This window comes from Acinonyx jubatus, chromosome B3 (assembly GCF_027475565.1).
Source record: "Acinonyx jubatus isolate Ajub_Pintada_27869175 chromosome B3, VMU_Ajub_asm_v1.0, whole genome shotgun sequence".
Lineage (NCBI taxonomy): Eukaryota > Metazoa > Chordata > Mammalia > Carnivora > Felidae > Acinonyx > Acinonyx jubatus.
The window spans coordinates 29,852,762-30,111,596 of record NC_069386.1 but is presented as its reverse complement, the minus strand read 5'-3'; the positions used below and the strand labels follow the sequence as shown (position 1 = coordinate 30,111,596).

General features: G+C 54.0%; 2 protein-coding genes and 3 long non-coding RNA genes across 10 annotated transcripts; 3 read left to right on the top strand and 2 right to left on the bottom strand.

The window, feature by feature from the left end:
• Nucleotides 1-1,211: 1,211 nt before the first annotated feature.
• LOC106979410 (uncharacterized) lies at nucleotides 1,212-5,529 on the bottom strand. The gene is made up of 3 exons (XR_001430938.3): nucleotides 4,931-5,529; nucleotides 2,903-3,007; nucleotides 1,212-1,757 (listed from the first exon to the last, which is right to left on the bottom strand). It is a non-coding gene; the product is annotated as an uncharacterized LOC106979410 (long non-coding RNA).
• A 4,525-nt stretch (nucleotides 5,530-10,054) lies between these two features.
• On the top strand, nucleotides 10,055-13,992 carry ODF3L1 (outer dense fiber of sperm tails 3 like 1). 2 transcript variants are annotated; one of them, XM_015077261.3, is made up of 4 exons: nucleotides 10,055-10,711; nucleotides 11,629-11,739; nucleotides 12,644-12,757; nucleotides 13,366-13,992. In XM_015077261.3, the coding sequence occupies exons 1-4, from the start codon at nucleotides 10,591-10,593 to the stop codon at nucleotides 13,845-13,847; spliced, it is 828 nt and encodes a 275-aa protein (XP_014932747.2). In that variant the 5' UTR covers nucleotides 10,055-10,590; the 3' UTR covers nucleotides 13,848-13,992. The 2 variants fall into 2 exon arrangements, with proteins under 2 accessions (XP_014932747.2, XP_014932746.2); XM_015077260.3 differs by lacking the exon at nucleotides 10,055-10,711 and having other exon boundaries at nucleotides 10,719-11,739.
• Nucleotides 13,993-16,640: 2,648 nt separating this feature from the next.
• Nucleotides 16,641-25,520, bottom strand: LOC128315895 (uncharacterized). The gene is made up of 3 exons (XR_008299033.1): nucleotides 23,973-25,520; nucleotides 17,529-23,843; nucleotides 16,641-17,265 (listed from the first exon to the last, which is right to left on the bottom strand). It is a non-coding gene; the product is annotated as an uncharacterized LOC128315895 (long non-coding RNA).
• A 1,853-nt stretch (nucleotides 25,521-27,373) lies between these two features.
• LOC128316192 (uncharacterized) lies at nucleotides 27,374-29,929 on the top strand. Its single transcript, XR_008299782.1, has 2 exons — nucleotides 27,374-29,194; nucleotides 29,836-29,929. It is a non-coding gene; the product is annotated as an uncharacterized LOC128316192 (long non-coding RNA).
• A 33,802-nt stretch (nucleotides 29,930-63,731) lies between these two features.
• On the top strand, nucleotides 63,732-258,342 carry LINGO1 (leucine rich repeat and Ig domain containing 1). 5 transcript variants are annotated; one of them, XM_053223707.1, is made up of 5 exons: nucleotides 63,732-63,907; nucleotides 85,518-85,632; nucleotides 182,548-182,722; nucleotides 194,769-194,854; nucleotides 255,447-258,342. In XM_053223707.1, exon 5 carries the CDS (start codon nucleotides 255,459-255,461, stop codon nucleotides 257,301-257,303), a length of 1,845 nt encoding a protein of 614 aa, XP_053079682.1. In that variant the 5' UTR covers nucleotides 63,732-63,907; nucleotides 85,518-85,632; nucleotides 182,548-182,722; nucleotides 194,769-194,854; nucleotides 255,447-255,458; the 3' UTR covers nucleotides 257,304-258,342. The 5 variants fall into 5 exon arrangements, with proteins under 5 accessions (XP_053079682.1, XP_053079684.1, XP_053079683.1 ...); XM_053223708.1 differs by lacking the exon at nucleotides 63,732-63,907 and adding an exon at nucleotides 73,700-73,723; XM_053223709.1 differs by lacking the exon at nucleotides 85,518-85,632.
• Nucleotides 258,343-258,835: the final 493 nt, after the last annotated feature.

The window sequence follows — 258,835 nt, the reverse complement described above, 5'->3', positions numbered from 1 at the left end:
CCCCCTCACCTACCTCACTTGTCTCTCTCTTGCCCTGCAGGGATTGGTGTGTGTGTGTGTGTGTGTGTGTGTGTGTGTGTGTCTGCTCCAGGCCTAGGAGGACAGCTGTCTACCACTACAGAGACTGCTTTGGGGCTGCTTTCTCTGAGGCCTCCTCGGGTCTTCATTTGGACAGAGAGGCACTGGTCTGAGGTTCTGCACTGCTCTGTGTCCTCTGGCATTGTTACCTTGACCGTCTCTACCCTGCAGAGCCTCCACTTCCCAGCCTGTAAAGGAGAGATGTTCTAGACTCTCCCACAAGGCAGGAGGGATTCTCAATCCCTGTGAGGTGAGTGAGAACCACTCCCCCCACCCCTCATTTTATGGAAGAGAAAACTGTGGCTCAGAGCCGGAAGTGGTTCTTACAAGGCCCGAGGGGGAGTGTAGGTCCCTGGCCCTTTGGGACTAGAACCCCGGGCATCCTAACACCTGAATGCAGGTGTCTCAACTTCCTGGGGCTGCCTCCTGGAAATCTGGCCCCGGATTTAGCTCCCACCTAAAAGCTTTTGAGCCCTGCTCCTCTTGGCTCCCCCACCAGGCAACAACATCAGTCTTGTCCCAAACCACAGGAGAGAGGGCACTCCTGAGACAGAACGTCCAACCCCGGAGACTCTGCCCACTCTCTGCCTGGCCCCAGCATCTGCATCGCCTGGCCTCAGCTTCTCTGTCCAGCAGATGGGTGGAAGAGTGCCCCAGAGTGCTGTCCCCTCCCTTCTCTCAACAGAATCCTTCTTTCACACCTGCCTGCTCTAGCCCGCTCCCACCCCCACCCCGCCAGCACTCTCTTCCCAGCTCCTCCCACCTTTAAACATTTCTTATTAAAAAAATTATAAATTATATATTATAATGTATATTATATGTATAAATATTATATATTATATTAGTTTCAGATGTACACCATAGTGGTATATATATATTACAAAAGGCTCACCACAATGAGTATAGTTACCATCTGTCATCAAAGTTATAACAATATTATCGACTATTCCCTGTGCTGTTCTTTTCATCCCCTTGATGTATTTATTTTATAACTGGAAGTTTATACCTCTTAATCCCCTTCCTATTTTGCACCCCCCCCCCCCCCAGTTTGTTCTCTGTATTTATGACTGTGCTTCTGTTATTGTTTGTTTGTTCATTTGTTTTTTATTTTTATTTTTATTTTATGTATTTATTTTGAGAGAGAGAGCGCGCATTTGAGCTGGGGAGGGGCAGAGAGAGAGAGAGAGAGAGAGAGAAAGAATCTTAAGCAGTCTCCACGCTCAGTGTGGAGCCCGCCTACAGGCTCGATCTCACAACCATGAGATCATGACCTGAGCTGAAATCAAGAGTTGGATGCTTAACCGACTGAACCACCCAGGCGCTCTTGTTTTGTTTTTTAGATTCCACATATAAGTGAAACCATATGGTACTTGACTTTGTATGACTTATTTCATTTAGCATCATACCCTCTAACTCCATTCATGTCGTTGCAAAGGGCAAGGTTTTGCTCCTTTCATTTTATGGCTGAGTAATGTTGCTTTGTACATATACACAACATCTTCTTTATCCATCCATCTGCCGATGGACACTGGGGCTGCTTCCATATCTTGGCTGTTATAAATAATGCTGCTGTGACCAGAGGGGTGCATGTAACCTTTGGAATTGGTGTTTCTGATTTCTTCTTCCTGGAAGTGGAAATATTGGATCCAGAGGTTCTGCGGTTCTGAACTGCTGAATACCTAGAAGGGGAAATATTGGATCGTATGGTACTTCTAATTTTAGTTTTTTGAGGAAACTCCACACCATTTTTCAGAGTGTCCAAGCCCTCTCTTTCACTAGTGACTGTCCTCCCAAGTATAATGACACTTCATAGTTTGCAACAAAATTGAGCCCCATTTTACAGATGAAGAAACTGAGGTTGAGAGACATTAAGGGGCTTGAGCAAGTCTACACAGCTGCGAAGATGTGGAACCAGGTCTTTGACCCCAAGCCCAGTGCTCTTAACCACCACAGCGTAGTGTGATGGTGTGGTGTCTGTGTGGTGTTTGTAAATGCTGATGTTGAACCTAGGCCCTGAGTTCGAATCCCAGCTCTCCTACTTAGCTGTCCAACCTTGAACAAGTTGCTTCACCTCTCCTGTGACTCGGTTTTTTCCCTTGTAGAATTGGGTCAGTGAGGATTCCGTGCACTGGTGTACCTCATGTGCCTAGCCCGGGGCTTGGCATGCAGCAGACGTTCCATAGACACTTGTCCTTTCTCTTCCTTCTCTGTAGTCCTCACGTCCTTCTGCCCCTCACAGTTTGTACACAGCTTCATACCTGTTGCCTCCCTTGATGAAAAGTCAGCCCCTTCAGGGCTGAACTTTCCCCACCAGAGGCTGAACTTTCCCCACCAGAGGCGACTGCATACAGTGGGTGCTCAATAAATGTGCACTGGGGTTGGCTAAGAAGCCAGTGCTGCTGTTTTGTGGGGATTTTGGCAAACCGAAGGACTCCCATCTGGTTCACCCTAGGAGGCCTGGGGCGGGGCTGTGCTCAGCTGGTCTCAGTGGCAGTAAAGCCATTGATTCACAACTTGTCCCTGTTTTTCCTTCTCCCCAAGTCAGCAAGGCACCTGGTCCTTGTGAGGGGTTAATTACTGGCCAAGTGCGGGCCTAAGGTTGGGGGTGCTGCTGGGAAAACTGTGCTTGGAGGAAAAGAGTTTTCTTTTTAGGAATGAAAGAAGAGGGGAAGAGAAGGCCTCTGCTTCTTTATGAATCAAAAAACTTGGGTGGAGATTTCTACCCACCCCATCTGCCCTCCCCTTCCCTCCCCCTCCCTCTCCTCCCTTCCTTCCCCCTTCCCGTCTTCTCTCATCTCCCCAAATCCCACCCACGCAGACTTACCCACCACTACCGGGAGTATGTCTGTGGAGCCTCCAGACAAGTTCCCGCCCACAGCTGAGGTTCAAGTCAGGATTAGGTCGCAGCCTCCCCCTGCCTCGTTGCTAGCTAGGGAGAGAAACACAGGCCTGGAAAAATAATGGCAACGAGCACAGCAGTACTAACCCGCACTTGCTTGTCTGCTGGGCCTTCCCAGTTACAAAACATTCACCTGATCTCTTGACAACCCTGGGAAGTATGCGTGTTGGGGGATAGCATTCCCTTTGCGCTGATGAGAAAACTGAGGCTCTAGTGGAGATACAGGATGCTGGGGCTCCTGCACACAAAGCTTGGACTTTGTTTAGCCTGTAGCCCAGGGCTGGAACCCTGGATAGGTGCTGAGCGACATCATGCCAGCAGACTGGCAGAAAGTTGAGGCCCCATGTTGCTTTGGAACTGATCTCTGACCACCTCCTGCTGTCTCAAGAGCAAAGGCTGTTGGACCCGGCAGTGCCTGCTTCTCATTTGTCCCCTCCCTGGCCTCCTCAGCAGGCCTCCCTGGGACCCTGAAGGCCAGGTCCTGAGCAGAACTGACCAGGACCCACCTATGTCACGAAGTTCTCTGGCGTGGGCTGGCCAGGTGCCCTTGGTGACCGTCTCTGAGTGCCCCTGCCTTCCCGGCCATATCTCAACTTCCTCCAGGAAGCCCTCCCAGTCCTTTCTGCCTTTCCACAAACTCCCTGGAGTAGTGATCTCTTCTCCTGGTGCCTCCCAGGGCATCCCTAGCCTGGTCAGGAGGTGTTACTCAATGCCTCCCTTTCCCCTAGACTGACTTCTTCTCAGCAAAGTACTGCACAACACTTGGGGCAGGGGAGAGGAAAACCCTGAACACTCTCGAAGAATGAAAAAGGATGCCCACACCTCAGGTGAAGGAGGATTCAAAGTGTCCTGAAGCTTCAGAGACCTGTGGCATGTGCTGCCTCAGTTTCTCCAAGTGATCTGCCTCTGGGAGAACAAGACAACAGAAAGCCCAGCATCACCTACTTCCCTACCAGCAGAGTTCAGCTAAGACGCTGGACACGTACTCCTGGTCACTCTCACCCTCAATGATTCTTGGACTCAGTGCCGGCTCTGGCAGCAGCTATGGCTTGGTCCTGCCCCTGGCCAACGCCTGGCAGTCTGAGCGCCTCTGTGTTTTGCACTCTGACCACATGGGCTCCACCCAGGGAACCTGTGGCCGAAGCCAGCGTGCTGGTAAATGGTGGGTACTTATGCCCCAGATGGAGTGGCGTGTGCACTGGGGTGTACTCCAGCTGCCCAGGTCCTGCCCTCAGGGAATTGGCCTTCTGCCATGAAGGACACAGAACCCAGGCCACTACTGCGCAAGGGGACACAAGCTTTTGGCCCCAGTTCCATGGCCCTGCAGTCTCATGGCCAGGGGCTCCCAGGCCTGGGCTTCTGACCCGGGCCTCTGCTGGGAGTGGTCTTGCTTCTGTTCCTGGCTGGAGGCATCCATGGGGCTCCTGTAAGTGCAGGCAGCCTGACTCAGGAGGGGCGGGGGCAGCTATTCCCAACAATTACACAATTCAGGAGCTCAGAAGTTGTGTTTGCTGTCTTCAGGAGCCAGCTGCGAATGGGAAGCTAGTGGCAAGGCTTTGCTCTGATGGGGGCAGGCTTTGAGCCACACCCATACCCTGCAGGGGAGACAGGGGTGAGGGGTGGTGCAGGATCCCTTCAGAGCCTCTGGTCCAAGGGGCAGGACTCATTTTCCACACCGTGTCCACAAAAGCTTGTGGCTTCAGTGGCTATGAGCAGCTGGCCACAGCTGACTCCCCTGGGGTCGTGCTATTTCTAAATGTTGGTTCATGCTATTAACCCCTGCTGTGCTCCACCAGCAGACATCAGCAGCCTGCAGAGAGTACGTCTGGGGAGGGGGGAAGGAAGAATCCTTGTCTGGATGGAAACTTTGTGAACATACTTGCTCCGAGTCTAGCACGGGGCAGGCAACTTTGGGGGTTAGGGCAGGGCTCCTAAAAGAGGGATGTAAAATACCTGCTCAGGACGGAAATGAAGCTTGTGATGGGCGTTAGGAGACGTGGGTCTGAGCTGGCGGCTGGGCAGGGCAGTGGAAAGAATGTCGGGTCAGGAGCCAGAGGTCCAGTTCTGCCAAGCCTTTTCTGTGTGGCCTCAGGTGAGTCACTTCGCGTCTCTGCACCTCTTCTCTCGTCTGTACGTTGTAGAACCGCCATGGTGCTTGCACGATGTTTTCCAGCAGAGATGCTGGTGCTTTATAAACCACGAAGGGCTGTGCCTGGTGGTTATGATGACGGCAACTGTTGATGCCAGGGTCCTACTCTCTGAGCGACTCCCAGGTGTCCCTTGAAGGAAAGGCAAGATCGACAGCCAAGAGACAGCCAGGGCATGCTGGCAGAGCTGTCTTCAGCCTGTGTGGGGCTCAGTGAGGATGCCGCCCTACATGAGAACACCGAAGTTCAGCCCCTACTGACTCCATTGGCTCGCTCTCCTTGTACAGTGAAATCCTGTGGTAGCCAGCCTCCAAGATGGCCCTCTGTCATCCCCCACCTTCTGGCATTTGCACCCGTGTTTAGCCACCTCCCACACTGAATAAGGCTGACCTGCGTGGCCACGCAGCAGTGACTGAGTGTGACTTCCAGGGTGAGGTCATAAAAGACATGGCAGCTACTGCCTTGCTCTCTTCTGACTGCTTGCTCTGCGTGCCAGCCACCATGACCTGAGGAGCCCGTGGGGGGCCCATGTGGAGAAGAACTCTGGCCTTTGGCCAACAGCCGGGACCAGTTCACCACTCATGTGAGCGAGCCATCTTGGAAATGGGTCTGCCAGCACCAGTCAAACCTTCAGATGACTGCAGCCCTTACTGACATCTTGATTGCTGTCTTTTGAGGAGCCTGAAGCCAGAACCATCCAGCTATGCCACTTCTAAATTCCTGACCCACAGAAACTATATGCAATGGTAAACGTGTATTGCCATCTTAGGCTGTTAGGTTTTGAGGATAATTTATTATGCAGCAGCGGATAACTGATACAGACCCATCCAAGTATAAGTAGTAGTTCAGTGAGCCAGACTGGGCATGGCGCTGGGACTCTGCTCCCACAAGAAGGAACGTTTCCTTGATCAATCAATGGATCAACCCATTCATTCATTCATTCATTCAACAAATATTACTTTTAAAAAATTTTATTTATCTTGAGAGAGAGAGTGGGGAAGGGGCAAAGCAAGAGACTCCCATGCAGGTTCTGTGCTGTCAGATTGTTCTCAAGAACCATGGGATCATGACCTGAGCGAAAATCAAGAGTCGGATGCTTAACCAACTGAGCCACCCAGGTGCCTCTGGGTGTGTTGATTTTGAGGTGCTTGTGAGAAACCCAGTGATACAGTGTAGGCTGTAGGATGTGTGGGTCAAAGCCCCCGAGAAGGCCTGGGCCAGGGGCACGTCTGTTTGGGAATTGTTGGAGGACAGACAGTGGGACTGAAGCAACAAGAGGGTGGGCTTCCCTGGCAAGAGGTGGGTGGGGTAAAATGACAGGAAGGCCCAGGACTGAACGCTGAGACACTAATAGTTCTCCTCTTAACCTTTTTTGGGACATAATTTCACACTTGCAGAAAAGCAACAAGACCATTACAGATGTTTCCCACATACTCTTCACAAGATTTACCAAACATTAATATTTCACCAGATATTAAATTTTCTAGGTATATACGTATTTTTTCCTGAGCTATTGGAGAGTTAAGTTGCAGACATGATGCTCCTTTATCCTTGCATACTTCGGTGGCTATTTCCTAAGAACAAGGGCCTTCTCTTTCACAACCAGACAGCCATGATCAAAATCAGGAAATTAACATTAGTACAATGTTCTTAATTAGCCATAGATCTTTGTCCAGTTTTGCCAATTTCCCCAGTAATATCCTTGATAGCAAAAGAGAATTCTGGCTGTGGCATTGCATTTTGTTGTCCTCGTTTCCTTTTTTTTTTTTTAAAGTTTATTTACTTATTTTGAGAGCGAGTGGTGGAGGGGCAGAGAGCGAGAGAGAGAGAGAGAGAGAGAGAGAGAGAGAGAGAATTCCGAGCAGGCTCCGCACTGCCATCGTGGAGCCCCCATGCAGGATCCGAACTCATGAACCATGAGATCATGACCTGAGCCGAAACCAAGAGTCAGATGTTTAACCGACTGAGCCAGCCAGGGCCCCCTCATTGAGGGCCCCCTCATTGAGAAACCTCTTGAGTTTCTGTTAATCTGGAAAAGTGTTTTTCTTCGGTGTTTCTTTGTCTTTCATGACATTGCCATTTTTGCAAAGTGAATCTTGATTTGAGTTTATCTAGTTTCTTCATAATTGGATTCAGATCCTGCATCTGCAGTGGGAAGAACCCAGAAGTGATGCTGTGCTCTTGTCAGTGCCTCCCCCAGGAGGTGCAAGACATTTATCTGTCCCACTGTTGATGATGTTAATTTACATCACGTGGTTGAGGTGGTGCTTGCCAGGATTCTCCCTGTAGAGTTACTGTTTTTCCCTTTACAATTAATAGATATATGCCAACATTGAAAGGTCAGATTGAGAAGGAGGAGCCAGGAAGAAGGCTGGGAAGGGGCAGTGGGGACATGGGGTGCTGCGGGTAGGGAGGGAGTGGTTGGTCATTTGGTCCTGGAAGCCAATCTGACGAGGGTGAGAAGTGTCCATTGGCTGCAGCTTTCCCTGTCAGGTCATAGTTTAGGCGGAGTGACGGCCTGAAGCCAGCCTGCAGAGCTGAAGAGTGAAAGGAGGCGACAACAGAGACAACAGGGAAAATGCCTCTTCGGAGAAGTTTGTCTGGACGAAGGGAGAGGGATACAGGCAGTGAAGGAGAGGTGTGTGGGGTCAGGAAGATGGTTTCTAACAGATGGAAGGGTATGTGTGATAGGAAGGGACCCAGTGAGGGGTTAGACATCTTTGATTCAGTGGAAGGAATGGGAGAAGGTCTTGATGAGCCCTCCTGAGCCCCAGGAGGGAATGGAAGCAGTAGGCGGCAGGAGCCGGTGGCCCCAACAGCAGGGTAGGGAAGGTTTGGGTAAGAGTGCTGTCTGATGGCCTATTTCCTCTGCTGAGAAGGAGGTTGGAGCAGGGGGCCGGAAGGAGGGCTGGGCAGGTAGAGGGGAATGAGCTGTGTTTGAAGCGACCTCTGGGGAGAGGGAGAGAGCAAGCCGGCCGGTGTGGTGATGGGCACTGGGCAGTGTGGAGGCCAGTCCAGGGTTCGGAAGCCACAATACTAATCCCAACAGCTTTTCGCTGCCTGGTGCAGGCAGACAAGGCAGACCTGGTGACTCAGGGCTGGGGTGTCCCAGGGGGGCAGCTGGACAAGGAGGGCGGTGAAGGCAGGAGGGGACAGAAGGCCAGGGAGAAGGAGCACGGTGAGCGGTGGGGTCTCACTGCTGGCAGGCGATGTGTGCAGCCAGAGTGGCAAAGGCCAGAAGTGTAGGCTGGCACGCGTTTCAGAGGGAAGTGGATGGTCAGTGACCCGGATGGCGGTGGGAAGCCTGGTGTGTGCTGGGGAGAGGGGGCTGCGAGGGAGTGGAGGGGAGGTGTTTGGGGAGGAGGAAATCTGGGAACTGAGAGGCCAAAGGATCGGTGGTTCCCTGGAAAGCCTTGTCACCCGGGGTGATGGCAGGGGTTGGGTGGGTGGGGAAGAAAGTCATGAGCCAACACCACCAGGTTTACAAGTCAGGACAGATGGCAGCCCCGAGGAGATGAGGGGGGCACCCTGGATGCTGGAACCCTCGAGGAGTGGTACTTCTGACAGGGAGGGGGACACTGCCGGGCGAGTGCCAAGGAGACCAAAGATCTGCTCCACCTCGGACTCTGAGGGTCGGGGGTGTGAGAGACAGGACAGCAGCTTCAGCGAGGACCAAGGGCTGTCTCCAAGGGCGAGCTAGGTCTCTGTTAAAGGCTGAAAAGAAGAGAGCATTTGGAGCAGGAGTGGGTGGTTTGTGATTGACTGGGGTCTAGTGGCTCAGTCGCCCCAAGAGAGCCATGCACACGGGTGACAGACAGGAGCAGGGCAGGGGTGTGGTAGGAAGGCTCCCTGGGTCTGAGATACTTGGAGACTCCACCCCGCCTGCCTCCCCAGACCAGGAAGGTGGAGGTCCCCGCCCCACCTCAGCGTGAGGGGACTGGCAGGGCTTGGGCCCAGCAGGCCCGCAGCCTCCTCCAGGAAAGGCTGACGAGGATGGGGGTAAGGAGGCAGCACTGCCTGTGGCCTGAGGCCAATCCCAGCCCTGCCTGGCCCGCTCTGTCCAGAAATCAGAGGCTTGGCTGCATGTGAGGGACACAGGGAGGGTCTGCTGCCACTGGGTGAGGCCCTGCCCTCTGTTTTGAGCTGTTCAGTCCCACAAGGGCTTCTGGAGTGCCAACATGCCTGGCCCTGAGTCCTCATTGCGTCTGCTGGTTGGGATGAGCTCAGAGTGTGGTTTGGTTTCCATTAGATCAGAGGCTGTGAGCCAAAGAGAGCCCTGGGTTTGTGCCCTGGTTCCGTCTCTGCTACTGATATAATGGGAGACTTTGGGTAAGTCCTTGCCCCTTTTGCAGCCTCAGTTTCTTTATTTGCATCCTGGGGCTGTGGCAGACACCCTCTCTAAAGCCAGCAGTCATCTTTTCCAGAGATGGGAGCCCCTCTTAGCTGGTTCAGATCAAATCCCCAGTCTGAGCAGCTATGAGCTGGTGGGTACAAACAGGCCCCGGGGCCCTAAAACCTGAATGTTAAGGGGGGAAGGTGTCACCAACATTTCCTCAGCCCCGGGGCTCATCTGTCAATTGTTTAGCATTTGGGTATCTTTGCTACCCCTCAGTGTTTCCTCTCAAACTACCCCTACTCTGGGGGGTACTCTCTACTAGGCACAGGAAGTGGCTTTTCAGGCCTCAGTGCCACCCCTCCGTCCTCCTTATCTGCTCCCCACTCACTGCCTGGAATGCCAGCAGCAGGTAAGCATTCCTTGAGCTAGATGTGGATCTCTAAAGACACTGCCCTGGGATAGGAGTCTGGGAAGCTAGCAGACAGTTACACCTTAGTGTGAAATAATTGCTTTGATCTTTTTCCAAGGAAAAACAGAAAAGAGGGCATATCCAGAATGGGCGGGGGGGCGGGGATAGAGGGAGGGGCAGGGGATAGAAGGCCACCCCAGGGATTGTCCGAGCTGCAGGAACCTATCCCCCAGGACCCACCCACACTTTCCATTCCTTTCCCCAACTTCAAGGCACCCAATCCATCAGGAGTGAAGAGCGGGCTCTGTCACTCCACCTCTCTCTTCTTCTAACCTGACCCAGGGCTCTGGGGACCGTCAGACTATTTAGCCTGATTGGGAGTAGGGGGCAGTGGGGCCTAGTTTTCAGGGTTCTAAAGCTGAGCTGCCATGGCAACAGGGGGAAATAAACACTCTGGGTCTCACAGTCCAAGTTCTGCGATGATGTCATCCCAAGCTCCAGCCTGCTAGGTCCTGTGGCTGGCTGCACCCCAGACAGCCGCAGCTGCTCAAGCCGGAGGATCGACTTCCTTCCCAACCCCCACGCAGCCTCTGGAGAGGGGGAGAGAGTGGACACAGGGGTTTGGGCAGGGGCCTTTGGAACAGGTTCTACACAGGTCCAGCTCCTTGCCTACTGCTTGGGTCTCTCAGTAGCTGCTGTTGCCCCCTCCTTGGCCTTAGCCATGAAGCTGGCCAAGAGGGCCAAGAACTCTGTGTTCTATGGGCAGCACCCAGAGGAGAAGGTTCAGGTGCCATCACGGCAGGAGGTAAAGCAGACCCCTGTGATCATGGCAATGATCAAAGGTGAGAGAAGTCCCCTGCCCTGAGCCTGGGTTGATTTCTTTCTCTGCAGGGCTGCTGAAGGTGCCCCAGCCTTCCAGCCCTGCCTCCTGCCAAGTTCTAGAGGACTCTCCTCCAAGCCTACCAAAGACCTGCACCTTCAAGCTGAACCTCAGAGGCAGTATTAGCTGCTGGGAATTTTCAGGGGGGTATGGATGGGAGGGAGCATGGGGTATGAAATGCGGCCAATTTTGGAAAAAAGCTAGGGATTCAATGGAGCTTTTAGCCCACCTGTAGCTTTCCTCACTTCTCTCAAATCTTACTCTCAACTGAAAGCAGACAAACTAATTCTTATTACATTGTTAATGACTGATTGTTGCTCTATGTGGGAGGTGGTTTAGGATGAGGGAGAGAGAGAGAGAGAGAAAGAGAGAGAGAGAGAGAGAGAGAGAGAGAGAATCTTAAGCACGTTTCACGCCCATCAAGGAGCCTGATGTGGGGCTCGATCTCACAATCGTGAGATCATGACCTGAGCCAAAATCAAGTTGGACACTTAACTGGCTGAGACACCCAGGTGCCTCCAAATGGATATTTATAAGCCCCAATTTTCTCATCTGTAAGATGGGAAACACAATAGTATCCGTTTTATGGAGTTGTTGAGAGGCTTAGCTGAGATGATCCATATAAAATAGTTCGCAAGGTGTCTGGTGCAGAATATGTTCTCAACTAATTGTGACTATTATCTTTCATATTGTGCATTGCCTGTGTGAGATCAGTTGCATTTTACGTGGAAACACTGTCTTTCCCCATGGGGAAGCTCGATGGTGGGATTTGTGGCAGTGTGACATCAGTGGGAGGAAAGCCCCCAGTGTTCTCATGGCACCCTGCCTCTGACTGGGCGGGTGGGCCAAGCCTGAGGTCTGCCCCATCCATCCTCGCAGGTCCGGGCCCTGCCAAATACCTCCGGCCATCCTGCACGGGTTATGTAGACCATGACATCTCCATGTTCCAGGAGCCAGCCTACAGTCTGCACACACGGCACTCGGAGAAGCGTGAGTGCTCGCCGTGCCCGTCATCCCTACTCGTCGGGCTTAGGGTTATCTTCCTTGGATGTTTGGGGCCGCAGTGAGAGGTAGGGAGCCATCATCTGTAGCCACAGGACCCTGGGAACTCGGGCCTGCCCTGAAGAGGACCCCCAGGGGGCCTGCTGGGTCCAGAAGCAAGCCAGCAGGGAGATGCCCAGGTGACCCACCCCTCTAAAGGCAACGCTGTGGGCAGCTCCCGGCTGGACCTCCTGAGGGAGCTTTGAAGGCAGGGATATCGTCACTGTACAGATGGCAGAGTACGGTCTCCTCTCTGTCTGAGCTCTGGAGAGGGCACTTTAGCTGGGCAGGAATAGCTGGGGAGTGGGGGAAAATGGTACAGAGTGGTGGCTCCCAAGGCTTCCCCGGGGGGCTTAGAAATGCCTGGAAGGGCCGGAGCAGAGAGCCACAGAGGAGCTGGGGCTTGCTGGTTGAGGCCAACGAGAGGAAGGGTGGGCACGGGCGTTGAGGTGTGTATCTGGGGGTCTGAGATCTAGAGGCCTGCTGGGTCCCTCCTTGGGATGACACATCCTCCTCAGCAGGGGAACCCCCTGTCCGGGGCTGGGCCTCTCAGTACTAACAATAGCCACTATGTCTATTATTACCCCTTGGCACCAATCCCCGATGGGGGCTGCCCAAGCTGCCATGCAGCTGTCATTTTATCTGTTTCTTTGAGCGACTTCTGGAGACTGTTAGGTCATGCATTAAAAGCCCCATTTTGTAGATGAGGAAATCAAGGGTTGGAAAACACCCAGGGAATCGGAAGGGAGCCCTCACTTCTGTTTGGGGGAGGGGGATCTCCTCTGGAGGCAGTCCAGGCTCACCATAGAGCGGCCTCTGGGGCTGACCCGGCCTCTCTGTGGCTGTCCTGCAGGGGTCACAGACATTTGCAGCCCTGGGCCTTGCTATTTCTTCGATCCCAAAATAACTCGGTTTGGAATGTCCAGCTGCACGCAGGTCCCTATGGGAGAGCGCATCTCTAACCTGTGTAAGATGGGACAGGGGAGGCATGTGGGAGTTGGGAGGTTGGAGGATGGGGGTTCACCCTCAGGACCTGAGCAGGGACAAGCGGTAATGACTCGCCTCTGCCAGGTGTGTCTTTGGATACTGGCATCCCCCTGCAATGTTACATTAAGACACTGATGTTGTCATGTCTGTGTCACAGTACTTAGGTCTTGAAGCCAGTGTTATGCACATATGTCGCCAGGTGATGATCTGATAAAAATGTCATGGGACTCATGTTGCATCAGGGATATTGTCATGCTAATGAGCTCACAGGCCGTCGCGATTTCAGGATATTTTCTTGGTGCTGTCACAGGGAGGATGTCAGGATGCTGACATTCCAAGGGTGGCATTCTGATGACATTTGTGATTTTTATATTATGACAACAGTGTCAGTGCTGATGTCAGGATGGCCCAAGTCCCTCCCCCTGCCCATGGCCCTATGCAGGGGAGTTGATGGCCCTGCATGTTGATAAAGTGGTTATAGTGAAGTCACGGTAGGCTAACCAAGACCTCTTACCCGTTAGCTGGGCACCAGGAGATGTGGCCTGGCTCCCGCCTTGAGACCCCTCCCTTCCATTCATCCACTTGCAGGCCTGAGCCCCATCCCAGCCTCCTGCCATTATGACCTAGAGAAGACCCACCCACCCGGGGAACGCAGGGCTCCCCAGTATGCTTTCGGCTACCGGTGGCCGTACCGGGTGACAGACCCCAACCCAGGCCCCAACAAGTACCAGCTGCCACTCTTGCTGGGGCCCAATAACCCTGTCAGCCGAGCTGCTCCTTGCTATAGCTTGGCCTCTGAGCACAAGAACTGGTTCTACAAGGAGAATGTGGCTGGAGGCCCTGGGCCGGCCACACGCTCCCGGCCTGAGCCCTCTGTCTACCAGAACCGCAGCCCCAGCTATAGCATGGCCAAGCGATTTGCCTACCCGATGGACCACACACCTCGGCCTGGCCCTGGCTCCCACGATGTCCAGAAGGTCACGGTGCACAAACCCCGATCACCTGCTTTCACCATGGGCGTCAAGCACTCACCCCACCTGTGCCCGCTGGTCATCGACATTCACGACTAAGGCCCCTCCTGGTGCACTCACCCACCCCTCCCCACAGAAGTTATTTTTCTGTACCAAATTGAGCAATTTACTGAGATTTTGAGTAACAGAGTTGGTGCCCGCTGTGTCTAGCTCACAGAAGGCATTAAATAAATATTTTCACTTACTTCGCTTTTTGTTTTGCAAACACTCACAGCTGCTTCCTTTGGGCCCTGCCCTGGGTGAGGGGCTGGGATACTGGGAGGCATTGTAGGGGTCCCTGTGTGGGAGAAGTTCTGTTCTGGCTCACCAGGGAGGCAGTCACGTGTTCTCCAAGAAACCCTGGGCAGCAACTCCGGAGAACCGTGTTCTAGTCCTAAGTCTGCCACTAACGGCGGTGTGGCCTTGTGCAGCTCCTGTCCTCTGGGCCTCAGGTTGCCCTTTGGACAGTGAGGGGGGGAGCGTATGTCTGGAGGATGTCCAGGTTCCCTCCAGCTCCATAACTGTGTGACTCTGATCCCTGGCAGTGGTCAGTACCCAAGAGAGGAGCAGGGCAGAAGACGGAGGGGTCATCTGGCTGGGGATGGGGGTAGAAGGATTTTTCCTGGCGGGGGGGGGGGGACATAGGAGGACAAGCAGAGACAGTGTGTAGAAGAGAGGGTATTCTCGGGGGCGGTGAAGATGAGAGAAAAGACAGGCATGTGGGACCAAAATGTACAGGGCAGGAGCCTGGGCTGCAGGAGGCTGGCCAATAACAGGACCAGATCGTGGGCAATTGGAGGGCACTCTGGCTTTGTCCTCAGCAAGGTGGAGCTAGATAAGATGCATCATTTGCAGAATTCTTTGGACAGCGGGAGAAGGTTGGACAGAACGGGCAGAGCCTGCAGGCCGCAGTCAGCCTAGGAGGAGGCGAAGGGGCCAAGTGGACTTCTGGGAGAAGGGTCTGTATGCCGCATATGGTCTTGGGGGAGCCGCTAGTACGTCCCCACACTCAACAGCTTAGCCCTGCAGTGCCCGGCAGAGGAGGAGCCAGGAGGGGGCAGTGTTGCCCTACTCGTGAGTCCAGTCCTGCCCACCTGCCCGCCCCACCCCATCCCTTCCAGCTTTGCAGCTTTGGGGCACATAGGTGCCAGCTCTCTGGCCTCTGTCTCCATCTCTGGGAAAGCTGGGGTCTCTGGGGCTGGCATTTGTCCTTCCTTAATTCTTCATATCCAGATCTCCCATTGGGAGTTGCCCTTGCCTCTGGGACCAGCCCCTCTCCCAGCATCCCTGGCCAGGAGGCAGAAGGGGATTTCACCCCTTTTCTGTAGCCTGGAGCCAATGGGGTGGGAGGCCAGAACTATAGAGGGAAAGGGGCCCAGGGAGGGAGGAGAGGAGGCAGAATACCCCCCAGGCCTGATGGCTCAGGCAGACGCATGTTCTTCCACAGCTGCTGCCCCAAGAATGGTGGGAGGCAGGAAGAGAGGGCCCCTCAGAACCAGTGTTGGGTGGCTCATCCTTTCGAGGGTGAGCAATATTCAGGTTTTAATTAAAATTGAAAATTGAACTGAAGAACTAACTTTGGGTAGAAAGGATCAGAGAATGTCTGTGGGATATTCAAACAACAGCAACAACACTGAGTATTTTTTAAAGGGGCTTGTAGGAAACCCCACCGGGATCATACCTCACGCAGGGCCCAGAAATTCCCTCCCCGCCACCCCGCCAGCCCCCAGGCCTGGGGTATTATGTCTGTCCTGTCCTCCCCGCTCCTCAACAAGGCTGGTCCGGGCAGGCTCGAGAGAGAACGAGGGAGCTTGGGGACCCATCTGTCTTACAGCAGATTAGAAAGATGTCATTTTGCCGACAATGCCATTTATCACAGCGGCTGCAAAAATTAGTGATGCTTGGGCTGAAAGTACTGGATGGGGGTGGGGGCTGGCAGGTGGCAGTGGCTGATGCTCTTCTGTGTCACCAGGTCAGGGAAGCTACAGGCCAACCTTTGAATAGGGATTTTCTGATTTTGTGCCTATCCAGTTCCAAGGCCCTCCACTGGAAAAATGAGAAAGCTGAGGCCCAGAACCAAGGAAGTAGCAGCCATATGACAAGTTGATGGCCTGTCTCTAAATAAAGGTCTAGGCTCACTCTATGACTAGGGTCTGGGGTTCAGTGTGTGACCAGACCCAGGGCTCAGTGTGTGGCTAGGTTTGGGTCGGTCTGTGACTAGAGTCAGGGCTCAATCTAGGACAGACCCTCAGCCTGGCTCCAGCTGCCACCAGATATGGGTGGGGACTGGATATTAGCCCTAAAGCTAGAATTAACACTTGGTTTGTGGTCCCAAGGGAAGGAGAGGAGGCTAGAGGACTCAGAATGAGTCTTTGGGGGATGAAGATGTTTGGGAGAGAGATGGCCTTGGGAAGAAGGGGATGAGGCCTCCGGGGAAGATGAATGGGACTTCCTTTGTGCCTCAGCCCACAAAATGACAGGGTCATTTAGCTTGAGATCGACCTTTTGATAAAGCAATCCCCATCTCTTGGCTTTGCCTCCTCTGTGGTGGTGACTGGGTAGGTTACCTGCAAGAGGTTGGTGGGCATGGCCTTCCAGGCCTGGCTGAGTGCTCACCCCACCCCTTCTGAACAACTTGGCGGGGGGCACACTTGACCTGGCAGAAATCCTTGTCTGAATTCTTTCTTCTTTCTTTCTTTCTTTCTTTCTTTCTTTCTTTCTTTCTTTCTTTCTTTCTTCCTTTCTTGAGAGAAAGGGGGCATAAGTGAGCAAGGGGCAGAGAGAGAGAATCCCACCAGGGGCAGAGAGAGAGAGAGAGAGAGACAGAGAGAGACAGAGAGAGACAGAAGCGGGGCTCACCCAAAGAGAGGCTCGTGCTCACGAACTGCAAGATCATGACCTGAGTCAAAGTCTGATGCTTAACTGACTGAGCCACACAGGTGCCCCCCTGGTCTGAATGGTTGTAGGACTTAACCTGTGCCCTCAGATACTTGGGCCCTGGAGCCTGGCATGTGATGCATACAGACACGATCATTCATTTATTCATCCAATAAACATTTGCTGAGCTCCTGCCCTATGCCAGGCTCTGGCTGCACCTGGCGGTACCAAGAGATGGTGAAGGCCCAGCCATGCCCAACAGGTGTTCGGAGAGCGGCTTGGGGGGAGGATGGAAGCAGCTTTCTCTAACCGTGAGCAGACAGTGGGGTGGGGGTGAGGGTCAGTGAATGGCACGCTGCCCTCCAGAGTTTCCTCCTTTCTCTCCCGGGGCAGGAGAGGCCTGACCTTCACGGGGCAACCCCGCGGGGCGTGGTGGTAATAACACTGCAATCACATGACGCTCCTGCTCCTCGATACCGGCTGGGGCTGCTGGTCTCTGTCATTCTGTTGTGGCTGGAGAGACCCTGAGTGCTAGTTGTCACTCTGGTTCCCAGGAGCTGGGAGGATGGTGACCCTGGGCCGGGAGGAAGAGGGGCCCTGCCTGGGAGACACATTGACACATCATCCACAGGCACACAGGTCGGGGTTGTGCAGAAACACATGTCCCTTGCCCACCTACACACAGAGACAAGGCACAGATTCTCCTTATAGAATGTGCTCACTTGTGCACACACACTTATGCATGCACAGACACGACACCTTACTCCTCGCACGTACAGCCCTGACACCAGACCCAAACACAGGCTTTATGCTGCACTCACAGGGAGAGACAGACACGGGCACCACACCGTACCCGACACTCACCTTTTACTACATAGGCACACCCCCTCTCCAGGCGCCTCTTTATCTCACGTGCACGCATACATCTGCTTGGGCTCAGGTGTACCTCTCACTGCCCAGGAGAAATAAAGTAAATGATGAGAGTGCTCCCTCCCTACCATGCACAGGTGCAGACAGGGTGGGGGGTGGGGCTGTGGGAGGGGAGATTGGGTCTCCACGCTCAGGAAGGCGTTGGGGCGTGAGCTGGGGGTCAGCCCTCCAGTCTGGGGTCCTGACTCTGGATGCGGTGCATTTGGTTGGGAGCTCTCGTCCACGAAGACAAGCCAGATCCCTTCTCCCTGCCTTGAGCACTCAGAGATGCCCACTCCAGGGGACACCCAAGGACAGGAGGACTGGCATAGGTGCTCCTGCCACCTGGCAATCCTGTTCCTGGCCCTTGCTGGGGTGTGGATGGGGGAGCTTGTTGGAGAGCACATGTCCCTGGAGTCCTGGTGCGGGTCAGAAGCCGCACCTCCAAGCTCACTGGAGGCAGAGAGTCTGCCCGGTCCTGTTCCTCCCGGCTTCTCTCCCTCTGTGTCCACGCTCTCCCATCTGGCTCTTCCCTAAGTCTTTCTGTCTCCCTCTGGCTTCCCTTTCTCTTCTCTCACTCTCCCTCTTGCTCTCCCAGTCCCTTGGCCCTGTTTATCCTCTAGAATAAAGACCGACATTTTCAATTACCCCCCAAATAACAGAGCAGTTCTCAGAGGCCCTGACAAGAGGAGGATGGTGTGGATGTGTGTGGCCTATGGGTAGATGTGGGTGTGGGGGTTGGGAGGTACCCATGGTCCCACTGTCCTTTGTTTGCTTTTTCTCTTCTGGAACCTTCATCTTTTCCTGGGAGAGGGGAAGCACGTCTCCCATCAGGGGAGGAAGGGAGACAAAAGAGAGAAATAAAAACCTGTCATCGTTGTCTTGTAAACACAGCAGGTAGTGCAGAGCAGGGGCTCAGCAGGACCGAGGGAGAGGCAGGGACAGAGAAAAAGGGGGCTGAGAGAGATGGGGAGAAAAGGTGAGCTGGGGTGAGCAGAAGCCGCTACCCCAGGGCCCAGGGCGTGTGGGCACCAGGCGGGGTTGCCAAGGGTGGAGAAGAATGAAAAGATTGACCTGGGAGAGTGGAAGGCACTCGGGGAGGGAGACCCTTAGACCCAGTGCCAGGCAGAAGGGGGCCTCAAGGCATCAGTTCTCTCTGAACACCTCCCCCTCCCCATGCTGGGTTCTGGGGACACCGAGGAGGGTAAGATAGACAGACACATGTCTTCTCTTGTGGGGTGTAATATGTAGCTGAAACAAAGCAGCTGGGCACTTGCCATGTGCCAGGCACTTACATAAGCCGAGAGTCACAGAGTGTGGGTAACCTGTCCAGTAACGCACGGCCACGGGGGAGAGTTCCAGGATTCCAGCCCAAGTCTGTCCCTTCACGCAGCCTCCACAGGAGGCTGGAGGCTGGGAGAGAGGTTTGGACACTTGGCTCTGCCGTGATTGCTTTGTGACCTAGAACAAGTCCTCCCCTCTCTGGAACTCAGTTTCCCCATCTGAAAAAGTGTAGAGAATGCTGGCTGCTCTGTGGGGCCGGGCGGGGGGGAGGATCACATGTCTGGATGTGGGTGGTTACCCAGCTCTGGTTCCCTGGAGGAACTGAGGGTGTAGGGGTGCAAAGAACTCCTGGTGCTGGGGTGGGACTGGCCAGCAGCGGCTGCAGCCTCTGCAGCAGGAAGGAGGCTGGACCCCGGCTTTACTCCCTGCTGCTACCCAGTGGCAAGATTTGGGTACTGCAGGGGATGGGCTTGCACGAGGGTCAGAACGGGAGGATGCCTCTAGTGAGAGTTGTCTGGTTCTCTCTGGCCCGGTTTGCAGATGCCTAGAGAGGTGAGAAGCTTGGCTGCAGGTCATCCAGGGAAGAAGCTTGGGCTGGCATTGGCTTTTAGGGCAAGGTGCTTCCCCTTAGCCCTGTGGTGCTTGGAAAGCCCCAAAGTGGCCTTAGGGCGAGAGAGGTGAAGCTCTGAATCATCTGCCTGAAGCCTCCTGCTCCAGGGATCCTTTCAGGATTTCTTCCGGCAGGAAGCAGCCTCACTCCCATCCTTCAGGCCTATATACATCCTCTCTTTGTTCCTTATGCTCTACCTGCCCTAAACTGTACCCTCTCCTCCTAGCAAATCAGGCAGTGGGGCCCTTTAAGGCATTAGGGATGGTGAAGGGCCATCTCCATCACCTAGGGAGCACCTGCTAGGAGCCCAGCTCTGTCCTGGGACTTTTCCTGCATTGTATCACTTGAATCTCATGACGACCCAGAAGGTCAGGGTCACTTTTGAGCCCATTTTTCAGGTGAGGAAGCGCAGAGATGTTGTGACTTTCAGACACAAAGTGGTGGAGGAGGGAGTCTAACCCAAGTCCATAGATTCTCCAGAGAGGAGTCCTTATTTGGAGATGAAAAGTATCCCCATTGGCACCACAGAAATCAGCTATGACCACACCTGGAAATGACTAGTCCAGGGTCTTGTGGCTCAGGTCTCAGCCGCACCACTGTGCTGCTGTGTGACTTTGGGCAAAGCCATCCCTCTCTGGACCTCTGGCTCATCTGTGAAACGTGTGTGTGCTAGATTCCCTCAGAGATCCATTCTGGAATTTGGCATGTCCAGCCTTGGCCCCTGCGATGGCTCTGTTTTGAAGGATGCTGCAAAGGGGTGAGTACATGGCAGGTCTGGGAAGGTGGAACTCTGACTGGGGAGCCAGGCCCTTCAGGTGCACATCCTCGCTGGGTGTCAGTGTGTGGAACTGGGGGAATCATGGGAAGTGTGGGCTGTGAGAGCAGGACAGGGGTCCAGGTCTGGGCAGGTATGGGGTGATGGGCTGGCCCTTGGGCCTGGGAACCTTTCCCTCTGCTGTCTGCCACAGAGGGGAGTTTTTCTTGGCAGGAAACAGCCTCATCAATCAGGGGCAATGGGGGGCTGACAGGCGGCCACTCCCCGCTGGCCGGGCTTGAGGCAGACTCATAAATCCCACGCCGGGCTGGGCTGTAAATTCCTGTGATTCATACCCGGCCTCTTGCCTCTTGGAGGACAGAGACATTTGGGGCTGTGGGACAGGCTGCTCTTCCCTGGGCAGGGCAGGTGGAATACCTTAATCACTGGCCTGGGGTGCTCAGCCAGCCTCCTCCTTAGGTTCCACAGGAGATGTGGCTACTGAGTCCCCAGGGCACCTCAGGCCCAGCTGGAGCCATCTCTGCTCAGACCCCCGTGACCTCTGCCTTTACCATGTGCCATTTCCCTGTCCTGGCCTAACTGGCCTGATCCGCCCCAGGGGCCACATGTGTGGACACTGCCTGTGTCATCTGAGATGTCGTGGGGGCCTATGGCCAGGAGGGACTGTCCCACTTACCCCATAGCAACTTCTGCTGTTCCACGTGACGGTCTGTCGTAGTGACGATGACGACAAGAGTGGGAACCAAGGAGCAGTCTGCGTATTTCTCATTCCAGGGGGCTTGAGGCCTTGAACCCACTGCCTCTCAGAGATGGAAGGTCTCAGGGACCCTCTGACCCGGGGCTGGAGTCACTCATCAGCTTCCACCAGGACCGTTGTCATACTCAGATGCCAGTCTTTACTCTCACTTAACATTTTTCCTTAAACTGGCTCACTTTTAAAATTTAAATGTGTGTTTTAGCCTTGTCTGAAGCAATGTTTGTGAAATCAGGGGTCTGATGTGCTAGTTAAATACACACATATGCACACATATGTGAGAACATACACATGAAAATACATAGTTAAAATAGCAGATGCCCATTTCTCTGTACTATCAAAAATAGTCTTGTGTCTCACCAATGATGCATATGTCATTCTTTGAGAAAAGTGGCTCTAGTCCTCTTCTATTTTTCAGACAAGAACACCAAGGCCCAGAGAGGTATAGGAACTTGCCCAAGGTCACACAGTGCTGGGATTATCATCTGGCCCACTTGACTCCCAGCCTAGTGCTCATTTTACAGAAGTATGCTCGTTGTTTGTGGAGGGAATGACTGGTCAGGGTGTGGAGGCCTTCACTTCCCCAGAAGGACATTTGAAGTCCCGGAGGCCTTTTGGAGACACAGAGGAGTATGTTAAAAGGTGGACTTCCTGGCAGCAGGCTGATGGGCAGGCAGGCAGGCATCCTGGGTCCCCTAGTGGGACGAGCTACTGGCTCCCCTCTCTTTTTGTCCTTCTTCTTGGTGCCCAGGGCTCCTGCAGTGTCTTCAGGTCCAGGGAGGAGGTGGAGAAGGGGTCCCAGGGGAGGGAGGGGAGCAGGGCTCCACAGCAGCCCTTCCCTGGGGGGCTGCTTACTGAGGCGATAATTAGTGGTACTGGCTTCCAGGCCTGGCAAGGAAGGTGGCCTCATTAGCAGGTGCCTTCCCCTGCACCACCTCCACCTTCCTACCTCTGGGCTCCTGCCACCTGTACTGCCACTGCCACTGACTCCACCATCATCACCCCAGAGATGCAGCACAAGGGCTCTTGCTGGAGACAGGGCTGCTGGCTCCCAGGGAGACAGGAAGGAGATGTGTGCAGGGCGGCCAGGGTGTAGGTACGCTGCACACACACACACACACACACACACACACAGTAGCACGTAGACATGCTCACCCACGAGCACATGATACTGTTAGATGTGCACATGCACACATGCACGCACAACACAGAGACGTATAGGTCTTTGTCCAAACAGATTTGCACGGTAATGCACATACCCAGACACACTGTACAAGCACACAGATTCGATAGACACATGTCCACAGGGAGGTGGACTTAAGTGCAAAGACATACAATGCACGCGTGCAGATGTCCATAGGGAACGCAGACCCTCATCCATACTAGCAGACTCATGAAAGTATCCACATAAACATCCTGACCGGCGTCTCCAGACCTGTGCGTGTGGACGAACCGGCAGACCAGACATGGAAACACGCAATAGCACGCAGCACGCCCCTGTGGGCACTGTGTGTACTTCTTCGTGTGCAGGGACCCCCACACGCACACGTACATGCTGCAGAGGGCAAGCGTTATGTTTTTCCTGGAATCTAACAAGGCCTGAGGTGCTGGGGCTGGTTAATTCCCTGGGGCAAGTGAGGAGACCGGAGCTGAGGACATATTTAATTAATTCTTATCGGTGACAGAGAGAGGGAAGAAAAGAGGGAAAGAGGAATGGATGGATGGAGAGAGACAGAGGGAGAAAGGGGGAGAGAGGGGTAAAGAGGGGGAGAGAGGGAGGAGAAAAGGGGCTAGCTGGAGAGGTTAAGGTGAAGGAGCAGGAGGAAGAGCATGTTCAAGAAGCTCTCAGGGGCCAGGCATTAACCCTTTCAGTTCAGAGCAGGCCCAGGGACCCCATCACTCAGTCCCATCACCAAAACCAGATGGGCCCTTCAAGGTCTGATGGTTGGACGTATGCAGAAATCTCCTTGCAGGGCTCGCTGCATGGCTCTGGGGATGAGGGGTTCACCCCATCTCTCACTTCCACAGAGTAGAAATCTGCTCCCGGAATCTCCCTACCTCAGCCCCACCTGTGCTCTGTGGGTCCGTGGCTCAGGGGCCCTCCTTTCTCAGGGCCAGGCCGGGGGGAGACATGACCACCCAAGGAGGCCCCTCCTGGATACCAGGACAGCTCCTGCCATCCCACTCCTGATCTCGGCCCCATGACGAAGTCAGGGAGACAGGGGTGGACAAGGACAGGGACTCAGAGAGAAAGCATGTGAGGCAGGAAAGGGGGGATAGGGCATAGGAGTGAGACAAAGAGACACAGGCACCAGGGGTGAAAGAGACAGAGAAAGAGACCTGAGAGCCTGAGACTGAGCCCATGAGAGCCAGACAGGCCCAGAGACACAGAGGAATTTAGAGAATCTGAGACAGGATGAGGCAGACCATAAGACATACACAGAAGTATCTGGAGATTGGGATATCTGTGGGCTGGTCAGGAGGGGGTCACCCCCCTGGGGACATGGATGGAGGAATCCCGGCCTAAAGAGGATGTTGTGTGAGCCTGTCCCGGGCACCCAACCTCTCGGAGGCTTGGCTGCTGTTCTGTAAAGAAGGGGGTGGGGACTGACCCTGTCTCTGAGTTGGTCCTGAGGTTCCAAGGAGAGGCTGGCCTGGCCCTTCGTTCCCTCCACTTCCCCCTGGGGCTTGTGGGCCTGCAGATGGAGGCGGGGGCTCTGTAGAGGCTCTGGGTCCAGGCCCCACTCGGAAGCCCCCAAACTGGCAAGCCAGGTGGAAGAGGAGGGTCTCCGCGGGGCCGGTGTAATGTGCTGCAACCACGCGGTGCTGAGTGATGGAGCGTTTGCCCTGAATATTGAAAATGCATAAATATCCATTTTCAGGCACCAAGGCGGATATAAATACAGAGTGGGGGCGGTGTGCAGCCCTCAGCGGTAATTTACCAGCTCTGCTACTCCCCGTGGCACGGGCACTTACGTTTGGCCATCAGGAGCCTTTCCGAGACGGCTTTATGACCGCCGGCTGCCACCTGGGTCCCTTCTCCTGGAGAAATGGCTCTTCGGGGATGGCTGTGGGGGTGAGGGTGGGGCAAGTCTGGTCATTCCTGGGCCTGCTCCATCCTAGACCTTCAGGGCCTCTCCCACCTTCCCCTCTTCCAGCATCTTCTGACACAGGAGGGAGGAAACACATTCGTGTCAGGCCCGGTGTGCACTCAGCCCTGTGAGCTTGGGTAGAATCAATCAGAGGAGCTCCAACCCTGCCTGTGGCAGCTTCCGGACTGGGAAACAGAAGCCACCATAGGCCCTGCCCTCAGGAACTCACACAAGGGGAAAGTGAGGCCCAGGGAGAAAAATCACATGACCAGTGGTGGCCACCGCATATCCTGCCCCAGCCTAGCACATCCGTAGCCCCCAGCCTAGGAGGTTAAGCAGCAGGGTCTTGGCATCAGGTTGGACAGGGGAGGCCATGGCCCTCAGGTGGGTGCCTCACTCCTTGCTGGCTTATCTGGACCCTTCTCTGTGGGCTGGCAAGTGGAGGCCCTGAGAGGCAACTCACTGTCTCTCCCAAAGCCGGAGCATGGGCACAAGGTTCCCTGACCCCTGTGGCCTGTAGTCCCGAGGGGCGTCTTCTCTTGTGAGCTGGGATGTAGGGCCCACGGCCGTGTTCAGGGAGCCTACCTTCCCACAGCAGAGAAAGGCATGGGAGGGCACAGAGCGTTCTCTGTGCTGTGGTCCTTCTAGGGTCCCCGAGGCTTCCCCGCCCTAAGCTGGGCAGTCACCTAGGTTGCCTGGGAGCGTGATTATGGGGGTCATGGGCACTGTAGCAACATCACGAACACGCGAGGCATTGTGGCGCAGGGCTTGGACACAGAACGGGTGGGAGTGGAGCCAGGTGGGACTGGATGGCTGGGTGGGGTGTCTGTGGAGGGAGGGCTGCGGCTGAGGCTGGGGCTGCAGAACCGTCCCTTCTGTCCTTGTCTGCTCCTCATCTCCATGGTGGCACTGTGTCTACATCCTGGCCGCTCCAGACACACGCTCTTGGCTTCTGCCTCAGTCGTGAACTGACTACATAATGTGGAAGGTCTCAGGTCAAGTTACTTAGTGGGAGTGTCTGGCCTGAGTCGTTTCCCGCCATGCCAGAGGTCAGCAAATGTCCTCTGGGGTCAGACATTTAGGCCTACTCCCGGGTGATTCTCAGAGGGAGCCATCGGGCTGGAAGTGGGCAGTCTTACTGTGGATTGGGAGTGGGGGCAGCCACCATCACTATAGGGCAAACTAGTGGCTGAGCGGGATTGGCCGCTTCTTTCCCCTCTTAAGAGGCCATGCTCACCCTCCACCCTCTCCAGGCCCCAGCAATGCTGACCGTATGCCAAGCATCATGCTGGGTTTATGGGGCAAACAGATGAACAGGACTCTCAGGGGCTTAGAGCCTCACGTGGGAGACAGTGTGTGCACAAATAGCCTCATAGAGGGATACAAGGAGGTCGGGTGCACAGAGGCGGGTGAATTTAGCTCTGACTAAGGCATGGGGGAATGCTTAATGGAGGGGGTGATATTTGATCTGAACCACAGTAGGATTTTAGCATGTGGTTCTGGGGTTGCTGGAAGCATCCTATCATATTGGCTCTGTGTGCGGGTGGGGGCAGGTAACTACTAACCAGCCTAACTAGGTCAGAAAGAGAGCCCAGAGCAATGGGAATAACCCAAAAGTGGGCAGGGCCAGGTCTTGGAGGGCCTGTGTGTCTGGCTAAGGGTGTGGCTGTTGTCCGGGTGTGGGTCCCCAGGAGAGCAGGAAGTCCTAGAGGGAGGTGAGCGGTGGGGGTGGGAGTATCTGCCTGTGTGGCAGATACGGGCCTAGGGGTCAGGACAGTCGCCATCCAGTCCTCCCTCTGGGCACCCAGGGCCTTCAGAGCTCCCAGCATGTAGAACTGGGCGGACACACAGCCCTCTCCAACCCAATGCCCCTGGCTGCAGCCTGATGTCAGGGCTAAAATTAGCTCTGTGGCTGCGCGGGCAGCAGAGAAACAGTCATGGGGATCGCCCCTGCCTTTCCTCCTAGAGGTAGGGATAAGGGCTGCTGAGTGTCAGTGGACACAGGCTGGACCAGAGTGATGTTGGGGTTCACTGCAGCAGCAAGAACTTGGATCATCCTCTTAACTGGGCTCTGGGAACAGGAGTCTTGGGGGGCAGTAGCAGACAGGGCCCTGCCTTTCTCTCCTGGCCACCCTTTGGCCACTATCAGCTGCCTGGGGGGTGGGGTGGCCAGGGTCTGAACTCCTGGGTCCCACAGGGCGTGGATCAGGACAGCAGCCCCTCCCCACTCACTTCTCTGTCTCTGCTTGCCCAGCTGCTTCTCTCCCGCGGTTGCCATGGGAACCACAGGTGGCTTAAGTTTGCCTGAGCCTGGCTCCCTTATGAGATGGGTAGTGGGGCAGGGCATACGGAGGGAAGCCTCAGTCTGGGCTCTGTCCATTTAGCCCCTCTTTTGGTTTCGTCCTCACTGCCTTCTTCCCCTGCATTCCCCACAGCCTTCCAGCCACCGAGTCCTGACCATTTAGCCCTGGGACTTGTCCACTCTGGAGCACTTTCCCTACCTCTGGCTGGGTCCCTCTCCTTTGGTCTGGTGTCTGAGCAATGAGCACTTACCTTTTAGTCCCCCAGGTCCCTCCTGGCTTAACACTCTGCCCTCAAGACAAAGCCATGCTCTTGACTAGTGCCTTCTGGTCCCAGCTTCCCCTTTGCCACTCTTCCTACCCCCCATGCTTATGCTACAGCCACCCTGGAATGTTGGGTCTGAGGAATGGGTAAGTGTGGTGAGCCACACTTCCAGAACCACATTCTATGGAGTGGTAGTATCTTTTGCAGAGTTAATGGGTGTGCATTAAAAGTGAGTTCCATGTGGAAATATTTTGAGAAGCACTGCATATGCCTCACCTCCTGGAAATTCATGAGGCACTTTGTTACATATTAAAGGCTTGGGCAACTCCTGCAATAAAGAAGTCTGTTTTGCTGTGTTGAACCCAGAGATTCTGAGTGTTAGCCCATAAATAAGGAACGTCTACCAACAGCTCTTGGAACTAGTTTCCCTGGACGAGCATTTGAAAAATGCTGGTTGGGCCCTAAAGGATGGCGCCCTGCCCTTTGGGATCCGGGGTCCTGAGGCTGCTCCCCTCTGGAATGGAGGGGCCTCCCATGCTGGCACCTCTTGGAATGGAGCAGACTGAGCGCTGGAAAGCTGGGTCCATGCTTAGCACCACTCCCATCTCCTGGCCAGTGAGTGGATCAGGCAGGGTTCCTGGATGCATTCCATTTAAACTACACAACATTCTTTTAAAAACTTGACCTAGTTGCCAACATTTAAAACCTGGGAGATTCCACAACAGATTTTGAATCTTAACGTTCTCTTAAAGAACTAGAAGACCTACCAACACAGTGTGTTTATAACCCTCTGCGGAAGTGAAGAATGGCATGAACCGTTTATTACGTGCACAGCAGTGCATCTCTCTCCTGGCACTGCTGAACCCCTCAGAAAACATTAGAGTCTCTGCCCCCATCGAGGGGAGTGTGGGGCTCTTCTCAATGAGTTCCTCTTCCCTGGGGTGGGATAAACTGCCTCCCTCCCGGGCGGGTCCTTCTGCAAAGGGCTGGGGCAGGTGGGCTCCCGCTCCTCCAGAATGTACCTCACACCTCATGAAGTAATTGATACATCATGCGAATCAAGCCAACAAATCCGTCCACCCTCTGCCCCCAGGGTGCCTCCCTTGCTGTGAGGGGTGCCAGAGTGGCTGGGGGGACAGCAGGGCTGCAGAACAGTGGGGGGAAGGCCTGCCTGCAGCCTCCTCTCATGTCACTCGCCTATGGGCTCCATCGATGAGACGCGAGGCAGCTGCTCAGGTCACTCTGGTAATCGGAGCGTGCTGAGTGCGAGAATCACTCCCTGCAAGAGCTAAAAGCCGAGAACAGTGAGGGACCGAGCATGAGCGCGCTGGCACTTCTGAGACAGCTCGAGGCTGTGGAGAGCCTGCTAAAAATAGCCCGCTCCCAGCTGAGGCTGGAACCCTGGAAAATCCTGCTCTGGAGGGGTGGCTGGGGCAACCCCTCCTGTGTCCCTGTGTCCCTGCCGCCCTGCTGGTGGGGTGGGGCTGGCGAGGCTGGCAAGGGCCCGCCTGCTGGGAGCCTCTTCCCCTGCCCTGGGAAGACTGTGAGGAGACAGAGCTGTGACTTGACGGCCCCTGTCTGACGGTAGTTGAGGTGGGAGGCCCAGACCTGTCTCCCCGACCCTCACGCTGTTAGGGTAAGTGAGGAATTCCCCTCTCTGAGACCAGGCACCAGGACAGGCTTCTGTCCTGGGTGGGCTAGGGGAGATCAGTAAGGAGCTCCCCTGCCCAGCTGGGCGTTCATGTTCCACAGCCCCCACTGAGACCCCTCATCAGGCTACTGACTCCAGCCGTCTTCTGCTTTGCCTGAACATGGCCTGTTCTTGGACCCCTGCTTCTCAGCCTATTCAAACCCTCCCTACCTGAGGACTTCTCATGAATGTCTTCCCTCCTCCAGAAAGCCCCTCTGACCCTTTTGCTCAAGCCTCTCCTCCAGGCTCATTCCTCTCCCCCTGCCATCCAGTGTCCTGGACTTCCCTTCCCACTCGTGCAGCTCCAGATGCCGGGGCACCTTGAGCAAACCCCTGTCTCTCTCTGGGCCTCTGAGGAATCAAGGTCTAGAGCAGGCTGTGAGGCCCAGTTGGCTGGAGCCAATCATATACCTTATTGTGATGTCCATAAGTGTCACCAGACCCCACATGAAGTCCTAGATGGGGAGGAGATTATGAGATGTGGGCATGACCACTAGTCTAGGCCCCTGTCAAATGACTGGCCATCCAATCTCCACTCACATGCTTCCTGGGGAGGGGCCCTCACTATCTCCTGAGGCAGCCTCTTCCCCTGTCTCCTCTGCAGGGTCCTGCCTCTGCCACAAGTTCCTTGGGGGGAGGGCTCTGGCACAGAGGAGGCCTCAGAGGACAATCCCTGAAGCGGGGACCAATCCATGCTAGGGCAGGACTGCAAGGGATGGGGAAATGGAGGTTAGAGGTCCTGGGTCCCACCCAAGGTTGCCAACTCGATGCGTTTCCTCAGCCTCAGATGGAGCTGAGGGGGGAGGCAGAGGAGAGACCAGGGGGGACAGTAGGGTTTAGTACTGAGGAAGGTGGGTTCTTGTCCCTGTTGGGGGTTGGCCAGTCTGGGCCAGCCTCTGCAGTGGTGCTGGGGTGCTGATGGGTGGGAAGGCTTCCCCCCTCCTTCCAAGCTTGTTCCTGAGATGTCCCTGACACAAAATCACCTTCCTTGCTGTGGGCAGCGATGACAGTGAGGGACCAGGATTTCCCACTGTTACTGAAGTGAGGGGCATGAGAAGGGCTGTGAGCACAGAGGTCCACACATCCAGGCTGGCTGGCAGTTCAGTATTGGACCAGAGCGGGTCTAGGTTAGTGGTTGACATTCTGGAGAAGCAAATCTCACTAACTGAGCAAGCTTCAGCAACAAGCTTAACCTCCTTGTGCCTCACTCAGTCCCTACATCTGTAAAATGGGGATGACAATTGTTAAAAAGAAAACCAGAGACCCCAAATGGCTTCATGCAGGTTAAGGCCCTAAGTCAGTAAACCAAGACTTAATGCCTAACCTATCTGTAGTGTCAACCCCCCAGGAATGCAACCTATAACCAGTCAACATTTCTGGTCAGCATTAGGAAATTTACTGATAGACCCCTTTTGTTCCCTTTAGGAGGGCAACCTTGCCTAAAACAATGGATTCTTTGCTAATATTTTCCTTTTTTCTGCTCCGTGTCTAGCTTTTCAGTCACCCTTTGGAGCTCCCCTCTACCAGCTAGATGGGATGCAGACTGATTCATGAATCAATGAATAAAGCCAATTAGATCTTTAAAATTTACTGTTGAATTTTTATTATTTGGCACAATAGAATGTGTCTCATAGGGTTGTTGTGAAGATTTAGTGAATGTGTGTGTGTGTGTGTGTGTGTACATATCTCAGAGCCTGAGATATAGTGTTACACAAATGTTAATTATTATTACCAGGTCGCAGTCTTTTTTGAGAATTTGGTAAAACTTATAGACCCCTTTTCAGAAGACACCTGTACCCACGACTCTGCATAATTTCTAGGCTTATGAACTCCCTAAAGGTCACGTGTATAAGAACATTACTGAATCTAACATGACTTTCCTTTTTTTTTAGTTGAAACTTTTATGGTCAAAGTAACGTAGGCAAATAGTTGTAAACGTCCAAAGAGAAATGGCTGTCCTCTGCCTCACGGCCCACCTCTGAGCCCGGTCTCCTCTAGAGGCCACAACCCCAGGCAGCCATTCCCCCTGATACCTGACCTCTCCCTTTGCCCCCTGCAATGTTGGGAGCAGGGTGGCAGGCCTGTTCCCATTTCACCCCCAGGGACCGAGGAGATGGGCTTTGTCCCTCTGACTCATGCCAAGTTCTTGATTCCACCTTCTGAGTGGCTCTTAGGTCTGCCCCAGCGCCCCCGCCCGCACCCCGACCCCCTCTATCCCTGGCCCTCACTGGTCACCACAACAACTTGCCAGTTGCAAACACCACCACCTCTCTTCCTTAAAACTCCCCAGTGGCTCCTCACTGAATGCAATGATTTTAGCATCAAGGTCGAGGACACAGAGTTATGTAAGATTCATGATGCCCAGGGTACAGAAAAAGCAGAATCCTTTGTGGTGAATATGACATCATCAAAGGGGGCCTGCGGTTGGTCCAGGGGCCTGTGAGGTCTCGAGCCCAGCCAGGCCGGCAAGCGCCCCTGGGGTGAGGGGGAAGTGGCGGGGAGGAGAGTTTGGGGGTGAAACCACTTCATGCAAATAAACTGAAATGGGGCTTCAGGGCAGGTTTGGCAAGCTGCCAGAAACAAAGTCTCTGTGTCTCCCACCTTCCCAACCTGCTGGCTTGAGGGGGGTTGTCGGGAGTGGAATCTGAGGCCCTGGACCTCGGGGCATTGGGAAAGAGACACATCTCTGAGCTCCTTCTGCCCTTCTTTACACACTTTGGTTACACTGTGTACATTGCCTACAGAATGAGATGCAGGCTCCCCTTGGGCAGGAACGCGGCTGGGTTTCCAGCTCGTATCCAAATGACACTCCCCTTTCCTTTCCTTTTCCTTTTTCCTTCTTAAATGGACCTCAGGTACACAGAACTGGGTTAATCACCACCCTGCCTATGACATACTCTCATTATTGGCCCATGCAGGGCCACTTTAATTAATTAATTTCTTTGTTTACAATGATATATTTTTGTTTACAGCAACATAGTGATGTTAAATAACAAAAATTCAACTGAGTAATTTAAAAGATCAAGTGGCTGTATTAAGCAACTTCACAATCAGGTTGCCTCCCATCTAGCACATTAGGAAGGAGCTCCATTCGGCTGCAGAAAAGAAAAGATTTTTAAATGCAGGACAAGGAAGTCATAAACAGAAAAAAGGATATTTTGGGTGAGGTGATCTTCCTTTGGGGGGACAAAAGGGTCTTAGTAGTTATTAGCTGGGTTACCTTTTCTTCCTTTGGAGCATGGAGAGGGCCTGTGTCAAAGATTACTCTATTGGTACCCTAGAAAATTACTAATTGGTTAAGACTACATTTCTGGGGAAGTTTGAAAGTGTAATCAGGTTAGACATTAAGCCCTGGTTTGGTGACGGGGCGTAGCATTAAGTGACTCTATTTTGGGCCTCTGGGTTTTTTTTGACAGTGGAACTCAGAACTCAACCTGCGACTGGGGAGCCCGGGTGGCTCAGTTGGTTAAGCGTCCATCTTCGGCTCAGGTCATGATCCTGCACTTCCTGAGTTCGAGCCCCGCATCAGACTGTGTGTTGACAGCTCAGAGCCTGGAGCCTGCTTCAGATTCTGTGTCTCTCTCTCTCTGTGCCCCTCCCTGACTCGCGCGAGCACACAGTTCCTCTCTCTCTCTCAAAAAAAATATTAAAAAATTAAAAACAAATAAATAAAACATTAAAAATTTTAAAAATTCATTAAAAAAAAAAACCCTCAACCTGAGATCTCGAGCCTTAACAGTGTCTGCACCTATATTGTGCTCCTCCTTTATCACAGCCTCCTGCTTCCCCCTCAGAGGTATATACTATTCTGAATGATCTGAATTATGTGTCTATCATTCCCTAGGCTTTCTAAATACAATTTTATTACTGCATCAGTCAGGGTAGACTAGGTTATGCTGCAGTAACAAATAACTCCTAATCTCAGTGGCTTAACACAACAAAAGTTTATTTCTTGCTCATGTTACGTGACCAGCGCAGATGGGCAGAGGCCTCTGGGGTTCTGGGGTTTTGCTTTGTCACGGGAGGATAAAAACTATGCACCAGTTCTTAGATGTTTCTGCCCGAAAGTGACTGAGCACTTCAGTGACAGTTCATTGGCCAAAGCTCTTCTTCCCAAGTCTGTCCTTAATTTCAAGAGGGCATGTACCTAGAAAGAAGGAAGAACCAGAAGTCTTGTTAAGCTTGGGTAATGTCACCACAACCACGTATCTGTGCAGCCTAAATACTAAGTTTTTTATTTCGGTTGTTTATGAACTTTACAGAAAGGGCATCATGTTGTAAGTGATCTTTTCTTAAAATTGAAGTCTAATTGATACAATTTTATATTAGTTTCAGGTATGCAACATAGTGATTCAACATTTATATACATTATGAAATGATCACCATAATAAGTCTAGTTGTCATCTGTCACCATACAAAATTATTACAATATTATTGTCTATATTCTCTGTGCTCTACCTTACATCCCGTGACTTGGAGTTTTGTACCTCTTTTTTTTTTTTTTTTGGAGCTTTGTACCTCTTGATCCCCTTTCAACCACCCTCCAACCCCCGTCTCCTCTGTCAAGCATCAGTCTGTTCTCTGTATCAATGAGTTTGGTTTTGATTTGTCTGTTCATTTATTTTGTTTTTTAGATTCTGCATTCAAAGCAAAACCGTATGATATTTGACTTTCTCTGCCTGCTTATTTAACTTAGCATAATACCCTCAAGTCCTATTCATGTTGTCACAAATGGCAAGATCTCATTCTTTCTCATGGCTGAGTAGCATCCTTTATCCATCCATCTATCGATGGACGCTTGGGTTCTCCCATCTCTTGGCTGTCGTAGCTAATGCTGCAGTGAACATAGGGGTGCGTGTGTCTTTTTGTGTTACTGTTTTTGTTTTCCTCAGATAAATACCCGGATGTGGAATTGCTGGATTGTATGCTAGTTCTATTTTTAATTTTTTGAGGACTCTCCATACTGTTTTTCATAGTGGCCACACCAGTTTACATAAGCACCAACAGTGCACAAGGATTCCTTTTTGTCAACATCCTCACCAACAACTTGTTCTTTCTTTCTTTTTGATAATAACTATTCTGACAGGTGTCAGGTGATATCTCTTTGAGGTTTTTATTTGCATTTCCCCAATGATGAGTGATGTTGAGCATCTTTCCATGTGTCTGTTGGGCATCTGGATGTTTTCTTTGGAAAAATGTCTGTTCAGATCATCTGCCCATGTAAAATCAGCTTGTTTGAGTTTTTGGTATTAAGTTACATGAGTTATTTATAGGTTTTGAATATTAGCCCCTTAGCAGATATGCAATATGCAAGTGTTTTCTCCAGTTCAGTAGGCTGCCTTTTCATTTTGTTGATAGTTTCCTTTGCTATGCAGAAGTTTTTTATTTTATTTTATTTTATCTTATTTTATTTTATTTTTATTTCAATGTTTTTAATTTATTTTTTAGAGAGAGCACAAGTGGAGGAGGTGCAGAGAAAGAGGGGGACAGAGGATCCAAAGCAGGCTCTGTGCTGACAGCAGGGCTCAGAGTTACGAACCATGAGATCTTGACCTGAGCTGAAGTCAGACACTCAACCAGCTGAGCCACCCAGAGTCCTTGTGCAGAAGTTTTTTAGTTTGTTTTTTTTTTTAATTTTTTTTTTAACATTTATTTATTTTTGAGATAGAGACAGAGCATGAACGGGGGAGGGTCAGAGAGAGGGAGACACAGAATCTGAAGCAGGCTCCAGGCTCTGAGCTGTCAGCACAGAGCCTGACGCGGGGCTCGAACTCACGGACCGTTAGATCATGACCCAAGCTGCAGTCGGCCGCTTAACCGACTGAGCCACCCAGGCGCCCCAGAAGTTTTTTAGTTTGATGTTGTCCCACTTGTTTACTTTTGCTTTGGTTGCCCCTTGCTTGTGGGTTAGGTCCAAAAAAAAAATAATTAAGACGATGTCAAAAAGACTATGCTTTCTTCCAGGAGTTTATGGTTTCAGATCTCACATTTAAGTCTTTAATCTATTTTGGGTTAATTTTTGTACATGGTTTAAGAAAGTGGTCCAGTTTCACACTTATGCATGTAGCTGTTCAGTTTTCCCAACACTATTTATTGAAAAGGGTCTGTCAGCACAGAGCCTGATACAGGGCTCGAACCCATAAACCGCAAGATTATGACTGGAGCTGAAGTCAGATGTCTAACCCACTGAGCCACACAGACACCCCTAATGTCTATTTATTCTTGAGAGAGAAAGAGAGAGAGAGAGAAAGAGCACGTGCACACAGCAGGGGAGGGGCAGAGAGAGAAGGAGACACAGAATCTGAAGCAGGCTCCAGGCTCTGAGCTGTCAGCACAGAGCTGAACCGTGGGGCTTTAACCCACAAACCGTGAGATCATGACCTGAGCTGAAGTCAGACGCTCAATTGACTGAGCCACCCAGGTGCCTCTAAAGATTTTATTTTTAAGTATTATCTACACCCAATGTGGGGCTCGAACTCACAACCCCGAGATCAAGAGTCTCATGCTCTACTGACTGAGCCAGCCAGGTGCCCTGACATCTTGTCATTTTCAGAGTACAGGTCTTTCACCTCCTCAGTTAAATTTATTCCCAAGTGTTTTATTCTTTTGATGCCATTCTGAATGGGATTGTTGTCTTAATTTCTTTCTGCTAGGTTATTATTGGTGTATAGAAATGCGACAGATTTCTGTGTATTAATTTTGTATCCTCTGACTTCACTGAATTCATTTATTAGTTCTAACAGTTGTGTGTGTGTGTGTGGCTCTTTAGGGTTTTCTATATATAGTTTCATGTCATCTGCAAATAGTGACAGTTTTACTTCTTCCTTTCCAGTTTGGATGCTTTTTATTTCTTCTTCCTGCCTAGTTGTTCTGGCTAGGACTTCCAACACAATGTTGAATAAAAGTGGCAAGAGTGGGCATCTTTGTTTGTAGCTGACCTTAGAGGAAAAGCTTTCAGTTTTTCACCTTTGGGTATGGTGTCAGCTGTGGTCTGTCACATATGGCCTTTACTGTGTTGAGGTGTGCTTCACCTACACTTACTTTGTTGAAAGTTTTTATCATAAGTGGGTGTTGAATTTTGTCAAACGCTTTTTCTGCATCTATTGAGATCATTATATGCTTTCTATCCTTTATTTTTTAAAAAAGTTTATTTTATTTATTTTGAGAGAGAGAGAGAGGTAGAGAGAGAGAGAGGAGAGCAGAGAGAGAGGGAGAGAGAGAATCCCAAGCAAGCTCCACATTGTCATTGTAGAGCCCAATGAGGGGCTCGATCTCACGAACCGAGAGATCATGACTTGAGCCGAAATCAGTAGTCGGACACTTAACCACCTGAGCACCCCAGGCATCCTTTTATTCTTAATTTTTAAAATATGGTGTATCATGTTGATTGATTTGTGGAGATCGAACCCCCATTCATCCCTGGAAAAGCTCCCACTTGATCATGGTGTATGATCCTTCTAATGTCTTGTTGAATTTGGCTTGCTAATATCTTATTGAGGAGGCTCATCAGGGATATTGGCCTGTAATTTTCTTTTTCTGTGGTGTCTTTGTTTGGTTTTGGTATCAGGGTAATGTTGGCCTCATAAAATGAGAGTTTGGAAGCATTCCTTCCCCTTTAATATTTTGGAATAGTTTGAGAAGACAGGTATTAAATCCTCTCTGAATGTTTGGTAGAACTCACCAGGGAAGCCGTCTGGTCCTGGACTTTTGTTGAAAGTTTTTTGAGTACTGATTCAGTCTCTTTACTAGTAATCAGTCTATTCAGATTTTCTATTTCTTCATGATTCAGTCTTGGAAGACTGTGTATTTCTAGGAATTTATCCATTTCTTCTAGATTGTCCAATTTGTTGATGTATAATTGTTCATAGTAGTCTCTTATGATCCTTTGTATTTCTGTGGTCTCAGTTATAACTTCTCTCTCATTTCTGATTTTATTTGTTTGAGTCCTCTCTCTTTTTTTCTTGTTGGGTCTGGCTAAAGGTTTGCCAATTTTGTTTATCTTTTCAAAGAGCCAGCTCTTAGCTCCATTGATCTTTTCTTATAAGTGATCTTCTGAGATTTACTTTTTTACTCAAGTATGTTGCTAAGATTCATCCGTACTGTTGTACATGACTGTGGTTTCTTGCATTTCACTGCAGTCCAGTATTTTTATGGAGTGACTCTAACCCCATGTATCAATTCTTCTTTCAAAGTGCATTTGGGGTGTCTGACTTTTTTTTAATGTTTATTTATTTTTGAGAGAGGACGCACGATTAGGGGAGGTGCAGAGAGGGAGAGGGACAGAGGATCTGAAGCGGGCTTCGTCCTGACGGCAGCGAGCCGAGCCGATGTGGGGCTCGAACTCACGAACTGTGAGATCATGATCTGAACCGAAGTCAGATGCTCAACTGATTGAGCCACCCAGGCGCCTCTGACATTTTTTGCCATCATGAACACTGCTACTATGAACAGTCTCTTCCCAAAAAACTTTGCTTGGATTTCATGGCCCCATGCTGCAGATTTTGAGCTATTGGCAGCCCACAGGGAGTTTGGCACAGCTCTTGCCTCACCCTTCAAGGCCCCAGAACCCAGGCAGCATGGCCTCTCAGCCATGGAGGCAACTCTGCTGTTCCTCTTCACCTTCCTGCTATCCACCCCAGCTGGTGGACTAGTGAGCACGAACACAGCAGCTCTTCCGTGTGCAAAGTCTGCTTTTCCAAGTGCCTGTCTTCTTTCGGGGGGCAGGGCCATCTTACAGTTGAGGACACTGTGTCACTGGTCAGGTCCTTTCTTTTTCTAGCATGTACTTAGCTTCAGCTGTGAACCATGTACTGTACTGGGTGCTGGAGAAACATACAACTCATTAATTTACAAAGTGGGCATTTATTTACTTCCTTTTATGTGCCAAACGCTGTTGGGCTGAGACAAAGGCACCTGCCTTCAAGGAGCTCACAGTCTAGATGAGGAAACAGGGACACAGACACGGTACTGCACTGACTAATATATAAGATGTTCAAGTGTGCACATCGCATCACGATTTTCCAAGGATTCAAAAAATCTAAGTGTTTTTAGTCCTATATATGTGCATGTGTCTCTATGAGTCTAGCTAGCTAGCTAGCTAGCTATCTGGTGACTGTATTCTTATTTATGTAAATTCAGCATCCTCAATATGGGAACAGAACAGGGAACCAGATCTTGATTTGTGGATTATCATTTTTAGAGATTATAAAGTTCCTAAACTAAACTAATATCCATGTTTTAAATTCTAGCTGGAACCACTTAAAAATTCCCCTAGAGAGATGAGGCAGCTCCAGCTTTTAGCTGCTCTTTTGGTTTTCTCCAAGTTCCTGTCTTTTTTTTCTCGGTGGCTGGTAGACCAAAATATCACCGCGTTGTCTTGGGAAGTTAATATTAAGCTTGACCCTAATGTTACAACAGTGCCTCGGCTGCTTTTGAGCCATGGTTTACATTCGAATAGAAGATGCTGGGGGAGGAAACCCAAATTCAGCCGCTGAACGTGGCTTGTTGCTGTTTTAACTAAGCATACCTACAGGTAGTGACGCTAGAGTCTTTGCTGTGCTGCCTCGGGCTGCCCGTCCAGCTCTCCTCAAGGGGGTGCATCATCTTTTTCACCACAAATTCAGCACCTGTCAGCATGGGCACCTTGATGCGGGTACCCCGGAGGAAGGTGGACCTAACTGTGCTTATCCTGGGAGCACAGTGGGCGAGAATTCACAGACAGGGTGGCATATCTGCCTAGTTTGAAGATCCAGGTGGCGTTAGTCAGAAAGAGAAGGGGAAGCTGGAGTCCCAGGCCAAAGGAATAGCATGTGCAAAGGCACAGAGGCATGACAAGACATGGTGCCCACAGGAGGCAGAGAGTGCTGTGCATGGCTGAGACCGAGGGTCATTCGGGGAGGAGATATGTGCTTGTGGTGGTGTTACTTGTGCTCGGCAAGACTTCTGCATCTCCCCTTATTCTATGTACGTGCCCCCTTGATATTAGAGGGGGTGGAGGCATCGCATGGCAGCACCTGATGGAGTTTTTGGATCCTAGCAAAAAATATATATAGCATGAAGTTTATCATTTGAGCCATTTTAAAGTATACAAGTCAGCGCCATTCAGTACATTCACAATGTTGTATAAGCATCACCACTACCCACTTGAAGACCTTATTTGTCCTCCCAAACAGAAATTCTGTACCCCTGAGGCGGTAACTTCCCTTCCCCCCACCTCCCCCTTGCCCCGGTCCCTGGCCATCACCGTTTTCCTTTCTGTCTCTATGAATCTGCCTATTCCAGGTACTTCATGTAAGTGGAATATTTGTCTTTTCATGTCTGGGTTATTTTACCTGGCTTAACGATCTCAAGTTTCGCCCATGTTGTAGCAAGTATCAGAATTTCATTTTCTGTTTATGGCTGAATATTATTATTACGCGATGGGATTTTGACTTTCTCCTGGTAGCGTTGGCGTGCTGGGGGAGGGTCTCACGCAGAACGACAGAGCGGCACCTGCTGTTTAGGGTCCTCCCCAGTCCACGTGTGAGAGGACGGGGAGAAGGGTGGGGGCATGCAGGAGTCTGTGACAATAGTTTAGAATAGAATTATGACCCTTCCAGCCTGGCGTAGCCTCACCATCCCCAAGAAGCTGCTCTACCCCTCAGAAACCCCGACGGCTCTTTCTGTCTTCTGAGTATCAACGGCTGAGTCACACAATCTCTGCTATCTGCTAACTCTTTGGCTAGTGAGGACTATGCCCTAAAGTACTCCAGTACCCCCAGGCCTGGCCCCCAGTTTTTCCTTCCTCTGTTGCCCTCAGTGGACACTGGAGTTGGGGCTCAGGAAGAAAAGTCATCCTAGGTATCTATGGTGGGAGTGGTGCTGGCGGGGGGAGTCAGGGTCTCCTGCCACCTGCCGTCCCTTTCTCCCAGCTCTCCAACTGGATCAGGCTGCCTCCCACCAGCCACACCCCACCCCGTAACATCCCCGGCAGCTTTCTTCTCCAGAGCTGGAGTTGAAGGAGACAGAACTAGCCCCAGGGGGTGTCGATAACAGGGTTGTAATCCGGCGGGATGAGACTGAGCTCTCTGGAGTCTCATAGCATTTTTCCAACCCTGGCCACTTTATTATCATATCGCTGAGTGATGGGGCTCAGGGGAGCTGTGGTTCCAGCAGCCGGAGCGGCTGCCCCTTGCGATCCATCAAGCTACAACTGGGCTGAGCAAATTCATGCCGCTTCCTGCCCCTGTGTCTGCGCTCCTCCCGCCCCCTCCTCACTCTTCTCCTCCTCAGGCTTCCCCCCTAGGCAGTGGAGATTCGGGCCCCCATTGCTGCTGCGTGGGTCTCTGTGGAAGCTGTGCTGACCCTGGGGACGGCTTATCCTCATTGTGTGACCTTGGGCCTTGGTTTCCTCCTCAGAGCAACAAGAGGGTTGTGCCCGTTGTGCCCTTAGGTTCTTTTCAGCTGTGACAACTCGGTGACTTACGATTGTTTGAAGACTTCAAAGCAGATTGCATTGCATTGCATTTTCTTTCAAGATCATGACAGTGTGAAGGAATTGGGGGGGGACAGAAGCAGCCATAGCATGCTGCCAGGCAACGAGGGCATCATTCTTTCTTCCCCAGGGAAACACGTTACTAGCCCCAGGCCAGTGGGCTGGTGACTGTCCTCAAGGCTGCTTTAGAGTCGAAACCATTAGGTCAGACCTTGTGGGTACATCAGATGCCATCCTGACGCAACAAATGGGGAGAAGCCCACCCAGAGAGAGGAGGGACAGAGCGGGCCCAGCAGAGAACCCAGATGCCAACTCCAGCCCCTGCTCTAGCCGTGCTCGTCTCAGATGGCTGGATGTCCACCATGTTCTAGAAGTTCTCTGGGGGTGGGCATTTCCCAGATGAGGGAATTTACCAGTCCAGGCTTTTATGGCCATAGTATTGGGCCAAGTCATTCTAGTGGCAGGTTGTCAAGTAGGCAATATTAATTGAAGAATGGCTTGAGGCACTTGGGTGGCTCAGTCCTTTAAGCATCTGACTTCAGCTCAGGTCATGATCACACAGTTTGTGAGTTTGAGTCCTGCATGGGGCTCTCTGCTGTCAGCACCAAGCCCGCTTGGGATCCTCTGTCCTCTTCTCTTTCTGCCCCTACCCTGCTTGCTTTCTCTCTCTTTCTCAAAAATAAATAAACATTAAAAAAAAACACAACAGGGGCGCCTGGGTGGCTCAGTCGGTTAAGTGTCTGACTTTGGCTCAGGTCATGCTCTCAAAGCTTGTGAATTCAAACCCCATGTCAGGCTCTGTGCTGACAGCTCAGAGCCTGGAGCCTGCTTTGAATTCTGTGTCTCCCTGCCCCTCCACCACTTGCTGTCTCTTTCTTTCAAAAAAATAAATACAAACATGCACACACACACACACACACACACACACACACACAAGAATGGCTGGGCCTCACTTTAAACGGATCCAGAGAACAATGGTTTTTTTCACAAAAACTTTCCTTCTGTTCAGCTGGAAAGGGCCGTCTCTGGTCTTGTAAGCCAAGCCCTCCCACCTGACTGCCTGCAAAGGTGAGCTTCAAATGTGCTGAAGACAGCACTGTGGTGAGTGGGCCACTCTCCTGATTCTGAGATCCATCATACCCCCAGGGGGGTGTGCAGGGTGTCTCCCAGGGATGCTGGGGTTTTCTCACTTCTGGCATCTCCAGTGAGGTCATGTATTGGTCAGAATAGGTCCCAGGAAGGAGACTTGAGGGAAAGATACTTTATAACTCCCCTGAAGCTTGAAGGTGACCAGGGGAGATATGGGAAAAGCTGGGGTAGGGGACAGAGACACGGGTTCTTTTTCCAGCTGTGTCATTAACCACTGCATGACGGTGGGCGAGTCTCTGCTCCTGTGCCCCACGGTGACAGTCCCACCCTCCCTACTTCACTGGGTATTGAGAGGATAAAAATGAGGTAGGAATCCTAAAAGTATTTGACAGACTTCTATGCCCAGCTCCCTGGTCAAAACATTCAGGCCTGTATCTAAAGACCATCATCAAACCTCCAGGAAAAAATTCCCCCCAAAACTATAACTTTCAAAAGTAGGCAAAGTTAGAATGAAAATTTTTATAGCAGGTAAAGATGCAATTCTGCAGGGTGGACGTGATCCATGAAATAACTTGACTGCTGTATCTCTCTGTTTCTTTTCATTTCCTATTTAAAAATTTTTTAAAAAGTTTATTTATTTTGAGAGAGAGAGAGAGAGCAAGCAGAGGAAGTGCAGACAGAGGAGAGAGAGAATCCCAAGCAGGCTCTGCACTGCCAGTGCAGAGCCCAACGTGGGGCTTGAACCCATGAACCATGAGATCATGATCTGAACTGAAATCAAGAGTCAGATGTTTGACTGACTAAGCCACCCAGGCATCCCTCATTTCCTATGTGAAATAATTTCGATCTTTACTGTTTTCTTCTACTTTCTTTGGGCTTATTATTCTTTTATTCATCCCTCCTCCTTTTCTTAAATTCAAATTCTATGTAGTTAACACACAGTGTAATATTAGTTTCAGGTGTACAGTATAGTGCACTTCCACACAATACCTGGTGCTCATCACAACCAGTGAACTCCTTAATCCCTGTCACTGATTTCACCCATCCCCCCCACCCCTTGTGGCAACCACCGGTCATTTTTTCCCTTTTTGAGTTAAACAATTCAGAGTGCTCATTTAAAATTTTTCTGTATTTTAACGAATTCATTTAAGGCTATACATTTACTTCTGAATGTTGCTTTAGCTGCATCTCACAAGCTATTAAGTTGTATTTATAATGGATGGTTACCCTTACATTTTATTTATTTATTTTTATTGTTTTTATTTTTTAAGTTATATTGTTTTAAAGTTATATTGTTCTTATTTATAAAGTTAGCATTGACATTATTTATTTATTTTTGAGAGAGAGGAAGAAAGAGAGCGTGATCAAGGGAGGGGCAGAGAGGCAGGGAGAGAGAGAACCCTAGGTGGGCTCCATGTTGTCAGCCCAGAGCCCTATGTGGAGCTCGAACTCATGAACTGTGGGATCATGACCCGAGCCGAGATCAAGAGTTGGATGCTTAACTGACTGAGTCACCCAAGTGCCCCTATTTATTTATTTTTAAACATTTTTAATATTTTAATATTAAATTAAGTATTTTAATATTTTAAATATTTGATATTTTAAATATTCTAAATATTTTAAATATTTGATATTTTAAATATTCTAAATATTTTAAATATTTGATATTTTAAATATTCTAAATATTTTATTTTTAAGTAATCTCTACACCCAAAGTGGGGCTTGAACCCACACCCCCAAGATCAAGAGTCTCACACTCCACTGATTGAGCCGGCCAGGCATCCCTACTCTTACATTTTATTTTATTTTTTTAATGTTTATTTTTGACAGAGAGAGACAGCACACATGCACAAGTGAGGGAGGGGCAGAGAGGGAGATAGAGTTGGCTTTGTACTGACAGCAGACAGCCTGATGCTGCTCGAACTCACAAACTGGAGAGCCAAAACCTGAGCCAAAGTTGGACGCTTAACAGACTGAGACCACCCAGGTGTCCCCCACTCTTACATTTTAATATATATATTTGCTTATAAGTTTTTCTAACAAAGTTTAAGGTTATTCAGTATCTTTATTGTCCATCCGGACAAGTAAGGAATTTTTAAAATTGTCTTAAATCTATGCCCTTTTTGAAAAATATAATTGCAGTTATTATTGTGATTATTACTATTATTTTATGGCCAATAGCTCAGTTTTACATATATGTGTGTGTTTATATATGTGTATATGTGTATGTGTGTGTATGTATACATATATGTATATAGTGTGTGTATATATATATATATTGTGTGTGCGTATACATATATTTCTTTCTTTTTTCTTTCTTTTTTTTTTTTTTTTTACCAATTTTCTGCACTCATTCTTGTTTCTTATATCCACTCCTTCCCTTAGGTTCACTTTACATTTTGCTGAAGTCTATATGTATATATATATATATATATATATATATATATATATATACCTGGTTCTATATTTTTGACTATCGCTTCTTTTCTATCTCTTGATTCTTTTTTGGAATTCCTATTAGGTGTTTATTAGAACCTCTCAATTCTTCTTACCCTCTATTCTTCTTGATGGATCTTTTATATCTTTGCCTTTTGAAGCATGGTCTATATAAATTTCTTCCCATTAACTTGTAATTCACCAGGTTTCTCTTTGGCCATGTGTAGTCTAGACTTCATTTGATTGAAGGTTTTTTGCTTTTTTTCCCAGTGACAATATTATTTCATTCCTAAAATTTCCAGTGGGTTATTTTTTCATGTCTATCTATTCTTGTTACATTTATGCTTACTTTTGTTTCTTATGTTCTTGCTTCTTTTGGCAGATACCAACTTTCCTTTTTTTTTTTTGGAGTTCTAAATGGGCTTAGGGCAAATCGTTTTGAGATTATTACCTATTTTGTCCTTGATAAGTTCTGTTGATTTAACCTCAGTATCTTCTTTACATTTTTGAAATTGTGCTCTGCAAGCTCATCTTGATGGTTTTTTTTCTCTTTTTGTCCCTCCAACTATTGGTTTTACCATTCCTCCCTTAGTCCCATTGAAGTCTCCAGTGCAAAACCAAGTCTTACAATTTTTTTTATTATTGTCTAAAATTTTGGTTTTATTCTTTCTAAAAATACTCCACTCAGGGCTCTTAACCCTTGGTGACTTTGTAGGCATTGCAAATCTAGTCCCTGAGTTTCCTCTGGCCTCCCTTTTTATTCATTTTTTTTTTCTTGAAAAAGTTTTCTCCGTCACTGTTGTAGGTTTGCAGGCATGTGGAGGGGGTTAGTGGTAGGTCCACAAGGTGTGGATTTGAGAACCATCCTGACTGACGATGTGAGGTTTGACACAAAACAACAGAATGGTTCAGAGTAATAAGTAGTTTTTTCTGTTTTTTTGGTTTTTTTTGCGGTTCCATCTTTACAGTTTGCCAGACTGTTTTCTTATATATCTTCATAATCTTTGCAAACTAAGCTGCAAGACAGAGGCTGTTATTATCTTCATTTTCCAGAGGTGGTGGCTGAGGCCCAGCCACTAAGGCAGTGCTTCTTAAAATGTAATGTGCACACGAATCACCAGGGATCTTATTAAAACACAGATTCGGGTTCAGGTGATCTGGGGGTGGGGTCCAAGATTCTGGTTTCTAACAGGTGACGTCGACGCCGCTGGCCTGAGGATCTCAATTGAGCAGGGAGGTGCCAGGGAGCTTGGCCAAATCACTCATGTCCTAAGTGACTGAATGGGAGCCTGTATCTGTCTGACTCCAAAGCCTGTTCTCTATGTCTGCTGTTCCCACCGAGATCCTGGCAATCCAACCACTTACTTTATAGGAATCAGAGTTGGAGGCTTCAGTTGGAGGGAGAGGAAGCTTTGCTTAGGGGAGGGGCTGCTTTCTTCAGCCCCAACTCCTTTCTCAAGGTTTAATGAGGAAGAAAGGGATGGAGAGGGATTGTCTTGGGGGTAGGAAGCACCACAGCCGGGCAGCTGTCAGTGGGTCTGTTGGAAAAATTAATTTTTTAATTAAAAACATCTTTTTCTCCCTCTCTTCTTTCCCCTTTGCTTTAATGTCTCAGTCTGGAGTAATTATGAGTCGCTCTGGGGAGACTGAACCTTAGAAAAATTGTTGGTGTGACTGGCGAGGAATTTATCTGATTAACTTGAGCTCAGCCTTTGAAAAAAAAAAGCAAAAGGGAAGTAAAAAAGGAAAGAAAAAAAAAGGGAGGAGGGAAGCACCAGCTCCCAATTCTCCTTCTGGCACAAAACTTAATCACAGCGTCTGGGAGGCCAGGTGGACCCTGGACTAGCTCCCTTAGGCAAGATGGGCAGGGAGGATCGGTGCTCATTTCTGGTATTCCCTTCTCAGAGCTCCCCGCAACCCCCCCTGCCCAAGCTCAGCCCCCACCTGCCCCCCAAGCTTGTCCCCCAGCCCTGGGATGTGTAGGTCTGACTGGCCCAGCATGGGAGGTGATATCTTAGGGTTCTTGAGAAGCAGCCAGAAAAGGAGGCCTGAGTGTTAGAGATTTATTAAATGAGTGATCTCCACAAAGGAGTGAGGGTGGCAGGATAGGAGGGGGAGGAAGCTAGGCAAGGACTTGGGGTCTGCTCACAGCCCATCCCAGCGGGGAGCTCTCTAAGCTCTCCACTTTGGAGCTGGAGGAGCAAGGAGCGAGGGAAGGGGTATCTGTCAGCCATAGGCTGTGGGCATAACCCCCAGTCAGCACCCTTCCCCTTCGCTGTGGGCAGCTGTGAGCTGTTAGCAGCCAGCACTCACAGCATTTGGGGGACAAATGCAGTGGCCAGGTAAAAGGGATCTGGGTGGGGCACCAAGAGCACCTACTGCAGCTGGACTGGAGGGGGAGCCCGATAGGAGTGGGTGGGGAAGAATGGATGGATTTACGGTCATTTAGGAGGTAGAGTTGACAGAACTTGGTGGTTGAATGAGTGGGTGACGAGCGTGAGTTGACAGGGGACTTCCAGGCTCCCGGTTTGGGTGACGGGGTACCAGATGCTAAGATAGGCACCCACAAGAAGGGTAGACCTGGTGCTGAAGGGAGAGTGATTTGTTATCTGGACATGGTGGACATTCAGATGGAGATGTTGAGCAGGCAGCTGGGTGTGCCAGGTTGAAGCAGAGGTGTGGGCGCTCTCTGTGTGGAGATGGAAGAGGGTGGGTGGGTCGGTGTGGGTGGGCTGCGGGGAGAGAAAATGCCAGGCACAAAGCCTTGGGAGTCCCCCCACAATCGGGGCCGGCAGAGGACAGGAGGTACAGCCAAAGAAGCAGGAGGAAAACCAAGGGAGTGGAATCCCTGATGCTACCTTTCCTGTCCTCTGTCTGTCTCAATCATTTGTCCCCTCCGTCAGTACATCTTTGTGGGAAGAGGCAGCCATGAGGAGTCTTGATAGACTGATTCCCTTGTGGGACTGGTGCCTGTCTTGATTTGTGGTTGTGGTCTGAGCACCTCTCACACTCCCTGGCGCATAGTAGGTACTCAGGGGAAAAACCACCAGCTGAAGAACCACCAGCTAACACTCATGTGGCACACATCATGCACGAGGCGCTCTATAGAAACTTACTTACCTCTGAGGAAGGCGCCATTACTATCCTTATCACACAGATGAAGACTCAGAGGCACAAAGAGGTTAAGTAGTTCGCCCAAGGTCATATGGATGGTAAGCGGCATCCCAGTATCCACGCTCTTAGCTCCCGTGCTAGTGACTGAGATTTGAGGCCAGCCTGTTTAAGAGCAGGGCACATCGCTGCTTCACGAAGCATATGCACACATAGTCGCGTGCACACGCAGCCACGTTTGCATACATGCAGCACCAGGGAGACACTTCTTGTCTGCTGCAGGATAGGATAGTCCACGGCCTTGGGGAGGGGACACTTTTGTAGCCCTCTTGTCACATTGGCTCGGCCAATGCTACTTCAGATATAAGTCACTAGTCCCCGAGGACAGAGGGTTCTTGGGGGCTGGGCTAGTAGGGGGCAGGTGGAAAGCTCCGGTGTCAGGCAGGACACAAGTCCCTGAGCGTCTTTCGGCCTCAGTTTCCTCCTATGCAAAATGCGACTAGTTATACTTCTTTCCCAAGATATTTGTGAGAATTAGGAGTGCTGCATGGTGTCTGGCACACAGAGGGTACTCCTCAAATGGTGCCACATTGCGTGGAGAGGTTCTTACACCCTCATCTTCTCTTTGTCTGGTATTGGAAATTGTAAATATCGCCTGCCGTAAATGGGTGTCTTGGGGCTCATGACTGCAGGCATGCCATCCGTGGAGCCGTCCAGGCGGCTGCCAAGGGGCGAGCAGGGGCTGAGGGGAGAGGCTCAGAGCTGCGAGCGTCCAGGTCTGTGCAGGGGCATCAGAGCTGGCAGTCTTTAGGCAGCCCCAGCCATGACGACCACTAGGGAGACCGCAAAGGTGACAGTGAGGACTCCTGCTGGGGCCCACCGTCAGCTCGGCTGCCCTGAGCACCCAGAGCCAGCACATTACCCAACTCAAAGGGAAGCCATTCACATTACAGTCTATGGAGTTGGGCTCCAGAGGGGCAGCGCTGACGCGGCAAAGAAGGTGATTAATGTCCTCTGGAGGCGTGCAGCTGCGGCTTGAGAGCTTCAGGGTAGCAGTCTCACTGCTCCATAACTGTTGGGAAGACCTACAAAGTGGACAGCCCCTTGCCTGGATCTGCCTGCGGCATGGCACTGAGGCCAGGGCAAAAGCTGTCCTAGCCCTGCTTGGGACTACTGCCCTATTGGCACCCAGGCATCTAAGTAGTAGCCCTGAGCACACCATACCTGAAACCCTGACTTAACACATCTTCTGTCCCGGCTGCAGTCTGGGAGCTCTCAAGGGCAGGACTTGGCCCTCTGCTCTCCCTTCTCTCCTACCAAGCACAGGGCTGGGCACATGGAAAATAGAAATCATGCTAGAGGCAAACTATGAGATTAAAATACCAAAGTCTTTCATTCCTCTATTGAAGAGACATTTCCTTCTCAGCCTCCAGCTGTGCCCTGGGCCCTGCCTGGGTGGTGAAGGCTTGAGAATGGAGCAGATTGACCCTGCCGTGGAAGGGTCACAGCTTTGTGGGGGGACAGCCATGTAAACACTGAGACTCCAGTGCAGCCAGAGCTATGAGAGATGGCATGCAGGAAGCCATGGGAGTACCAGGATGGAGAGAGGGGGCATCTGAGAAGGTTTCCTGGACAAGGTGATCCCTGAGTTGAAAACTGAAGGATGGATGGGGGTTTGCCTGGCAGAGTGGAAGGAAGGCATAACAGGTACTCATGCAAAGGCATAGTGGTGCATAAGGGCCAGGCCTCATGAAGGATCTGCAGGCTTGTCTGGGGGCAGAGGGAAGAGCGGGGGGCAGACCAGGTGTCAGGAGAACAGGGTCCCAGTTCTTCCCTCCCCTTCTCTTCCTTGCTTCCTCCGGGCCCCAGTTTCCTCATCTGTGTAATGGGAACTGAGCTACTTCATCCCCAAAGCCCATTCAGCTTGGAAACTTTCAGACAACCTTCCAGGAACTTGTCTGGGTATACAGGAGCTGGGACCCTCTGGGGAATGCTTATAGGTTTGTTCAGGTTAATCCAGGCTTAACTCTCTGGGTACCAAAAATATTTAACTCTATTACAAGTATTTCTGCCTCTTCATAAGCTAAGTTGGGCCCCTCTGCCTGGGAACACCAAGGTTGGGATCTGCTGGGACGGCTGAAACTCCACCGGGAGTGGTCCTCTTTGGCTTGCCTGGGCGAGGGGGGCAACTTTGAGCTTCGGAAGGGAGTTCATCCAAGTACTACTATCTCCCTTTACAGGGACTGCTACCTCGCGGTCGCTGTTTCTTCCCTTTATAAACATCGCCAGCCAATCAGCTCACGCCTTCCCCCCCCCCCCCCCTGAGCTGGAACTGACCAATCACACTTGATTTAGTTACGCCGTTGCTAGTTGCTGAAGGCTACCTCCCCACCGCAGAAGGGTTTGGGTTTTAAAAGTCCAATCCTGGGTCTGGAGCTCATCCAGGAGGTTGGGTGTGGGGAGGGCGGTTGGGGGGGGCGGGAGATGGATTTAGGATTTCCTGAGAGCAGTGTCCAGTTGGTTCTGCCCACCATCAGAACTCCTGCAACTCAGGAGGACGGAGCACTCTGCCCAGGGCAGTCCTGGAGAACTTCCAGGAGGGGGCGCCGAAGGAAGGGTTTTCAGACTCAGCTTTGGCGTCCTTTTCTCCGGAAGGGGTGCCCTCCTCTGTCCCCTGCTGGCAGTCTCAGCACTCCCGTCCTGGCAGCGTTGGGACACCTCCCTGCCCCTCTGCCAGTCCTGGCACTGTCCTGATCCTTACGAGCCACCCTGCTCTAGGACCCCTTTCTTCTCTCGCTCACACATACTCAGGGTCATGCAGAGTGTTGGGAGTCAGTATTACCCGCCCTCCCCCCCCCCCCCCAGTAATGGTCCAGATGCTCCTGTCTGGCTCCATAGGCTAGGGTTGGAAGTGACCCCCAAAATATGACATGGGGAATTCAGAGAAAAGGGGAGGCGGGGAGCATTGTGTGAACAAAGGCTTGGGATGTGTATGAGAATGTATCCATGTATATCTGCTTGTATACCCACCATGTGCGCATATGCTGGTGCTTCCATGCACATGCCTTGAGCACACATGTGCATGTGTGTTAAATGCCAAGAAAGGATATTGGTTGGTGTCTCCTTGTCTTGGACTTGTAGATTTTCTCACCTCCCTGCAGTCTTCCCATGAGAAGCCTGGTGTCTTGGGTCCTGGGCTCTAGTTCCCTGCACACTCAGGCCCCTGAGCCCTATCCCCATCCAGTCCCCGCACCATCCAATGCAGCAACTTCTTGATGAAAATATTGATGAGATTAACACACAGCAGAGCCAGCATCACCTCAAAATGAAGAAAATCCAACTCAATCCGTCAGAGTTCCCACTATCAGGGCTGCTGGCAGCCCACAGGCCACCTAGTTTTACTTCTTCTGGGCCCTAGGTGGAGGGTGCTGCTCCCACAAAGGATGTCAATCAAAAGGGCCCAGAGAGGATAGAGGGGTGAATAAAATCAGTGCCCCCCTCTGCCCCAGGCTCTTGGGCCTTGTTCCTCTGAGCAGCCTCGGATCCTCCTCTGTGCTCAGGCTAGTCCCTTCTGGGTGGAGCCAGGTTTCTTCTCATAGAAGGGCCTGCTGTGTTATCTGGGTATATTGAGGGGTCAGTTCACTGACCTGGGGCAGGAGGAGGAGGCCTGGCCTGAGGTCAGGGCCTGGCCTCACCAAAGACTCTGTCCTCTCTGAGCCTCAGTTTCTGCATCTATAAAAAGGGACTCCTGATCCCTGAGGCTCAGATGAGGGAAGATGGGCAGGGTCTCTGTGACCTGTGAATTTCTGGGTCCACACTGGGAGCATATCTAAGGGCATAAGCCAGAGATGGCAAATGTTTGGTCCATGGACTGCTTTTGAAAAATTGAACATTTAAAAAATGGATGGTTTCTGAGGAAAGACTGGCTTTTGGCTTCTCTTGAAAAATCAGCAGGCCTATTTCTGGTTACCTGACCCCTGGGTGAAGTGACCCCTGGCCCTTTCAGAAAAGGCTGACATTTCAGATGGGGTCTTCCCCAGTGACCCAGACAAATGAGTGGCCTCTATTCAGGTAGGGGAGGAGGGCACAGCTGCCTCCTGGACCCCTCAGTGCACACCTCCTCTCTGTTCCCTGCCCCTCAGCCCAGCTGTGCTCTGGGAGCCTGATTTTCTGCCAGGCAGGGAGCAAGGAAGAAGGTGAGCCTTGGTTGTGACTGCTTTTCATCCTCCTCCATTGCCTTGACCATTGCCCACATGGCATATCCTTTCAAGACCCAGGGAGCCAGCTGGGAAGGTTCTTCCAGAGCAGGTGTAAGCTAGTCCAGATATTCATTTCCTCCTTACTCCCTCAGTGAGACTCCCTTGTACTCAGGCAGAGGTTTGTGCTGTGGCCAGCCCTGTGGGATCAACCATTTGAGGCAGGGCCAGGAGAGCCACTCTCATCAGACTGGAAAAGGGAGTTCTTGATCCACCTGTCTTCAGCTATGTGACCTTGGGAAAATAACTTAACCTCTCTGGGCTAAGTTTCCTCACCTGTAAAATACCTACTTCCATGGGCTGTCACAAGGATCCAATGGGATTAAGTGTAAGATAATTTCCTGACACAGGTCAGGCACACAGGAAGTACTTAATAAGTGTTTGCTGAAAGGAGGAGTTGAGGGTCCTCAGGCCTAGCAGTGGAGCCTGCATTGTTGCTCTTTAGTGGAGCCTGAGTAACAGGGTCCTGTGGCTGGTTGGGGCTGGATGTGCTGACAAGAGTAAAGGGCCTCTTCCTTGAGACTTTGCCCCTTCTGGACTGGGATAACTGGGAGAATGTGGGAGGGGGAAGAAAAGAAAAAGGGGTAGCTCCTTCTCTTTCCCTATCCTCTACTGTTGTAGTTGGGACACAGCTCTTTCCTCATGAGTTGGGCCCCTTCCTTGAATGGGGAGGGTCCCTGCCTTCTTCAATCACTAGAATCTTGCTGCCTGGTTCTTGACTGAGATATAGAGTCTCAGGGGCCCAGCGAAGCAGGATGTAGAGGTAACAGATGGCTCCATAACCAACTGGAGTTAACTCATGAGGTTGCCCCTTCAGAACTTGTGAAGGGTGGGTATGAAGACTGAGGAAGACACTGTACCCAGTTTTTAACTTGCAAGCACAGGTAGGACAGGGATATTCCAGGTCCATCAGTGGGGGCGGTTTAGGAGAGGGAGGATCTGAGTAGCCTTTGAAAGGAGGGCCTCTCTCCTCCTTCTCCTTAATGCTTCCATCTTTCAGGCATAGCAATGGAGACCACTGCCTTCTCACTGGATGTGCTTTCTGGAGCCACAAGCTGGGGGTGAACATCTGGGTCCCACAGGAGAGGGGCTGCTCAGGGGAGATAATTGTAGTGATAATGGCAATTAATGACATTTACTGAGCACCTGGGCTGTATACCTCCTGCCACACTTACCCCAATTCCAGGGCTATATAGCCCAGCTCACCTCAGTGTGGCACAGCCTTTACGTGAAAATTCAGATGGGAACAGAGCCACCAACAGAGAAGAGGGACAGGTGCATTATTTCATGAACTTCACAAAAGGATTCTCCTTGGTGGTGGTGGTGAATCTAAGAAATAGCTCCTGTGTGTGTTTATGATAATAGTCCATGTCTAAAATGTTGATTTACCTGTCTGGTTTTAAAGAACGTGTTCAGAGAACTAAGCTTTGGGGTCTACAGACGCCCTGCCCATCCGTACGCTGGAGAGGTATTTCAGGACCCTGGAGAGTGCCCTGAACAAGGAGGGTGCGTGGAATGAGGAGTTGGGTTTTTCAGAACAGGTTCATCCTGCCAAGTCATCATATGCATGGGACCTGGGCCTAGGGCCCTGGGGACATGACTTACCCAAGTAATTTAGTAAGTCAGTGGTTTCGTGTTTCCATGTGGCCTGACTGCCTGGGACCGTGTCCTTCAGAACAGAAGCAAAAGTAGGGGCAGTCCAGCTTGCCTCTCTGTGCTGAGTCTGCAAAGACACAGGTGTCACTTTCTGCACTCTAAAAAGCATATGCAAATAGGAGTATTGTAAGTTGAATCCTACCCCCAGCACCCTGGGTGGCTCTGGGCTTGGGGGCAGTAGTTGGCTGTTTTGATGGGCAAGGTGGTGAATGGTTATAGTCATGACCTCTGCAACCTCACTGTTTGAAACTGAATCTTGGCTCTGCCTCTCCCAGGCTGTGCGAATTTGGGCACATTGCCTAACTTCTCCATTCTTCAGTTTCCTTATCTGTAAAAGGGGTATGATAAAGCACCTACTTTATAGGGTGTTATGAGAATTAAACATAATATATAAAGCACTGAAGGGAATGTTTGGCATGTGGTTAGTACAGTAAAATGTTATTATTTTAAAACCCAAGCATTTCTGCCTCAGGTCTGATGCATAGCCAGGTTCCACCCATGGTATCCCTGGTCTTGCTTATAGGGTCAGACTTGGAAGAGGCAAATGTTTCCTGGGCTTGTAAGCTGTTGGAGTGTCTAGGAAGCACTGGTTTGGGAACTGGGAGGACCAAGTGCCCTAGGCCAGGGGCTCTGGAACTCGGAGGGGAGGCTCGGTTCTGGCACCAGCTCTCTCCCTGCTCCTTCTTCATAGAGGTTTCAAGCATGGTCTTGAGCAGCCAGCAAGGTCTAGACTCAAATCTTGGCTCTGGGGCTTATGGGCAATGACCTTGGGCAAGTCATTATTCGACTATTAGAGACTCATCCGTGTCTGGCTATAACGACACACTTAACATGGTTATTCAGAGGATGAAATGAGAAAATGTAGGTAAAGACCAAGCACAGACGCTGTAAGGGCTTTGTAGTAGTGGCTGTCACATGGCTGTCTTCCGGATGTCTCTGTTTCATTTTGGGTCTCTGCCACTCCCCTCTCCCTCCTGACGGATGAGGTTCTTACTTCTTATGGACTTCCTGGCTTGGTTCAATCCAGAGGATGTGGGCATCTCTGGAATCAGCCCATCCAGGCCCAAACATCAGAGAGAGGCTTTTATTTTATTTTTTATTATTTTTATGTTTATTTCTGACAGAGAGAGAGACAGAGAGAGAGTGAGTGCACGCATGTGTGCGTGAATGACTGGAGGGGGAGGGGCAGAGAGAGAGAGAGAGAGGGAGACAGAGGATCCAAAGCAGGCTCTGCTCTGACAGCACAGAATCTGATGTGGGGCTCGAACCCACAGGTTGTGAGATCATGACCTGTGCCGAAGTTGGATGCTTAACTGACTGAGACACCCAGGCGCCCCCAGACAGAGGCTTTTAAAAGATAAGAGAGGTGCTGGTCTTTCGTGGCCCATTTCTTGTAGGCTCACCCCTTCTCTAGGCTTTGCCTTAGCAGAAATGCCCTGGATTTCTAAACAGCTCCTTTGTCCCATAGCCCTGGGCAGACACCATCCTCCACCTCCAGCTCTGCCCCATTCCAATAGCAAGTGGTGAAACATTTATCCTATTAATAGCTCAGATTTGACAAGTGTGAACTGGGTGGGTTCTAGGTCTTATCACATAGGTTGTCTCATTTATAATTAGCTTTTAATTAGCATCTACTTTGTGTTTGGCAATGTGGGAAGCACTTTACACATCTTTTCTTATTTAATCACTCAACTGCCTATAGAGGTAGCTATTATAACTAATTTTATTTTACAGGAGAGTAAACTGAACTCTGGATGGGTTCAGTAATGCTTGGGTCACAGGGAGGGGGGGTCTTGAAGCTGCGGGGAAGAAGTTTGTAAAGCACTTCACAAAGTGAAGCATGTGGAACTGACTCAATAAAAGATGGCCAGCCCTGTCCATCCTAAGTTCCCTCTCCAGAGCCCCTAACTGAGATGGCTCCTCTTCCTGCCCTCTATCCCATCCTGGTACCAGCTCTTCTAAGAATGCATTAGTTTGCATTTGAGCTAGGCACAATGGTGGAATTTCAGGTACTGTGAGTTGAGTAGAGGTGATGGGAGGGGGCGGGGAGGACACAGAAAATGGCCACTGACTCCACTCATGGCTAAGGCTCCTTTTGTTTTGCTCTTGTGGTCATGTCCAAGAGGGACATCCAAGGGCCCGGCTGCCGAGTCAACATGAAGTGATGTCTGGTTGTCATGAGTTCTCATTAGTGGATTATTCATTCTGTCTGGGAATTTGAACACAGCCTCATCCCCTCACTCCTCCCCTGCAGCTTCTCTGGGACTAGGGTGGGGGTAGGGCCAGGACTTCAAGGGCTTCAGATTCCCTTCTGTCACTATCACAGGGTCTGGCCTGGACTATGACCTCTCTGAGATACCCATCGGGGCCACAGAGGAGACCTGGCTTCTCAATGTGGCTCTGCTATGGGCAACTCACCTTCGGACTCAGGGCAGGTCTTTGTCCCTCTTTGGACTTCAGTGTCTTCATCTGTAAAATGGGACGATAGGACTGGCTGTTCTCTGAGGCTTTCCCAGCCCTCTCATGCAGTAAATACCACAGAGAATCCCTCTCCCTGCTTTACCTGCCTATTAGAGAATATGTAGAAGGTGGGGACAGAGGACCTGAGGTAGAATAGGATTTGAGGAATGAAGCAGAGGGAGGAGTCTCAGTGGTTCCTAGCACTCCCGGCTTGAGCAATTGGTTGATTGGGGTGTTGTTTATTGAGAGAAGGGAGAAAAAGAGGCAAGAGTGGCTATGGGGAGGGATGATGAATTCATTTTTGGATCCATTGGACTTGAGATATTTAAGGGATGGGCCTAAGCTAAGCCAACATGGAGGCGAGATTGGATTTGAACCAGGGTTATCTGTATCAAGGCCCATGTTCTCTCTAGCACACCACCCCAGGCAGAGTGTGCAGTGCTCACTTGAGCTACTGAGGGCCAAGAAAGGGTCAGAGAGGGCTCATGTTCAGGGCAGGGCCAGCAGCTGGGAATGTTAGTGGTAGGGGAAAACAGAAGGCTTAATCAGGGAGAGCCTCCTGGAGGAAGAAATTGAATGTTATGTTCTATAGATATCATGAGAGGGTGGGGTCCGAAGGGGAACAGGACAGAAGCATAGTCAGAAGGGTCCTTGAAGGCCATGTCCAAGAAGATGATGTGACTTGCTTGAAGTCACACAGATAGTCACAGAGCCAAGATTCCAACCAGGTGTGCCTTAATCCCTGGTCTCTGTTCTTAATCCACCCCATAGGATAATGCTCTCAGGGCATGAGGCCTGGTCAGGGGAGGGGGGGTAGCCAGGAGCTAGACAATGCAATGGACTTAGTCTCTCTCAATTCAGACTTATTTTCCCCAACCCATGTGTGGTCAAATTCCAGATGAATGAAAAGACAACAGAGTTCTGACCCCTGAAGTCAAAGAACACAAGAGCTGGGAATGTCCTAGTTTTAACACAGATCCGACTCTAGGTACAGGATTGCTCTTGAATGTAGGTGGCATGTATAACTACTTAGCACCTTTGAGCTCAGGGGCATACAGAATCTCCCTTGGCCCCAAACTGGTCTGTCACTATGCCCAAAAGTCCATCAGTGCACCCTGACTTTGGAATAGACCTTGCCCAACCGGGCCCCGACCAAAGAGGGAGCGCGTCTTTGGCACAGTGGGCACTTACCAGACACTTTCCTCCTGGGCAGAAGGGATGGAAGTCCCTGGAGGGGACCATTCCCCGTGGCTCTGGAGAAGACCAGTCTGCCATTCAAAGGGGCTGGCTTGTCTGACAGAAGGGCAGGGAGCCGCTGGGCACAGCAAGCTGCAGTGGTGGCAGCAATGGTAAGTGCCAGCAGCTCGCAGTGAATATGCAGTGTCAAATGGGGTGCATTACTCTCCGTGCAAATTAAAAATTAAAATTAATCAAACACTCAAATTGATTTCCTTCCCGTCTGTTTGCTCTGCTGTGCCAGTCAGATGCCTGCCTGCCTGCCTGGTCCAGTTGAGCCCAACTCCAGGCCAGGCCTGGGCAGCTCAGGCTGTTGCAGAAGTCTCTGGGATGGGCTTAGGAGCTATAGTCACCTCATTCCCACCTTGGGAAATCCGGTAGGGGTCAACCCAACCAGGTCCCCGAGCCTGAGACCTGGTGCTGGGCTTGCAATGGGGGGAAGGCAGGAAAAGAACATCACTCTAGTCTAGAGGAAACACTCACATTGGGCTGGGAGGCAGGACCCTAGGGAATATTCATGGGGCCATCATTGACTGATCTCAGTTTCCACATCTGTGGAATGGGGAGAGAGAGACAGATGGAATAGGTGCCCCCTGGTTCTTGTGCTGGCTTATGGTCTGGACTGGCCTTCCCTAGGGATGGACTCATCTCCAATCCCCAACCAGCCAGGGTCCCTGACCTCTCCACCCAGGCCTTGATCTACCTACCACTTATCATTGGGCAACCATGGGCAAGTCACTTGACATCTCTGAGCCTCCATTTTCTTCTGGGTAAAATGGGAATGATAATACCAGTGTGTGAAAGGAGAGGAGCATGCAAGTTTATTGGGATCAACACCCACGGCGGGGAGGGAGTGAGGAAACAGAGTGGGCAGAGGGAGAAGTTGGACTGTGACACCTTCACAGTGCAGATCCATGGGCATCTCTGGGCCTGAGCTGTCTGAGGGGTTGACCTGAGATGGGGTGAGAGTGTCAGGTCTTTATCCCCAGCTTTGACCAGCTGTTGGATGCAGCTGCCTGTGGAAGGGCAAGCCCTGGGTGAGGAGCCTCTCGCTTCAGCCGAGGGGAAGCTACTCATCCGTGGCCTGCCAACCTTGACAGCCTGCCAGCAGCAGGGAGGAGTGTTTCAGCCAGAAGGGAGGTGTGGGTAGGGCATTGGGGTGCCTCCCCAACACTGCAGTCGGGGGAGGTGGGGGTGAGGGTCCCCTGGAACAAGGCTGTGAACCCAGCAGGAGTCAGTGTACAATAAGCCGCAGTCATTCTGTTGAAAAGGCTTTGGGGACCCCCTCCTTTCCTTTTGCCTTCACATCCTGACACTCAACCAAGCTCTATCTTGGAGGGCTTGGTGAATATCAGGATGTGAAGGCGAGGAAACCTTCAAAGTTCCATCATCCTTCCATGACATTCAAGGACCTTGGTGACCAGACCTGATCCCCTGTCCTGGCGCCTCCCAGCATTACACCCCCTTGACAGTGTGGGTGCTTTCTTATTTTTCTGCAGTTATCCCTCCCTCCCTGCATTCAAACACCATCTGTGTGGCCAGCACATACTCCCTGAACCCCTGCAGTGGCCAGGCCTGGGCTGGTTGGTGTGGTAGGTGCCAAGGAATCAGAGGTGACCCAGACCCAGCTGTACCCTTCCACCCCACCCCCACATTTCTCCTTCCCTAGCCCCCACCCCTCTGTGAATTCCTATGCTCCTTCAAGGGTAGCCATTCCATGGCCATCTGGGGAGAGCCAGATCAGGCTGATGCCAGCCCCGGCGAATGCAGTGGGGTCCCCCTCACCTCTGAGGCTCAAGGCCAGACTCCAGGGGCTCCTGACTCTTGGTTCTATGACCCTGCCAGCCTTTAACCCCCCACCCTAACCAGAACTTGGAACCTTGGCCTTCTTTTGTGGATGTGGCTGTTCACGTGCTGGTCTGCCCACAGCCTGCGCACTTCCTGAGGACAGGGCCCCATGGGCCTGTCACAGAGTATACCTTCCGTGAATGGGAGCTGAATGGCAGGTCTGACATCCCCTCCTCCCCGACGCCATAGCTACGTACACTCCCAGGCCCTAAACTCTCCCCACCCCACTGGCCTCCCAAACTGCAACTCTAGTCCGATCTCTCAGTAACAGGCGGGGTCGCCTGTCTGCCCACCACTCTTGCCGCTTGTGTCTATGTCTCCCAGGGGTGTTGATCTCAGGGTCCCTGGAGGATGCTTGGTAGAGGATCAGTGCCTCTGATAGACTAGTTGGATCCTCCAGCTTCCTTTGTCCTCTCTCCTACATAGGGAGACATGAGGAATAAAGAATTCTACCCTTTTACAGATGGGAAAACCAAAGGCCCAAGGATCCAGTTCAGCCTGGGGCTTGCTGCTGGCCTAGTGCCCTCTCATCCCTCCTCCATCCCAGTGTGTAGTATCACACACTGAGCCTACCTTCCCCAGACATTCCCAGATGGAGCATTCCAAGGGGCTTTCCTCTTCCCCCAACTTCCACCTGGGCCCTCACCCGCTTCCCCCCATCAGATGTCTGGGAGTCCCTGTTGGCCATAAGAGTTGAATTGGGTCCTTGGGCCTGGGGGCTCTAGGACCTAGAATCTGGCTCTGGTGGGGTCATTTTCATTGTTTTATTTTTTCTATTCCCTAGTTACAGGCTGTGGCCAGAATCAACCAGAGATGGCAGAAAGGACCAGTCCTGTCATTGCTTTACAGTTATGGGGGACAGGGAGGGGCAGGCATCGCCCTGAGTTATTTACCTAGAGTCTAAGTGGAGCCTGAGCCAAGGTCTTCTGTTTCCCTCACCATGCCACCAGGTCACTGTCAAGTCTGCGTCCCCAACATGCCCTACCCAGTGCTAGGGTCTGGGCATTAGAGAAAAGGGTTGGAAGGGCATCCGGGTGACTCAGTCGGTTAAGTGTCCAACTTTGGCTCAGGTCATGATCTCACAGTTCATGAGTTCAAGCCCCACGTCGGGCTCTGTGCTGACAGCTCAGAGCCTGAAGCCTGCTTCAGATTCTGTCTTCCTCTCTCTCTCTGCCCCTCCCCTGCTCACACACACACACACACACACACACACACACACACTCTCTCTCTCTCTCTCTCTCTCTCTCTCAAAAATGAATGAACTTCAAAAAATATTTAAAATAAAGAGAAAAGGGTTAGGAAGGGTCCTTGGGTGTGGGGTGCTGAGTGGCAGGTTGGGAAGCAGCTGGAGGAGCTATAGGATGCTGTCCTCTGCTTCACATCTCCAGGGACAGTCCAGAGCCACCAGGCTAAACTCCCAGCTCCTTACAGGACCTCTAGAACCTGTTGTCCTGACCCTATGCCACCTGCAGCCCCATCTTCAATCCTCTCTCCGTGTGCTCTGACTGCATGGGCTTTCTCTCCTTTCCCTCACTGCAGGGCCTTTGCATGTGCTATTCCTTCTCTCTGGAGCCCCTACTCCTAAAAATTAATGTCTATCCACCCTTCTGGTTGTAGGTCAAATGTCACATCCTGCAGGAAGCCTTCCTGACTCCCAAGACCAGCCTGGGCCTCCACCTACCAGCCCCATGATCCTTCCTAGCACTTGTCCGAGGGGTAATTCCACATTTCTTTGCATGATGGTTTGAATTGTTTCTTCCTCCAGATTCTAAGTTCTCTGATATGTATTTCCCACACCTGGCACAGCGCCTGGCGTGGAGGAGGCCCTCAATCAATGCTTGTGGAAAGGAGGAAGAACAATGGCTCTCAGTTAAAATCCCGGAAGCTCATGCTAAACCTTGGTTTTCTCTTCTCTGAAATAGGAATGGGAACACCAGGATCAGTGTGAGGATCAGCCAGTGAATAAAGGCTCCTGACACATAGTTGGTTAATAGTAAAGAGGAGGAAGGAGGTTAGAGTGGGCTTGGGGTAGTTGAGGAAGGCTGTTTAGGGGTGGAAGGACCTGAGAGGTGGATGGGTTGTGTAAGCCAAGTGTGAGGGGCCGGTGGGAAGAGAGACAGCAAAGAGACAGCCTGGCTGGGTGGGGCAGTTCTCTGAATCTTTGGTGACCCTATTTATGTTTCGGCCTAACCCAGGAAGCCAGGGGATGGCTGAGAAGGCAGGCAGGAAATGCCTCCTGCCTCCTGGGACTCTGTGCGGGCCGCTCAGCCTCAGGCCGGACCTGGCATGGTGATGGGGTCTGGGATGCTGCCAAGGTCTCCCCCACTGGCCTACGGAGAAAGCTGAAAATAGCAGAGGGGCCCTGGGCAGGCATCTGCAGGGGCACTGACCCAGCCCTTGTGGCAGGAAGCAGCCAGCTCCCAGTTTCTGGTGAAGGAGCGCCTTCCTGGAGCTGCTTGCACTGGCCTGGCCCCCAGCCTCTGGCCCCCAGATGCTGCTGCTCTGGCAGTGAAGAGCGATTCCTCTAAGTGGGCTTGTTCATTATTCATGTTTGCCTCTCTGTAAAGCCTGCTGGGAAGCAGAGGTGGCAATAGCTCCTGGCCACTAGCACAAGGGCAGGACACAAGGGGGTCCCAAAGAGATCTCTGTACCTTCCTGCCTCTGTGCAGAACCCTTGGATAAGAGGGCCAAGGCCTGGAGCTGCTGAGGGAAGATAAATGACTTAGAGTTACGTTTTTTGCAGCTGTAGGGCACACCTGCTTGCCCCCATACTTAGGGAGGAAGCTGAGGCTCAGAGAGGGTGTGCTACTTATCTGAAGTTGCACAGCAAAGCTGGGGGCAGAAATTCCCACGCATAGACATAAAGGCTGTGTGGCTCTCAGAACAGGAAAGTGGGAGAAATGAAGGGGGATTAGACTGGAATTGCTGCTCCGCGTGGATGTCAGGCACTCCTGGGAAAGGCTGTTTGTCTCTGTTTGGCTTCCCTGGGGTCTACCTGGAAGCCCTGGGAAGACTCCTCAGGAGGTGTGTTGAGCCAGAGCAGGCAACAGCCGTGAGCTCATCTCCCCTGAGGCCCCCAGGAAGTCTGGTACGAAGGCAGAAGAGAAATGGCTGGGAAGGGAGGCAAAAGGAAGACATGAAGGGCCTTTGGGATAGGCCAGAAAGCCAAGCTCAGGTGTGGGGAAGGAAAAGGACATTTGCTGAAGGCCTACTCTGTGCTGGGTCATTCCTGTGCATTCTTCTCTATGAACTCTTCACCAACCTCCTTGGTGGCCGAGTATTTTATTCCCATTGTACAGAGGAGCACTGAGGCTGGCAGTGGCACTGGCCTGACACCAAACCGTGGGGTCTTTGCAGGGCACCTTGATGGGTGAGGGCCAAAGTCAGGCCTTCCCTGGACTCACAGCCACAGCGAAGCCTGGGCTTCTCCTACTTCCAGCTCCTGTCAGCAGGGGGAGGCTGTGCTGCATCTGGTTGCAGGAACTGGGAGCAGAGGTTGGGATTGGGATTACTAGGACAGGAGAGGAGGTCTCTTTCAACAGCTCCTGGTTTGGGAGCCCTTGCCCATGCCTCTGTGATGGCTGAAAGACGGGTAGGGCTTCTGCCTGGATTTGCTAAGTGTCAGCCTTGCTGCTGCCCCAGAACCAAGATGAAACTCTCGATTCAAGGCTCTCATAGCTTCTCTTCCCTCAAATACACCCTCCTTCCTATTTTCCACTGCCATGTTTTGACAAATGCTCTTCTCTTGGCATGGGATGCCCTTTCTGTTCCTTCTAGCCTGGCCAACTCCTACTCATCCTTCAACACCTGGCTTCAGTGTCACCTCTTCCAGCTTGCCTGAATTTCCTCCATCCCCCAAAGTTCCCATCATGAATTCTTTCATTTTTTTTAAGGGCAGGATTGTGTCTGAATCATCTGTGTGTCCCCAGTACCTAGCGCAGGATGAGGTTCAGAATAGATGCTAATCTATTCTGAACAAGTGGGCAAAATGCATCCCTCTGTGGAGATCAGAGAGCAAGGGTCTAACTGGGGTGGAAGTAGGTGTGGGACACACAGAAGAGGAAATGCTCACGCATCAGGCCTGTTCAGGATCAGCCTGACAGGGAGCCTAGGAGTGAACATAAGCTTTATTTCCCAGGGGTATCATGAGGGTCCAAGGAGATCTTGGATGTGAAAGAGTTCTGTAAACTGTAGTGTGCTGTCTCTGCTAGGTCCTTGTGCCTCTCAACTTTGCCTTGTTCCCCAGATGAGGCCGGAGAGAAAGGCCACGGAATGAGGGAGGGAGCAGACCAGGCCTGGTGGGGGTGGGGTCGATGGAAAGGAGTGCAGCCTCAGCCACTTGCCCCAGCTCTCAGAGGCAAGGAGTGGGTGGGATTCTGGGTGGAGAAGGCCTGCCTTGGGACTCCTTCTCTTATGGGATCTAACATCATATCCGAGTTCCGCATGGCCCCAGAGATGATGTAAGCCAGTGTCCTTCCAAAGAGGGGTAAGCTGAAGCCCAGAGAGAGGCAGGCATTTGCCCAAGGTCACACAGCAGGGGTAGGAGGCCATCCTATGAGCCCCATCCTCCCGGCATGACAGGTGTCCTCATCCTGGGCTCAGATCCGGAAAGCTGTTTCCCTGATCCCTCCTCTTGGCCCCGCAGTCCCCGGTGCCCAGTCCGCACTACTCGACACCCCAGCCTGCCCTTAGGCATAGGCGCTAACAAGCACTGAGCGCCCCGTGGATGGCGTGGTCCGGACAGCTCCCGACCGTCCTTCTCCTTGACTCACCTCCAGCCCGGGAGGGCCAGGATCAACGGCGGTGGCCAGGGCGCCGCCCGCACCGCCGGGCTGCGCCACCGCCCCGGACTCTTCCGGCGCGGCGAGGTCGCCCTCCTTGGCGCCCCCGGGTGGGGCAGGTCGAGCCCGGTGCGCTATCCCTTTAAACCCGGGCGAGATGGGAGCTGTCAGCGACAGCCGAGGCTAGCGCGGGACGTCGCCGCCCGCCAGGCCAGAGCAAGGAGCCGCGGAGCGAGCAGAGAGCGGAGGTGGTGGCGGGGCCGGGGCGCGGCAGGTCCCCTCGCCGCCCACTGAGCTCTCGGACCCCGGGCCCGCCGAGGCGGGCGGAGCCCAGTGTAATGCGGAGAATGTGAGAGGCAGCGCAGAGCGGTGGGGAGGAGGGCGCGCGCAAGAGGGCGGCGGCAAGATAGACGGAGAGACAGCGGGAGCGACAGAGGACAGGGAACAGGGAGCAGGTGGGAGAAAGGAGAGGAGAAAAAAGGAGTGGCAGGGACAGGAAAGGGGGACAGAAGGGAGCGAGAGAACACTAGGCGCGGGCGGCGGCGCAGGCGAGGAGGAGGAGGCCGGCGCCTCTGGGTGGGAGCGCCGGAAGCCAGAGTTGGGCTCCCCGGCCGGGGTTCGGGTTGCGAGCGCTGCCGCGGCCGGGCCGGGCATGGTGGGGGAGAGGGGACGCCCGAGGGGCCCCCTCTGGGAACGGCGGGGGACCTGAGGCAGGGCCTACGGGACAGGGGCGCAGGGCCACTCCACAGGCCCCGCGGGCCGTGCTCCGGAGGCTCCAGCTGGCCGGGGCAAGGGGGCCTTTGTGAGCGCCCCAAGAGTGCGCAGCCGGGCGTGCGGCCGCGGGGATGTGTGCGCGCCCGGGGGGTGCGCGGGTGTGCGCGAGTGTGAGCGCCCCGGCGGGTGGGAGCGCGCGTTAGGGATTCTGCTGGCATCGCAGCGTGGAGAACAGGAGGCAGGAGTGGGGCGCGCAGGGGAGCGCGGGGCCCTCCCGCGCACACGCACACGCCGCGCGCGCGCGCACACACACACACACACACACACACACACACACACACACGCACACGCCCTCTCTGCCTCGCTCGCTGCCGCTGCCACCATCTCGGAGCCGAGCCTTGCGGAGCGGGAACCCGAGCCGGAGCGGGAACCGGAGCCGAGCGGAGCCGAATCGGGGAATGCGGTCCCGGAACGGAGCGGCGCGCGAAGTGCGCGCCCGGGACGGTGAGTGTGGCCTGAGTGTGGCCAAGCCGGGAGGCTGCGGCGGGGCTGGGGCCGCGGGGGCGCAGGCCGGGGAGCTGGGGTGTCTGCCCGCCGGCAGCGCCGCGTGCGCGGCCTCTGATTGGGCGGGAGCCTCGGGGGCAGCGGGTGGGGGTGGGGTGTTGGGTGCGCGCCCGTGGGGGCGTGCACGCGCGGAGATGGATGGGGCGCGCTCGGCACCCCGGTCCGTGACCGCGCTCCCGCCCGCTGCGCGGCCCCGCCTAACCCTCGTCTGTCGCCGGAACCCTGGCGACTTGGAGCAACTTTGTGTGTGGGGGGAGAGGAGATGGAGGCGTTTTAATGGTGGAATTCCGGCCTTGTCTTCCAGAGGAGAGAATGCGAGGGAGGAATGGGATGGGGGTGCGGGCTGTGCCGCCCGGCGGGCAGAGGGGTACATATCCACCACCCCATCGGCGCAGCCGCCGGCTCTCTGGGACACCAGTCAGGCCCCGCGGCGCCGCGCTGGAGCCGCTCCCCGGCGCTGGACTCCGGTGCCTCCGGCAGGGTCCGGCGGGACCGCGCGGCGACAGCTACCAGGCCTGGGGGCCGCAAGGTCGTCTTTGCAGCCAGGCTGAGGACAACAGGGCTTGAGGTGGGAGTGGGGAGACGTGCCTAGTGTGTACGTGTGTGTGGTCCCGCACCTTCTGCCTCGTGGGACAGGCCTCTGGAAGAAGGGAACTGCTGGAAAGATTATCACATTAGACCTGGCTCCCTGGAGCTCCAGAAAGGCCAGGGATTGGAAGGGGAACCTCTAAGTCCCTGGCCTGGTGCCCACCCCACTGCGCGCATGCCTTCTTTGTTCGGAGCCATGCGGCTGTGTGCCTTACTATGTGTCAAGGTTGTGCCTTGCTGTGTCCCCCACTCCCCTTCTTGAGTCTCCTTCTACACCTCTGTGCTGGTTGCCGCAGGGAACTTCCTCGGCCCCCTCCCCAAATGGCAGCCCTGCCCCTTCCGAAGATATGAGGATGACATGTGGTCCCTTGAGAGGGAGGAACCATGTGCTCCGCACCCTCCCCTTCCCCTGCCCCAGCACCCAATGACAGGCCCAAGGAAAGGTCAGAGGTCAGGACCTTCCCCTTTACAAATCCTCCTTGCTTCCAGGGCAGGTTCTTCCTCCTCTAGGAAGTCTTCTCTGATTGCTCCTCAGTCTGTCCTTCCAGCTTGGGTTTCTGGATTGGAGCGGCTGGGTTCCCCAGCAGCCCTCGTTCCTGTGCTCTCTCCAGGCACTCAATGTGTGAGCCTGTAGGGGTCAGAAGTCTTGTTCTCAGCCTACACGTTAGCTGGAGGGGTGTGATGCTGAATAGTATCTGCCTGCCTCTGGGGGATGGTAATATTTTGTTTGACCAGCTTTCGGGCTTAAACCTTAACTTGCACTTCGTTATCCCTCTGGAATCTCTCAGCCACCTTGTGAGAGGCCATGGACATGCTTCCACTCCATTTCACGGAGGAGGATTTTGAGGCAGAGATGGAGCTAGGAGAAGTCCAGTGTTAGGGCAGCAACTTTCCACTGTGAAAGTATCCTTTAACCCTGATCTTTGGTGAGGTGCGGAGGGGCAGGGAGGGCACCCAGGCCCCCTTCGTTGACTTAGCAGCAGAGCTCTGGTGGCCTTCTGCTAGAGGGTCTCCCAGGACAGCTGTTCTGCTGCCTGTGACCAGCACCCTCCCCAGATGGGCAGGAAGGGGGGCATCTCAGCCTGGCTCGCCATGGCTTGACTTCTGGCACCTCTTGACCCTGGCTTCATTAACCTTTGCTTCCTAGATTTGGGGCCAGAGTCTACCTGGGCTCTGCTCAATGGTTTGCAAACCTGGTTCCTGTCATCTTCAGCACTGGAATGTCAGTATTATTCTGGGACTCAGAGGGGTTTCTCCACCCCCAGCCTGGACCTGTAGGGTAGACCCTGGCATTGTCTTCCTCCTTGGGCCCTGGAATCCTTCCCAGTCTCCTGAGGTCTCCATCCTGGAGCCCCATGTGGGCCAGGGAGCTCACCCTCAGGGAAATGGGTTCCCCATAAAGGTCCAAATGTGCAATGGAGGGAATGGAGTCTGGTTACTTTTCGCACCACTTCTTCCCCAGGTGGCCCACCTGAGGCAGAGAAGCTAGAACAGCTTTCAGCCCCAGTCATTCTTTTGTGAACCCCCACCCCCCCCCGCCTCCTCCCCTCCACCTGCCCACCTGGTAGCAGCCTGGACTCTTCCCCAGTGCTACTTTGGTCCTTAGAGACCTCCAGGGTGGGGAGAGCTGTTGCCCAGGAGTGACCAAACTCCCCCTGGGGCTGGGGGTGCTACTGGGCCCGGCGATAGTTCCTTCAGCCTTTTTGTTGGCTTCATGCTCAGGTAGTCTCTCCCTGTCTCTCCTAATCCCTTTCTGCCCTGCTCTCACTCAGTGGCCTTTCTTAGCCATTGTTCTCTTGCTGTCTCTCCCTCCCCTTCTCCATCCCCTATGGCTCCCTGAGCTCTGGACTTTTGCCTTCCTGTGCATTGACACCCAGGTGGCTGGAGCATGGCCAGGTGCCCGCTTGGCCCCACCCCTGCCATCCAGGTCCACTTGAATCCCTGCCCTGGTTCTTCTGGCCCCTCCCCACCCAAGTACTCCAGCAGGCTGAGCCCTCCATTTGGGGTTGCAAGCCATGGGGAAGGAGAGAGCAGGGCACTTCTTTGACCCCTGGTCTGTGCTATCGGGTGTGAATCCCAGTGAGGTGCACCCGGCCCCCACTTGCTGCTCCCTTTAGGAAGACAGCCACTCTCCCTCAAACCTCCTGACTGAGAAGGGGTAGTGCCGAGCGGGCCCCCCTCCCTTTCCCTCTCCAACCAGGCCCTGACCTTGCCATGGGTGTGTTTTAAATTATAAAGATACTGTATTTTAACAAATTCAGTGATAAGTTTTTGGGTGGGCTGGGCCTTTGGGTGACTTGAGGGGAAAAAGTTACCCCTGACCACTCAAGCCTCTTTTGGGGGAACTTGGGGCCACTCTGGCCAACCAGAGTCTTTTCCATAGGCTTCTGGGGCCCAGACATCTGCTCCCAAGAACCATGCCTTGGCCTTACTCCTCATTGCCTAGAAACCTACAATTGGGGCCCAGTCCACATTTGGGTTCATCTCCTGGTTTGAGGCCTGGGCTGAGTACTGGGGATTCTGATGACAAGCCTGAGCCCCTCCCTGGGTGGGCTCTGAAAGGGGACATGGATATCCACCCACACCCCTGGGTGTGAGGCAGAATGGGCTGGGCAGTTGCAGAGGTATGTGAGTCGGGGATTGGCAAGGGGTCATTTCAGATGGACTGAAAGCCTGGTGCATTTTGATCTGCTCAAATGTTTCTGGCACTTGGTAGATGATCAGTAAATATGGTGAATAAATGAGTGAATGGAGAACGTGAACAAGCGAGGGCTTTCCAGGCAGATGGCACAGTGTTAGCGAAGGCATGGCAGTGGGAAGCACCGGGCATGGGTGGAACACGTTTGCAATGGAGTAGTTCATGCAGGGGCACAGCAGGCGCAGAGCAGGTTGGCACAAGACAGAGGAGGATCTTGAGTGCCTGACTGAGGAGTGTGGGCTGATTCCGTATTCAGGGGTTGCAGGGTTGAAGTTCTGGAGGGACGCAAGCAGATTTGCAATTTAAACTGCTCCCTCTGGTGGTTTTGGGAGGGGTTGGCCTGGAGAGCCAGAGGCCAGGAGGCGATCCTGAGGCCGCTATGGGAATCCAGGCGGGTGGTGAGGGCAACAGCAGAGACAGGCCTCTTATCTTCTGAGGATGGCCAAGGCAACCTGCCTGGTTTCCCACCCCATGGAGGATGGAGAGATTCGGCCTGGGGGAAGAGCCTGATGGGGCAATGTAGCTAACCAGAGTGGGGCGGGACCTCCGGTATATCACCATTCCCATCACCTGGGCATACTGAAGTGACATACAGGTGTCCTAGACTCATAAGATGCAGCCTTTAATACTGGCCCTCCTACTGCGTGCACTTGAGCAAATCCCTGAGATCCCTCAGACCTCTGTTTCTATGTCTGTAAAATGGGTAAGTTTGTCTCCTTGGAGACCTGGGGTGAGTTTGGGTGGAAGTTTGTGACCTTAGAGGTGGGATACAAAGAGAAGGGGTAGAGGGCTGGTCACACTGCTGTTTGACAGAGGAAGAGTTTGAAGCCCAGAGAGGGGTGGTGACTTGAACAATGAGGTCATAGAACAACTTGGGGGCAGGGCATTCCAGCTTGGGGTTTTTCTGGCTGCGCCTGTGGCCTGCTGGGCAGGGGTGGGTGGCATGGCCAGGGCCTTGAGGCCTCTGCAGAGGACGTCCTCAGGCAGTTGCTTCGGCAGTCCAGCTGTCAGGGAGCATATGGGGCCATATGGCCACATCAGGGGAGGCGCCAGCCACTGAAGGAGGGTTAGCGGCTGCCATCTTGGCCTTCTGCATCTATATGGGCACTGCCAGCCATCAGGGTCAGGGTGGGAGGAGGCCAGGATGGAACCTCAGTGTCCAGGTTGGTTTGGACGTGGAGGTTGGGTCTTGGCAGATGGCCCAGTTCTAGCACCCATCTGCCAAGGCAGCCGGACAGGCGGCTTCGTGCCCAGGACTGATCCAATTAGCTCAAGACCAGCTGTGCCAGTCACCCCCCATGCCCCACCCAGCTCTGATGGCCCTGTGGTCCACAGGCCACCGGGCGGTACAGCACATCTGATGTTGGAGTTTCCGGCCACACCACAGTATATGTGTGTGACATGCAGCCTCACCCTGAGCACTGATTCTATAGCTCTAAGATTTGGGGGTATAGAAATGGGTCCTTTGAATCAGCCTGGTGTGATCAAAAGGACCTGGGCTTGGATGCCCTCTGGAGCTGGGTGTGAATCCCGGCTCAACTGCTTCTGAGCTGGGTGAGCTCAGGTGAGTCCCTTCACTTTTCTTTCTTTTTTTAAAAAAAAAATTTTTTTAATGCTTATTTATTTTTGAGACAGAGAGAGACAGAGCATGAGCAGAGGAGGGTAGAGAGAGAGAGGGTGACACAGAATCTGAAGCAGGCTCCAGGCTCTGAGCTGTCAGCACAGAGCCCCACGCAGGGCTCAAACTCACGAGCCGTGAGATCATGACCTGAGCTGAGGTTGGACACCCAACCAACTGAGCCACCCAGGTGCCCCAAGTCCCTTCACTTTTCTGAGCCTTGGTTTCCTCATCTGTACCACGGGAGACTGATGCCTACCTTGTAGAGGTGTCATTGGCATGCTTTGAAATAATACATGTAAAGCATTCACTAACCTGATACAGCACATCTCAGAATCTCAGAAAATATTTGTTCATTTTTGTTCTCTGCTGGGAGAGGGAAGTGAGTCCTGTCAGAGTATCAATATCTAGACTGAAGTAGAGAGAAACCTCATTGTTTTAACTTTCCAGAACAAAATTTGCTTTATAATTCTTCATAAGTTTTTATACTCCTTCCCTCATGGCAGTTCTATAAAGTAGGCAGAGAGCACTGCCTCATTTCACAGATGAGGCAGCTTGGAAGTGATCCTCCAGAGTGGCACCGTAAGTTGGGCTTGCCCTGTTTCTGGACTCCTGGTCTAGGACACTTGCTCCATGGGTATTCTTCCCAAACCTTGGGGGTAGAGTCTGGGGAGAAGTGGATCTGTCTTCAACAAGGCCTGTCTAGACCAAGCTTGGGAGTTCTAGAGATTCCCCACCCAGCCCTGTCTTCATTACAGGTACAGGGACAGGCAGTCATGGTGATAAGCAGTCAGTCCCAGCTGGGGTTGGTACAGGTGACCCCAGCATTTATTGCATTTCTCTGTCTGCCCTGCTGGCGGGGTGGGGCAGGGGCTGGGAGTAGGGAGAAGTGGCCCTTCACCTCCTGGGCAGCCCTGGACCACCCCAAGGTCAACAGGGCTCAGGCTTCTGGGGACAGTGAGGAGAGCACTGGACCTCAGTTAGGTCACTGTTTGTCTCTCTTTGAGCCTCGGTTTCCCTCTTTATAAACTGGAGATAATTATCTCCCTGCCCGCCTCACAAGGCTGTCTTTGGGGCTCAACTATCAACACATATTTTTATACAAACATGGTATCGCACAGCTGTGGGTCCAGGAGTCCCCAGTCCTGCAGCTGATGATCCTATAATGATTCAGTGATTCACTTGTTGGGCGTGTCTTCTGGGCCTGGCTGTGCTAGCTGCTATGGGGGCTGAGATGAATAAAACCAGCCCCTGCCCTCTTGGGGTATGCAGCCTGCCAGTAGCTGTGCGCGCTGTAGTTTTTAATGGTCCTCCCGAGCTCATGCTGGCCGTCACACTCCTACTCAGCACCCTTCAAGGGCTCCCTGTTGCCTTCAGGCTGGCATCCGGACCCCTCAGTGCCTTGCACAGTCTGACCCTCTGTTCTAGCCAATCCTCTCGGGTCTCCTCTGTGCACTCAGGCTCCAGCCAGACGCCACTCACTGTCCCCTTCACACATGCTGTGGCTTTCCTTCCTCCATGCTTTGGCTGTGCTGTCCCTTCTGCCTGGTGCCTTCCTCCACCTCTGCCCTTGTGGATCCCACCCGCTTTTCAACCTTCAACCCATGTGCTGTACCTGAAACCCCCTCCTGATCACCCTAGCTAAAAGTACTTGCTTCTCCGCCAGAACTGTGCATCTACTGTGTGCAAGGCCTACTGTATTGGAGGCCTGTAACATATGGTGGTTTCTCTCTTCATGGCCTGGGAATGCCGTGGTGGCAGGGACCAGATTTATCCATCCTAGGTACCTGGGATGTGCAGGCACCTGGGCCCAGATAGACTCAGAGGAACGTGGTGCATCCCTCGGGGCCTCTGTGGCCAGTGCCACTTCCTCCTGCCTCTCGGGCCTGGGGATGCGGGCTAGGCCCAGAACATCTACTTGAAAAGCTCCCGAGTTATGGGTGGCTTTTCTGCTGAGGTGCTCACCACAGACATGGCCTTCCCTGCCCCTGGAGGCTCCACCAGGCTGAGGCGGGGGCGCCCAGTCACTGGCCACACATAACTCTCCCCAATGAATTGCACAGCATTCAGCAATTAGAGATTGATTATTTGGGGTACTGGTAGCTCTTCCATTATCGATTGGCGGAGGCGGGCCTAGCCAGCGTTGGTGTGGGTCATCTGGGCCTGGCTGGGAGATTGTGATCATGGCCATTTATTCCTGACCAGGAAGCTCCATAAACAAGAGTCAGAGAAAAGGAAGTGCAGGCCACCCTCTCTTTGATTTGCTCTCCCAGGGTTGGGATGTAAATTTGGGGAGGAGGGGGGATTGGGGTGAGTGGGGAGCTTTTGCTCACTCCCCCCTCCCTCTGTCCCCACCTTCTGTGTTCTGCTTCCAGTCTTTGCTGGCCCTGGGTCTCAGCTTTCCCATCCGTTAAATGGGGATCTCAGTCTTTTTGTGGGATGACACTGTGCCTTTGAGTGAGATGGTCAGGCCATCACTGACTTGTCCTCACTTCTGCTAATGGGTGGGGGCATGTGAGGCTTGGAGAGAGTGGTGTCCTCCTGAGGATAGAGGTAGCATCACAGTGCCCAGCCCCAGGGCTGCTCTGCAGAAGGGACAGTGAGATGGTGGGTGGGAGCAGGGGGTGGGGTTGGTCGGAAGGCAACACTTGCCCCACTAAAGTGCTATGTCTGGCTTCTGAATGTGCTAAGGCTTCTAAATGTGGAGTTAGGACTCAGTGGAATTCGTGCGAAAGCAATTTCTAGGGAAACCACATAAAGGAGCTGGCAGGGGGGGATGTTTAACCTACTTGAGAGACCTAGCTGCCTTTCAGGCTGGCCAGGAGCATGGGGTATTGTTTGTGGGGCTCCTGGCTCACATCACCAAGGTTTTTTTTTTTTTTTTTTAACATTTTCTTAGGAACATTTCCAAATATACAGAAAGGTAGAGGGGATAGTATAGGAAACCTCATATACCCTCACCTAGACTTAACAGTTGTTGACATGTTGCCACATTTTGCCTTATCTTTTTCCCCCAGAGTATTTTAAAGTAAATTATAGACATCATGCCATTTCACCCCTAAATATTTCAGTATCCCTCCCCCCAAAATCAGAGGAAATTTCAGTCTAACCTTAAGTGGTCATATATTTCTTTTCATTTTATTTTGAGAGATGAAGATGCTGACAGATGAGGAGACTGAGCCCTGAGAGGTGGCCTGGCCTGTCCAAGGTCACAGAGCGGAGAGGGGGAGGGGAGGAGAGGTGGGGCCTGGGAGGTGGCTACAGGTGTCAGCCCAGGACTGGCAAGACAAGAGGGGAAAGGAGAGAGCATTGGTGGTCTGGAGTTAGGCAGGTGGCTGGAGCAGGATCCCCCTCTTTCGGGGGGGGGGGATTCCTCTGGCTCAGGCTGGGGGTTCTGCTTGGAAACAGGAAGTGACTGTCTTTTAGGTTAATCTGCTCTCTTCCTTTTGTTTGCTGCGGGGATTAATCAGGAATTGCAGTGTCAGGAAAATCTAAAACAACTTCTTGTTTATTGTTTAATTTAGGAGAATGTTATCAGGCTCTGGCCATGCAGGCAAGGGGAGCTTTTGCTGGCACAAGAAGCAGGGCCACCTTGGTGAGGGGAGGGCTGGCCTGGCAGGAGGGTTTAGGGTCCCAGTCTGGACTCTCAGGGGGATCTGAGGGAACCGGGGTGTGTATGTCAGGGGTTTGGGGCTGAGCCTGAGATCTGGGCTGGGCTGAAGACCTTGTAGCTTCAGAACAGATGGGAAGTGAGGCACGAGAGGGATGAGCTCCTGGGGTGTGTGCTGAAAAGGGGGAGAGTCCTGGCTGCCTGTAGGGGGAGGCCCTGGCTGCCTCTAGCCATACTGAGGAGCTGTCCTTCGCTCTCCTCTCTCCTGCCTGGGCCCAGTCTCTTCCCTGGGGAGGTTTGTACATGACGGGTGTCTTCTGCCAGCCTAGGGCAAGTGCAGGTCTCCTTGGGGTCAGGTGATACTGCCCCCAGCACCCGCACATGCTTGGAACTCCTTATTCTGCTGTTGGTGACTTAGTATTTCTTCAATCTGTGAGGGTCACAGAGGTCTCGGCTGTGGAATTGGAGAAAGTTGGAACTAGAAGGCAGCCTCAGAGGTGATCTCATTTTTGTTATAGGTTTCAGGAGGGGAAACTGAGGCACAGGGAGCGGTTATCCCTGTCTCAGGGCTTACAGTGAAAAGCACTGTAGAGCCCTGGCAGCAAGTCAGGTGTCTGACTGCTCAGTTTCAGGATTCCCTGCTTCTGGGCCCCCTGGGCTTGTGGTTCAGACAGACCAGTACTCCCCAGTGTGCAAAGGGGAGGAGGCGGGCCCAGCTGGGGAAGGGCTGTCCGTCATCCCTAAGATGGGCCCAGCTTCCCCTATTAGGATCTGCTTCCTTGTGTGTGTGCACTCTCACGAGCACAGGCACACGCACACCTAGTTACTTACCAGTGGGGAGAATGGATGTACAGGTCAGGAAGAAGGCTTTAATGGGGGTGTCCTGAGGCTCAGCCATCCAGGGCTGGGACTGGCCTCCTCTTCTCTTCTCTTTGCCCCCACAATGAGGAGAGCCCCGATTTAGTGCCAGGCTTACTGTTGCGCTTGTTTCTTGAGGACAGGAAGTGGGGCAGAAGAGGCCCCTGGGAGAGAGGTGACCAGAGGGAAAGCGAGAGACAGAGACATCAAAACACTTTCTCATCCCTGGTCTATGGTCCTATGGAGCTACCAGACCTTCCATCAAGCCTGTGTATTCTCTGCAGTTGGGGAAGGAGAGGAAAACAACTCAACCTTGAACAAGTGGCTGGACCGGTGCTGCGTAACCTGGATCATGTCACCACCCCTCATGATACAATGAGGCAGGTAACAGGCCCCCTCTGCTCCAAGAGTGAGGCAGGGAGGACAGGGGATGGGCTGTTAGCCTGTCTGTGGCTGGACCTTCTGCCCCTGCTAGTGGAAAGTGGACGGGGAAGGGTCATAGGAAGGAGGGCAGGTCCTTGCCGCTCCCAACCCCCAGTCTTTCCTCTGCTCTCTCAGTGCTGTAGGGGTCAGTTGAACACTGTGCTTGGAGTCCAGGGGACAGGTGGGACAGAACCCACTATATGTTCTCACAGTAACTATATGCTGGAACCTAGGCAGGGCACAGAAGAATGTTACCTTTAGTAGTGCACAGAACTGCCCTGCAAGTTCTGCATATTATGGACTCTATTTTACAGATGAGGAAACGGAGGCTCAGAGGGTCACCTGATTGGTCAGTGATGGGACCAATGGGATGGGATTTGAGGCCAGAACTACCTGGCTTTTTGGACCCAGGTCCCAAAGACACCTGGTTTCTGCTCTTGGCTTTATCACCAAATGGTGTTCCCTGGGCCTTGGTGTTTGCCTTTGTCTAGTGGGGCTGGGAGGATGGTTGAGGGCTGTGCTGCAGCCATAGGCTGGAGGGGAGGCTGAGCCTTCTGTCACCTCAGGGTCTGGTAGGTGCGAAGGGTTCTGGTTGAGGCTTGCCGCTGTTCTTGGGGGGGAATCCTTCCTAAGCCAAGCGAAGTGAGAGGCTCCCTGGTGCCGTGGTGAGGGATTGGGCTTCTGGGTATAGGCGAAGCCCTTCAGAGCCTCCCACACCCTTTGCTCTTAGCTAGCGTGTGCCTTCTGTTTATCTATCAGGTGACTGCAAGGTGGCAGGGGAGCCCATGGGCACATATGTGGGCCGTCCTGAGGCCTGGAGAGCCACGTTTGAGGATTGAGCATGAAGTAGGTCAGGTGTGAGTTCCTTGCATACCTTCTGTTAGTCAGAGTGCTGGGTGCTTTGCATACATTACCTCACTTAAGCCTAAAAACAGCCCCATGAGATATGTACTATTACTATTCCCATTTAACAGATAAGGGAGCTGAGGCTCAGAGAGGTTTAGAGACTTGCAAAGATCACACAGCAATAGAGTGGAGGAGCTGGCATTTGAACCTGGAATGAACCAAGTCTGTATTGCTGCTAGGTGGAGGGTAGTTAGATTTCAGGAAGGGCCTCTGGTGGCTGTTCTATTTGGAGAGAGGAGGCCAAGGGTCAGGTGAAAGGTCCAGGTGAGGAAGGGGTGGCTCAGAGTTGAGGCCTGGTGGGGGAGTCCAGCATCCTGCCTAGAGTTGTATGTCTTTGGCTCCTCAAACCTGCCTTAACTCCCCCTCAGGGGAGTGGTGCGCATTCCTTATGGTTCCTGATCAGGCAAAGGCCTGGAGGTGGGACTGTGCAAGGCTCCTCAGAAACAGGGCAGCGTGCCATGCCTGGAGCATCTGGACACGAGGCTGGAGCGGGGCCCAGGCTGTGCAGGCCTCCAGTGTCGGCCTGGAACAGAGGATGTTCTCTAGAATTTGAGCGGGGCCAGGTCTGAGGCTTGGGGGGATGGCTCTCTGGTGGCTGGGGCTGGTTAGAGGCCATGGGCCATGGGGGGCGGGGAAGGGGTGAGAGAGCAGAGGGCATCTGGAGGCTTCTCCCCTCCTTGCTCAGAGCCCCTGTCAATGTAGGCCCAGGGGGTGGTTCATCTTTCCCTGTCTCCGTTCTTTGCTTTCCCTTTCTCTGCCTCCCAGAGCGGGGACTGAGAGTGGGGAGCCGGGGGTCCCTCGCCCCCCCCCCAGGCCCCTCCCTTGGAGGCTGTAAATATTTTATCTCCACCATCTTTGCTGCGGAAATTGCTGCTTTTAACACCTTTTTTTCCTTTTGCTTGATACAAACGAATGCTGGAAAAATTCTGTGCTGGGCGCTCACTCTGTCGCTTCTGCTTGTGCCCAGAGTCCCCTCCAAAAACTCTAATTGCTTTTAAGCTGCGATAGTTGGCAAAAGCAATTTTCTTTACATTATGGAGAAAGGGGGAAAATCCACCACATTTTCTTCTTCCTTTTTTTCCTAACCTTTCGTTTTGAGTTCCTCCTCACGGCTGCTGAGGTTCTGGGAGAGAAATGGAGCAGAGAGAGATGTGGGCGGGGAAGCAGAAGCACCCTTGGAGAGGGCCTTTGGCCATGCTGGTCCTCAGTTTCCCCATCTAGAAGGTGGCTGTATGTCCATTCATTCGTTCAACAGACACTCCATGAGTACGTCCCCTGGAAGCGGCTTGAGAGCAGGGGCTACCTCTGTTTTTGCTGCCGCATCCCCCCACCCGGCACAGAGCCTGACACATAGTAGGTGCTCAGTTAAGATCAGTTGACTGGATCCATGGCTCTACTTTGAGCCAGGCACTTTGCCAAGCCCTGGGAGTGCACAGGGTGAATCAGATGCAGCCCCTGGCCACAAGAGCTCACTGATTGGACAGAATCCTCCAGATGAGCATGTTTACGGTGTTACTGAGTCCTAACACACGTGGGTACTGGGTTCTTAGGAGCACAGCATAGGGCTGGCCAGGGGAGTCTGGAAAAGCTGCCCAGAGGAGGCCCTAGGCTGCATCTTGAAGAGGGGAAAGGTGTTTGACAGGTGAACTGAGGCCAAGGAGGATGGGATTCCAGACAGGAAATAGCATGTGCCAAGACGAGGGGTGGTGAGCCTAGAGCTGAGGGTGGGGTCAGGCCAGGGAGGCGAGGCTGCCCAGTGGGCCTGAATTGCCTGGAAGAGCTTTCCATGGAGGTGGGGAGTTTGGACGTGATCTCAAGGGCACAGGGGAGCCCTGGAAGTGTTCTGAGCAGAGGATATGTGAGGATGATCTCTTTGGCTCCACAGGAGGCGTGGGAGAGGAGGGAGTGCTGGCTGGGAGCCTGGTCCTGGCGAGCCGATGGGGAAAGGGAGGGTGGCAGTGTGATTTTGAGACAGACAAGACAGAGGACCCAAATCCTAGTGCTGATCTCCTCTGCTTGCGAGAGGCACCCCAGGCCTGGAGCCCGGGGTGAGGGTCCCCCCGTACACGCGTCCAGTTCATAGTCCTCTGCCACCATAGTCTGTCAGGTTGGCTTTGCTCTCGGTTCCTCAAGGCATACAGCCCTTTACAGTGTAGAAAGCCCGCTCACCTCTGACCCCTCAGGAGATCTCAGAAACCATCCCCTGAGGTGGCAGGACAGGTGGCCGTTTCCCACTGCCAGCTATAGGACAGGTTTGCCCCAGCGTTCTGCGGACAGGTGGAGATGGGCTGGGGGTTTGAACTCAGGTCGTGGGGCCCCTGGATGGCTGCCCCACCACCTCTGTGGAGCTCCCCTCTGCCCCCAGCCCTCCACCCCTCCCCTTCTAAGCCCCATGCTCTTTCCCTGTTTGCAGAGCATGTGGGGCTTTTCAAAAGCATTAATGATAGAAAATAAATTGGAATCGGAGAGGAATCATCGCCGGGCATTCTCGGAGGGCCGCCTCTGCCCTCGCGTCTCTCAGCCATATTGAAGCCGGCAGCCAGACTGGAATATGAATGAGTCCGGGGCCAGCATTGCTCTTAATCTGTCGGGGAGCCCTCCCTGGCCAGACGGCACTCACCAGCAGCAAAGCTGTTTGCAATGAGGCCCCAGCGGCTGTGGGGCATCACCAACCAGGACTGATTTCTCTGGGATGGAGTCACAGTCCATTGCTGCAGCGGAGGGGCAGAGGGGGCCTTTGTTAGAGACGCAGCACTGAGGCCATGCCTGGGGTGGGGTCAGGCATCCATGCCTGGGCTGGGGAAGGGGGGGTCATATGAAACTGCCAGTAGCTCTTCGGGGTCTGGATGCCTCATCTGGGTATTCAAGGCCCTGTGTGAACTTGACTGGCTTTGTCCTGTCTCCTCCAGGAAGCCTTCCTTAATCACTGCCCAGCCCACCTGGGTTTTCTAGTTTTGAGCCTCTTGTGGCCCCTGGAGCAGTCACAAACCTAGTGCCTGAAGGGGACAGGACAGTCGTGAGGGGAGCATGCTGACTGTGAGACAGTAAGGAGGGGTAGAGACTGGCGGTGTGAAGGCACAGGAGCCACCGGTTTGGGAGCCCTGCAATGGGTGCTTTCATCCTCGAAGCAGCAGGGAGGGTGAGCCCTGGTCTCCTTACTGACACAGGTGTGGGCTGGGCACCTAGGCAGGCTTCCTGTACAGCATCGGGGGCTCGGGGACCTGGGAAGTAACTCCGGGCAGGCTTCTCACTTAGGGATGGGGAAACTGAGGTCCAGAGATGGGTGGTTAGGAAGGGCCCCCTGTTCTGCTCTAAGCACACTGTACATCCATGCTCTCATAACCCTCACAGCAGGAGGAGGAGGGCAGGGTTTTGTACCTTAAGAGGAGGAATCCAAGGCTCAGAGTGGCTGGATCCAGGGAGGACACTTTAGGCCTGTGTTTGAATCAGCTTGTTGGAGCCCCAGTGCCAGCTGCCTCTTTCTGGCAGCGTTATGGGGTGCTGAGGTGTGCACTGAGTTGCCTGAGGGGGCCAAGGCACATTTGTGCCCAGAGTGAGCCTAGCTAGGGGCAGGAAGTCTGGGTTCCTGGCCCAGGTCTGCCACCAGCTTCCTGTGTGACCTAGGTAGAGGGCTTTCTCTGTGCCTCAGTTTCTCCCTGGAGGGGTCAGAGTGAGTTTGGAGGGGGGCAGAGCTAGTGGCCTTGGCCTGGCTGCCAGCTCTTCTCAGTGCTTCCATCCAGCCCCTGGGCTCCTTTGGCCCCAGGCCAGGCTCATAATGAAACCTCTCACTTCTGTCCTTTTTGGGGTCACTGTCATGCAGGAGATGGTGACTGTGGCATACCAAGAAGGGCTTGGGCTCTGCAGGCCCTGTTAGCAGTATGGGGTAGTCAGGGCAGCCTGTTCCCTACCGAAGGTGGGAAGAGAGACTCAGGCCACCACCAGGTGGGAGGACTGCCCCAATTCAGGACTCTACACTCAGCTCTGTAGTCTGGAGCCTCACCCCTGCATGACCTTGGCACTTCCTTTCACATGCTCAGAGGGGACTCACAGGGACATCTTGTATAGTCCTGGGGTGTAAGATAGGACAAGCCAAGGCCCAGAGAGTCTGAGAATGAGAGTCAGGGTTGCCATTCACTCACTCTGATGTCTCTGGCTCCAGCCTGTGCTCTTACTCCTCCATAATGGGGAGCTCGCCCCCTCCCAAGGCAGCCCTGCCCTGTACATGAGTGTGGTTTGTTCCCCTCCCCTACCATGTGCATAAATTCACATCTAATTGTATGCAGCTTCAAGGCTCACAGACTCCTAAATCCCCACTCCCTGGGGACCCCAGTTAGAAACTCCTGCTTTAATCACTCCCCATGTGACTTAATGTCATCTGTCATGCTGACCTAGGACAGGAAGCTAGGCCGTATTCTTTCTGCTCTACCCTGTGAAGGTGCCACTCTGTGCCTGGGGTTGAGCGCTGTGATAACCCATTCATTCTTTCCACAGACATTGGTCCTGATGCCTTGTCTGTGGCAAGCCTGGGCTGGGCCCTGGGTGCAGAAAGGAGCAAGACCTACCCCCTGCCCCTGGGAAGTCACAAGTGTCAGCACTCACAGCTTGGGGGGTCAGGGCAGGACAGAGGTGCTCCCACCCCAGCCTGTCGGGGAAGGCTTCTTGGAGGACACTGGGAACTGGTCAGGGAGGGAAGGCATCCCTGCAAAGGAAGCAAGTGCAAAGCCTTGGAGTTCTGTCTCTGTCAGGGTGGCAGACAGCCCAGTCTGCTGAGGGTAGGGGAGCATTGGGAGACCCTGGGGCAGGTGTGAGGCTAAGGGCCATCTGGGGATGCGTCTCTGGTTTTTGCCAACTGCTCCTGGCCTGTCTGCAGGCCTGCTGGCTGCCTACGTGCCCTAACACACACGCACGCATGCACGCGCACGTGTGCGCGCGCGCACACACACACACACACACACACACACACACACACACACACACAAGCTCACCGACTCTAAATGCAGACATGACTACACACACGCCCTCCACAGTTCACCTCCATCGGCCACACGAACCTCCCTCTCTCTGAGCACTACACACCTGCATACACCAGGCCCCTCTGCGTGTACCCGTGGGCTCATCCATCCTTTCTGTTTGTACGGAGAACCCTGTGAGAGCCCAGAGCTGAGCCTCAAAGTCCCCTCCCCTGGAGTTTTTTTGCAAAGGTCTCTTCCATGTTGCCCTCACCCTCTGGGCTCCCCTGAGCCTCAGCCTAGGGTTTCCCAAGACTGTGGTGTCCCAGGGTTTTCTGGTCACCAAGGGAAACCTCCCATGCTAGCTCAGGAGGGCCAGAGCCCTGCTGAGGAGCCAGAGGTGCTGGCTTTAGCCCTGCACCGTCTGGATTGTCTGTGTGGCCTTGGGCAACCTTATCTATCGGCCTTGGTTTGGGGGAGTGGGGATATGGGCTCCACGCTCTCCAGCCTAGGTTCTCAAACTGGTCCTGGAGCCTGGTGTCCAGGAAGGTGCCTGGGGGCTTTGGGGGCAGGGGTGGGGCTGGATAGGTCCCTTTGTTTTCCACCACAGCAGGGCTGCTTAGATCTGCATTTTATATTAGGGTCCAGGCAGGATTTAAAGGAAAAACCCATTAACTCTTTATTGATTTTGTTTTTCTGATTACAAAAGAAAATCCAGCAACACGTTTGTGGATAAGAGCCCATGAAAGCCCCTTCATCCCTCTTCTAGGAGATGTTCACTGTAACATCTGGATATTGTCCTCCAGCCTTTTGGGGCATATACCAACAAATTGCTGTTTATAAAAATGGGCTCATTCTGAAATAGCACTGTACAGCTTGAATTTTTTCATATTGTTATACATAGACATGCCTTTTTCCGTCAAATGGCTGCAGAGTATTCCATAGTATAGATGTGCTATATTTTATGTGAACATTCCCTTATTGATAAGCATTTAGGTCATTTCCAATTTCTTTTTTACTCTTACCAGCAATACTGCTATGAGCATCCTTGGATATTTATACATAACTGTCTGTGCTATAGTTTCTGTAGGAGAAGCTCCTAGAAGTGGGATTACTAGTTTGTAGGGTGTGTGGGTTTAAAATGTTACTCAATAGTGCCAAATTACCCTTCCAAAGGTTGAGCCAATTTCCCCTCCTTCCAGTGGTCTATGAGTGTTCATTTTCCTACATCCTTGCCAGCACTGGTTGTTATCAATCATTTTAATTTTTCCCAATCTGATGGGCAAAAAATGGTATCATGTCATTTTCATTTGCATTTCCCTGATTGCTAGCGAGATAGAACATCTTTTCATACATTTATTGGCCAATTTATTTTTTCCTCTGTGGATTTCTAATTCACTGCCAATTTTCTCTTCTTCTGTCTTTTTTCTTATTGATTTGTAGGGGCTCTTTGTATATTAGTGATATTTTCTTCCAGTGTCTCACTTGCCTTTTAACTTGTTTATAGCATCTTTTGCTGTACAGATGTTTTACGTGTTTATGTACTTGGGCTTATCAAATTTTCACTTTATGGCTTCTGGATTTAATGTCTGGCATAGAAAGGCTTCCCCCACTGCATAAGATTTCATTTCAAATAAGAATTTTATTGCTGAAAAATCTTTGCAGAGCTCCAGTTTGTAGGCTTCTCCCGGCAGCTGCAGCGCTGGCTCTGGGGGAGGGAGGGACAGCCTGTCTGTCCTTTCTTTTTCATTACTGCTGTTCCTTCTGTCTCTCTGGCTTCGGGGTCACGGTCACTCTGTGTCTCTTTGGACCTCTGTCTCTTATGTGGTCTTCTCCGTGGCCAGGGTCTCTCCCTGGCCAGTACTTTCTGTGTCTCTACTGTTTTTCTATCCCCAGCTGCTTCCCAATGGACAACGGTAATTAGGGACATGGGATAACGGCGGTGGCAGTCCTCAGCGGTTTGGAAGGCAGTCAGGGAATGTACCCTGCCCCTCCCCCCAGCCTAGCCCCAAGTCTGTTGGGCCGGTGGAGCAGACCCTGGCCCAGTTCTCTCTTTCAGACACACTCATTTCCTGCTGGGAGCCTTAGGGCAATCTCTGAGCCAATCTAAATCCCTCCTCCACCAGGAAGCCTTCCTGTATACCTCCTTCTTCTGCTTCCACAGTCTTAGACCTGGCCTCTCTTTGTCCTCACTGGTCTTTCCCCATTCTGCCTTCTAAGCACTGAGCTACGTGGGGCCACCTCCCAGGATCTCGGTTTCCACCTGGGTAAAATAGGTCCTGGGAGTCTGTACCAGCTGCTGAGAGGCATGGCCCGTGTGGGATACAGCCAAGCTCTGGGAAGGTGTCCCCTCTTGCCCTTTCAGTACTAGCCCTCCACCAAAAAACAAAGAAACAAAAAAACAACCAGACACCACAGGGGAGAATTTTCATGTTGCTGACAGAGAGATGGGGACTTAGTTCCACAAGGGTGATGACTGACGGCTAGGGCTCCCTATTTTCTGCCCAGTGCAAGGCCCTAAGCCCAGTGCAAGGCCTGGCTTGGGGAGGTACCCAGGAAAGCAAGAACAGTGCAGGAAGATGCTGAGCCTGAGGGAGGAGGGCAAGCAGAGCATGGCATTCTGGGAGCTCCTTCTGTGTAGCGAGGCATTTTCCTCGTGATTCCTTATACTATGGACTGGAGGTGCTCATGGGAACACCCCCATTACCTCCTGGTGACGAGGGCCCCAGGTGGGCTCAATATGGCCTCACCCTGGAGACCTCTGTATAGGGCTGTAGGGAGGGTCTGGGCGGAGGTAGCAGCTGGGAGATAAGTCAGGAAAACCTGGAGTCTCCTTGAAACATGGCTCAGAAGCGTGTCACTGAAATCCACGAGGTAACCTTCTCTGGGCTCCTGCAGCCTTCTGGACTTCTGTCCCAGCACCTTCCTCAAGCCCATGATGGCCCGTCCTAGAGGGTGGGAGTGGTGTACTTTACGTCTCTTTATCCCAAATCACCAAGCAGAAAATAGGCACTTACCAAAAGTAGAATGAATGAATGAATGAATGAATGAATGAATGAATGAAAAGCTGGGTGTGTTGGGTAGAGGGTTCAAGTCTGGGGAAGGGGAGACCTGGGTTCTGGGCTTGACTTTTCGGCTGACTTGCTAGATGACCCCTCACCCTCATTGGGCCCCATGTCCTTATCTGTTCAGGGGGTGTGGGTCTCTCAAGCTCTGTGGTCCTGTGGCTGTGTCGGCCAGAGCAGGCGCATGCCTCCATGTCTCTCTCTCTCTGTCTCTCCCTGGCCAGTGCTGCCCTCTTCGGTGGCAGTTTGCTCAGCACCTGCTGGGTGCTGCCCCGTAGCATGGAGCCCACTTTGGCAGCACCTTGGGATAGTGGTTTCCGTGGAAGTCTCGCGTCCCCAGGGTGCGTGGCAATTCTGTTGAACACACAGACCTCTGGTTCCCATGGCTCCCTGGGCTCCACTGAATGGGCAGGAAGCCAGGAGGGCCGGTGGGAAGCCCCCACCTCTGTGGTGGTCTCCTTTGCTCCCTCTGTTGTGAGGCCTGCAGCCAGGATTTCATGTCCTTCCTGGAAGTTGACGCACAGGCAGGCCCCGGGGCCTGGAGAGCTCGTGGCTCCCACCGCATCTCCCTGCCCCAAATCATTGTCATGCTCTGCCTGTGGTCCCATTTCCATAGCAACTCCTCGTGATGCCACTGAGGAGAGGGGGAGCTTCAGGAAGGTGTGGGGAGAAGGAGCAGGAGGCTCGTTTATCATCGTGGAACATGGCAGCTGGGGGCTTGGGGTGGTGCTGTGGGGATGGCTTGCCCCACCAGCTCAGGTGGAACTGGGCTCAGGGCCGCCAGCCAGGTGGTCTGGAGGCCTGCCAGGACCAGAGCTGCCCGAGTTGGCTTGTGCCAGTCTACCTGGAGCCAGCTTGGGCAGCCACCGAGGGCACCCCTGCCTGTCTGGATGCGGCTCAGAGGACCCAGGCCTGGGGAAATGCCTTGGTTCTGGTTACCCGTCTGTCCCAGGCTAACACCACTGAGTCCTGCCTTGTCCTCCAGGAACAGCAGCCTTTGGAAGGCACCGCTGGGGCTTGCTGGCAGCAGGGGGCATGGTTTGGGGCTGCTGAATGTGGGGCTAGGCAGCTCCCCTGTTATCGGCTCTACCTGCCTGTAGCTGTGTTGTCAGGTCAGGCCAAAGTGGGCCCAGAAGCCAGCTCAGTGCCCATTTCTCCGCCTCATTCTAGAGGAGACGTTTGCAGCCCATGAAACAAGAAGACTCTTGGCTGCAAAGAGTCCTCCCATCTTCACATGAAGGTGAGAAATTCCACCATTCACATCCTAGACTTGATGGAATGTTGATTTTGGGAGGGACCCAGGGGCCTTTGCCGACTTCTGCCCACATGATGGCAGCCACCTCCACCCCCCCTCCCCCCACTCCCATCCATCCGGAAAGACTTGTGAGTCCTCCTGGGGACTGAGGCCTATGCTGGACAGCGCCATATGGGAACCAAGAGGGAAAGGAGGAGCCAGCCTGGGAAGAACGGAGCTGCCGCTCCTAGCGAGGGCTGCTGGGAGCCAGGCCACGTTAGATGCCAGCTTTCTGCATTTCCCTTCCACCATCGCGGGGCTGTAGCCACTGCTAGGCGCCACTTGCACTTGTGTTTTCCTAATTCTTGTCTTTGTGTTGACTCATGTTTGAAGGTGGGTTTCTCAGTGCTCCCCAAGCCACATATCCATGAAGTCACAGCTGTGATGTGCTGTTATTATTATTATTATTATTATTATTATTATTATTATTATTACATGGAAGAATAAACACATAGCTGTGAAAATAAAAACATTTGTCTGTGTACCACCTAGAATCCCTTTGCTCTTGCACTCACAGTGGCAGATGTCCCACACTTTGAGAAGCACCGATCAGATGGAAACCTCTTGGTAGCAGCTCAGAAAGGGATTCGGGGATTCACCTGAGAGGTCGGGGAAACTGACGCTGGGGCGGAAACTCAGCCTACGCCTCACAGGGAGAGCTGCCTCCTTGGACTCCCAGCCTGAGTCCTGTGTCTGGGGGCCTTGCTGCGGAGACAGAACCCCCTAGTGCCCTCCCTGACTCGTGGAAGTGGCCCTTGGAGAATGGTGAGGGAATAAAGCAGGAGAGGCTGGGGAAGGAAAGGATGGTGGGTGGGTGGGAGCTGCAGAGGGTCCTTGGGAACCAGGAGGCTGAGGCTTAGGCTCCAGGAGATGCCCCCTGGTGCTCTACCTGCACCTGTCTGCGGGGCCAGCCTCTAGGCCGGCCTCCTGGGCCAGGCTGGGAAGGCAGGCGGGCTCTGGCACTGGCTGGGCACCACGGTGTGCCGGGCCGTGTGCCCCCATCTCTGTTTATCTTCCCAGTGGACCAGGTGGGATGACTGGTGTCCCCATTTTACAGATGAGGGAAGTGAGGCTTAGAGACCTGACTGTCTCAAGGTCTTAGAGCCAGCGGGTGGGAAAGCATATTCAGAGCCCCTCCCCCCCACTTGGAGCCAGAAACCCCATCATTCCCAGAGCCCCACCTGCCCCAGCTGGTGGTATATGAGTGTGTGTGTGTGTGTGTGTGTGTGTGTCTGTGTGTGTGAGAGAGAGAGAGAGAGAGAGAGAGAGAGAGAGCACTGTGTAAATTCCAGTGTGTGAGTGATGTATAAATGTGTCGGTAAGTGTATGTATGTACACATGTGAGAGCATGTATGTACGTAAGCATGAGTACGAATGTGTCAGCGAGTGAGAGCACATGCGCACGCGCACGTGTGCTCGATGTATGTTTATTGCCCAGCCAGGTGTAATCAGACCCATTTGTGTGCATGGCCCCCTGCTGCTCCCTAGAATTGTCCCCTGCTGCCTGGCTGTGGCTGACAGCTCATCTCTTTCTCCCACAGCCTCCTGTGCCCACAGGCCCTGAGGCTCCGGTGCCCACAGGCAAAGAGGGCGACTGAGTCAAACCCAGGCTGACCCCAGCCCATTTGCATTCCCCAAACGCCTGCCTGACCTGAGGTAAGAAGCCACTGTGGGCCGCAGGGCAGAGTGGGGGTGGCATGGGCCATGGGGGCAGATATGGGGTCCCCAAGGGAGAGGCCTTAGGGAAGCTGTGGAAAAGTAGTCTTTCTTGCGGTGTCCCCGTCTCTCTGGCCCCACATGAAGTCGGGTCCGGGAGGTTTGATCAGGTAGTGCCACCTTCTGTTAGCCCTTGCTATGGCAGGGCTCTGTCCGCTAGCTCAGAAGCCTGGAATGTTCTTCTGAGTGACGTGGTTTCATGGACGCACTGGCTAATGGGTTCCCGTGTTGTGTGGGAGGTCACTAATGGTGAGCAGAAGGGATTGTCCTTGGTTCTGTCACATTGTTGACCAAATGTGTGCATGACTTCAGGTCAGGAGGGAGCAGGAGCGTGTGGATTGAGACCGGGTCCAAGAAACTGTCAAGAGGAGCTGGTACTGGCTCCAACATGTGGACTTTAAATGGACCTCCAAGCCAGAGTCCGCGCACAGATCCAGACACCTTCGGGGCAGGCTGAGGCTCAGTGCCAGTCATGTGCATGTGACACGTACTGGCAGCCAGGTGACCTTGGCTTTGTGTGAGCAGTGCGGGTGGCCACTTGGATTGTATCATGAGGAGCAGGACACTCAGAATGTGGGAGGTGATAGGCCCTCCCACTATGTCCCAGGTGGGGTAATATGGAGAAACTACAGCAAGTGCTGAGGGGGAAGGAAGGAGCTGGGTTGCTGCTTGACCTGACTCCTGGCTTGCTTGTGACCTTGGGCGAGTGACTTCTCCCCTTTATCTGGGCCAATCTGCTGCTGTTCTTGACAGGCTTCTGGGACCCATGAGAAAGCTGCTGAGGGACTTTGCTAAACAGAAGGAATGCTAGGGAAAGGCTGGGGGCAGCAGGCTGGACTGGACCGTTATCATTATTTTCAGAGGAAGGAGATCCAGAGGCTCTGTAGGGCAGTGGGCCTCGAACCCCTTCTCCTGAAGGATTAGGTGAAAGTCGTGGTGTGGCTGAGGCTCAGCCAACACTGTCCTCCCACCCAGGAAGCTGGTGAGGTGTGGCAGGAAGTGGACAGCTGGATTTCCTTCCAGAAACTAGGCCTCGCTTTGAAGTCCAGTTGTCTCTATCAAGAGATTCTTGCTAATCAGTCAGTTCTGAGTGGAATGAGCAGCTAATCAGCCCCTCTGGTTTAACCTGTAATTGCTGCTGGGAGATGGGGAGAAGGATGTGGTCAGGGTTCTCCGCAGGGCTACCAAGGGCGATGGGAGGGGTGTGGGCAGGGGTGGCAGAGAGGCCGGGCTTTGCCCCGAGCCTCGTCAGGGGCCACAGTATCCTTCTTGCTGCCCAGGGGGACGGCACCGGGCACCAGGAAGCTCAGCGGGCAGAGATAACTAAGAAATGAATGCAAGGAGGAGGAGGGGAGGTCTGGGCTGAGCCTTGAAGGCTGACAGGTTCTTTTAAAATGTTCTATTTTCCTGATTATTAAAAACAAAACAAAACAGAACAACACAACAGCACGTTCCCTATAGAAAATGTGAGTATTTGGGTGTTTTGCCTGTCAGTCTTTTACCAAATATGTATTTGTGACATAAATGGGATCAGACTGTACTTACTGTTTTCTAACCTGCCTTTTGTACTTAATACTATACCAAGCTCATTTTCCCATCATGAAATACTCTCTGTAATGTGATTTTTAATGGCAGCGTAATGTTCCAGCCTGTGTGTGGTATCTCTTGTGTAATAGTTCTATTACATATTTTGATTGTTTCCAATGTGTGTCATTATAAGTGGTGCCTGCATGAACAGGATGATGTATGTAGAGTTATGATGGGCAGACAAGGTTTAGGGGAGGGGGGGGCCCAGCTGAAGCAAAGGTATAGAGGAAGGGGGCTTTGGGGTGTCTGGGGAGTGACATGCCTAGGAGGGAGCCTCTGAGGTGTGCTGAGGGGCTGAGACCTGGCCCAGCCAAGCTCTGGAGGAAGCCAGGGCTGCCTTGCTGACTCCTGCCTCCCATGCCCGCTCCCCTGCCAACTCCTTTGGTACTCCCGTGGTAAGAGGGGAGGGGCAGGATGGCAGGGTGGGGGAAGGCCAGGCAAAGCTGAGGGTCCCAGATGCTGCAGCCCTTGACTTCTTGCTCACTGGCAGGATCAAGGGCATTTAAATCAAGCCCTTCTGGGGCGCCTGGGTGGCTCGGTTGGTTAAACGTCCGACTTCGGCCCAGGTCATGATCTCACGGTCCGTGGGTTCGAGCCCCGTGTCGGACTCTGTGCTGACAGCCAGAGCCTGGAGCCTGTTTCGGATTCTGTGTCTCCGTCTCTCTCTGACCCTCCCCCATTCATGCTCTGTCTCTGTCTCAAAAATAAATAAACTTAAAAAAATTAAAAAAAAAAATCAAGCCCTTCTGTCTCTGGCGAGCCCTGCTCAGGTCTCCACCTTGCAGGAAGGGTGTACACACTGGCTCTGAACATTTACTGACTCCTGAATCAGAGAGACCCTCCTTCATCCCCTTGGTGGGCAGTGGGAGGAGACCCCTGACCCTGAAGAGCCAGGGAGGGAGGCTTGGCATGGGGTGTCACTCCTAGGAGGCTTCTCTGACCTCTGAGTGCCCCATCCCCAGCTGGTGGCCCTATCCCCAGGACTCCCCTCCCTTGTGCACACATATCCACCCAGCATGTGAATGAACCATGCTCAGTGGAATCACTTGTGGGCATGGGTCTGTTTCTCCCCAAAGACTGTGGGTCTCTTGGGGCCAACGTAGCCTGATTTTCCCCTTTGATCCCTTGTGATGAATACCAGGTACAGCACAAGTGCTTGCGGAAGTTGTTCGTTCTTTCAGTGACTCATTCGTTGTTCATTCGACACATACTTATTGAACAGCTGCTGTGTGTCAGGCACCATTCTACATGTCCAGCATTCATGGGTGAATAAGTTAGATCAGGTCATTGTCCTCATGGCGCTTAAATTCTAACAGAGTAGACAGGAAAAAACCAGATTAAGTAAATTCATCACATAAGCTTAGGAAGTAGTAAGTGCCATGGAGAGAAATAAGGCAGGACAAGAGAGCGGGCGAGCAGTGGAAGCCATTCTCTGCAGGGTGTCAGGAAAAGGCATCTCAGGTCAGGTGCCCTTTGAGCAGGGACCCGAGGAGAGGGGACAGGCCTCAGAGCTCGGACAGGCTCTGAGCTGGGTAAGAGGGGCTGAGAAAGAGGGCTTGCAGGGACTTGAGTTAGTATGGATGGAGGTGATTTGTGGCTCAGAGGCTCCTTCTCACTGTCCCATGGGGAAAAAGCTGTGGGGGGCAAGAATAGAGGCTGGCAGGTGGCTAGGAGTTCCCAGCATCAGTCCAGAGAGAGATGGCTGGCAGGGCCTGGGTGGGGGGTGGGTAGGTGTGGCTGATCATGGCAGGGTGAGGATGGGCTGCGGGCTAGGAGAGATCTAGGAGAGATTGGAGCCTGAGAACAGGGTGGGTGGTGCAGTCTTTGACGGAGCAAGGGAGGGCCGGGGGACGGGTTTGGAGGGCAATGAAGAGTCCTGTTTGGAAGTGGTGTGTTTGAGATGCCAATATCCACACAGCTGCACAGACCATGGGTATGTGAGGCTGCAGCTGAGGCAGACGCTGGGGTTGGGTGTGTGAAGGAGGGAATTGTCAGCATCTGGTGGGAGGTGTTTTAAAGCTTCAGAGTCTGGACAAGGTCATGAGTCTGGGCCTCACTGCTTAGGGTGAACCCAGCCCCTGGAGGCTCCCTGCCCATGGGGGTGCCTTGCAGCTGGCTTTACCAGCCCAGAGAAACTGTGTCCAGCCACCCTCCCAGCTGCTCCTCCCAATGGCCTAATGGTCGGCACTGTCATTTTGTAACATTCTTCAGGGCTGCTGTGAGCAGGAAATGGGGTGCGGGCCAGGGCCTCTCTCCCTTTCCCTGCAGAGGAGCCTCATCCGGTGAGTCTGGAGCAGCCCAGTTCCCTGTGAGCCCTACTGGTGGTCATTGTTGCAGGCCTGCCTTCATGCCATGCTCAGGGGCTCCTTGCTGTCTGCGGTTGAGCTCCAGACTCCTCCTCCTGGGTATTCAGGGCCGTTCATGATTTGGTTCCTGTCTTCCTTCTTTCCAACAAGTGACCCTTGTCCTCCGTCCCTGCACACACGAGGTTGGGTCTTCCCTTCCCTTCCCTCCGTCTAGAAAACTTTTCTCATCATTAGCCAAACCCCGTCCTTTCCAGAATGCCTCCCCCACTCTCATACCCACTTTGGCCCCTTTGAATGGCTGTCGTTACCTTTCATCTAGTGAGCTACCCTGTCATTTTACTGTCGTCATCCCTACTTTGTCTTAACCTTTGCTCTCCTCACCATCTCCTGCCTCTGTCTCCTGCCCGAGTGCTGCCCCTGCCCTCCACTGTCGAAGCTCTTCCCAAATGGAATCCGGCTCAAGCCCTGGAGCTCTCCGGGCTGGGGTCCCATGCCTGGCTCTGCATCAGGACTACCCAGGGATGTTATTAAAGGGGGATCCTCAGGGGCCCACAAGGACCTTCTGACCCAGAGTCACTGGGGGAACCCAGGAATCTGGATGGTTTACAAGCCCCACAGTCACTCCTGATGGTTAGCCGGGTTGGGATGCCCCAACCCAGACTCAGACTGGGTGAGTGCAGGTGTCCCTGAGAGTCTGGCCTCTGACCTTTGTGTACACTCCGGCAGGGATGGGGACCGCACTCTCTCCAGGCCAGCCCAGGCCTTGGAGCAGCTCTGATGTGGACAGAGCTCTTCCCTGTGCTGACTGAACTCAACCTGCCCCCCTCCTCACCCACTGAAGCCTCTCTGGAAGGGTCTGGGCTCCACATGGGGCAGGGGCCGCGTTTGGCACTCAGAAGCTCTCCTTTCCTACTCGCAGGGCGCTGGGGGGACTACCATGAGGTGGGGACTCGGGTGATGTCTGTGGCTTGATGGGGGAGTCACCTTCTACCACCTCTGCCTGCCTGGAGCAGCTCCCCCAGTGTTGAGGCCCCGGTTGCAGTCACACCTCCAGCCCTCTGTGCCTCTCCACTGACATCCCCCAGGTCTCTGTGCCTCTCTGCTGACCTAGTGGCCACCATGGGTGTTTCGAGAGCGTGTCCCATTCCTCATCGTATGTCATCTTTATCACAGCCATGTGGAAGGTGGATGCTGGTATGCCGTCTGTTCTAATGAGTACTCATTTAGTGCCTGTGCTGTGCCGAGCGGTGTGCTGGGGATGATGGCAACAAGCCAGGATTTAGAGAAGGGTGGGGGTCATCTGGTGCCACCCAGCTGCTGAGGGCCCGAGTTAGCACAAAAGCCCAGGGGTATGGGTGTCGCAGTGTGCTAGGTCTGGTGGACAAAGGATGGGGGTGCTTAAACAGACACTCGTCTCACAGCTCTAGAGGCTGGAAGTCGGAAATCGCCGTTGTCGGCAGGGCTCTGAGGGCAGGAGCTCTCTGTGACTTGTAGATGGCTGCCTTTCCCGTGTCTTGCCCTATCGTCTTCCTTCCGTGTGGGTCAGTGTCCAGATTTCCCTTTCTTTTAAGGACACAAAGCCATATGAGATTAAGGGCCCACCCTACTCTGCTATGAGCTCATGCTAATTAATTAATTACATCTGCAATGACCCAGTTTCCAGATAAGCTCATTCTGAGGCACTGGGGTTTAGAAGTTCAACATGTCAATTTGGGGGGACGCAACTCAACTCATAACAGTGTGCGAGTAGCCTAGGATTTCCACAGCAATGACCTGTCCCACAGTGGACCAGGCAGCCTGCGTGGTGGTGAGCATCTCATGCTGTGAGGGGTGCGAGGGGAGTGTCAAGGCTGCCCTGAGCCGTCAGGGATACAGAGAGGAGATTCCGACATCAGGACCAGGACCTGGGCTTCTCGGAGGTTTGTTTCAGCTTAGTGTATTGAGGGGGGCCTAGGAACATGGCTCCTGGCGTGGGCCCCCCACAAGCCAGTCCCTGTGCACTCTGGGTGGAAGTCGGGGCTGGGACTCCCTGGCTGCTGCACTCCCTGGCTGGGTGAGCTCAGGCAGTTGTTTTCTCTGCTGGGCCTCAGTCTACCTGACTGAATTGTCACAGGCTTGTTTTTGTCACAGGCCTCTAGTGAGGCTTGAAGGAGAGAGTGAATAGGAAGCTGCTTTGCTTTTGTTCATTTTCTTTTTTTTTTTTTTTTAATTTTTTAATGTTTATTTTACTTTTGAGAGAGAGGGAGCGAGAGAGAGAAAGAGAGACACAGAGTGCGAGTGGGGAAGGGTCAAAGAGAGAGGGAGACACGGGGATCTGAAGCAGGCTCCAGGCTCCAAGGTGTCAGCACAGAGCCCGACACGGGGCTTGAACCCACGGACCGTGAGATCATGACCTGAGCTGAAATTGGTGCTTAACCGACTGAGCCACCCAGGCGACCCTCTTCTGTTCATTTTCATTTGTTGACTCTGTAGGTGTTATATTAAGTGCGGCTGTTTGCTAGGCCCTGTGCTGTCCCGGGGACACAGAGATGAGATGGTCATAGTCCCGGCCCTCAAGGAGCACACAAGACATGGTGGGGGGCAGGCGGGTGAAAATTAAGCCCCCTGTGGAGTCAGACTGCCTGGGATCCCAGTCCCAGGTCTGCCTCTCGCCGCTGAAGTTATGAATTCAGTCTGTTTACTTAAGTAAACAGGGCCTCGGTCTTTTCACTGGTAAATTGGGAACAATAGTAGCACCCGCCTTGTGTGGATTAGTAGGTTGGTGCACATAAGGGCTTAGAGCAGTGTCTGGCACATAGTAAATGCTCAATAAACATAATTCTAAGTCATCAGTACAGGACAGTGTGATAGAGGGTGGTAGAGGGGCTTATGGGGAGCTATGCATTGTTAGGCTCTGGGAACCCAACAGATGTGGCCCCTCGCTTGCGTGGGTGCCCTATCATCCTGTTAACCCTTTAGCCCTTTGCCACCTTTTGCTCTGAGTGTGGGATGATGAGAGGGATGTGGGGCAGGTGGGCCCAAAGGGAGAGGTTTGAGGCCTTCTGACAGTCACAGATGGGGGTCTGGAGGGCCTGTGCGGCAGCTGCTGCCACTCCTGCCTCTGCCTCTGGGGTGCTCTGCAGTCATGGAAGGGGTCCTGGGGTGCTTGGCTTTTGTTAGCCTTTGTGTTTAGTCCACGGGTTTCGTTTCGGGGAGAGAAGATGGTGGGGAAGCCAAATTAAAATTCCGCTTCAAGAAGTGAACAACTTCCCAATTAAAGGATTCTTATTTGTGAGATGCCTTGGAGGCCTTTTCAATCAAGAGGCTCTTCTGAGTAAGAAAAGGGCTTGAGCTGGGGTTGGAGAGGCGGGGCGGAGCCTGAGCTGCAGTCAGCGGGATGGGGATGCGGAAGATGCCCAGCCTTGGGAACCATGGCTCTGTGTGATGGGTGGGGTAAAGGTGTAGCTCTTTTTTGCTCGCCAGTGGGGAGTGGGGGCTGGCATCGAGAGGGTAGAGAAGGGGGAACAGTCCCCACTCGAACCCCCTCAGCCCTTAAGCCCTCTCTGGCCCCAGCCTGCATGCACCAGTGCCCTCCACCAGGACCCTTCTCTCTTTCTCAGCCGGCCCTGTGCTCTTGCACTCAGGCCAGATGGAGCTGGGAGGAGGCTTGGGCGGGGTGTGTGTGTGTGTGTGTGTGTGTACAACAGTCTGTAATGGTGGAGGTGGCCTGGACCTTGTGCTTAGGGGCAGCCAGAAGGGGGGCAGCATCCTCTTGGCCTCTGAGATTGGTTCCCTGGTGCCTATGTCATGCCTGTTACCCTGATGCAGGCCCTCCTGGTGACATCTGGTTGTGGCTCTGGTGCTGTCTGGTGGGTGTGGCCACCTGCCTTTCGACCTGGCACCTCACCCCTCACTAGCCAGCTGGTCTCCTGGGAGGCTGGATCTGCCCTGGTTTAGGCTGAGTATCTGCTGGGTGTCCCAGGAGGGACACATCCTCAGATTCTGCGAGAGTAAGCCAGCCTGGCTCAGCTATTGCCTGAACCCTACTTACAGATGAGGAGCAGAGGCTCAGTGAAGTGCGGTGACCCCTCAACACAGAGAGGGCTTCTTGCTGAAAGGGGCTTCTCTTCCTCTGTCTCCTGAGGCCTTCCAGGTCACTAAACAGAAAGGAGCTGGAGGGGACATTGGCCAAAGCCCTCCCCTCGGTGGACAGGCCGGGCCTTTAGCCCAAGCCCCACAGGGTCTGCCCCCAGGAGTTGCCAAGGTCATTTGAGGAGACCTGCCACAGATGGCTCCGCCATCCAGGTGATGTGGAGGGTGGCGGGAGTGTTTTCAGCCCACACCTGCCATCCCCCTCCCCTAGCATGTCCTACTTTCTGGGAGCCACTGCAGCGAGGCTGTCTGTGTAAATACCCAGAACTGGGAGAGCCGGGCCCCTCTGAAAGGTCAACGGACCATGTAGTTGCTCCCCAGAGCCAGTAATTGGGAGAGCATGATGTACTGGTTGGGGACAGGGAGGGGGCCGTCCAGTAGCCAGGGAGAGGGTGGGCCATCGGGGAGGATGGGGTGGATGCTCCAGACCTCAGGGGGGTTGTCCTGCTCAGGCACTCTGACCAGGCTGGGAGCTGGCTAAGTTCCAGCCCTGCCACTTACTGTGTGTTCTTTTTTTTTTTTTTTTAAGTATTTATTTATTTTGGGGAGAGCACAAGCAAGGAAGGGGCAGAGAGAGGGGAACAGAAGATCTAAAGTGGGCTCTGTGCTGACAGGCTGACAGCAGTGAACCCGATGCAGGGCTCAAATTCACAAACTGCGAGATCATGACCCAAGCAGAAGTCAGATGTCAAACCGACCGAGCCACTCAGGTGCCCCCAGTCTGTGTGTTCTTGAGCAAGTGACTTGCCTCTCTGGACCTCAGTTTCCTCCTGGGTGGCACAGATAACAGTGGAGCTGAGGTGGTAAGGGTCACAGAGGATAGTGTGTGTGATGTGGAGGGCTGGCGGGCCGTGTGTGTGGAATGTGGGTTTGTGGACTGTGTCTTAACACCATTTGGTGGGACTGGTTCCTGTTCCAGCCCTGCCGCTTGGGAGGGGCTTCACTTCTCTTAACCTCACTTTCTCCATCTGCATAATAGGCATATGATAACCTTTCTCGCAGGGGTCTGTACTCCATCATTGGGTGTCCTCTTTGACCTTCCCCCGACTCATTTAATGAGCCCATTCTTCCTGAGTACCTGGTGGGGTTTGCCTGGGCTTGGTCGCCACAAAATGAGTAGGTGACATGGTCCCAGCTTTTAGTTAGCAATGTGAAGTTAGCCAGAGGAGATATGCTGTGAGGCCCCAGGAAAGGGAGATAGGAGCTGGAGAAGTCAGGGAGGGCTTCCTGGAAGAGGCCAGACCTTAGTGTTCAGGAGGAATTGGGAAACAGGTGGGGCAGGGAGGAGTATACAGAGGGCAGGAGAGCAAGCACAGGGCAGCTTGTGAGCTCCTGAGAGCAGGCAGTGGGAGGGGGTATAGGTCAAAGCCCAGAGAGGTTCCAGCCCTGGAGCCCTGATGGGGGTAGGGGAGTTGGGAGTGGGACAGCTGTGTCCAGACGTAGGACAGGGGGACAACAAACATGTGGCCTCTATCCCAGCACGGAGCTTGGCGCGGGGCCTGTGGGGAGGGTGGGATTCAGTGTAGGGTCTGTGCACAGACAGGAGTCCCCAGGCTGCAGGGGCTTAGGTGGGAGGTTTGAAAGCCTTGTGTGAGGCCTAGGAAGGGGCTGGTGGCAGCTTCCCAGAATGTCAGGGTAGGCCTGTGCGGAAGCTCTACCTGGAGCTGGGGGTCAGCGTGAGAGCAGTATCTAGCCACGATTCAGGAACCAGGAGGTCTGGCTTCTTGAGGCCAAGAGACCAAGGAATGGAGAAATAGGAGGGTCTCTGGCAGGCTGGGAGGGCTGGAAAACTCACCTTTATTGAGCACCCACTGTGTGCCAGGTTGAGTCAGACTTGCTCTGAACTTGGGCTTGCACAACAGCCCATAGAGGGGTCTGGCACTTAGCCTCATCCTAAGGTGTTGGAAACTAGGCTCAGATTGGCTAGTGACTCACCTGCCCGGGTCATATTTCAAATCTGAACTCCAAACTTCTTGCCTTTTCAATGGCCCCACAGTATTCCCCAGGGCTGTGGTTTTTAGAGGCGATGACTTCAGACTTCCCTGGGTAAGCTCAGTAAAGGGACATCCAAATATGCGGTCTCCTTGGTTTTATCTCTCTTGGGGGGGCTCAGAGGTTGAGGGTATGCCCAATGTCACACAGCACTGGGGGCTGCAGTGCCTGGCTCCCTGGAGAGGAGATGTGTGCCCCTCACCTCTGTGGAGTGTGGTGGCCCCTGCCAGGCCCCACCAGGTCTATGGACAGAGGAGTCTTTCCATCCACGAGCCAACTCAGGTCTCTTAGTCACTGAGGGAGGCTTTAAAATCTCAGCCCCAAATTAAAACCTATGAGTGCTTCAAAACAATGAAAAATTTCCCTAATAAAAGAGGAGGCACACTCAGGCATGTCCTAAATGAATGGAGTGACTTCCGGGATTAATCCAGGATGTATGGGAGGGCGCCCAGCCGGGAAAAGCGTGCGATGGAGATTGTAACAAATTGTTTGCTCTCAAGAGGAATAATTCTTAATGTGCACCGGCCGCAAGTGGAAGGCACCTTGGCCGCTGGCAGCCACAGTCCCTCATTAGTCGGCCCTGAGCAGGGTCTCCGCTAGGGCGGCCTTACCTCTAGGCCTCTGGGCCTTCAGTGATGACCTTCCAACCCCATAAGCCAGTTGAGTGGGAGTGAGTGGGCCCCAAATCTGTCCTTAGAGCGCCTGCCCCAGGGCCTTTAGAATCCTGCTTTCTCCCCTGGCTCTGTGCCCTTGGCTAGGTGGGAGGGGCGGTGCTTGCTGAACAGTATTTCCTCCTCCCCTGCTGTGTGCAGGCTCTTCCTCTAGGACCTCCTGAGATTCAGGCCTGCCCATTCCTCCACCTCGGATCACTCTGGGCATCTCTGCACAGATGCGTCTCAGTTTACCTGTCTGAGCTTGGGCAAGTGCTTCCTCCCCAGCTCCCTGGTCTCAGGCACAGGAGGAGGTGGGGGCAGCACAGTTCTCCCCAGCCAGCCCTCCAGCCTCTTCCTTAGTCTTAGTGCTGAACCTGGGGAAAAGAGGCTACGCCAGTTCTCACTGTGGAACACCACCTCTAAGGTGTGAATGCTGGAGAAAGGCCTCCTGTGGCTCACTTCCCACCCCCAGCTGGGGTGTGGCCCGCACAGAGACAAGAGCACCAGTTTCTGAGTGAGACAAGCCTGAAATTTGGGCCCTAGCTCTCCACTCTCCAACTGTGGCACCCAGGCACCCACGGTCTTTCCCAGCTTCCTTGTCTTTAAGATGGGAATCTTTTTATCCTCACCATCGGCTCACAGTTCTAAGAGCACGATCTCATTCAGCCACACAACAGTCCTAGGGAGTGGGTCCTGTTATCATCCCCACTATGCATTTGAGGAAACTGAGGCTCAGAGAGGTCAACTGAGTTGCACGGAGTAAGGTTGGACCACGACTCAGACCTGGGTCTCTGAGTCCCTGTCACTGCTTCATAAAGTTGTTTAGAGAAAGGGGCCCAGATCGTGGGTGCCGCTCTGTAGACCTCGTCTCCACCTGCTCCCTTTCCTCTGCTGAAGAGGTGCTGAGGCCCTTCAGAGGTTGAGGCAGGAGACACTGGCACAGGGAGCCCCGGCCCCCTTCTGGCCAACCCCCTCTGGCGTACAACTGACCTGTCCTTTTATGCATCCATTCACTTATCAAGCGTTTACGAAACACCCACTAAATGCCAGGTGCTGTTCCAGGTCCTGGGGAAATAGCACGTAGAACGTTACACACACTGATTCTGCTCTCAGGTGGTTTCTATTCTTGTGAGAGTGAGTGAGCCAGACCACGAATAATTCGGATAACGTCAGATGGCGATGAGATTGGGAGGGAAGGAAACAGGACGATGAAATAGGGAATGGCTGGGGTAGGCTGGGTGGCTTTGGAGCAGGAGGCATCCAGGCAAAGCCTTTCTGAAGAGGTGGTACCGAAGCCAAGACCTCATGTCCGAGAAGAAATGGCATTCCAGGCGGGCTGAACTAGGCAGAGGCCTGGTGGTGGGAAGGAGCTGGGTGTATTTGAAAACCAGGAGGAAGATAGCATGGCTGGCAGTGGGGAATGAGGGAGAGAGGGAGGAGGAGGGGGGAAGTAGGAGGGGGTGCTCAGAGGCCCTACTGAGGAGCAGGTTTTATTCAGAGTACAGTGGGAAGCTCTGGAGAGTGCTAAGCAGGAGAGTGACAGGATCTGATTTGTGCTTTTCAAATCTGGCCACCATGGGGAGAGAATAGATTAGAGTCGGTGGCAGGGAAAGCAGGGAGCCTGGGGGAGGCAGGTGCAGGGTCTGGAGGAGAGCCGTGGGGTCATAGCTGGGGGTGGCTGCTGGACTGTCCCAGTATTGGGACCTACTGCACGTCTGTAGATGCTCTCAGAATGGCTTCTCACGGCTCGTCACACTTCTTCCAAGGTCAAAGGCTTTGCTCTATACACTGGGTCATCTCATTGCCAAGTCTGTTTTTCAGATGAGGAAATTGAGAGGCTCACCTCAGTCCCACACACGGCCTTCCTGCAGATGTCCAGCATTGACAGGAGGGTGGCAGGGAAACTTGGGGATCCCGGCACCATCTCCCGCTGATGCCTGGCATGTGTGTGTGCGTGCATGCACGTGCGCGCCCACGAGCATGCGCGAGCGTCAGGCCTATTAACAAACAGAGAAATAAATTAACAAGTATTCAACCCACCAAATGTTCCTTCTGTTCTGTATAATAGAGCATGGGAACATAATTTTCCCCTGGAGCAAATTGCTACAGCTGAACCTGCTCCTCATTTTCCTCCAAAAACTGCTTAAAATTCTGGAATGCTTGTTGATTTTCGGGTCCTCTCCCTTTCTGCCTCCTGTCTGCACCCCCCAGGCTGCTTCCCTCTGCCTTCCCCATGCAGGGCCTCAGAGGAGCCAGATTGCCACAGAATAAGAGGCCCCACCCTACTGACAGGAGGAACCCGGGGGAGCAGCAGCTCAGGCCAGGGGCACAGAGGGTGAGGGACGTTGGGTGTGCTGAACTTGAATGAAATGCCCAGAGCTGGCAGAAGGACCAGTTGCTTCCTATTGTGCCCTGCCGTAGACATGCTGTGCAACCTTGGGCACGTCACTGTCCTTTCTGGGCTTTATTTTCCAAAACACACCTGCTGTTCCAAATGAGCACACCTTGTGGTATACTGAGCACTCTGAAAATTGAACCACCTCCTTCTGAGGACGCCATGTTCAGGGAGTGGGATGCTCCCCTTACCTATTCCCGGGCCCTCCTGTGGAGCCTTTGGAATCAGAGACTCTTGCCCTGCTTCTGAAACCCTCTAGGGCACTTTTAATTTTCTTAAAGCAAATTAATTTTAATCCACTTTAATTAAACGTGTCTTATAAAAGTGTGTATTTATTTACAGACCTTCTCTTTCTCTGCATAGCCTAACCATTTCTGTCACTCAGAGCCCACTCCAGGTCTCCATCTGCAGGCAGCCCCCTTAGGGGTGAGAACCTGGGATCGGGGGAGGCCCCTGCATGCTGAATCCTGGCTGGCTTGGGTCAGGCTGAGTTACCTTTCATGGTGGCAGAAAGGGAAGTGGGGATCCTGTGCCCGGGAGCCATAAAATTCCAACCTCCTACCCCTAGCTCGAAGAGTCTGGCTATACTTTGTGGAAGATGCAAAGATCCATCAATCCCACATCTGTCTCTGTGATCCTCAGCAGAGGAGTTAAACTCCAAAGAAACTGCCGAGGCTTCTCGGGTCTGGTGAAGGATGAGCCTTGTCTGGAGTCCACAGTTCTAGCTGGCCAGACTCTGGCCTGTCTCTGAGCCATAGGACAGCCCCAAACTGTGTCTCCTCCAGGAAGCTCCCCTTGACTTCACCATTGTCTTAGCCTGCTTGGTTGCTATAACAAAGTACCATAGACTGGTTGGCTTGAAATTAATTTTGTCACAGCTCTGGAGGCTGGAGGCCTGAGATCAGGGTGCCAGCATGGTTAGGTTCTGGTGAGCGCTCTCCCTGGCTTGTGGATGGCCGCCTTGTTGTGTGCTCAGACAATAGAGAGAGACAAAGAGATATATTTCTGCTGTCTCTCTTTTTTTCATGTTTATTTATTTTTGAGAGGGAGACAGAGCACAAGCAGGGGAGGGGCAGAGAGAGAGAGAGAGTGGGAGACACAGAGTATGAAGCAGGCTCCAGGCTCTGAGCGGTCAGCACAGAGCTCGATGTGGAGCTTCAACCCACGAACCATGAGATCGTTACCTGAGCTGAAGTTGGGCACTTAACCAACTGAGCCACCAAGGCGCCCATGCCATCTCTCTTTATAGGGGTGCTAATCCTATGAAATTAGGGCTTCACTCTTATGACCTCATATAACTTTGATTATTTCCTTACTGCAAATATAGTCACGTTGGGGGGTTAGGGATTCAGCATATGAAATTTTGGGGGAAAAATTCAGTCCCTGAGGCCATCCCTGCACTCCTGTCTCCTGGCTACCGTGGAGCTGCACAGTCTAGCTTTTGTTGTAAATTGCTGGCTTTAATTTTCTCCACGGTCTCCTCCCAGTACAGTCTCCCAGTACAGTCCTGGGAATACTGGGGGGTCCAAAATGGCACTGTGGCTTGAGCTGCTTCCTGGCTGAGGCTATGATGAGTGGTGAGTGGTACTCTACCCCACCCTCTCCCCGTGTTGGTTGTCTGAGGTAGGGGAGCCTCCAGACAGCCTCACCTGCCATGTCCTTTGTTTCAGTGGCCCACCATTGTTCTCAGTGAAAGTTTAATCCCCCCTGGCATGCTTTCCAAGGGCCTTTGACCCTAGCCCCTGCTTCACCCCTTTTAGTCTGTTTCCTGTCCTCTTCCTTGTCCCTAAACATGTCTTATTCATTTGTTTCCTGTTTTTGTAGCTGCTGTTCCTCTTGCTAAATGTGAAGTATCTCCTCATCCGGTCAGTAAACTCCTACTTATCCTGCAAAGCCCTCCCAAGCACAGCCTGCCCTGATCCCCTAGGCCGAGTTGGTCTCTCCCTCCTCTGAACACCCAAGACACTCTGGGCTAACCTGCCACACTGTGCTTAACACCCTGGATGGTCCTTGTCTGGGGCTGTGTCTGGTTAACCGCTGGGTCCCAGTACCTCCTCGGTGCCTGGCTCCATAATTGTCTGTGGAGTGAATGAATGAATATTTATTGAGCACCTACTAGTCGTGGGAGGCTGGACCTCGGAGGCTGTCATCATGGAGCTTACACTCAACAAGATGCATAAGCAACATATGTGTGGAGTTAGTGATAATGTCAAGTAGAAAAAGATAAATCAGGGAAGGAGGCAGAGGAAATGTGAGGGGTGGGGGTGCCCCCGTTGAGAAGGTGACTTTTAGGTAAAGACCTGAAGGAGGTGAGGGAGCCACGTGGATACCTGGGGAGAGTGTTCAAGGCCAAGGGAACAAGTACCCCCAGGTGGGAGCACGCCTGACTTGTGTGCAGAGCAGGGGGGAGGCCGTAGTGGCAGGGGAAAGGGGAAGGGGAGAGGGGGGTAGGAATTGTTACCAGAAAGCAAACGGGGCCAGAACTTGCAGACTGTTGTAAGAACTTAGGCTTTAGCTCTGAGTGAGATAGGGGTCACTGTCTCACTTTTGACAGAGTGACATCTGTGACTTGGGTTTTCAGGGTCCTTCTGGCTGCTGTGTTGGCACCGTGGGAGGTGGGTGTCCAAGGAGGAGGCTATCACAGTAATCCAGGAGGGAGGGATGGTGGCTTGGACCAGGACTGTGGCTATGGGGATGGAGAGAAGTGCTCCGATTCCGGAGAGACTTTGAGGGTAAAGCCAACAAGACTTGCTGGTGGTGGGTCACCTGTGGGGGTGAGGGAAAGAGGGAACTCAGGGCTGACCCCACGGTTTTGGGGCTGGCTAGCTGGGGGATTCTACTCCCCGGATCAGAATCAGGCTTAGGGTAAAATGAGGCACTCAGCTGTGATCAGGGAAGTTTGATGCACCTGTAAGCCATCTAGGAGGGGTGTTGAGTAGATAGTTGGTGACTGTGGCAGGCTAAATAATTCCTCCAAACAAGTCAGTGTCCGAATCCTTGAAACCGGTGCAAATTCCCTTATATGGAAAAAGTCTCTGCAGATGTGACTAAGTTAAGGCTCTGGCGATGGGAAGATTATTCTGGATTGTCCGCAACCATTCGTGTCCTTATAAGGGGAGGCAGAAGGAGACTGACTACAGAGAGGAGAAGGCCGTGTGACCACAAGGGCAGAGGTTGGTGTGATGTGGCCACAAGCCAAGGAGTCCTGACAGTCACCAGAAACTGGAGGAAGCAAGGACTGGATTCTCCTCTAGGGCTTCTGAAGGGTACAGGCTCTGGCTGACAGCTTGATTTGGGCCCACTGGAACCAATTTCGGAGTGGTGGCCTCCAGACCCGTGAGAGAATAGGCTCCTGTGTTTTAAGTCACCCAGCCTATGGCAGTTTGTTCTGGCCGTCCTAGGAACTGGTACAGGTGTAACCAGCCTGGAGAGAGGGTGAGTGATGTGCCCTCAGTGTCCCGGCCCAGGAAGAGAGGGGTGCGTGCCCTCCTGCGGGCTGTGGGGTCAGAATGCCCACACCAGTGGCATCACACCTCCACCAGGAGGGCGGCAACGCTGGTGGTAACCGTGCCTCTGCGTCCTGCCCGCCCCGTGCCGGTGCTGCACTCGGTGCTGACTGAATCCTGGGGGGCGGGCAGGGTGGTTGGGAGGCTGCAGCCAACACCTGCCGTGGGTCAGGGCCAGCGCCTGGGCTTCTTGCCTCTACTGTTATCTCAGTGGTAAGGGACATCTCTGCAGGGTGGGCTCTGAGGAAGGGGCTGAGTCTCCCTGGGGAGTTGTGGGGTGGGGCGGGGGGTGGGCAAGCCTCACCCGCCCAGGCTAGAAGGCGGCGCTGAGCAGAGCCCTTACAAACTGGGCTCTGAGACCAGCCTGCTTGGCTTTGAATCCTGGATCCTCTACCCACGAGCTGGGTGGCCTTGGCTGTGCCTCAGTGTCCCGTCTGGACATTGGGAGTATTAGTAGTGCTGACCCCACCAGGGGGTGGGGGCAGGACTGTGGTAGAGGAGCTTTACGGTCCATGGTTTTGGGTTTGAATCCCAGCTCCCTCATGGACCAGTTGTGCGACCTTAGAGGCTCTGTTTTCTCTTAATGCTGACTGCCTGCAGGGCCATTGGGGGAAGGACTTGGTGGCTGATATGTAATGGGCCTGTTATGTTGGGCTCCCAAGTTGGGGGCTCAGCCAGGGTTGGCTCCCATCCCTCCTTCTCAGCTAAGTCCTGGGCAGGTGAACCATCCCCCAGCCCACCTGCACTGTGAGCAGATTCTTTCTTAGGGCAGCAAGGGGTGCACGGTCGAGGGGGGGCCAGGGACTCTGCAGTGGCCCTGGGTGTGGCAGGGGCATGGCCAGGGCAGCCAGAGTAAAGCCTTAATGCATCCATTAACTTGCTGTGACTGTGTGTTTGTGATTCAGTGGCCTCAGCAGCAGCAGCAGCAATGTATTCAGGCCCTGTTAGAATCTGCAGGGAAGACATGTGGTGATATTTACAGCCCAAATCTCTGTCCTCATAAAGGGAGGCGGTGGTAGGGGTTGGGAGGGGGAAGGAGGGGCTGGACTTTCTGTTAATGTCATAAATGGAGTCTGTCTCCCTGGAAACGGCAGTGGCGGTGGCGGCCACAGGCTGACAGATGTGCACGCCGTAATATGGGCCCATGGTGGTAGTGGTGGGGACATTGGGAGGGATGGATGGGCTGTAACTCACCAAGCCTGGGGCTCGGGGACAGCCGGCTACAATGAGAGCATGGTGGGGATGCCGATAGAGGGATGGGAGCTTGGAACTGGGTATCTGGGGGACCCTGGGGTGCCTGCTGCTGGCCAGGGTCTGGGGGAGACCCTCCTGCCTCTGGCCCAAGGCCAACCTCAGAGATAAGCCAAGCTGTTAGGGAGACATTGTCAGAGTTACAGGCCTTCCCCAACTCTCTAGTGATGGACACACGGGACCCACCTGTACAGTGTTGTTCTAGGCCTAGAGAGGCATGGACATAGGGTGGAGTGCTGGAGAGCCTTGGTCCAGGCTATGGGAGGCTGTATCACAAGGAGCAGCGAATCTAGTGTGAGAGAGTTGATGACTAGAAGGCCCAGACATGCCTGGAATGCTCAGCCCTGTCCATGGCTGAGTGTGTTGGGTCCACACGGCCAGAGCCCCTGGGACCAGGGCTTTACCCAAGTTGTCTCATTTCAGAGAGAGTGGGGAGCTAGCCTTCAGTCATCCAGCCAGTCAGTGCTCTAGTCTGGACCCTACTTTGGCCCAAAGGACACTGGGAGGAAGTGGGAGGCAAGGAGGGACTGGGACCCGTGAGCTTGAAAATGGCAGACTTGGGGCAGCTCCTGCTATCCAGCAATCTCTGAGGGGCAGAACCCTTCCCCCTGGCCTGCGATGGGGACCAGCTGCCCAAGGGCAGAGCCCAGTCCAGGGAGGGACATTCCCATTAGAATTCCAGAGGGCCAGGCTGCTTTGGGTGGTGGTGAGCGTGCTGTCAGCAGAAGTATGAAGAAAGCAGGGGCTTGATAGGCATGGCTGAGGAGACTGGGGAGGGAATTCCTGATGGAGAGAGGGGCAGCTCTGGGGGACTGCCATCCTGAGTTCTAGGAGATACGCCAGCCCACGACATGAGCTGGGCCTGTGGCTCTGCTCTGCTCACAACATGCGTTGCATCTGAGCCCCAGGTCCACGTTGCGGGAGACCTATGTTCTAGTGCCGGCGTGGCCCTGCCTTGCTGTGTGACTTTAAGTGGAGCCCTTGGCCTCTCTGGGGCAGAAACAAGCAGCCCTGGGGCTGTGAGCTGGGAGCTGCTGTGGAAGGACCTTAGGGCCTGACCACAGGGCGCTGACTCCAGACCCTCTTGGCCACTTTTCCTGCATAGATGGTTGGATCTGGGGAAGGGGCGAGGCCAGACATCCAGGAGCACAGATGGATGATCTCTGTGACCTGGCTCAGGGCTCAGCCTGGGGTCAGCAAGCCGCTTTCCATCTGCTGCTGCTGCTGAGGAGCTATTGGCGCCGCGACCTGTGGGCCTACTGCTCTCATTACTGATCTGTGCAGCCGGGGCAGGTGGGCCGCCGGACCGTGTGTGGTGGGTACTCACGCTCAGCTCGGGGGTGGGCACCGGGGTTGTGTCGGTGGGTGCAGTGTGCGCGGGTGTGTGTGCGGGCGCACTGGGTGCTGGGGGTGGGAGCAGGCCCCTGCGGGATGCCGCGTAACCAGAGGTGTGTGCATTGACTCTAAACTGGAAGGTGCTCATCACGCAGTGTTGTGTTAGTTTCAGGGGTACCGTAACTGATTCAGCAGTTCCATACGTTACTCAGTGCTCCTCATGATAAGTGCACCCGTAATCCCCTTCACCTAGTTCCCTCATCCCCCTACCCAGCTCCCCTCTGGTAATTAATTAAAATAAAAAACTCAAAAAAACCCCACAAAACCCTGGAAGGTACTCGAGGGACAGTGGGCCCTGCCCGGGGTGAGGTCGGCAAGGGGCTGGGGGGCTTGGCTGGGGATGGAGTGGGCCTCGGGCAGTAAGTAAGGCCTGCCAGGCACAGTCAGGTACAGCCGGCGCGAGCCCGGTGTTTCATGTGAGCGAAGGCCCACACTCTCCTGCTCACCTGAGGAGCCAAGAAAACTTTCTGGGAAATCTAGGGGCACTCCCTGCGCCCTTTCACCTCCCCACCACTGTCCCACCGTGGCCTCTGGCTCGCCTTGCCTGTTCTCCCCAGAGAGGGCATGGGCTGGCCTGCAGCCCCATGGAGGAGTGTGGGCTTCCCGCCTTGGGAGCAGCTGAGGAGGGCAGCAGGCTGGGGTGGGCTCCCCATTTGGGATTGTGTGTACCTGTTGCTGTGCCGGTCAGAGCTCATGAGGGGTTATGAGCCCACCCAGCAGTCATGACTCAGTGACCCCTTTGGGGCCATGGGTTTGTGGGCCTGAGGAGGGATATTGCTTATGAGGGCTGGAGGGAGCCTGAGCAGTGCTCTCAAGATTTAAGGGTGGGGCAGGTGGGGCTTGGGGACCCCTGAGTAAATGGCAGGGGGGTGCCTCTGAGCACAGGGAGAGCAGCTGCTCCTCGGGCAGGTTCCCAGGGTGAGGGCACTGGAGAGCTGGGGTCTGGGCAGGGCCTCTGGAGGAAGGCTGGTTGGCCCCCAGTGAGTTTCCAGGGTTGTGAAGTGGGATCAAGAGCCCTATTCTTGGGGTGCTGGGGTGGCTCAGTCAGGTAAGCGTCCGACTTTGGCTCAGGTCCTGATCTTGCAAGTCTGTGAGTTTGAGCCCTGCATCGGCCTCTGTGCTGACAGCTTGGAGCCTGGAGCCTGTTTCGGATTCTGTGTCTCCCCCTTCCTCTGCATCTCCCCCACTCAAGCTCTGTCTCTCAAAAATAAATAAATGTTAAAAAAAAATGAAAAAAAAAGCCCTATTCAAAGCTTCTCATTCTTCCAGGCTGTGTGACCCCCAGCGAGTGCCTTTATCCCTGTGTGACACTGTGTAATGATAGTTCCTGTCTCGTAGGGCCCCTTGTGCTGGAAGGTGCCGAGAGCTGAAGACTCATGCGTGCAGCTGGGGCTGGAGTCAGGCTGGGGTGCGTGGGCTTCCATGATGGGAAGTCTGGCTGCCCCCGTGCAGATTTCACCTATCACCTACCACTCACTTGGCTGAGATTCACCTCATCTGTTAAGGACCTTGAGAGGGTGAACCTCGTGGGGCTCTTCTACCATTTAGTCAAGCCCTGCGCACAGTAGGTGCTCATTAAATGTTGGTCATCATCTTTATAGTATAAGGATTGAATGTACTTGGAGCTCAAGGCGCCTCCCTGCCCCCACCAGGCTGCTTCCTCTGTGCTCTTTCTGTCCGTGCCAAAGCCTCCTAGGAACAGAGTATCCAGGGCTCCTTAGGTCCCAGCAGTCACATAGGCCAGCCTCCATAGCTCAGATGTGGAGACGGAGGCCTCAAGGGAGAGGGCCACTGCGGGGGACCTGGGCCCTGTGAGCAAATGCTCGAGAACCAGGTGAGGCTGAGTTGTAGAAGTTTGGGGGATGGTAGGAGGGGAAGGAGAGACTGAAGCCCGCTCCCAGGGCCCCCCAGCTCCCATAGCCGAGCTGGTTCCTGCTAATTAGCGCCTTAACGAACCATGCTAAGGCACTCTCCCCAAGCCTGCTCCCAGACAGATAATTACAATGATTTTTTGGCTTCTGGGGGGAGGGGCAGCTGGAGGTGGTGGGGGAGAGGGCTTTTCTGGCTTTTTTACTGCCCACAGCGATTTTCAAACCTACCCACTCTTGCCTCATTTGGAACAGGAAAAAAAGTGTTAATGGACCTTTTTCTGCAGCTGAGAGGGACAATTTATGATAGAGGTGACAAACTTCATTTTAATGAGAGGCAAATTCTACTTTACTTTAAACTACAGATTTCCCCCAGTTGTCTGTGGATGTGGGGCATTGAAAGTGGAAGCTGAGGTGTTGGGTTGGAGGGCCTGGGAGTGGGCTGACTACACAGGGAAGAGGTCCCCGCCCGGGCCTCATGCTTAGTGTGTTCACACACAGGTTCCCTCTTTTTCAGGGAGTGCTTATGGCCTCAATTTATGAAGAAGAAACTGAGGTTGAGAGACGTTGCAAAGACTTGCCCCAAACCGCTTTGGAATTTTGAATTCCACCTGACACCACGTTCTGTACTGTCACTCCTCTGTCTTCCTGCCTGACCCAGGGGGTGTCGGAGTCCAGCCAGGTCACTCCCAGGGGCGGGGACAGGGAGTGCAGGTTAGAGAAGGCTGGCCAGCTCTGGCCCTGGAACACCCGTGGTCGCACTGACTAGGAGCAGGGTCGCACAGAGGATTGTAACATCAGACCCCAAAACCTGGCTGGAGGGGGACGATCCCGTCCACCGAACAGAGAGAAACTCAAGGTCAAAGAGGACAGGTGGCCCTCCCAGTCCCCCACAGCTTCTCAGGGCCAGAGCTGGGATAGGAGCAGGTACCTTATACCCAGGATGTGGAGCTAAGCCTACTTCCTTACTGAGTTACCACATCTGTGGAATGGGCCCGATCACACCCTGTTCACATGTAGGCAATGGGTTGGCAGTGGCTTCTGGGGTCCCTTCCAGTCCCCTGTACTTCTTGGGCCCCACCCCAACCTCTTGGCCCAGTTTTTAGGGCCCAGAGGCCAACTCTCACTTGCTCCTCCTCAGGGGTCCCCATGGGCAACTGGGAGCTCTTGTTTGTAGAGCTTGGAGAGGGTCTTGGAAAGCAGGACCAGGGTTGGGGGCTTTTTTTCCTATCCCATGAGAACTTTCTGTGGAGAATCCTAGGACTGAGAGAAATAATGGCTGTCAGACCCTGGGTTTTCTAGATCAGAGGAATCTATTGCAGAGCCCTGCCCCTCCCTTCCCTCCCCAACCTGGGACCCTGTGAAGCATGAGGACATGTGGGCTGTGGGCTCAGTGCACAGTGGCTGTGGTTAGTGCACCAGAATCAGACCCCAGCTTGCACGGGGGACTTTGGGCAGTCACTGGGAACTTTGGGCAGATCTCTGTTCTCTGGGAGAAAAGTGGGTTAAAACCTGCCTCTTGCTGGGGTGGTGGAGGGCAGAAATAGGATGCTGTGTGATGTTGGTAGCAGATATAAAATTCCCAGAAGCATGAGATTTTTAGCATCCCAGACCTTTAGAAGTCCAGGGTCCTTAAACATCAAGGAGTTTGGAAGGAGCCCTCTGAGCCCCTGGCTCAGTCCTGACTCTGGAGGGGGCTTGCTCCTCCCCTCAGGGCTGTGATGCTGGCCTTCCACTTCCGCTTGGCCTCTGTCCTTTCTCTGACCCTGTCTTACCCACCCAGGTACCTGTGTTGTGTCAGGGTGGGGTAGGATTTTCCGTTCTGAGAGCAGGGAAGGGTTTCAGGGGCCTGAATATGGGGACTAGCCCACCCTTTTGGGCTCCCTCTGTCTGGGCAGGGATGGTGCATGGTGGGTGTCTAGGTGCTCCCTAGGTCCTGGGAGGTGGCCTGCCAGGCCAGGCTGGGAGTACCGGTCTCCTGTGTCCTGGCCTTGAATAGCTAAGCCTTGCCCTGGCCTGTCCAGGGACCAGGAAGGGTTTGCTGACTCCTGCCGAGTCGAGGAGGATGCATCATTCCTGGGGAAGGCCCCTCGGTGTGGAGTCAGGCTTGGGTCTGAATTCACCTTTCCTAGTGTGTTACCTGCCTGAGTCCCTTAGCCCCTCAGAGCCTCAGTTTCCCCATCTGTAAGTGCAGCAATGATCCGATCCTCTGGATAGTCCTAAAGATTCACCCAGCACCCAGCACTTAGTAGGTTCTTTCCCAAGAAGAAGGCATTGGTTTCGGGGCCTGCCTCTCTGGAGGTGAGCCTGGGAAGAGGTGCCATGGAGTACTCCACTCCAGCTGAGAGGACCCGGGGTTATTATGCTTCCTGGGACTCGGGCCCCAAGTTGTATGTCCCCCCACTTCCTGAGGACCAAGCTTTCCAGGCTGGCATATTTGAGCCCAGATCCCAACCCCACCTCTTACCACAGTGTGACTATGAGCAGTTCTCTATATGTGTCTGGGCCTCAGTTTCTCCACCTGGAAAATGGGGCAGATCAGGGTCTCAGAATGAAATTAGTACCTGTGTGTTGCCCATCTAGCACACAGCAAGCACATGTGGAAGGGCAGGTCTTACATGGGTGTTATGAGGCATGTAGGACGTGCTTGGTGGTGGTGGCTATTTCAGGCCCTCCCCAGCCCCTCTTCCCAGTACCGTCTGTGATCATGGTGTGGGGTGGGGGTGGGGCATAAGGCGAGCGGATAATAGCTGTCCAGCACCGTCAGGTATGGGTACTGTCCACCAGGGGTAGGTGGGGTGCTGAGGGGCTGGCTCTCTTCCCTCATCCTGTCACCATGGCAGTCCCCCTGCCTCCATCCTTGTCTCTAATTGGGATTGATATTGCTCAACCCACCCTTGGAGTATGGCTGGGTGGAGTACTGGAAGGAGGTGCCCTCCTTGCCCCTTTGCTGACCCTGGCCACTCTGTTGGCCAAAGATCTCCCCAAGTACCCACTGTGTGCTGGGGGAAGAAAGAAAGAGGCCCATGCATAGTCATGGGGAAGACTTTGAGAGGTCATGGAAGGCTGGTTGCAAGAGCGACCTCAGGAGGACTTGAGGTAGGTTAACTGGGCAGGAGAAGGGAGGAGGACCCTTTAGGCAGGTGGCCCAGTAAGAGCAAAGGCCTGGAGGTGGGGTTTCCTTCCTCACTGTGAGCTCTTGGCAGATTTCCACTTGTCCAAAGGCCAGGCTTCAGCATGGTCCCTCTGGAGACTTTTGCTGACTTTGTGGCAGCTGGTAGAGGCTTCCTGCCCTGGCCCCCACCCTGCCATGGACAGCCTCCTCTGTTTCAGTCAGGATGCTGCTAAGTGGTCATTAGCCCTGATTCAGCTCTGTGGCCATAAACCTGACCAGTGCTATATGCCAGGATCCATAAATTGTTCCTCAGAGCAGTGGGAGCCATGGAAGGATCTTGAGCAGGAGAGGCCTGAGTGAAAGCCGAGCTTAGGAAGAAGGACAGGGCAGGAAGGCACATTTGGTAATGGCTGCTGCAAGCAGAGAGAACTTCCTGAGAGAGGAAACCTGTGCCCACACCCTGCTGCCCCACTCTCCCCTCATGGCAGCAGTGCCTCATGTGACTTGAGTGAGGAATGAACTGAGGGTGTAGATCACCTTGGTGAGGTGGGCATCAATTTCCACTAAAAGGTTGGGCCATGACTTCTCTCTCCTGCTCTCCTCTGACGAGCCTGGCTCTGGGCTTGGCTGGGGTGATGGGTGGGGAGCAAAAGACACAGTTGGGGGCTGGGGAGCAGGTTCTCCTGTCCCCCCTCCCTACTACCTGTTCCCTTCCTTCCTTCTCCAGGCCTGGACATGGTATCCCTGTCCCTGTCCCAGCTTGCCCCTCAGTGTCACTATCTCTGAAGAAATCAGAGTTCTTCTACAGACCTGGTGTGGAAGGTCTTCCACATGGCTCTTCCTTCATGGCTCTTCCCTCAATTTGTGTTTATTGCTTTATTTGCTTAATGCGCAGCTGCCTTGTCCACAGCCTTTTCCCCGGTGCCTGGGATGGAGGAGGTGCTCAGTAACTATTTGTTAAATGAAAGACAGAAAAACTCAGTAGGCTACTGGCGTGGGCAGGCCCTTGCCCTCAGGAAGCAGCCCCCAAATCAGGATGTAGCAGAGGAGGAAGAGGAAGTTGAGGGCTTCCCTCTCTGACCCTGGGGTCCTGCTTCTTCTGGCCCTTTAAGGAAAGGGAGGGGGCCCAGGTGTTGAAACCCAGCAGGGGTGGAGGCAGGGGCTGACCAGGAGGGTGGGGTGTTGGTGGATGGGGGTGCTCTGGACCATGAACACTTACAGTTGAGGGGAGGGGGATATTTAGGGCCAGGCAAGACCCCACTGAGATGGGAGGAGGCCAAGTGCATTGCTTTGTGACAAACCTTTCCCTGGGCCATCTGCCACTTCTCTGGAGCAAACTTTTTCAGTTCTTTTTGTGGATTGTGTGTTTACTTCCCTCATTCTAAATAACTGGCTTGTATGGCTGCTCCTTGATTTTCCAGTTTCAGGCATTACTGAGTAACTTTTACTATAGAAGCTGAGGTGGGTGCCTGGGTGGCTCAGTCGGTTGAGCCTCCGACTTCGGCTCAGGTCATGATCTCACGGCTCCTGAGTTTGAGTCCCACATCAGGCTCTGTGCTGACAGCTCAGAGCCTGGAGCCTGCTTCGGATTCTATCTCTCCCTCTCTCTCTCTACCCCTCCCCACCCATGCTGTGTCTCTCTCTGTCTCAAAAATAAACAAACATTAAAAAAATTAAAAAAGAAAAAGAAGCTGAGGTTTAGCTCCATTTGACCACTCACCCTCCCCCCCGCCCCACTACATTTTTGGTTGGCTGAGCTTCCCAGCTGAGCCATGTAGAATACTCTGATTACTTTTCCTTTCTTGATTAGCTGTTTTCCCTGGTGTTAATAATTGTCCTTTTCTTTGGGTGGGGAAGAGGGCTTAGTTTTTGCTTTTTGTGCTTATCCCTAAAGCAATTCCCTGCTCTTCTCCAGTTGGGTAAATCTCCTTTCAACATAAGTAAACATATAAAGTACTCTATCAATTTTATCTTGGAGAAATCTCTTCCTGAGCCTTCTGACCTGCTCCAGTTTGGTTTATTTGGACACTGATTGTGCTATGGGCATAAGGGGATGGCTCACCTCCATTGCTCAGGGGTCCATTACTCAGCTCTCTGGGCTTGGGCCTCTTGCTTCCTGAATCCCACATCTTCCCCTTCTTATTTTACATTCTTGCTTTGGCAGAATCCACCCTCCATCACCTTCTGGAAAAGGTTTGTGGGAGAGGGGTTGTGAGACTGCCTGTCTGAAGACTCTTTGTCACTTTGAGTGGTAGTTTGGCTGGGTATAGAACTCCAGATAGAGATCTCTTCCCCAGAACTTTACAGGGGGCCCTCCCTTGAAAGCCGTTGCTTTGCTGTTGCTAACAGAGTTGGTGTGGGGGGCTCCACCACTGCTGGGGCATTGATTTTGTGTGTGCCACCTGGGATTTGTCTTTCTGGAAGCCTGGAGGTGATAGATAATTGAATATGCTGTGTCTTGCTGAGGGCCTGCCTTTTCAAATCGGAAGTTCATGTTCTTCAGCCCTGGAAACGTTTTTGATTTACTCCTTTATGATTTCCTGACCTCCATCTTCTCTGTTCTCTCCTTCTGGATCCCTAATCAACCAGATTTTGTGCTTTGTGGAGGGACCCCTAACTTCATCATCTTTCCCCTCCTTTGTCTCAACTTCTGTATCTTCCTGTCCCTGTTTCTAGGAGGTTTCCTCTATGTTGCCATTCTGCCTTTCTAATGGAGTGTTTGATTTGTAAGCTTTAAATTTCAACGATTCCTTTTAATTTGCTGAATGTTCTCTTTAAAATACGTTGTACCCAGTTCTTGTTTCATGGATACTATAGGTTATTTCTGTGAAGATGATGATAGCTGTCTCTCTTCTGTCTGCACTGCCTGTCTCCTTGTTTGCTTGCTTGTTTGGACACCGTCTTTTCTATTAGAGGTTTCCTCAGGTAATTCACTCTGCAGAAATGTATGGAGTACCTTCTCTGTGCCAGCCCCCTTCTACAACCTTGAACAAAATGGTCAAAAGTCCCTGAGCTGGTGGAACTGACATTCAAATGTCTGGCAATGCTCAGTCGGTAGCTCCTATATAGGAGGGGGCACCTAAGGTTGGTTGGCATCCTTGGTGTGTGGGCAGGCTGGACAACTGTGCTTCCCTGTGGCTGGCCTGCCTGGGCTGGGGACCTTGATGGCAGAGCCTGTTGGAGCTTTGTGGGAAAGGGAGACTGGGGCTGAGCCCTGAAATCCAGCACATAGACTCTCACCTTTCTCCTTCAGTTTCCTGTGTGGTCCCCCACCTTCCACCTCTCCTGATGTTTCCCAGTCTTCTCTGGGTGGAGCTGATAATGGGAGCTCTTGGGTCTGTCTGCTTCTTACATAGCCTTCCAGCCAGTCCTTCATTCCTGTGTCCACAGTGCTATGTGGTGCCCCTGGTTACTGAGCCTCTGGTGGGTTCTGCCAGGTAATAGGACCAGGACTTGGGATGCTGCTGTCTCAGCTCTGCCAAGTCAATTACCATTCACTCATTTGCTTTCCAACTTCCAAAATTATGTTGCTGTTTCCTCTTCCATTCTTTGTCCTTGTGGATTTATGTACAGAAAAGATCCTTTATTGCTGTAATGGAGTTTTGGAAAGGAGTAAGGGAAAGTGCATGTGTTCAGTCTGCCGTTGTGAATCTGTATGTCCCTCCGATTGATCTGTTCTTCTGCCGGGGAACATTTAGAGCATCTTCCCTTTTCACTCTTATAAACAAGGCTGCGGTGAGCATTGTACATCCTCCTTGCGCATGTGTGGGAGTTTCTCTTGGACTGGAATTGGTTGGTGGTAGGGTATGCGCATCTTCAGCTCTACAAGATAAGGCCAAATTGTTTCTCCAAATGCTTGTAGCAACTTCCACTGCCCCCAGAAATGCATGAGAGGTCCCGCGGCTCCACAGCCCCAGCAAACACTCAGCACTGTGCCTTTTTAAATTCCCGCCAATTTAATGGTACAGATTTTACCTGGTAGTTTTACTTAGCGTTTCCTGGCCCTCTGCTGAGCTGAGGCAAGTCTCATCATGTTTGTTGGCCCTTCGGGTCTCCTCATCTACCAAGTGCCTGTTCCTGTTCTTTGCCTTTTACAAAAAGTGGGTGATTTGTCTTTTTTTTTTTTTATTGATTTACTGAGTTCTTTATATAGCCTGGAAACAAATTTTTTTTTTTTTTTTGTCGGCTGTATGTACTGCAGGTATATTCTTCTGGTCTGTCTATGGCTTTTCGTTTCCCTTTGTGATATCTTTTGTTACACAGATGGTTTAAGTTGTAACAGCCAAATTTCTCGCCTTTATGGCTTATGCTTTTTATAGCTTGTTGGGAATGAGCATTTTTTAGGCTCTTGATATATATTGCTACATCATCACTGAGGAAAGTTTTCCTAATTTGCCCCTGGAATGAGCAGAGAGTTGATGGGCACCCCAAGTGCACAAGTGGTGGGCAGGACTGCAGTGGGGGTGGGGTCAAGGAGGAAGATAATTAAGGAGCAACTAAAATGCATAAGGCGCTCAAGGCTTCAAAGTCTGTGGACGGAAATGCTTTACTTGATTCTTGACCCCATCCTAAAAGGCCCCTTTCTTTTTCTCCTTTGGAGAACTGAGGCCTCCTCAGTGGCCCTGGTGACTCTGATTCCAGCAGTGGCGGCTGTCTGGGAGTTGAGGGGGCCCTGGGGAGGGTGGTTAATTAGCGTTCAGGGGAGGTGAGAAGGAGCAGCCAGCCTTTTTCCGTGGCCGGGGCCATGTGTATTGTTGCTGCTGCAGAAGAGTGTTTGTGTCCCCCAAATGTTGCTGTCTGGGCACACGGGAGGGGCTTTGGGGTCGCAGAGCCTGGGGTTCTGCCCTTACCAGCTCTATGAGCGTGGGCAGGGTCTGGGCCTCTCTGAGCCCCCCCCCCCCCCCCGCCATGGAATGGGAATGACACTAACACAGCCCTCAGGGAGCAGGGAGGGCTGAGCAAGATGAAGCAGGTAAAAGTACCAGAAGCTGAGGGGCACGTGGGTGGTTCAGTCGGTGAAGCATCTGACTTCAGCTCAGGTCATGATCTCATGGTTTGTGTGTTCAAGCCCCGCACCGGGCTCTGTGCTGACAGCTCAGAGCCTGGAGCCTGCTTTGGATTCTGTGTCTCCCGCTCTCTGCCCCTCCCCTACTTGTGCAAGCGCTCTTAGTCTCTTTTCGCAGCAGAGCGGGGTGGGCAGCCAGCAGCCTGGAGGAGGAGTGATCTGCACGAGGAGATGCTCAGGGGTTGGTCAGTTGTTCAGTGCGGGCAGGCACAGCCTGGACTGGTGGAGTGGGTGGGATCAGCCACCTTCCTTCAAAAGGGCCTTTTTGAGAAACTCTGATCTTGGCCCAGTGAATGGGCAGAGGCTCCAGGGGAGGAGTGAACCATCCATTCAGGCAATCAGGGGCTGGGGAGGTGGGGCCTGGAAAGTGCTATCGGGAGGGGGGGGTCCAGTCCCCCCACCTCTGCTGACTGGTGTCACCACCCCACCCCTCTGCCTACCCGGCCCTCCTGCCTCCCGGCCCTCCAGGGCCTGAGGGGTTAATTTTGCTGCCTGAGCAAGCTTGGTGTGGCGGTATGCAAATCCATACACTTTCATAAACTGCTTAATTAGGCGAATGTTAATGAGACGTTAATTACTGTTGTGCCCGCGGATCCCACGGAAACGGAGATTATGTTTCTCTTCAAACATCCCGTCTTAATTATAACTTGTGCTTAATTCTGCAGCTTTTGCCAACCCAGTGAGGGTGGGGTGGGGCGGGGCACCTCCCTTTCTGGGTGGTTCTCCCAGGCTTCCTCACCTTTGGTCCTCCATTCCTCCCTTAGACATCTGCTAAGCACCTGCTCTGTGCCGGGCACAGTCCTGGAGCTGGTACTGGGGTGACGGAGAGCAGTCAGGCCCAGTGCCTCCCTCAGGGTGCTCCCAGCCCCCTGAGGCAGCTTTGTAAGAGAGGTAGCTGTGAAGGCCCCTGGGACCAAGGTAGAAGTCTACAGGGCTGCTGGGCCAGATGGTGGTCCAGTGGAGGAAGTGGTATGTCTCTTGGGGTGATGGGTCACGGAAACCTTTGTGGAGGAGGGGCCCCATGCTAGAAGTAGAAAGGTGTTTGCCGGGTAGATAAGAGACCTGGGTTTGGGGGGGGGTTCCTGCTTGGGCAAAGACCTCGTGGTTGGTGTCTTGACCACTGTGTACCTTCCCCGAAGTGCTTTCCTGCTCCGGTTTTGTTTTCTGAACCTCCAGTTGAGATGTCTTGGCCTGAAGCACAGGAGGCTTGGAGGCTCCATATCTTGGGAAGGTACTGGGCAGGTATATGTTCCTCTGTTGGCCTTGCTTGCTTCGTCTTATGTCTCCATCTTACTTACCCTGAGGGCTTGTGGAGAGTGGGGTCCCCACTCAGAGAGGAAGGTGGTCAGGGTAGGCATCCTGGAGGAGGCTTGCCTGTTCCTCTAGAGCTTTGAGACTGTGTCTTGCCCTTGCACCTGAGTCTTTGAGCAGAAGCTGTGCTTGGTGTATGCCATAGTCCCACGTCCCATCTGGGCTTGACCATCACCACAAGGGTCCTAAGACACTGGCCTGCACTCCCTATCCTCATGTTACTGCTCTCTACCTACCCCTCAGCCCACTCTGCCTGCCTTCACCTAGCAAGGCCACCCAGTGCCTCCTCAGCCCTCTCTTTGTTCTCTTCTGCCCCCAGGTACCAGGAAGCCTCAGGCTGTCGTGGCCACTGCCAAGTGTGCCCAGGTGATTTCAGGGCTGGAGCAGCAAGTTCTAGGACTCAAAAGATCCAAGAGGATGTAAAGCCTCATTTTACAGCTGGAGGGCACAAAGCCAGAGAGGGTCAGGTCCTGGCCTGGGGTCACACAGCATAGCCTAGAACAGGGTCTCAGGGGGGCCTGTGGGCTTTTTCTTGGGGGGATGAGGGAAATGGAAGCAGAGGCCTGCTCCCTCATCACTGCTGCATGGGCAGGCCTCACTCCGTCAATCATGTTCACTTTGCAGATGGGAAAACCTAGGCTCAAAGAGGCCATGTGCCAGGGATGGAAACTCTAGGGGTCGGGCACATGGCAGGGCCTCAGTGAGCTCCTTCTGCTCATTTCCTCTGATACCACTGTCCTGGGGGGAGTTCTTGGGCAAAGGGCCTGTAGACAGCTAGTAAGGGGACTTGGCTCCATGCCCTGAGGCCGGGAAACTGCCTGGGCTCCCCAACCCTCGGTGCCCTTCCTTCTGAGAACTCCTGTTGGAATCTCTCTTTCTAGCACTTAATTACAATGGAAGATTATTTGCCTCCAGTGTCTTGTACCTGACCTGGACCAGATTAATGGTATTTCTGGAGTGTAGATATCTGACCTGGAGAGAACACAATCATAGCAGAAAAAAGCTTTTAGCTCATTACGTATATTTGCACAATTACAATTTCAGCCCTTTAAACTGGTTATTACATCCCCAAATATGAAAGCAGAGAATGTCCACCCTAGTTCCTGCCCCGTCAGCAAGACAGCTAGGACTGTCTTTGATTGCATGCAGTCCTGTGTCTGGACTGGGCTGCTGTGGCCTCATCTCTCACACTTGAGTGGTGGGTCCCAGCACTCTCCCACCCTGTACATGGGAGCAAATGTCTGGTTTAATAGAATGGCATGGATTAAACATGGACACTTGTTAACGACCACAGAATAAAACCTTTTACAATAAATTCTGTGGTTTGTATGTTCCTGGATTGTATTCCTACTTTGGGTCCAGCTGTGAGCCCCGTCACCCCCTCACCCCCCTCCTGGGATGTGATCACTTGCTCTTTCTCCCGTGCCTCATTTTCCCCAGCCCCAGGCTGAGCACAGGAGGCCTGATATAGATTTAGAGATTTGGAACCCCAGAACTAGATGCCTGGGGGCCTCAAACTCCCAGAGGCCAGGCTGGTAATGGAAACGAGAGAAGCAGGCCGGGTAGGGACTGTGGGCAACCAGAGTCTCCGTTCCTGGCTCGTTTTTGACACGTGGAAACGTAGGCCCTGTGTGGCCAGATCAGATTTTTCCAAGAGAAACCAGAAATCCAGATTTTTGTGTGATTTGTAAAAATTGGCAACTGATTCACATCTTTTTAAAACTGCTGAGCAGGCCAAATAAGCCATTTTGTTGCCGGGTTTGCAGCCCCTGTGTGTGCTCCAGCCTCTGCTCTTACTCATAGGCTCCGCGAGGGGGGTTGCTGGGCGGGGGTTGGGGGACGGGCTTGGGACATCTTCGGTGGCTGGGCTCACACCACCCCATTGACCCTCTCCATATCCAGCCTGGGCGGTTAAACGTCCCCCTCCTCAACCCCGGTGGGTGCCCTCCACCCACCACAGGGTGAAGGAGTCCTAAGATGCGTGCCTGAGTGACAGCGCAGAACAGGCTGCTTCAGGGACACAGGCGTGAGTCACTGCCAAGCTCCCTTTTGAGGAGAAAAATAAACTGCCTCAGAATTGTCACCCAGGCTCAAGGAAAGAAGGGACTTCCAAGACCTGGCAGTCACTTTCTGGGGTGTAGCCTCTCCCTGGGCCCCTTCAGGGATTGGCACTGGCTGGCACCTGGTGAGCAGTGGTGTCCTGGTGATAGGCTGTGGCTCAGATGCCAGGGTCCCCGAGGGTGTGGCCAGGGAAGAGGGTTCAGCATGTTTGTTCCATTATGACTTTTATAATTTTTTTATGTTTATTTATTTTGAGAGAGAGAGAGAGAAAGAGAGAGGGAGCACGAGCAGGAGAGGGGCAGAGAGAGCAGGAGAGAGAGAATCCCAAGCAGGCTCTGTGCTGTCAGCGCAGAGCCCGACATGGGGTTTGATCTCACAACTGTGAGATCGTGACCTGAGCCAAAACCAAGAGTCAGATGCTTAACCGACTGAGCCACCCAGGACCCCCTATGACATTTATAAGTAACACAGGAACTCTTTTATAAAAATGCCTGTGTTACCAAAATCAACGTGTTTTAATAGGACACTCAATTAGAGCAAGATTTCCAAGAACTGACGCCCCCACATAAGCTGGCATCCTTTTCCCCAGTCGCTGGCTCCCATCCGTCACTGTCTGATGGGGTCTCCTGTTCCAGCGGGGCATGAGATGAAAGCTGCTTTCAGCCTTCCCTGCACTTGTGAAATTAGGGGAGGGCATTTGTGGGAAGGGGATGCTTGGTGAGTACCTACTGTGTGCCAGGCACTGGGGCCTTGTGAAGTTGGTGTAATTGGCTCCATTTTTTTCAGGAGGGGAACTTGAGGGTCTGAGGGTGACTTGGCCATGGCCCGGGGCCCCAGGCCCCCTTGGGCCAAGTTGGCTCTGGCTGTATGGGGTTAACAGGCCTCCCTCCTTGCTGCCCTCCAGCCTTTGATCTAATCAGGGCCCTTCCAGTCTGTACCTCTTCTCCATACCTGCCCCCTTGGGGGCCTGAGGGTCCTGGGGGCAGCCAGGGGCTTTTAAACTCAGGCCAGAGGCCAGCCATAGGAAATGTGGTGTGTGCCAGTGTGTGTATGTGGGTGTGCACACGAGGGTAGTTTATTTCCATAGGCTGAGTGTCCTGCCCTGCCCCCTGCCCTTGTCTGCTACTTTCTCACCTGCCCTGCTATTATGTGCTTTCCAAGACTCCAGAGAAGGCCCTGATTTTACATCTTACTCATGGAAGGTGGAGTGGTTTGGTCTCAGCCGGTAGCAAAGAGAAATCTTGCTGCCTCCGTCAGGGGCTTGGCGGGCTCCTATGGGCTGAGTGGAGCAGATCCCACCCTGGGACACCTTGGACAGGCCTGGGCCTGAACTGAAGTAGGGATAAGCAGTGAGGAGACTCAGGTCGGACTGATTTCACATGTTTCCCTCCACTCCTCCTCGTCCATTCCCGATGATGGTGATACTGTCATTCCTACGTTCCTTCTCTGGGCCAAGTGTGGTGCCAGCAGCTTTTCGTGAATGGTGGCCCCGTCTGATCCTCTCAAGGACCTTGTGGGGTAGGCACTCTCATCGTCATTTTTCAGATGAGGAAACTGAGGCACAGAGAGGGTAAGCAATCAGCCAAGTCCACAGAGTAGATGGGAAAACAGGGATGTGAGTCCAGGCCCTAGAGGCTGTGCTCTTGAAGAGCACAGAGCCTGGCTGTTCCCTGACTGCCCCAGCCTGCTCTGAACTCCCTCCAGTTCAGCAGTCTCTCCCTTGAAGACTGGCTGTCTTGGCCGTACCGGGGGACTATCTGTGGCAGAGCCCAGCTGGGCTTCTCCGTCTCCCCAGAGGCTACAGATGGACCACAGGGGTGAGGAGATGCCCAGGAGAGGACAGAAGAACCCAACTACAGCATCCAGAGAGGACCTGGGTATTGTCTAGTTTGCTTAGCCCTCTGCTCTACGGACAAGGGAATGGAGGCCCGGGAGGGGGCAGGCTTGTCAGGGGTGCATGGTCAGATAGTGGCCAAGAGGGACTATTGCACCCCCACCCCCACCCCACCCAGTGCTGCTTTCATTGTAGATTCAGGGCCAGGATGGAAGGTGGGGGCGAAGCCAGAAGGAAAGCCAGCCAAGATCCCTTTTCCTCTCAATTGCCTCTACCCCTCAAACTGTGCGGGCTTGTGCATTTTCAACTTTCCTCCCATCCTTTACCTTCCCACCATTAAAATAAAATTGGAAGGCGAGGGGAGGGGCAAGGCTTTGACATAAATGTTTAAATTAGCCTCACTTTGCTGAAAGCTGGGTGTCAGGATAAATCCATTCCTACAGTGCCATATATCTTTTCCTGAGTGGGAAGTTGGTGAATAAATGAATGTTATTCATATATTATTATGGCCTGACACAGCCAAGGCAGGGAGAGGCAGCCTATGGTGATTAACGGGCAGGTCTTGGCTAACGAGCTGGAGGGGCTCCTGTGCCCCGGAGTCTGTGCCAGGGTGGGGGGCTGAGCCCCAGGTTCTGGGTGGTTCTAACCGGCCCCTGCTTATAGGAGGCCTGTGGCTGTCATTCTTCTCTCTATCCTTCTCTCTGTCTCTAGGGAAGCTCCTCACCCCTTGCGCCTCCTTTTTACCCTGTCTCCGTACCCTCTGTCCTTTCCTCTGGGGACTTGATGTGACATCTCTGCCGCTCAGGGTCCACTGAGGACCCTTGTTGTGGGGGAAATAGAAGATTTCCCTGAGGACACCGTGCCGGAAAACATCACGAGACCCTAATACCTATAGGGCGGTTTTAGGTCAAAAAGCACCTTGACTCGGTCTGCACAATATCCTCATTGAATGCTGAGGAAACTGAGGCACAAAGATGGAAAGGGCTCCCAGAGGGGGCCCAGCCGCTGCCTAAGGGGTACTTCCTCCCCCACCTCAGTTTTATCTGGTTGAGTGGACACTCCTTTCCTGTGATGCTTCATGCCTGAGCCGACTCCCAAGTATGGTCAGTGCCTGCTGAGCCCAGCCTGGCCACTCTTGTTCTGGGGGCTCAGACCAGAGTCAGGACCCAGAGACAGACTGCCGAAGAAAATCATCTTGAAGACATAGTGTCAAACATCGAACCAAGATGATTCCTGGGAGCCAGAGAGGCCTCCTGGAGAAGGTGACCCTGAGACAAGTACACTGGTGGGAGGGGGAAAGGGTGGGTGGCTTGACCAAGGAGAGAGGCAGCAGGGCCCTGAGCATCTAACCTTGCCCAGGCTTGGGTTCCTGCCCCACTCCCCCAGACTATAGCAGCTGTATGTATAGATGGCAAGACCTGCATAGCAGGGGTGGGGACCGTTTCCCGGGGCTGGGCCCCTAGGTCTCCCTGAGAACTGCGTGCCTGATCACAGATGAGTGTGTATGAGAGGTAGTCCATGTGAATGTGTGTGGGCAGTGAGCGCTGGGCGTGCGTGCACATGCTTGGGGGTATCCATGCCCTATGGGGAGGATGTCAGTGGGAATGAGGGGTGCAGGGTCATGCCTTGTGCATAGTCCCCTAAAGCAGCACCTTTGCAGTCGCCTTTCAAGTTTCAATACTTAAGAATACCTAAGTATTCTTAAGACTTAAAAATGTACAGAGGTAGGTGAAAGCCAGACAGATGCACAGATGGATGGAAATGGGCATGTGTTCACCGCCTCATCAACCAGGGGTGCTATCAACCCGGGTTGGCCTTCCCTTGATGGTGTGTGTATGTGTTCACAGGTGTGTGGTTGTTATTGAGTGTCAGTGTGTGTTTCATGTGAATATGTGTGTAAGAATGTGTGCATGACTATTGTCGTGTGTTAGTGCCGTGTATGTGACCGTTTGTGAGTGAGGGTGTCTGAGCTCCTTGGGGCCTGTGTTCCTCAGGGACCCCCGTCAGACTGTGTGCTCCATAACCGTAAAGTGCTATCCACCTGCACACAAGGGGGTCATCTACTATCACCACACGAGATCTCCATGCAGAGATCGGGACCCTTCAGGAAAGAAGGTGGACCCGGCTGGGCAGGGTGTAGCCTGGGGCCTGCTCTGGCCCTGGAGGAGTCCTTGGTCCCACCCAAGACACAGGAGGAGGAACTTGGGAGCAGTTAAATGTTGAACCACACTGGGACAATCCGAGAGGGCTCCCTGGAGAGGACAGGGCTGGAGTAGGCCATGGCAGATTGAAAAGGGATTTTGCTGTACAGAGGGGAGGCAGGAGGGCCATCTAGATGGAAGAAACAGCAAGAGTAAATGCTTGGCTTCGGGAAGGAGGCCAGAGTGTGGAGGAGATAGGGAGGAAGCCAGCCAGCTGGGGACGGGGTACTTACAAAAGAGAAGAGTGAGAGAGGTGGGCAGCAGAATGCCTGGCACATAGTAGAACCTCAGTAAATATTTGTGCCATGAAACTGAGGGTCTAATTATGGAGTTTTCAATGTGACCTTAGGGAAGGTGTTAAGTAGAAAATGTAACTATAGCATAATTAATGATAGCAGCTCTATTCGTTGAGCACCTACAGTGTAGGCAGCACTGTTAGCCAGGGGCAGCACTATTTCATTTTCCAGATCAGGAAATGGAGGCTCAGGGAGGCAATGATTTGCTCAAGGTGACAGCACAAATAAATGGTGGTACTAGGATTGATTCGGACCCTGAGTTCCCTTCCGCCCGTGCCTCAGTTTGCCCATCTGCACCGTCAGGGCTGGGAGAAGATGACCTTGGATTTGGCTGCTCTGTGGGAGCGCCTTGCTTTGGGGCTAGAGCCTGCAGGCCCCAGTGTTCCCTCTTGGCCCTGATTCTTGGCCCTGATTCTGAGCTTGGCCTGCAGGGATACCTCCTCTGTCCTGGTCAGATTCCTAGGGCATCTGGCACTGAGGCCAGTGTGGGCCCTGGCCTCGGGTGGGCATTAGGGGCAGGACTGAGAGTTGTTTGGAAGGAGGGGCATCTCCACGCTCCTGAAGGGGACTGAGGAGGGTCCTGGCCCTGAAGGGTTTGTACATTTGTCTGTGGTCTTCTGGGCTTCTTTCCCACAGGCCTGGCTGGCAGGGGGGAAGGTACACCCTTCTCATGCACAGCCTTGCTCGGGTCTAAATCCTTCCTACCCGCACTACCTGCCTCCAGCTTCACACTCACCTTGGGAGCTGGGCCCCACCACCTTTTTAGAGGTGAAGATACTATTTCTTGGAAGCTTGTGAGTTTCCTCAGGTCTCCGTTGACTGAGGGCAAAGCTGAGGGTAGGCTGTCTGTGTGCACATGACTGCCTGCAACCTGGCCCCTTAACAGGCCGGGATAGGGAGGCTTCACCTTGGGGCACAGAGGGGGCGGCTCTGACCTCTGAGGGGGCAGCCAGAGGCAGAGTCCAGTGCTAGGGGGGGCGCTCTTATTCCTCAGAGCTCCTCACCCCAGGACACCCAACATGCAGCCATGCTGGGACTGCCACCCACTGAGTACTCTGGAGCCAGCTGTGCTCTGGGTGGAGTGTCATGTCGCCCTGTCCCAGGGAGGCGGGTGTGCCTAATGAATTAATTAATGTTGGCAAAGCACTTGGAGATCTCGGGCTGAAAGGTGCTCAATACATGCAAATCAGAGTGATTGTTATTACCCATAATTATGGAGTTTCTGCTGGAGAAATTATTCAGAAGCGGACGGTGGCTGGGCCAGCACAGGGCCCTGCCAAGATCTGCTCCTCAATAGCAGTGGAACCTGCCTTCCTCTCTCCCCTTCCTCCCTCCTTCCCTCTCCTGTCCCTTCCACTCCCCTACCTCCCCCACTCCCTCCTTCCCTCTCCGTCCCTCCCTCCCCCTTCCCTCCCCCTCCCTTCCCTTCCTCCCATCCTTGTTTCCTCCCTTTCTTGCCTCTTTCCCTTCCTCCTTCCCTTCCCCCATCCCTCCCCACTCCCATTTTTTCTCCTAGCTCTGGGCGTGTTGCCTGCTCTTCCACAGCAAATGCCTTCTTTGTCTCATCTCTCATGAAGACAAGCACCTGGCACAGTTTGGGGAAGAAGGGGATTGGGCGATAGCTTCTCACACTCTGGAAGTGAGAAGGATCCAGGAACCAAGTCTCACTTTCCTCCTCTTTTAAAGGGGTTCCCTGTTCCTCCTTGGGTGTGGGGCAAATCAAGTGTGGCAATGCCTGGGAAGGCACTCTGCGTTGGGAAGCTCGATGCCTGTGACGCTTGGTCACTCATTGTTTACATAAATATTGCTATGTGTGTACTTGTGTGTGCACAAGTGGTATGTGTGTGCTTCCAGCCTCCCCTACCATCAGACTGTGTTCTCAGTGTGTCTGAATGACTAGACTACTGGTTCCCCAGTGGCTAAGGCTGAACCTCTTCCACCAGCCTGAGCATGAGGCCCCATGCGGACAGCCCCTGGCAGTGCCCAGAACCAGCAATCCAAATAAATTGTGTCTCTCAGCTGTACATTCCTTCCCTCCCCCTCTCCTCCAGTGCTCTGTCTCCATGGCTTTGTTCGCCTTTTGTGCCCACCAGCCCCAGAGAGAGCCACTCCCAAATTCAGGACCACGAATAGCATCTGGCTCAGACTGGGGCGCAGCTGTCTTCTCCCAGTTGAACAGAGAGCCTCAGAGGTCATTGTGACTCAAACCCTGCTTTGACAGATGGGGACACTAAGGCTGAGAGAATGTGAGTGACTTATCCAAGAGCACACAGAATCTTAGCCTTAGAGCTGACTACAACCCTGGTCTCCGCACTCCCCAGAGTGTTCTTCACTGCAGCACATGGAGGCTTTAGAAGAATTTCCTAGTAGTCAGCAAACACTTACCAAGCACCTACTGTGTGCCTGTCTCTGTATCATCCTCAGTGATAGGGAGGGATAGAGGCCAGATCTCTTTTCCCTGCACAACACGACCTACAAATCAACAACCACAACCACATCAATGAGAGCTGGGCATGGCAGGAACCACAGAACTATGTGCTTGATTTTGTCGGGCCTGTGAGAAGTGCTCCAGAGACATGAGGCAGAACAGGATGGAACAGTCAGGAAGGCCCCTTGAAAGAGGTGGCACCAAGTCTTGAGAGCAGAAAGGAGGGGGAAACAACATGGTCACTGAAGAGGAGGCTGGCATGAGGCCACCTGTGGCGGGTGGGGGGGGGATGGCGAGAAGCCCGTCCAATAGGCTTAGCGTAGCTGGCAGTGATGAGTGTGGGAAGGTAGGCAGTGCTCCTGCTGAGGGGCTGGTCCCTGTCCTGTGGGCACAAGGGAAGGCTGTCCATCACCATGGACATGCTAGGATTTCTATTTGGCTCTCCAGTGTTGCAGCCCGGCCTGCTACCAGAAGGCCACCCCCCACCTCTCCTGCCCTCCCTCCTTTACCTGGAGATGGCCGATTTCATCTAGAAGTGACAATAGGTGTGAGTTGTCCGTGGGGCCTTTGTGCCTTATTGCTCAGCCCGTAATCTTTCCCATCCAACACAGTCTTCTTTCTCTTCCCCGGCATTTGTCAGAAAGATGGGAACAGAGCCCCAGGCCCTGTGGGGAGGCCGGGCCAGAGCAGCCATCTTGCTGCCCATTGATTTGCGCTGCTTTTGCAAAAGCTGCCGAAGTGTGTTTGCCGGACACCGTGGGGCTGTGTTTGCCTTTGGATAATGAAATAATGTCTTTGCCGAGGAAAGGATGGAGTCTCTGCTAATTAGCTCAGCTGCCTACTTTGAGGACAGAAAGTCTTCACTGCTGTGTTCGCAGGGCTGGTTGAGTGTGGGGCTCTGTGGGGAGCCACTGGGGTGAGCATCCACCTTGAGGGCAGCAGCGAGAAAACAAGAGGGGCTGGGGAAGCAGGGTGCATAGGTAGAGCTTTCCAGGAATGCTGTCTCCTTGGCCCTGTGTCCCATCGCAGGTCCTTCCTGGTTTAGGGGCAGCAAGGGGTAAGGAGAAGCCTTGAATCAGACAGATCTTGGTTCTGTCCCAGCTCTGCCACTTGCAGGTCTTGTGACCTTGGGCAAGTCACAGTTGACCTCTCTGGTTTCACTTCGTCTGAGGATGGGGCCATGATAGTACCCACCGTGTGAAAGGGGGTGGCTTGCCTTGAGTAAGGTAATGGAGCAGAGTGCCTGATGCACAGCAGAGACTTAGAAAATGTTGGTGGCCTTATGGTTCACCTCTTGGGGTCATGCGCTTATCTTGGTGGTGTTTCAGACCTTGTTCATCTTGGGCACGTGTCCTGCCTCTCAGTCACCTGACCCGTTAGAAGGATGGAGTTTTCTTCTCATGCCTGTCCGCGGGCTCAGAAGGCAGTGGAAGCCAGTTGAATGCCTGGATTCAAAGGCTAAAGCTCATGAAATGTCCCCCACTCTAGTCTAGGCTCTGGGGCTGGGGTCTTCCCATGGCCTGGGAAGGGGCTGAAGTGCAGGCCAGAGAGCAGAGAGCAGAGAAGAGGGGGCTGGGGTGGAGAGGCCTGAGCTTCTCCAGGAAGCTTTCTGGGGACCAGCTGGTGGTATTCCTTCCCTGTGTCGTAGACTTGCACTGTGTCCCTGTGTCCCTGTGTCGTAGACTTGCACTGTGTTCCTCCTAGGGCATCTCCTCCCCCATCTCTTACGGATCTTATGATCCTTCCCATTTCTATGAGGGCTTTTCTAAGTTCTCTCCTACCCAGGATTCATTGACTCAATAGGTGAGGTAGATAATAGTAATACTCATAGTCGTAGTCCTAATGGTAATCATAAAAGCAGCTCACTCTTATTGAACTTACTGTGTGCCAGGCACAGTTCAGACCTCTCTCCATGTAATCACTGGTTTACTTTAGGGAGATAGGGTTAGGTTTACTCTCATTTTACAGAAAAGGAACATAAGGCCTGAGGGGGTGAAGGGGCCTCTTGGGGGCATAGCGTGAAAAGTGGCAGAGATGGGGCTCACATCTGGCTCAGGTCAGATTAGGCTGATAGTCGCGGATGATGTGTCTACTCTGTGTCTCCACTGCTCCCCCTGGACACAGAGAGAGGATAGGACACTCTTAGGCCCCCAAGGAGCTCACAGTGGGATGAATCCCCACCCCCCTTCCCCCAGGCTTTCCCTGGCCCCCCTGACCTCCTCCTCCTCCAACTCAGGTGGCACCTTTGTCTTTCCCATCACCTGGCCCTGGTCTCTGGCTCTGGGCTTTCTTTGGGGTGGGTTCCACAAGGGCAGAGGCTCAGATCTTGTTGGCTGAAGTATTGCTAGCGTTTACCAGGCCCTGGCATGTAGTGGTTTAATGAAGGAATGAGTGCCTGTGTGTAGATTAAATCAGACTGTGCATGTTAAGTACTTGGCGCTCAACAAGTATTTATTGAATGAAAAAATATCTTCGGGTGGAGTGAAGGAGGTGATGGTGTGAAGTGTCTGGCCTGTGGTAGGCTCAGCACATGGGAACAGCAGTCACAGTGGTTTCCAGTCGTCTGGAAAGGGCTGGGTGGATGGACCGGAAGCAGGGCCGGGGTGGAGGGAAAGAGAAGCCAGGGAAAGGAAGGTACCGGAACTCTGACGAAGAGACGACAGCAGGGAGGAGGCTGGTTAGCAGCTGGGGCCCTGACACCCACTCTGTGTGGAGCTGAGGATGGGAGCGCGCGTGTGTGTGCACACGTGTAGGCGGGTGTGTGTGTGTAAAACAAATAACTGGAAAATGAATTTAATTATAAGGCACTTTTAATAGCTATTTATATTTAATCCTGCTAATTCTGTGTCTTGTGTAGCCAAACTGTAATTCTATTTTTCTTACTCATTTGCTAGTGAGAATGAAGAGAGAGGCAGAGGGAAACAGCCCCAGAGGAAGGCAGCAGGCATCTTCCCACCCTGGGGTCGGCCAGGCCAGCTGTTGACCCTGGGGGCAGCGGGGGAAGGGGTCACTGGCAAGGTCGTCCCAAGGGGAATCTGGGAAATGGCCCCAAGCTCTGTCTCCAGGGCAATTCCTTCATATACCTGTGTTTACTCAGCACCGGGGTTGGGGTGGGAGAAGCCATAGAGAGAGCCCAGCCTCAGAGTCAGGCAGACCCAGGTTCACATCCAAGCTAAGCCGTGTGCTTTAACCTCACTTTTCCCCATCTGTAAAGTGGGCATAGTATAACTCTCCCCAGGGCTGTTGGGAGGATTAAATTAGAGAGAGTGGGCCTGCCCATTGGTGGTGCTTACTAAGTGCTTGTTCCTGTACCTCCTTATTCCTGTCACCAACCCCCAAGCTGGCTACTTCTCTGGGTTTCCACCTCTCTTGACGTTCCCAGACAGCCCTCCGCTCACTGGCAGAGAGAAAGTGATTGGCTAACTTAATGGCGGGAGTCCTGCCCCCTTTTTCAGATGTCCCCTTGGTGAAGGGGGTTGGATAGAGGGTCTGGAGGCATGAGGGGAGTTGAGGGTGGTCTTTTGGCAGGACCCCATATGCGCTGGAGCAGCCTCACTGGGTGGCAGGGAGGAAGCCTGCACAGTGGCTGTGGGAGGGAAGAAGAGACACTCCTAAGGAGGGACCCCAGACCTGGCTGGCCTAGGTGCAGCAGTGGTTGTAAAGGGTAGCTTTGGAGAAACAAGGTCAGGAGTTAGAGGTTCCAGCTCCAGGCCTTGCTCTGCTGCAGCGACTCAGGCCAGCAGCCCCGCTGAGCCTCTGTCTCCTCTTCTGGGCTGTGGGGTACAGTGTGGGAGGCCGGAGGGAGAGGACCAAGGAAGAGCTTCAGGGAGACTTTGGCCCAGAGACGGGGTTGGGGAGCTGTGCTCACTGGGGATGGTGCTTGTGTGCTGGCAGTGCTTCTTGTGGTCGAGGTCAAGGCAGAGGCCTCAGAGGAGCCCTGGAGTGGGCCAGGCAGGTGATTCTCCAGGACCTCCCTCTAAGACCCTCAGAGAAAATTGGGCTGGGGCTGGAGCCGGGGCCATGACCTTGTCCTGGGAGGACAGGGTAGGGACCTAGGCTTTCTTCACCCATTGCTTCTACCTGTGTTCTCCTTGTTCTGCTCACTGTGCCTGAGTCCTCTTCTAGTGGTCGCCACCTTAGGGTTCCAGGACCTCCCAGAGGGCTGGGCTCTTGCAGGAAGTCAAGGTGAGTTGCACCCAGAGGCAGAGTGGGCTCCCTTGAGGGCTGACCTTGAGGCAGGCTGTGTGCTGGGCTCCTTCCAGATCTTCTCTAGTGGAATCTCTGCACTGAAGTTACAAAGTGGCCGTTGCTCTCTCCATTTCACAGAATGGGAAACTGAGGCCCACAGAAGTTAAGGGACATGATTAGAATTTGGGTCACCCGATTCCAAAGACAGTTCCTTTTCCTGAGTGGTAAACTCTGGTGGCCCCGGGGTGGGGGTGAGGGATGGCATGTCCAGAGGGGGGCGGGTAATGGGAAAAATGCTGCCTCATTAGGAGAGCTCAGCGTGCGTGTCTGAGGAAGGTTTCAGGTTTGCACACACCTGGGGTCCAGTGAATCTCTGCCCTGAGGCCCTGCAGGGCTGACGGTCATGGCCAGCAGCTCATCCTGCAAGAGCGAGGCTCGGGGAGGCAGCCACAGCCCCTGTCCGGATTGTGTGGAAGCAGAGAACTTGGCTCTGGGCCTGTCCCCGCCTGGGTTCAAATCCTGGCTCTGCCACTCTCAGGCTGAGTGGCATCTATCCAGGCACTTGACCCCTAAGCCTCAGTGCTGCCACCAGTGCCTGGCACATAGCAGGTGCTGGGTGCTCTCCCCCGCCCCCACTTCGTCTGTGACTCGTGGAGATGGGTAATGACTGAGGGTACAATTTCTCTCCAGGATATTTTCACTTTAATAGGAGACGTTAATGCCTCTGAACCCCAACGGAACGATGTTTCCCTTTAATGGTGACATTTCAGGCGTGATGGCGGCTGTAGGGAGATGCTGGGGTGGGGGCTTGCCTGGCTCCTGTGTCATGTGCAGCTTCGTTCTCTGGCCCTTCTCCCACCCCCTCCCACATGGCTCCCATTGCTCTGTTCACAGGCAGGTCAGCGTCTCGTTAATTTGATTGAGGGATTTGTTCTGAGCTGATTGCTCATCAGCTCTGAGGAAACCTGGCCTAGGAATTGGTGGGCATTCTGATGCAGGCAGGCCAGGCTGACCTCTGCTCTTCTAGGAAGTGAGCGGTCACCGGGCAGAGGATAATTAACCGATGCACAGGGGGAGTGATTAACCCAGGGGAGGGAACCTGGGCGTGTGGTCCTTGGGAAGAGTCTCCAGGGATGGGTCTTATCTGGTCATTAACACAGACCCCCGAGGGCCTGCTTGTGCACCTGCCCTGACTCGTGTCTCCTCATCCACTCAGTCCTACCAGAAGTGTCCCGCACCCAGGGTGCCCACTGTGATACGGTCGCGTTGTAGGAGTAGTGGAGGGGCACAGAAGGACAGAGTGATCTAGCATTGGTGCTCTGGAGGAGCAGTCCTGGGCCTGGGGATGGGAGTGGTTGGGAACTCTTCTTTGAGGACTCAGCAGAGCTTGAAGGCAGGGTTTGGAGGTGCCCCTGGAGAGTGTGCAGCCTTGATGGAGGGGCCACAGGGTCTGAGATTGGAGGCCTGAGTTCTAGTCCAAGTTTTGAAGTTGGCTCTCTTTGTGAGCTTGGATAAGTCTCTGCTCACTCTGGGCCTCAATTTTCCCCATCTCTGAAATGGGAGTTTTGGTCTGGGTGTCTTTTTACCCCATCCCTGATTCTAAAAGAGCTTGGGGCAGGGGCTGCACCTGGGGGTGTAGGTGGGCCCGGAGCATAAGGAGCTGGAGAAGGGTGGGAGGCAGATGTATGTGCTGCCGTCTGCTGTGGCCCTCACATCCCTTAGGCATCTCTAACATGGATACGCCCCCTCCTCCGGCCGAGTTCACCTGGTGCATGAGCCTTGGGATTTGTTTCTTCCTGAATGGTGTCATTCGTCATGTTAGCTTTGCTGTCAGAGGGTGCGGCTGGCTCTTGCTTGAGCTTCCTGCGGGGTGGGGTGCCTTGTTATCCTCCAGGCAGGGCTCCCCTCACGCCCACCATGCTCCTGCACCTGGATGCCCTTTACCAGGTGGCCTGGGAACAATTCTGCCCTCCAGTCTGCTCCAGCCCCTGGCTGACTGCAGGTTCAGGGTGCGCTAAGGGCTGCTGGGACAGTCAGGGCTGGCTTCTTGGAGGAGGTTGTAATACTGGCTCTAGACCTTTAAAACTAGCTGGGCAGGAGTTGGACAGGTGGAGAGAAGAGTAGGTGCTTTCAACATGGGGCTGGGAGAGGCCTGGGGGACCATGGGACAAAGTGGAAGAGGTCCCTCACTCATCCCTGTTCCTATGGAGGCCACCCAGGCAGGGCTTGTTGACCAAATGAGTGATCCTGTCCCCAGTTCGTATAATCTTCCGTGCTTTCAGGCTCAGGTGCTCTCCGTCCTTCTCAGGAAACATTAGGGGACTCCTACATTGGCCTCTGTCCACACAGTACTCCCACGTCCGTCACTGCTAGAGGCATGTGGCCTATGGCAAGTTCTGCCCCTAACCAGCTATGTGACCTTAGACAAGCCACTTCATCTTTTTGAACCTTAATCCTCCTCAATCCTGAGAGGAATCATCAGGTTTCATTGCAGAGAGAGCATTTGAGGTGGGCTCCAGAGAGAGAATAGAGGTTCTGTGGGCAAAGACAGGTTGGACTGGCAATGACTCTAGATTGTATTAATTTTTTTTTTTTTTTGAGAGACAGAGTGTTGGTGGAAGAGGGGCAGAGAGAGAGGGGTACAGAGGATCCGAAGTGGGCTCTGCGCTGACAGCAGAGCCCCATGTGGGGCTTGAACGCACAAACCGTGAGATCATGAGCCAAGGTTGGGCGCTCAACCACCTGAGCCACCCAGGCTTAGAATACCTGTTCTTAACCAGGGTGTAGTGATTAAGGGTGCAGGCCCTGCAGCCAGGCTGTTGATCCGTGGATACTGCCTGGCTGCACCACTCACTAGCTGTGTGACCTTGGACAAGGCACCAGCCCTCTCAGTGTCTTGGTTTCCTCCAAGAAAAGGGGGCTACTGACAGTCCATATCTAATGGTGTTGTATTGAATAAATGAGTATACATGTAAAATACTAGAATAATGCTGGTACATAGTAACCGTTTAATAAAAGTTTGCTGTTGTTTTTCTTACGGAGACTCGGAGAGACTAAGGGACTTGCTCGTGGACACATAGCTCGTGATAAAGGTTCACAGCGGGCTAGAGCCCATTTAATTCCAAGCCTCTTCTCTTTCCTCTACTCCTGGTACTCCTGGTGTCTGTCAGAAGTGCCCAGTGCGCAACCAGTGTGCAGGCCTCCCCTGAGGATATGCCCGTAGTGTGTCCTCCAAGGCCCTTTGAGGGCAGGACCTCGTCTGCCTCACTCACTGAGGAACCCCAGCGCGTGGCCTATGTAGTAGGTACTCAACAATTACTTGCTAACGGGCTGGCCGTTTAAGTCAAGGCAGGGCGGACCACCCCGTACTCACTTCACCAGCTCCTCAGACCTCCGTGTTTGGCCCCTGATGGGAAGAGCCCCCCTCTGGCCCCAGCAGCAGCCCCTTGGCCCTTGCTATACCCTCTGGCTGCCTGCCTTGCTGCTCTTCTCCCTCGGAGCCTGAAGGCTTTGGGTTCCACTCTGCTCCTGCGCCCCCACTTCCCCCCGGCCCTGCACATCTTCAGCTTCTCTCTTGCCTTATTCGATCCTCCCCACTTGCTCGTTAAGATGAGAATAACTCCTGAACTTGATGTCTTTGCCTCTGCTTTTATACTGAACTATAATATGTGTAAAGGTACTTAGAGGAGGGAGAAAAGAAGATCACCCTCCACTCTGTGCCCAGAGGGGATTCTATCTGCAGAGGGGGTGGGGCAAACCCCGCCAACCCTCTTCAGACCGGGGCTCCTTAGCCAGGACACAGGGCGCAGACCTGAGGCCAGGGAGCCTCCACTCTGCCCCTGCCTGCAGGAATCTATACCTGCTCAACCTCTCAACTCCACCTTGGGGGATCAGGTCATGCTCCTCCTTATATAGAGGAGGGGGAGGGCTCTCATGCTCCTGTCCCCTCCCTCTGCTCCAGGGCTCCTCACAGCCCCCTGGCACTGTGGGTGGAGGTGTGTTAGGGATGGACAGGACTGATGGAAGGGAGGACGGAAGGAGCCCAGGGAGGAGAAGGAGGTTGCCCAAATCCTTTTTGAGACCCTTCCTGACAGGGAGTTTGGGGGGGCTGGGGGAAGGGAGGGGGGCTAGTCAAGAGAGCCAAGGCAGCAGTGAGGCCAGGAGACCTCTGTTCCCCCATCGTCCCTGCCTTTCCAGTCGAGCCCCCAATCCCAACTTCCCCACCAGAGAGGTCAGTGGTGGGCTGGGTGTCCTGCCTGTCTACCACTGAAGGCTCTTTCTCCATTTTCTCACTGTGTCCCACGCTTTCTCGAGAGCATCTGGAGAGCCCGCACTCCACTCCTAAGGCTTCTTACACCTGCATCACTCTCTCTTCCAGCACCCTCTCCTGCAGTCTCTGTCAAAGGCGAGACCATGTGTGGTTGTCACCCTGTGCAGTGTGGTTCCCGATTGCCTTGTGACCTCAACTCTGACGGGCTGAATGAAAGTTAGGATTTTGCACATTCTCTTTGTTATGCTGGAAGCGATGTTCTCTGTGGCTTCTCTTCAGCCTCAGTTTCCCCTTCTGCAAGGGGACATGCTGATGCCCCCCTCAGAGAACTGGGAGGGTAGGTGAGCTGCCATGCCAGCTACCTGGAGGTGGCTCTGCGAGGCTCTCTCTGCCATGACTGCCGTGCAGAGGCTTCGGGGAGAGGGTGCAGGGACAGGCTGGGGTGGCCCTGGCTTGCCTGGTGGGGAAGCTGGGTGGGGTTGCTGCCTTCTTCCTGCTCAGAGGCTTAGGAAAGAATGTTCAGCTCAATACATGCACAGGGCAGCTTCTCTGGCTGGGCCTGAGCTGGAGCAGCTCCTCTGTCCAGCCTCCTATTTTGCCAGTAACTTCCTGAAAGCTCTACATCTTTGTTCAGATCAGCCCGTGGAGCTCTGGACACAGAGGGTGGTGCCCAGCATTTCCATCTGCCTGACATTCGGGTCAGGCCCAAGTCCCTCTCTGCCCCTCTCCCCTACCAGACTCTCTCCCCCTCCATCTGAACCCCAATTTCCTCTAAGACCCCCTCTCCTCTGGGTACAGCTGAGGTCTTGTGAAGCCTCATGTTGGGATGTTCTGGGCAAGGCTTCTCTGGTCTGCATGCGGACCCTCAGTGCAGGGCGGGATTGGTTACACTGAGCTTCCTGTATCTCCAACCGTCCCTGGTGCCCGCAGAGCCTGAAGCCACAGTGGGCTGCCTTGGGGAAGGCCAAGGTGGGAAGCCACTTGCTTATAAAACCACAAGATCAGGCTGCATCTTTCCATTTCTCGCCGGCAGTGGTAGGCCCTGGGGAGAGCGGCTGGCCATAGTGTGGTCTGTTTCCGGGGCCTGTTTCCCGGGCTTCCCTGGGGGCTGCTGGGGCCTAAGGGAAGGGTTAGTCAGGGGCCTTCCTAGGCAAGGGACCTTAGCCTCTGCTGTGTCCTCCACCCAAGGGGGATGGGAGGGGGTGGCTCCTCAGGGCCGAAAAGTGGATGATGGAAAACCTGAGACTGGCCAGGGCAGGTTCCGGGAGTTTCCCAGAACAGCCTCTCGGGACAACATAGTGGATGGAGAGGACGTTGTTTCCTTCAGGACTCAGGATTGGGTGGGTAGACCCATGTTCCCAGGAGCCCAGCCAGGCGAGAATCCCTGAGGGGCAAGGAAGCAAATCTTCAGGAGGCTTTCTAGGGCTTTGCCCTCGACGTCCACGTGCAGTGCGAGTCTAGCAAACATCTTCTACTTGGAGAGCCATTTTGGGTGTCTCTTGCTTTCCTAGCCCTGTTCGGGCTCCTCCTCCAGGCTCCTGTCCCCCTTGCATTAGCCACATGGTGTCATACCTGCCCAACTTCTGGTCCATGAGCTCTTCTGGGGAGTTTCGGGGAGGGGCTGGTGGGCAAGACTGTGGTCACCTGTGGACAGAATCCACCTGTCACTGTCTCCAGGCTGCATAGCTTGGTGCAGGCAGCTGCTCCCTCTGAGCCTGTTTCTGCCCTCTCCTTTGTGACTCCTTGGGGGCTGCAGGCTGGAGATCAGCCTAAGCAGGCCTCAGCCTTTGGAGACCCACGCCCCTCAGGCCTTACCTGAGCCTCTGTCTCTGCTGCTCTGACTCCATTGTCCAAATTGTTATTTTTTCGAGCCCTGACCTGCCTCTTCAGGAAGCGCTTCATGATGCCTCCAGTCCTCACTGATCTGAGTCTGAATGTCCTGATGGTGTCCCCAGCTGCTTCCTTCTCCTTGGCATGCACTCCTGGCTCTGTGTGGGGCTCTGAAAACACAGAGACTGCTCAGCATGGCCTGTGTGGGTAAGGAGGCCTATAATATCCAGCAGTAGGCCGGTATGGTTGTTCTAGTGTGGGACCCCAGAGTGAGTAACAACTCCTGCACTGGGGCCCATGAGGCAATATTTGAGCTGCACCTTGAAGACAGAGCCTAGGACTGAGGGGTTCTTGGGAACAGAGGTCAGGCTAGGAAGGGCCTTGAATGCCAGGTAAGGAATCTGGGATTTGACCTCCCTCTTCAGGCAGAGAGCACTGGAGAGAGGCTGTAGACTGGGTGGCATGTTCCTTAGAGTAGACCCTTCCCATGATGCCTGGAGCCCTCTACCCACGCCCCCTGCCTGGTGGTCTCTTACTTGTCCTACAGATCTTTGCTCCAAGGATACTTCCTCAGTGAAGTCCTCCCTGACCATTGTCCATGCTCAGAGTCCCCTGGCCTTTCCTTTAAAGCCTTCATTCCAGTGTGCACCCCCCAATCCAGTGTGTTCATTGATTGCCCACCAGGCTTTATTTAAGACTACTGAAAGCAGGAATCAGAAGGATTTGGTTGTCCCTTGGGTTCCCAGCTCCCAGCTCAATGCCTGGCACAGAGTACGTGCTCAATAAATGCTGACTGGAGATGTGAACGCCTGCAGGGGCACAGAGCCCATGAGCTCCAGACTAGAGGGGCTGCCGGGCTGGGGGACAGTGGGGCTGAGGGGGTGTAGGCATAGGCCTCCAGGGAGGTGGGAGCAATGCCTGGGTCCCAGCAGGAACCATGCTCCATTTGTGTGTCATTAGGTGGCTCTTTAAAGAGCTGTTTGCTGGAACAAAAGCCATCGCTGGCAGCACCTCGGTAGGCGGGCCAGGCCTTGCTTGCTCCCTTTGGAAATGCTTTGAGAACAGGTGGACTGAGCCAACTTGTCACCCCCAGGCTGGCTGGTGACTCTGGGGAGTGGGGGCAGCCATTGGGGCGGGGACTATGGGAGGCAGGGCGATTGGTGGATCCAGCCCTGACCTCAACAAAATTATTTTTACAACCTGCAAGAGAAAGGGGATATTTTTCACCTTTGTTCCATCAAGACATCCCAAGGGAAAAAGAAGGGGGAAGGGGGCAGGTGGAGAGTTTGAAGAGGGGCAGGGGCAGGGGCAGGGGCTTCCATGGGAGAGAGAGCCCTGAGGACAAGCTTTTTTGTCCCCAGCCCTTTTAAATTTTTTAAAAGCTCCAAACAGTAAGAGGGACGGTGGAGTTCATTATATCGAGTTATCTCCTCCGTTTCAGGCGAAGATCAATCTTCCCAGTCTTGCAGCTTCAAGGGAGGGGGGGAAGGGAAGAGAAAGAAAACGGGAGGCAGAGGAAAAAAACTCCCTGGACCAATTTCCGCTGGCTAACACGATTACTTGGCTGCCCAGCAGCAGTGCCAGCTGTTGGCAGGCATCCTGGCCCCCCGCCAGTCGCACTCAGTTGCCGGCTGGCCCCCCAAGGCTCTCTCCTGAGTGGGACAGGTTGGCAGGTGTGAGGGCCCCAGGCCCCTGTGGGGCTGGGGCTGCTGAGTCTGGCATCCCAGGGAGACCTGCGGGCCCCCCTGCTGTCCACTGTGCAGCCGCTGGGCCAGCTGGCCTTGGCTCAGCCTGGTGCCCACCATGCTGCCTTGATTCACAGGGTCCTGCCCAGATGGGTGTGCCCCCCGGCTCCTCCCCATTACTTCATATGAGAGGCAGTTTGTGTAGGGAAATAAGGGCCTTTAAAGCCTATTGAGCCAGATAGAGCTGGCTCTGCCTAGCCATTCATTCATCCAACAAATATTTTTCTGAGCATCTACTATGTGCCAAGCACTGCACATAGTACAGAGGTGGCTGTAGAGCCAGACAAGATGGACACGGTTTCTCTCCTGCCTTATAGAGTTTAGGTCATGGTGAGGAGGCACCTAAGAAGAGAGAAGACAAATAAGCAAGATAATGTCAGGTGGGCATAGATACAGTGAAAAATGGGGAAGATTGGGGTGCATGGGAACATTTGTCCTGGGGTAACCAAGGAAGATAAAAGAGGTCCCATTCAAACCAGAATGAAAGGAAAGACTGGGGGAAGAGCATTCCAGACAGAAGGAGCAGCGAGGACAGACCCTGAGCCTGGCCGGCATTGGGGGGGGGGGGGCGTGGGAATGTTAGAAGGGGAGTTTCGAGCGTTCGACAGGCCACGGAGTCTCGATTCTCTCTGCCATGGAAGCCCCTTGCTTATGGCAGGTAGTGACAGGATCCAGTTTATACCATTATCTGGCTGCTGTGATAGTTTGGTGCCAGGGCGGGAGCAGGGAGCCCATCGAGGCAGGACTGCCGCAGCAATAATCCAAGCAAGGGCTGGAGAGGGCAGGAGAAGATGAGCTGGGGCAGCGGGCAGGTCCTGGATGTGTTGGGGGGTCGCACTGACAGGGTTTGCTGCTGTCTTGGGTGTGGGGTGAGAGAGAAAGAGCAGTCAAGGCTGAGGGAGATGTAATTTGGAGGGTAAGAATGAAGAATTCTGTTTGGACAGGTCTGTCAGATGAGCGAGTGGAGAGGACATGCAGGCCTCTGGACGTGGCAGCTGGCGTTTGGAGAGAGCCGGGGCTGGAGGGAGATCTGGGCCATGGCTGGGATGGAAAACCACACGGCCTGGGGAGACCAGCCAAGGGATGTATAGACAGAGAGAGAATGGAGCCCTGGTGAGCCCCGGGGCCTCAGATGTTTGGAGGGGAAGAAGGCGTGGGAGGACAACCAGGAAAGGCTGAGTCCTGGGAGCCCAGAGATAAAGTGTTTCCCAAAGGAGAAAGCAGCCGTGTCGGAGAATGACCATTGGGTCTGGCAAAACTGAGGTTTCTGGGAACCTTGATAAGAGCAGTTTTGTGGAGTGGTGGCAATGGAAGCCCAGCTGGCAAGGTAGTGAGGGAAACGGGAGGGGAGGTGCGGAGGCTGGGACGCTCAGCACAGACAGCTCTTGCGTTTTGCTACAAAGCGGAGCGGAAAAAAATGACGGGTACGTGGGATCAAGGAATCTCCCTCTCTCCTTCCCTCGTCCCTCCCTTCCTTCTCCCGCGCCTCCTTCTCTCCCTTCACGATATTGAGGCGCATTGATGTGCTCTTTACTAGCTTTGTGACCTTGGCCAAGTGGCCTCAACTCTCTGAGCCTCGGTTCTACATCCGCAAAAACTGGATCTGATGCATAGTAGGTGCTCGGTAAATGCGACTTGTTCTTAAGTTTAGTGTTTGCCAGGCATTGGCGTAGACATTTTCGGAGGACTGTTTGGTAGTGAGTACAAAAATTTTAAATGTGTTTAGCCCTTGACCTACCCTTAAGAAATACTTGCACGTGTGCACCAAGAGGCAGGATGACTTTTTCTAGCGGTGTTTGAAATAAAAGTTGGAACCCCCTAAGCACTCATCCCCCGGGGTCTGGTTAAACAGGTGAAGCTATGCTCCCACGTGGAGTTCCTTAATGTAGCACCGCAGAGAATTCAGCAGGTGCTCTGTTGGGAGTGCAGACGCTGGTGGTTCCCTGGCTCGGCCACTCCCCAGCTGAGTGTTCTTGGACAAGTTACCAACCCCTGCTCTGCACTTTGCACTTTGATCTGCTCGTCTACAACACTAAGCTAATGGTAGCACCCATCTTAAGGGGTTGTTACGAGAGTTAGACAGATTAATACCTAAAGTGTTCAATGCAGTATCTGGCACATAGTAGGTACTCAGTGAATACAAACAGTGACTCTTCTTTCTTTTTTTTTCCTTTTTTTATTTTTAATGTTTATTTATTTTTGAGACAGAGAGAGACAGAGCATGAATGGGGGAGGGGCAGAGAGAGAGGGAGACACAGAATCCGAAGCAGGCTCCAGGCTCTGAGCTGTCAGCACAGAGCCCGACGCGGGACTCGAACTCACGGACTGTGAGATCATGACTTGAGCTGAAGTCGGACGCTTAACCGACTGAGCCACCCAGGCGCCCCCCCTTTTTTTTTTAACAAAGAAGAATAGGAAGTGTCAATTCTTTATTTTATTTTATTTTTTAATGTTTATTTTTGAGAGAGAGAGAGAGAGAGAGAGAGACAGCGAGCGCATGAGTAGGGGAGGGGCAGAGAGAGAGGGAGACACAGAATCCGAAGCAGGCTGCAGGCTCTGAGCCATCACCACAGAGCCCGATGTGGGGCTCGAACTCACAAGCCATGAAATCATGACCTGAACTGAAGTTTGTTGCTCAACCCACTGAGCCACCCAGGTGTCCCCAAACAGTGACTATTCTTATCTTTATTCACGGACAGGGAAAATCTCCAGAATCCATTGTTAAATGAGGAACATAGTTATACACCAGCACATAGGCTCTGCTCCCTGGTGTCCCCCACCCCCGTGGTATCCCTCTCTACCTGTATGTCCGTGGTATACCTCTCTGCATGTGTGAGCAGGTGTGTAGTGAAAGATGTACACCAAAGGGGATTGGCAGTCAGGACCTCTGGAGAGGCTACGGGGAGTGAGTGTGTTTACTGATGTCTGTGGTTGAAGCCCTTACCAAGAGAAAGCTTCATGTGTTGCTTGTATAATAAGAAGACTGCAGTATGTAAAAGTGGTCAATTAGGTCTTTACCTCCTGCAGGAAGTCTTCCATGACTACACCAGCTTGTAGCTCACTCCTTATCAGATCTCTTTAGTGGGTAGAAGCCACATTTCCTGCTGTGGCTGCTTTGAGTCAGTGTGTGTGCATGCGTGTGCCTGTGCGTGTGGTCTCCTCAGTGAGCCTACAAACTCTTGAGGGTGTGTGCTGTGCACTTTGCAGTCTGGACATATCTAGACCAGTAGTTCTCAAAGTGTGACCCCGAATGGCAGCATCAGCATCGCCTGGGAGCTTGTTGGAAATGTGGATTCCCAGGCCCCACCCCAGACCCGCTGAAGCAGAAATTCGGGGGGTTGGGAGCCCAGCACCCAGCACTTCTGCTTTCATACGCCCTCCAGGTGATGCTGATGTACCTGCTGGTGCTGTTGGGGGAAATCAGAGCACAGTGAGAGGAAAGGGCTGGCCCAGGGTGAAGGGTCACGACCACCAAGGTCAGAGTCTCAGTCAGGAGTGAAGGTGAGGGCCTGGAGGCACCCTTCTGGCCAGGAGGGAGGAGTTGAGGCTCAGCGTTGAGCCTCAGCGCTGTGTGTCCAGGGGCCGGAGCACCATCGCCCCTGCCGTGGGCATGTGTGGGTAGCTGAGGGCAGGTGCTCTGTGTGGTGTGCGGGTCTCCTCCGGCTCCGTCTGCTCCAGGGCTTTGGGCAGAGGCTGGGGTGGCGTTGATGGCAGGATGGGTCCTGTGGGCAGGGAGTCTGCAGCCCCCCTGTCCAAATGTCTCGCTCCTTCCCCACTGCCCCTCTGCAGACGTCCCGCTCGTCCCTGATTCTGCTCGTGCCTGTGAGGTAAGCAGCCTCTGTCTGGGTTGGTGGATGAGGTGGCGGTCGAGGGTGTGCGTGCAGGACAGGTTCCAGGGCTGCCTTCTCGTCCCTCTTTCTGTCAAGCCCTCTCCTCTTCCATCTTCTGGAGCTGCCTTTTCCCTCTTCCAGCCATGTTCCTGGGGCCGTTGAGTTGCAGGGTGAAGAAGTGGGTGAGGAGGTTTGGGGATGGCTCTCAGGAGGAAAGGAAGAGGGTTGCTCCTCCATCTGGTGGGCTTAGGGTTACCGGTGCTGGGGAGCCCCTGGGGGCAGCTGTTAGGATTCTGGGGGTGCTTGGCCCAGGCATCAGCCAGGAATGAGGCTTGGGGACCCTGGAGGCCCCTCATTAAGCAGGGTACAGGGCTGTGGGCCCCTCAAGTGAGGTGGGCCAGCCTGTGCTGGGGCGGGGGGGCAGGCCAGGGCATCAGTTGAGGCTGTGGGTGTTCTGGGTGGTCGGGCTCTGGCCGTGGAGGCCTGGTTGGGCTCTGTGATGAGTAAGCATTCTGGGGGATATGCCTCCCGTGCCTGGAGAATGTGGTTTGATGAGGGGCTGCAAGGGCAGGCCCCAGCAGTCTCGGGGAGCAGACAGGGCATCCTCTGCCCCCCACCTCCCACCGACTTCCTGTGTCTCCTTGGACTTCAGTTCCAAGGAGGCTTTGCTGAGTGGATGATTTCTGGGAGGGCTCCTAGCTTTAATTTGGTGTCAGGGGGCCTAAGTGCGTCTGCTGAGTCAGCCTCGCCTCCACAGAGGGAGCAGAGGGGTGTAAAGTGGGGGAGCTGGCACCGTTCCCCTCAAGCCTCCAGCGGCAGCCGCCGCCAGTGGGAAGCAGTGGAGGCTTAACGTTGGGGCTTCCTGGTCCTTCACCTCGTCTGGCCTGGCCCCGCCGCACGGCACAGGGCAGAGGTTGACTGAGATAAAATGGGTTGAAGTTCTGGCTTTGCCCCTGTCTCGGTGACCCAGTCCCCTGCATTGTTTCATCTATTGAAAGGGGCCCCTCCAGGTGCATCCTTCTGGGTTGTTGTGTATAGCGAAGGCCAAGTAGAGAGTCTGGCACTGTTGTGCTCAATAAATGTTAAAACACCCATCAGTTATTTTGCGGCACAGACTGAGTTCTGCGTGTGCAGAGCTTTGCACTGGGCATCGGGTGGGTCTGGTTATGGGGACGAGTCTGCAGGACTCTGGGGGACGGGGAAGTCCAGCCCTTGGCCACTCAGAGGCTGCAAGAAGGCCAGCACAGACTTGTTGCCATTTTGCGAGGAGAAACTGGAGTGGGGGTGGGAGCTAGAGGCTGCATCTGGTCAGTGGGGACACCTGTCAGGACCAGGAAGCCACAGTCAGCAGGGCTGTGAGATGAAGCCTCTGGCCCGGTCTCTCAGCTCCCTCTCTGGGGGACATCCATCTTTCCTAGATGTGGCCCATCCCCCCTCCTCCATGCCTGCACACTGATTGCCCCTCTGCTCAGAGTTTGTCCCCTTCTAGAAGCTCTCCCACCCCTTCAGCAGAAAGCCTTCTGGGACACTGGGGCCGTGGGGTGGCTCTCCACCACTTCCTACCGGATTGGCATCTGGGGGCAGCTTTTGCACTGGAGCCTGGTGCCTTGGCGTGGCCTGTTCTCCCTCACATGGCTCCTGTGATTCTGTCCAGCCCCGCAACCAGCCATCCTGTCGGGAAGGGGGGGGGGGTGCTCAGGCATAATACAAATAATTAGTAGCTAAGACATTATATGCCAGGCATGGATAAGTGATAATTCTTCTGTTATCCTCATTCTTCTCCTGAAGAAATTGAGGCCAGAGGGGTGTAGTGACTTGCCTAAGGTCCCACGGGTAGGCAGTTATGGGGCACGATTCTGACCCATGTGGTGGGGAGGGCCTGGGGGGGGCCCAGCTCTGGTTTTGCTAAGTGGGCAATCCCAAGAGAGCCCCCCAATGCCCCGAAGGGCCAGGATGTGGGCCAGGCAGGTTCTTATGGTCACTGTGTTACAGATATGGAAGCCGAGGCTCAGAAGGGGCTCAGGCCACTCTGCTATCAAAATGTGGCCTTTGTCCTTCTGTCCTGCTTCCCTAGAGTGCCTGGCGGTCCCCTTTGCCTGTTTGTCCCCTCACTGCTACCTGTGGAGTAAATGCATCCTATCCCTTCCCCTAAGCCTGATGCCTACTTATGTAATTGGAGGGAAAGGGGGAGCCTGGGCCAGTCTAGGCATAAAAGGACAGAGGGGCAGGGTAGGCCGCTGCTGCACAGGTAGGTGTGGGGCGGGAACTGGGCTCTTATTTCAGGCTGGGATGTCATGTTGAGCACCACCCCCTTTAGTCAGAAGTCCTTCCAATGGCCTGAGGCAGTATGAGTCCTTGTTAGGAACCTACACGGAGGCCTCAGACAGCCTGGTGTGAATCCCAGCTGTGTGACCTTCAGCATGTTACTTAAGCTCTCTGTGCCTCAGTTTTCTCATTTGGAAAAGGGAGAATGATAGTGGAACCCACCTCCCAGGGGGTGGGTTAGAGGATTAGCTGGAGTGCTCCCTGCATTAGCCAGAATGCCTCCTACATCACATGCACTCGATAAATTCCAGTCATAGTTGTCACTGTTGTTATTAACAGGGCTGCACAATGTTCTAGGATGAGAGCAGGGCCCTCTCACTCAGGTCCTATGTGCAACTAGAGGCCAGAGCCAGGAGGGACAGGCTGAAGCCTGCCTCAGCCGCCCCCTAGCCCCATTTCCCCTCTCCAGTCCTCTGGCGATCAGTTCCCTATTACCTGGGGAGCAGCTCTGTGTGTGTGGGGGGGGGGGGGGGGGAGGTGCCATTTTACATAGTAAACCATGTATATATTTATTCCATCAAGTATTTGTGAGGGCTTTTAAGCGCACGCGTGATACTAAGATAGATGTAATCCAGGGCTGGGAACATAGGACAGAACATTAGGATGTGGATGCACAGGGCCTGGCATTGGGCTGCATATTTAACCCTGTGCTTCCTGGTGATCAGAGTGAAAAGGGAAATGCCAGCTGTGAGAGTCACGCCATCCAGTCCTGTCCGAAGCAAAGCAGCATGGGGTCCCTGAGAGGGAGTGGGTTTCCAGGGGGAGAGGTTTGAGGGAATGGGAACTGTCAGGCTTCTCCACACTTGTCAGGCTGGGTCAGGGTAGCCACCGCCCTCCTGACCACAGGAGTCCTGAGACTTGAAGTTCACGTGGAAGCTTGAAGGTGGGACAGAGACCCTGGGGGTGCTCAGTGGGAGCCAGGGGGGAACCCTCCAGGTGGGTGCAGTGTCATCGTGTCATTTGCACTTGGCACCTGGGCCGAGGGAGGCGGAATTTGGTGAGTAGTGAAGCAGGCCTGATCTTGTTACGATCCCCCACCCCCAACGGCAGTGCTGAGCCAGACCCAGAGATGTAGTCAGGTGCGAAAGGGCTCTCACAGATCATCTCTTTCAATGTTCATTTTACAGATGTGGAAACTGAGGCCTGGATGGGAGTTTTGAGTACTTTGCTGTGTGCCAGGTGTTCTAACTCCGGCACTTTCTTCTTAACTGTGTCCTGTGGGTGTGCCTGGAGAAGCCCAGGGCTCACTGAGACTGAACAGCTTGCCCAGGGCCACATAGCTGGGAGGAGCCAGCTTTGAACCCAGGCCTGTCTGGCCACACGAGACAGGAGATGTATAGTGCTCTTTCCTCAAGGTCTTGGCTGGCAAGGTGGGGACTGCCTCTCTGCAGGCATCCCTGCATCCCACAGAAGCCCAGGATTTAGGGAATGGGCATTAGATGCTGGATCTGGGGCATAGGGCAAGGACCACATGGGGTCAGCCCTGGGCCATAGCCCCTGATGCTTGTGCCCCAGCCAGGTCCTCAGCCCCCACTCCCCTCAGAGTCTCCTGTCCAGCTGCACCTGTACACCAGCAGGGCAGGGCCTGAGGCCAGCTCTGCTGCTCTGTTCCTCTCCTCAAGAACCCTCAGTGTCTCTCCATTGCCTGGGCCACAGCTCCCTGTGCCTGGCCTCCCAACGCTCAGCCCTGAGCCCAGCTCAGCCCTTGGGGCTTTTCTGCACAGCCTCCTGTGGTCCAGTTCTGCAGGTGTTCATTGGTCTGGGTGCTTGCTGGAGGTGCCAACCTCCCCTCTTCTCCCCACTGTCCCCTGAGCTACTCAAAGACAGGATGGAGTCTCTCCTGCTCCCTCCAGTGCTGCCTGGATTCCCAGAGGAGTGGGGGCTCCATAAAGCCTTGCAAGGAAGGAGGGTTAAAAAGAATGTACTTTCAGGAACCACAGGGGATGGGTTCTTCAGCGTGCAGAATCTGTGCGTATATTTGGCCAAGTCCAGACCTCAGAACAACCCCATGAAATAGGACACCAACGACATACCAAGAGCAAGCCCAGTTGATACTTTCATCGTGCCGGCTGTGTGCCAGGCGCTGTTCCAGGCATTTTACAAATCTTTATCTATTGAATCCTCACCACAACCCCTGAGTCTATTTCTACAGAAGAAACCGAAACAGAGTGGCTAAGTAACTTGCCCAAGGTAACACAGCCCTTAAGTGACGTAGTGTCTGAGATTTGAACCCAGACAGCCAGATTCAAAAGGAAGGGAAGGGGCCCACCTTTTATTATGCTTCCATTACATTCCAAGCATTTGACACATGTTATCTCCTCAGCTTCTTCCCTGGACTGGTGAGGGAGAAACGTGACACCCATATTACAGATGAAGGACTAGGGTCTCAGGGAGGATGAGGCCTGCCCGAGGTCGCACAGCTGGGAGGGAGAGGATGAGGTGGGGTCCCATCTGATCTTGAAGCTGGAGCTTCCCGTCGAGGCCCCTCCCTGGAGGCTGAAGGAACAGACAGGAACGATGTGGTTAGGGCTGCAAAAAGCCGCCTTCCAGGGGGCCATCACTTGGGCCCCAGCCCTCAGCGAGGCTTTGGTCTCAGTCTGGCTGGGAACTGGGCAGGCTGTGGGGGCCGAGACTTGGACCTTGGTGCCGCCCCCCTGCTCTGGGCTGGTGGGCATGTGGTGCGTCCGTGAGGAATGGGCTCCTGGAAGGCTGACTGTTAATCACATTGCAGGGCAGCGGGAGAGGAGACACCAGAAATATCTGCACTGGGCAGAATCTGCCACCACCAGGCCTGGCTGGATGGGAGGGTAAGGGACTAGCCAGCCACCATCTCTGCTAGCAGTTGGTCAGGGAGGGGTCCCAGGGAGAAGACACAGCCCTGACCTAGGGGTCATTTCTGAAGTGATGTAGTTTGAGGGGCCTCCTCCTTTCCCCCCATTTGTATGTCTTCTTTGGAGAAATGTGTACTCAAGTCCTTTGCCCATTTTTGATCAGATTATTCAGTTTTTGGTGTTGAGTCCCGGGAATTCTTTGTATATTCTGGATATTAACCCTTATTCAATATGGGCTTTGCAAATACTTTCTCTCCTTCCGCAGGTAGTCTTTTCACTCTGTTGACTGTTTCCTTTGATGTGTGGGATTTTTTTTTTTAATTAACAAGTTTTTAAAGTTTATTTATTTATTTTGAGAGAGAGAGTGAGCGAGAGAGAGAGAGCGAGCGAGTGGGGGAGAGGCAGAGAGAGGGAGAAAGAGAATCCAAAGCAGGCTGCCTGCTGTCAGTGTGGAACCCACTGCGGGGCTTGAACCCATGAACTGTGAGTTCATGACCTGAACTGAAACCAAGAGCCGGACACTCAACTGACTTGAGCCACCCAGCGCCCCAACGTGTGGAAGTTTTTAAGTATGACAGTAGTTCCATTTGCCTAATTTTGATTTTGATGCATGTGCTTTTGGTGTTCTATCCAAGAAAGCATTGCCAAATCCAACGTCATGAAGCTTTCCCCCTGTGTTTCTTCTATGAGTTGTATAGTTTTAGATCTTATGTTTAGATCTTTAATCCATTTTGAGTCAATGTTTGTGTATGCTGTAAGAGAAGGGTCCAGCTTCATTTTTTGCATTAGTTATCAGAAACCGAACATAGGTCAGAGCAACTGCAAGTTCGCTTTGTCTCGGGCATATCCGTGTATCTGAGTCTACTGAGATCAGGGTCCACGTACTTTCCTCCCGGGGGACGGCTGTTGCCCTGAACCCGAGCTCTTCCTCCTCCCTTCTTTGGGCACTGCTGCACCCGGGCCAGGTCTGGGCAGGGGCCTGCAGCCCCACTGGAATGGTGTCAGCCACCACGGGGATGCCGGCCTCTGTGCCATCCATCTCCACGGCTGCCGGGGCCTCAGGGTGGGATCAGGAGTCCTGTGATGGGGCAGACGTGGATACCCGATGGCTGTCCACTCAGAAGGACTCCATGCCCAAAGAGTCAACAGCAACACTGGGAGGTGGGAAGAAGGTCACACTCAGGGTACCTTAGGGCCCTGGCCCATCATGTCCCAATCTTCTCATGGCTTAGATGAGGGCACAGAGTCCCACTTTGGGCAGCAAGAGGCGGTTCTCGCCTTGGGTGCTCAGCTGATGGAAGCTCTGGGCTACCACCCACTACACCAAATGCAAGTTTAGAGCTAGAAATAGGAACTTCTGCACTTGGACACAAAAACTCAATGGCCAGGGAACGGGCACAGGAGTGGGGACCGGGTGGCCGCTCCCACACACACTCAGCGACAGAGCTGTCCTGTGGCCGGCTCGCACACCTCTCTCACCGGCCCACTGTCACTTGTTCAGGGATGTTATGGGCCGCTTGTTCAACACAGGCCTCCCAGATGTTCTGGCTTTCCCAGGCCTGGCAGGTGCAGGCTGCACCTCTGACGGGGGCTGCATGTAGAGCCTGAGGGCTGACAGGCTCTGCCACTAGCTTTCTGTGCGACCTGGACAGGCCTTTATCCCTTCCTGGGCCTCAGTTTCTTCATCTGTAAAATGACTGTTGTTTCCTTCTCATAGGGAAATTTTGAAGGTTAAAAAAGATGATGGATGTACATCCTTCTGTGGGGAGTCAGTCACTCTCAGAGTCCTGGATTGGGTGCCTGAAAGGTCCCAGAGAACATTGCATCCTATAGGGTGAAACTGAATGGCTGATCCGGGACTCAGACTCCAGGCGCTGCAATTTCCCATCCAGCACTCTTGGTCCTACTTATGTCCTGGGGTAGAAAACCAGAAAATCTCATTTAAACTTTTTTTTTTTAATGTTTATTTATTTTTGAGAGAGAGAGACAGAGTGTGAGCGGGGGAGGAGCAGCGAGAGAGGGAGACACAGAATCCGAAGCAGGCTCCAGGCTCCGAGCTGTTGGCAAAGAGCCTGCTGCAGGGCTGGAACCCACGAGCCACAAGATCGTGACCTGAGCCAAAGTTGGACGCTTAACCAACTGAGCCACCCAGGTGCCCCCAGCAAATCTCATTTAGACCTGCCTCCAGACTGGGCATATCCAAACCAGCTTCAAACGCCCAGGAGGAAGCCCCACCATGTCTGGAGAGGGTGGAGTATGGGGTTAAATACTCCTGCCACACCTTGTGTGACGAGTGGAGGGTAGGACGGAGGCCAGGCCTTATTTATTCTCAGGCTCTCCAGGGTGCGTGGTAACAGGGTCCACCTGCCACCTGGGGAGCAGCCCCTTGCCATGGACTGGGTGTGAGCTTCGTGAAGACCTGCCAGGGTGGGATGTTGGGGGAAATGGACGAGCCCCTGGCCATGAGAGCTCTGGCCAAGGGAGATGGTAGGAGACTCCGGGGGTACTTCCTGTCCTGGGAGCTCGTGGATCTCTTCCTTATTATGGAATGGGGACTTCATGTGCTTCATGATACCTCATCCTCACAATCACCCATGAAGTAGGTGCAGACCTTCTCCCTACTTTACAGATGAGGAAACTGAGCTCAGAGAGGTGGGACTTTGTCTGAGCAGGACTTGTCGGTTGCTCTGGGCCTTCTCCATCACCCCCTGAGACTTGGGTCATGTAAGCCACCATCGGTGATGCGTGTCTGGCTGTACATGTATGCACACACACATGTGCAGGGGTGAGGGGGGTGCCTGGAGGAGGCCGGTGGATCTGAGCTGACCCTGTGGCAATTGGGCAAGCGGAAGGCCCCCATCCCACTCCCCCCATTCCCTCTCAGCTCCTGCTCCAGGGGGCAGGGAGTGGGAGAAGCCCTGGGTAACAGGGTTTGTGCCCACTATATATAGCTGCTCAGACACGCACACCCAGCTATTTCTGTGTTCTTCCTCCTACTGAGGCAGGGGGAGGGGAGAGAAAGTAGTCCATCTATAAATATAACCCGGGGAAAATATCACAGCGCCTGAGCCCGAGCCTGAGAGATCTGTCTCGTTCTCTCGCCTCCCGCCCCCGCGCCCCAACTTACCTCACAGCCGCCTCGGCTCCATTTGGAACCTTCGGGATGTTGCCTCCTCCGCTACCCGTGCCACCTTTCTCTGGTGCACACCGGGTGGGGCTAGGGGCTTGCTGCCCCCATTTCACAGGTGAAGAAACTGAGGCCTGGAGAGGGCTTGCTTCAGCAGGATTCTCAGGCACAGCCCAGCATCTCCACACCCTGCTGGGCCTTGGGCAGGAGGCGGGGGTTGCTGAGTTCAGGACTTGGCTCTGCATTCACTTGCTGCAGCATCTTCTCCCTGAGCCTCAGTTTCCTCAACTACGCAGGGGACAGCAATGCCACTTACCCAGTAGGCGGTGGTGAGGACTGAAGAGAGGTACAGGTAAAGCCTGTGACACATTCCAGGCATGGCAAAAGCAACTCAGTAAGTCAGCCCCCGTAGCCTCGTCATTGTCATTATTATTAGCCTCACCTTCATCTAGGCCATGAGTCCCTCTTTTCCCAAGGCCCCAAGTTTTCTCAGCCCCATTTCCTGTGGCTTTACTGGGTACAGGGTAGTTTAATAAAGGCCTTTTCCCTGGGACGTTCCCGAGGACAGGGATGGGTCTTATCAGGTCTGCATCCCAGTGTCCAGCACAGAGATCTGCCTGCCCATCACAGTGCTAGTGGATGACTGAGGTTATATTTAAATTTGCCGCGGAAGAGGGGGGTGAGTCTAAGGGTGATTAAGCACCTGCCTCAGGCCAGGCTCCCACTGTATGAGCCATGTGGGGGGGGGGGTGTTGCCATTCCCATTTTGACAGGAACATGGAGCTCAGAGAAGGAGAGCTGTGGTCCAAGGGTCACACAGCTGAAGCCGTGGTTCTGAAACAGAGGCTGCCTGACTCCTCTGGGCTCCCAAGTGTCCAGGTTATAAAGGGTCCCCACCTGCCTGGCCCCCTTCTGTGGACTGTGTGAGCCTTTGGGGGGCTTCTCTGAAGGCTCAGCCCCCTAATATTTCTTACTAGTGCTTTTCAGTGTCTTGCTGAGGCCTGTCTCCGAATCTTACCACCAGAGGGTTCTGTGGTTAGGAGAGTGCACCTCTGGGTTTAATGAATACCCACTGGGGTCTGTGTGGTGGGTCAGTGTGAAAATGTCAACCTACACGAAAGTGGAGACAGGTCTATTGAACCCCCTGTTCCCATCAATAAGCATAAACTCATGACCAGACCTGTTTCCTCTATGCCTACCCGCTCCCCACCACCCCTGGGTTATTCTGACATTGTAAAATTTTATCCATCAGTGTTTTAGTGTTGTACAGCTCTGAAAGGAAAGGACCCTTTAAAAAACGTAACCATAATGCCATTACCACACCTTAAAAATCAAGTGTTACCTAGTACTTGGTACTTGTTACCTGATTCACTCTTCAAAATAGCCCTGAGGTAGGTAGCATTGCCATTTTATAGATAAGGAAACTTGAGGCACAGGGAGGTTTAGTCACTGGCCCGAGGTCACACAGCTGATGGTTAAGAAGGGATTTGAACTTGGGACACCTGACTACCAAGAAAAGCCAACGCTCATTCTTTTTTCCCTTGCCATCGCCAAAGCATGGCCAAGCCTTGCCCCATGTGGGGCTCTGGGCATATTTTTTGTTAGGGAATGTCTAGTCCCCAGGCCTTCTGGCAAAGGAGTCCAGCCAGAGGCTCAGCCTGAGTTTGTGCTCTGAGTGCAGGCTGCAAGGGTGTCCAGGCCGCACGGGGCCAGGAGTGAGCTGTCTCCTCTGGCCAGCACTGAGCTTTACGGGGGCATTAACAAGCCATTTAAAAAGCGCTGACAACACACTTTGTGGCTCCTATTTAAGATGTACTAAAAAATAAGCACCTTTTCAGGGAGGCAACTGCAGCATGTCGGGTTAAAATATGTCCATGGTGTCACCTACGCACATGTCACCCTGCAGGTGCTGGTGGGGGGAGCAGCCAGCACTCAGCTTCACCTCCCTGGGTGGGCTTGGAGGGTGGCAGTTACTTGATGAACAGGTTCATTTGTCAGCATCTCCAGCTCTGCAGGGGGAGGAGGAGGGAGGTCTGCAGTTTGGGGGGTGTTAGATGTCAGGGTGGGGTACAGTAGGGGGTGTGGGAGGAGGGCAGAGAAAGTTACCTGTTCCAGGCAGCCCACTTTGCAGATGGAAAAGCTGAGGTCTGAGGTGGGGGATGCAAGGTCCAAGGTCACATATCTTGAGAGCTGCCCCCAGCAGCTCTTGGCACCCCCAAACCCAAGGGGGACACTGAACCCACAAAGGGTTCTCCTCCCTTCTCATCCCGCTGCAAAACAGACATTCTCAAGACCTGGGGCAGCCCCAGATTCTGCATAAGTTCACTGTAACCTTAGGCACATCCTGCCTCTCTCAGGGGCCATATCTGTAAAATGGGTAGCCAAATGATGCCCTGGTGGGATGAGGGGAGTGGAGAGTTTCCCACTTTGGTGGGACATCCTCACTTCCTCCAGCCCTTAGCAGACACGGGGCCAGGACACTCACTCCTATGAGAGTGTCCTGGGCTCCCTCCTCACGCTCTTCTTTCTTTCCATGACTGTTTCTTAAGTGCTTACCAAGAGCCAAGCACTGTGATGGGCACTGGGGATACAGCAGTGAGCAAAAAGTGCAATCAAACGATCAAACATACAAACAAAAATAAGATCTCCGGCTGCTTCGTGGAGCTAGTAATTGAGCGCAGGAGGCTAAAGCTAAATAAAGAACCACGGCAATGTCATAAGGCTGCTGTGTCTACACTACCGAGGGCTGGGTATGTGGCGCCGGAAGAGGATTTAAGAGGAGATCAACCATGTCAGGGAGGTCGAGGAGGGTTTCTCTGAGGAGGTAACCCCTGAGCTGAGTGCTGTGGGGTGAATGGACAAGCCAAGAGAGCAGGAGGCATCAGGCAGAGGGAATAGCATGTACAAAGGTCCTGCGGTAGAAGCTCAAGGGGATGAGGAAAGGCAATGTGGCTGGTGTGGAGCAAGCTCTGGGAGGTGGCTGAATGGGGCTGGGCCAGGCCTCTGTGAGGCCTATGAAGGGTTTTAAGCTGGGATGGAGATGGGAATGGTGATACATTTAGATTTATGATATGCACAGATATCTGCCTGAAGGTGAGTCAAGAGTGGACTGGGGAGGTAGATGGGGGTAAAAACATGTGCATCCTGGTAGGAGGGACTGGTGGTTTGGACCAGTTCTGTTCTGGCTGCCTGTTCTCCCCCATTATTCCCCCTAGGCCTGCTGACCCAGGAAAGTCCCCGCAAGTGTTCTGGAGAGGGGGGAGGGGTGGGGCATGAGGTGGGTGCTGTTCTGAGAGGGGTTCCCTTCCTTCTCTAGGAGGTTGGGGAGGCCCTGCTGAGGCCGGGCGTGGGAGGGGGTGGTAGCGTGGGGCCCTCCGGCCTGGGCGGAGCTCCCTCTTAGAAATGCAGCTCTAGAGCATTTCTCTAGAAGCAGCTGGGGTGTGAGAGCATGAACTGGTTCAGGGTATAACATCTGCCTTGTCTCCGTTCTGAGATCTAACCCAGGGAAGAGCGGGCGCCCGAGAGGGGAAGGGAGCAAGAGGAAAAAAAAAAAAAAATAGCTCGCTTTCCTTAATTATGACTGATTGTGACAGCTTGCATCTTTAGTCTGAAAAGTATCTATGGGGTAAGGACTGCTTTTCTCAATCGGGATAATTATGTTAATTAAAATGCTTTCTTTATAGCAGTTCTGATTAATAAAAACAGTTCCACTGCTCTCTTTAAACACTCTAACCTTCTGTTGCACCGGGAAGGAGGTCCTTTCTCAGCAATTTATGGCTCGTCACGCAGATTCCAAGAGGCGACCTGCTGCCGGGGTGGCCTGGTGGCAGGCACTTGGCTCACACACATGTGGGGATGGATGCAGGGAGAGGGTGCAGGCGGCTGGACTGGCCGTAGCGGGCGGGGATGGGGCATCGTGCTGCTGAGTCTGCTGGAGAATAAAAATACCACTTATTTCTCTAATTGCTGTTTATTTGCTCTGGAAAACATGGGGATAATTAATGAGCTCCCAATTAAGAAAAGTACATGGGGTAAAGAGGGTGCCCGGGCCGGAAGTGGTTCTAGAGCTGGGGGGATGTTCCCTCCCACCTACTGCCCTGGGCTTGGTGGGTGGAGGGTCGGGACAGGGGGAAGGAGGAGGGGCCGCTGGGGTAAGCAGGAGGGGAGTCCTTAATAAAGTGGGGGTGGCTGTGGATGTGCAGGGCAGGGACATGCAGCAAAGGAGGGGCCGAGGGAGGGAGGGCAGTTAGGAACAGGGAGGATGGGGTGACACCTGTCTCCTATTCCGGAGGGAGCTGAGCTATGGGATGAGAGCCGGGGCCTTGATGGCAGAAATTTGAGTTCTGGTCCTGGCTTGTCCACTGACTCTGAGCCTCCCTGCCTCTCAGCCTTGATTCCTCGTATCTGCCTAGGTCAGAGGTCCCAAATGGTGGCTCAGAGGCAGAACCTGCCCCACAGGCGTATGTGAGTATGTGTATGTGTGGGGGCGTGTGTGTGTGCGCAGGTGTGAGCACATGTGTGTGTATAAGTACATATACGTGACTGTGTTTGTGCGAGTGTACGTGTATGAGGGTTTATGTGTCTGTGTGTAAGTGTGAGGATATGGGAGTATTTGTGTGTTTAGGTGTTTAAGTGTGTATGTGTATGTGAGAATATGAGTGTGTGTATGTACAAGTGTGAGCGTCTGGATACATGTACGTGTGTGCGGAAGTGTATATTCCAGCTCCAGAGTGTGGCAAAATGCGCAGTCCACAGATTTTTGGAACGATTGGGCAGTTTCCCATGAAAATGAGGCTTTTGGTGTCTCTTGAAAAGTCGGAAGCCCAGACCCTAGGACCCACGAGGAGCTCTGGGTGGCACAGAGCAGTGGCTGCTCCCATGGATCTTACCTGTCCGCCCTGTCCCCATTTTCACTGCAGACTCACCTGGGGGTGTCTGAGTGTTTAAACTCTGGTCTCAGAGAGGTGCCCTGCGACTCTGTGGTCTGCCAAGGCCCATGAGAGTTGGTGGGATGGTCTTGTATGGAGAAGGGCGTTTAGGCCCCAGAGAAGTGGGGGACATCTCAGCTGACCACCATCCCCTTCTCCCGAAAGGACTGAGTGCAGATGGGGTCACAGAGGCCCCCAGTGGGAGCGGCCTAAGTGCTGGAAGGAGACTGTGGGCTTCTCCACCACTTCGCGTCCAACCATCCCAGTTCTGGTTGCTGCTCAGTCTGGAGTCCCAGCCCTGAGGGGCTCAGACAAAGCTGGGGGCTGACTCTCTCAAGGAGGCAGTGAGGAGGGGTTATATAGGGACAGCCTGTCCCCGCACCCTGGGGCCCCAGCTCTCTGCCGGATTCCTCTCCCCAGGTCTTTGTCGCTGCCACCCTCTTGGCCATGCTCCTCATTGAGAAGCCTCCTGTTCTCCTATTCTTGCCCTTCCTGTTCTATTCATGCCAACCCAGGCCCCGTCCCAAACAGGCTGGGGCCTTGTCCATCTCCCTTCTCCCCTCCACACCCAGCTCAGTCCTAGCCTCTCTTGCTGCTAGAAATGAGGAAATAAGCCAAGGGGCTTCTTGAATCTGTGGCCTGGTTGCAGTCAGGTAGGCCCTGTAGCCCACAGAGTATGTGGGCCAGGAGGGGTGGAGGCTTGTCCAAGGTCACACAGCCTGGGGCAAGGGACTGGGGAAGGCCCAGAACCCTCACCTCAGGGAGTTATAAAGGTGGCCAAGGCCAAGGGACCGAGGCTGAGGTGTCCCCACTGCCAGAGGGGTGATGCTGGTGGCTCCCTAGGCGCCTGGCCCTTTCTCATGAGAACCCTGCCGACTGGCTCCTGGCTAGCATCTTTGAGACCTGGTATTGGGGTCCAGAGGCTTGCTTGTGCATGTGGGTGTGGGTGCTCACACAGGTGTGCACACATATATGCATGCGTGTGAGTGTTGACAGATGCCTCTGCATGCACACGGGCACATGTGGTTGCGTGTGGACACGCACCCAGGCTCACGAGTGTGTGTCCGTGCGGCTATTTAACGTGTGTGTGTCTGGGATGCAGCACCCTTGCAGTTCTGCCCCAACATCTTTACACGTGTGTGTCTTCCGTGTAGGTCTGTGTGTGCAGCTGAGGGAGGTAGCCAGCCCCGCCCCCTCCTTAGGCCCTGGAAGAGGGTGGCTCCCTAGGCAGGTGGTGACAAGTTGGAGGTGTGAGCTCTGGTTCGTGCTGGGAGCCAGCCCGCTTAGGAAAGATGGTACCATCTCTCTGGGTGCCAGTGAGGGTCCCCTTGAGTGCTGGCTTCTGGGTCCCACTCCCAGTTTGCTGGGCCCCAAGCCCTTGTATGGAGAGAGCATGGGCTGTATGACTTGTTCCATGACTCTACTGACCGTATGTGCTGAGGACAGAGCAGGGACCCTCCTTGTCCACCCCGCTCTGGGCTGTGGCCGGTGGCCGGGGGGCAGGCACTTGCCCACACGGCTGAACCAAACCCAGGTGTGCAGCGGGGACTGAGTAGTTTTGAGAAGGACCTGGGGCCCCCTCCCCTGCAGAGCAGCCTGGGCCCTGGCACAGAAGGGGCTGCCCCCACCCCAGGCTTCCAGGGCTGCCCCTCCCCCTTCCCGCCAACACACAGGCAAGGTCGAAGTCGGCTCAGCTCTCTGGCCCCCCTGCCTCCCTTCCCCACCTCTCTGCCCCCATTACCTGACCCGCTCGGGGGCTGAGCTCCTAACCCTCTACCAGGAGGGAAGTGTTTTCAAAGACAGAGCAATTCCGACCCCTAAGATGTGGTGTGCTAAGGGGGGGGTTTCAGGAACTGCGCACGATGCTTCTGGGCCGGGAACACCCCCTTGCCTCAGTAGACACAGTTGGTTCCTGCATGCCAGCGGAGGCCCCACGGGCGGGCTGGGATCTGGGCCTGCCACTCCCACCTCAGCCTGCCTAGGGGGCTCCCCCCTCTCACCTCCATCGTATTTACGTGTCTGTTTTATGATTTCAATTTTTAATGCCTCTGCTCTTTGAAGACGCTTAATGCTTTCGAGTGGAACATTTCCTTCCAGGACCTGAGCGTAGATTGAGGACAGAGCAATAAATCAACTAATAACTGGAACCTCATTTTCTGCTCCACGGCAGAGAGTTAACCCCCGCCTTGCTGCACTCCTCTTGAGGCAGCTTCCTTGGCAGCAAGGGGGGTCAGCGGGGGGAGGGGGCTGGTGAGCAGGAAGCGGGGGTGCTCAGTGCCACTGCACACCCCAGCTGCTTCCCCCTCTGTCACTTCTCCTGGGTCCCTCTCCTCTTCGGCCTTCTCTCCCCTCTTTCTCTTCATCTCTGTTTATTTCCGTCCTGCTCAAAGCAAGTCGGAATAGAGGAGATGTCTGGAGTTGGGGATAATGGGCGGGGGGGACGTGAGGAGGCATCTGTTGGGAACTTCCCAGGCCTGGACTTGCTACGTGACCCCCAAGGAGTGTCCAGCCATTCCTGAGCCACCAGGTCACCACCTATGCAAAGAGATCCCACCACATGGGCACACCAGCAGTGGTGAGCCACACTTGAGGTGCCTTTTACTCCCCTGCCCGTGGTGGCCTGGGGAGAGGAGAGGTGACAGACTCTCAGGCAGCGGGACCGAGAGAGACGGCTTTTCGCTCCTCTTGTGTGCGCGAGTCTCCCTATGTTTGCTAATGCCTGCCTGAGCATGTGTGTGTATGTCTTCATGTGTTTTAATCTCCAGGGTCATGGGGCCACCACTGCTGTTCACCTAGGGTGACTCCTGGCCCCCTGCGGGACTTGCTAAGGGGCGTGCAGTGGAGAGCCGTGTCTGAAATGACAGGCTGAGTGCTACAGGTCCAGGTTAGGAGCACTGACTCTGGAACCACACTGCCTGGGTGCAAATCTGGCTTTGCCACTTATTGCCATGTGTCCTTGGATAAGTCACTTAACCTATCTGGGCCTCAGTTCCTCTACCTATAAAACAGAGATAAGAATAGTGCCTCCCTCATAACTTTTTTGGTGTGGAATAAATGAGTTAGTTGCCTGTAAGGTGCTTGGTACAGAGTAAGTGCAATGTGTTTGCTGTCGTTATTGTAAGACACACACACACACACACACACACACACACACACACACACATGCACGCACGCGCACTCACACAGCATGCTCCCCTTCCCAAACCTACTGACCATAAGACACCAGAGGTACAGCAGTTACACATACCCAGACCCACCAGCCTCTAGCACCTGGTGTGTACACAGTCTGCAAGTGAGGAGGCGGCCAGTGTCTATCAGAGCAGCCAGGGCTTCCTGGAGGAGGTGACACCGGCACTAGGCCTCAGATGGAGAGGAGGGTAGACCTGGGCACCTGTTAGGGAAGGGCAGGAAGGATATTTAAAGAGTGCCAAGGCCCCAATGGAGGTGTTTACATTGAGTCAGAGGGAAACAGGGAGGGGACAGACTAACATTCAGTAGGCACCTACTGTATGCAGACACTTTGTCTATGTTAACTCCGTGGAGATGAAGAAACTATATCTAAGCACTACTACGTGACTTGCTCAGGGTCACCCAAGGTGTCAGTGGCAGAGATGAGGTTTGAACTCGTGTCTGTGTGGCCCCGAAGCTGTACTCAACTGGTCACCCAAGTCCCAGCCCTGTGAGCCTGGAGAAGGACAGTCCAAACCCCCTGCAATGTCCTGTTCCTGCTGGACTCCTCTGGTGATGGGAGCTTACTTCCAGGGCAGTTCATGCCATCTTCGTATGATTCCACTCCTCCTGACAGTGATACTCAGGCTAAGCCAAAATCTGGTTGCCAAAACACAGCCTTCTTCCGCCCCCATGCCCCTCCTCCACTCCCTGCCTGGTCCTGATGCTGCCTGACGGGCCCACGCGGAGTAGGCTGCACCAGTTCCTCCCAGTGCCCCACGGATGTGCGACAGGAATGGAAGATGCCCCATATCGAGCGCCTGCAGCGTGCTGGACACGATGCGTGGCATTGCCGCATCCCACCCGTGACACAGTCACCCTGCAGAGTGGGCTGAGCCAAGCTCCAGTGCCCAGCCCTGGGACTTCGGTGTCTCAGACAGCCAGGCCCACCGGAGGCATCCAGGGCAATCCAGAAAAGAGCTCAGCGCCGAGTATTTGATTTCCAGAGTATTGAAGCAGATGACTCCACTAGGTTATAATTTTAGCACATTACAGCTGATGTCTTCTTGGGTCCATAAAACAGCAAACTTTTATCACTGGAAGCAGCTCCCAGCGAGACGTGGGAAACCATCATGTCGTCGAGTCATCTGGGTATCAGTTACTGTTTGGGGGAGAGTGGAGTGTGTGGGTATTTATAGACATGCACACCCTCCCCCGTGCACAGGCGAGCCAGCCTCGGCGGTGGGGAGAGAGGATGCTGCTGGGGGAGGGGGGAGACCAGGGAGATCCTGTCCATCCACTCAGCAAGCATTATTGAACACCTACTGTGTGCCAGGCACTGACTGCGCAGGCTCCCTCAGGCTGGTGGGGCAAGGCAGGCACCAAGAAATTAAAGGCAAACAGGGAATTCGAAGTTGCTAATGGTGCAGTGATGGGATGAATGGGATGCCTGTGAGATGAGGCCCAGCCCTCTGTCAGGTGAGGGAGCATCTGAACCAGGATGCTAAGTGGGGAAGAGGAGGTTGTATGGCCGGGGAGGGGCCCCCAATGAGGGCATTTGCGTGGACTCTGGGGCCATGGGGGAGGAGCGGTGATGTTTCCCAGGGGCCAGTGACCAATGACTGATGGGTTCAGCAGATGGTCAGGCAGGGTGACTGATCTGATTTATGCTCTTAAAAGCTCTCTCTTGGGTGTCTGGCTGGCTCAGTGGCTTAGACATCTGACTCTGGATCTCAGCCAAGGTCTTGATCTCACGGTGCATGGGATCAAGCCCCGCTTTGGGGTCTGTGCTGACAGTGTGGAACCTGCTTGGGATCCTCTCTCTCCCTCTCTCTCTCTGCCCCTCCCCTGCTTGTGCTTTTTTTTTTCCTCTCTCAATATAAATAAATAAACATTAAAAAAAATAAAAGCTCCCATCGCTTCTCGGCCTTTTGGCTAAGATCAAGTGTAAAAAAAATAAATAAATAAAAGCTCCCTCGGGCTGCTGGAGGGGCCAAGAGGGGCAATGGGGTAAGGGTAGAGTTGGGAGGGAGGTAAGGAGGCCCCCTTGGTTCCTTCCTTAAGCCACTATGGCCGTTTTCTGCGAAGGGGAGGACCGTTGGACGTTTGGGACTGGGAGTCAGGCAGGAGTTTATTTGTGACAACCTCCTGAAGCAGAGATGTCCACTGGCGGTTGGGTTCATAAACCTGGAGCTCAGGGAGAGGGTTGGGGGGACGGAGATGTGGGAGTCACCAGCTCTAGGCGGTGTATATAGACATAGTGCAGATTGCTTAGGAAGAGGTGCGGATGGTGGCTGGAGAGGGCCAAGGCCTGACCCTGGGCTTGCCAGCGTGGAGAGCCCGGAGGGGAGGGAGGCAGCACAAGAGGCTGACAGGGCGTGCCCAGGGAGAGCAAGGAAAACCAGGGTGGTGTGGCATCTCTGAAGCCAAAGGGGGTTCCAAAAGGAAAGAGGAAGTCAGCCGTGCTCAATGATGCGGCGAGGCTGAGCAACATGAAGACACCGATGCTGCCACTGTGGCTGATAACATGGAAGCATCTTGTGAATCATGGGGCCAACCTTTCTGCATATAAGGAAATTGAGGCTCAGAGAGAGGAATTGACTTGTTCAAGCCCCGGTGGTCCCAGCCTCCCTGCCAGGGCCTGTCCCCCTGCCCCAGGGGCACCCCCACCCACCACACTGCCATGCCTCCCCCAGAACACGAGTTTCTGTGCAGCGTCATCCTGGATGCTCCAGCAGCCTCATGGAAGAAGCAGGATGAGGGCCTCATTCCCACTTGGCAGATGGGGAAACCGAGGGCAGGATGGCATCTTCTCACCCCGTGTCTCCCGGAGTGCCGACGGAGGGTAGCGTCTTTATTATCAGCCAGTCTTCACCGTGGGGAACACAGAAATGACACAGATGCCATTCCTGTCCCTGTGCCACAGTCTTACAGGGGAGACAGGACAAAATAATGAGCAAAGGTAGGAACATTAAACAAATGGAATACAGGTCAAGAAACAATTGCTCAAGGAGACAAATTTGAGGGCTGGAGGATCTCAGAGAAGGAAAGAAAAGTCTGGTGACTGTAGTGGTGAAGGAGCTGGGTTTTGAAGGGGGGTGTGAAGCTTAGCAAAGTGGAGGCGAGAGAGGTCACTGGGGGTGGGTGGGGGAGGGGAGCCATGTGAGCAAAGGCCCGGAGAGGGGCTTGGGGGGGCAGGGTATCCCGCTAGAGCAGAAGAGGCAGGAAGACAAGGCTGTGCGTGCTGGCTCCTGAGACATCTCAATCTTCTCCAAAGTCAGGTGAACCAGATGCCCCGGAGGCTTGTGAACAGATGCCAACAGTGGGAAAGTGGCCAGTGGATCCTCCGTGGCCCAGCACGGCTGCAGCCGCCAAGAGGTGCGACAGAGGGCCTGCAGGCAGAGGGGCATGGGCCCCAGGGTGCAACTGGCCAGCTGCCGTGTGACCTTGAGCAGGCAAACTCTGCACTGGGGCTATCTGCACTGGGGCTATCGGCACCCCTCGCTCCGCTCCCCGCCCCCCCACCCCCCCGCGGGGGGGCTGGTGGGGTGTCACAGCCCTGTGAAGTCTTCTTCAGAGTAACAAAAGCTGGGGCTGGGAGCGATGGAATGGAGGTGAAGGCTTTCAGCTCCCTGGCAGGGATGCCCAGCAGAAACCCAAGGTGCGTCAGAAAGCAGAGTTTCAGGAGAACCTTTGATTTAGGGAACAAGGTTTTGGCATCAAACTGCGATGAGAGAACAGAGGCAGCCCGCCATGCAGTGAAACTGAGCGCTGTCAGCCTCATTAATCTGATGCCTCCGTGTTCAAAGCAGCACCTAATTAGAAGGAGCCCTGACTCTCCACCGGCTGGGTGGCCCATTGTTCCCACTGGACAAGTCACACCGGGTGACTTCAAAGCCCGCTTCTCTGCGTCCCTCTGCCGCCTAGCAGCAATTAACCAGCATTTAGAGCCGGGCTGCCCTGGCTGGCGAGCTTGGCTGCGTTCATGCTCATTTGGTGCCAGAGCTGGGGGCCTCCACTCAGTTCTCTAGCTCCTGGGGCAGACAGGAGTGCCAGGCACAGGTGGGGGTGAGGGACAGCCCTGCCTCACGGGGCCCAGAGGCCTGGAAGGAGCCAGACAAGGCAGAGGAACCATTGTTCTCTCTTGGCCACGCTCTCTCCTCCCTTCCTTCTCTTTCCAGGTTGGGTTTATCCTGAGAAAGCCCTAGGAGGGGGCCTCGGATGCCCAGCCAGAGGTCACACTTGGGCTTGGGACACCCTGTGGGTCTCGCTGGTTGGGCTGACCTGCATGGACCCTGGGTCCCCAAGGAGATACAGGGTCCTGCCTTGCCCTGGTTTTTATCCCCATCCGCTAGCCCTGTGCCCAGGGCTTTGCCCACAGCAGGTGCTAAGAAAGGTCTGTCAGCCAGTGTAGCATCTGCCTCATCTGGTGACTGCACCCCAACACACACATCAGAGGCAGTGGGCCAACAGTCCCTTGGAAGCGTCCAGTTGGAGTTGGGCAAAGCTTTTAGCATTGATGGCGCTTTCAGTCTGGAACAGCTGGGGACAGGGAGACTGGATTTTTCTCTGCCTTCCAGGAGAGTGAACTAACTACAGTTGAGGCTAGAGACAGGGAGGGTGCAGAAGGCTCAGGGCAGTGAGCCTGAAAGAGCCCTGGACTGGCAGTCGAGATTCCAGGATTCCTGGGCTGCTGTTACCATTGACTGGCCACCTTGTGCAGCTTATCTGTCTTCTGTGGGCCTCAGTTTCCAAATTGACAGCTTTGTCTTGTCCAGTTTCTTGGATTTCATACAGTGAGGTCAAATGGGGGACTAAGTGTGAACCTGCCCCAGCAGCTGTTCAGAGCATACTGGGGGGACTGCAGACACTTCTGGCTGTGCTTGCACACCCCTGGAGGTGGAGTGATCACCACTTTTGAAGGCCGCCTGTTCCATTGCTGGATAGTCGCACTTGCTGGAATGGTCGTTGTATTAAGTTCCTGGGGCCTGCTGTAACACATTATTGCAAACTTGCTGCCTTAAAACAACAGGAATATACTCTCATGGTTCTGAAGGCTGAACATCTGAAATCAAGGTTTTGGCAGGGTCATGATCCCTCTGAAGGCTCTAGAAGATGAACCTTCTTGTTTCCAGCTTCTGATGGCTGCTGGCAATCTTTGGTGTTCCTTGGCTCATAAATGCATCATGCCAATCTCTGCCTTCACCTTCATGTGACATTCTTCTGTGTGTCGAAATTTACTTCTTTGTATAAAGACACCAGGTGTTGGATTAGAATCCACCCTAGTCCAGGGGCGCCTGGGTGGCTCAGTAAGTTAAGCGTCTGACGTCGGCTCAGATCATGATCTCACCGTTTGTGAGTTTGAGCCCTGCATGGGGCTCTGTTCAGACAGTTCGCAGCCTGGAGCCTGCTTCAGATTCTGTGTCTCCTTGTCTCTCTTCCCGTCCCCACCTCATGCTCTGTCTCTGTCTCTGTCTCTCTCTGAAAAATAAACATAAAAAAAAAAAAAAAAAAGAATCCACCCTAAACCAGTATGACCTCATTTTAACTAATCACCTCTGCAATAGTTACTAATTACCTGGTTTTAAACAAAGTCACATTCTGAAGTCCCAGGTGGACATGAATGTGGGGGGACATCGTTCAACCCAGTATGTTCATTTGCCTTCTCCTGAGCCCAGACTTCCATCCTGTGGCTTCCTACCCACCCACCCCCCACGGGTTCTCCCCTGCCTCTGCCCAGCCCCAGCTCTTGTCAGCCTCCCATGCCCCAGCAGGGTTCCAGTCTTCCCCATGCCCTCATCTGCTCTCCAGGGCACACCGGCTTGCTTGTGTCGCAGATGCTTATCTGGCAGAGGGTCTGTCTTACCTCCCAGGGTTTGGAGTCTCTCCTGTTCGTCTCACCTTTTAGACGCAGAACTCCCACGGCGGCATTCCAGGACTCAGCCCCAGTCCCGCCAATTACCAGCTGCCTTGATGTGTAACACTATAAACCCCTTCACCTCATTATGGGAAATTTCTTTTGAATGGCCTTTAAAAACCATCTCATTACACAAGAAGAACTGTAATTACCTTGCTCAAGATGGAGGTTCTGGACGAGCTTGTGCCTGGTGCTGTGAAAACTGCAGGACAGGGTTCGTTACTGGCTGCTTTGGCCACTAGACTGATCTCCTCCTCTCCCCCATTTAATCCTCTCTGGCCCCTTTTCTCCCGGGATCCAGGCACTCTCATCTCTGTTGGTGGCCCCAGGAAGTCAGAGCCTCCCACAGAGAGAGCAGAGCTGCAGAGGGCCCGGGCTGGGGGTGGCAGTCTTGGATTGGTGCTCGTGTTGTGATGGTCAGAGCCTCCCCCCGCTATTGTTAGGGACTGTCCAGCCTCTTCCCAAGCCCACTCTCCTGGAGCCTGGTGGAGCTTGCCTGGTGGTCCCAGAAATCTGCAGCTCAGTGAGACCCCACAGGTCAATAGGTCCAGCCCCTGCCCTCAGCCACTTGCCCAGTCCTCCTCCCCAGTGGCGCCCTGAGAAGGGACCCCAGCCCATCTTCCTGGGATCATCTTCCCAGAATTAAGGTTTCTGTCCAACCTGTTTCGGGGATTTCCTTTGGTTCTGGCTAAAACTCCTGCTGCCCCATTGCTGACCTCATTTTAGGCCCCTCTCTTCCTGACTGTGTGACTTTGGGCAAGTCCCGTGATGTTTCTGAGCTTGTTTCACAATGATCAGGATTGTTTCTGCTTCAAGGGTCGTGGTGAATTTGGGCTGTGGCCGTGAGTGTGGAATGCCTGGTGTTGGGCACATAGTGTGAAGTGAATCAATGCTGCTTTCCTTTCCCCAGGAGAAGCTCAGAATGGCTCAGTGGCCCTCAGGGGCCCTGGGTAGGTGTGGCTCTCTTTCCCTGTACCCCGCCCCCCTCCCCTGCCTAGGGTGTTATGTGCGTGTGTTTTGGGGGATGACTACAAGGATGGTTGCTCCCCTTTTTCTTGATCCCCATCCCAGCTGTGCCCAGGCCAGAGCTGTGGGTACAGCTGGGGCCACCTCTCAAGCCTCACCCTCCCCTGAGGTTGCCAGCACGTATCAGGGGAGCTGTTGAGGGAGAAGGGAGGGCCTCAGGTTGCCCATCACTCGAGACACCCTCCTATGGGGCTTTTTTGCTGTCCTGACCTTTTCAGTTTTTGGCATTCTGATAGGCTGCCGGGACCACTTTGGTCCCCACTGACTAGTTAGGTGGGCCACGGCGAGGGGATGGCGGCATGTGGAAATGTCAGTGACGTCTGCGGAGCCTGGCAAAGTGGCTCCCTTGGGGTGGGGGTGGGGGGCTGCTGTGCATGTGACAGGACAGCTCTGGAGAGAGACCTAGTTCCCCATACCACAGGCCTGGTGGTCGGGAGTTGGGGGGAGGGGCTGTGTGAGAAGGCCCCTGGGAGGGATGACGGGGCACTTGGGGTTTAGTACTAGTCTGTCCCAGACCCTCCCTCTCACTGCACCCCTCCCCAGCCTCTGTCAGTGCACTGCATGTCAGTGTAGACACCTTCCTGGGGAGACATCTGTCTCCAGGATCCCTGCACCCTCCCCAGTCTGGACTAGGTGCCCCTGCTTGTGCCTCCTCCGCCCTGGACTGCCACCAGAGTGTACATCCCCTCTCCTAGTCGCCATTCAGGAGCCTGGAGGCCCGGCGTGGGTGGGCTGGAAGGAGTTACATTTGTGTGGTTGTCTTTCCCAGTAGTTACTCAGGGGACCCTGCCAGGCTTATTCACTCTGGTGTCCCCAGTGCCCAAGTGGTGCCTGGTGCCTAGTGCCTGGTATAGATTGATTCAGTGATTGCATGATAGGAGGACTGGACCTCATGGATAAGTCTCCTTGGCCACACCAGTGAAGTCTAAGGGCAGGTCCCTGCCTTGCCTCTGAGACTGAGGCTCATCTGTGGGCAGAAGGTGTCCCCTCCCCCTCCCCCTGAAGTCTGTCCCTCAGGCCTGCCCAGGATGGAGCAGGAGGTGCTGGGCTCTCACAACACACACCTTCCGTGATTTGCTGTAGGTCCCGCTCTGCTCAGTCCCTGGCTGCACCATCTCCTGCAGGGAATCTGCGTGGCATCCTGGCACAGCCACAGCCGTGGGCACCAGCCAAGGAGGTAAAGCCATGCCTATTTGATGTCTGTGCCTGCCAACATCCTCTTCTGGGACTCCAGATATGGCTTCTGGGACTGGCTGGGGAAACAGGGAGGGCAGACTCTCTGGTCTGCTCCTGAGTGATGAACCTCAGGGGGGATTCCTGTTCATTGAGCACCTACTGTGTTCCAGGCACTGGGAGCAAGGTAGCCATGGCCCCTCTCTCACGAAGTTCACAGATTTTGTTGGGGTAGAGGTGGGGACAGATAATAAACAAATAAAAAAAACCAGATGTGTAGTTGCAAATTGTGACAAGTGGTGCAAGGGAATGATAGAGAATGCAGAGGTGGGGTGGCCTGCTGAAACAGCGCACTCTAGGAGGGCTTCTCAGGGGCAGTGTCTCATCCCATAATCAGATGGATGAGGTGGAGGAAGTGGTGTGCAAGGAGGGGGGAAGAGCACTCAACACCTGCAGGAACCTTGGTGTGTTGGAGAGCTGGAAGAAAATTCATGCAGTGGGAGGAAAAGAGCCAGAGGACGTGGTAGCAGGGCAGGTGGCAGGGCTGGGTCAGGCACAATCTGTGGACTGTGGTTAGGAGGGTGGGTGCATTTTGTTCTAAGAGGAGCTTGATGGAGGGTTTTAAGCAGGGAAGGGACCTCGTCTGATTGAGGGCTCAGTGATACTGGGCTGCCATGTGGGGAACAGAGTGGAGAGGCACAGGACAAAGGGTGTATCCAGAGGGTGGGGATGGGGCTGCAGAGAGAAGGTTGGGTTGGAGGGAGGGAGTTGGGAAGGAGTCCCATGGGGTCCCAGGTTTCTGGTGTGCACAGCTGGGCCAATGGTGGAGACATTTATGGAGATAGGAACGCTGGTGGCAGGGGGGATGTGAAGAGGGGTGAGGTGTTTGTGGGGTATCCTGGGGGAGATGACAAGGATGTCAGGATCTTCGTGGTGACAACCAGATGACTGACATACTCTTATCACCATTTTACGGATGATGGCTCTGAAGCTCAGAAAGGCCACACAGCTGGTGTTGCTGAGCCAGGATATGAACCCAGAGCCATCACCTTTCGAGGTGACACCCATCCTTGTCTAGCCTTATGTTTGAGATGAGCAGTGGTTTAGCCAGAAGGATGAGTTGTGAGTGTTGGGATTTCAGCAGTGGGTGAAATCTCCAGTGTTGCCACCTTGGTCTTCACCCAGGGCCATATCTGGGTTCAGTTTCAGGCTCTCCCTCTAGTATCGCACTATGGTGCCCTTGGTCAGGAGGCCTCAGCTGCCCTGCAGAGGGTGGGGGCAGCTCAGCTCTGTGGCCCCATTATGCCAGGGAGGATCCAGAAAAGTCTTTCAGTTGTTCAGCCTGAGAAGAGGTCTAAAATTAGCCCTGAGATGGGACAGAGGATCCCAGGACAGGATGGCTCCCTGGGGCTCTACCCTCCCACTCCCTTCCTGGACGTGGGAGGGGGCTTAGGGATTGTCAGACCCTCATCTGCTGGGCCCCCCTCACCCACTGGCTGGGTGGGGCGGTCAGAGGGCTAGGCAGAAAAAGCATTGGACCAGGATGAGAGTCCTGGGGCTGCCATTCACCCCCAGTGACCTCAGTTTCCCCACCCAACGGTGAGCCCAGTGAATGAGTTGAGGCCTAAGGCTTTTTCCCCCAGGCATTCCAGGATCTCCACCTTCTGAGGTCAGAGAGGAAAAACACATCAAAGGCTTGGACTTTGGAGTTGTGGTCAGGGGACCGAACTGGTCAGGGGACTTAGAAAACATGGCCAGGGTGATGGAAGTGGAGTGGGGTGGAGGTGGGGCACCTTCAAGGCAGAAGCCACTGGTGTGGGGAAGGAATGGAGAGGGTGTGGACGGGAGGGACAAGGGACTGGGGGCACACGGGAATGAACCAGTTCATGTGATGGCTGATTAACACAGCAGGTTTTCTACAAGAAGATGGGAGCCCAGCCGCCCTCCTTAGGGCCAACTATGACATTGACCTCTGGTATGGACTGGCCATAGTAGCTGGTGCCTGGGTCAGGGCTCAGTGTGTGACCAGGGTCAGGGCTCATGTGAGAGCAGGATCAGGAGTCAGTATGTGTGTGTAGAGCCAGGGCTCAGCCTGGCTCTCTACGTGCAGTCCCACTGGGGCAGGTCCAGTGCCCTCCTCATCCACACTCCTTCTGAATTCTCAGTGCTCATCCCCCCCATGGGGCTTATTGTTTAAGTGCCCAAGGCCAACATCACTTACTCTGGGCCTTGATGTGAAAAACCCATCAGCTATTTCCTGGCCAAGAATCTGGTCACAATGTCTGTAGCTCTTCCAGAACTTGCCATGTACCAGACACTATGTGTGTGTGTTTTATTCTCCCCATTGTATAGATTAGGAAACTGGAACTCAAAGAGGTGAAGTGACTTTCTGAGGTCAGCCAGCTAGTTATGTGCTGGAGCTGGGATAAAGCTTTCTGTCCCTTTCCCCCTTTGCAGGATCCCTTAGCATCCCTCCCTAGGGCAGAGAGGGGCTCTCGGCAGAGCTCCTCCTGCCCAGGCCCCCCTCCCCTATGGAATCTTACTCCTTTTTCTGTGTATGCTAGGGGCTGTCAGTTCAGCCTTCCTCAGGCTGAGGCTCACGGGGTAGACCAGCTGGGCCTAAGGATGGACTAGGAGACCCTCCTCCAAGGTCCAAGGCATGCCGGCAGGTTCTGTCCTCACAGGAGCTGGGAATGGGTGGGGCTTGTCCGTAAGCCCATAAATCCTAGGAGTTTGGCTTTGCCCTTAGAGGGTAAGGGAAGGTGGCAGTGGAAGCATTTGTCTATCACGGTCCTGGATTTGAGAGCTTTGGAGGCCCTTGCCAGCACCCCTGACATCACCCCCTACAGGCATTTCCCTCTTTTGCTTCCAGGAAGTAGTGTGAAGAGGGCCACCTTGCCTCCTGTAGGTCTGGACACCTCTTACTACAGAGGTGGTGACTGAGGGCCAGAGAGAAGATACTTGTGCCAAGACACACAGTGTGTTAGTAGAGAAGAGGGACCAGAACCCCAGGGCCCTCTCCTTCACTGCCAGTATTCTTAGATATTCCCTTTCTTAGGCCCAAAACCATTGTGAAGGGGCGCCTGGGTGGTTCAGTTGGTTAAGCGTCCAACTTCAGCTCAGGTCATGATCTTACAGTGCATGGGTTTGAGCCCTGCATCGGGCTCTGTGCTGACAGCTTAGAGCCTGGAGCCTGCTTGGATTCTGTCTCCCTCTCTCTCTCTGCCCCTCCCCCCACTCACGCTCTGTCTCTGTCTCTCTCTCTCAAAAATAAACAAACATTAAAAAAAGACCATAGTGGAAACTAAACACTCATGAGCACACAAAGGAACCATATTCTAATAGTGGGATTCTGAGCACTGTACCCGCTGTTCTCTTGGGGCTTCGTGACCCTTCTGTTAGCCTCAGACGTTTCTCAGTGATAAGAGTCTGCCCATTTGTAAGTCATTTGGAAAATTTCATGGGGGGAAGTGGTCCAGAATTTGAGTGAAGTACCAGGAGGGAGGGGGGTACAGTGAGGGTCCACAGCAGCCCTTTGTATGGCTTATCTGCACTCTGTCCTATAAACCCAAGCAGGTCTGTGAGATGGACAGGACTATCTTGTTTCCCAGCTGGGGAATCTGAAGCTCAGTAAGGTAGTGATGGGCCTAGAGTTTTCCAGCCCAGTTCTTACCCACATCTGCATGATCCAAAGCCAGTGGGTTTGCACCAGTGCCCTCTGTGTACCCAGACGGTGGCATAGAAAGGAGAGAGGGAGACAGTTTCCTGCCCTCAAGAAGCTGCAGAGAGAGGAGCAAGAGCTACATTAGTGGTGTGTGCCCAGATCACAGCCTGTGTGCAGGAGCACAGGAGAGATCAGTGTAGCTGGAGCAGTAGGAAAGGTTGGGTGAACTTTAGAAGGAAGAGGGATCCAGAAAGCAGAATCCCTAAGGCTGTGTGTGTGTGTGGGGGGGGGGGGGGGGGGTCCTGTCAGGAAGGCAGCACCCAGGAGCTATCTGTGGTGCTGAACAAAACAGTCCACAGGGCTTGTCTGCTGTTCTTGCTGGTCGCTTTGGAGTGTCCCTTCTCGTGCCTGAGCCTCAGTTTGCTCTCCCAGCAAATTGGGTGCTGATATCTGCATCCTAGCCTTGTTGAGAGGATAAGGAAAGATCACGGAGCATCATGCCGAGCTTGCAGCCTGTTGTCGACACAGGCATAGGGAAGGGTGGCTTGTTTGGGGGCCTTGCCACACCCCTTAGGTGTCCATCAGCCTTTAGGCCTAAACACCTCATGTTGCAGATGGGGTAGCTGGGGACCAGAGAGAGGAAGACACTTGTGCCAGGAAACAGTGTGTTAGTGGAGGAAGGGGCCGTACTCAGGGTCCTATCTCTTAACGCCATTGTTCCTAGATGGCGCCTCTCCCAGGCTTAGAAGCCTTGTGGAAACTGAACACCTTTGAGAACTCACAGGAATAATGCTCTAACAGTGGGAGTCCAGGCACTGTGACAACTGTTCTCTTGGGCCTTCCTGATCCCCTCCCTCCAAGTAGCCTCAGCCCACAGGTGACCATGTCATAGCTCTGGGTTGAGCTTTCATCTCCCTTTAACCACATCCTTACCCACCCCCTTGCCCAGGGCCAAGCAAAGGTTCTTCCCAAGCCCTGTTGGCAGCATGAGGCCTCCTGCCTGGCCCATCTCACCAGGGAGATGGGATGCTTTCGGGCAGAGGTGGGTGGGGCAGAGAGCCACTGAAAGTGAAAGGAGAGACCTCTCTCACCCCTCCTGCCTCATCTTCTCAAACTGCCCCACCAGCCCTGGGTGTGGGACACCTTGCTGTCACCAGGAGGGGTTTCAGGACGAGTTCGCCCCTGAAGACCCCTCCTGCGCCTACTGATTATGCTTGACATGTCCTCCACCTTCAGCCCCGTGAGCCCTTTGGGCCTTTGGTGTCTCCTGGTCCATTAGAAACATACAGTCCTAGGTGTGAGTTCCAGCTCAGCCATTCCCATCTGTGACCTTAGGCAAGGGTCATTACCCCCCGGAGCCTGTTTCCTCATTCGTTGGGAACAATATACCTACCACCCAGTGTTGTTGTGCGCTTCCAGCACGGACACACAGCGACCACCACTGCTGCTGTCCTCCTTCTCTTCCCTCTTCCTCCACCCCTGCCTGCTTAAAGCCTGAGAACTTCTGGAACCTGGTCTGTGGGTGAGGTTGGTCCTGGGAAGATAGGAAGGGGGAAGCTGCGGGTATAGACTACACTCAGCACCAACATTTTAAATGCTGTGAGGGCCAAACTGAGCTGCCACCACAGACACTAGTTAGTCTCTGACCTTGCTGCCTCTGACCTGGCTCTGAAAGTTTCCCTCCTGCGGCCCCCACCCCCATTTCATTTGCCCAGGCTCAGGAGGGCCACATAGAGTGATGCTGAAAACACTAGGCAACTCGCAGACCTCGGCCACCAGCGACACCCACCTTGTCTGCCACCCAATTCCAAGACCACAGTCAACCCTCCACAAGCCAGTCCAGCCAAAGGGAGTCGGGGGTGGGGGGTGGGGTGGGGAGGCTCAGCCTCATCTCTACCTCAATCTCTCTGGGAACCAAGTGCTCACACAGAGCCCAGCACAGAATTAGTGCCCCAAATGCTTTACCTATTATTATTGTTAGTAGTAAGAGGAGGAGGAGGATAGCAGTCCCATTTCACAGAAGAGCAAGGTGAGGCCCAGAACAGTTGAAAAGCCACCACCTCTGTGAAGCCTTCCAGGCTCTGCCCCTTCTCCCAGAAGTGGCTCCTCCTTCTTTTTGACTTATTTCAGTTGCTTTCCACTGCTCTAGCTTGGGCAGGGCCAGGCACACAGTGGGTGGATTCTGAGGTGGGGAAGGGGTAGGTTGGAGGAGCAGCTCACAAGGCTGTGGGTGCTGTCAGGGGGCCTGCAGCCAGGAGGCCCATCTGCCCAGGGACGTGCACCCCACCCCCAGCTCTAATTCCCCTCCGCTGGCTTCCCTGCCCGCTTGCCTAATTGTTGAGGAGTCCTACTGTGTGTGGTGAGACCAGGGCCTCTGCTGCATCTGCATGCTGGCTTCCTAGGGCATCTGTCGGGTCCTCCTACAATGTCTGTCTTCCTCTCAGCCCCTTCCCCTGTGGGCAGAATTCTGATCACCTCACATCACTACCAGCTGGTTAGCGGTTAAACTCAGTAAAAGTTAATTGAGCAAAAGTATGTGCAAGGCACTGGGGATGCTGTGAGGACTGGACTCCAAGGGGCCCCGCCACCAGGGAGGGGTGGGGGACAATCGTCTGTGTGCACCTACCGGGCACTGGGCAGTGCTTTCCCCACCTGACCACCTGAGAGGTGGGGGCTGCCCGGGGCTCACTGATGAGGAGAGTAGGGCCCCGGGGAAGTGAGGAACCTACTGGCAAATGCTTGGCTTTGAGGCCTGCAGTAGGACTGGGAACCAGGGGGAAGGAGCCACTCCTATGCTGACCCAGGTGGCTCCCAGGCAGTTAGGTTGCTTCTGGCTTTTCCAGACACATGGCTGGGCCCTTGGGAGCCCACACTCTGAGGAGATCTCAGGGCAGCCTGAGGCCACTGCATGGGGCACCTGCTAGGGCAGTCATGGGGCCTGCTCTTCCCTGCTGGGGCTCCCTGCCCTCTTAAAGCTCCACCCTGCCCCCTCCCCTCTCCTTGAGGCCACCTCAGAGGGCCCAACCTAGCTCTTGGTCCTCCTGATGTGCCCACCCTGACCCTTCTTACCCTCTGGCCCTGCCTGTGTGCCCCTTCCTCCTTCAGGTGGGCCTGAGGGCCCTGCCATTCCCTATTTGTGCCCCTCCTGCCCTTTCTAGCCTCCTGCCCACAGAGAAGATCAGTCCCCTCCACCATAAACTTGCCTCTCTTCACTTAATACTTTCTCTCTGGCTTCCCACCACGTCTTGGAAGAAGAGATGCTTCCATTCCAGACCAAGGCTCATTCCTGCCCCAGCCCGCAACCAGCCTTTCCTCTCCATAGCTCCTATCTGGCTTTGCCCCCGTGTATTCCCCAATTCTGGTGGATATCTGGGTTCCCCAAGCCAGTGGCCATTCCCAGTCGGCCCCGCCGTCTCTTGGACTGTAGCAGAAGCCCTACACCACCTCTCACTCCTGGAGACTGGCAGCAGCCCTGGACTTGCACCCGCCCCATGTGGCCGTGGAACTTCCTGGGCAGCACTAGTGGGTCTCAGGTTCCCATTCTCTTGAGTAGGTCAGAGCAATGCCTGGAACATAGTGGGTGCTGAACAATTCTTGTTGAATTAGTGAACTAAGTAACTAATCCCTGGCTCATCCGACTCACCTGAATGTTGTGTGATCAGAGCAACTACCGGATTTAAAAGGGCTTTGCAAAGGTTGACAGTGTTGTTTGGGCATGAGCATCCGTCATGCTCTGTGGGGTATTGCTGCTGTCTTACCAGTGGTATAACCACTGCCTTCACTCTGCAGATTCGGCCTCCCTAATACCTCTTGCATCCTCCCCCTCCTCTCCATTCCTTTGCCTGCCTCAGGACCCACCTTCTCTCCCTTGGTCACTGTCTCAGTTCTAACTTTTCATTGCTTCCTCTCTTCCCTGGTGTAATCCATCCTCTACCCAGGTGGAAGCTGGAGTGATGTTTCTGAAGCACAAATTGGGCCCTGTCACTCCCCACGTAAGACCCTTCAAGCTGCCCATGACTCTTGGGATAAGAGCTAAACCCCTGTGTCGTGCATACAAAACCCTCCCCCGGAGGAGAGGAGCTGTCTCCCTCTCCACTCATCATTCATGCCCCTGGCCATTGGCACAGGCTGCTCCTCTGCCTGCAAGACCCTTCCCCACTGCTTCCAAACCCAGTTCCTTTTCCTTCAAGGCCCTTCTCAAAGACCCTTCCCCTGGAAGCCTTCCTTCCTTGAACCCCAGCTCTGGATTGGAGGCTCCCCTAGCCTGTTCCCCCCAGCAACTCGGGCTCTTAGTCTCACACAGTCCCTGAGTCACTGTCTCTTATCTCCCTGTGGGCTCCCTCTACCCACTTGTCCCATTAGACTGTGAGCTCCCTGATACAGGACGTTGAGAATTTTTGTACTTGAGTTCACAGAAAGTATTAGCATTTGCTGAATGAATGAATCAATGAATGAATCAGTGAATCAATCAGTCAATGAATAAGTTGCTCCCCCCCCTTGCTGTGGAGACTCTCGGCTGGACCTTTGCGTCTGCGGTGGGAAGTGGGCAGTACAGCAGCCTCTACCTGCCCTAAGGGTGGCCTTCCTTTCTGATGTCTCACTGGGCTGTAGTCTCTTGTCCTGGAATCGCCCTCAGGATGGCCTTCCTGGCCCAGCCATGTGCCTCGCAACAGCGGTAGCTGTATCTGCAGTGGGGGGTCCTTAACTGTCCCAGGAGTTTACTATAGACTGATTGGCATTGGGATCCTGAGGAGCTAGGGTCTGCAGGATCTCCCCACCTGGCTCTCAGCCCTATTCCCTGGTCCCCACCCAGCTAGAGCAGTTTGACCCTTGTCTCCCCTCCCTGCCCCTCCCCCGTCAGCCCTGCCCCTCTTGACCCCGAAGACTCTTCCTGGCCTGAGCCTCCAGCACGTGAGCACTGTACAGGGAACCCAGCACTGAGTCCTACTTCTGTGCTGCTCTGAGCTGGTCCCAGCCCTGACAGTCCCGCAGATGGTCTGGCCACCACTTTGCTCTCACAGACTCATGTCCTGGGATTTCTGGTTTGCTGGCTTGGCTTCCCTGGTGCTGACTGCCTTCCCATGAGTGTCACCTTGCTATGGATCCAGCCCTGGCTGCCCAGACTGCAAATCGAGCCAGAGTCCTAGGTTCCCTGTCCTAGAAGGGGGCTTGGGGAAGATGGGAAGGAGGAAATGTTGTCCTGTTTGGAGGGAACCCCTAAGACTGCTGTGTGCATGTGGATGCAACCACCAGAAACTGGGAGGGCCCAGAAGGTGGGTTTCTGGCTCTAGGAGATACTCGTGAGTGGGGTTCCTGGAGGGAGTGTTTCCTGGAGGAGGTGCTGGTGCCCAGTGGGGGCCAGTGAGGATGTGGGGGAGGTGACTTGGAGGGGGAGGTCCTCACCAGTGGGTAGAACAGCGTGAGTGAAATTGTCCTGGGTGCCTACTCTGCTGGGCTCTGTGCCAGCTTTGTACCCTGCCCTGTACAGCCTTCGGGTGACTATTATTAGCTCCATCTACAAGATGGGGAAATAGAAGTTCAAAGAGGCTCAGGGACTCCCCCAGGGTGACCTGCTGTCACCAAGGCATTGTCAGGCCTCTACCCCAGGTCTGGCATCTTTTCAGGCTCCTAAGTGGAGGGAGTGAGGGAGAGTCTGAGGAAGAGGGGGAGGGAGGCTGGCGCCCGCCAGAAGCGTCAAACAGCTGCTGACTGTGACTTTCCGGGGAGGGGGTGTGGATGGGGGGTGGCTTTCTGAGTTGGTCCTGTTCCTCCCTCCCTCCCCCTCCCGTGGGAGAACCCTCACGATGAGAGAGGTTCCCGCCGCGCCCCCTCCCTGGAGAGGCCGGCAGTTTGCCTTTTCAGAGGATAATTCCCCATTATACAGAGATATTTAGCCTAATAGAAGCCGACAGATCATTCAGGGCAGTAATGTACTCCCGGCTTCAAGCGTTTAGTTTCCTCGGCCTGAACTCTCAGATTAAAGGCTCCTTGCTCGTGCCCGCCCCACAACGATGCCTGTGACCTTGACTGCAGTGATGGGGTAGGTTTCTCCCTCCCTCTTTCCCTCCTCCTTCTTTGCTGGCTTCCTCCTCCCTCCCTCTCTCTCTCTTTCTTGGGGAAAAAAAAAAGGTATTTTCCTTCTTAAATATTCAGTCGAGAGGCTGTTGCTTAAACCCTGCATGCTCTGGGGACAGGCAGATTGTGCTCGACTGCCAGCGGGGCACGGGAACACCTGGCTGGCCCAGAACACTCGCTCAGCCACATGGGGCCAGCGGGTGTGCTGAGCCTGGTGGGCAGTCTGGATGCTGGACCCTGTAGCTGGGCGTGGGCCCATGGAAGCCGGGCAGATGGTCTTCCCCGGGCTACGACTTCTCCCCTTCCCCCTCTGCCCACCCCCTGCCCTTGGCCCTGGGCTGGCTCCCAGGGGCCTGGCCCAGTACCCTCAGTGAATGGGAGACTCCTAGGGCAGGAGGTTTCATCTGATCCTCGGGCCTGGACATCCGGGGAGGGATCTAGGGAACACTAGTGGCTGGATTTGAGGGGCAGATGGCAGCAGAAGTGGCGCCTGACGGCCGTTCATTGATCAAGAGGGTGGCTTCCGGAGCTGTCTCATTCTGGCCCCCGCAGGATCCACTTGTCAATTCATCCATCCAGGCTGCCCTCTGTCTTTCCTTTGTCTTACCTTCTCACCCCTCTCTCTGCTGCCCCTGCCCCCCTGTCATCTGCTCACCAGGCTGCCTTTTTGAGCTGCCTTGTGCTTCTGTACAGGCAGCAGGGGGCATGTGAAAGCACCAGGTATCTGGATTCAAGCTGGTCCCGGGTTCAAACCCGGACTCCAGGACTTACGAGCTGTTTCTGTTCTATTTAATATTTTGAACTGGGACAAGTTCCTTAATCTCTCTGAAGCTTCATTCTCTCACCTGTAAAGTAAGAGCATCCTGAGGGCTCAGGGCGTGATGTGGCAAGGAGTGGCACTAGGTCTGGCAGCCCTCCCGGGCCCCTCCCCCAGATGCTTCGGCCTCTCCTACCCAGATGCCCTCTGTCCCTCTCTCTGTCCCTCTTGGCTAGAAAAAGGGAAGGTGGTCAGGAGGGGTGCCTGGCAAGGCGGGCTCTGGTTCTCCCACTCACAAGCTGCCTGTGTAAGTATGAAGGGAAGAATGAGGCCGAGTTGGAGGGACCTTTCATGAGTTTATTTTCTGGGCAAAGCCTAGTGTATGGGCACAGGTCTGATTTGAAGGAATCAACTTAAGGGGCTGTGGCTGGACTGCCAGGGGAAGACAGGGGAGGATGTAGGAGCAGGGGCCTGTGTAGCCTGGGAGGAGTAGCCATCTGGGCTGGGACTCCCCTCCCAGGTTGCCCAGGGATGGGCAGAAAGAACCTGCAGCCACCAGGGATGAGGAGTGTTGGCAGCTGGATGAAACCCCAGGTGGAGGAGAAATTTCTGCACTTTCTGGAGCAGGGGTGGTGGGATGACCACTGGGGGTGAAGGAGGGGAAGTCCCTCTTAGGTGTTTGAACACAGAGGGAATCTGGGGCTGATGTGCTATGGGAACTTGGGCTGGTCCCGTTTCTTCTCTGGGCCTCAATTTCCTCCTCCTATAAATGAGGCTGATCATCCTGTCCTGTGTGCCTCATGGGATGGGCAGAAGATCCAGTTAGAGAATATATGGGCATGTTCAGTGATCTATAATGTAGTACTAATGATAACTATCATTCTGGTGATTACCTTGCTTTCTTTCCACTCTGTGTGACACCCACTTTGATCCACGCAATCTAGCCCTGATTCATATGCTGATAGAATTAAACATGGCTGAAAGCAACCTCTCCATTTAGTGCGAAATCTCCACCCAACATACATGGTCCCCAGACCTCCACTTGCATGCCCCCAGGGACAGGGAGCTCACTGCTCCTCATGATGGGCAAAAGACTGTCTCCCTAGAATCTTTTTTTCACTGGGCTCAGTTCTGCTCTCTGGGCACATAAATGCTAAGTGTCTTTGTCAGAGACTTAGAGTCCTGACCAGGCCCTTGAGGCTTCCCCAGGGAACCTGGGTTCCAGGCCCACCTCTTCCTGTCAAGGCCCCAGTGAGCAGATTTCACATTATCAAAGACCTTCTATATGGGTACATAGATGCCTGGGCGTGGCGTTCTGGAAGTAACTGCACTGTGCACTGTCTCCAGAGCTGAAGCAATGGGCTCACCCAGCCTCTATGTCTCCTGGCCACCAGGCTCCATGGAGTCCACGACTAGAGTCCTTGGCCACTCTCTATAGTAGTGGTTCTTGGAGCTCCTCACAGAGTTTACCCCAGGTTCTGGTAACTCTCTCTTATATACTGTTGTCTATTCCTAGGGCACATGGAAGGCTTTGAATAAGAGACCCCGCCTCCCTAATTGACCCCTCTTAGGCTGGACCTACCTTCAAGGCTCCATTCTAGTCTCTGCCAGAGAAGTTGTTCCAGGCAGGGCCAAGGACCAGCCCTGCTAGTGCCAGTGAGAAGCCTCCCCAGGAGCCAGTGTGACCTACTTTCCCACACTCCTGGATGTGGTTATTTAGCTAACCACTGAGTGACCCAGCCCATGGCTTTTTGCCTCCTCCACAAGGATGTCATGAGGGCCTTGCTCATGGCTGGCTGGAATGCATTTCATCCTTTCAAACAGCTAAGAGAGGACATGCAGTTATCCTGCGAGATTCTGTGGATAACTGAAGTCAAACTTGCCATTGTCTTTCCTGTGTTCTGTGTAGCACTTCTAGAATTTCTATTAGAATGGATGTGAAGCCTACTGGTCTGAGCCCAAATTGGCTCTTTTAGCCACCCCCTCTTTTTTTTTTATTTTTTTAAGTTTATTTATTTATTTTGAGAGAGAGAGAGAGAGGCAGAGAGAGGGAGAGACAAAATCTGAAGCAGGCTCTGTGTTGTCAGCGCAGAGCCCGACATGGGGCTCGAACTCACAAACTGTGAGATCATGACCTGAGCCGAGATCAAGAGTTGGATGCTTAACTGACTGAGCCACCCAGGTGCCCCCAGCCCCCCTTTTAAAACAAAAGGGGAAGGATGCTAATATTTATAAATGCCAGTTCTTGACATATATCATTTCACTGACTCTTCATCACAGCCTTGTGTGGGAGGATTGTGGTTGCCTCTCAGAAGAGGAGGGAGCTGAGCCTTGGGAAGAGGCAGAACTTACTCAGGGTCCTGCAGCTAGCAAGAGGCAGAGCTAAGGCTCCAAAGCCTGATTTTCCCCAGCCTCTGTGCTCACAGGCCCAGCCAGCTGAAGGTCTGCTCTGGGCCAGCCACCCGCCTCTCTTGTCCTGCCCGAACCTGTCTTCTTTCTTGGACAGTCTTGTCAGCCTGGGGGTGGGACCCTATCTCTGCTCCTCCCACAGACCACACACAGGACCAGGGAACAGAGCAGGGGCTCTGGCAGAAAGATGCAGAAAGATGTGAGGCTCAGTATGGGCGGGGGGGGGGAGGGCAGTTTTCATGGCCCTTGCTCATCTGCTGTGTCAGTTTCTAATGGTTTAAGTTTTACTGGGGGGGTGGTTGTAAAAGCAGGACGTGTGTGTGGTAGAAGATAGGAGTCATCCTTGATTCCTTTCCTTGCCCACTCCCTCACATCCAGCCATCTGTGGAGGGGCTCTGCTACAGCACGCACTCCGAATCTGTTGAGTCCGCCCTCAGCTGGCCCAGGCGCCACGTGACCGGCAGCTGTGACAGCCAGCCCACTGGGTCCTTGCTCTCCTGCCCGCGCCTTTAAACCCAGTCTCCACTCAGCAGCCCCAGGGAACTTTTCACAATGAAGGAAAAGTCGCAGCCTTTTCATCACACTGGAGGGGAAGCTGAAAGCCCTTACCTCCGTCCCGAGGGCCCAGCCTCCCTCTGCTTCATTCCTCACAGTTGCCCACACTCTGCCCACCTCATGCCAGGCCCCTGGCCTGCCTGCTGCTCCTCAGAAACACCGGGCTCCTGCCCACCTCTGCTCCCCTCCTCCTCCTGCCTAAGGAGAGACGGATTTCTTATCCTGTAGGATATGAATATATGAATTCAGGTCTGACGTCTGCACAAAGACCTTCCCCCGACCCACCAGCTGGAGTAACCCCTAGTCCCACCCCAGGACCTCTCTCACACTACTTGGTTTGATGATCTTATTTGGACTTGTTGCTCTTTGCAATGAACTTGCTCATTTATTTGCTTATCATCTGTACCCCCATCCCCTTGAGAGTGTCAAACTTGTCTGTTTTGTACCCCCACTCAATCCTCAGGACCAGCACTCACCGCCCCCTCCTGTTCTGCCTATTGTACACCTAGAATATAGTAAGTGCTCAGTAAGTATTTGGAGAAAAAAATGAAAAATAACAGAAACATGGCAAGGAGAAATAGATTACACAATTGTGGATATAGGAGCAGTTAATAATGTCATGTGTGTGTGTGTGTGAGTGCGTGAGTGAGTGTGTGTTTGTGTGTGTGTGTGTGTGTGTGTGTGTGTGTGGCTTGGAATCATCTGCTCTTTTAATGAGAGGGCTGGGCCTGAGCCTGAATCACTACATGCATGTGCATACTGGTCACGCACACACAGACACACAAGACACACACACACGCATGTGCACACGTATGTTTCCCTGTTGGGTAGCAGCGTAATCTCTGGTGAGGTGTTTCACCTTTTAGGCCTCAGTTGCTCCACCTGTGGAATGGGGCTTCTGGGGCTGGAGGTGGAGGCCTGGATGTCATGGCCTCTGGATGTCAGCCCTTGCCTGTGGAGGGACACCATGGGCAGTGTGCCCGCTGGCCTGCCGGGCTGTACTGAGCAGGCTGGGAGGTGTTTAGATAAGTCCGCTTGTCACAGGGCTGCTTCCCGTTGACCTCTGAGGTGAGGATCTCGCCCAGGCAGGAGGGAGTGGGGGGGGGGGGCGGCAGGAAGTGGGCACAGAGGCCTGAAGACGTGAGCTTTGCTGCTAGAAGGTGGATTGCGTTCACAGTTGAGGTCTCTTGGATGCACCAGTAGCTTGACCTTGATGTGTTTTCATTTTTGTGTGCGTGCTTGCGTTTTAAAAAATATTTCAATACATTAATTTTATTTCTTGAAACTTTTTCTTGCAATTGCCACAGAAAGAATTTTTATGAAATTTAAAAGGGAAAAAAACCACGCACACACCTGTATTTTCACCAACCCAGGACAACAACTGTCCCCTGCCTGCCTCCTTGCCCTTTTGCTGTGAAGACAATACTGGGACCTTGCAGAACATGTTGGTGGGGGGGGGGGGGTAGAAGGGGCTCTTGACCTTAGACAAGTTACTTCATCTCTCTCTATAGGCCTTAGTTTCCTCATCCAAAAAAAGGTAATGCATCATAATTGTGCCCTCTTACAGTTCTTATGCAGATTACATGAGTCAACATTTATAAAGCACTTAGAAAGGTGCCTGGCACTTAGTATGTGTTTGTTAAATAAAAGGAGTAAATAAATAGAAAGGAAGGGACACTCATAATGCTGCCATCATGGCACGAAGAGGCAGCTGTGGAAGTTTGTCCTTAGGGTCAGAAATCAAGAGCTCAAGCCCTGACTCTGCCCTTAGTCCCCCATGTAACCAGGAGCACATATGGCTTCTTTAAGATTCAGCTCCTCTGTCTGTAAAATGGGTATGTAATCTGCACCCCATGATGCTGCTGCGCAGGGTGAGGGGTAACGGGTGCACATGGGCTCAGTGAGCACAGGGCCCCTGCACAGCACTGCAACCCAGTCCCCACCTTCATCCGTCTTCTCAGTTTTCTTGCTCAATATTGTTATAGCTCCGTGTTGCTACCAGCCTCCGTGTTTATCATTTTTAATGGCTGTGTGATATTCCATTGAGCAGAGGTGTCACAACGCACTTTGTCATCTCTATTGTGGGATGTTTAGGCAGCTTCCAGTATCTTGCTGCTATAAATAACCTTTCCGTGAACATCTCTGTGGCTGGAGCACTTCCCCTCTGATGGATGATTTCCCCAGGCAACTTCAGTGACATTCATTGAGGCTGCTTTATCGGGAGGGCTGAGGGGCGGGCAGTGGGACTAGGAGCTGGGGGAACAAGGTTCTGGTTTTTCCTTTGTCTGTCTGCCACTCTCTCACACACTCTCTCTGTATGACCTTGAGCAAATCCCTTCCTTTCTCTGGACCTCAGTTTTCTTCAAGTGTTGTGGCCAGGGACTGAGAGAGGCTTGGTCCAGAGCTGTGCTGTCCCCTGTGGCAGCCACTAGCCATCTGTGGCTATTTTTATTTAAATATAAATTAATTAAGGGGCACCTGGGTGGCTCAGTCAGTTAGGCGTCCAGCTCTTGATTTTGGCTCAGGTCGTGATCTCACAGTTCATGAGTTCGGGCCCCATGACAGGCTCCATGCTGTCAGCACAGAGCCTGCTTGGAATTCTCTCTCTCTCTCCCTCTCCCTCTGTTCCTCCCTGGCTCGCGCGTGCTCGTGCTCTCTCCCCCTTTCTCTCTCTTTCTCAAAATAAATAAAAAATAAACCTAAATAAATAAATACATACATACATACATACATAAATAAATAAATATTAATTAAATAAACTTTAAAAACCAGTTTCTTAGTTAGCCACACTGTGCATGTTTCAGAACCCTGTTGTCGCTGCCGGTGGCTACCACATTGGGCAGCACAGGTATAGAACATGCCCATCATTGCGGGAAGCTCTGCAGGACTGTGCCAGTCATCATGCCTTCTTCTGGAACTAAGAAGAGGGCAAACAGCCCTTAGCTCAGAGGACTCATTAAGGACCTAGCAAGACTTAGTGGCTTTCCACAGGCCAGGGCCTCTGGTAGTGTCCAGAGTCTGAAATATCCATGTCCTGTGTCTTTCTCCAAGAGAGAAGCTGGGCAAGAATATGGGCCCAAGAGAGGTGGCCCCAGCAGGGGACAGTGCCCAAGGGAGGCTGGCATGAAGACAGAGTAGGTGGTCTCCTGATTTCTCAGCCGGGAGGGCAGCTGGAGGACAGGTGCCACAGCTCTCTGCGCTGTCCTCTCTGGATTCTTTTAGAAGTCTGGCCTAGAGAGCAAAGATTGCTGCCTCACTCATCTTGCCCTGCGCTGGCTGCCTGGGGCCCTAAGCCCGGTTCTGGGCACTTGCTGGGAGAGGAGCTGTGAGAAGCCAGCCCACGGCACCAGGAAGAAGCTGCTTCCCTCCCCACCACCACTTGACATGCCCGCTCTGGCCACACCTGCCCCCTCCTCTCCCCTTCCACCTTCTGCAGTTGCTTTTCTGCAGCCTGGAGGTAGCACGAGGGCGGGGGAGAGGTACCCAGGGCAGGGGAATAGAGGAAGTAAGCGGAGAGAAACTTGGCTGGCTTTGGTCTCGCCTTTGCCGAAGCGTGGCTGCCTTCTGCCCTGCCCCCGTGCCCAATGCTCCTCTGTCCCCATATGAACCCTACTGCTCACTCTGGTTTCTCCTGTTTTCCAGGGATCCCATGGCCATGTCCTGGCTGCCTTGAGTCTGTGAGGCCACACAGCCTCCCACCTGCATCTCCAGGGCTCTGTCCCTATCCAGCCCCGGGACCAGCTTCCGAGTCTACTCCTCACCCCAGCCCGGGGACGCCTCAAGCTTCAGGACTCAGTGGGGCACAGTAGCAGTCACGGTAGGTGGCGACCCCACTCTGCTCTCTCTTGGCTCCTGGGAATACTTAGCTGAGCCTTCTTGGTCTCTGGAATAGGAAGGATACCTTTCTGAACACCGTATCTGTCACCGTATCCCTTTGGTTGCACATCGCAAAAAAACTTATTTCAATAAAATACAAGTATCAGCTCATGTAACTGAAGTATCCAGAGGTAGATGGGGCTTCTGGCAGGGCTTCATCCAGCGGTTCAGTGTGGCCAGGACCTGTTTTCTGTCTGCATTTCTCTGCTCCCTCTTCCTTGGTGGTGGCTCCACCTCTATGAGCATTTCACATGACATGGTCACAGGATGTCTGCCAACGGCTTCTGGGGCAGTATGCTTCCAGGTTTAAATCTGGGGTCACGGGTGGAGACAACATCTGCTTTCTTGATAGAACAAATAAAAGCCCTGGGGTTGATCTCTTGGGCCCTATTGGCAGGATTTGGATCATCCTGACCCCTTTAGCTGGGTCCACAGGTCTTGGAAACTTAAAGGGACTGGGGGTCAGGGTCTGTCCTTCCCCAACCATGTGACCAGGAATGAGGACAGGGTGTTTCCCCAAAGGAAGCTTGGGGTCCTGCTGGTAGAAGGAGTTGCCCCCAACTGAGGGGGGCAAATAACAAATGATCGGTGGAGTCTCCCCAGCTTGGACAGCTTAAAGTCAGTCCCAGATAGATACAGGTATGCCGTGGGTCCTTGGGCAGATCCCTATGCCTCTCTGAGCCTCAGTTGCCTTATCTGACGATGAACCTCACCTGGCAGGGGTGCTATGAGAACTACCTGAAACGATGTGTGGGAAGCACTGGTGTCTATAGCAGGTGCTCAGTAAATCCTTTTCTGTGCCCCTTCCCTTTCTCTCCTGGGGAGTTTGGAACATCCTGTTTCCTTCAAACTTGGAAGGAGCTGCATAGGAGGTATTGTCAGGATCCCTAGAAGCAAAGTCTGAGACAAGGATTTGTGAACATGAGGTTCACTGAGGGTGGGCTTTTGGGAAAAGGGAGGAAGAGAAGAAGTTGGGGCAGGTATGAGAGCCCCATGAGTGAGGTCGTGGCCTTGGGCTGGTCCAGGGGGCCCTGGTGTAGAGTTGACACCACAGAATTGTCCCCTAGACAAAGTGGCCAGGCTTTTGTACCCCTGTATCAGTCACTGACTGTGGGCCATGCCTGCGGTGCCTGTGGGTGGCCCCCATTTGCAGAGGGCAATTCTCTGGAGAAGGGGGTGCGGTGAACTGAGGAGGGGCTCTGGGAAGGCACCACTTAGTACAGGAAGGCAGGATCCGTGTCCCTGGCCTGGCCAGTCCTAGAGGAGCCCTGCTCTGCTGCCTCCGCTGGCTTTTGCTCCTCTGGCCCCAGACAGCAATGCCAGTCCCTTCCACTCGCCTTTCAAGAATCTTTTTCCACCCCAGGCCTCCGTGTCCTCCCTGTGCCCCCTGCCTCTTCCCTAATCATTCTTCTTTCCTCCCTTCAACTTTAGTCAGTCATGCAGTTCCCCCACCTACTATGCCCTTCCTTGCTTTCTACCCCATCCTCTTTTTCAGGCCTGTGTGGGTCCCTCCGTCTCTGCTCACTGCTCCAGCCAATGTTTATCTCCTTTAGTCCTTCCTCCAGCTCCACCCTTTTTACAGATGGAAAGGCCAAGGCCCAGTGTGTACTTCCTCACGAATACTTTGTGGGTTCCTACAGCAGTGCCAGAGTGTGTTGCTCTCTTTGCCTTGGCCACTAGGAAGCTCATAGCTGGTTTGTGGCCCATTTCTGAGAAGTGCTGAGGATGCTGGCATACATACGGTTGCTCAGTCGCCTTCCCTCTGACTTCTCTCTCATTTTCTCCTTTTTCTGATTTCTTTTCTTATTTTTCAGCTTGTGCTTTCTCGGCAGCCTCAAACTCTTTTAGAAGGTGGTGGGGTATAAAAAACCAAGAGTGGCCTTGGTTAAAACATTCAGCCAAATACTAGGCTTTCCCCTTCCTAAGGGTAGCTGGGGTGGGAGAGTCTCCCTCAGGCCTAGGGCTGAGCCTGTCCCCAAGGAGACACCAAAGCCTGACCACGGTAGCCCCGGCATAGCACCCATCCTGCCCTCCGTGGGTCGGGAATGACATTGTTCTGCTTCCTACCCTTTTCCCTCCCCCCTTTTCATCTTATCAGAAGCTAATGAAAGAGGCTGGGAAACCCAATCCTCTGGTAATTAAATTTACTTAACGGGTATTCAAGTGGAGTAATGAGAAGTTTAATGCAGTGATTAGATTTTTCTTTAATTAATTAAAATGAGAACCATGTGTCTTGTCAGCAAACCAACTTGACCCTCTGCTTGAAGAGTAGCAGCCAGGGATGGTGGGGGGCTTGGCTGCGTGGCTGGGGGCTGCAGGGTGGATGCAGGCCCCTGCCCTGACACCATAGTTCCTGGAAGTGAGCCTAGCTCTGATGTCCACCCAGGGCCGTCTCTGACCCCGCTCCCATTTCTGAGCCCTGCGAGTGCCAGGACCGGGTAGGCCCCGAGTCTCCCAGGGCCGAGGGATCCAACAGTCCCCACACTCAGGCAGCTGAAAGTGGACCCGGAATGGAGGTTTCAGAGGGGGGTCGGCAAGCGTGGCTTAAAGCAAAGAGCACAGAGGAGGGATTTCAGGCACTGCGACAGATGGAGGCATTTTGGGATCACATTTCAATTCACGGGCCAGTGGACACCTTCACCTGCGTGTTGTCAGACCTGGGTTTACCTCCGTTGGCTTTATCAGGGCTAATGGAGTGAGGGCAGTGGGGTGGATAATCGAGAAATCTGAGATAACCCACAAAACACTTCTCCTTGACTTGGGAATGCAGTGATGCCAGAAGGCTGACCATCCTTGCTGTGTTTCTGAAGGCCAGTTAGGAATGCAAGGAAGTACTCCCCCCACACCGGCCCCTGAGCTGCCTCTGCAGGGGTCAGGTGGTGGCTCGGGTAATGGGAATATGAGAATCCCGGCATAGCTGTCTGGAATGGAGCACAGAACGGTCCTCGCCAGGGTAGAGGGTGGGCATAATGAGGACTGAGAAGACAGGTTGCAGCTCCCCAGGGGCAGAATATGTTGTTTTCAAGCAGTGGGTAAGGCTAGGGGGAGTCCTGAGCCCTTCATGGTGGAGAGGCAGAGAACTTCCTTTATTGAGCCTTGACCCTACACCCACACTGAACCTTGATCCTGGGCAGACTGAACCTTGATCCCAGTCCTAGACTGAACCCTGATCCCAGCCCCACACTTAGCCCAGCATTGTCACGCATATGCCAGCTGAGTAACAGGTGCTGGGGTGGGAGGGGTGAGGGGCCCTATTTGTCCATCCTCACTGCCAGCTCTCCTGCCTGTGGGCAGGACTCCTGTGCCAGGCCCCTCACTAGTCCCTGGAATGGCCAAGATGAGTCAGACATGGTCCCTGCCCACAGGGCCAGTGGGGGAGGCGACAAGCAAACAGGCACTGAGTGATCAGAGCTGAGGTGGGGGAGGCCCAGAGGGCTGAGGGCCCAGGATCTGTACTAAGAGCTTCCTCTGAAGGCAGGTGGGAGGGGGAGGTGCTGGAGGCGGGCCAGTGGGGAGGCTGACACTGGTCTGCAAGAGGTGAAGAGGATGGTGCCAGTGGGGGGCGGCAGGGGTGCTAGGGTGAGCGATTCTCTCCCCCCCCCCCCCCCCGCCCTGTAAGAACTGGCTGTGACTCCTCCAGGCCATCCTCAGCTCTGGGGGAACCAAGGGACTCATGTGTGGGGAGGGTTGATGGGGTGCCCGGCACTGGGCTGATAACGTTACCTTACAAGGAAAGCATGTTTATCCATTGCATGAGGAGGAAACGAGGTGTGCAGGGACTGGCCTAATGCTACACGGCTGGCCGGGTGGGGCGGGTTCCCAGTGCTCGCCTGCCTGCGGGCCTGCACACTGCTGTTCTGTGGTCTGCAGGGGAATGAACTTACCCTGGGGGGGCAGGCGTCAGCTTCTGACTCCTCTACTCCCACCTGGGCGAATACAGCCCCAGCACTGGTGGGGGCTGGGGGTTCGGTGCTTGAGCCCGGGCCAGTCAGACGGGCGTGTGGGGCTTCCTGATGCGGCTGGAGCAGGAGCAGGGCGTGAGGGAAGAGAGGAGGGTCCTGTCTGGGTAGGGGACTAGCCCCAGGAACGAGGGTCTTCTGCTTTCTTCACCCCCCCACTCCTCCCCTCTGCTAATCCCTCCCTCTAGATTCCTCTTCCGGCCCATTTCCCTTCTTCTTCTTTCCTTTCTGAAAAACCAGGCCTAGAGAAACCACCCAGCCAGCTGCCCACTGCTCCCATGTGGGGGAGGGACCTGCTCAAGACCGTGGGGCTCTGCCTCTCTTAGGTCTTTAAGGTAGAGTCTGAAATCACATTATCATGAACGTAAACACAAGGATTGCATTTGCATACTTCTCCTGGCCATGCGCACACACCAGTTCATGCTGCACAGGTAGATGCACCCAGGAAGCCACCCCTCTGTCCCAGGCACCATGCTGCCCCAGACGTGTTCATCTCTCCTGCCTGGATTCTGGGTGCGGTAAATCACTGCCTCATTTAATTCTCTCAACAGCCTGGGAGGTTATTTATACAGGTGAGGGAACCAGGCAAGGTCAGGAACTAGGCCCCAGTCACACCACCAAGTGCAAAGGTGAAGCTTGCCTGACAAGCTCAGATCCTAGGCCAAGCCACCCCTCCAGATTACCCCCGCCTCGCCTCTGGGCAGTTCCCCCTCCCTCTTTCTCTCCCCAAACCTCCCCCCAAACCCCTCCGCATCCACTGCCACTTCGCTCCTTGCTGCATCCTCCAGCCGGATCCAAGGACTCTTTCCCAGGGCTCCCCACACGTTCCCACCTCCAGGCCCTTGTCCAAGCTGTTCCAGGTCCCTGAATTCCCCTCCCCAACTCCATCTGCTCCGGCCCCCTTCGTCTTACTAGGCTGGGCCCAAATGATGCCACTTCTTTCATGGAGACACCCTGTCTGCTCTCACTCTGATCAGAAGTCACCCCCCCACCCCTGCCCAGCACCATCCTCCAGCTCTTTCCTACCCACCCCCCCCCCCCCCCCGCCATCTCAGGCTCTTGGCTTTCCTGTGTCTGACCTTGCATCTGTGTGAAAGGCAGGGCCCTGGCTTCCCAGGCCAGTTACCCCCAGAGCCTGGCGCACAGAAGCTGCACAGGAGGTAGCGGGGTCCTTGTCTTGGGAGGGGCTGCACCTCTACAAACTCATCCCTTTCCTCGGCAGTTCTGGCTCAGACGGCCTCTCACAGCAGTGGCCCCAGCCCCCTGAGGAGACCAGCCCCGTGGCCTGCCAGATGCTCACTGTAGCCCTGGGTGGTGAGGACGGGGGGCAGGCTTCTGGCCCCAGCAGACCTCCCTGTGCCCGAGTCCTGGAGGGCAAGAACAAGGCAAACCCACCTTTGGGGTTCACAGGAAAGTCTTGGGGCCACCAGGTACAGGTACCAGGGTAGTCCAGTGCTGGTGGACGGCTGCACGGGCACTCTGCCTGGCTGTACTCACTGGCTCTGCTGATGACTGGCTGTGTGACTTAGAACAAGTCATGTAGTCTTCCCGTGCCTCAGTTTCCTCATCTGTTAAATGAGGTGATGACAAACCTACCTAGCGTTGCTCTAAGGATTAAGCGAGTCAATACAGTGTAAAGCACATAGCACAGCCCTAACACAGACACACTGCGTGTGCTTCCTGGCAGTTGACTGTCACCATCACTATGGGAGGGAGCCTGGAGGCTGCGTAGGGCCCAGCATTCAGGGAGAGTTTCCAGTAGGTGGTGACACATGAGCACCAACTTGAAAGATGAGGCTCAGGGGCAGTGAAGGACATACCCAGACGAGGGAACCACACAGATGAAGACCCAGAGGCAGTTTGGGGGACATACGAGGGATCTGGCTGTGTCTAGACTTAAGGTCGTAATAGACCAGGAGGCGATCCCAGCTGTTGGTACGCAAAGGCTGTGTCCTGAGGGACCCTGGGTCCACACTGAGGGGTTTAGTCCTACTGCCTGTGAAGGGCCATGAAAGGGGGTACTTTTTCCCCTTTCTTTCTTTTTTAATATTTGCTCATGCAAAAACATTGAAACAGTACAGAAGTGTGTCCTGTTAAGTATGGAAGTTCCCTCTTTGCCCTTAAATCTTATTCTGCCAAGGTCTGGTGTACCTCCTTCCAGAACTTTTTCTGTGCCTTACAAATTTATTTATTGTATATTACTTTTTTTTTTAAAGATTTTATTTTTAAGTTATCCCTACACCCAATGTGGGGCTCACACTCAATCCCAAGATCAAAAGTTGCACACTCCACCGACTGAGCCAGCCAGGTGCCTCCGTATATTAATTTTAAAAAAATGGAATAGTATTATGCACATTATTCCATAACTTCCATTTTTCACTTCCCAGTGTGTTGTGGGCATCTGTCAGTGTCCCAGCATATGGGTGTGTGGTATTTTTAATGGTTGCCTAATATTCCCTTGTTTGGACATAGTGTAATTTATGTAACTGTTCCTGGGTTGATGGATCTTTAGGTTGTCTTCAGTTTTTCACTCTTGCAAATAATGCTTCAGTGACCATCCTTGAATATCTGTCTTGCTGACATGTGTAAGCATTTGTGTGGGATTGATTTCTAGGCATGGAATTGCCCGGGTGAAGGGTATGTTTATTAAATTTTGCTGGGTAGTGCCACAGAGCTCTTCCAAAGGGCCAGGCCAGGTTATGCTCCCGCTCTCAGTATCTGTGGGTGGCCATTTCCCCATGCCGTCCTCTGCACTGAACATTATCAAGCTTTTTAATTTTTGCTAATCCAGGAAATCATCTTGCTGTGGTTTCAGCACTCACTTGCCTTCTCCCCAGCGAGGCTGAGCATCTTTTCATGCGGTTATGGACCATTTGTGTTTCCTCCTCTGTGAATTGACTGTTCATATCCTTTGCTCATTTTTCTTTCTTTTTTTCTTTTTCCTTTTTCTTATTTATATAAAGGAGCTTTTAGATTATTAGGAATTTTAAAACTTCTTGTCTGTTGTGCGTGTTGAAAATATTTTCCCTAGTCTGCTGTTTGTCTTTTTAACTTTGTTTATGGTCTCTTTGGCCGTATAGAAGCTTTAGATCTTTATTTAGTCAAATCTGTCAGACTTCTCCTCAGGGCTTGTGAGTTTCACATCCTGCTTGGCCAGCCTTCCTGGAAGGGATTTAAGTGGAGGTCAGATGGGTGACTGGGTAAGGTCACTCGGATTGCCACTGTGAGGAGCACGGGTGGAGGGGGGACAGCAAGAGGATAGGAAGCAGCTGAGACCTTTGTGCTGGGGTGGGGGTAGGGGAAAACGGGAAGAAGGTGAGTTTGGGAAATATTCCGGGATCGACTGCCCATGATGATAGGATGCGAGGATGAGAGAGGGAGAGAGAAAAGGACTTTGGGGTGATGCCCGGGTGTATGGCTAAATCAGGGACAGGATTAGGGAGGGAAATGCCTGCAGGTGCACACGAGTACTCACCTTGGCAGGAGCACGGCACATATGAATACACATACACACACGCATGTACGTGCTTCAAGTTCTGGAGATTGGTGTCTAGACTGTGGCTCCATGGAGGGGGTATAGTGTGGGCTCTACTCTGTGGATTATCTGTTCTCTGCCAGGTACTGTAGGCAGCATCACACACGTGCACTCTAATCTGAACTACCATATGAAGTATATTTTACAGATGAAGAACCAGACCCAGAGAGGTTAAGTAACTTGCTCAAGGCCACAGAGCTAGTAAGTAACAGAAAGGGGATTTTTCTCAACAACTTAGATCTGACCACCCACACAGAATACCCACCAACATCATTGAGGAGCCTTTCATTCATTTCTAACCTGACCAACCCAGTTTTATCGGGACTCTTAGGATGAGTGCTGGAACCAGACCGCATGGGTGGGAAATGCAGCCCCATTCCTTACAAGCCAAGTTACTTTGCCTCTCCGTGCCTTGGTTTCCCCATTCTGAAAATGTAGATGATCACAGTACTCACCTTGTGGGGTGTTGGTGGAGATTAAATGTGTTAGCACCTATGAAGTGCTGAGCCCCCTCGGGGCTCATTGGATGCTCTCCACAATGACTCCAATGATGATGATAGCAAGGTGTTCACCTCACCTGCATCTGTCCCTCTTTTCAATCTTCTTCCTCCTCCATTTTCCCTCCACCTGTCACCTCTCTCCTATGCCAGCTCTTCCCCTTGGGAACTTCTTTCAACATTTGCCTTTGAACCTCTGTCCTCTGTTTTCAGCCCCCAAGCCCTCCACAGACAGTGAATTAAAGTCCAGTCATTCAGCAAAAACCATTCAGAGGAGAACGATTCATTCTGCACTCAGGGAATCCTCCCCCAAGCAGTTCTAGTCAGGCATTTTCTGCAAGCCCATGCATTCATCCCAACATTATCCGGTCTCTGAGAACCAGACCATAACATCCAGATCTAAAACTCCTTCCTCCCTGAGTATAGACGCTCAGGTGCACTTTCGAGGTGGGGGGTCTGAGCTGACCCCAGGCCAGCCAACTCTCCACTCTAGCCATGAGCCATCACTGGATCCCTGACCCCAGGATGAGTCATTCTCAGAATCGTTGGCCAGAAAACTTGCCCATAGGAAACAAAAGCAGAGAGCACAGCAAATTTTGAGCACATTTTCTTCCCACGAGCATATCTAAGCACATCCTGTGGCTGTGAGGGGTGGGTGCAAGGTGTTCAAACCAGGGTAAAACCTCAGGTCTGCACCCAGTTAAAAATTTATCACTGAAATCACCAAACTCACCATTAAGGATTTCTCATCATTGAAATAAGCTCCCAGGTAAAGAAATCCTTGTGGTAAAGAATGGAGCAGTTTATTGCCTGTTTCTTGTAGGATTTTGTTTTCATTTGCATGGTATCAGTCACATCTGTTTATTTTTGACCCAACGGATGGCAGAACTCACTCCAGTCCTTCCCAGGGGACTGTTACACCTGACTACAGACCCGCCCCCCCACCCCCACCCCAAGGCCCTGGCAGAAGATTCTTTATGACTGCTTTGGGGAAGCCTGGTCACCGTGTCCCCAGGGTCCCACCAAGCCTGTCCCCAGGTTCCACCAAGCCTGGCTTTGTCCCAAGGGCTTCTTCAACACCTTCCCCCACCTCCAACCCAAGCCCCCTTCCCCAGCATACCATTGTACCTCTATAGGGTGCTGTGCCGTGCTGTGATTTCCAACTAGCCTGGCCAAAGTTCAAAGCCAGGTGAGCCTTTGGATACACACTGACACCAGCATCGGTGCTCACACTTAAGAACCTTCTCAAGTTTGCCCTTATGATAGAAGGGTCTTTCTAATGGCGTCAAGGAAGCCATGTTGTACCCTTTTTGTTTTTCAGGAAGGGTGGAGGGGAGGGAGTATATTCTACTACAGCCAGATCTTACTTCTTGGAAAAATTGAGGAAGTCACAGGGGCATTTGTGGACGTTAGGGGATTTCCCCTCAGGTCGCTTGACAGAGCCTGTTGTTATCTTGAGGGACTGTCTCTTATCCCTATTCCCCGCGTGGTCCCACAGAAGCACACAACATTTAAGGTGATAATTGCCAAAGTAAAGTGCCGATAAGTTCAAAATATAAGTGTATAATTAAACTTGAAGCTTGCTGTCATTCGTGGCTCCAGGGCCACGAGTCAGAGTCCCCCACCCCCAGTTGTCAATCCAGGGCAGACTCATAGGGGGCCCCAGGGCCTTTCTAGAGCTGATCCCAGACCTGAGTCAGGGGCAGAGCTCTGAGGATGCCCCAGCCTTTGTTCTAAAGTGCATTTCAAGCCCTTGAATGTAAGCCAAGGCCCCACTGTCATGGAGATGCTACCGCTTGCCTCTGCTCACACGTCCCTTCTCCAGATGGGAATTGCCCTGCTGGTGGATCCTGCTATAGGCCCTGAAACTTCCCCCTTTTCCTTGTGGATAGAGAACCCTTCAAACTGGGCGTTGACATATTTCTTCCCCCCACTGAAATCCTAGTTATTTAGGGGCTCCCAAATGGAGCTTAGTTCTCTCACTCAGAAAGTCATCAAGCATCCCCTCAAACCAAACACAGGTCATGTGCCCCAAGTGGCCAGGGGTGATATGGTAGGAAAGACAAGATTGTGCTAAACCAACAGGTTTTTTAGGAACTCTTGGTGATTTAGTGCAACAAAGGTTCCCTTATTCTTTCTTCCTTTATTTACAGTATATCCTTTGTTTCCATTATACATCCAGTGTGGGAAGTGGGGAGGGTGGCAGACTCTGGTCCATACATCATGTAGGGGCCCAGGCCGATAGAAGCTCCACCATCTTGTAGCTGTCCTACCTGGAACACATGGTCTCTTCCAGTCACTGTGGCAAAGAAGAGAAAGTGGTAGAGTCTTAAATGCTTTGGCCCAGCAATGACACACACCACTTTTGTTCCTAGCCCACTGACCAAAACTTCTCATATAGCCTCAACTCACTGCAAGGGGGTGCTGAGAAAGTGTAGGGGACACTATGCTGGGATGGAGGAAATGCACCCAGATGTTAGTGAGCAGTAAAATCCTCTGTACAAGGGATATTGTGGGACCACTAAGAGCAAGGGTTTCAGAAGACCCAAGGCCATGACTTTGGCTCATTCTTTCCACTTGGGGTGGCCGAGGCCAGGGAAACCCAGAGTGTCTGGCAGGGCCTGATGAGAAAAGCTTTGGGATACTGAGCAACCAGAACTCTCATATGTTGCTGGTGAGACTGCAATATGGGGCACAGCCACTTCAGAAAACAGTTTGGCAAAAAAAAAAAAAAAAAAAAAAAAAAAGAAAGAAAGAAAAAGAAAAGAGAAGACAAACCGTTTGGCAGTTTCCTATAAAGTTAAAAATATGTTTACCATATAACCCAGCAATCCTAATGCTAGGGATTTACCCAAGAGAAGTAACAACTTATGTTCACATAAAAACCTGTATGTGAATATTTATAGTGGCTTTATTCATAGTCACCAAAAGCTGGAAACAGCCCAAATGTCCTTCAGCTAGTGAATGGGTAAACAATTGAATACTATTCAGCAATAAAAAAGAATGAAATTTGGAACAACAGAGAAACAACAAAGGTAAATCTCCAATGCATTATACGCTAAATGAATAAAGCCAGGCTCCAAAGGGTACATACAGGTAAAGCCACTTGCATGCCATTCTGGAAAAGGCAAAACTATAGAGACAGAAAATAGATCAGTGGTTGTTAGGGGCTGGGGTTGGGGAGGAGTTGGCTACAAAAGGACAGCACGTGGAGACTTTTCGGGTGGTAGAATTGTTCTAGACCTTGAATGTGGTAGTGGTAACATGGCTGCATGCAGCTGTCAGAACTCACAGAACTGCACTGGAAAGTGTAGATTTTATTCTAGGTAAATTGTAGCTCCATTAACCTGCCTGGAAAAAAAATGCTCGCTGTGAGGTTGTTGAGACAGGGAAACTGGAGTGACAGGTCAGTCAGAGTAGTGTGACTCGGGTTAGGAGGGCCTCATACGGAGGTCAGGGAGGGCTTTCTGAGGAGGTGTCTGGAACTGAACCTGGACACTTGGATGAGGAGAAGGAGCCAGGCCTGTGAGGATCAGGAGGAGGTGGGGGCCAGGCAGAGAGAGGCTGGTGCTGTGCCAGGGAGGAGGCGAGGGCAGGGGCTTCCATTCTCTCTGGGCATGATGGCACCACTGGGGGGCATATATAGAGGGTGACTGAAACTCTGATGTGGGTCAGGCAGCCCAGGGAGCAGGGCAGGGTGAGGGGGACAGGCAGGAAACAGCAGCTTGTGACCATGTGCAGGAGGAGGACCATGTGATGGAGGGGTGCCCTGACAAGGAGGAGAGGGGTCAGGGAGCCTCCTGCAGGGAGGAGTGGTCAGCCAGCCAGAGACTTGCAGTCTGGGACAGGGGACTGGCACGGAGGGCCCGGGGGTAGGGGGCCTTTGGGACCTTGCTAAGGGTGCTGTGGGTGCTGGTGAGGCAGAGGCCAGACATCCTGGGTTGACTAGCAAAAGCCCATCTTAGTTGCACTAACCTTCCTGCTCTCCCATTGCAGTGCATGCTGGGACCGCGACCAATAGGCTGCTGCTCCCCGGGCCCCCAGAGGCTGATCTGTTTGCCTCCCGGCGCCGTCTGACCCAGGTAAGGGGAAAGCAAGGGGACTCACATCGCCTCACGCCTCTGCTTTGGGTGGGAGGGCTCTGGGAGTGAGGAGCAGGAAGGCCCTCTGTGGATGAGCCCCTCCCAGGGGCAGTGGTGTGGGGCACAGGCCCTGGCAGTAGCAGGGCCTCCTGGGGGACTTGGGGACACTGAGAGGCCCCAGGACATCTAATTCTGCCAGCCTCGGTTTTTCTGACATGGTTGCTGTCTGCGGTTTGTTCAGTGTCGTTTCACTGCACACACTTGCTAAGTACTTTGGCTGTGGTACTTCTGTCTCTGTGGGGCTCCCTTTGCTGTCACTCTGGCGTTTCTCTGCCAGAGTCGCCATGCTAGCCCTGTGTGTGTGCTTCCATGAGTGACAGCTCTCACTCCATGCAGGACCCCTCCAGGGCAGAGGTGTTCCTCCTGGGCACCAGGAACAGCCCAGCTGACTTTTAAGCCACTTGGCATTTCTCTGCTGCTCCTGGGCACCCCAGATGAAGGCTTTCTGCTCAGGGCCAAGTGCCCCAAAGGTGGGATGGGTTTGGGGCTGGGCTTGCCAGAAAACTTTACAGGGTATCCAATTAATTTTGAGCTTGAGACAAACAACAAATCATTTTTCAGCATAAGTATATCCCCAGATTTTTGCTAAATTTGGCAACCTGAGTGGGCCTGAGGGGGCCCCAGTGCCCCTCTTCTCCTGCGGAGTCCTCTCTGCTGGGTCCACCTTGGCCCCTTCGGATCAGCTGTCTCCAGTGCCTGTGGTGGATGTGTTGGACCCAGGGGTGGCCAAGCCTGAATAGGTCACAATCAGTGGGCATCTCCTGATCCCCCAGGTTCCCATAGGCCAATCTGGGGCAGAGCCCTGGGGGTTCCCGCTGGAGGCTGTTGACTGTGCTCTCAGGGTGCCTGTCTTCTCCTCTCTGGCTCTCTGACAGCAGAGTCCAGGCCAAGGAGGCCATGAGGTAGGGCTGGCTGGGCCTCTGTACCCGTGAACAGAGCTGTGAGACGGGCCTGGAGCTGCAAAAAGAACCAAGAATAGAAAATTGTCTCATGTGCTTGGAACCCAGAGTGCATGGGGTGTGGGGCTGGGGGGGGGCGGGCAACAGGGAAGAGGCAGGGCCAGATAATGGAGGGCTTGGAATGTCCTATTTCTGTATCTTTCAACACTGGGGTGACAGAAGTGTCTTCTTGGCAATTGGAGTCATTTTTCTGACTAGTAATGTAATATATGTTCTCTATATGTTATCTATCTATCTATCTATCTATCTATGTACCATCTATCCATCCATGTACCCACCTATCCATCCATTCATTCACCCATCCATCCACCCACTCACCATCTATGCATGCATGTATCTATCCATCCACCCATCTATTCATCCATGCATCCATCCATCCATCCATCTGTGTATCTATCTATGTATCCATCTAACAATCCAGCAGTAGGTAGAGCATGCAGTTCGAGGCCTGTCCGTAATCTCTTCCTCCCCACGACTAAACACTGCTAATTAGTTCAATATTTATTCCTCCAAAATTTTTGTCTGTGCACTTAGAAACATATTTTAAAAGCAAAAGCATGGGATCATCCTAATTATACTGCTGTGTCATTTGAGTTTTCATCTAACAACATACTGTGTAGGTCATTCCAGAGTTCTTTCAAATCCTTTTATGTCCAGTTGTTTGGCTGGTCTTTAAGCCTTATATCAATTGTTAATCCTGTCGGTGGCCATTTAGATTGTTTCCAGTGTTTGGCTGTTTATAGATCTCCTTCAGGGAACCTCCCAGTTCGTACATGGCCATGCACTGGGGTTATGAGTCCTTAAGGAGTGTCTCTGAAAGTGAACCGCCTGGGTCAGAGGGCATGCACATTACAGGAGTTAATCTGTACAGCCAGGTCAACCTCCAGAAGGTGTGCCGACTTACTATGTGCAAGAGGCTTCATCCCCTCATCCTTGCCAACCATGGGCATTAGCAATCCCTTAAATCTCTGCTGATCTGTTAGGTAAAACTGCTTTTATTTTACATTTCTTTGATTACTGATGAGGTTGAACATGTTCATATATGTTTGTTGGCCATTTTAATTTCTTCGTTTGTGGATTGCCTGTTCATGTTATGTCCTCAGCTCATTTTTCTATGTATCTGTTCATTCATTCAGTAGGTGTTTATTGAGCACCTACTATGTGTTGGGCACTGTTTGCGTTGGGGACCTAGCAGTAAACAAAACTGATGAAACAGACCTGCTCCATGGAACTTATAACAGATAAATGAGTGAAATATAGTGTGTGTGTGTGTATGTGTGTGTGTGTGGTAGTGTTAAGTGCAAAAGAGGAAAAAATAAAGCAGGTCAGGGGTGGGGAATGTTGGGGAGCCTGGATCTGGTAGTCAGACTTTGCTGGGAGGTGGCACTTCAGGACATGGGCAGGAAGCAAGAGACTGAATCAGGTGGACAGCTTGGGATCCTCAGTGCCAGGCAGGCCTGGTCCGTGCAGGGCTCAGTGAGAAGGCCAGAGTGACTGGAACAAGGGGAGTGAGAGAGAGTGGGAGGTATGGCCAAAGAGGGATCAAGAGCACATGACACAGGGCCACATGGGCCACCCTGAGGACTTGGCTTTTACTCAGGATGAAGAAGGGAGTCATGGAAGGTTCTGAATAGTAACATGACATGATCTGAATTTCATTTTAACCAGATCCTTCTGGCTGCTGTGAAGGCCAGGGAAGCAGGGAGATCAGTCACTAGGCTGTGGTAGTGATCCAAGGAAGAAACAGTGGGGGCTTAGAGCAGGGGGGCTTGGCAGAGGTGGGGAGAGGCGAAGAGGTTCTTGGGTGGCTTGTACAACAACATTTACTTCTCACACTTCTGGAGACTTGGAATTCCAAGATCAAGGTGCTGGCAAACTCAGTTCTTGTTGTGGACCCTCTGTTTGACTTATAGACAGCTTCCATCTGTGTGCTCATAGAACCTCTTCTTTGTGCACCACAGAGAGATAGAGAGCCCTGGTGTTCTCTTCCTCTTCTTAAAAGGCACTAATCCCATCACCAGGGCCGCACCCTCATGACCTCATCTAATCCTAATTACCTCCCAAAGGCTCCACCTCCAAGTACCATCACATTAGGGGTTTGGGATTCAGCATATGACTTTTGAGAGGCACATTTAGTCCATAGCAATGACTCCAAGCATTTGGGCCCGAGTATCTGGAAAGGCAGCGACAGACTGGACATCAACAGACTGGACAGCGAGGAGGAGGAATGAGTTTGATGTAGGGAAGGAGAAGAGCTCACCTGTGGACAGGACTGGATATGTAATGTGTGGGGCCTGGAGCAAAATGAAAATGGAATGGTGGCCCTTTATTTAAAAAAAATGATTAAGAATCGCCAAGTGGTAATAGTAGAGCATTAAACCACACTCAGGGACAATGTGTGACTGCCTAGGTAGCACACCTGTGAGCAGACCCTGGCTGGAGACATGCAAAGTAGACATCAAGAAGTGTGGAGTTGACAGGTGGATGTGTGAGGCTGGAGTTCAGGTGACAGTTTGGGGCTGGAGACACAATCTGGGGTTATCAGCATAAAGGTAGTATTTTAAGCCTTGAGATTGGTTGAGAGCATCAAAGGAGTGAATATAAATAGAAAAGAGAAGAAAGACCAAAGACCTGGCCTTGGGGCTTCCTTCAGTTAAAAGTTGGGGAGCTGAGGAGGAACCAAAAAAGGTGAGTCAGAAAGAGCAACCAGTGACGTGGAGGGGAACCAAGCAGGTATGAGGTCCTGGAAGCCAAGGGGTCAAGCATAAGTTTGAGTAAGGTGCAGAGGGAGCATTGATCATGCATTAGCTGTGGGAGATCACAGATGACCTTGGCTTCAGTGATTGGGGGTGGGTGGGCGGTGGTTGTGTGAAATACATTTTATTGACTTGCAAGAGCAAATTGATTTATAAGAGGTTAAGGGATTTAACCCTTTATCTGTAGTATGTTGCAAATGTTTTTTACAGTTTTGTGTGTTTTGGGGGGGGGGGGTTGTCATTTAAGTTTATAGAGTTTTTCTTAACCCTGAAATGTTGAAAACTGTCCTGTAGTCAGGGTCTGCCACTCTTTTCCGTTAGAGTTTCTGGCCTTGGCCACTGCAAAGTTTTGAAAATGTTGTCTTACGTTGTTTCTAGTCATTTTTGATATTTGAAAATATTTAAATCTGTAGTTCACCTGGACTGTTTTTAGGTGTGTGGTTTGAGGTAGGGATCGAAGTGTTTTTCCCTAAAAGACCAGCCAGTTGGCTTTGACACTTCATCGAGTAAGCTTTCCTCCCTGCTCTGCAGCACCATTGCCGTCATTCTATTGCACTGATCTTTGTGAGAAGGTCGAGGCTTGGTGATGGATGAGGGTGGAGTGTGCAGGGACAGGAATGCAAGCTGACACAGTCGCCTTCAGTGAGGGAAGAAGCGAAAGGAAGTTAGGGAGGACGGGAGCTATCCAGTATTGAGGGCCTCCTGTGTGCCTGCACAGTTCTGCGGGGTTGGTATGTATGTCGTATACCTGTTTGCAGACAAGGAAACTGAGGCTCGGCAGGTTTTCATCACACATGTCCAATGGCATCAACTCTTAGGAAGTGGGGCTGAGACTGGGAGGCAGCTTTCTGCTCCCGTGCCTGTGTTCTATCCACCCAGGTGAAGGGAGAGGAGAAGGGGAGTGGTTTCCAGGAAGGTTAGAAGGGCTTCCGGCCCAAAATATACCACCCCGCCCAACTCTGCTTTCCTGCCTGCTATTTGCCTAGGTCTTGAAGGTTTTCCCATTTTGAAGAGGAACCTGTTAAAACCAGAATACTCCTGGCAGGGAATCACACTTTAAGTTTACAGCTCACATCTTAATTATCAGTTAACACCTCTGCAGGGATTAGCTGACAGCCAGCTGAGGACACTGAATGGGGGCCGGTGTGATGTGTATCTGGGCTGGGAAAGGCCAGGAAGGGGGAGGGGTGATGGGGGGAGGCCAGTACCCAGCAATTCACAGCTTTCTTCTGGGCCCTGGGCAAGAGAGGGAGGTGGAGCTGGATCCATGTGGGAGGGGAGGGGGGTAGGGGAGTGGCAGCTACTGTGTGGAAACCCGGGACTGGGGCTGACATCTATTAGATACTTGCTGGGTCCTGGTATCAGAGGAGGCTTGTCACATTCTCAGTCTTGGTCTTGAGAAGGTCAGGAAATCAGACACCCATTAGCTACCTTGGGCACCAGCTGCCAGCAGTCACTCAGAGCTGGAACTTGTCTGTGACGCCCGTAGACCAGATCTGTCACCAAGCCTTGAGGAGTAGTAATAGGAGAGAGGCTGAGGTGTCTAGAACCTCTTCTAGGTTTTTGAGGGCCAGTCTACCCTGCCAGGGTCAGGGCTTGGTGTGTGACCAGGGTCAGTGCTCAGTGTGTGAGCAGCATTGGGGCTCCATGTGAGACCAGGGTCAGGACTCAGTATGTGACCAGGATTAGGGCTTGGTGTGAGCAGGGTCAGGACTTAGTACGAGGCTCCAGATAGGTACCCGACAGCCTCCCAGCCCACTGGTGCATGAGGGCAGGAGGTAAAGAAAGATGTGACTGTGTAAAGCTGGCCTTTCTCTCCCATAAGGGCCTCCTTCCCCTCCTTTAACCTCACTGCGCATGGGCAGTGATCTGTGTCTTTGGGGGATATCATGTATCTGAAGGTGACTGGCCACCCGACCACTTTAATCACCGTGTGGACTCTGACAGCCTTCTTGGAATCCTACATCTCCCCTCTTCCTCTCTGTCTTTTCCCTCCCCTCCTCTCCTCTGTAAGCCTCCCCCTGGCCTTACACCAGTTGCTGGCACTCAGACCCTGAGACTCCCAGACACCCTTCCAGCGGGAAGCCGACCCAGGTCCCAGGTAACCTGCGTCAGGCACACACCTAGCTCTTCCCTCATTCTCTCCTGTACCCGGGGCTGCTGCAAGGGCTCAGCTGGGCAGGGAGCCCGTTGGGAGGGGTGCAAATAGTGATGAAGGAAGACTTCCAGGAGGGGAGGAGCTGAGCTCAGTATCTGTGAGCAGGTTTGAGAGCACCTCCAGGTAGGGCACCTGCTGGGGTCTCTGCGGGTGCTGGGCTGGGGCCTGTCGTGAATTGGGGGGTGGCTGAGAGGTGTGAGGGGTCAGATGGAGGAGGCCTCCATGGCCACTTGAAGACTTCAGAATTTATTCCCAAGGCCAGGAGTTTTCCCTCTTTTATTCTTTAGCACTTCAAAGAAGTGGGGGAAGCTTGGAGCGGAAAATAGACTCAGTCGTTCATTCCGCAAATGTTTACTGGGCACCTGGTCTTCTGGAGACACAGCTGTGAACCAAGTAGAAAACAGTTCCCTGCCTCAGGGAGCTGATGGCTCCAGGGTGGCTGCAGACGAAGGAGGGATGAAGGGCCTTACTCTATTGGCCCCTCCCCACCGCATCCCTGCAAACACATGGGATCTCAGGGCTGGTTCTGGAAACCTGCTGTCCTTAAGGGACCTGAAGGAGATGCTGCCGGGGAGGATTCCTTTCTGCTGATGGAAGGTTCTGGGAGTCAGGATGGCAGAGTAAAAGAAGGTGAGCAGGAGAGGAAGAGAGAGAAGGGCCTTTCAGGAGAAGAAACCCCTCTCCCTGTGGCTCACCCACCAGGGCAGAGAAAGGGGATGAGGCCCTTCCAGGTATGGTGGCCAGTTGTCCTGTTTTGCCCAGGACTGTCCCACTTTAGCATATATGTCAGTCCCAGGATGGCTGGTCACCCCACCGGTGCCACTCTGCACCTGAAGCTTGGCCTCTGCCCATGGCCAACCCTGAGCGTCCAGTCACGTCGTGCTGGGCCTCTAAGAAACTGGGTGTCTAGGTCATGGTGCGGGCTGTGCCTAGGGATTATGGGAAGCAATTGTGGGCTGGCTAGGGGTGCTGACGAAGGAGTGAGGGAAGGGGCCTCACTGCTGTGGCTGAGCTGCTTTCAGGGCCCCAGTGGAGACTGGGGACAGATCCAGCAAGTGGACTCAATTCTGAGGCTTGGGGAACCTGGGGGGCTGTGAGGTGGGAAGCAGCAACAGAACTGCCTGCACGGTTGTGCCCACTCGGGGCTGGCCACCTGCTGCCCTGTGGAGGCCTGGCTCCTCTGCCCATTTCTGCCTCCAGCTTGTTGTATGACTTTAGGACGTCAACTCTGACACTGGGCCTTAGTGGCCTTGCCTGAGACCCAGCTGTGACTCTGGGCCAGAGCCACCTGAGGGATGTGGCCTGGGTTAATGTGCTTCTTTGGCCACTGTTGTGGATCAACAACACTTCTTTGGCCACCGTTGTGGATCAAGTGCCTGCTCTTGGGTGCCCGCCCTGGGGACCACAGAGGGGCCTCAGGTAGGGCCAACTCTCCATTCTTGGGGGAGAGACAGATGTGTAAACTAGGGGACAGAAATTGGAGGCCCCAACCAGGGATGTGGCTTGTGGATTTGTTTTGTTCCATTTCAAACAATTTTGTTTTTTAAAATTGAGATACAGTTCACATACCATAAAACTCGCCATTTTATTTTATTATTTTATTTTATTTTATTTTATTTTATTTTATTTTATTTTATTTTATTTTATTTTATTTTTATAACTTGTTTTATTTTTTATTTTTTTAAATTTACATCCAAATTAGTTAGCATATAGTGAAACAATGATTTCAGGAGTAGATTCCGTAGTGCCCCTTACTCATTTAGCCCATCCCCCCCCCCCACCACCCCTCCGGCAACCCTCAGTTTGTTCTCCATATTTATGAGTCTCTTTTGTTTTGTCCCCCTCCCTGTTTTTATATTATTTTTGTTTCCCTTCCCTTATGTTCATCTGTTTTGTCTCTTAAAGTCCTCATATGAGTGAAGTCATAGGATTTTTGTCTTTCTCTGACTGACTAATTTCACTTAGCATAATAGGCTCCAGTTCCATCCACGTAGTTGCAAATGGCAAGATTTCATTCTTTTTGATTGCCGAGTAATACTCCATTGTGTATATATACACCACATCTTCTTTGTCCATTCATCCATCAATGGACATCTGGGCTCTTTCCATACGTTGGCTATTGTCAATAATGCTGCTATAAACATGGGGGTGCATGTGTCCCTTCGAAACAGCACACCTGTATCCCTTGGATAAATGCCTAGTAGTGCAATTTCTGGGTTGTAGGGTAGTTCTATTTTTAGTTTTTTGAGGAACCTCCATACTGTTTTCCAGGGTGGCTACACCAGTTTGCATTCCCAAAAACTCACCATTTTAAAGTGTACAATTCAGTCTTCTTCAGTGTATTCACAAGAGTGACAAAAGTCATTGCCCTTGTTTCAGAGCACTTCCATTACCCTAAAAGAAAACCCTGTACCCATTAGTGGTTACTCCTCCTCTCTCTATGCCTAAAGCCCTGGCGACCACTAATCTACTTTCCTCTCTTTGGATTTGCCTAGTCTGGACATTTCAAATAAAATGGAATCATACACCAGGTAGCCTGTCAGGTCTGGCTTCTTTCACTGAAGATAATGTTTTCAAAGTTCTTCCATGTTATAACACGTATCAGTATTCCTTTTTATGGCCCAGTAATATTCCATTTTATGGATATACCACATTTTGTTTATGCATTCATTCATGGACATTTGGATCATTTCCTCTTTTTGGCAGTTATGAATAATGCCGCTATGAACATTTGTGTAACTGTCTTTGTGGGGACATGTTTTCTGTTTTCTTGTGTCTACCCCAGGAGGTGGATCGCTGGGCCATGACGTCACTTGGCGTTGCTGCCTCCGTCAGGGCATGTGCTCTCCATTTTTCTCAGGTCCTGCCATTCCCGGTAGCATTACGGTGCCCATTCACGCTCTGTCACCTCTTCTCTGGCCCCTGTGGGCATCGACATTTTGAGCCCTTGATTACAGAACAGTGATGGAGGGAAATACAGGGGAGATGGGGGCTGTAGGAGCCAGAGAAGGCTTCTGACCTGGAGAGGGGTCCTGGAGGGCTTCCAGGAGGAGATACCACCTGAGGTTACCTAGGCCCGGTGGACATCTTTCTTCTAGGGCAAAAAGGGTAAGGGAGAGTCCTCCTACAGGGAGGTGTGAAGCTCCCCCTCTATCCCCACCCTGGTGGGCAAACGCTGGGAGACGAGGGGGGCTCCAGGGATCAGCCAAGATGCCCTCTCTCCCTTCTCTCCATCTTCTGTCTTGCTCTTCTCTGCCATTTGTTCAGGAAACTGCCAGAAGTTGAGAGAAGAGGAAGATAAGGGAGTGAGAAAAGCCAGGGCCCCTGCAGAGAGGTCCTGAGTAGGGCGGGCAAGAGGATGGGAGGCTTTGGCACTTCCTTAGGTGGGGACAGAGTCTGAGGACCTAGGGCAGAGGTGACCCTGGGCCAGGACACCTCGTGTCCCAAAATGCCATCTGTTTGTCCCTCCCTCAGAGGCAGGTGAGAGGTGGGATGGGCCCCGCTGGGCCAGACCAGGCATACGGCAGAGGCAGAGCGAGGGGCCCAGACCTGGAGCTGCACGCACGTCCTCCCAGGTTTCTGCTCTGCTACCTAATGGGTAATTATACCCTGACATGCACGGAGGCGAAGAAGGGATTTTCTGTGAAGCAAAATCTCCCGTGAAATATTCAGGCCACGCTGGGCTGCACTTCCCAGCCACCTAATCGCTGCTGCTTGGCTTGGCCACAGCGTGAGAGGCCACGTGTGCCTGGAAGGCCATATGGGGCTTTTGATTTCCTTCTCCACAGGGAGAGGTTTCCACAGGCTAGGAAGAGCGTTGGCTCTGGGCCTGAGACCCTGCATGCGTACACATGTGTGTACCTGTGTGTGCTTCCTGTTTCTGGCCTGTGCACATTGATTTATGAACTTGGCCACACGTGTGTGTTCTGAGTGTGTGCGTTTATATGCGCCAGCGACTGGCGACACTCTGGCATATAAAGGGCAGTTCACACAGCTGCCTGGGCTGCCCCTGAAGGTGCTTCTCCATGATGCCGTGTTCCTCTGATTCTCGGGACGATACCTGCGTACGACACCCCCTTGGTGGGGGAAGGGCTGCCCTGTGTGTGAGCGCTGCCTGTGACTGGCATGGTACGCAGGGTTTTGGGTGTGGGTTGAAAGCCCCGACGTCCTCACAGGCTCAGGGGTGAGGGACACCAGACGGCAGCTGGCCTGCTGTGTGTACATTGGAGTCAGGCTTTGCCTCTCTTCTGACTTTAGTGTTTGGTTTCTACCAAGTTTTGAGTGCTGGATGTGGGGCTGGGAGGGTGGGAAGGATAAGTGCTTCTGAGAGTTCATTGAGCTGGGACCTGTCTGTCCCTTTGTCAGCGCCCCCCAGCCCCTTAGCTACCCCACCTGTCTCCTCCAGCCAATAAAAGTCTTGCATTTGCAGTTCACTCTCTCCTCCACGTTGCACGAGGTAGGCAGGACTGGAATTATCATACCCATTTGGCAGAGGAGGAGACTGAGGTCCAGAGAGGCAAAGAGGCATGCTTGAAGTCACTTGGTGAGCCAGGGCTTTGAGCGGGAGGACTAGCCCCTCCTCCCTGCACATGGACCCTTTGCCCTCAGCCCCAGCCCTGGGCCGTTGGTGGAGGGGACCTTGCCCAGAAGAAACAGGCCCCACTTTCATGAATGAATCCAGCTGGAGAGTGCTCCCTTCTCCACAGGGAAAGATGGCCCCAGGGCTCTGTTCATCTCTAAATCAACAGGTGGGGACAGGGAGGTAATAATATTCATGTCCATCGTTGATATTTCCTTATTGTGGTTGGAGTTAGCAATTCCTCCACGGCTGAGGCCCGATCTGGCAGACAAGTGGAGGAGCTCTGGCTTAGTAATGTCAACCTGGTAATGTCACACTGACAAGGCTGATGGGGGACTGGCCTTTAGTAGGGAGAAGGAGAGCAAGGCGCTGAGCAGAAGGTCGGCAGCTGTCCCCTTTTCCCCCCTGGGAGCTTGCTGTCCTTGAGCACAGCCCTCGAGAGCACCCTTCACCCCGTTCATCCCCCTGGGAGCTCACTTTCCAGGTTGTCTCCTTCGCTCCATGGCCCCTCACCCCTCCCTGTTCTGCTAGGATGGCTTCCTTTAAAGAGTGGCCTCCGCACCCCTGGGGAAAGCCCACAGGCATCAGCCACAACCCAGGAAGGCTCTGTGCAAGCCCTCCCAGGTGGCCAGAGGCAGGAGAGCAGCTCCTCAGCCCTCTGCCCTCCTCCATCTGGGAGAACCTCCCAGCTCTGCCACATTCAGCTCTGCATATCTCCCCAGGTGCCAGTCTCCACAGCAAGGCAAGCATAGCCCCTTCCTGCAGGCCACTGCACATGCCCCCTCATCCGTGCGCTGTTTCAGACAGAAGGGCTAAGATGAGCACTCAGATCCCTGGGAGATTCCTTGCCCACTGCTTCAGGCTTCCCTCCCCCCTCCAGGGAGTTCTCCCCTCAGTGTCCCTCCACCCAGATCTCTTTAGATCCTTTGGTTCTTAAGCAGAGGAAGCCAAGCCTGCCATTATCGAGGGAGAAGTTACTCAGTCCTTGACATCTCTCAGCTCCCTTGCTGCCAACCTGCCTGTTTGCTGCATGCCTAGTGTAGGGCTGCTCTGAACTAATGATAAAATAAGCAATAGTGGCCACTCTTGCTTCTTGAGTGTTTATTCTATGGTAGGTTCTGTTAAAAGCCTCTTACAAGAGGGGTGCCTGGGCGGCTCAGTCGGTTAAGCATCTGACTTTGGCTCAGGTCGTGATCTCAGCAGTTTGTGAGTTTGAACCCCACATCAGGCTCTCTGCTGTCAGCATGGAACCTGCTTCGGATCTTCTGTCTCCTTCTCTCTCTGCTCCTCCCCTGCTCATGCTCTCTCTCTCTCTCTCTTTCAATAAATAAACATAAAAAACACCTTACAAGAATTTGATCCTCATAACAACCCTCTGGGTTAATAAGTACACTTCTTATCCCCATTTTACAGATAAAGAAAACTGAGATTCAAGGAAACTGAGCCTGCCCAAGCCCTTCTGCTGAGCCACCCCTCCTCTGCCTCTTCTGTCCATCAAGTCACTTCCTCCAATTGTATCTCTCTTCCATGAGAGTCCCAGAACAGGCAGGGGTCATCATCATGTCTTCCTTGCCCCCCCCCCCCAGTCCCCAGCCCAGTACTGGCCCCACAGCAGGTGGCATAATCGGCAAGTGGTTCCCCTTCCTTGGCTCCCTGGAGTGTGCGTGCTGCCCTGGGAGCATTGTGTGCTCTCTGAGGACGGGGGTCTCACACAATGACTGCCCAGCCGGTGGTATTTGCTGAATGAGGGCCCAGTGTCTGACTGCAAGGCTCCCTGAGGCAGAGAGGCAGCCCCACCTGCTAAGCTGCCCACCCTCGAAAGAGACGTTCAAAGCTGTGTCTCAGCTCATTCCGGGACTTGGCAAGGATGTCCCTGTGTTCACATCATTTATTCATTTGTTCAACAAGCACTTGTTGGCTACTGCGTGCCCGGTGCTGCATCCTATGGAGTGTCTTAAGCACTCTGAGATGATCTGGTCCTGGCCCTGCCCTGGGGGTTCACGGCCTTCTTAGGACTAAAGCAAAACCTCACCTGACCAGTGCAGGATAAAGTTTGCCCAGTGGAGGCAGTAGCAGAGCATCGTGTGGGGATGGGCAAGATGGGCGAGGAAGGTGGCACGGAGAAGGAGCTATTTCAGGCTGGTGGAGAGGAAAGGGCACCGCAGGCAAAGGGAACAGCCTATGCAAAGGTCGGCCTCAGGAAGAGGCAAGTTCAATTACAAAATACCCAGGTGGGTGGGCCTGCTCATAGAGAGAGGATGGGGGTGGCTGTGGTAGCCATTGGAAATATAGGTGCACCCCCACCTCCTGCAGATGCTTGGGACCCCTGGAGGGGCCTGTGAGGACAATCCCTAATGTTGAGGGCTTGTTGTGGAGGAGCTCAGTGCTTCTCCTTTCGTGCCCAGTGTAGGGTGGTGTGTGATAGACCAGTGTCTGTGGGTGGGTGGTGTTGCCCAGCATGGTGACTGAGCCAGCCAGGGAGAGGGTGAGGACCAAGGGCGCCCTGACCACCTATGCTGGCAGGCTGCCTTGTGCTCAGGAACCAGATACACCTGGACCATGACGGCATTCACCTATGCCACACATCCTAGTGATCAGAGCTCCCAGCCCTCCAAGCAACCCCCTCAACAGGGTCAGCCTTGGTGGGAGGAGGGAGACTGAGGCCCCACGGTGCCAGAACCCCACACGGGGTCACGCATAAGCAGTGGGTGAGATAGGGTACCTCCTGTCCTTCAGTGGGATATTGGGGTCCTCGGCAGGCACAAGACCCTCAGCTCTCAGGGTCCATGGCAGAGCCAGGGTGCTACCGTGCCTGGTGCAGAGAAGGCCTGGCTGGTGAGGAGGTGGTGCAGGGCCCACTGAGGGTAGCGGGCAGGCAAGGAGCTGGGAATGCTGGCAGAGAAGGAGGCTTCCCTCTGGAGACTTATCGCTAGAAGGTTCTCCAGGATTTGACTTGAGCACCCAGTGGCCAGTCTCAGGGGAAAATTTCTCTCACATGCCTCCTGGGCCCAGAGTAGACTGGGAGGGAAAGAAGCACTGCCTAGCCCGGGTTTACATGTGCACAGGCATGAACACACGTGTCCACCTGTGTGTAGAGCTCACACTTACAGGTGTATAGGCATGCTTCTGTTTGTACATGCAGGTCTCTGTGTGTATGTCATGAGTGTGTCCTTGTATATACATATATAGCTGTGTGTGCACATGTCTGAAGGAGGGTGTCCCAGGGAGTACAATCCTGCATCTGTACATGTGCACGAGAGCCTCTGGCCGAATTTGCAGCCCCACGGGACACACCGTTTTCTTCCCACTGGGGCTGGAAAGTTCCCAAACCCACTCTTGCCAGGCCTGGGCCCACCTCTGCCCTGCCTCTTACTCATAAGGCCTGCCCCTGGGTCCTGAGGTCTGGCCTCCTGGCAACAGGGACTGTGGGTGGAGGTGGGCATTAAAGGGACAGCTCAGGCTGAGAGGGGCTATCCATCCTCTTTTGTACCTGCCATGGGATCCTGACAGGTAGGTTCCCCACCTCCACCACTTGCATAGCCCCTTGGATGGGGGGCTCACTGACATAGGACCAGAGGAACCTATGGGATATAACCCAGAAAGGAGAGGTCAGGAGGGCCAGAGGGTGGGGTCATGGCTCTGCCCTGACTACTAAGGGCCTGGGGCTCTCCTCCAACAGCCAGGCCTGGGGCTGCAGCTCCTGGCGGCAGGGTCAGGCCCCAGGATTCAGGGCCTTTCACCTTGTTGTCAAGAGCGAATTCCAGCTATTAGTGACAGAAGCAAGGGATTTGGGGAGGATTTCTCTCTCATTTCCCAGAGCTTTCAGCGAGCCTCCTCCCTTCCCACCCTTCAGCCTGCCAGAGCTGAGAATACACACACACACACACACACACACACACACACACACGCACACACACACGCTCAGTGTTCTTGTGTGGCTGAGAGAGGGAGAGAAATCTGGGTCAGTCTCCCAGGGAAGGCTCCATGGCATCTCCCCACCTTCCCCAGCAAATGCTCAGGGTTGCAAACTTGGGCTGTGATCTGATGGCCAAGGCCTGCCCCAGTCCTCCCCCAGCTTGCCACAGATGCCCTGCAGAAGGACCCCAGGCCTGCCCCTCCTGGGCCCTCCCTGGGCTTTCCCGTCTAGGCAACCTCGCACTCCAGCCTCAGTGTCTTCCTCCTCCAGATACCAGGACTCACAGGGCATTTTTGCCATATGCTCCACTGATTGTATGGAGGGTGACAGAGGCTTTCTACTGGACCTACTGGACCCTCAGCCCCTGAGGTTTGGGGGATGGGGGCAAGGACTGGTCTTAAGAAGCCTGTCTCTGATAGCAACACTATGCACAGAATGCCTGAGCTGGAGGGGAGACCCCCAATGGTGGAATTGCAAGCAGATGGCAAGGGCCCGGGTCTGGGTAGGATGCCTCAGGGAAGCAGTTTCTGAGAGAAGGTGGACTGAGAAACAGCTAAAGATACCACTGCCATTTCAGGATGGAGCTTGGAGTGGAGACTAAGTGAGAGCCCGAGGGGTTAAGTCAGTGCCTGAGACAGGCCTGAGGTCCAGAGTGGGCCCCACCACACCCAGTGACTTCAGAGAGACATTCACCTGACTAGATGGCAGAGAGAGGTGGTGGAGTGTCCCATTTCTCTGGGAAAACTGGATCATGGGGAATTGCCATGCTTTAAGTCACCCAGGGACACAGGCAGCACCCCCACCCCCCACCCCTGGGAGATACCGAAGCTACTTCCTTCTTCCTGCCCCTGGTTCTCAGGTGACCTAGCAGATCTCTCCATCCTTCTACAGGGTGACTGTGGGGTCCTCAGTGCCTGCCTGTGAATGTCTGTTGAGTGAAGGGATAGAGAATTGATTTGATTTAAGCTAAATACAAGGAAGGACTTCTTGATGCCCCTGGGGCAGCCTGGGCCTCCAGCTTGATGCTAAATGGAGGTGAGACAGATCCTCAGAAGGGCTGACGGGTGGAGGGAGAGGACCCCAGGACTCCCAGCTTCCTCCGGAGGCCAATTCCTGCCAGTGTGTCCCAGAACCCCCAGATCAAGCGCATCCCAGCTGAGATGCCCATTTTATTTTCAAGTATAGGAGGTGTGCACCCTTGTGAGGGTTGGCTGTTGAAATGTTGGAGTCACTTGCATGTGTGTGTATGCCTGTGATAGGTGAGGGCACACGTGCACAGGATGGCTCAGGAGTCACTTCATGGACTTAAGAACTCTCTTAGAGTATGGAACCAGAGACCATTCAGCTTTAGAAGGGGCTAAAGGGATTGCTTTTTAGGCCATGGAGAGGGCAGCTCACTTCCGCTTCCTCACCAGTCACTTGTGGAGTGGCACCTGGACTCCCAGGCCAAGGCGTTCAAGGAAACGCTGGAAAGGGGAGCTAGTCCCTGACCTTGAGGCCTGGAAGTGAGGAGCTGAGGGTCAGGGGAGGCCTGGAGGAGAGGGTGGAGAGTGTTGGAGTTTGAGAGGCAGAGCTGACGGCAGGGTCATGGCCTCCTCAGATGGGGCACCGGGGCAGACCTGGGTTTCCCGCCTCAAACTGGGGTCCCTGTGGCACTAGCTAGGCTCCTGGACAGTCTGCCCACCCCCTTGAGAACCTGTGGAAAGGAGTTCCCTGCTCCCTTGCCCCAACCAGGCCAGGCTGCAGCCCTGTGCTCAGGGATCCCAGGCCAGCCCAGCTCCTCCCAGGGGCATCCGAGCTGCCAGCATGGCATCCCTCTGCTAACCTGACTGACCCAGTCCATGTGTGGAGACCCCGGACCCCGGACCACACATTCACATACGTGCGTCCTCCCTGATCAATAGGGTAAGAAACTGGAAAAGGTATAATTCAAACTGTCAGCCTGGTTATTATTATTGTGCTTGAGGTGACTCCCGCCTCAGCCCTCACCTCCTCTTGGCTCCATTTGGAGGGCCATGCAGGGTCCTGGACTGGAAAGAGAGCAGGGCAGGATGTGGTGTGGGCAGTGTCCCTGGCAGGAATGGCCCATGAAGATTAGGGCAGAATCTGAGATCATCCCTCCCCAACATTGGCCCTTGGTTCAGCTAAGCTGGTTCAGCTAAGCTATTGTGCAGACAGGGAAGCCGAGGCCCAGTGAATGTATAGGCCCTCTACCTCTTTGTGTCCCAGCTTGTTCAGCCCCTCTAGGAAGGGCAGAAGGGAAGAGAACAGAGGTGGGGAGGTCAGGAAAGTGGGATGCAAGCTCTAGGGCATGTGACCCAACTGTTTACCCAGCAAACGTTATCTAAGCCATTGGCCAGAGAAGGGCTTGTGTCAGCCCTGCCCTCGGCAATGGTGGCCTAGCTGAGAATGGACAGTGACCTGCACTGTGTCTCATTTGGATCCTCACATGGCCTGGCAAGATAGGTGCTATTATCCCATTTCATAGATATGCAAACTGAGGCCCAAAGGGAGGCCTTCCCAGGAATATGGATAGGTAGGGAGAGTGCCTGCCCAAAGGGGACACAGACCTGCTCCTGGTGAGGGGATCTCCCACAACTGACCACTCTCAACAAGGCTTTGCTCACTGCCTTAAGGCAGAGCTGAGACCAGCCCCTGTGAGAGGGCTAGTCACTTGTCTTTCGGACTTCAGACTTCCTGGTTTGTTCCCTGTGCTAGCCAAGAATGTCTTCTGTAAGTCTGACCACAGTCCCTCATGCTTTTTGACCCTGTCACTCTTGTGGGATCTTGTCAGTCCAAAGGCCCCACTGGCCTCTCCTCTGTTCCTCTCTCTTCTTGGTTCTGGGGAGGTCTGGGGGTTTGGGCACTGGGCCCTACAGCCCAGCCTCCCTGCCAGGCCTGTTTGCGAGTGCCCACCTGTGCCCAGCATAGCCGTTCTCATCACAGCCCCTGCCCGTCTCATTTCTACTAAGCTTATTTGCCACCTGAAGGGCTTCCTTTTCCACTCTGTTTGCCCATAATCACCCCCTAAATCCGTCACTATCTCCCCAGTCTCTCCCTGCAGTGCCCAGCACAGTAGTGAACAGGCAGCCAGGCTCAGGTACAGCTCAGGGTCCTTCCTTCCTCCCTCCTACCTGTCCTGGGAAGGGGTGGGTGTTGCATCCCTGTCTCTGTGGATTTCCCTGCTCCGAAACCAGACATGTGGTTTGGTTGAGAACCAGGGGCAGGCTCTCAAGCCCCTGAAAGCTTTTCCCTCCTGTCTCTCCACCTTATCCACCTGGACTGGGAAGACCTAGGTTCACCCTGAAATCTGATGCTCAGAGGCCCAGATCTTACTTCTTATGCACCCCCACATACACACACACACCCACATCCCAAGAGAAGCTGACCTTTGGTTAGGGTGAGCAGGGAAGCAAGGTGGCTTTTTAATTTTTTTAAATGTTTATTTATTTTTGAGAGAGGGACACACACAGAGCACAGATGGCCGAGGGGAAGAGAGAGAGAGGAGACACAGAATCCAAAGTAGGCTCCAGGCTCTGAGCCGTCAGCACCAAGCCCAAACCAGAGCTCGAACCCACGAACCACAAGATCATGACCTGAGCCGAAGTTGGATGCTTAACCGACTGAAGCACCCAGGTGCCCCATCAAGGTGGCTTTTTAAACTAATTCATACTAACGTGGGAGTGACTGATAGCAATTTATCCTACCTATGGTATTTGGATTTGAACAGAAGAGCATTACAGCAGTAATGTTGATAATAACAAAAATAACCACTAACACTCAGTTTTTACTCTGTGTCAGGCACCGTTAACACTGTACACGTATTAAGTCATTTAATTGATCCAGTAACCTAGATGAATTTCTAAATTGGTTAGAAGATAAGGAAAGGATATGGAGGGGCAGGAGGAGAATGAGGAAGCAGGAGGCAGACCTCTCCCTCCTCTCATCCTCCCTCCCGGCTCCCACTTGGTATAGAGAAGATTCTAATTGTTTGCATGGCAAACCATGTCAGGCATTTGCTTGAGGTCACCTTGGCAGGGCAGGGGAGGCTCTGCTTCTCCCTGGAGCTCACAGTTCTCCCATGAGATGGCTAGACAGCCTGTCCCCCCTCCCACCGATCTCCAAGCACCCTTTAGAAAGTCCCTTGGTGCTAAGAGTCATCACACAGGCTCCCTGAGGAGTCAAAGGCAACGTCCTCTCTGGTCTCTGAACCCCTCCAACTCTCTTATGGCTTAGCAGCTGCCTGGCCTTCTGACCGGACTCTTGACCCTGCTCCAGCTAGATGTGCCCCGGAGCCCGGCTATAAATTTGATTTAATGTGAGCCTCAAATAAATCCTACAGGGTGAGTGGAGCTGGGATGAGGATCCCCATTTTGCACGTGGGGAGACCGAGGCTGAGAGAAGAGAAATAACTGTGTTGAATCTTCCTATCCAGAAGGATGGCCTAATGAACTGCTTCTGAAGTGAGGGGTGAGGAGGGTCTATCGCACCCTAAGAGGGACGCTCACCACTTCAAACCAATGAATGTGAGGTAATGGTGGCATTTTAGGCCCTGCCTGTTTGCATCTTCACCACGCCGTTCCCTGGGTCCTCTGGGCACCTCTGGGCATCCCTGAGGCTGAGTAGCTGCTCCTAGACTGCCCCTCCTCACCCCACCCCAGCCTCGCCCACCTGCCAGCTTTCAAGGTCACGCTGTCTGGAAATTCAGCAACTGATCTGGGAGACTTCCATTGTAAATCTCCCAGCATGGCCCGCTTCTACAATACAGCCAGCTGCCACACCCCACGGCCCATTCCTCTCAGCCTACCCTGATGGTGACCAGTCATCTATCCTCTGTGGGAGGGTAGCTGGCCATTCTCTGCTTCTCCCCACCCCAAACTCCTGAGGACAGGGCCCCAGGGATTCTGAACTCAGACAGAAGTAACATAATTCTGAGCTGAACTCAACCATCAACTGCTGTGTGGTCTCAAGCAAACCACTTCCCTTCTCTGAACCTCCGTGTCCACACTCAGGATGTGGATCAAGGTCACATGACCTTGACGATCCAGTGTGACGAAGTGTGGGAGCTGACGGGGTGGCCACTATGATGAGGGTTCCCATGGGACCCATCCTTGGGAATCCTCAGGGTGGAGGAGCCCAGAATAAGGCATGATTATACCTGCCTCTCATCAAGTCAAGGAAGACTTCTCAGAGGAAGTGGCATTTGGTTTGGCCCTGGAAGGATGACCAGACTTCACACATCTGGGGATGAGGACACTGGTGGATGGTGTTCTGGGGGTGGCAAGAAGGGGCCCTCCATGAAGGCATGACCAGCCTGGGGCCTTAGAGTCTCTAAGTTGCATTTCTTACTTGCTTGAGCATATCAGGCCCCGGCTTATACCCTTCAGTGGCTCCCTGATGCCCTTGGGCTAAAGCCCCTACTCCCTCAGGAAGCTTCAGGTACCTGACAATATCTGGTCCCCGCCAGCTTCAGGACCCAGGGCACTGCCCTTGCCCCAGGCCTCCAGCCTTGGTGAATTTCTTTTTCTCTATAGAATGTGCAAGCCGATCCCTGATTTGACTCTTTGATCAAATAACCCCCCACCAGGCGTTATGTGATCTGCCTCTCCCGCCCCCCACCCCCGAGCCTACCCCCTCCCTCAGGGTCCCAGCCCCTCAAGTTGAGTCTGCCTGTTTGGGATTCAGCTCAAATGTGCCCAATTTAAAGTACCACTTGAAAGTAGTACAACTGAAGTACTACCAGGTGACAAATATCCCGTTTTGCCCAGGCCTGGGGCTTGCTATTGAAACCTGGACAGTGCCAGGCACCTCAGGGTGGTTGGTCACGCCAGCTGACCTCCAGCCCCTGCCGCCTGGCCTGCCTGTGTTTGAATTTCCTTACCACTTTCCCTTTGGAAGACCCGTCTGTCCCTGCGCTTTTCCTCATTGGTCAGCCTTCATGCCCACCCCTGGCCTTGAGCTACTGGAGAGCAGAACAGGGCCTACGTGTCTGTCCAGCGCTAAAGCCCTTGTACCCAGAAGTATGCTGGCGCCAGACCCTGCTCAGCTAGTTTATTTCGGTGAAGGAGTGAGGGGTGTGGACTCGGACGCAGGCAAGTGTCGTTTCCTCTCTGGCCTGAGTTTCCTTACCAGGAGGGTGGGCTCTGGGCCCCGTGCCCCCACACACAGCAAGTAGGAGAAGAGGGGCAGAACGGCTTGGCGAGAGGTCCTGAGTGGGCAGGGCTGGTGTGGCCAGGTGGCGGGGTGGGGTGGTGTGGCTGGGAGTGTCCCAGCCCTCACTTTCCTAGATGTGCCACCGTCACCTGAGGGCCATTTCTGGGCCAGGCTGTTGGGCCAGCCCCGGGGTTGGGGGTGTCCGAAGTGATGGCGCCGACTGCCAAGCCCCACTCCCCTCCCACCCCCGGGAACAGATGGCCCAGGCTTGGGCGGGCGGCAAAGATGGGGACTGGCATTTGTGTATGTGTGTGGTTTTTTAAAAATCTGACACATTTTTGTCACGTCTTGGTGCATCAGAACAGTAAAGGAGGCGGGAGTGTGAGAATGTTTTAACTTGCAACTTTGTATCAGCTCCAGTTTCTCCGGGCCTCCTCCCCCTCCCCCGGGCCCCCGCGGCGGAGCCTTAGAGCCCATCTGTTCCTGAATCCCTGCTCCCCCCACATCTATCCATCCTTCCTCCCTTCCTTCCTTCCTTCCTTCCTTCCTTCCTTCCTTCCTTCCTTCCTTCCTGTCAGCTGAGGGGAAGAGAGAATCAGAGGAAGCAGCTTGATACTCCCAAGAGGACCCTGGGCAGGAAGGCAGGGGACCTGTTTTAGGGCCTTAAGCTTGACCCCAGACTTGCTTTGTGATCTTATGCAGTTCCTGACCCTCACTGGGCCCCATCTAGCCCTCTCTGGGCTCCTAAGGAGTCAGGCCCATCGCCTTTGGGGCTCCATGACTCTGACACTCAAAGAAATGTCTGGGGAGAGGGATTAGAATTGGGGAGAATACTGGAAGAATCAAGACAGGGAAGTTAGGAGTTCAGAGCATCCAGGGATAATGGGCCCAATGGGCCCAAGGCAGCAGAGGGAACCACATTCATGAAGCCAGACTAAGTGGGTCCCAACCTTCAGTCCCCTCAGGTTTGGGGCTTGGGTTCCTCATGACCTCAGTCCCTCCTCCACCTAGCCCACTCAGGGTGGTTTTTTGACGGTGACCCAAGGCTGGCCAGGTCTGGAGCAGCTGCTTCAGGGAAGAGCTGGGTAGAGGGAGGAGGAGCCAGGTAGTAATCCCAGGGACCTAGACGCCTCTCTGCTGCCCTGCTGTGCTCGTCTGTCCTGCAGGGCCCTGGGAAAGGAAGCAGGGTGAGTGCCAGGTCCTAGAAGATTTGCTTCTCAGCCGCCAGCCCTGCTGTCCCGAAGCCTGCCTGGCACTAGCTTCCATTTCATTAGTCACAGACATGCCAACTGGCCTGGAAAACCAGGAGTCCACACGGCAGGCTGGTGGGAGCTGCCCTGGGCATTGGGAACTGTTAGGAGCATGAAGGAGTGGTGCCCGGGGCAGCTCAGTCATGGCAAGGGCCCAAGCCTCACTTCCTCATTCTGCCGCTCAGAGACCGGGGCTGCTGGACGCCTGTGCTGTGGCGTGGGATGGCGAGGCTCAGGTAGCTGGTGTGCCACCACCTGGGGCACAGAAACCAGCCCAGCGCCAGCCCGTAACCTGCTCCCTCCACACCTAACACAGAACTCGCGAAGTCCATGGCATATATCAGGGAACAAGGGCAGAGGGAATGGGAGACAGAGGGGGTTGTCATCATCTGTCCCATGGCCCCTGTTCCCCCTCCCCCCATCAAAGACTGCACTAGATCACTGCTGACCACAGAGGTCCCCCCAGTCAGGGTTGAGGCAGCTCCTGAATATTGCCCTCACCTCTCTGCTCCTTGGGTAGGGCCTGGGACAGCTGGACAGCCAGCCCCCTGTGCACCGCCCCCCATGAGAGTCCCTGTAGGAGATGGACTCAGCTACTCAGGAGCCCTGGCTCTGGCCAGGGCTAACAGCAGCCAGGTAAACCAGCATCACCCCTTTGCGGCCCGGGCCCCGGACCCCAGGGCCCAGCTGAGTCAGTGCCATTTGAATCTCACCATATGGGCGCGGGGTGGGTGCAGGGGGAGGAGCTGGGGTTGCCATGAGAACCCGCACGCTGGCATTTCCTCTTTTGGGGAAGCTGAACCATACTTTGCAGGCGGTGTAGGCTTATGAATCCCATTTCTCTGTGTTTTTTAGGAAGGGAAAAAGGGCAGGGGAAGGGGGTGGAAAAGACAAGGAGGGAGGGAGATGGAGTGAGGCAGAGGGAACAATGGGGGCTCTCTGGAGCTCTTGGGGGTTGATCAGAGGCCTGTGTTCCCCAGAACTGAGCCCAAGGCCAAAGTGGGGCCCAGCGTCCCCTCTGACCCCTTGTCCAGGCCTTTGGTAAACCTTTTCCTTTCAACCCACATCCCCGCACGCTGCCTGGTTTCAAGCCAACTCTTTGACCCCTTTCCAGGTTCCCTATCTTCATCCCTGTCCTCTGAGTGCCCCCTCTATGGACAGTGACACTGGGGCAGAGGAGGTCAGGAGGCTCGGGGCCTGCTCTTGGGGCGGGGCCTCAGTCAGGGGCAGGCGTCTGTTCTAACCCAAGTATGTCACAGGTTCCTTGGGCTGTAGTAGCTCAGCAAGTGGGATTCCACATGTCTGGGTGGATAGACGTGGAAGGCTGTGTGGAGAGCAAGGAATCGTGCTGGGGTGGGGCTTGGAGGGGGGTGCAGGGAGCTGAAAGGAGAGGGCTGTTTCCACCCATCCATCTGGTAAGGGATTGGGGGGTGGATATGCTAAGAATACAGGCTTTGGGGGCAGACAGATCTGGGTGTGAATCTGGCCCCGTCTCTTCATACCTGTGGCATCTCTGGCAAATGAGCCTCCTCGAGCCTCTTTCCTTCTTCTGTGAAATGGGGATGCTAGCACCTGCCTTGCAGGTTTCCCGAGGTGCCCACCACAGTGGAGGGACTGGAGTAGACCTTGTTAGATGGCAGCTGCCGCTGGCATTATCACTCAGGACATGGTCCCTGGCGTTGTCTTGGGGCACAGGGAGGGATGAGTTAATGTGGTCCTGGGCCTGGAGGGGTGCGCACCCTGAGCAAAGGTGTGGTGGGGCCCCGTGGCCATGTTCTGGGGAGGCGGCCTTGTAGAGAGGAGCTTTCCTGACCGGGAAGAAGAGTGAGATGGCAGGAAGAGGGCTGTGGGTGACAACTAGGGGGCTTGGGGTCTAGGGGCAGAACCAGGCTCCAGGCGGGCCCAGGCCACGTGGGCAGCTCTACAGGAGAACTACCGCATCTGCTGAGTCTCTGGCTCTCCCCCAGCTCCTTCTCCTGGAAGCCTTGCCTGTCACGTCTGGGGCACCAGCCTTCCTTCTGGGGAGGTCCCTTCCAGATCCTTGGAAAATGAGGCTGCCGAGTCAGGGGACCAGCATTGTGACACCAGCTCTACCAGAACCTCCTGAAGTGTGACCCCGGGAAAGCCCCTGCTCTCTGGACCACCCTTTCCTGACTGTAAATGGGGTTATAGACTGCTATCCTTCCCTCCTCCAGGGGCTGAGTAGGGCCCCAGGAGACGAGGGGGCGAGCTTCCTTTAGGATGTGTCTCGAGAAGACAGAGGACGAGAGTCTGGCTTCATCCCCATTGAGCAGGGGGTGGGGGAGGGGCAGGCGGGGGAAGCAGGGACCTCCTCGGCTCTGGGTGCTGCCCCTGCCTATCGTGAAGCCCAAGCATCAAGTCCTCCTAGGTGCCAAGTGTTTACATCTTGTTTCAGTCTTCCAATGACTAGGGGAGCAGTTGACACCCGAGAAGACCCAGGCTCAGAGAAGGAGGGATCAGAGCCCAGGCCTGCCTAGCTCTGGAACCCTATCCATGACCCCTCCGGACCTCTCTTCTTCAACCCTTTCCACCCCTCCCAGACCCAGGCCCTAGTCTGGCCACTCCGATGGGCCACTGTGAGGGGTTGCAGGGACACTGCACACAGCAAAGACAGGAAAATGAAGACGAATGGATGCTGAGCACCAGGCCCGAGTCCCCGCTGGCTGGAGTCTGACCATACCTAGCCAGCCTGGAGCCGTCCCAGGACCCCGGCTTAGGAAGAGCACAGTCTTGGCATCGAAGGTCTTGAGAGTGATTCTGAACTTTGCTGTGAATTCACTCTGGCTCCTCAGCAAGTTAATTGAACCTCTCTGAGCCTCCTTTTCCTCATCTAGGAAATGGGCAGTAGCGCGGCACTGTGTCAGCCTTAAAAATCTCAGATTTACAACAGCTTAGGTGCATTTTTTTTTTTGCTCTGATTGCAACAGGGGGAGGGGCATCTATTCTTCATTGTCACTTGGGACCCCAGGCCGAAGGAGCTGCCCCCATCCCAGCATGAATACCAGGCAGCAGGAAGAGGCCTGGCCGAGGCTACTCTGGCTCTTAGAGCTCCCTCTTCTAAGTGATGCAGGTAACTTTCGCCACATTGGCCAAAGTGAGTCATGTGGCCATGCCCAGCCTCAGAGGGGATAGGGAAGCACTGTTCCTTACCACCTACCTAAAGGGGGAAGACTGGGATCTTAGCAGACATCCCAACCTGATGACCACAGGCGCCTGCCCCACAGGATTGCCACGAGCATACCGTGTGCCGAGGGGAATGGGGACCCTGGCACACAGAAGGCACCAAATCAATGTTCAGCTCTCTTCCCCTTCACCTCCAGCTCCTAGGAGCTCTACATCCTGTTTCCTTTCCTGGCTGCCTCCCCAAATGGGTCATCAGAGTTGATGGACAGCCCCTACCTTGCGGGTGAAGACCTTTGCTTCTGTGACAGAGGGGGTGGTGTCTTTCTGAGGGGTACTTGGCTTGGTGGCAGCAGAGCCAGGAATGGGAAGACAGACTCCCTCACTCCCAGCTGAGCTCCGCCCCCCTCCCAGGGCATTTGTTTTTGTTAAAAAACAAATGAAAAAAAGCAGCAGATACCAGTAATACCTTGACTTTATTAAGGGCTTCATAAGACCCAGATCAAATTACATCTCCTGCAATCGAACAGTAAATTCAATTCTGTTCAACAAATGTTCTGTTCTACACTGAGAGGGCCCGGGGTGGTCTGGGTGGCCCACTGGGCTTTGACCCCGCCTCTGCCTCAGCACCTTCCCTCATCCTTCAGGAAGATGCCATCCTCTCTGGCTGGAACTTCGAGTCGGTCCTAGAGCCCAGGATGAACCCAAGATGAGTAACTGAGGCCTGGGGAGGTGGGTGGCGAGGGGAAGGGGACACTGGGCAGGGACAGTGACTTAGGCCTTGGGCCACTTGAACTACATAAGGCTGTGTGTCCTTGGGCAAGTCCCTTTCCTTCTTTGGGTTTCAGTCTCCCCCAAATAAGAGAGCGGCCTAGGTCCTCATCCCTATGCCTAGCGTAGGGTTCTGAGAGCTTCTTTACCAACCGGCATTTTCCCCTTCCCAAAGTGAGGTGGCTGGTGTGAGGGAGAGGGCCTTACCCATTCACCCCATCCTTTGCTCTACACTCAGTGGGCCTGTCAGACCCCACCATCCCCTGCAGTAGCTCATATTCAGAGGAGACAGACAGATAACTAGGTAAATACCAGGTGGTGTGACAGAGGCACACTCCCTCCAGGGAGGCTCACTGGTTACCAGCCACTGGCACAAACCAGACAGGCTGTAGGGTGAGCCCAATTTCCTACCTTCTCCCCTTTGGTCCCACCACTGACCAGCAGGCACTGAGCTGGAGAAATCCAGGAGGACTCCCTGGGGAAGAAGGGACTGGAGCTAGACCCTAAACCACTTAACTGGGCAAGGAAGGGGAGCAGGTTCCAGGTGGAGAACAGAAGCAATGGCTTGGAGGAGGGGTGTGTCTGGAGTACGTATGAGTGATAGACACTATCGGGGACATATATTGACACGGGGAAATGAGATTTCTGTGTTCTAGCAACACACACACACACACACACACACACACACTTACACACACGCACGCGCACTCTTTGTACAGCTGCAGCCACAGGCAAGAGATGTTGGGGTTGTTCAGGAGGACAGAAGAGCTGTCAGCCAGGATTTCATAGTGCAGAGAAGGGATGCTGCTGGAAGGCCCAGAGAGGCTTCTGAGGCCCTCAGGGACTGTGGGAAGGGACCCCTGTCCCCGGTGAATCAATAAGAGCAACAAGAACAGTAGTAACTCTTCTTGGCACTTTACCATTAATGAAGCACTTTGGTCTCTGTCGTCTTATTCGATCCTCACAATGGCCCTGTGAGGGCTGCTCTGGGCCACTGATGCCCTGATTCACAGAGAAGGCAAGATTTGCCCAAAGCCGGTGGGCCCGTGACATGCGCTCACACCGTTTGACTCCATGGCGTCTTTGTGCTGCTTTTCAGGAATCACATGGGCCTTTATCAAAGGGACATCTCCTTGGCGGATAGATGGACCAGGGTTCTGGCATGAATGGGAAGCAGGTTCTAAATTTCCCGCTCTGTGGCTTCCCTTGACTTCTCAAGTTTGAGAGGCTTCCCGAGGCCACTCTTGCTCAGCCTTCTGTGTGGACTCCCCGGGGGCCTGGCCAAACCCAGAGACCCAAAAACCTTAAGCCCCAAATGATGGCGGGGCGTCTTTCCCCCTGAAGTAAGACTGGGGCAGTTCCCGGGGTCAAGGGGTCAGCCCCGGCCCTGCCCCACAATCTATAGGTCGCTTGCTGGAGTTTCTCATCCATCAGGGGCTCTCTTTGTCTGTGCTTGTTCTTCATCTGAAGCTGTTTAGAAAGTGTGGCTTCAAGCTGGGAGGCTAGTGCTGCTTCAGAATCCTGGCTTATTAAGCCAGAGCACAACTTAAAGAAATCTGAACACCGAGGTGCAATGTGGTACTTCCTTAGTAGAAATTGACTGTCATCAGTTACTACTTGATACAAATTTGGGCTTTTGTCATTTGGCCCTAAGAAGGAACCATTAGCACATTTTCCAGATTTGGGTTGCTGGAAACTCTGCATGTGCTTTGGCTTCCTGGGCCTGCCACTTCCTCGTCTGCGTTTTTAGGTTAGTTTGGTTTCTTTCTCTTTTTTTGTTTTTTGTTTTTTGGGTTTTTTTATAGTAATGTCTATACCCAACATGGGGCTTGAACCCACGACCCCGAGATCAAGAGTTACACGCTCTTCTGACTGGCGCTCATTCAGTTTGGTTTCTTTAGCTGCCTGGCTGTTTCAACACCAGCCTGCAAATTATCAGAGAGGTGTCTCCTGAGAGCTTCCGTGTCGGTTTCTAAACACTCTTCATTCAGTCTTCTGTCATTCATTCATTTATTCAAAAAGTCTGTCTTGAGTGTCAGGTACCAGGGTTACACAGTGAAAGAGGCGGTGAGCGCCCAACTATCTTTCCGCAAATGGAGGACTCTCTCTTCCCCCCAGCTCAGCTTTCCATCAAAAGCGGCCTCTGAGCAGGTACCCAGATGCATGAGTCTGCCGTAGGTATTTTTTTCCAGTTGGTATTTTCCTTTTCCACATTCCTCTCCTGCCTGACCCCTGCCTTTGAAGCTCACCAGTGAGGTCAAATTCACTCTAGATTCAGACTCTAAAATGTCTACCTGCCCTCCATTAACATGGACACAGGGCGGCTTGAGAGAGCCCCTAGCTTCTGTACCGTGCCTTGTCTGCTCCAGCACCTGGACTCCCCCCCCCACCCCCCCCCCGCCACTGCTTACTTAAACACCTCCCAACCCTCACCCTGCCATCTGCATGAGCATGCATGGCTTCTCCCCTCTGTGCCCAGGCCATGTGCCCACCCTGTGGGACTCCCTTGCTGCCTCCAACAACCCTTCAACCCTTCACTTCACCCCATCCCTGTCCTGAGACGTCAGTCTTCGGATGTGGCTCCCAGGCTAAACCTGGCCTGCCCCGCCTGCTAGGCAACTCCAGTCTGTCCTCTCCCTGTTGTGATGGCTTCTAGGGCAGGAGGAAATGATTGTCCAGGACAAGACCCTCTGGAGTCTGCTGGGCTAACTTGCCCTGCTGGAACCAGACAGAGTTACAGGACCCCGGGGCAGTCCCCTGCCAGATGCCCCTGGTTGCTATGGCGACCCTCTGCCCAGTTTCCCTGCATGGAGACCACTAGAAAATAACAGAAATAATGGCGAAGACTGTTTTATTCTGTGTCCCACCTGGGAGCCATTTAAGTCTCCCAATTCCTTTTGACACGTAATAATTTTTTTTCACTTTAAGATTATCTTGAAATCTCACTTCCTCTTCTTCCACCTTACTTCTGCCCTCTGTAGCAGAGTCTCCGAGAGCTTCAGGTTTTATGTCACATACATGCACGTGCTGTGCCCATGCTCACACACCGTGTAGCCAAATTGGCCTCTTAGTTGTTGCCACTTGACAGCAAGGCCCCAGAGGCCGGGAGCTCTGCACCCGTTGGCCTCAGGAATCAATGTCAGGGTCAGGATCGGGCCAGGTCCTCCTGTGATTAGAATTGTTATCTAACGTTCCTCGGCAGTAGCAATCAACATGGGAGTAGAACCCAGCCTTGGAATGACCGTGTTGACAAATGTGGGTTCAAGTCTCGGTTCTCCCACTTTCCTGCAGTGGGGGGAGGGGTGCAGTTTGCAGAATGGCCTCATACATGGTTGCGTGGGTGGGATCCCAGCTCTACTGGCCCAGGTGTGTGGCCCTGGGCTAGTGACTTCCCTTCTGTGAGCCTCAGTTTTCCCCCCTATAAAACAGGGCCAGTAATGTACCTGCCTCATAAGGGTCATTGTACCCGAAGTGTCCAGCACAGTGCCTGGTGCACAACAAGTGCTCCTTAAATGCTAGCTCTACGGCTGATGTTAATATCGTAATTATTTTTGTGTCTGGGTGATGTTGGTGCTCAGTCTTCTCATCTGCAAAATGGGGTTAATGATGCTACTGGGGGCCCAGCTGCCATCTGATACCAAAGTCCCCCCAACTTACCATCCCCTCTCCCCCTCTGCTGTCCATTGGCCCTGTCTTTCCTAGACATCCTAGAACAGAGAGAGGGAGGGAAGAAGGAAGCAAGGAAATAAATCTCTCGCTGTCCATCCATCAGTTAGCAATGGTGGTGTCAGTTTTCATACAGAAGGGGATTCTGCAAAGTAGTCAAAAAACTATTTCCTCCATGACTCCAGCAGCCCAGCTGTTCCCTTTCAGAAAAAGTGCTGAGGGCTGAAAATCAAATAAAGGAACAATGATAGAAAGACACAAAGAAAGAAGGGTGGGGTGCAGGGAGGGAAGGGCAAAGCAGACAGGAAAGAGAAGCGCATGGGGCGTGGCAACAGAGGACTGCCAGGTTTTACCAGGGCGTTTCCTGGGCTGCTTGGAACAACATTCAGCAAGACCGCCATTGACCCAGCACCTGCTCGGAGCCACCAGCCATTGCCTGTCCACCAGAACCTAGGTTCAAGGCAGTGCCAATGAAAGAAGCCATCTGAGGTCTTAACAATGGGTGTATTTATGAGTCTTCCTGGCTCAACCTGAGGGGGCCCTTAGGCCCCTGGGCCTTTTAGAAATTGATGCATCTCAGCAATGAGTTAAACACTGGCCTCAGTGCTGGGGAGGGAGACCCTGGAGAGGAATTTCCAGGCTCCCACTCGGCCTCTGGCATATACTGACTCTGATCCCGTGCTGGGCAAGGGGAGGCACTCTGTGGGTCAACGTTATACAGACCCCACTCTGTCCAGCCTCTATATCTTACACCTTGTTTCTTCCTCCCAGAATGTCTGTTCCCCTCTCTGCATGTCAGGACTTTACCAGTCCTGCAAGACTGCCTGCTCCAGGGAGACCCCTGGGATTCCCCCTTCCCAGGGTTCATCTCTCCTCCCTTCCTGTTCTGATCACTACCCACCTTGTGTCAGCCCTTCTTGTGAGCTGGGCCTCCCTCTCCTCTGGCCTGTGCTCTGGCAGATGGACCAGAACACTTTCAGCTCTGGCTTCCTAGTACCTCCTACCGGGGGGCAAGACAGCCTGGAGACCATAGCAGGGCCTGGTCTGAGACCCTCCACCTGGCCATTTGCCCATCCCTGCGCTCCCACTAGGGAGACAACCAGGGAAACTGGCCCCTGGCTTCAGCATCAGTGCCTGGAAAATAGGCAGTAAGACTATATGGGTTCTAAGTCCCCTGCCACCAGCCAGGGGCCCTGCCCACAGCTCCACACTCTTCAGCTAGAGTGTACTCAGAGTGCCAGTCCCAGCTTTGCCACCTCCTCCTCTATGACCTTGGGTGAGTTACTGTGCCTGTCTGTGCCTCTGTTTCCTCACCTGTAAAATGGGGACGCTCCTAGAGCTTTCCTCATTTGCTCTTGAGAGTATGAAACAAGTTAATGCCTAGAATATAGAAGGGTCCTGGTGCCTGGTGCAGAGTAAATGCTTAGAAAGTGTGAGGCATTTTAATTTTCCCCCAGGGTCTGTGGCTCCCTTCAGGGCCCACTTTAGAGGAACACACCCTCCCTGGCTGGTCAGCTAATCCCAGGCCAGGCACTTAAGGCCATCAAAGTCCCCACCCTTCCTGGGGTGATCCTGGAGACAGAGCTGCCTCAGAGGCCCAGTGGAGGAAATCTTTCCTGCTGGAACTTCAGGTGATGTGGAAGATGGGTGAATAATCATGGGAGGCTCAGCATGGGGTGATGTCTGCGCCAGGGGCTGGCCCTCAAATCTTCCCCTGAATGTGGGTTTATGCTCCCAGGAAAGAGGGCTGGTTGGCTTCTGCTCTGACTCTCCTGAAAGTGGTTCATGCTCTGCTCTACCTGCTCATAGATTTGTGACCTAAATTGGGGGCACGAAGAGGAGGGAAGGAGAGCTTGCCCTCTTCATGAATTGTGAGCCACAGCCCATTCCCCTCACCCCTCTCCTCCTTCCCCGTCCCCGCCCCTGACTCAGCTCTCTTGGTTGCCATGACAGCAGGGCACTAGGGACAGGCTCCTTATGGGGACAGAACCAGAGTATGCCAGCATGTGTGCCCAGGGTGGGTGGTGCCTCTGTGTGCATTCCCAGGTCCTCCTGCAAGCTGGTGTATGGTGGGGTGGGCTGGGGGCTGTGCATATGGGTGGGGTCCCTTCAGGGCCGCAGGCCTGGTCCACACACACTTCCCAGACACGCAGCTTAGAGTGCGGGCAGGAACAATCGGCGCCTTTACTGACCCTGGGGCCATACTGCCTCTGCAGGTGTGTTCGCCCCCTCTGCCGCTGGGGGTCTGCCCTTTCACACTGCCACAGAGCTCTTGCAGAAGACCCTACACCATCCTCATGTCACTGGCCCCTGCATGAAGCAGGCAGGCTAGACCATGCTGTCCCAATATACAGATGGGGAAATGGAGGCCTGCTCATGCACTAGCTCATTCACTGGCTCCCCTAGGCCGTAGAGGCATCAGAGGGGCATTTGGGATCTTACCTTCCTGGCTGTCTCTTCTTCCACACCTGAGTAAGGCTGGCCAATGTCCACCACAAGGGGAGAGCTATCAGCAAGGTGTTAAACTTTGCTTCTCTTTATTCTTTAGTTCTGAGAACTAACTTCTTGCTTAAGGAACGGCCATCAGCCTCTCTAAAGTGGGTCTGGAGCCAGCTCTCTAGTGCGACCTGTGAGGCATGTGCACGTAGAGAGTGAGTGCAGGCATACAGACTTGTGAAGACAGCAGCTCTGCAAGTGTGAGGGGCCAGTTGAAGCCGCCTGGGGATGGGAGGGCCACCAGGAGGCCTGAATTTGTTCATGATGCTTCCTGCACTTCAGACATTAGCTGGCATTTATCCTTAACCATGACATGTGCAGGGACACACCCACCCCACCCCCTAGCCTCCAGCACGTTAACTAAATGTGACGATGTTCCTGCCAAGTTTGAGTGGGGAGACAGCTGGGCACCGGTGGTCGTGAGGTCCACCCTTCCGCCTGCTGCTTGGGAATGACACAGCGAGAAGGAACCAGCCTCAGGGTCAGCCCTCCATCCCACCCCATCCTACCCACCCCATTGTGCGCCCTGGGGACCCTCCCTGGTCCCTGCTTCCCGGGCTGTGATACAGGAGGTCTTTGCAAGCTGGCTGGCCAGGGCTTTTTCCTTCCAGCCCCCTCAGGCCCCTGATTTTGGGAGTGGGTGGGTGGTCTTCTTTGCCCTCTTCTCTTTGGGAGGAGGACAGAGGCTCCCAAACAAGTGAGTTCCAGGGGTGTGTGCATGGGGGAGGAATGTCTGGGTGTGCACAGAGAGGTCCACAAGTCTGTGAGTCACTGGGAAATTTCCTGAGGGCACACCAGGCCTCTCTCCCCACTTGTCTGATGAGCCACCACGACAGTGCAGGTATTTATGGCTGGTTTTCACACCCTAGCAGGTGGTGTGAACACACTGCCTGAATGTATGTGTTTTGGTTTGAGAGTGTGGGGGCTCTCCCATTGTCTGCCTTCCAGATCTATCCACCTAGGGCTGCCAGCCTGAGCCTCACGTCACTTACCCCATGGAGAGGATTCCACCCGAGGGCCCCCCATCTGACCCCAAACCTCTATGACTGTCACGAGCATCAGGCCTGGCTGCTGGTTTTGGCGTCAACAAGGCGAGTCACCTCACCTGTCTGAGCCTTAGTTTTCTCATCTGTGAGATGGGCACAACAGCCCCTTCTGCACGTGTTGCTGAGAGATTGAGGGAGCCAGCGTTGTGTCCATCAGCTTCAGGAATGGCCAGTGAGAAGTCGGCCAGGGCTCAGTCTGTCCCCTGTTCAGCCCTGCTCTGGGGCTGTCATCTCAGGGGCACATGTGCTGGGCTCTGTCTTACCCTCTTGGTGTCACTCACACTGCCACCAATGTCAGCTTCATTTCCCAAGTAACAGAAATGCCACAAACAGGTGGGCCCAGAAGGAGCAGATAGATGCTCAGGTGTGCCCTCGGGACCCCGGGAACCAGGGTACCCCCTCACCAACCTGGCCTCCTGGGCTCCTAGGACAACATGGACAGAGAAGGGACAGAGAGGGAGGGCACTGCCTCCATACAGACCCCGGATACTGCTCCAGCACGGCTGGGAAGCCCTAAATGAGGCCCTGCGTTTTCCTTTCCGTCTGGGCTGCGGAGCCTTGGCGAATGGAAGGAAATGCAGAAGAGTCCCACTCAGGACACACACAGCTGAGTGACACGTCTTGTTTAACAGTGGCACACCCAGCACAGATCTACAACACAACACAGTGACACTTAAACAACAACAAAAACTGGATCCACACACAAAGCACCACTGCACCTACTAGACCCACAGTCATAATGGCTTGCCCTCTCGAGGGCTGAGTGTATGCTGGGCCCAGTTCCCAGGGCTCGGAATGGATTATCTATCTCAGTAATTTCACGACCCTTTGGAGCAGGTGAAGGGACTTGCCCGAGTGCTCTGCCCAGAGGGGTCCATATTCCAGAAGATTCTCCCGCTTATCACCGTCACCCATTTCCCTGTTCGCAGATATCATCCCCCCCCCCACCTAGCCCCATATACTAGAGAGAGATGAAGTGGGGGGGGGGGGCAAAACCCCAGGTATCCTGCCGGGGGGGGGTGGCACCAGCCTCTCAGGAAGGACACCCCTTGTCTCCCAAGTCCCCGCCTGAGATTTTCCCTTGGCTTGCTGCCTCTGGGCCAGTGCTGTGGCTCCTCCCAGGGTACAAACCCTCAACCATGGCCTTGGGGTGGGCCACCTGCCGTGCTTCCCTCCCTGCACCACCTGCTATGACTGGCAGGGTGGCACACACCCAAGAATGGCAGGGAAGGCAATGCAGGCTCACATAGCCAGAAGTGGCCCTGCAGAAGCCCCGGGACCTGAGGCTCCCGGGCTTTCCTCCCTGGGTGCCCACCTTCCGCGTGCCTGTGGGCCTCTCACCCTTCAGGGTAACCTGACCACTGCGGGTAGTTCCAGCAGTCCTTATCAAGGTCTGACCCAGATACGGGAGGACGGAGGGTCCTTCCTGACTTTGAGGTTGTCCTACCCTCGGGGGTCTCGGTTCTCCCCTGAAGCCCTGGATAGCCTTGCCTTCCCACCTGGTCCAGTACACGAGCCTTCTTGCTCCCCATTCCTTCTCAGCTTCCCGAACCATCCAGGGGGCCTGAGTAGGGCCCCTGTTCCCTGTCCTGGGGTCTAGCCTGCCTTCTCTCCCCTTGGCCCTCTGCATGAAGGAAAGTGACCCAGAGAGGTGGAGGGAGAGAGAGAGACCGAAAAGGAGGGATCCTTGACAGGTCAGAGAAGGGCTGATGCTGAATTCTGGGGGTCCTGAGGAGCTGTGGCCAGACCTGACCAGCCCATCCCCAAAAGTACACCCCTGCTCAGTGGTTTGTAACAGTCGGTGGCCTCATCCCTGCTCTTGCTGTGTGCTCCCCCCTCCCCACCCATTCAGTGCAGGCTTTGAAGCCAGACACACATGTTCCAGCTCCCCCACACATGACCTGTGTAATCCTGGGCACAAGATGTCCCCTCTCAGAGGAGACTCAGAGCGAGCACCCAGTCCCAAGAGCTGTCCCTCTCTGCCCAGCCATTCAGCTGTCACTACAGGCACCTGTCCCATCTGTCCGTATCCCACTGGTCAGGTGATGGGTGGGCAGGTGCCAAGGACCGGGAATTCTTGGGCAGGAGGAGAGCTCCTGAGAATGCCACGCCACAGTGGCTGTCAGAGCGCTTGTCCCAGTTGTCACAACATGACACTGAGCATGGAGAATGAGCATGAGTTTGAGCATCTCCCCACCTCCTCCCGGGACTGAGTCCAATATGGGGAGAGGCAGGAGGCCGAGGCGCCAGCCTCTGGCGGTGACCTGCTGTGTGCCCTTTGGCAGCCATGGTGCCTCTCTGTCCATGTGCAAAACAGGCTGCTGTGGGACAGACCACGGCTGCATAAAATAAGGCAAGGGGTGCAGAAAGGACCCCCAGAGGAGAGGCCCAGCCCAAAGCATAGCTGATAAGAACTTTCGGGATTCCCTTCTTTCCTCTGGGAGAAGGAACCCACTCACAGAACTAATGTACTCCTGGGGGATGGATCAGGACTGGGGAGAGGAGCCTGTCTGCTGCCCAAAGCCAGGTGACACGCCCAGCCCTGCTCCCTGTGTGGCCTCCAACAGGTTGTGGGTAACCTGGCTGCCTCATTTAGGGCCAGGCTGGGGAGAGGGGGCCTTCCTGGGCCTGGACTGCCTCCTCTTGCCCTGTGTGGCCCTCAGCAGAGCTGAGCACAACACGGGCACCCGAGGCCCCGAATCGGGCTGCGTGGTTCCACTTCCCTAAAGGAAGTATCCCAGAGACTGAAGACCCCCCAGCCAGAGAGACAGTCGGGTGCCAAGCCTGTCATCCCTGAAGAGCCAAAGTGCCAGCATTCCCATCCATCCCTCCTTTCCCTCCCCGTCCCGGGTGAGGCCTCTCTCTGTTGGCAGCTGTGCCTCCAGAGCCTCGCCTCCACCTTCCTCCTCTGCTCCCTGGGGGTGTGGATGCCCCATGTGTGGTGGAGCCTAGGGCGGGCCAAGCGCCGGTGGCTGGACACCTTCCCCCTCCTCAGCTATCTTCCCCGTTCTCCTAATGTCCTGGATGCAGGCCTTCATGGAGCAGAAGGAGAGTCTAGCACAGGGAAGCCTCGTTAGGAGCTCCCGCAAGATTGGGATGACGAGGCAGCGCCCTCTGCACCCAGAGTGTCACATACAAATTCTCCTAGCACCCTGCTCCTAGTTCTCCAGGGTAGGCTTGACTGTCCCAGGATGGTGTGAACGCAAAGTGGCTCAGAGAGGGTAGGTGACTTGCCTAAGGTCACAAGCTAGCAAGTGACTTCCCTGGGCTGTGTGCCATGTGGATCTGGCCCTGGCATCCAGTTCTTGCCAGCACTGGCCTCAGCCCATCAGGCTGGGCGGGCCCTCAGGGCTCTTCAGCCTCCCATAACGTCCTCCACGGCAGGTCCGGCCAGCCTCCGCTTGCATGCTGCAGTGATGGAGCGCTCCTGGTCCGTTTCTGGCTCTTCGTGGCTGTGGACCTCCTCAGTACCGCCTGACTCCCCAGTGGGTCAGGATGAGGGAGGGGGTGGGGAGCAGGGCCAGCCAGTCTCTCAGGCTCTCTCCATACCCACCCTCATCCACCTCCCTCTACAATCAGAAGGGGTGTTGGGGAGCCCATGCAATGCTTGGCGGCCAGCCGCCTCTTTGTTAGTCTTAGCTAACAAGCTGTTTATGGGTGCGACATGACACCTGCTTTCTCTTTTATAACTTCAATAATTTATGGGCATATTAGTGGCCAGGCGGCCGCCCTGGGTCCCAGCCAGACGGGACGGGGCGATGCAGCCGGGTGCCTCTGCCGATATTTACTCTCTCCCACCATCAATTATTAAGGAGCTCACCTTCATTTTTGCACATAATTACATGCACTGTGATGGTTCGAACTCCCCTGCTCTTAGTCCCTCTGGAGAGGGGCCCAGCCTGCCCGACAGGGCTGAGCTGGCAGAGGGACCCAGCTGGTTGGAGAATGCAGCAGAAAGACACCATACCTGGGAGACAGATTGTGGTAGCCTCAGCTCCGCACCCCCTCTCAGTTGAACTAGAACTGGCTTGGCCGGTGCTGGCCTTCTTAAGAGCCAGCTGTCTGTCCCCACCATCCCAGGGTCAGGGTTTTGCACCTGCCAGACACTGCCAGACTGCTCAGACACTGTCCCCGACTCTCCATAGAGCTGGTCGACTCCTACTTAGCCTTTGGATTTCAGCTCAGCCATCACCACCTGCTGGTTATCTGTCCTGCCTCCTCTGTGCATCTCCTCACACTCTCCTCATCTCCACCTGGATCACACTACATTAAGTCTTGCACACTAGACCATGGGCTCTTTGGGGCACAGAGAATGCTGTATCAAATGTTTATTGAGTGTAGGAGTGAATGGATGGGTAAAGGGATGGATGGATCCCCCACCTCCCTCACCACCAGTGGGCCCACTGAAATGCCCACGCCCTCCCCTCCAGGAAACCTGTCTTGGTTGCACCCACCACACATCTCCCTGTCCTTGAATCTCCTCCAGGTCCTCCTGGGCTGGGTTGGAATCCCCCAAAGGACAGAAAAGCCTGGGCCCTCCATCTAGCCCCCAGCACCAAACAGAGGGCAGGTGAAGATGGAGGGAGGGCAAATTCTGACCATCTCAGCTCTGTTGCTGACCTGGGGAAGTTACTGGTCCTGTTTCCTCACTGGCCATATTGGATGTGGAAGGGGGCATATGGAGATAATAACGGTTCCTACTTTGCTGGGTTGTGGTTGAGGCTTAACGTGAGATAATTTATAAAAGTACCTAATACAAGGCCAACCATGTCATAGGTGCTCAAGCAATATTCCTTAATGTCAGCCATTGTCTGTGAATCGAACTGAAATGTGTTGAATCGAATCTTCTTAGACACACCTTCTCTTGTCCACACCTGCTTGTTTTTTAGTCTCCTCTGCCATGTAGCGGGCCCCAAGCTTGGCTCACGAGAGCCCTGAAAATATTCCAGATTGACCAATCAAGACTCCCAGCACCTCAGTCTGTACCTACGAATCTCTCCCATGCTACAGAAGAATAGATCGAGGCCAGGGAGGTGATGTGGCCTCCCCCAAGTTGATGGCAGAGTGAGGAACCGAGCCCTGGCCTCCCACTGGACTTGAAAACCCAAGAATGTCTCCCCAGAGACCCTCCACTGTAAGAAGGAATAATAGTGAATAGACCCATGGGACTGTTAAGGGGATTAAATGTGTTGCTTAGAACCACCGTGTCCACTCAAGTTGAGTGCCTCAGAGTGTGGGGTTCGGGATAGGCATGTCTCTACCTCTTCCCTTCTTCTCTCTCCAGAGGGAGCACTCCCCTGGAGTTGGTATTGAACATATGCATGTTTTTAGACTTTGCCTATATATGTAGTGTCCACACACAGTTTATAGGGTTTGGGGCTTGTTTTTAAACCCTGTATGAACAGTACCATCTTGTACATATCTTTGGGTTTTTTTTTCTTGGCATTGTGTTTGCGAGATCCCCACGCTGGCGCGTGTAGCTCCAGCTTGTCCGTCTCGGTGCTGTGTAGTATTCCAGTGTGGGGTTACATGGCATTTTGTTCATGTTTTCTCCTAGTGGTGGGCATTTAGGGTGCTTCTAGTTTCTCACTAGTACATTCTGCACATTTGTGAAAATCCCTGTACTTGTCTTGTGAATGTTTCTCCAGGGTATATACCATACAGTGGGCATCTTTTCAACTTCTCTTGATAACCACTAAGTTGCGTGCCGCTTCTCAACTTGACCGGCAGGACGCACTTTGCCTGAATTATCTCAATGCCCCCAGCCACGTTGGGAGAAAGAAATTTTTTGCCCATCTCACGCATGGAGTATGTATTAGTTATCTATTGCCTCATAACAAATCACCCCAAAACTTAATGGCTTTAAACAACAAATCTGTATTATTTTACAGTTTCTGTGGGTCAGGGATCCAGGTGAGGCTTAGCTGGGGGCCTCTGGCTCAAGGGCTCTCACAAGACTGCATTCCAGCTGTTAGAGTGTCAGTCATCTCAGGACTCGACTTGGGCAGGGTCTGCTTCCACGCTTGCTCATGTGGGTATTGGCGGTTCTCAGGGCATCATGGGGTGCTGGTTAGAGACACCAGTTCCCTTCCATGTGGGCTTCTCAACAGGGCAGCTAATAATACTTGGCACCTGGGATCTGTCATCACGAACAAGCAAGTGATGGAGAGAGGGTACCCAAGACGAAAGCCAGTCTTTTTGTAACCTAATCTCAGAAGTGATATGCCATCCCTATTCTCTTCATTAGAAGTAACTCAGTTAGTCCAGGAGCACCTGGATGCTCAGTCGGTTAAGCGTCCGACTTCTGCTCAGTTCATGATCTCACAGTTTGTGAGTTCGAGCCCCACGTCGGGCTCTGTGCTGACATCTCAGAGCCTGGAGCCTGCTTCGGATTCTGTGTCTCCCTCTCTCTCTGCCCCTCTCCCACTCACACACTCTCTGTCTCTCAAAAATAAACATTAAAAAAAAATTTTTTTTAAAAGAAGTAACTCAATTAGTCCAGCCCACACTCAAGGGGAGGGGATTGCATAAGGTGGGGGAAATGCCAGAAGGTAGGGACCATTGGGAGTCATCTTAGGGGCTGCCTATCACAGGGCGACTGAGGCTCAGAGAGGTACAGTGACTTTCCCAGGGTCACACAGTAGTTAGAGCCAGAGCTGGAACTCAAGGCTCTAAGGCTAGACACCCGAGCCACCACCGCTGCCTTTGGCTTAAGTTAATAACAGGTTCCGACTTAATAAACAAGTCTGCTGCACAACAGAACTCAAGACAGTCACTTAATGAATGGATTTGCTAATAGTGCTGCCTGTTTGCACACATTAGCTCAAGTGCCCCCCTGACATGATCCGTGGGGACAGCCGAGCCCAGGCTCTCAGGAGAGGCTGCTCTGCCAAGCCCAAGGAGCCAGGGGGTGGTCCCTTTTTATAAACTGCTTTTTGTGTTTTTTGTTTGTTGGTTTTGTTTTTGCTCTCAATTTCATCATTTGGGTGTCTTCGTGGTTTGGGTTTTTTTGTTTTAGTTTTCTAGTGGAGTGCACATTTCCCTGGGTTTTAAGGAGAGCGAACTGCAAGGTCAGGAACACCAGGTATTCCCCTGGAGGGACTTCGGGTCAGCAGGGCTGATGAGCCCCTTCACGGCCCCAGACGAATTTCCTGCTTCTCAGCTATTATGGGTGCAGCAAGCGGGCACCCAGCCCAGCAGGGCCCCTTGGCCAGGCTGAGTGAGGGCCGATCCCCAGACCTTAGCTCCTTACAGGGCTTCTGCCTTGGGTCTCCCGGGAGCCTTTTGGTTTCCCCCAGTTCTCAGGGCGATTCCAAGCAGTGGGGGCTAGTGCCTATATTGCTGCTAGATAAGTGAATGTCATGGGTGCTAGAACATTTCCAGTGGAGGCATGGGTGACCAAGGCCCCGAGATGAGGGGAAGTGAGAATTGAGGACTCGTGTGCCCCTGCTCCCATGCCCTGGCCTCCTTCTGCAGGAGAACCATTGGTCCTTCCTGATTAGTGGATTTTAGTGGAGTTTAATTTGCACACATCAGCCCCTCTGGAATCAGGGCTCTGGGCTCTCTGCAGAAATTGGAGGAGACACAAGATCAATCCCTGCCTTCAGGGTGTTCCTGATTCTCAGAGGACGAACTTGGTTGAGGCCTCTCCTAGTGAGAATGCTGAAAGGAACCTTAGGGTGGACCCCTGTCTTTACAGAGGAGGGGCTGCAGGGTCAAGGAGCAGACAGCAGCCATGACAGTGTAATAACCATTTATCAAGCACCTACTGCGTGCCTACATTTATCAAGCACCTACTGTGTGCCAGGCCCAGCATCAAGTACTGGATATATATGAGATCCTCACACCATCCCCCATGAGATGAGTTCTACTGATATTCCATCTTCCAAAGGAGGAAACTGAGACCCAGAGAGGTACTCAAGGATACAGAGCAGGAGACTGAGGTGCTCAGAGTAGGCTTCTGGAAGGAAGGGGCCACACAGAGCCCTGAATGGAAAGGGAAGAGGGGAAAGGTTGGAGGAAATGAGTTGGGAGCCTGAGAAAGCTGTCAGTGGTAAGACGTGCCTGAGTTGGGGGCTGCCACGGAAGAGGGTACCCTAAGGAAGTGATGGAGGGCTTTCTACACCTCTGCCCTTGGAGTCTTGGCCTCAGCCTTGGCCACAGTGGGTATCCCTCCATGTCGATTAGCACATGTCCACATCCAATGGAGCCAGCCACTGTGCAGAGTCCCCTCCAGCTGGGCCCCAGTGCCCTTCCCTGTAGTCAGCTACCCCATGCAGGACCCAGAAGACAGGAGCTGGGATGCACTGGGACGAGCGTCCTTTTACTTGGAGGTTCCTGGGCCTGACCCTCTATAACATGCCTAAGTGCGACCCTGGCATCCCTGAGTCCCTTCTGGCTTGGGGAGGGGCTTAAGAGGGGGCAAGGAGGTCATAAACCTGGCCACAGCTCCAGGCCCACCTCCTAGGGGGACTTTCCTGCCAGCCCTCCCACAGGCCCCCCGTCTCCCACCCGCTTCCGCAGCTGCACCAGCGCAGGGCTCTGACCTATGGATTTTCTGCCACTTCCTGATCCACTTCACTCCAGCCTGAGTCTTTAGGGCTTCATTATACCTGCGGCCTCAGCAACCCCAGCATAGAGGGCTGCCATTGCCAGAGGGGAGTATGGGGCTCCCGCTATGGCTCCCGGACGGCTACAGTACCCCCAGCTCCTGGGATTCAGCCTTCTAGGAACTCAGAGTCCTTCAAGGAGCTCCCTCTCAAGGCCACATCCCATTCACCCCACTGTCTAGGTGGGGCCACAGAGCCCTGAGCCCAGAGACACCACCACCCCACCCCTGCTAACCCCTCATTACCCAGCTGGGAAAGCTTTCACCCAGGAAGGGGCAGTGGCCCCTCAAGGTCACACAGCAAGTTATTAAGAGTGCTTAGCATCAAATCTGTGGCATTAAGTGGGACATGGGGTCCAGTGGCTCCACAGGGACCTCCTGCTGGATCCTGGCTCTATCCTGCTCCCAACCCTGCTCCATGCCCTGTGCTGCCTGCCCAGCCCCCGCCCGCCTCCCTGGCTCCTGGTCTCCGTTTTTCTTGCTAATTAGAGGTCTCAGCAATGACTCCACTGTCCCAGCCATTTTAGAGCTGTCATTAATTTCAAGTGGCTTCAGAAATAATCATCATCGTAAAACCCCGCGAGCTGCTGGGATACAAGCAGGCAGCACCAGCACAGAGCAGGCATACAGGCAGGCCTGTGTGTGCCACCCGTTCCTTCCTGGGCCCTGGGGAACTGGCCCTTCCTCCTGCATCCTCAGCCTCCCAGAGTGGGGGAGAGCAGAGCTTGCGCTGTGACATCAGACACATGCTGAGCTTCGAGGCCCAGCTCTACCTCTTACGAAGTGAACTGGGGCAAGATACCAGCCCTCCCAGAGCCTCGGTTTTTCATCTGTACAATAGGGATGGCAGTACCGATCTTGAAGTGAGAAGTATATAAAGTATAGCTCAGAGCCTGGCTTACAGTAGGAGCTGAGTAAATGTTAGAGGGTGCTGTCCCCTCCTCCAGAGTCCCCTGGCAAACCCATTCTAGTTTCTCTGCTTTGCTCTTAGCACTCAGGCTACTGCAGGCTGGCTGCTTCTCCCAGCCAGCAGCTCCTGCTTTATTGGGACCTGCTGAGTTTTCACCCTGAAGCCGGGATCTGCTCTGTGCCCACCCAGTAGTTGTGAGACAGGTAGTTTCAGGCCTGCTCTTGGGAGCTCCGATTGTGAGGACAGAGAGGAAGGACACTAGGGCCTTGCTTCTAAGGCCATTTCAGTTTGGGGAGGGGAGACAGAACAGAAGAGAATGGTCTTAGTCTGGTCTTGAAACACAGGTGGAATCCAGGCAGAGGGCTCACCAGGCAGGTGTGAACCAGCAAGGACTAGGGCCTGAAAGTGTGGGTGAACATTCTTCAGCTGTAGCTCCAGGGTATAATCCCCTGGTTGTGTCAGTGAAGCCTTGGACCAGGCCACTGCAGTGTGTCACGTTCTCCATAGCCCTGAGATCCCTGAGAGGGATCTCAGTAGGAGTTACTCCGACAGCTCATGCAGAGACCTCTGACTGGGTGAGGACCCAGTGACAGACCTCCTCACCCTTTTATGGGATCTTTGAGTGACAAGGCCAGGGGCCAGCACCCTCACCAGGCCCATGCTGGACCCTCAAAAAGGCCTTTTCTCCAAGTTCTTCCCCTAAATCCTCCCCCACCCCATTGTTTCCATTGATGAAATAAAACGAGTGCTGCCAGGGGTCACTTCTCTTGGAGAGACTGGAAGGGGGAATGGCCTGGATACTGTGTATTATGGAGAACTAAGGCTGTGGGGCAGTTCCTTCCAGACGCAGCTCTCTGGTCACTCCTGCTGCCTCAAGGCTCAAAGGGATAATTGTGGGCCCCAGAAGACCCCGTCCCCGGACGCTGACTTCCTTAGCCAGTATCTGGGGTTTGGGGGTGGGGGCAGTGGGCTCTCCCCCATTCCTCCTCCGAGATCACTGAGGCGGGGAGCAGGTGAGTCGGGGGCGGAGATGCCGTGGCCGCGCTGGGCCTGCGTCAGTCGCCGCACCAGGAATAGCCCCCGCCCCCGCCCCCGCCCCCCAGCGGGTCTGCGCGCCCGCCGGGCGCCTGGCGGAGCCTTTACGCAGGAGCTAGAGAGCGTCTATTCCTGTCGGGCTGGTGGGAGGAGGCGGCGCGGGAGGGCGGGAGCTCACGGGTAACTCACCAGCAGCCGGGGTGGGGGAGCCAAGGAGCCTGGGAAGGGGGTCCAGGCAGCTGAGAGTTGAGGGGCAGGGAGCCGCCTGCGCTGGGCTCTTGAAGGGACAGGACACCTGTGCCGCCTCCCCTCTTCCCCGCCCACCTGTAAGTCCTTCTGCCAAGCCTGCCCCCTACTGGTTTACTTAGTTCTGGAAGGCGACTCGAATTCCCATTCTAGGCTTTACTAGCTGTGTGACCGCGGGCAGGTCCTGTAATCTCTCTGAGCCTGGGGTTCCTTCTCTCTGTCACCAGGGAACAACAGCGCCTCCTTGGAGGGTTGTTGGAGGATGAATGTGGAGTGCGCGCCACAGCATCCGCACCTGCTCCAGCTAGGCCTAGGATGAGGATGGACATGGTACGGAAGACAGGGGATGGTTTTTCAGGCAGGACTGTCCAGACAGTGGTGTGGCAGTGGGACTGAGAAGTACCCAGAATCTGTTTAGCTGGGACAGGTTTGTGCAACTCTTTGGGCTGTGTGTGTGAGGCTGAACAGTGGAGATACAAGATGGTGTTGGGAGTAAGGGGAGACTCCTAGCCCCTCAGTGCCAGCCAGTACCTGTTGAATGTCGGGCAGGCTCTGCTGGGGGCGGGGGCACTGGGAGCAGGATCCTGTGGTTTCTCTGAGAGACTGAGAGGCCTTGGGTCAGCCTCTGTCTCCCCAGACTCAACTTCCTTCTTGACGTGCCGGAACCCCTACCCCTGTGGGGTACACAGCGTCAGGGGCACTAATGCGCTAATGGGCTGTGAAGAAACAGTGAAGAAGGGTCGAATGTGCCTGGTGGTGTCAGCATGGATGCTTATTCTAATCAAACTAGCTTAGTGCGAAAGGACAAATGGCTTTCAAGGAGGTGGAAGGGACGTGGAAGCTGGCGAGTTCCTAAGGGTGGTAGTTAATTCTGCAGACTGCTAAGACACCACCTCCAGTTGATTCTCTTTGGATATGCTGATCAAGAAGGATCTGGATCTCTGAGGAGAGGTCCCATTCTCTGAGCCCATCTAAGTCTGTGGCCCCAGCCCAGAATCCCCTGGATCTTTGGGATCGGAGAGACAGCGGGCCCAGACTGAGGCTCTGCGCTGCCCTCTGCTGGTCTCTGGATGCAGTGCGGGTGGCCAGAGCCGGCCATAGCAGCCTGCTGCCCTCTGCTGGACAAGAAGCCAGGTTGGGCGGGGACCCGGGCTGCAAAGGGCGGGGCAAGACCCCTCTAGGGGCAAAGCAGCGGAGCTGGCGCGCCTTCCTCGCCTTCCAGCGGAGCTTCCTTCTCTACCTGCCTGGCCCCCAGGCCGCCAGGATGTGGACCCTATAGAGATTCGCGAACATTTGGAGAAGAGGGGCAGGACAGAGGCTCCGGGCCTGACCCTTCCCACGCCGTCCTCCAAACAACCCTGGCTGGGTGGGGAGCCTTGCCCGTTCACGTGCTTGTGTCCGTCCACACGGCAGTGTGCAGTGACCCTGGTTAACACGTGTGAACACACTCACGTGCTCACATGCACACGTATGTGGCCACACAAGAGGGTGCGTGCACATACTCAGGAGGACCGTAGCCCGGACTCCCCTGGGTCGGGCTGGCCCGGGACTCGGAGGGGCGCGGCCGGTGCGGGGCTCGTGCTCCGGGGCGCGGGCTGAGGCGCGAGCCTGGCGCGCCCCTCGCGTGCGTCCCCACTGCCAGTTTCGTTGCCCCATCCGTGCAGGGCAGTGGTTGGGGCGCTCCTCGCTCTCCGCCCCCTCTGCTGAAAGAACACTGGCCCCCCACCCCACCTCCCCCCTCCTTGGTTTTGCGGCCGCGCCTTCTCCTCCCCCGCCCGGCTCCCGCCGCTCGCTTGCTCCCTCCCTCCCTCGGTCCCTCCTCCCTCCCCGGCTCGCTCCTCGCTCCTCACGCTCCCTCCCCGCGCCGCGGCAGAGAGCGGAGCCCGGGCGGGAGCCGGTGCGGGAGCCGGAGCGGGCGGCCGGCGACAGCGCAGGCGGCAGCGGCGGCGGGTCCCGGCCCCAGCCCCGGAGCGCGCGGAGTCCCCACCCGCGCGGCTCCGGCCCCTCTCCCGGCGCGGGGCTCCGAGCAGCATGCGCGGCCGCTGCCTGCCGGCCTCAGCCCTGGCCCCGGCCCCGCTGCGGAGCGCGCCCGGCCTCGACCCCGGCCCCAGCGGCAGAGGCGGCGGCGGCGGCTCCAGGCCGGCCCGGGGCGCAGAACCAGGCTCTCCGAATCCGCGTCGCGCGTCCTGAGCGCGCCCGCCCCTCCGCCCGCCGGGGCCGCGGCCTCCCGCCTCCCCACTCCCTCGCCCTTGCCCCGGCTCCGGCTCGGCTCCCGCCCGCTTGGGGCAGACAGACGGACAGACAGCCCCGGGAGGGCGCGTGGACGGCCGGGCGGAGGTGTCGGACGAGGAGGAGGAGACGGAGGAGGGGGCTGGGCAGGGGCTGAAGCCCGGCGGGGGAGACATGCGATTGGTGACCGAGCCGAGCGGACGGACGGTGCGCCCGAGATGCAGGTGAGCCCGGCAGCCGCGGCCCAGCCCCGAGCGGGCAGCCCCGCGGCACGCTCCCGTGCGGGCCGCCGTTGGCCCAGTTGCGCCCTCCTGGGGCCGCGGGGCACCCCAGCGCCACCCAGATTCCTCTTTGGGGTCACAGATCTGACCCTCCTCAAGCCTCAGAAATGGAGACTCTTCCTTTCCCTTTTCTCCCACCCCAACAAATTCCTTGTTGCCTAGCTGGGATCCCAGAGCTGTGGAGGGGCCCTGCCAGGTTCCTAGTCCGGCTTGTCCAGCGTCCCCCTTCCCCTTCTGAGCACCATTCATCCTGGAGGGTAAGCCCCTTGCTCAGCGGGGTGGCTGCCCCTCTCCTTAGATCCCAGGTACCCCCCCCCCCCCCGCCGCTGGTACCCCTAGCCAGCGCTGGGCACTGGCTAGCTGGGAGATGCAGGCGAGGGACCAGTTTTCTCCACGGGCTCCAGCCTGGGCACCAGCTCCGTCCCCTGATCAGGAGCAACCCCCTTCCAGCTCGTTCCCAAGGAGGGGGGGGGGGAGGTGAAATGGGGGGTAGGAAGAGTGCAGGAGAGGGAGTTGGGATTGTGGAGGACCCAGGAACCCTTTAGGGGCCTCCCTTTGTCTGTCTTCAGCCCCGGTTTCTCACCTCCTCCTGCCCCACTTTTCATTCTGAGGCAGCCGGTGGGAGGTGGGAACCAGCTGAGAAAAGGGAGGTGAGGAGGGAGTGTCCTGTTCTGCCTCCCCACTCTCTGTGAGGTCGCCAAGGCACCCACAGAAGATGTGTCCCTCCAGGTGGCTTCCACTTTGAGGAGGGGTGGGGTCAGGCCCAGTGGACAGTCCCCTTCCTGTTCCTGCCTGGGATCCCAGCCCAGAGCCATCGGTCCCTGGTTGTGCTGGAGGCATCCCCCTTTGTTCTCCTGGTCCTGAATCTGGTGGGGGAGAAGGGGCGGGTGGGAGTGCTGTGCAGGACGCCCTGAGGTGGGGGGCAGTGCCATCTGGGCCAGCCCCTTCCCTGCCAGCCCAGACCACCATCCGGCCCTCCCCTGCGTGGCCTGGGCGGCCAGAGGGTGCTCAGCCCAGCCTGGCCCGTGGCTCTGGGCTCAGCCCTGCTGGCCATTATGGCAACAGCTCCGGCATCGGTGCCTCCCATGCCCAGGGAGCAATGAGCTGGGGCACCCAGGCGGCAAAGCGCCTGGGGCTTCCCCACATCCAGGGAGGAATGCCGGTGAGGGAAGAGAGGGTCAGTGGTTTCCAGACCCTTTGTCCTTATGTGGGACCTGGTCTGCCAGGACAGCTTGCCTGCTTTCTCCCCACTGCCTGAGGCAGGAGAGAGGGAATGAGGTTCCAGAAGGGAGAGACCAGGAACTCCCCGGAACCCAGATAGGGACTCCGGGCAGCACCCCTATGCCCCTATTGGAGGGGGGCTTAGCAAAGGTGAGGGTAGCCCCCCCTATGATGCGCTCTTTGTCTCTGTCTCCTCCCCTACCCCCTGCCAATGAAGTATGAGATGGGCCTTGGTCAAGGCTGCAGTGCCTCCAGGGCCTTGAGTTAGAGTAGGTCTTCAATCCCTGGGGCCAGATTTGGGGGGATGGGTGTGTGCTCAAAACCCAGGAATCTTGGCCTGTGGGCTGAGGGCCCCTGTGTTGACCAGGGAGAGACTGCTCTGCCCCTGGCAGTAGTCCTCTTTGATCCTAGTAGTCAGATGCTCTATCCCCTGCCTCTGAGCACCCGTTTTTTCCCTTTACTAGATATTGTTTCCTAAAACTCAGCATTCCAGAGGGACACCAACGAAACCCAAATCCCAAATGACCCGAAACCTCCTGTGGCGGGGCGGGGCGGGGGGAGGTCATTGTTCTCATAAAGCCAGATGGGATCCCTGGTACCGGTGATGGCTCATCTGGTGCTCCTCTCCAGGTGCCACCAAAGCAAATGGCTGGAGGATCACGACTGGGGCTGAGGGTACGTTCCTGTGGAGAAGTGAAGCAGCGCAGTGATTTACACCGGGTCCCGTGGAGGCGTGAGGCAGTGTGTCATATAGTCCTGTGGGGCCAGTGAAAGGCCAGGGAGGGGAGGCAGTAGATGATGGTGACCAGTCAGAGCCTCGCCTTGCTAGCCAGGGTCTCCTGGTCTAGTTGTCCTCTGTGCGGCACTCTATGGAAAGATGGCACCTCCCGGCCACTGGGTTCCTCCCCACCCACCCCACCCCCCCGCCTTCCCAGTGGTTACCCATTGATGGCTCTCTGTTCCCTGCCCACCAGTTCCTCTATACACCCCCCTATGACCTGTCTTGCTGTCTTGGTCAGGCATCCCCACCCAGAGGCCCTCCTCTCTTCTTCTCCTGGCCCCTCCTCGAGGGAGCCTCCTTGTACCTCAGCATCTCTAAGTTACTGATCCCCCTCCTCCAGGCACCCACAGTGAAGAACCATTAGGTGCATTGGTTTGCACCTAATACTATACCAGCCAAATTAATTCATGTGTTTATTTTACACATCCTGGCTGAGCTGTTTAGCTCTGGACTAGGCCCTCTTATGGCTCCCTTGGATTGCCTTGAACACCCTGGGCCATCTTGTCCCCATGCCCTGGGCTCCCCTGATTGCCCCTGGGATAGGGAAAACACTGGGAGGCACCGGGGAGCAGCTATTGACTGGTGGCAAGGACTGCCTGGAGGGGGGACACAGTGTCCTCAGCCTGTATGGATGGACAGAGCTAGGTGACATCAAGGGTGCCCCAGGTGGGGTACTTAGCACACACAGGCACTCAGAGAAGGATGGGATTTGTTTGTGGGGGCTGAGGTAGTCAGGGGTCCACCAGAAGGAGAGAGACTGAGTAGGTCCTGAGGTGGTAGCAGACTTTACAGAGACACAGAAAACAGAGGATTCCAGAACTGGGGACGGTTCTTTGTAGAAAGAGTGTGGTAAGGCAGGTTCATTTCCAAAAGCATTTGAGGCATTCTTGATACTGACCTCTGTTTATGCATTGGATGGATGGATGGATGGATGGATGGATGGATGGATGAACGTCCTTGGGTGCTGTGGGCCCAGTAGAGCTCTGCTGCCCAACAATCTCATCTTCATGTTTGCTCGGTTCCTTTGATGTTACTTTATAGTGAACTTGTTGAGTGTGGACCCTGGGGCCAGATCCCTGGGTTCAGATCTCAGCTCCACCTCTGCCTAGTTACTTAATCTCACTGGGCTTCAGTCTCCTTAGCCACAAAGTGAGGATAGCAAGGGTATTTACCTTTAGGACCGGCAGGAGGATTAAGTATGCTAACATGCCAAGTGGTTAGAACAATGCCTAGTATACAGTAAACTCTCCAGAAATGCTCACTACTCATAGTTTAGATCAGTGATTTGTTCACAATCTTTTCCCTGTAACTGGTGCAAAGATTTGATTTTATAGCTGAGAAAACTGAGAGCCAGAGAGGTGGCATGACTTTCCCAAAGCCCCCAGCCCACAAAGCTGTCTAGAATGCCTTCCTTCTGACCCCTGGGGCTCAGGGCTCGTTGGTCTGGGCATGGCCTGGTGACTAGTTAACGTGCGTAGCGTTAGTGATAATGATAATAGAACAAACATGGCAGCCCTACTCCCCAACCTGAACAGCAGCACTTTAATAATGATGTACATCTTCCATGTGCTTCTCCTCACTTTATTCCTGGCCTCTTTCTCTGAGGCAGCCACTATCCTAACGGTCTGTTTAGCATTGCCTTGCCTTTTTAAAAATCATGCATTTTAATAGATAGACATTGTTCCGTTTGTATTACTTTTGAACTTTGTAAAAAGAACCTGAAACTGTTTGCAGCCCTCTAGAATTTGCTTTTTTTCTTCAACATCGTATTTGTAAAGCTTCCTCTATATTGTTGCGGGTAATGGTAATGTAGTTCATTTATTTCCACGGATGCATAATGTTATGTGGTTTGAACATAACACAGTGTATTTATCATTCTTTTATTGATGGGCCTGTGGGTTGTTTCCCTTTTTGTTCTTACAAACAATACTGCCGTGAACCTTCTTGTCCTGTCTCCTGAGGCAGCGTGCAGAGTGTCTTGGGGCACACAGCTAGGAGCAGAATTGCTGGGCCATAGGGCATGTTCATATTCAGCTTTACTAGAAAATGTGCCAAAGTGTTTTCCAAGTTGGTTGTACCATTTATGCTTCCCCCCCAGCAGGAGAGGAGTGTCGCCACTGCTCCCCACCCCTGCCAGTACTCAGTATGGTCAGCCCTCTCGGTTTTTACCAATTGATTGAGTGTAAAATGGTGTTACATTGTGGCCTTGGTTTGCATTTCTGGAATTCAAGGTTTCTGGTGTATGAAATGGGGGGTTGAGAGGGCAGCAGCCAGCCTGTAACAGATGCTTAGGAAGCGATTGTCCCTTTTGTACGTCAGCATCTCCAGTTGTGGGGTGCTGTCTGTACAAGCCCTGAGCTCAGGGAGGGGCAGGAGCAGTCAGGAGCACTCCCCAGGGAAGTGGCGATGAAGGAGGAGGGAGCAAGGAGAGATTAAGTTCTGCACAGTTAAGCCAAAGGAACCCCCGTGGTTCTGTGTTCACCCCCAGGATGGGCACGGGGTGATCCTAGCTTTGGAGAGGGGGAGAGCCCGTGCTTCATTATTTTAATAATGCACAGTCCATTTTAATAATGGCATTGGTGAGTGCTTAATAAGAGATTGGTGACCTGGGGAATGAATACTGGATGGAACAAACGTATATTTGTTCTTCTTCATTCTCACCTCCTCGGGGAGTCCTCCCTGATTGCTCTTGCCCATTGCATGAATGAAGGGTGGCTGAGCAAGGTCGTTCCTGGATGTTAGCAAGGTCCCCCCAGGAGGCCCTCTGCGTACCCACAGAGGCTGAGAAGCTTGGTGCTGGCAAGGTAATTTGAGGCTGCTCCCTCTGCCAGCCTGGTGCACCAACGATTGATTCCAGGCCGCTTTCCCCGCCCAGACCTGGGCCCCTGGAGCTGGTTAGAAACGAGCAATGGGGCTGGCGGAATAATTATGCCTATTTCATGTGACACCCAAATTGATTGCCGCCAGGGTGACATTACCAGGCCATTGTTCCTTGTCTCCAACCTCTTATTACATGTTATTAGGGTGTGTGGTGTGTGTGTGTTTTTCTATTTTTTCCCATTTCAGGGAATTAATCTCTCTCTGCCACCTCCTCTGCTTCCCCCTCCAGAGAACCTGCTCATGTCTCTGAGAGGGAGTGGGGCCCTGGCCAGCATGCTTCCTCTGCCCGGCCCAGCACAGGGCTGGAGATGCAGTTGGGAGGGACTGGCCATCTCATGTCCCTTTACTTAGGTGCGAGATGGGGGTATCTCAGAGCTAAGAGGGGCTGCTGAGGTGTGGATCCTAGCTGGCAGAGGGGTTTTCCTGCAGTGTCCCTGATCCATAATGCTCTGCTTGCATACCTCTGATGGCAGGCTACTCACTCACTACTCCCAAGGCAGATCTTCTATCCTGAGCCATCTGGTCTTCCGTTCGATACCTCACACGGAGCTGAATGGGCCTCCCCTAGGACTCTGCCCGTGGGTTTTGACTCCACCCTCTTGGCTTGCACTGGACTCTTTGCACCCTCTGCCTTCCCCTTAGAGATTTGCAGAGATGCCTCTCCCCACGCGTGGGCTTCTCACGAACAGGCAGCTGTGTGATGGCAGCAGTCGTGCCTGAGCAGAACATGGAACCTGTGTGTGTCTGACCAGAGGGGCGCCCCACCCCTTGATTCTGACTTCCTTCCGTGTACCAGGTTGGGGAAATGGGTTTTGGCAAGGGGTTGGACAAGACTCACTTGAGCAGAGAGGGCTTTGAGTAGTCAGTGTTGATAGAATGGCAAGCGGTTTTATTTATAAAACTGTCCATGTTATAAAAAAAAAAAATTCACTGGGCCTCAGTTTGGATGTATTGGGGGTTGTTTTTAAATCTTTTCCCCTTCTTGAGGCAGAAATAACTCAAACCTTCACTTATCCCTGATCTAGCCCCATTGTGGTATCCTGTCTGGCATTACGTTGGGGAGAGATGCTGTAGTCAGGAGGCTGGGATTCTTCGTAGGCCTTAGCCCTGAGATGCTGTGGGACCTAGGACAAATCCCTCAAGTTCTTGGGCCAAATTCCCCTCACCTGTGTGGTGGTCTCTGGGGTTACCATGCCTGTAGAGGCAGACAAGTTCAGTAACCTCGGGCAGGTGAACTAGTGGCTTGGAGGCTCAGTTTCCTCATCAGTGAAGTGGGGTTAATGGTTCCTCCCTCACAGGGTATGTGGTGAGGGTTGGCGGGGTCATTCCGCAAAGCACTCAGTATATGGGTTCGATATAAATGTCTCTTTCCTTCCCTCTCTTTGAATTCTCTGCCTCCAGCCTTGAGAGGGCGGTGTGAAGTCTGCCGTCCCCTTTTCTGAATAAGGAGTTTGGAGCCCTGAGATATAAAGCCATTTGCCCACAATCATACCGCTCAGTAGGCCCTTGAACCTGAATCTGGGAAAGGCAGTATGCAAGCCTGGTCAGGACAGCCTTGGGTCCAACTGCCTCAGTCCTAATCCCAGCTCTGCCATCTGTTGCTGCGTAATTTGTGGCAAACGGCATCACCTCTCTGTGTCTCAGTTTTCTGATCTGTAAAATGGGGATAATAATGTCAGCCTAATAAGATTGCTGTGAAAATTGAACCAAGTTCACGTTTGAGTTCATATTATGCTAGCTGTTTGACCTTGAGCAAGTTATAGAACCTGTTTTTGCTTCTGGTTTTCCCATCTGCAAAATGGGGATAATAACATGGCCTACTTCAACAAGTTGTGGTGGCAGAAATGAATTATTTTTTTAGTTTATTTGAGAGAGAGAGAGAATATGAGAGAGGGAGGGAGAGAGAGAATCCCAAGCAGGCTTCACACTGCCAGCACAGAGCCCGACACGGGGCTTGATCTCACGAACTGCAAGATCGTGACCTGAGATGAAACCAAGAGTTAGACACTCAACCAGCTGAGCCATCCAGGCACCCTAAGAAATGGATTTTTACACGGCAAGTGCTTAGAATAATGCCTGGCACACAAGAGGCCCTCATTATCATTATATTTATTAGGTCTCTGGCCTTCCAATGCCATACTGTTGCTCTCAGCAAGCTGCTCCCTGCCCTGGGCGGGCCTCTGAGGCTGTGAGCTCCTCCTCATTCAAGCTTAAGGCTGATGGCCCTCCCAGGTAGGGACTGGCTGGTTTCCAGGCTTCCAAAGCCTGAGACGGGCCAATCTGAGTTGTTCCCAAGGTAGAGGAGCCCTGAGGACTGGGGCAACCAGTATGCATGAGGGGATCTGCTAGGCACCTCCCAAGATGGCCTGGCTGGGGGATGGAGCCAGAGGCTTTCTGGGGCACCTCCTTGCCCCTTTGAGCCTATGTTGGTATCTTAGACTCAGAGAGGAGGTGTGAAGGGAGATGTAGGGGTACGGGACCTGGGTTTTCCTTGAGCGCCATCAGGTCACCACATGGGTGCTTGTCTGCCCCTCCTCGATCCTGGGACAGCTCCAATCCAAGTAGGGGTGCTGTCCGCTCAGGTGACCTCAGTACAGACAACTAAGAAGCTTCCTAGAACCAGTGGCTTCCTCCCACTTCCCCCAGGACAGCTCCTAGCTTCCGGGCTGGACTCTCACCTCAGAAGAAGTCTGTGAAGAGACAGGCAGCGCCCAGAGTGGTCCAGGGTCACCCAAGGTCATATGGCAGGGCAGGTGCATAGTGGGCCCTGATTGGAGCCCAGGCCTGGGACCCGTGAGCCCCATGCCCTTTGCTTACCCAGAGGAGGGCTCTTCTAGGCCTTGCCCCACCCCTGCTCCTCCCCACCAAGCTGGCCACTCCTGGCGGTCAGAGCCTATACATAGAAACCTTTAAACACTAAGATGCTTTGACAATTAAAATTCATAATTTATCCTAAAAACGGCCTGGAGCTGTGGGCTGGCCGGAAGGCTAGCAGCTCCTGAGATCAGCTGTGCTCCGGGGGGGTGGGCTGTGGGGTGGGCAGAGGCATCCCTCCCTCACATGCAGGGGGCAGGTGCTTGCCCAGGGCCACACACAGAGGCAGCTGGCCTAGCCAACGGGCAGGCAGTCACCCCGTGCCCAGTCAGCACCCTCCAGCTCGGCTGCGGCTGAGAGGCCGGGTGAGCACCTTTGGGAGAGGCTCGAGTTTCCAAATGCGCCTAAGAGATGGGGCTGGCGGCACTGGGCAAGGGAGGATGTGGAGTGGTGGGAGGAGGGACAGCAGGCACACACACCCACACAGGCCACCCCCCTACACACACATACACACACACACACACACACCCCCCAGGAGCCCAGCAACTCTGCCAAAACCAAGAGCAAGAGGAAAATAAAGAATTATACACGACAAAGGACATGACCTCAATTTTCTTCCAGGTTGATTTTTCTCTCCCTGTGGGGGGCAGCTGCAGGAGGAGGAGAAGGGAGAGGGAGAGGACAGGCCAAGGCGGGCAGACCAGCCCAGGAGGAGACAGACAGAGGCTGCCATGCTGCCCGCCCGCTGACCGCACAGACAGGATTTCTCCTGCCGGAGGCCAGGCTGGGCACCGGAACCTTCCTCTCTTAGGGTTCCCTGTCCACTCAAACTCCCTGTGCCAGGGGGCAGCCCTTGCCCAATTAGGCTGGCCAGGGACTGGGTTTCCCCCATTAGCTGCTCACACCTTAAACTATTATCAGCCATTCACACCTCAGCAGGGATTAGCCCTAGAAGGCTAGAATGGAGTGGCTTTAGAAGGAGCCGGGGAGGAACCATCTGGATTTGGGGTAGGAGAGAAGCAATTAGGAGTCCCTGGGTGCTTTCCACCCCTGCACACCTTTGCTAGCATATTCCCTCCCTCGAAAGTGCCTTCCCCCTGCTCCCTTCTTGGCCCGTGGAAATGTATTTGTGTTCAGCGTGAGCTCTCATGACACCTCCTCCTCCAGGAAAGCCCTAGGAGGGGCTGTTCTCAGGAGTTGTTTGACTGGCTCTCTCTGCCCCTTTGAGGATGGGTGAGGTTCTGTCAGCCCTGGCCCTGCCCTGGGGGTTCTCAATCTGGGGGACACAGAGGAGGCTGCAGAAGCTCCAACAGGGAGGAAGGGAGAGAGCGAACACAGCAGTGGCGGGCGCTCCTCGGACACCGGACACGGCAGAGATCAGAGGGGTTCCCAGGAGGGTGACCCCTTCTTGAGCTGGATTCTGAAAGCTGAATGCGAGAGCTCTGGGCACGTGGTGGACAGCCAGCCATTGCTAGGGGAGAAAGACCCCGACCTAGGGTGACTGTCAAGGGCTTTGTAGCCAAGCCTCATGCCACCCCCACCTCCACCCCTCCCCCGGCCACATGGCCACGGCTGCCTCTGAGCCGATACTACACTTCCCACTAACACACTTCATCCTTTCATGAAATGGATCCAGTGGCTCTGTGTCCTGGAGCTGAAGGCAAAGAAGGGACCCCAAGCAGGCAGGGACTTGGGGACAGGGCAGGCCACGAGGAATCTGCCTCTGTTCTTTGGTCACCCTGCATGAGTGCCTTCACTTTTCTGAGTAATCCAACCCACCTCATGGGGTGGTGGTCAGGACAGGAGATGTAACGGGCCCAGGGCTTGGGACATGCAGCGTGTGCACAGGAGCTCAGGAAATGGGAGTCGAACCTGTGGGGCAAGCTCTCGCTCCGTGTTCCCCTGACCCGGGCCAACCTTCCCTGCCCACTGTCCCAGGTGCCCGTCTTTCTCCTCCGTGTTCTCTGACTCTCTCTTCTCCTCCCTGTCTTTCCTGCATGGCCCTCTGTGTGTCTTTTCTTCTCTATTGCTGTCACCTTTCCTCTCCTGCTCTTCCACGCATTTCTTGGTGGCAGAGCTGGATAGGGCCGTAGGCAGACGTTCTGATGCCCTCAGCCCCCTCAGGTCTGCCAAGCCCCTCGTCCCTCCTCACTCCCTCCTGCTGCAGACCCAGTCGTAGTAGGATGTCAGGACAGGAGGTGAGGGGGCATATGCCCACCTCATTTGCACGTGGGGCAACAGCCCACCGCGATTGCTCAGGTCACAAAGCCAGGCTGACACCCAGAGGCCCCGAGCCCCCAGCCATGGCAGCGGGCACCTCCATGCCAGGGACCTTGTGCCTGTGTGTTCTGGGGAGCCCTGCGCTCCCTGAAGAGTGCTGAGTGGAAGCACCATGAAATATTGATACCATAAACCTAAAATGACAACACCTTCCATTCTGTGCTGCAGCCCACCCCAAATTAGGTGAGATTCTAGCACGGACAATGGCAGCAGGCACAGGAGAAGAAACTCAGCGTGTTCAACGTGCACAGTTGAAGAACAGGCTGGGCCTGGGGGGCAGGGCGCCTACCTGAGCTCTCTAAGGGCGCCCCCCCCCAACCCTGGGGCCTTCCCCAGCACTGCCCTGAAAGACCTGCCACTCCCTGCTCTGCCTGTGTGTCCGGAATTCCCGCTTCACACCAGGCAGCTCTCAGGCAGGCAAGCTGACCAGGGGGAACAGAGCTCTGCTGCCCCTAACTTTGTGCCTAGGCCTGAGGGCGAATGAATTCCCTTCAGGAAGGCTGAGTTCTTATCTGTCAAATGGCTACAAAATGATCTCTTTTGAATGCTGCCTTAGGAGATGGAATGACCCTCACGCTCTCCCCAAGTCTACTCACGAGTGATCTGATGCCCCTTTCTGTCCCCACCCTTTCCCATCCTGAGCCCCACTGGGGAGCCTTTCAGATAGATCCTTCCGGGCCCGGTGGAACTGCAGTTTGGGGCCTGAGCCCCCACTCCTCCTCTAACCAGGTTTGAGAATGTTGACTTTCTAGCTGGTGAAAGTCATTTTCTGTTGTGGGCTCCCTCAGGGAGCCTGGAATCCAGCCCCTCACTGTACCGGGAGGAAATAGACCAGAGAGGGCAGGCCTTGCCCAAGGTCACACGGCAGAGTAGGAGTGGCCGAAGAACCCCTTGGGGCCAGAGTGGGGAGCAACTTAGCCAGGCATATATGCCCCAGGATAGGAGTGAGAGTGTGATGGTGGAGGCAGCCCTTTGCAGAGCGGGTCTGACAGCTCAGCTTCTCTCACCACTCTGGGATCAGGAGGGCTCAGGCTGCTGTGGGGTCTGACCATTGTGCCCCGGGCACAGCTCTCCCTTTGCCTGCCCACCTGCCTGCTTTTGATGTTTATTCCCTTTGTATTTATTGGTCCAATTTTTAAACTCTTGCCCTTGTGGGAAGCCCTTCAGGGGGCAAGGATCCAAAATAAAACGCTGATTAAAATGCATAAAACACTTCTCTGCAATTGCAGGAGTAACCAGCGGGATTCGCCCTGCCAGGAAGGCAGGAGCACACTGCCCACTCAGCAGTTCTGGTGACCCCCTCAGACACAGCCCTGTCAGCACCCCTCAATGACAGGGGCCCCCTGGGGGTGCCAGGCCAGGAGGCTAGGCCCCGTGTGCTGTGCTCCTGCCGTGCCAGCTTGGGCAGGCTTCTTAACCTCTCCAGGCCTCAGTTTCCCCACCTTTCAGGACAGCCACATGTAAAAGGTGAGGGATGAGGCAATTAGAAGGATGTACCCTTCTGAAGCTATCTTGGTCCCGGGGAGCATGGCCTGTCGTCTGCGGGTCTAACTGCCAGGCCGGAGTGTGGCAGCCACACCAAGCAATGCTTTTCCATCGACGTATGTGAACTCTCCACTCTGTCATTGCTCAGCGGGCCTGCTCACTCACAGGGCCTCAACCCCTGCACAGATTCTTGCATACATTCTTTCAGAGGACACCCCTGGGCGCTGCTCTGTGAGACAGAAGCACCCGTGACTGTTTGACCCAGGATTAAGCATACATCACGGGCGCGGCGCCAGGCGCTGAGGATCTGAGCGTATTTGCCTCTTTGTTCAGGTTCCCAGGAAGCTCTCACCTTTAGTCGTTATGCATGACTTCGTGGGATTCTTTCCTCACTGGCTGGCTTTATCTTTTTATCTTGTTGCATAATGTTTTCTGTCAGTTGTCTCAAGTTATTTTTAGAACAAGGTGTGCTCTACAGCAGTTATGTAACGTCACTACTAATAAGTGTAAGGTGCTTCAGTGTCGTGGGAAAGAGTTGATTTCTGACTGCATAGGTTCCAGATGGCTTCGTGGAGGAGGCGACATTTGGAAAGGGAGGTCACAAAGGCTGCTAGGGCAGGAGGCTGGGAGAGTCCTCCAAAAGCAGATGGTTTAGAGCCAGGACAAGGTGGGGACACCTGGGTGGTTTCACAGAGCAGACTGGTGGCAGAGGAGTACGTGGGTAGGTTGAGGCAGGGTGGTAGTGGCTTTGAATGCTTTATTCTCGTGTATGTGAGGGACTTATCAGTGTCTCAGGTGCCCTGTGCCATTTCTGTCCCCCCTGTCAGTCCTCAGCCCCCTCTCCAGCAGCCCCCACTTTGCCCACCAGCCCAGCCCTGCGCTGGGTGCTAAAAGTCCTATTTACCTCTCCGGGTCCCCAGCCTCATACCCGCGCCGGCCCCAGCTGCCGGCACAATTACTTATTGATCGCCTGTCAGGATGTTTGCTTTTCTGGTGGGTGACTGGAGCATGTGTGACTGTGGAAAATGGCCTGGTGGGGGTGGGGTGGGGGAGGCTGAACCACAGGAGTCTGGAGAGAGGATGAGAGGGGCTGAGGGGAGGGGGGGGTGGGCAAAGCCGTTGGGGATGACAAAACCTTGCAGATTCCATAACATGTCAGTAACACCCAGAGCCCTCTCCGGTTAATCAGTCACTTAGTCGATCAACAACCAGGGAGCACTGTCAGTCCTGGGAGACTGCAGGAGCACCGGAAGTTGTGTGGCATGTCTCGCAGACTAGAGCTCTGGTCCCAGATCCACCCCCTTCTACAGGCTGGGTTTCCTTGGGCAGCCACAGGCTCTTTGAGCCCCCCTTGCCTGAAGAGTTGAAGTGTGGGTGACAAGACCTGTGGCCTTGAAAGCAGAGGCTCTGTACAGGTGTGTGTTGGGGTGAGGGTGTGCTGGGAGAGATGGGAGAAGGGCCTGATCAGGGGCAGAGATGTGGGGCCCTCCCAGCCTGGGCGTCCCCTTCCTGTGGTGAGCCCCCCTTGGCACCATGTGTGTGGGGTGTGTGAACAGGGCAGAGGCCCAAGGGTGGCATGTGAGCAGTTGGGCTATTGTTTGGCCCCCAGAGACCACCTGGCCCAACCCCTGGGGTTTCAAGAAGTCCAGACTAGCCCTCCTAGCTCCCTGCTGACCTTGCTGTTCCATGGGGTGGAACAGAGGAGGGAAGGAGGAGGTGGCAGAGGCAGTCTGGGCACAGGTGGGAGCAAGTAGCCTCTCAACACAGCTGGGGGAGAGCCACGGGGGTGGAGGGGGCGGGGAGGCTCACTCTCCCACACCCCTTGCTTACTCCACCTGCAGCCTGTACTCAAGCTGGGCCCCCTCCTGGCGCCACTACCCCTGTCACGGCCACCCAAGCCCGTCGTGTTCCTCAGGGCCCAGCTGTAACGAGCCTTGCGTCCTCAGTGCCACAGTGTGGACGGGCGCCTCCAGCTGCCACTGCCGTCCTGGGCTATGGGAATCCGAATGCTCCTACCTCAGACTAGCAGCCTCACAGAACCCCGGCTCCAGGAGGAGTGTGATCGGAACCCCCAGAGACAGATGGGAGGCATCAGGGTAGAGTCCTGGGTTCTGGCGGGGGTGCCCTCCACTGATCCAGAAACCCCATTGGGAAGCAAATTAATGCACACTGACAGGTGCCACTGGGTTTGCTGATATCCCAGGACTCTTGGGCTGGGGGCTCAGCTGCAGTGCTGGTGAGGAGGGCGCCGTGGTGTCTGTGCCTGGGGAAGTTCAGGCTAAAGGCTGAGAGGGTGGCCCCCAGCAGCCTCAGAAGCCCTGGCCTGACAGCCTGGGGACCAGACATGCTCCTCTGCAGGCTGTTTCCAGAGGCTTCAGCCTTTGGGCCCCTTTGATTCCCTCGGTGAGCCCCGAGGCCACTCAGCAGGTCCGGCTTTCTCCCTGATGAGCACCAGGGGAAGCTGAGGCTCGGGGCGTGGGGTGGGGTACGGGCTGTGTGCCTGGATCACATTGCCTGTAAAATGTAAACTGTAAAGGAGGCGGATGCCACCTGGGGTGCCGATGTCAGGCTCCTCTGAGGTGACCCTGTCCTTTCAGGGAACCCCCTCAACCCCAGGGGTGCTGGGAAATTCCTTGGGAGGGCTCTGGGCAGGATAGGGAGCAAGGAGGAAGCAGCACGGGGTGGCAGGAGGCTCTCCGGCTTGGGCATCGGGACCTCACTGTGGGGTTCCAGGAGCGACCTATACCACTGTGGACCCCCAGCTCTCCGTGTCGGGGACATTCTAACAGGGGCAGGAGGGCACAGACTGGGGTCCAGACAGACCCTTTCCTCTAACCGCCCCCTCTGTCCTGTGCTTGCTCCTGGCTGCAGGTGAGCGAGAGGATGCTGGCGGGGGGCGCGAGGAGCATGCCCAGCCCCCTCCTGGCCTGCTGGCAGCCCATCCTCCTGCTGGTGCTGGGCTCGGTGCTGTCAGGCTCCGCCACGGGCTGCCCGCCCCGCTGCGAGTGCTCGGCCCAGGACCGCGCCGTGCTCTGCCACCGCAAGCGCTTCGTGGCGGTTCCGGAGGGCATCCCCACCGAGACCCGCCTGCTGGACCTGGGCAAGAATCGCATCAAAACGCTCAACCAGGACGAGTTCGCCAGCTTCCCACACCTGGAAGAGCTAGAGCTCAACGAGAACATCGTGAGTGCCGTGGAGCCCGGCGCCTTCAACAACCTCTTCAGCCTCCGGACGCTGGGGCTGCGCAGCAACCGCCTGAAGCTCATCCCCCTGGGCGTCTTCACCGGCCTCAGTAACCTGACCAAACTGGACATCAGCGAGAACAAGATCGTCATCCTGCTGGACTACATGTTCCAGGACCTGTACAACCTCAAGTCGCTGGAGGTCGGCGACAACGACCTCGTCTACATCTCCCACCGAGCCTTCAGCGGCCTCAACAGCCTGGAGCAGCTGACACTGGAGAAATGCAACCTAACCTCCATCCCCACCGAGGCGCTGTCCCACCTGCACAGTCTCATCGTCCTGAGGCTCCGGCACCTCAACATCAATGCCATCCGGGACTATTCCTTCAAGAGGTTGTACCGGCTCAAGGTCTTGGAGATCTCCCACTGGCCCTACTTGGACACCATGACACCCAACTGCCTCTATGGCCTCAACCTGACATCCCTGTCCATCACACACTGCAATCTGACCGCCGTGCCCTACCTGGCTGTGCGCCACCTGGTCTATCTCCGCTTCCTCAACCTCTCCTACAATCCCATCGGCACCATTGAGGGCTCCATGCTGCATGAGCTGCTACGGCTGCAGGAGATCCAGCTGGTGGGTGGGCAGCTGGCTGTGGTGGAGCCCTATGCCTTCCGCGGCCTCAACTACCTGCGTGTGCTAAACGTCTCGGGCAACCAGCTGACCACACTGGAGGAGTCAGCCTTCCACTCGGTGGGCAACCTAGAGACGCTCATCCTGGACTCCAACCCGCTGGCCTGCGACTGCCGGCTCCTGTGGGTGTTCCGGCGCCGCTGGCGGCTCAACTTCAACCGGCAGCAGCCCACCTGTGCCACACCCGAATTCGTCCAGGGCAAGGAGTTCAAGGACTTCCCGGACGTGCTCCTGCCCAACTACTTCACCTGCCGCCGCGCCCGCATCCGGGACCGCAAAGCCCAGCAGGTGTTTGTGGACGAGGGCCACACGGTGCAGTTTGTGTGCCGGGCAGATGGCGACCCGCCACCCGCCATCCTCTGGCTCTCACCCCGCAAGCACCTGGTCTCGGCCAAGAGCAACGGGCGGCTCACAGTCTTCCCCGACGGCACGCTGGAGGTGCGCTACGCCCAGGTACAGGACAATGGCACGTATCTGTGCATCGCGGCCAACGCGGGCGGCAACGACTCCATGCCGGCCCACCTGCATGTGCGCAGCTACTCGCCCGACTGGCCCCATCAGCCCAACAAGACCTTCGCTTTCATCTCCAACCAGCCGGGCGAGGGAGAGGCCAACAGCACCCGAGCCACCGTGCCTTTCCCCTTCGACATCAAGACCCTCATCATTGCCACCACCATGGGCTTCATCTCTTTCCTGGGCGTCGTCCTCTTCTGCCTGGTGCTGCTCTTTCTCTGGAGCCGGGGCAAAGGCAACACGAAGCACAACATCGAGATCGAGTACGTGCCCCGCAAGTCGGACGCAGGCATCAGCTCTGCCGACGCGCCCCGCAAGTTCAACATGAAGATGATATGAGGACGGGGCGGGGGAGGGGCAGGGACCCCCCGGGCTAGCCGGGCAGGGGAAGGGGCCTGGCCGCCATACGCTCGCTCCTCGATCCTTCCCGCCTCTCCCTGCCCCTCCACACACACTCTTTTTCTTCCTCCCAGCCCCGTTCCCTGCTGCCCGCCCCACCCCCCCGCCGGCCCTCACCGCCTGCCCTCTTCCTAGCAGGACCTCAGCAGTCCAGGCCTGGGGACCCACCTGCACAGGGGCACTCGTTGACAGACTGGAGTCGGAAGCTGACAGACCGACGTGCAGCACAGTCAATAATTCAATAAAAAAAGTTACGAACTTCCTCTGTAACTTGGGTTTCAATAATTATGGATTTTTATGAAAACTTGAAATAATAAAAAGAGAAAAAAAAACACTATTTCCTATAGCTAGTCGGAATGCAAACTTATGACGTCCTGATTGCTCCAGGGCCCTCTTCCAACTCAGTTTCTTGTTTTTCTCTTCCTCCTCCTCCTCCTCTCCTTCTCTTCCTCCTTTCTCTTCTCTTCCCCTATGGGGAGGGATCACTCAGGAAAACAGGAAAGGAGGTTCGAGCCCCACCTGCCCGGGCGACCGACATGAGCAGGCAGCGGGGCAGGTGCGGGCCCAGCTCTGGGCTGGCTGTTTGCAGGGAGCAGGTGGAGGAGACAGGGCTGCCTGAAGGGGGTGGGGGCTGTCTGCCAAGCTGCCAGGAAGCACTACTGCCAGGGGTTGGGGGGCCTGGCTCGGGTGTGGCCGAGACTCTGGACAGAGGCTGGGGTCCTCCCGGAGGACAGCACAGTCAGTGGAGAGAGCCAGGGGCTGGAGGCGGGACCGAGGCCTAACTTCTGGTCCCAGCTCTGCTGCTGACTTACGGTGTGGCTTCAAACAGGTCATTGACCCTCTCTGGGCCTCAGTCTCCACATCTGTACAAATGGAAACGTTACTCCCCGCCCTGCCTACCTCACAGGGCTGTTGTGAGGAATTGATGAGATGATGTATGTGAAACACTTTGTAACCTGTAAAGCGCTGTGCACATGTGTGGGTGACTGTTCTCATTATGGTCATTATTATCTCACTGTCGGGGATGGGGCTCCCGAAGGGATCTCCATGGGGTCAGGGTTGGGGGCACACCAGGGGAGGGCCGCTCCAGGGACTTTCAGAGGCTCCTCCCAGGACAGCGGTCCAGGCCACCACCAACCATACTCTGAGCCTAGTCTGGGCTCTGAAGAGTCATGGGTTTGGGGGTAGGATCCAGGCACTCAAGCTGACCTAGAGGGTCAGAAGCGGCCCCGCCCATTCACACCAAACCCAGCCATTCCAGACTCGGCCCTGGAAAGGCATGTCCCAGATGACAGAAGTACAAAGAGCCAGCCAGGTCACCTTGTAACTTGCCCTGACACCGTGGGCCCTGGCTCGAGAAGCTGGGCCAATGACCCATGTGCTCATCCCCATCCCCGTCAGGCAGGGGGTGCCCACCAGGGTAGGGAGGCCTGGCTTCTCCCCTCCGAGTTTCCTCTTTCTCCTCAGGGACT

Coding starts and splice junctions, on each gene's coding strand:
- ODF3L1 (XM_015077260.3), top strand. CDS start 11,496: ATGGGGAAGCTCGATGGTGGGATTTGTGGCAGTGTGACATCAGTGGGA. Junction 11,740..12,643: donor CACACGGCACTCGGAGAAGC/GTGAGTGCTCGC, acceptor GCTGTCCTGCAG/GGGTCACAGACATTTGCAGC. Junction 12,758..13,365: donor AGAGCGCATCTCTAACCTGT/GTAAGATGGGAC, acceptor ATCCACTTGCAG/GCCTGAGCCCCATCCCAGCC.